This window comes from Lissotriton helveticus, chromosome 4_1, assembly GCF_964261635.1.
Source record: "Lissotriton helveticus chromosome 4_1, aLisHel1.1, whole genome shotgun sequence".
NCBI lineage: Eukaryota > Metazoa > Chordata > Amphibia > Caudata > Salamandridae > Lissotriton > Lissotriton helveticus.
Genome location: NC_136063.1, coordinates 1,161,182,437 through 1,161,470,794, shown reverse-complemented (window position 1 = coordinate 1,161,470,794; position 288,358 = coordinate 1,161,182,437).

The following is a 288,358-nucleotide window of genomic DNA, read 5'->3' as shown; positions in this document are numbered from 1 at the left end:
TTCAATCAAGGTACTGGATAATTTGGACTTTTATACATTTCTGAAACCAAGAGCCAAGATTTCAAAACACCCACTACTAATAAACAATCCCTCGCTTACCATGCTGATCAGTGGCATATACAAAACTGGAAATGGCATGTCACAATTCAATGATAAGCAGAAATTAAACATAAATCAGCAACCTCTCAATTCGGCTAACCTAGCGCACAATAATCTCCCTATTGGTTTGATGGTGCTGTATGTTTGAGCACCTTTTAATATTATCTAACTAGATATAAATGTGTTTGTTCTTATGAGTGGCCCTGTACTTTAACAAGGCAACTCACTCTAAGGTTTCTTATTGTAGCAGGGATTATCCTGATTAGATTGGGCGCCATCTTGGAGATGTTGCCTTGTGAAAGACCACATGTATATCCATTTAGAAGTTGCTCAAACATACAGCACCATCAAACTGAAGAGGGTGATCATTGCACACTAGAATAGTTAGGAGCGAGTTTCACACAACCTCAATATGACGCCCATGCTTACCAGGTTAATTCCTTCTGCAATAAGAAACCTTATGGTATGCCGCCTTGTGAAAGTATCATAAGAATAACCACATGTATATCCATTTAAATATTAGGAAAAGGTGCTCAAACATACAGCACCATTAAACCGAAGAGGATAATTACTGCGTACTAAAGGGAGTTTGCATAACTACAAGATGATGCCCATATTGGGAAAAAACAATCACCACGTGAATCCAATCATCCAGTCAAGGAGAATATAAACAATAAAAAATCAAAAGGACGGCATTTTATGCAATTCAAGGTCGCTCGGAAAGAAGACAATCAGATGGTAAGAGAGCTGTACCAGATTTGTATAAGAAGTGGGCAAACTATTGTTTTCTAAGCAGCATTAGAAGTAGAAGTAGATGTTTCACCTGTTTCAATTATAAAAATAAAAACAAAAGTGTCCGGCATTCTATGCATCACCTCTGCAGAAAGTCTCTTATGAGTGTCTCTGTGAAAACTTGAAATTAAAAAGGTGGCTGGGTCAACACAACTTACCAATATCTGGGTCTGTCCCTGCACTCAGCTGCAATACACGAAGAGAGTTAAAAGAATGAGATTTTAATGTTGAAGAAAGCGGGGCTCACTGCACAGTAATTTAATTATAGGGAAATACATTTAGGAATTTTCGAACTGATGAATTGTTTTAGCACGAAAACCTGCCAATCTCACAAGTGAAACGATTGACCCTTAATAATAGGGTATCTTTATTGTTGATGGTAAGGCATGGAGTTAAGTAATAAAAGTGGCATAATATGTTTTCTAACTCTATGAGACCTAACCATCATCACTGAACCCCCTCCAACCATTACCCCTATTTACTAGATCAAGGCGAATGCCAATGTGCATTTTACTATCAGAGGAGGCTCGACACTCCCCATTGCGCCTTGGGTAATTGATGTAAAAAAAATATGATACAACCCACTGGTACATTCTGGCTACCCCCTTCCCTATGCATATTTGGTAAATGATGTCAAATAAAAAAATATAATACAACCTAAAGGCACGTACAAGTTAGTTCTGGGTGCCCAATCGCGATCTTAAAAGGCAATAGGACAGTATTAATATTCCCACATGATGTGAAAACAATGAGAGGAGTAGTTGATAAATAGGAGACTGAATATGACCACTAAACGTGAGGACTGCCAAAACCAAATAGATTGGAGAAGCAACACTCAGGTCACTGTGCTTAAATAGAGGAAGTCGAATAGAACAGCCTTCCCGTTTATGTTGGTGACGGTGGAATGGGTTATTTTTTATGGATTCAGGTGTGCGATACCCATTTTGGAAGTCAACTAGTGAGCCTATGGACACTAGTATGAAAGGGTAAAATAAGGTAGAGAGCCATTCTCAGGAAAGTATGAAAATTAGGACGTCCAACCTGAAGGTGCAGCATGACTGAATGAAGAATGGATAGTCTATCTTGGGTACCACTATATCAGGAATCAGGTGTGAGATACCCATCTATGAAAGTCTAATTGGTGAGTTATTATATTGTGACCCATAGACAAAAGTATGAATGGGTGAAATAATGTTAAAATCTGTCCTCAAGAAAGTATGAGAATTATGACTGAGTGAGATCAGGAAGTCCCACCTTTAAAATGTGTTGCATGACAGAATGAAGTATGGATAGACCATCTTAGGTAGCACTGCAACATTGTGTGCAATGTTATTTTTTAATCAATAAAAGATGAACAGTGGAGTAATTGTGATTACTCTCCTGTGCAGGTTTTAACTTGTCTTTTTGTGAATGTTTTGGGGAAATGTTTTGTTTTGTCCTGTCCTGAAGAAGGTGGAAATATACCATAAAAGCCACCAGAACGGGTTGACGTAATCTGATGTTATGCAGGATCCATTCCACATTGCAAAATTTTAGATGATTTGGAAAAAGAAACCTAACACATTACCTCTTTGAATATACAACACACCAGCAACACTGGAAAAGATCTATGTGTACTGTCGTATGAATTCATCTCCCTGCTTTTTCCCTATTTTCGATTTGTTACAAATTATTGCATATTGTTAAATTAATTCTTGCGTCAACTTTAGGGGTTGCTGACTCATGTTTAACTTCTGCTTATAATTGTAAAAAAACCCTCAATTTTTAATGATGCATGGTTTTAATTGTGAACCATTTCATAAATGAATTGTGAAATGCCATTTCCTGTATAAATAATAAAGTCCCAGTGCATAAGTAATATAGATGTGGTACCTTCCTATGAATGATTAAACAAATTGAGGCTTGAGGGAAGTGAGTTGTTTGTTGATTGGGAGACATAGGAATGTTTTGATGGATTTCCCCAAGGGAAACATTGTTTCTACTGGCAATAAGGTGCTCTGTCCCCTTGCTTTGTGGAGCTCCTGTCTCTACTAAGTAGATATACAAAACTGGACACATTGTGTCCAGAGTATACAAACAACTTCTCCCCAATTCCTGTAGAGCTCATACGCAAAAGGAGCCACGCTTAGAAGCAGAACCAAATAAAAACAATACCAAATTTGACTGGGAACGGTATAAATATTTCCACGTTCACAAATTGGATATCACCAACACCATCTCAAACAAAATATATGAGTATTAATAGAGCCTACTGGACCCCGTTAAACTCCACAAGCTCAATCTTACAACGGACCCCAAATGTTGGAATTGTGGTATACACAATGGAGCTATGGCCCATTTGCTCTCTTACTGCCCCATCCTAAAAGGATTACTGAGAAAAGATATTTAAATGTATAAAAAAGAGCTTTGGATATTAATCCCTCCCAGGTATTTAAATATGGACTACTTGGTCATTTAGATCCCCAACTAAAATCTGAAGCTGATGGATGCTTATTGGACCTAATGCTGGCCCTTGCTTGCAAAATGATTCACAACAACTGGAAAAACGACGAGAATGGATCACATTTCTTAGAGTAGCAGATAACACTTCACTGCGACTCTCTTCATGGCGTCCACCACACAGGCCTATGTGGTATTCACTTGATGCACCCTCCCTCTTCTTTCAACCCCCATAAATCCAGAATCACCTCATGTACGCAAAAAACACTATCTTTTACATATACCTTCTGGCCAACTGAGTGTTGCCCGTTTATTCCACTGAGTATACAAGATCTTGGTAAGATGTTATCTTGTACACATTAAAAATAAATATCAATACGATATACATATGATGAATGTATACTCCCCACGACTATGACTAGATGTAATTATGTATATCTCCATGAATGTGAACATGAAAATAATTCGTACTCTATTAAATATTTGAGTTTTACCACTGTCCTTATGTTGGTGTTTTGTGTAATAAAATCAATAATGTTTATTTGAAATAAAAAATGGTGGCTTTGCCTCTGCCTATCAATCAGTTACAACACCTATCCAGAGGGCTATTAGCAATTCAGTGACAAATTAAATAAGAACATGGAGTTTTATATTTACTGTGGGAAGTGCAACTTAACATTAACTATTACTGCTATTTCATTACTCTCATACATAAAAATACTTGGGGAAATAATTAGAGTAGCCTCCTCAAGCTGTCACTATTGACATGTGTAAGTAAGGATTTCAGATAGTAATGGTTGACTAATTGTGTAGTGTTCTGCCACTTCCTATTTCAAAGTGAATGGCTGGCTGACGTTTTATGTTACTTTTGTAATCCTAAAACGGGTTGCATTAGGAAAAAAACGTGCATTTATTATATGAATTCCTTGTTCAAGGTGATCTTTTAACACTAGGAAAACAACATTTACAATAGCTTTGCAGGCTAGGTTTCTCAAACCCAGTTTTTTACTGTGTAATTATAGAGAAAATTAATAATCATATTTTTAGCATTATGTAATAAAAGTTGTGAACTATTCGGTACAGCATGCGTGTGTAATTTCCATTTATTTTCTAAATCTTCCGAGAACTGCAGTGTGGCTAAATATTTGAACTACAGAATGCCTAGAATGATTTTTATTGTTTCAGGTGTTCATTTAGCCTTGCTTTATAGCTTGAAAGACAATTATTTCCTGAGGCTATTCTTCTATTAGTGCTAGAGGATCAAGGGAAATTGCCAGGAGTCAGGTTATATGAATTCTCCTGTGCTTTTGGTTTATATTTAGATAATGAAACCTCTGAGAAACATCTCAGTATTAAACAATACATATCCTGGAATTTGTTCCCCTAATCCTCTCGCCACAATCCACTTTTCTAGTGGTGTTTAGGTTATATGTGTTTATCATTTTTTAGATTTATTTTGGCCTGACCGTACCTTTTTATTAGGTGATTTCACTATATTCACATAACTTATTGAAGACACCATGGAAAATTAAACAACTAAACTAGGTCACTTGACATATACATCATTTAGGGGTCCCAGATGTGTTCCTGTCTTGCCCGTTGGGACCCCTTGCACTGTATGTGCGACTCAGGAACTGCCTTTGCAACCCCTGGTTTCAGAGGTGACAACATCAGTGACAGGAACAGAGCGGAAGCTCATTCTTATGGACATTGTATGGGGCTCAAATCTCACTGCTTTCTGTAAATTTTTTATTGCACTAATAGTGAATAATATTATGTCATTCACTAATAGTGTAATAAAGAATGGAGTACATTTAACTAGCAAAATGACCCTCCCTGGCAGCTGAGGTAAGTAAAACACGTTTTAAAATGTATGTTGTATGTGTGTTTGTAGGTGAAAGTGTGTTCATGCAGTAGAGGGTGTGCACATGTGCCAATGTGTGTGTGTGTGTGTGTGTGTGTAGGTGTAAGCATGTAGAACGTCTGCTATCCCAGGCATTTTGGTGAATTGACGTTCAGGACACTAACATTGTTAAAAACTGCACTGTGAAGCTTCGAAAAGCCATGCAACAATAGAATTACAAGAAACACATGGGGTTGAGTAGGATTGGGGGAGTAAATTATAGGGAGAAAAGAAGGGGTCGATGACTACAGAAACGGTGTCATAAGGAATGTAACACATCCAGAAGCAAAACAGAAGTATATGTAGACACAGAACTCATTATCGAAAGGAACTGATGCCTTGGACACCAATGACCTGTGATAAATGTGGTTAACCCCATAACACCATTATTTCTCCGGCACCTGACATTTCTGAGGTATGGGCATTTCTCAAAGGAGGATAACTCTGCTATGTGAACTGTAGAATTTAGTAGAATTGTGCAAGCCACTGAAAGCTAGAGTCACGCTTGAGACAGATGCCTGGCTCTAGCTCAGCTCAAGGTACTTCGGGAAGCTAAATCCCAAAATGATTCGAGCTTTCACAGGAGGAGACATGCCGTAGGGGCTACATCTGCCAACCATGTATCAGCAAGTTTGAATCCTGCGTTCAGCTAAACATCCCGTGAATCCCAGCAAATTGTCCTTGTGTTGAAAAATAACATGTAACATACTCTATCTATGTTAGGAGCAGTTTTGTCCTTGGCCAAGGTTTGCGCTATGTGAAGCTGTCAAAAATCAAATGTTGATCAGCCAGTCATTATCCTTTGATGTCAGAAAGAGATATGCTTATAATGGCTGAACTGCACAGTGTGGAATATCTGGGAACAACCCCAGCGTCTCTGCTTGACCAGAGTATGTGATCCTGGGCAAATACTTTACTTCAACAATCTTCCTTTGTGTACATAAATTCATATAAGGGCGTCTTCAAAAACGTTACTTCAGGATGTGTGCTGTACAAACATCTTGCTTTTTTTATTTACTTGCTTATATCGTTGCTTCATTTTTAAGAAAACTCTATGGAACTTTAAGCTAAGGCACCTAAGTGTCTGATGCAAAATATTCACCTTTTGTAAGACGCATCTGCAGTTCTGATTCGGCCTCTCAGGAGAGATGCATCCCTCAGCATCTGCAAAATATGCACATGCTCCCCATACACAAGAGCTGCTTGTTCAAGGGATTGTGTATGTGCCACAAAACTATATACAATACAAGGCAGGTCGCCAATATAAAATCACGTTTTTCCTGGTACGTATCTGAACTTATCGAGAACTAGCATCCAAACATTGACCTACAATCAGGACCCCGAAACCCAGGAGGGCTAGACAATGTGGGCATTTACTAGTTGTAGTTACTGGGAAGATCAGGAACTCCCTGCCACTAGCCATTTGTACTTAATCAAATTTCCTTACTTTTTGGAAACAGCTTAAAACATTCCTGTTTACCTATAATAACTAAGAAAGACGCTTTATCGAATGGAGCCATCTCCTTGTACTAGTGCCAGCTTATGCTCATCCGTCAGTAGGGTCTGTGAAATGAATGGCTGGTTGTCTTTCGGTGACAGAAGACCTCCACGGAAGTATCTGTTTGCGCTTTATTAGTGGCCTCAATTAATAAAATTAAGTATACATTACATCTAACTTGCTGCTTAGTAAACTATTTGCATTTTCATCGGGACAGAGGCGGGAATATTTCTCGATTCATGTTTTAAAACTCTCAATTTTAATAAATACTTTTCAAATAATCTGATGTTCAAAGATGGAACACTTTCATGTACTTATGAAATATATTTTCTTGAATTTGGAAGTAACCGTAACGTTTGCTGCATGATTTATATGACAAATATGTTCAGTGCTCATCTTATGCACGAGCACTTAAAGCCAAACAGGATCCTTGGCTCGGCTCTGGCTCGGCTCATCCAGTTAATTTGTGTACTCACCCACCAATGTATTTAAGCTAGCTTGCCCATAGGGACCTCCTAACCTCCCAATCAAAAAATGCCAACACAACCAGCGTATAATGCCACAAATGGAAATGTGGCTCCCCCAGTAAAATTATGAAGTAAAAAAATGGAAATGAGCATTGATTTTTTGTTCAAATGTACGAATGTGACAGGCAAGAATAGTTGTGTGTGAAGCCTACTATTTGCCTTTGTGGAAGTTAGAAATATCTACAATATTTTGCCCCCCCAGAGTCCAGTGGTCTTGAACATGTTGTCTGTTTTAAGCATGTGTTTAATATGTTGGTGTGAAAAGATGGATTATTTAGCTGAGGTGGGTGGTAGTCCTCTTCAAGTAACAACAGCACTATTCCTGACTAGGTCCAGTTGGTAAACATCCTTCACAATGAATTTGTTATAACAAAACCTTTTACCCCGCATTCTTTCACTCCGCAAATACTGTCAGTCTCTGAATACTTTCACTCTGCATACTTTCACCCCGCAAATACATTCGCTCCGAAAATAAATTCACTCCATGCAATCTATGACAACAAAAACAAGAGGAGGGGAGATATATTATTAAAAAAAGGTGCAGAATGTAACTCTAATTTAATTAACTAAATTACATTTTTCACTCGACACTCGAGGGGACATGGTGACATGATCTGCACAATCAACACTTGAGGGAGAAGTTGCACACGTGTCGATGAAAATGTTGATGTCTCTCTCCATGCGGAAGAAGATGAAGAAAATATTGAAGAAACGTACTTCTATTGATAAAATGGACGTCGGGATGCTTCATCAGTGTAGAGTTATTTACAACAAGGGGTGGTGATGGACAGAGTCTCTGAATTAAGCAGAGTACTCTCACCCAGTCAAGAGATCAGGGCTAGATCCAACACCGTTTTTTAGCTCATTGCACCATCCCAGTTTCAGAACCTGGCTGTATGCAAATTAGTCTGTCCCTGGCCCAGTGCATCATGGGAACAGGGCAGACCATACTACAAAAGCCAATTCTTACACTGGGAAGGAAGCAAGCTTCCGGGGACCGGTTTCTGCCATTTCAGGCGTCTTCGGCCCGGCTTGCTTGAATCCTGATGGTGCAATGAGCAAGGGACTCACATCTGAGTATACCCTTCCACGCTTAGGGTGGACAAAATTATTTACAACAAGGGGTGGTGATGGACAGAGTCTCTGAATTAAGCAGAGTACTCTCACCCAGTCAAGAGATCAGGGCTAGATCCAACACCGTTTTTTAGCTCATTGCACCATCCCAGTTTCAGAACCTGGCTGTATGCAAATTAGTCTGTCCCTGGCCCAGTGCATCATGGGAACAGGGCAGACCATACTACAAAAGCCAATTCTTACACTGGGAAGGAAGCAAGCTTCCGGGGACCGGTTTCTGCCATTTCAGGCGTCTTCGGCCCGGCTTGCTTGAATCCTGATGGTGCAATGAGCAAGGGACTCACATCTGAGTATACCCTTCCACGCTTAGGGTGGACAAAATTATTTACAACAAGGGGTGGTGATGGACAGAGTCTCTGAATTAAGCAGAGTACTCTCACCCAGTCAAGAGATCAGGGCTAGATCCAACACCGTTTTTTAGCTCATTGCACCATCCCAGTTTCAGAACCTGGCTGTATGCAAATTAGTCTGTCCCTGGCCCAGTGCATCATGGGAACAGGGCAGACCATACTACAAAAGCCAATTCTTACACTGGGAAGGAAGCAAGCTTCCGGGGACCGGTTTCTGCCATTTCAGGCGTCTTCGGCCCGGCTTGCTTGAATCCTGATGGTGCAATGAGCAAGGGACTCACATCTGAGTATACCCTTCCACGCTTAGGGTGGACAAAATTATTTACAACAAGGGGTGGTGATGGACAGAGTCTCTGAATTAAGCAGAGTACTCTCACCCAGTCAAGAGATCAGGGCTAGATCCAACACCGTTTTTTAGCTCATTGCACCATCCCAGTTTCAGAACCTGGCTGTATGCAAATTAGTCTGTCCCTGGCCCAGTGCATCATGGGAACAGGGCAGACCATACTACAAAAGCCAATTCTTACACTGGGAAGGAAGCAAGCTTCCGGGGACCGGTTTCTGCCATTTCAGGCGTCTTCGGCCCGGCTTGCTTGAATCCTGATGGTGCAATGAGCATCTGTATCGTTTTTGGCCACTATAGGTGTGGCAGGGTATACTCAGACATGAGTCCCTTTCTCACTGCTCCATCAGGATTCAAGCAAGCCGGGCCGAAGAGGCTGAAATGCCAGAAACCGGTCCCCGGTAGCTTGTCTCCTTTCTGGTGAAGAATTGGCTTGGTAGTTTGGTCTGCCCTGTTCCCATGATGCACTGGGCCAGGGACAGACTGATTTGCATATAGCCAGGTTCTGAGCTGGGATGGGGCAGTGAGATAAATAACGGTGATGGATCAAGCCCTGATCTTTGGACTGGGTAAGAGTGGTCTGCTTAATTCAGACACTCTGTTCATCACCACCCCCTTTTCTGTATCGTTTTTGGCCACTATAGGTGTGGCAGGGTATACTCAGACATGAGTCCCTTTCTCACTGCTCCATCAGGATTCAAGCAAGCCGGGCCGAAGAGGCTGAAATGCCAGAAACCGGTCCCCGGTAGCTTGTCTCCTTTCTGGTGAAGAATTGGCTTGGTAGTTTGGTCTGCCCTGTTCCCATGATGCACTGGGCCAGGGACAGACTGATTTGCATATAGCCAGGTTCTGAGCTGGGATGGGGCAGTGAGATAAATAACGGTGATGGATCAAGCCCTGATCTTTGGACTGGGTAAGAGTGGTCTGCTTAATTCAGACACTCTGTTCATCACCACCCCCTTTTCTGTATCGTTTTTGGCCACTATAGGTGTGGCAGGGTATACTCAGACATGAGTCCCTTTCTCACTGCTCCATCAGGATTCAAGCAAGCCGGGCCGAAGAGGCTGAAATGCCAGAAACCGGTCCCCGGTAGCTTGTCTCCTTTCTGGTGAAGAATTGGCTTGGTAGTTTGGTCTGCCCTGTTCCCATGATGCACTGGGCCAGGGACAGACTGATTTGCATATAGCCAGGTTCTGAGCTGGGATGGGGCAGTGAGATAAATAACGGTGATGGATCAAGCCCTGATCTTTGGACTGGGTAAGAGTGGTCTGCTTAATTCAGACACTCTGTTCATCACCACCCCCTTTTCTGTATCGTTTTTGGCCACTATAGGTGTGGCAGGGTATACTCAGACATGAGTCCCTTTCTCACTGCTCCATCAGGATTCAAGCAAGCCGGGCCGAAGAGGCTGAAATGCCAGAAACCGGTCCCCGGTAGCTTGTCTCCTTTCTGGTGAAGAATTGGCTTGGTAGTTTGGTCTGCCCTGTTCCCATGATGCACTGGGCCAGGGACAGACTGATTTGCATATAGCCAGGTTCTGAGCTGGGATGGGGCAGTGAGATAAATAACGGTGATGGATCAAGCCCTGATCTTTGGACTGGGTAAGAGTGGTCTGCTTAATTCAGACACTCTGTTCATCACCACCCCCTTTTCTGTATCATCAGTGTAGAGTGGCTGAAGAATATTACCCATGATGTTCCCGTTTAGAAGGTAAGCGTAGGCTATTGACGCTAAAATTAGACTCTTTTTTTATTTTTAGTATTCTGGTTGTCGAAAGCGAAAATCCTTTTTTTTAATATTTTGACTTTTCAGAACAAGTTAAACGAGAGCAGATGCAGGAGAGATCTACGGGAAGGTAAGTTTGATTTTCTTTGGAATAATTGAATTAGAGAGATAGAGAGTGAAAGTGTAAAGATAGAAATAATGGAAATAATGTTTTTTTGTTATAAAAAAAAACTTTATTCAGAATTTTATTGTAGAGTAGAATATACTTGTATTCGATGTAAAAGTAATATATTTATAACATTTCTTTACTTTATGGTATTATTTATTTACATAGAGTTTCGTATTTGAAATGTAAAAAACTGCGTGGAAAATGTACTTTATCATGTTTACATGCATTTTTTGATCATCTTTGCATCGTTATATAAACATGCGAAGTCATGGCATTTGCTGAGATAAAAATGCGTTGTGATGGTATGCAGACTGTTTTGCTGCGGAATACCATCATATAGTTGGTCCAGTTAGGTGTTAATAATTTAAACCAGAGTTATGCCCTCAGTAGCACAGAACAGCCAGGCTTAACTTAGGAGAAATGTGTAAAGAGTTTATCTGTACCAAAACAGATTAAAAGTGAAAAACACAACACAATAGCAATCCAGATACAAATTATAAAAATAGAGAGAAATGTAATGAGCAAACAGAAACCAAAATGACAAACATCAGATGAAGAGAACCGGAGATAAGACTATTAAAAGTTTTAGATTTTTCTAGTACCAGAAAAGCAAAAAAATGCCAAAAGCTGGTATCTGGTCATACTTGTCAGACCTCCAAAACACCTTGCACTGACTGTTTGTGCTCTGGGACCTAACAGTTATTGCCTAACCAGGAAGAATCAGCCCAAGAGCAATGGCTGGTCCAAGTTGCACCAATATAGACACTTCAAGATGGCCGCTGCCCTTAATCCAGAACAGCGGTCTAGTCTTTCGCTCCACAGATGTGCAGAGCTTAGTTGAAGCGCGCGATCTAAAACGAACATGCACTTCAACGAGGAAATTTCGGTGCACGGACCGTTTTGTTTTTGCTCAAGAAACTAGGTATTTACGTTGGGTGCCTTCCGGGAATACTTCCGCTGTTTCCGTCGGGAATAGTTAGGAGTATCAGAAGTCACAGAGCCTTTGAAGACATCCAGAATTGTCGAAGAAGCATATTTGAGAGTCCCAGCGCCACAACTTCCTGTCAGCTCCTGCTCTTCACGGCGACCTACGGACAGGAAAAGAAGACAGAGCTAAGTTGTAAAAGATATTTAAAAACTGTGAAGCGATATAATGGAAGCTATAAAAGTTTAGCGAGATTGTATATAGTTACTTCACAGAATAGATACACTCCTTGGTAAAGAAAGCACCAGACTACTGTTAGGAAAAAAGAATAATAAATAAACAACATTAAAATAAAAGATAGTTGTAAGACAAGTTTAAAACAGTTGTAAATTACATATAGACTTATGAAAAGAACATAACTCGACACTTACCTGAGTTAAGAAATCTACCTGAAAAATCTGTGAATAAAAGAAAAGATTCAGTTGTTATTTAGCTTAGTATAGACAAGAGTATAGACCACTTAAAAGGCGTGCAACTGGAATTTCGAAGTGAAGAGAAAAACAAAGGATTTACACACCATAAGATGAGTAAGTGGAAATATATAATAGAAATACGAGTTAAAAGAAGGAACAAGAATAACTCGACTAAAAAAACTCTTGTCAATAGGTCAAGTCCAGTTGGTGTGACATAGAAGCTAAGTAAGAAGCTTAATAGAAAGAAAAGGAAAACACAGAGGAGAGGCACAGTTCTTGGAGCTTGGGGTAGGTAGATAGAATTAGAAAAAGATTAAGAAAACATTGAGCAGGGAGGGAGGTACAATAATGGTGTTTATTGATCTATTGATAGATACTCTCAGAAGTATAAGGTCTGCAGAGCAGAAGGAAGACGTAGACCAGTAAGGAGAGGACCAGAGCTTCAAGACTAGTCTCTTCTTAGTTTGTTATTTTATCCATTCCCCCTTCCCCCTTGTGGGTAGTCTTGGAGACTAGGTGCAGTTACTGGTTCTCCGAGTTATTCTTGAGAGGGAGTTGGGAACAAGCATCTCTGTTTCTGTGCAAGATCAGTGCAACTTCAGGGTAAGAGTTTGTTTCTTTAGAGTTCTGACAATACTAGTCCAGGTCAAAATCAAAAGTTAAGACCGAACATGATGTAGTCCTTCTTCAAAAGACCCACCTGCTGGGGATGTGGTGTCCATTCCTGGGAAGCAAAGCAAACATGACACTGGCACTTGCAGGACTTACCTTGGGCTCCAGGGGAGAGGCCACACTGAGTAAAAGAACCCCCAAATTCCAGGCAAATAAAACTTGGGTCGACCCATATGGAATATATGTAATATATGTGAGGGCTAAGGGAGTATGGGTACAGACTAACATCACCTTGATAAGTGTCTATGCATCCCCAGGCTGCAAGCTCTCACACTAGAGAAAGTGGTGTCAATACTATTGCCAATGGACTTGTCCTTACACAAAGTAGGTGGGGACTTCAATGATTTAATGGCTCCTGCCTTGGATTCTGGACCTGTGGCGGAGATATAAACCAGAGGGTAAACAAGATTTTCTCCAGACTGGATTATGTGTTTGGCCCAGAAGGGGGGGTTGGTGTGGTGGTTAGGGCGAATTACTGGCACAGAGGCTGTCTGATCATTCCCTGTTCTGGGTTCATGGTGGGTAAATGATGACAAGTGGGGAGCAGAAGATGGAAACTGAATGCATGGGACCGGCAGGACACAGAATTACCTATGGTACTGCTATTTTCACTGACCTCCTACTGATGGTTTTGATTTTTCATGTTTATTGTTTTTATGGGTGTGATACAGGCCCTACTGAGTTGTTTGCATATATAAACCAAATAAATATATTTTTTTTTAATTAAGAAACCCTTTCAAAGTTCTTTGAAAAACATTGTGGCTTTCAGTCTCAGAGTGAGTGAGAGCTATTTTCTGAGGAGATATGACAGAAAAGGCTTCATCCCAGAAATATACCATGCTATGAAGGGGGATCCTCAAGAGCATCTGAGCCTGAGTTTGAAGATGATGGGATGGAATATAGTGGTGGGTGCTGCACCAGAAGTGCTTGGAAGCTAAGCCCCAAAAGGTCTAATGAGTCCAGCAAAATTGTTTACTATATTAGACTGGAAACCCCCCTCTAGGTTTGCAGTCATGATGATTTTCAAATGCTTTGCCCATTCTGTAATGGAATACGAGTCAAAATGAAAAGCAGTGTTATGTTAGAATGAAGCATTTTCAGTCATTGGAATATGGAGACTCAATTATTTTTAGCCACAATCAGTTTTGCTGTTTTAGTGAAGGTTGTATGCCAGAAACATTTTAGCAAAAATATTGTGTAATAAATAATGAGTCGTAAACTTAAATTTCTAAAATATTGCCTCCTTTGCTGTAGATTGTTTATGATTAACTTCAATTGAGCTATATTCATGCACACAATATTTCAGTCAGAAAATATTTTGATTATGATATCATAATATCAAACATTTCTGGAGTCTCCCTAAATTGAAAAGCTATAAATAAGGCTTACAGGCTTGCTCAACTAAAGGTCTCACACCACACATAACTAATAATGCCTAATAAGGCTGCTATAAGTTTGAGGCTGGTTGGAACCTATTCTCAGAGTTATTTGAGTGTAAATGAAGTGACACTTCTGTATTATTCTTTTAAACACTTCAAAACATCATAAATTGGACTAAAAGTGGAATCCTCAGGGAATACACACATACAATTAGTAAAATCTGAAAAGGGCAGTGCCCCAATCGCGCTTCTACAAATAGGGAGGTGGATGTATGGGGCCAGCACCAAAGGTACATAAAAGAGTACTCCTGTAGTACTACTTCCTATATTCATAAATGTGTTTCTGAATCAGCCGCTTATGAGAATTCACAGAGAGGTGACTTACCCTTACCATTCCAACTGGACTGCTTCTTGGTTGAAGGGCTAAGATTAATTTGAGCACACCTGGTCCTCTTCTGTAACTGTAATGTTATGACCTATGTAGAAATGGTACATTAGTATCCTACCCACACCAAGTGGAAAGCACAGGACTAAATAACCAATCATCACTTATGGAGTTTCATAGGAAATTGATGTCTACATTTAGCTACATTGATATGGGATCACTGTAATAGTTTCAATAACTGAAAGATATTCCCAGAAGTCCCTGCGAGACCAAGGAAGAGCTTCCGGTCCGCTCTACCTGCTGGCCCGCCCCCCGCCCACCAAAGGTTTTTAAAAAAGCGTACCTGCATTCCCTAACTGTGGGTCACTAACTGTTTGAAGGAGGGTCCGTGAAAGAGGCAATCCATTGTACCAGCGCGCTCTCTTTGCACACGAGGCTCCCAGCGCCCAGTCAACAACTCGCCGCACCCGCTCCGCGGGTGCCGCTTCGCTGGTGAGCCCCGGTGTGCGCAGCTTCGTGGGAGCACTCAGAAGGTCCGTGGCGGCAAGGCGGTAAGGGGCGCGAGTCACCAGCGGGGCTGCGAGCGTGCAGGGACTTCATTTCCCAGAAGTCCCTGCGAGACCAAGGAAGAGCTTCCGGTCCGCTCTCCCTGCTGGCCCGCCCCCCGCCCATAGCGCCGCCTACAAAAAGCTTTCTCACTCCCGCAGCGCGGGACGCAGCCAGGGCTAAGACTGGGCAAAGACAGGGCCGTTGTAGGCCGTTAGAGGCAGTTAGAGACTGGGCTGGGCCACCTTATTGTTATTCAGCCTCTCTCCCTACTTGATCCCAGTATGGCAACCCGTGAGTTTAGAGATAGAGCAGCCAAATCCAAACTAAAAAATGGCACCCTGGACGATTTCATCACTAGGACTCACACTGCCATTGACAACGAGATAACCAAGATGCAACATAGGGTTTCATTAGAGCTCGATGCTGCTAGAAGACTGTCAGTTGAGTTGACTGCCGCTAAAAAATCCTCTCTTGGCTCTATTGCCTGGGCAAAAACCCCTGAAAGGCCTCCAGGCTACACACCCAATCTGATTGTTACTAATGCCGATATTCACGCTACACAAGTAGCAAGCTCACCCTCCCCTCAAGGTAAACTTTTACAAAATCCTATCTCCCCTCTAAAATCCCATCTGGGTGTGATTGTAGACCAAAGGAAGGGAAGTGAGGAGGGCTTACCCTCGGCAGTTGAACCCACCCCTGCTATACAAGAAAGAGGTGGTAGCCCACCCATAGTACAAAAGCACTCACTAAACAAAAGGAAGCGCAACCCCACCTCGGCATACTCAAGAAAAAAGGCCAAAGTGGCGAATGCGCAGCTACCAACTATGGCACCTTCCTCAGATAATTTGCCTACACCGCAACTCTCTACCCTAGTAACTAGCACAGATAACACCCCCCCTTACATAGCAGTCATTCAAGAAAATAACGATCTCACTATAGAAAGTGACACTGCAGGAACTCCATTATGCTCTATCAAAGGGAAGGATGTTGAATTTCTCTCCATAGTCTGGGAAACACTAAAAAAACTACTCTCCCCATTGGAAAAGAGATTCACACACATAGAGACTCAGTTACTAGAAATTGAAAAAAAGCATATTAAATCTGGCAACAACTATTATCCAGAACTCTAAACCTATATGCACAAATGGACCCATGTCCCCAGTGGCACGCTTGGATTCCACAAATCAAACAGGAGTGTATTCACGGCCTTCTCCTAAGGCCAAGCAACCAGGATCTATTAACACACTTCCACCTGTTGCATGCTCTTCCCTCACCGCTTCCAATGTCTCACACGAGGTCAAACCTACACCCAAACCCCGAACTAAAGTAGACGTCCAAAATCCTCCCAGTGGGGTAATGTCAATCGTTACTCAACCGGGGACTGCTTCCCTACTGCCACCCACCGTAGCTGCACCCGCCCAAAGTATACCTGTCCCGATCGAACCCCGAAACATGAGGCACAATGGTCAGAACATTAATCCTCCATCATCACAGAGAGCTAGCACCAGTTTCATACGATCAAGGGGATTTGTAGATCTTCCCCCGGAGGTTAGCCCCTATGTTGTGGTGCTGACTGGGGTAACCGAACTGATACACAATCAACATGAAAACTTTGCCTCTCTTAAGAACAAAGTGATCCACTGGTTGGAAACTAATAAACCAATCCCCAACCATTTAAGGAGTAAAATCCTTATGGTACGGAGGGTACCTTGGGTAGGGACTACACAAAAGTCCATCCTTGGAGACTGCGTGATAATCTCCTTTGAGGATTTTAATACTGCTCACGCCGTTTGTTCATGGATCAACAACAGTCCTGCTGCAATAATAACAGCAAGACCACTCACCTTCTTCTATCCACCACGTGCCCCTCCAGTTCAGGGGGGGAACTGGAGCAGGACTCAGGTCAGGAAATACACTTGGGGAGTACAAAGTAATCGGTGGGCAGACAGACCTGGAGGATGGAACGGGGCCCCGACTTTCAATAGGTATGGTTGTCTTGAGGAAGTGGACTGACTTCCACACTCACCAAACATTCTACCCCCCCTATCCATCCCAATCTGTGACCATACCCAGTCTTCGGCCCTTGTACCAATAACCTATACTCTAAATACACATATGGTCGGTAGACCTCTCCCAGCAACACCTGTACTCACATCCCCAAATGATCCCAGAGCAGGGGCAGATAAACAAATCACATGCTCTCCCTATGATGCAATTGCTGATTCTAACCAGCGGTTGAAATATAAACCCCTTATTCCACAGTGCCCTGCATTTAATAGGGCTCCGCTGGACATCTCCCCACCTAACCAGCGCGGGAAATTTGTAGCCCTTGGGCGCCCTGGAACATTAGAGACCAGAAGCAAGATAGAGGCTCATGGTATACTCTCGATTCTATCGTGGAATGTGGCTGGCCTCGCGAACAAAATAGATACCCCTGATTGGATGGACTTAGTAGAGGGCTATGACATCTGTCTCCTACAAGAGACCTGGGCTAGAGAACAACTTAGCTGCCAGGGATTCGCGACCTTTAGTATTGAAGCGAAATGGGGGGGAAAGGGCCGCCCTTCAGGAGGCCTTTCAATTTGGGTGGGGTCCCACCTGGCCTGTACGGCCATACCTATGGAAACCAACTCTTGCGATTTCCAATGTGTTTTTTTGGAATGGCCATCTGGAGGGAAGCTGGTGGTGATTAATCTTTACTCAAGGCCAGTTGGGGTTGCTGCAACATCGGGCCCAGTGGAAGACCTAGCACACTACCTTGATAAACACAACTTCTCTTCCCCTGTAATCATAGGTGGTGATTTCAATCAACAATTCGAACCACTCCCTGCCTATATGGATGGCATATCTGCCGAGGAGGACGACTTATGGGACATTCCCTCCTTGACAGACGTAGTCACCAAGGCATGTACCCCCCTTGCCATTCAGATAACGTCCTTCACACTTAGTCATTCTTTGAGGGCGTGTAACGGCCGGACGGAGGGTGATATCCCGCCTAAAAACACCTTTAACAGGCCGGGCCACGAATCAAGGATTGACTACATAATGGTATCAACCAGGGAATGGAAGAGGGTGAAAGATTTTAAAGTCATCACCAGACATGACAGTGACCACAATCTGCTCTCACTAAAGTTTGAGATCCCTTATCGCCCTTTAGAGAAGGTAGATTCCAATGCACCACCTCAGTCTGACTTAGCGTTAACCAGCAATAGGCGTAGAATAAAGTGGACCAAATTGCTGGAAAATCACAATAATATTGAAAGAATCTATGCACTAACTGCACCTGTCCTGGAAAAGGTAGAGTGCTGTGTGAATTCCCTAGCAAGCGAATTAGAGACTAACATCACGGGTAGCCTGGACTTCCAGGTACATCTGGCTGCCCTCGCGAACATCCACTCAGAGCTATGTACTAGTCTTGCAGAAATACTGAACCCAGTTGCCAGGCTTTGTAAGGCAAAAAAGAGAAGAGCGACTTGGTTCAACGCCTCTTGCAAGGAAGCAAAAACCCTGTTATTGGAATCATTGAAAGCCCGAGATACCCCAACTATAATCAGGGAGAGACGAGTAGCCTATAAATCTGCCCTCCACACTGCAAAAATAGAATGGGACGAGGTGAATTGGACAAAAATAACAGCCGCACTCGTTTGCCAAGATTCACGGACCTTTTGGCAAATCGTTAGGCACGGCTCGACCGAACCTCTTGCAGCAGTTGAGGCTTGCATAGCCCCATCTGTTTGGGAAGATCACTTTAAAAACGTATACCTTCCGCATTCCAGCGATAATGGGAGCAGTGAACACGGTGGAGTGACCCCCAATATTAAAAACAGTCTAACTGACATCGAGGGCTTCACCTTAGAAGAAATTACTCTGGCAATTTCCTCCCTGTCTGCTGGTAAGGCGCCGGGCTAGACAGGCTCCCAGGAGATCTTTACAAGCACGAACCTAATATCTGGGCTCCCTACCTAGGGGTACTATTTAATTCCATTTTAATGGGCTTGCCGATTCCTTCCACCTGGGCAGGGGCAGAAATAGTGCCAATTTTTAAAAAGGGGTCCCCCCTCCTTCCTGCAAACTATAGGCCTATAAGCCTAATCGACGTCTCCCAGAAACTCTTTTCTAAGCTCTTGCTAAACCGCCTACATGAGTGGATCAGGGATCATAACATCCTGAGTCCATTTCAAGCAGGCTTTAGGGAGAAAGTCTCAACAGTGGACCAGGTCTTTCGCCTTGCCATGATACACTGGAAAACAGTACAACTGGAGGGTGGCAGCCTCTACACCGTATTTGTGGACCTAAGGGCAGCGTTCGACCTGGTTCCGAGAAACAAGCTGTGGGAGGTCCTTGATAACCTGGGCGTCCCTGAAGGCCTTTTGAAAATGATAACACGCCTCCACACCAGCAATTACGCCCAGGTTAGATGTGGTAGGATGGGAGAACTGTCTGAGAAGTTTCCCGTTGGCAGGGGGGTAAGGCAGGGTTGTGTGCTCGCACCAACCCTGTTCTGCCTCTACGTCAACGGGGTAATCGCCCGTTTAGCGGGCGTATCCAACTCTGACGCACCGAAATTGGCCTCCGAGAGGGTATCAGCCATCATGTTTGCCGACGATACGTTACTATTATCCAAGTCGGCAAAAGGTATCCAGCGCACCCTCGATGGATTGTGGACTTCTGTGACACTCATGGTCTAGAAATTAACGCCACTAAGACTAAATTCATGGTTTTTAACCCTCCACAGAAACTCCACTTCTGCCCAAGTATCTCACGTACTAAGCTGGAAAGGGTAAATACCTTCGAATACCTGGGGATCACTTTGAACGATAAATTTACTTGGAGCTCTCACTTGGAAAAAGCGGCACTGAAATTGACCCAGCAGTCGGGAGGTATAATGAAGCTGGTGGCAAACAACAAATCCTCGATTAGGCCGATTGGCCCTCCACTACAGATCTACAGTTCCCAGGCCAAGGGGGCTGTTATCTACGGATCAGAACTCTGGGGCCATGAAAATACATCTAAATTGCTAAAGGTTGAAAATAGATTTATCCGTAACCTTGTAGGGCTACCATTGAGCACCCCCCTTGTCCCGTTGAGAATGGACCTTGGCTTACGCCCGCTTGACGAGGAACTGGCTTTACGCCCACTGGCCTTCTGGCGTAGACTATGGACAACCCCTGAACTGGCCAGTTACAGGGAAGGTCTACGGGAGATCCTAGCCACCCCAGGTGCCGGAAGAATCAAATGGCTCCGTTATATTAAGCGTGAATTGGTGGCTGTAGGCCTCCCAAGTATGTGGTCTGACCCTCAGAACATGTGCCACACCTTATCCAAAAAGGATTTAGCCAGGTCACACCGTGAATCTAAACTTTCCCTGATTCTCACCCACCAGCATCCTGGGTCTCTGACAGCGTCCTTTTTCTCCCATAAAGTGAACTACATCATGGAACCTACTCTAGACAAAATTTATCCTAATGAACTGAGAAAATTATACCTCCAGTGGAGACATGGCTCCCTTCCCATCAAAACTTTTACAACCAAATGGAGCGACGATCCTAGTAGTATGTGTCCTGTCTGTAGTAACTCGGATGAAAGTGAGCTCCATATCCTCCTTTTTTGTCCAGCTTACCATGGGATCCGTAGACACTGGATTCTGCCTCTATGCAGAAATCTGGGATTTAAGAAGTGTCTGCACGCTTATAGAGTCTTAAAAACCGACTTGTCAGATCATGTTGTTTTTACAATGGCCAAGTACCTGGGCGCTCTTTGGACCATCAGAAGGAAATGCCTCAAAACATAGACTGAGTATGGATCTGCTTTTACTATTCGTGAACTCCTTTCCAGTACTAATTTTAAGCATTTTATATTTCATTGTACAAATCATTTAAATGTAGTGTTTTATACGATTGTCTTTTATGGTACATTGTTACCGAAATAAAGGTATAAGCAAGCAAGAAAGATATCTACTTTTGTTCTGCAAATCCAGAACATATTCTTGGAATTTCCAGTTTTCATTTAGAATGAATGCTAATGGACTGTTATCTTTTCTGGCTGCTGGTTCCATCTGCTGGAGTCCGCGAATGCCAGAAATACAACTATATGTGGTCTCTGGTCAGCTTTTCCACCTGATGTTGTTGGTTGTCTCATCTCACACCTTTGAGGACCAATAACAGTGCACTTTATGTTATTTTTCCCACTACTCATTACAAGTGTTGCAAGCTTAATCTTGTAAGATTAAAGGACCGCATTCGCAAGGATAAAACTTTGAACTGATAACTACACACATGCTATAATGCAGTTGCTACTGTGCCTACTTTTCCCTTAAAATGTAATTTCCAAAAATTAAAAGTACAAAGTACACCTAGTGGTAGGTGTACATGATACTAACCCATCTCAGCCCTATAAAGGGGGAGTGGGCAAAGGTAGGTGCACCTCAAAATACAACTTTAATGATATCATATGTACCTTTATGGATGTATTTTAGCTGAAAAGCTGCCTACCATCGCCAGAAAAAACAGCCTATGCTGAGTAGACCTTTTGAAGCCACAGATTAGAGAAGAGCTTAAATCTGAGCACAATAATAGATGAATGGCATTGTTACATGTTGGGGTACATGTCTTCACTTGGACAAATAAAAAGACTTGGTACATTCTCTCTGTGCGGATCTGTTCCCCGTATCAGCTCCAGCATTTTTCTCAGAGCCCTCAAAACCAGACTCGTCTCTGCTTAATTCACATTCCTTCCTCTACTTTCCATATAATCGATCTTCTTCTCAATCCTATAGTACCATGGTCACGTTTTGGTAACAGTTGTGATGTACAAATTACGTTACATTAAACTTTATTACAAATAAATATGTTGACAGTTCTATACACACTGCCTTGTACACAGCAAAGCAAGAAATTTTAAAGTTGGCAGGTCTATCTTTTACCACCCCCTACCCCTTTGGCAGAGTATGCATGCAAAAGCAGTTGCTACCACATATGTGTCAGGTTCACAAATAGGATTGGCAAAGCACAACATTTACATCAATCACAAGCTGTGTACGTTAGCAATGTCTTTCCAAAACACACACTAGTGAAAACTGCAAGTTATGTAGTCCAATGCCACAACTATCATTACATCAATGACGTATGTCCATTCTCAATCAACAAACCACCCTAGAATATATATTTGTAATACATCTTGATTGAAATATATGAACCTCATGTCTCTGCCACCACTGCAGCCAGCTGTGCGAGCCTCACAGCCACCTTCCACCGCCGGTTGTCCTGTCTGCTGAGCCATGTAGTCTAGCCAGCTAGCATGTGACAGACTCTGGTAAGTCACCATCATTCTGAGCAATTATCAATATGTTTCTTGTTGGGGACACTGACTAGTAATGTGCAGTTAAATCATGTTATCCCAATAAGCTAAAGGTGTAGCATGCATCTGCATATAATAGATGTGTCAACATATCCAATTCTTCTATCATTTTTTTTTTGAGAAACACATTTTTATTGATTTGACAAAAGACACCAGCCATTCATCACGACACTGTGAGAACACAGGAGTATAATCACCAATTCTTCTATCTTAACACAACTCATCCGTCAATGAAATTTGCATCGTGGCTTTCAAGAACACCCTGAACTTGTGTGTAAATGATAACTTTGATTATGTATACACTGGGAATAACTAACCAACAAAATACTAACAAACCACATTGTGATGTCCTACGGTTATGATGAGCTGCCAAGCTATCTATTTGTGTCAAATAAATTGCGTGCTGATTCCTATTGTGGGAACTTTTCAAGAGTCTGGAGGCAATCAGGTTGGATTATTGGGCTCAATTTGAGTGAATCAGAACCTCTTACCTCTAGTTGGCTAAACTTACTTATGGAGCCTCTTACCTTTAGTGTCCAATGGCTTAAACTTACTTATGGACCCAAACAATCACATCATGTACTCCCCCTTAGCACTTCAGTTTCAAGGTAGAGAATCCAAGCAGCTCTTGTCATACCCAGGATTGTGATTTAGGGTTAGGGGATCAGAACTCAATTAATATCATGCAACAACCAATAAATCACTTTCAAGTAAGAAATTAGTTTCTGAAAACGAAAGGAACTTTCACTTTGCTTTGCACACAATGTGGCATACTATGTACAAACAACAGAGGATATGTATCACTGTTACAAATGAGGAAAGTACTCACAGTAACTTTTGGCAGTTGTTAATGGAAAATGCGATTGGCCCTTCACCCTGTGAGAGGATTCTGAGAGACACTGTAAGGCCAAGTGCAACTGGTCTTGCATTGGTGCTCAAGGGTTAGCATTCGAATTCTCCCTCTCAAATGGGTGTCATTTTACCCCACAACTCCCTTGTTCAAGTACAATGATTCAGTGCCTGACTATCTGTGAAGAGCTGGTGAAGTTCAACTAGCAAGCAGAACTTGCAAACATTGCTAGTCAGTGGTGGCGTATCCGCTTCTGTTAGTGTGGGTCCTGTATATCCCACTGAGAAGGGATGCAGTGGTCCTTCCTTACTTTAATCTTTGGGAGCAGGGAACTGTGAACAGCCCAGCTTCACCTCTGTATTTGCCCATCTGTTACACAACGCCATGTTCTTAGGATTAGTAGGCTTTGTATTGTCACTTAGAGAACTGATTTATATGTTTCAAAATTATTTATGTGATATAATTTATAATAAGGTTTCAGCAGAACCTAATTTCCCACTAATGTGTGACTGACAATAGGTGGTACATCAAGCTTCTACTTAGTCTAATTTCATGTGGTAGTCACAGATTCGCTAATGCTGAATAATGCAATGAAACTCAGGTCCTGTCTAGTTCTATAACACCATCAGAATGAAATGTAGATGTCACCTCTCCTGGAAAGGCAACTCAGGGTCCTCAGACATCACTCTGAATATGATAGCGTAAGTCTCGCTTGGTGACTAGTGTCTTCCTTTTGCTAGGGCAACTCCAACATGCGCCCTGGAGAGTCAGTCAGATTTCTCTCCCTCTAAGTAGGATAGAGGTAGCCCCCCCAGGAAGACTAGTAACCTTTCCCCATGTTACTGGTCCCAAACCTGGCAAGGGCAGTTATTGTTCGAGACCCAACACTGGGGGGTAGGCTCTCCAACAGATAAATGGCCTGGGAAGGGGCAGGAGAAAACTCCCTATCTTCAGCGGGCCCCTCTTTCTCCTTTCTTGACAATCCTGTTTGGCCAGTCATCATCAAGTCTAGTATTTTACCTTAACCCCCCAAAACAATGCAGCGTTTCCAGAGAAAAGGAGAACTGGGTGTTGTCCCTTTCCTTCTCTAGTGAGTTATCCTGTACTAAATGGGTAGTGTTAGGAGCCCGACAAACCTGTCAGGGCATCATTAACCTCTAGGTGATAGAAAACAGAGAATCCCCCGTGAATCCCCTTAGCAGTGTGCTCACACAAAGGTAAGCGTTTCACTACTATGTGATTATTAATTATGCAGTATTTGTCTACAAATTATGGGTATCAGAATAATCATAATTATTATACACTCAGAAGAAAATATGCAAATCAAAGCAAATGTTAGATGAGTCCTGATCATAGTATATCCCACATTCATAACCTTTTAGTCTAGTCCAATACCCAAAAATGTCTGAATTCTGTCTGACATCTAATTCCCATGGCTTTATTCGATTACTAAGCCTACCTTATTCAAAGCCATGTATGGTTTAATTGCATACCTTATGCTATCATTGAGTTAGCAGTTGGATCAGATCTTCAACATCGCTCCTCAGCAACCAGTCTGTGCGTTTGACTCCACTTCTGCACCAGTACATGATATACCTTTATCACCAAAGATAGCTTATGGAATTAAGAGGGGTCATTCATACTCGCCTTTTACTTTGCTACAAGAATGTTCAAACAATGCCCTTTTCTACAGAAGCTAACGCTATTTTTTGCTGCTCCATTCGAAGTCATATCACTGCAGGTCATTTCCCCTTGCAAGCACACATTTGTTAGCATTACCATTAAAGCTGTTAGCCAACTTTCTAGGGTCTGGCCCCATCACACGCATTCTCTAATATTAATTAGAGCAATGCTTACATGCATTCATGCCTGTCTTGCATAGAATGGGCTTTATTATCTCAAGTAATCTCTGCCACACATGACAGACTAGTTACAAAAGGTTCATGGAAAGTTCTGGGGAGAAACTATTCGAATTGCATCTGTTGTCTGCCTCTGCCTTGAATCCTTCATCTTAGATGCCATTATTAAATGCCACATCTGCTCTCCACACATCAGAAGTGCTTCTTATAACCTAGCAAGTAACGTCAATGCGACATCCTTTTACAACATGGGTGGGTGAAAGACCCAGTTGCAGAGAATTGTTAGAACAATTTCAAACCACACAAGAGGTGAGTAGGATGCTCTCCCTGGGAGGCGACAGGTAAAAGTTCTACCTTGCAAAGGGTCCTACATGCTGTCAGAGGAAATACTTGGTTTGGAGAGTATGGACACGGACGTGCTGACATCCCACGCCCACACTGTATTGCCACAAGGTAGTGGCCAGCGGCTCTGTGCTCCTGGATCCCGGCACTCGGCCAATGGCCTCCGGGAAGTGCTTTGGGCTTCCTGCCCTTAAGACTATGGATCCCTTTTGCTGTGTATGGTTCCTGGCCCTTGATCTTGGGTTTGGATCTGGCCACGGGTGACAGCAGTCACTGGCGTTAATAACACCAGCAGATAGTGGTGGGGTGCTGTCAATGCTCTAGCACCACAGACTTCTCTGTGATGGATCGGAAGCAGCTGGAGTTAGGCTGGTGCAGCTTGCACCCAATGTCATTTATAGGAACTCAGCTTCTACCCTTCTCCAACCAGGCGGACAATACTTGGACTATAATCACAAGCAAGTGACAGATATGCAAGGAAAGTGGTGAGTGACATGATATTTGTGTAATTGCATTCCCTCTTATACATCTCTCCTGGAGGACACGTATCTAGGTAAAGTCTTACACGAGCACAGCTTTTACCATTCCCTTGGAAGCGGCCCTGATGCATGTGCCGCATGACTCTAGTGCTTGTGCTAACTCACAGAAGGTACAGTTAGACTCTATATTCCCAGAAGTGGTATTGCTTTCTGTCCTTCCCTATGCCTAGCTGATGTCCCAGGAGTGGAGGCTTATGTAGAATTTCAGGGAAGACGGAGAGATTTGGATCGGTGGCAACTCACATGAGAAGAGGAAATAGGGGACAGGAGTGGGACACCATGTGGGGGCAAGTTGGCTGGTGGTCTTGGTGCAGCTAATGCACTACTTTGTGGCACTCCAGTGGCAACTCATAGCTGTGCTGTGGATCCTGAAAATTCTCAGCTGCTAAGGCGCTCCCTGGTAGATATGACATCATGAAACAGACATGACAGACAGGCAAAACATGACAGTCAAGAAACTTTGCTCAAGGATACTGGTCTTCTCAAGAGCTTGTTAAAAAACCGAAAGCCAACCCTCTGAGAAATAAGACTCTGCAAGTGAATTCTTTGAAAGGCTTCATGCAATTTCTACCTTTTATCTAAAAGGGAGGCTGGATCTAATAAGTTGACCTCAGTCAAGGAATATCAAGAATAAAATTTAGAAGCAAGGGTAGAAGGTGAATTCTCCCATATGCTGTGTAAACCCACTGCAGCTAATAACGGGAGAGGATGTCTCGGCATTTTCTCCAACTATGGGAAAAGGTACCTCTAAATGAGAACTTCACTCTCCCTGATATTGACATTGTGTTTAGCCAGGTACAATCACAAAGAGTAACGTCTGACCCTCCCCTTTCCCAGCATCTATTTGAGGGTATGGAGGGCTCTCCCCTGTGTTCCCCACCCAGGATGCAGCTTTTTAGCAGTACACCTTCTGAGAGCTTCTTAACCAACCTAAGAGTCTCCTGTTCTCTAGACTTGCGGTTGAGCCCACACTCTTCTTGTTGCCTCACAGGGAACTCTGTACAGCTCTCGGTTTCATTACTCTGCCTAGAAAGAGTACTGTCTTCATTTCTGGCTTTAATGGAGAAATCTGTAAATAACACTGATCATATTTTGTCCCTATGCAAGTTTCTGATTCTGGATAGGAGAGCACTAGTGGAATAGGACACCTCTCCATTGGCTGCATCTTGCAAATCCAAGAGTGTGCACCTGAGTGAGTCCCCGTCTGGGGCTCTGCCCCCCTAACCTCTCTTGAAGAGGGCCTCATTTGGTGGATACTGCAACCAATCACAATTTTGAAGAGATGGGTACACAGGTTGGTTGGCCATTATGCAAATCAAACGACAAGAAGCCAGAGTTCAGCTGAGAATGATCAGATTTATTCCCTGCAGAATCTCTTTGGCCAAAGGAAAGTCTAGCTCTGCCTCAAACATTGATCTCCCTGCCTGAGAATGAGAAAATAGAAAAAGAGACTCTTCCTTCTATTTCAAAGCAAAGAAGCTATAGTACCACTGCAACCCCTGGAGGAAGAAAGTAAGATGGTAAAAACTGGCAATAGCAAGCAAGAAGGAGGAAACTTCACATAACTAGGAAAAGGTGAGTGAGGAGAACTTGCTTTGATCCAGATTCTGCTCAGGCTCCAACAATAATGGACACAGTGGAGGATGTTTACCCTGTGGAAATAGTTGAACTATCTCCTTCTCAACCAACTATGGGGATTTCTACTGTGTTATGATCAAACATATGTGGAGAAAAGACTTTGTATGTATAAATCTTGTCCCTCCCAACAGAGGCCCCGTCTTGTTAGTTGAATCTCCCCAAGCCAAGCTTTTTATCTCTAAAGTGGGAGTTAATATAGTTCTCATATGACAGGCATGTTGGGTATAATTCTGCCTGTAATCTGCTGACTGTGCCTTTGACTGTTGATTGTATTGCCATCTTTGATGGGCAGATCTTTTTGAATAAGTCATTCAAGTAAAAAATACTGTATTTGGCTACCAAAGCCATAAAATCACACAGAAAAAACATATAAAGTCTTTCAGATTGGGTTGCTGTTTCATAGGGTAAATTGTGGGGCTAGTGTGACCTTTAACTAAAAAGCGGTGTCTAATTTAGTAATCTTAAATAGCTATAAGGTGCGCTGTTGTGGTACTGATGTATTTCCCTTGCCGGAAGAGAAGGTTATTAAAAGCGCCACGTAAACAAAATCCTGGGTGAAGGCAACCATCTTTTAAACTCTCCTGGCCATGGCTCCTCCCCAAATGGGAAAGAAAGAAATGTATGGGTCTCACTGGGAAATGGGGTTAGTAAGGTTCTACTGCCCCCGGAGAAAGAGCAGGATTACAAACTGATAGTAATATGATCGCTTTTCTGAATAGTTTGGAGGCTGATGTAGTGTACATCCCAGAAACCTGGATTACAATTAATAATTGGTTAGGGATATTTTGTGTTTAGCTGGCCGGCAATCCCTGCTAAGAGTGGTCATGAAAAAGGACGTACAGCATTAGTGCTTAGTACACACTTTAGTTGTACGTGCAATGTTTTTATTCATGATTCAAAATTAATTCAGGCGTTAAAAATGTGTTTCAATGGGAAGCAAAAGAGTATTGAGTAGTTATTGGTTGTAAATGCTTATATTCCACCTGATTTTGCTCACTTTCATCTGCTTAAGTATATGTTTGATTTTATTTCTACAAGTATGGCGAGAGAGGCATGTACATATGTAGTATTAGTTGGTGACCTAAATGCCAAAGTTTCTAGTCATGCCATTTGGCTATTTGCAGATGACTGTAAAGAGGAGGCATGAAAAATCCCCCCAGCTATTTCTCCTCCTAATTGTAGAGCTGATAAAAGAGGATTGCCTCTGTTACAAGACTTAATGAATATTGAATTCCTTATAGTAAATGGAAAAATAGGGAATGATACTCCAGCGAATGTTACTCATGAATTTCTTACTAGTGCCTCTATAGTCAATTATGTAATCGCTCAATTTTCTAAGTTCACTATGATCTCACATATGAAAGTCTTGGAAGACCTCCATAGTGATCATAAGGTGATCTCTTGTCTGACAGACATGGACATAAGGTAAGTAGGAACTTGGAATTTTAAAGACGCATCTGTGCAGTTCAAGAGATCTACTGGTAAAATGTAGTGAAATGCCAATGCATCTCCAAAATTAAAAGAATCATTGACACCACTGTTAGGTGATCTGTAGCTATTTTTCCCTGACCAATTATTTAAGCATGGAATTGGGCACAGCTAAAAGAAGCATTCTCTCATAAGGATGCCAAAAAATATAGGGAAATTATTTCTGACAGCTTCAGCTCCAGAGTAAAGTAGTTTGGAGAGTGTATCTGGAAGATCTCTATTCAGACAATGTTGATTCAGAGTGTCCGCTTTCTCCTTGTATTGAATCTCCTTCTTCTTCACCAGTATATGGTGCACCCTCTATGAATGCGATTGTGGACATTATTAAGGAAATTAGATCTTCTTGGGCAGTAGGCACGGACAAAGTACCCAATACTACCATTAAAAGGGAGCCCTTGTTGTCGGCGTCTTACCTTCGTCAAGTGGCTACCCATTGTTATGAGCATGATGTTACCCCTCCTTTTTTGTCTTGAAGCATCTCAATCCCATTGTGTTAAAAAGGGTCCAAGACATTTCGTTTGCAACAATCGCTAAATAGCACTACTGGATGAGGTAGGGGAAATATTTGCCAGGAGTATCTTGGAGCACCTTATTGGGTGGGTTGAAGAGGAAAGAATTCTCTCTAATTGAACAAGGAGGTTTAAGTAAGAAACATTGTACAATTGATTACATATTTATGCTGAAGCTCATAGCAGAAAAGTATACCTCAAGTCAAGGGCTCAATGTGACCTCTTTTGCAAATTTCTGCATCCCTCATGCCTCTTTTTGCACCCCTCGTCCCTATTTCTCCACCTCTCTTGCTTCTTTCTGTACTGCTCTCGCTTCTTGCTGTACCTCTCTTACAAATTTATGTATCACTCTTACCTCTTTCTGCACCCCTGTTACTTCTTTCATGCCTGTTTCTGCACCTCTCTTGTCTCTTTCGGCACCTCTGTTGCTTCTTTCTGCACTTCTCCTGCCTCTTTCTGTACCCTCTTGTCTCTTTCAGCAAATGTGTTTCCCCTTTCTACACCCCTTTTGCCTGTTTCTGCAACTCTTGTGCCTCTTTCTGTAGTTCTCTTGCCTCTTTCTGCACCCCTTATGCCTCTTTCTGTACCCCTCTTGCCTCTTTCTGTACCTCTTTACCTTTTTTCTGTACCTCTTTTGCCTCTTTCTGCACCTGTCTTGCTTCTTTGTGTACCCCTGTTGTCTCTTTCTGCAACCCTGTTGTCTCTTTCTGGACCTGTCTTCCCTCTTTTTGTGCCTCTCTTGCTTCTTTGGCACGTCTCTTTCTTCTTTCTGCACCTCTCTTGCTTCTTTCTGTACCCTTCTTCCCTTTTTTTGCATCCTTGTTCCCTCTTTCTGAAGTTCTCTTGCTAATTTCTGCACCTCTTTTGCTTCTTTCTTCATCTCATTTGCCTCTTTCTGCACTTCTCTTGCTTCTTTCTATACCTCTGTTGCCTCTTTCTGCACCTCTATTGCCTCGTTCTGTACCTCACTTACTTCTTTCTGCATCCCTCCTGCCTCTTTCTATATCCATCTACCCTCTTCCAGCACCTCTCCTGCCTCTTTCTACACCCCTGTTCCCTCTTTATTTACCTTTCATACCTGTTTCTGTACCTCTCTTGCCTCTTTCTGTACCTCTGTTGCTTCTTTCCATACTTGTCTTCATTCTTTATGTACCCCTCCTGCCTCTTTCTGTACCTCTCTTGCTTCTTTGTGTACCTCTTCTATCTCTTTCTACAACTCTCTTGCCTCTTGTTGTACCTTTGTGGGTTCTTTCTGCACTGCTGTTGCTTCTTTTGCACCATTTGCGCCTCTTTCAGCACCACTGTTGCTTTTTTCTGCACTTCTCTTCCTTCTTTCTGCACCCCTCCTGCCTCTTTCGGCAACCCTTTTGCCTCTTTTTGTACCTTTGTTTTTTCTTTCTGCACTGTTCTTGCTTCTTTCTGCACCTCTTTTGCAAATTACTGGATCCCACATGCCTCTTTCTGCACCCCTCCTCCCTATTTCTCTTACTCTCTTGCTTTTTTCTGCACATCTCTTGCTTCTTTCTGCAGTGCTCTTGGTTCTTTCTGTACCTCTCTTGCAAATTTCTGTATCCCTCTTACATCTTTCTGCACCCCTGTTCCCTCTTTCTGCACCTTTCTTGCCTGTTTCTGAGCCTCTCTTGCTTCTTTCGACACCTCAGTTGTTTCTTTCTGTACTTCTCTAGGCTCTTTATGTACCCCTCTTGCCCCTTTCACCACCTGTTCCTTTTTTTTGCAATTTTCTTGCTTCTTTCTGCACCCCTCATGCCTCTTTTTGTACCCCTTTTGCCTCTTAGTGTACATCCCCTGCCTCTTTCTGCACCTCTTTTGCCTTTTTCTGCAGTTCTCTTGCCTTTTTCTGCGTCTGTTTTGCTTCTTTCTGCACTTCTCTTGCTTCTACCTTTTTTTATTTACAACAAGGGGTGGTGAGGGACAGAGTCTCTGAATTAAGCAGAATACTCTCACCCAGTCAAGAGATCAGGGCTAGATCCAACACCGTTTTTTAGCTCATTGCACCGTCCCAGTTTCAGAACCTGGCTGTATGCAAATTAGTCTGTCACTGGCCCAGTGCATCATGGGAACAGGGCAGACCAGACTACAAAAGCCAATTCTTACACTGGGAAGGAAACAAACTTCCGGGGACCGGTTTCTGGCATTACAGCCGTCTTCGGCCCGGCTTGCTTGAATCCTGATGGTGCAATGAGCAAGGGACTCATGTCTGAGTATACCCTTCCACGCTTAGGGTGGACAAAAATATTTACAACAAGGGGTGGTGAGGGACAGAGTCTCTGAATTAAGCAGAATACTCTCACCCAGTCAAGAGATCAGGGCTAGATCCAACACCGTTTTTTAGCTCATTGCACCATCCCAGTTTCAGAACCTGGCTGTATGCAAATTAGTCTGTCCCTGGCCCAGTGCATCATGGGAACAGGGCAGACCAGACTACAAAAGCCAATTCTTACACTGGGAAGGAAACAAGCTTCCGGGGACCGGTTTCTGGCATTACAGCCATCTTCGGCCCGGCTTGCTTGAATCCTGATGGTGCAATGAGCAAGGGACTCATGTCTGAGTATACCCTTCCACGCTTAGGGTGGACAAAAATATTTGCAACAAGGGGTGGTGAGGGACAGAGTCTCTGAATTAAGCAGAATACTCTCACCCAGTCAAGAGATCAGGGCTAGATCCAACACCGTTTTTTAGCTCATTGCACCATCCCAGTTTCAGTACCTGGCTGTATGCAAATTAGTCTGTCCCTGGCCCAGTGCATCATGGGAACAGGGCAGACCAGACTACAAAAGCCAATTCTTACACTGGGAAGGAAACAAGCTTCCGGGGACCGGTTTCTGGCATTACAGCCATCTTCGGCCCGGCTTGCTTGAATCCTGATGGTGCAATGAGCAAGGGACTCATGTCTGAGTATACCCTTCCACGCTTAGGGTGGACAAAAATATTTACAACAAGGGGTGGTGAGGGACAGAGTCTCTGAATTAAGCAGAATACTCTCACCCAGTCAAGAGATCAGGGCTAGATCCAACACCGTTTTTTAGCTCATTGCACCATCCCAGTTTCAGAACCTGGCTGTATGCAAATTAGTCTGTCCCTGGCCCAGTGCATCATGGGAACAGGGCAGACCAGACTACAAAAGCCAATTCTTACACTGGGAAGGAAACAAGCTTCCGGGGACCGGTTTCTGGCATTACAGCCGTCTTCGGCCCGGCTTGCTTGAATCCTGATGGTGCAATGAGCAAGGGACTCATGTCTGAGTATACCCTTCCACGCTTAGGGTGGACAAAAATATTTACAACAAGGGGTGGTGAGGGACAGAGTCTCTGAATTAAGCAGAATACTCTCACCCAGTCAAGAGATCAGGGCTAGATCCAACACCGTTTTTTAGCTCATTGCACCATCCCAGTTTCAGAACCTGGCTGTATGCAAATTAGTCTGTCCCTGGCCCAGTGCATCATTGGAACAGGGCAGACCAGACTACAAAAGCCAATTCTTACACTGGGAAGGAAACAAGCTTCCGGGGACCGGTTTCTGGCATTACAGCCGTCTTCGGCCCGGCTTGCTTGAATCCTGATGGTGCAATGAGCAAGGGACTCATGTCTGAGTATACCCTTCCACACTTAGGGTGGACAAAAATATTTACAACAAGGGGTGGTGAGGGACAGAGTCTCTGAATTAAGCAGAATACTCTCACCCAGTCAAGAGATCAGGGCTAGATCCAACACCGTTTTTTAGCTCATTGCACCATCCCAGTTTCAGAACCTGGCTGTATGCAAATTAGTCTGTCATCGGCCCAGTGCATCATGGGAACAGGGCAGACCAGACTACAAAAGCCAATTCTTACACTGGGAAGGAAACAAGCTTCCGGGGCCCAGTTTCTGGCATTACAGCCGTCTTCGGCCCGGCTTGCTTGAATCCTGATGGTGCAATGCGCAAGGGACTCATGTCTGAGTATACCCTTCCACGCTTAGGGTGGACAAAAATATTTACAACAAGGGGTGGTGAGGGACAGAGTCTCTGAATTAAGCAGAATACTCTCACCCAGTCAAGAGATCAGGGCTAGATCCAACACCGTTTTTTAGCTCATTGCACCATCCCAGTTTCAGAACCTGGCTGTATGCAAATTGGTCTGTCCCTGGCCCAGTGCATCATGGGAACAGGGCAGACCAGACTACAAAAGCCAATTCTTACACTGGGAAGGAAACAAGCTTCCGGGGACCGGTTTCTGGCATTACAGCCGTCTTCGGCCCGGCTTGCTTGAATCCTGATGGTGCAATGAGCAAGGGACTCATGTCTGAGTATACCCTTCCACGCTTAGGGTGGACAAAAATATGTACAACAAGGGGTGGTGAGGGACAGAGTCTCTGAATTAAGCAGAATACTCTCACCCAGTCAAGAGATCAGGGCTAGATCCAACACCGTTTTTTAGCTCATTGCACCATCCCAGTTTCAGAACCTGGCTGTATGCAAATTAGTCTGTCCCTGGCCCAGTGCATCATGGGAACAGGGCAGACCAGACTACAAAAGCCAATTCTTACACTGGGAAGGAAACAAGCTTCCGGGGACCGGTTTCTGGCATTACAGCCGTCTTCGGCCCGGCTTGCTTGAATCCTGATGGTGCAATGAGCAAGGGACTCATGTCTGAGTATACCCTTCCACGCTTAGGGTGGACAAAAATATTTACAACAAGGGGTGGTGAGGGACAGAGTCTCTGAATTAAGCAGAATACTCTCACCCAGTCAAGAGATCAGGGCTAGATCCAACACCGTTTTTTAGCTCATTGCACCATCCCAGTTTCAGAACCTGGCTGTATGCAAATTAGTCTGTCCCTGGCCCAGTGCATCATGGTAACAGGGCAGACCAGACTACAAAAGCCAATTCTTACACTGGGAAGGGAACAAGCTTCCGGGGACCGGTTTCTGGCATTATAGCCGTCTTCGGCCCGGCTTGCTTGAATCCTGATGGTGCAATGAGCAAGGGACTCATGTCTGAGTATACCCTTCCACGCTTAGGGTGGACAAAAATATTTACAACAAGGGGTGGTGAGGGACAGAGTCTCTGAATTAAGCAGAATACTCTCACCCAGTCAAGAGATCAGGGCTAGATCCAACACCGTTTTTTAGCTCATTGCACCATCCCAGTTTCAGAACCTGGCTGTATGCAAATTAGTCTGTCCCTGGCCCAGTGCATCATGGGAACAGGGCAGACCAGACTAAAAAAGCCAATTCTTACACTGGGAAGGAAACAAGCTTCCGGGGACCGGTTTCTGGCATTACAGCCGTCTTCGGCCCGGCTTGCTTGAATCCTGATGGTGCAATGAGCAAGGGACTCATGTCTGAGTATACCCTTCCACGCGCTTAGGGTGGACAAAAATATTTACAACAAGGGGTGGTGAGGGACAGAGTCTCTGAATTAAGCAGAATACTCTCACCCAGTCAAGAGATCAGGGCTAGATCCAACACCGTTTTTTAGCTCATTGCACCATCCCAGTTTCAGAACCTGGCTGTATGCAAATTAGTCTGTCCCTGGCCCAGTGCATCATGGGAACAGGGCAGACCAGACTACAAAAGCCAATTCTTACACTGGGAAGGAAACAAGCTTCCGGGGACCGGTTTCTGGCATTACAGCCGTCTTCGGCCCGGCTTGCTTGAATCCTGATGGTGCAATGAGCAAGGGACTCATGTCTGAGTATACCCTTCCACGCTTAGGGTGGACAAAAATATTTACAACAAGGGGTGGTGAGGGACAGAGTCTCTGAATTAAGCAGAATACTCTCACCCAGTCAAGAGATCAGGGCTAGATCCAACTCCGTTTATTAGCTCATTGCACCATCCCAGTTTCAGAACCTGACTGTATGCAAATTAGTCTGTCCCTGGCCCAGTGCATCATGGGAACAGGGCAGACCAGACTACAAAAGCCAATTCTTACACTGGGAAGGAAACAAGCTTCTGGGGACCGGTTTCTGGCATTACAGCCGTCTTCGGCCCGGCTTGCTTGAATCCGGATGGTGCAATGAGCAAGGGACTCATGTCTGAGTATACCCTTCCACGCTTAGGGTGGACAAAAATATTTACAACAAGGGGTGGTGAGGGACAGAGTCTCTGAATTAAGCAGAATACTCTCACCCAGTCAAGAGATCAGGGCTAGATCCAACTCCGTTTATTAGCTCATTGCACCATCCCAGTTTCAGAACCTGACTGTATGCAAATTAGTCTGTCCCTGGCCCAGTGCATCATGGGAACAGGGCAGACCAGACTACAAAAGCCAATTCTTACACTGGGAAGGAAACAAGCTTCTGGGGACCGGTTTCTGGCATTACAGCCGTCTTCGGCCCGGCTTGCTTGAATCCTGATGGTGCAATGAGCAAGGGACTCATGTCTGAGTATACCCTTCCACGCTTAGGGTGGACAAAAATATTTACAACAAGGGGTGGTGAGGGACAGAGTCTCTGAATTAAGCAGAATACTCTCACCCAGTCAAGAGATCAGGGCTAGATCCAACACCGTTTTTTAGCTCATTGCACCATCCCAGTTTCAGAACCTGGCTGTATGCAAATTAGTCTGTCCCTGGCCCAGTGCATCATGGGAACAGGGCAGACCAGACTACAAAAGCCAATTCTTACACTGGGAAGGAAACAAGCTTCCGGGGACCGGTTTCTGGCATTACAGCCGTCTTCCGCCCGGCTTGCTTGAATCCTGATGGTGCAATGAGCAAGGGACTCATGTCTGAGTATACCCTTCCACGCTTAGGGTGGACAAAAATATTTACAACAAGGGGTGGTGAGGGACAGAGTCTCTGAATTAAGCAGAATACTCTCACCCAGTCAAGAGATCAGGGCTAGATCCAACACCGTTTTTTAGCTCATTGCACCATCCCAGTTTCAGAACTTGGCTGTATGCAAATTAGTCTGTCCCTGGCCCAGTGCATCATGGGAACAGGGCAGACCAGACTACAAAAGCCAATTCTTACACTGGGAAGGAAACAAGCTTCCGGGGACCGGTTTCTGGCATTACAGCCGTCTTCGGCCCGGCTTGCTTGAATCCTGATGGTGCAATGAGCAAGGGACTCATGTCTGAGTATACCCTTCCACGCTTAGGGTGGACAAAAATATTTACAACAAGGGGTGGTGAGGGACAGAGTCTCTGAATTAAGCAGAATACTCTCACCCAGTCAAGAGATCAGGGCTAGATCCAACACCGTTTATTAGCTCATTGCACCATCCCAGTTTCAGAACCTGGCTGTATGCAAATTAGTCTGTCCCTGGCCCAGTGCATCATGGGAACAGGGCAGACCAGACTACAAAAGCCAATTCTTACACTGGGAAGGAAACAAGCTTCCGGGGACCGGTTTCTGGCATTACAGCCGTCTTCGGCCCGGCTTGCTTGAATCCTGATGGTGCAATGAGCAAGGGACTCATGTCTGAGTATACCCTTCCACGCTTAGGGTGGACAAAAATATTTACAACAAGGGGTGGTGAGGGACAGAGTCTCTGAATTAAGCAGAATACTCTCACCCAGTCAAGAGATCAGGGCTAGATCCAACACAGTTTAGTACTACCTTTTTTTAAACAAATTTAAAGAGTATGCTGTTTGAAACACAGATATTCAAGTATTTGTATGTTTATTTTTATCATGTCACTAGGTCATCCGGTCCTTGGATGCTTGATTTCGGTCCGGGAAAGACATGGCATGGCAGTTCGGGCTGGACTGTTCCCATGAGGCACAGGATCAAGGCTGATTTGCATATGGCCATGTCTGACCTGGGGTGGTGTGGAGTGCAAAAAACAATGGATTTAGGCCCAGATCTCTGTACTGGGGTGAATGTATGACAATGCTCTGCATTCTATCCATCACCTGTTGTTTTTGCCTTTGTCGCCCGAGTGGGATGGGTATGCTCAGACGTGAGTCCCATGCTCTCCACACCACTGGAGTCAAGCTATCCAGGCTGATGATGGCTGATAGCCAGAAACCGGTCCTTGGATGCTTGATTCCGGTCAGGGAAAGACATGGTATGGCAGTTCGGGCTGGACTTTTCCCATGAGGCACAGGGTCAAGGCTGATTTGCATATGGCCATGTCTGACCTGTGGTGGTGTGGAGTGCAAAAAACGATGGATTTAGGCCCAGATCTCTGTACTGGGGTGAATGTATGACAATGTTCTGCATTCTGTCCATCACCTGTTGTTTTTGCCTTAGTCGCCCGAGTGGGATGGGTATGCTCAGACGTGAGTCCCATGCTCTCCACACCACTGGAGTCAAGCTATCAAGGCTGATGACGGCTGATAGCCAGAAACCGGTCCGTGGATGCTTGATTCCGGTCCGGGAAAGACATGGCATGGCAGTTCGGGCTGGACTGTTCCCATGAGGCACAGGGTCAAGGCTGATTTGCATATGCCCATGTCTGACCTGGGGTGGTGTGGAGTGCAAAAAACTATGGATTTAGGCCCAGATCTCTGTACTGGGGTGAATGTATGACAATGTACTGCATTCTGTCCATCACCTGTTGTTTTTGCCTTTGTCGCCCGAGTGGGATGGGTATGCTCAGACGTGAGTCCCATGCTCTCCACACCACTGGAGTCAAGCTATCCAGGCTGATGATGGCTGATAGCCATAAACCGGTCCTTGGATGCTTGATTCCGGTCCGGGAAAGACATGGCATGGCAGTTCGGGCTGGACTGTTCCCATGAGGCACAGGGTCAAGGCTGATTTGCATATGGTCATGTCTAACCTGGGGTGGTGTGGAGTGCAAAAAACGATGGATTTAGGCCCAGATCTTTGTACTGGGGTGAATGTATGACAATGTTCTGCATTCTGTCCATCACCTGTTGTTTTTGCCTTTGTCGCCCGAGTGGTATGGGTATGCTCAGACGTGAGTCCCATGCTCTCCACACCACTGGAGTCAAGCTATCCATGCTGATGACGGCTGATAGCCAGAAACCGGTCCTTGGATGCTTGATTCCGGTCCGGGAAAGACATGGCATGGCAGTTCGGGCTGGACTGTTCCCATGAGGCACAGGGTCAAGGCTGATTTGCATATGGCCATGTCTGACCTGGGGTGGTGTGGAGTGCAAAAAACGATGGATTTAGGCCCAGATCTCTGTACTGGGGTGAATGTATGACAATGTTCTGCATTCTGTCCATCACCTGTTGTTTTTGCCTTTGTCGCCCGAGTAGGATGGGTATGCTCAGACGTGAGTCCCATGCTCTCCACACCACTGGAGTCAACCTATCCAGGCTGATGACGGCTGATAGCCAGAAACCGGTCCTTGGATGCTTGATTCCGGTCCGGGAAAGACATGGCATGGCAGTTTGGGCTTGACTGTTCCCATGAGGCACAGGGTCAAGGCTGATTTGCATATGGCCATGTCTGACCTGGGGTGGTGTGGAGTGCAAAAAACAAAGGATTTTGGCCCAGATCTCTGTACTGGGGTGAATGTATGACAATGTTCTGCATTCTGTCCATCACCTGTTGTTTTTGCCTTTGTCGCCCGAGTGGGATGGGTATGCTCAGATGTGAGTCCCATGCTCTCCACACCACTGGAGTCAAGCTATCCAGGCTGATGACGGCTGATAGCCAGAAACCGGTCCTTGGATGCTTGATTCCGGTCAGGGAAAGACATGGCATGGCAGTTCGGGCTGGACTGTTCCCATGAGGCACAGGGTCAATGCTGATTTGCATATGGCCATGTCTGACCTGGGGTGGTGTGGAGTGCAAAAAATGATGGATTTAGGCCCAGATCTCTGTACTGGGGTGAATGTATGACAATGTTCTGCATTCTGTCCATCACCTGTTGTTTTTGCCTTTGTCGCCCGAGTGGGATGGGTATGCCCAGACGTGAGTCCCATGCTCTCCACACCACTGGAGTCAAGCTATCCAGGCTGATGACGGCCATAAACCGGTCCTTGGATGCTTGATTCCGGTCCGGGAAAGACATGGCATGGCAATTCGGGCTGGACCGTTCCCATGAGGCACAGGGTCAAGGCTGATTTGCATATGGCCATGTCTGACCTGGGGTGGTGTGGAGTGCAAAAAACTATGGATTTAGGCCCAGATCTCTGTACTGGGGTGAATGTATGACAATGTTCTGCATTCTGTCCATCACCTGTTGTTTTTGCCTTTGTCGCCCGAGTGGGATGGGTATGCTCAGACGTGAGTCCCATGCTCTCCACACCACTGGAGTCAAGCTATCCAGGCTGATGACGGCTGATAGCCATAAACCGGTCCTTGAATGCTTGATTCCGGTCCAGGAAAGACATGGCATGGCAGTTCGGGCTGGACTGTTCCCATGAGGCACAGGGTCAAGGCTGATTTGCATATGGCCATGTCTGACCTGGGGTGGTGTGGAGTGCAAAAAACGATGGATTTAGGCCCAGATCTCTGTACTGGGGTGAATGTATGACAATGTTCTGCATTCTGTCCATCACCTGTTGTTTTTGACTAGGTAAAAGCAGATACACACGCAGTTCTGTAAGAGAGGCCCAGGTATGTGCAGAGTAACGGATATGTTTAGGAGGGTTGTACGGCATTACAACACGGGCTTTTACCCCGCATGCCATTACAACTCTGTTTTAACAACGCAAGTCATTACAACGATTTGCGTTGGGGGGCGCTGGATAGTGGAATAGTTTAATTTTCTATTCCAACTCCAGCCCACGTTGACAGTAGGGAAGGTGTTGGATAGAAAATTTAACTATTCCCTATCCTACAGCGCCCTCCAGCGCAAGTCGTTGTAACGACTTGCGTTGTAATAGCAGCGTTGTAATAGCAGTGCAGGGTAATGCCCGCGTTGTTATGGATGTTTACCGTTTAGGAGTCCAGGGACAATGAATCACAGTGTCATTGCTCTTTTTTTTTAGGGTGACGGAAGAGAAAAGGTATCATGTATACTTCGGTGGTACTGTAGGCAAAGACGTGGGTGTGCGGGGGTTCTGAGTTTGAACGTACTCCAAAATAAACTCTACAGCTGTGCTATTAAAGAGCGTGGCGATCGCTGGATCTTGTGCAGCAGGGAGGGTACTCCCCAGCGCAGACGAAACAGTGTTTTTAGGGCCGGCAGTGTACTCATTCAGCACTACCCTCAGACTACAGAATATACACAACATTGGACATCAATCAACCTCTAAGGGTTGAAGTGCACAGTGCTGCAATAAGGCTTCAGGTTGGCCAGTTTAGAACACTACACTCAAACCCCACATGTGGATTTCCTATTAAACCATGGAGCTGGCTTCCCACTGTACTCACTTTTATCCTTATTTATTTTTTGCACTTTTAAATAGCCCAAACTCCACCCTAGGGTATTGTATCACTGTACATGAGCACCCGTTACATTACAGACGGACACATTCATTTTAGTTTTTTTTCACAGGGAGATAAAGTGATTTGCACAGAATGTTAAGCCAACACCGAGACTCGAACGTGGTTCCCCGGGTTTGAATTCGGCATTGGACTTGGAAAAGGCACCTCAAGGCTGCCTGTATCACACAACGCAACCACGTAGTGCCGGAATCAGCTGGACGACCCAGCATCCTGTAAGTTGCATATCTCCTGATGTTAGTCCCTCGGCCTTTGGTCTGAGAGAGTCTCAGTGTTTGGGCTCCCCACCCCACATCCCCCTCGCCCCTATGAACTTCAGTCCCCAGACAGTAAAACACCTCCCTTCGATGACATTGAGTCACACACAGCCTTTTATAAGATTCACACTTGCAGGCAACGGTGGCACACACTGCTTTACATAGAGGCACACTCAGGCCTCTTGTAATCACAGATGCCGGCTACAAAGCTAGATGATAGCTTCTGTAATTTCACACGCTTAGTTGGACTTGTTTATATTTCTCCGTAGTGAACCTAGCTGGGGCACATTTCAAAGTTGTGCTGTCAGTATTTGTATTATGCACTTCCTCCATTTGCATAGCACTGTAGCCTTTGCAATGGACCAGCAAAGCCTGTAGGCATTACTGTGCACTTTAAGGCCATGTGGGGTTACTAGTGGGGTACATGTTGTACAGCACAGAAGTCAGAGCCACTCTTGGATTTACAACAGACAGGGGGACTTCAGACACGGCCAGAGTGCTGTTTGAACCACACAGACCATAGACCGTGGAGTCACGCAGTTATGTAAGAGAGGCCAAGGTAGGTGCGGAGTCACGGATATATTTTGGAGTCCAGGGAGAATGAATCACAGTGTCAATGCTTTTTTTTTAGGGTGATGGAAGAGAAAAGGTTTCATGTACACTTCACTGGTACTGTAGGCAGAGACTTGGGTGTGGGGGATCTTAGTTCTATCACACTCCAAAATACACTCTACAGCTGTGGTATTAAAGAGCAGGGCGATCACTGGATCTTGCGCAGCAGGGCGGGTACTTCACAGTGCAGACCAAACAGTGTTTTTTACTCTCCATAGGGCAGGCAGTGTACTCATTCAGCACTACCCTCAGACTACAGAATAGATGCAACATGGTACATTAATCAACCTCTAAGGGTGGAAGTGGACAGTGCTGCAATAAGGCTTCAGGGTGGCCAGTTTAGAATACTACACTCAAACCCCAACCGTGGATATACAATTAAACCGCAAAGCTGGCTGCCCACTGCACTCTTTTTTATCCTTATTTATTTTTTGTGCTTTTAAATAGCGCGAACTCGACCCTAGGGTATTGTAGCGCTTTACATGAGCACCTGTTACATTATAGACAGACACGTTCATTTTGTTTTTTATTCACGGGGAGATCAAGTGATTTGCCCAGAATCACAGAATGTTGAGCCGACGCCGAGACTCAAACTTGGTTCCACGGGTTTAAAGTCAGCACTGGACTTGAAATAGGCACCTCAGGGCTGCTTGTATCACACAGTGCAACCAAGTAGCGCCAGGATTAGCTGGACGACCCAGCATTCTGTAAGCTGCAGATCTCCTGATGTTAGTCCCTTGGCCATTGAACTGAGAGGGTCTCAGTGTTTGGGCTCCCAACCCCACATACCCAGACAGTAAAATGCCACCCTTGGATGACATTGAGTCACCCACAGCCTTCTATAAGATTCACACTTGCAGGCTATGGTAGCAGACACTGCTTTACATAGAGGCACACTCAGGCCTCTTGTAATCACAGGTGCAGGCTACGAAGCTAGATGCAGGCTTCTGTCATTTCACGCGCTTAGTTGGACTTGTTTGTATTTCTCCGTAATGAACCTAGCTGGGCCACATTTCGAAGTTGTGCTGCCAGCATTACGCACTTCCACCATTTGCATAGCACTGTAACCCTTGCGGCGGACCAGCGAAGCCTGTAGGTATTACTGTGCACTTTAAGTGCAAGCGGGGTCACTAGTGGGGTACCTGTTGTACAGCACCAAACTCAGAGACGCTCTTGGAGTTACAACAGCCTGGCGGGCCTTCAGACATGGCCAGAGTGCTGTTTGAATCACACAGACCATATTCCGCGAAGGGATCTCTGTATGTAATCAAAAGATGTCTGTAGCTGAGGTAGTCAGTTGGTAGAATGAGAGATATCTAAAATGGTGTAGAAGATGCTGTTTTTAGAAGAAGTCAGTTGAAAAGAGTTGTTATCTATAACCAATGGAAATGTGTTTTTCAATTTGAAAATCTCTTGGAAGCAATGTCATTTGTTGCTTATGTGTATTTGTATGGAAAAATAGAAGGACACCTTGCTATTACTGGTTTCCCCTTGCAGAGTCTAGTGATCTATATTGACTGTGTGTAAAAGAAAATCCTGTCTGAGTGTGTGAGATTTTTCATTCAACAGATTTATTTGAAGGGTGAGATATATTTTTGAGGTTTATTTAAAAAAGATTTGACATTTTTGTAAAACTCTGTTATTTGATATATATTATTAAATGTAGAGATGTATATTGGGATTAGTTTAATTGTACTTGAAGTTTCTTTGAAAAATAGTCTGTTCAATAATATATATATTTTTAACTCTGTTCAAAGGATTAGCTGAATGATGCTTCATATTTTTAGATAGTTGGTTGAAGATGCAGTGCAAGTGTGTATTTTGAAAGATGATCATATAAATGTAGTGTATTAGGCATGATTTTGTCTTCTCTCTACAAAGATACAGTTTAATGATACTTCATGATTATAGATACTTTGGTAAAGATGCAGCAGAACTGTTGTGTTTGAAAGATGATCATATAAGGTGTTATTAATTAGGTTTCGGTTACTAGTTTGTACAGAAGGTAAAGTTAAATTATGGCATATATTTAAAGATAGAATGGTGACATAAGGTGGTGTTAATTAGTTTTTTTTGTAGTTTAAGCAAAGGTATAGTTGAATGATGCCACACAATATTAGAAACAAAGCTGAAGATATATGTGGTTTTGAAAATGATCATGACATGTGTTGTTAATTGATCTTCTTTCTTAAGTCTGTTCTGACGTATAGTTTATTGTTGTGGCATATTTGTAGATTGAATGGTCATGATGTAATTCAAAAATAAACCACCATATATTTCCTTTCTGACATGTTGGACTCATCTACTTAACTAAATGGTATGTAATGAGTTATCTATGTCTTTAGATATTACTAATACAGTTGCATGTATGATTAGTGTACTCATGGAGTGACCCAGGCACTAACTCATGCATTTCTACAATCCTTTGAGTGCTACCTATACAGTTTAGTAGCCACCATGTTGCTATTGCTACCTATGTACTCCTCCCATTACCCAGCCAGTCCTATGTCCTTATGCAATCACTCTAGCAAGACCAAAGCACTTATAAATTCACCATGCACTCTCTCTGCAGCACTTTAAATATCCAGTCACTACCCATGTACTCATGCAATGACCCAGGCACTAAGACATGCAGTGCTACAATCAAATGTGCACTATCTATGCTGTCCTCTAACCACCTCCACACTACTGATTCACTCCTCCAATTACCCAGGTAGTACCCATGCAGTCCAGCAATCACACTGTCACTCTCTGTGCACTCCTTCAATCACCCTGCCAGTATCATTTTCTTATCTAATCACTGCGCCAAAACCCAAGCACTTATAAATTCACCTTGCTGTCAATTTGCAGCACTCTAAGTATACAGTCACTATCCATGTCCTTGTACAATGGCCCGCGTACTAACACATGCAATGGTACAATCAGATGTGCACTATCCATGCAGTCCTCTAACCACCTCCACTCTACTGATTCACTCCTCCATTTACACAGGTGGTACCCATGCAGTCCAGCAATCACACTATCACTTTCCATGCACTCCTCCAATCATCCAGCCAGTGCAATGTCCTTAACTAATCACTGTGCCAAAACTCAAGCATTCATAAATTCACCATGCTGTCAACTTACAGCACTCTAAGTATCATTTTACTATCCATGTGCTCCTGCAACGACCCATGCACTAAGACATGCCATTCTACAATCACATGTGCACTGTTGCAGGTTCATCCTTAATTTTTTTGCCTTTCTCCTAGTCTTCTTTCTGACATGGTGTGGATGGTTTTAGGCCTCTGGGCACTTTAGCTCTGGTGTCCATTGTAAAGTGCATGTAAAATATGGTAAGATTGGTCTACACCTGTTTGGCCTATTTAATTTTCCTGTCAGTCCCTTGTAAAGTAGTATCCCATATACCCAGGGCTGGTAAATTAAATGCTACTGGTGGGCTTGCAGTACTGATGCGCCACCCATCAAAGTAGTCTTTTAAACCTATCTCAGGCCTCTGCCGTTGCAGGGCCTGTGCGTACAGTGTCACTGCCTGTGACGTAAGCGATACAAAAGGGGATGATGGACGGAGCGTTTGAACAAATCAAACACTCACCCCCAGTCAATTGATCTGGGTTTAATCCATCACCATTCTTTAGTTCACTTAGCCACCCCAGTTCAGACATGGCTATATGCAAATCAGTCTGACCCTGTGCCTTATGGGAACAGTCCAGCCCGAACTGCCAAGCCATGTCTTCCCTGGACCGGAAACAAGCATCCTGGGACCGGTTTCGGATTCATAATCCTCATCAGCCAGGCTATCTTGAATCCAGTGGCCAAGTGAACAAGGGACTCACGTCTGAGTATACCCTGCCACACTTAGGGCGAACAAAGCAATACAAAAGGGGATGATGGACAGAGCGTTTGAACAAATCAAACACTCACCCCCAGTCAATTGATCTGGGTTTAATCCATCACCATTCTTTAGTTCACTCAGCCACCCCAGTTCAGACATGGCTATATGCAAATCAGTCTGACCCTGTGCCTTATGGGAACAGTCCAGCCCGAACTGCCAAGCCATGTCTTCCCTGGACCGGGAACAAGCATCCTGGGACCGGTTTCGGATTCATAATCCTCATCAGCCAGGCTATCTTGAATCCAGTGGCCAAGTGAACAAGGGACTCACGTCTGAGTATACCCTGCCACACTTAGGGCGAACAAAGCGATACAAAAGGGGATGATGGACGGAGCGTTTGAACAAATCAAACACTCACCTCCAGTCAATTGATCTGGGTTTAATCCATCACCATTCTTTAGTTCACTCAGCCACCCCAGTTCAGACATGGCTATATGCAAATCAGTCTGACCCTGTGCCTTATGGGAACAGTCCAGCCCGAACTGCCAAGCCATGTCTTCCCTGGACCGGAAACAAGCATCCTGGGACCGGTGGCACCTAAAGTGTGTGCTATGTCCATGACCCCCCCTTTTAACACATGTCAGTCACCCCTAAGGTAGGCCCTAGCTAGCCCTATGGGCATGGTGCATTGTAGGTAAAAGATAGGACATGTACCTTAAGTGCGTGACATGTCCTGGTAGTGACAAACATCGATTTTGGTTTCTCACTACTGTGGGACTGCCCTCCCATAGGAATGCATTGGGGTCCCTGATAAATGTTTCAGTGGTAATCCCTGATATGAGAGGCGCAGCGGGGTCAAGTTTGGGATGTTTGGAATGGTGATAATAAATGCTAGGCAATGGTGTGCGCAGATTTATTATAACTATTTTAGAAATGCCACTTTTAGAAATTGGCATTTCTGTGTGCTATGTGTCTGCCTGCCTGATGTGAATTGCATGTCTGGCTTTTGAGTGACACAGGCTTGTGAGGTGTGTGTGGCTCAAGGAGGGGCAGGGTGAGTCAGTGCTCGGCTTAATGAACATCCCCATTTGGAGTAGGTGGGAGGAGAAGTCCCTGGTCCCTGAATAGGATGGTGCCTGGCCTTATGAATGCTGGCTCCGCCCCTCTGTGGTGTGTCTAATGACGATTCCCCACCTAACAATGGGGAAGAGGAGCCCTGACAACAGAGTGCTCCAAATCCCCCCTGAACTAGTTGCATCTGGTTCCCCCAAAGCCCTGTGCTGGTGCAGACAAAGGAAATGGAATATATATGTAGGGGCTGTGACCCCATGAAGGGGTGCTGTACTTGGACCTTTGGGGGCTTACTGCTGCTGGGACCCAGGAGGAACCACCATGGGGCTTGCCTCACTGCTGGAGGGCCCTGTGTGCTGGCCTCCCTGGGCCCAGCTGTGCCCCATAACTTTGCTTTTGATCCTGGGGATATCTAGCGACTTGTGAGCCCTGTGGGTTGCTTTCCTAGGAAGAGGAGCATTTATTTAATTGCTTAACCATGCAGCCCTGAGCTGCAACCTGAGGATTCCGCTATCTGGTGTGGGAATCGGGTGGGAGCCTACCCCCCATTTTGCTGAGCTAAGCGGGTGCCCACCCCCCGTTTGGGCACTCTCATGGGTGCTCACCCCGCATTTTTGTTCATTTTATGGCAGGTGCTCCCCCCCCCTGTTTTATTGCATGAAAATCACCGCTACTGTCCGGAAGCCAGGCAAGATGCCTGACTGTGAGCGGGGCCTGAGCCATTAAGCAAAAGCCGGAAGTTAGCGCCGGCTGGAGCGGGGCTCTCGTGAGTAGAGGGAGAGCCCCGCGTGGCATATGGTGACTGGTGCAGGTGGCCATAAGACAAAACCCAGGTGTGCTTGGATTGGGACAGGAAACCATTTCACAGATGAGTGACCTGACTATCAAGTGACTATGAGTGCTGATTAATAATTCATGTGATGGCAGACAGTGAGGGAGGGTGTTGAACTGTAATTTGGGAACTTACTTGAGACAATTGATTTGCAATGAGATGGGCAATAATTGTTTTTCTGTGGGTGATTGGCCAGATGTGCTTGTAGGGCTCTCTCCTTATTCTGGTTCTTTAGAGATCAGAACAGTCACTTTAGTTAACAAACAAAAACCTATACAAAATACTGCAATATTTGTTCTTTACTAGTTCTTCCACAGCAGTGCACTACATGTATATGTAGCTCAGGTCATGACTGGTCTGGGATGGAGTTACTCAGAATCAGGAGGAAGAGGGAAGAACTCAGAGCGGGAGCCACAGGACTACCTCATCAACAGCTAGAAGCAAGACGTTCTCGACTTAAAAGGTAATCCATGAGTCTGAGGCCTAGTACTCAGCTATTTGGAATGAAGAGAGGTGTGCTGATTTGTGAAATGCTGCTGTGTGTGTGTGTGTGTGTTACACTGGTGGCAAAAGCAAAACTCTGAGTCCTCTCTTATTTTGTTTGCTTTGTCTCTGAGACTTTTTGATACACTCCTCGTGAAGCTTACCTTTCTTCTGTCCTTCTTCTTGACTCTTATATACAGTCTCTTTTTTATAATCACAGGCCTTCTAGTCTCCTGCATGAACGAAAGGCAAAGTCTGAGCTCAACAATCCTGCTTACCTACCCGACCAGTCCAGACAGGCACCCAAGAGTGATGGCCATTCCCAAGGAGAATGCAGATGCACCCCTAATTTTGCATTACAGTATTATTTATCTTTTAACAATCATATCTGGAGAACTAGGGTAGGTGGGTTCACTCCCAACCTAGAAAACTGAACAATTAGGTATCTGATAACTTTGGTCTTGTGGCAGAAGGACTGTTTGCAATGCATTTAAATGTACTGTGTCATACTCATTCCTTTGTTACCATCCACAACAGGTTAATAAGGAATGATGTGCTGCTCATTGCCCATATGAATGTTGTCCTTGTGTAGTGTGTGACTTTGTCAAACCTTTCACTAAATCCCCCTTTTCCATCAATTCATCAAACCCCTAACCCTCTTCCCCCAGGTGGTGTGATTTATTGAGGTGTGGTTTAATTCACACCATCAATGGATCACACACTTGGTGGTGCGTATGTGGTAAAAGCAACACCAACTCACAGCAGGATCTTCTAAGAAATATCCCACACTGGCCCCAATTTGCCACTCCCGCATAAAAAGTGATCTGTAAGTTAGATATAGAATGAAGAACTTCATTCATCAGCAGCATCATTCAGGCTTTGGGTTGAGTAACCATAAGCGCCTAACCTAAGCTTGTTCACTCTAGACTTTTAGTCCATTTTTTTAAACTCGAGGATTTTGTAAGGTATCTGTAGCTCCCCATTGGTCAAGTTAATACTATTGCTCTTTTTTGTTATTTTATCACTTTCAGGAATTCTTGTTGTGTCTTTGTGTAGTAGTCTTTTGTCTTTTCTTTGTGAAGCTTTGATAAAACCCAATAACTCAGTACTTTTATTTCTGTTTTGTTACTTACGACAGATAATCCTTTCGAATAATCCTACAGTTGGAGCTCACCTGGTAGAAGTGGGACCTCGCTTGTGAAGTTGTGATGCCTTCCCTGTTATTGCTTCATCTATATTCAGGTAAGACAACTTTGGAGTGAAGTGAACTAGTTGAGTTAGTTAGTAACTAACTGCTACTACTAGTAATCATGTATCTAGGTTGTTGTAGAAAATGTAGGTCATGGCAGCATCCCCCCTAATTGTCAGAGTAGAGAGGTATAACTCTATAAATACGTGGTACAGTCTTAGAAGTACAGAATCAGGCTGGAGTGCAAAGTAAAAGTAAAACAAACTACTTCAGGCATACATTTTGATAAAATATAATATGTTTCATCTTTATTTTCTTTTTAAAAACAAACATACCCTCTCCACCCACACAACAGGCCCTCCCCTGTGCCCAAACTAACTGGCCCAACCCCGAATGTCCCGAAATCTAAAATGTCCAAAGAAAAAGCCTGGTCCCAACTCCATATCCACCCTCTCCACCCACAACAGGTCCCTCCCATTGACAAAATAAATTTAAAAAAGGGCTAGAAGAGGGCATTCAAGACTTAGGTCTGGAGCTAGTCCAAGCTCTACTCCATTGTGTCGAGCCAGCTCCTTATAGTGTCCAGCCACTTCTGGATGCCCCGCAGCAATGGCCTGCTGTTGTCCGTGTGGGACGTAGCGGCAGCAGTTGATGTCAGCTGGTGGCAGCACTGGTGAAGGGTTGTCTCGGAGGCTCAAGGCTGAGGGGAACCGGCAGATGGGATGCTATCTCCTGCCTGGTAGGTGGTACGGCTGGACCAGCAGGAGCAGCTATATTGAGAAAAGCTAAAAATTTGATTGTAAATAATCCTCAGTGCAAACTATTGTTTTAAATTAGTGGGTGGTAGAGAAGCAGTATATTTCTGGTCCCCTAAGGACATTCTAATTTGATGTGATTATGAATAGGAGAGTCACAAGTCCAATTTTGTTTTATCCACACATGCCTTTCATAAAAAGCACTGGCTGTGTGGCAGAAAAGTATTAAGGTTACAGCAGAATAACACAGGATTAAAAACAACTGTGGTTTGATTTTTTTTACTTTCAAAGGCGATTCAACTAAGTATAAATAGACACTTTGAGAGGAAAAATAAATTACCTTTCATTAATGTGTACAGCATTATGCATTATGGAGTACACGCTTTTTGGTGAGCTAAAATAAGGGAGCCATGCTCATTGCTAGCCATTGCATCAGGAATTTAGCTACTGTCTGCAGTTGGAACAGCTGTAGTAGACATTTATCTATTTTTACTTCCAAGGGCCCTACCCCTCCCCAAATGCATTTATCTTTCTGCTTAGGCTTTGAAGAGATGATGAATAATAAATAAGATACTACGTCACATATCTCACATATGGAATGCGGATATTATTGTGTCTGCCGTAATTAGATGTTGGGTAAAATGATGCACTGCTCTACAGGTAAAGGAAAGGGCTATATAGATTGTCTCTAGCACATTCCTCACAGTGTATCACAAATCATGTACTCACTCCCACTTTACTCACTGGCCTTGACGCCCACCACCACGCATTATTTTCAACAAATGTATTAGCTGAACAGTAAGTAAGGAAAGAAAATGTGACTTAGTCTACTGCAGGGTAGGTTAGAGGGATTAGGTGGGTAGGGTGAAACTCTTGATACAGAATAGAGGGGTCGCTACACTGATCATTGATTATTCATCTTTGGCTCATTCAGCCACAGTACTGATCAGCTGAAGTTAAATAGTTTGCAAAATAAATCAGTTATGGGAGACCATGAAATAAATTCCGGAATCACTTCACTTCAGATGATTATAAAATCAAATGTGACACATGCCAAGAATGGATTTTCAAAGTTTTAGCAGGATGGGATAGAAAAACGTAGCACGAAATAAAGTGAAGTGCCAAGAGGTGACTGAGGTGACTGCATGGGAGTTCGGTTTGCAATTCATTGAAAACTTTGTAAATGATGTATAAACTGAAGCAATGGCATGTTAAACAGCCAGCGCTGCAGTCAGGAATTGAACCATACTGCACTTCAGTCATAGGGGTCAAAATGCCAAGGACCGGGAGTAGGGGTGATAAATGATGGTTGAGATACATCTGGCTCACTCAACAGAAACAGTGAGTCATGGGAGTGACACAAATATCTTTAAAATAATCCCCTTTGAACCATAATTTTGATAACCCTACATAACAAAGTAAGTGAAGAAGGTGAGCAGACTACCCCACTCCATGAGAAGAGCTGCCTTGCTTATTCGTCAACGCAATCTAAATATTCATTCTTCCTTTCATTCGAATTCACCCTTAGCCACAATGATTAAGCTTTACTTTCTCGCATCCAGTATTTCACCAAAATATTCAATACATTATTCACCCATTCAATATTTTCATTTTATTCCGACCATCCTTTAGCCCATCCATCACTTTATGCACGCACACACCCTCTCCCCCACACACCCTTTCACTCACATACCATTTTTGTTTCTTTTAACTTTCTGTTCTTTCAAGTTTCCATCAAGCCATTAATGCTCATTAAGTGAGCTTTTGGTGAATTTCAGATAGAAGAGGCCATAATAACTTAACCACTGCTGCAGCTGGTAGAGCTGGGGGGTTCATGGTCATCAGTACACTTGGGTGGAGTTTGTGTAGCAGTGCTACGGGGAACTCCGGGAAGTTGTGAAACCACTGTGCCGCTCTATGCAGAGTTCCGCGAGCGGGTGTAGTTGCTAGTCCCGCCCATCGGCATAACATTTCTGCCGTACGAATTGCAAGTTCGGTTAGAAATATCGCGCAAACTGCACCACGCGTTGCACATGGGCACGGCCTTCTTGTTTCTTACTCTGTTTATGGTACTGAGGCTTACTTTTTTATACTTCCTTAATCTCTGCAATCCCTGGCTTTTAGAACTTTTTTTCCTATCTTTTTTATTTATTATCTTACCCTTTGTCCTTCTAAGTGAGTATTTGTGTTTTTTTTCTACTTTACTGTGTGTTTTTGGTGAGTTTTGCACTTTATTTTTTAGCTTTTCTACTGCCTCGTTATTACCCATGCCTTTCTCCTTTTTCCCTGTTTCTTTATTTCTCTCTTTCCCCCCCAGCCCCATAGCAGATAAGGGCGCCCAAAGGCGCGGCCGCCTTCCTTGCGGAAGGTGGAGCCAGGCAGGGGTGCAGCCCCTTGCCCTGTTTTCCGAGGTGGAGGTGGCAGTGCTGTTTTCTTTTATCCAGTGCTACCGCCCCTTCACCCAGGCAGCTGAAGGTAAGCCTTGTTCCGGGATGCAGGAACACCAGAAGCATTGGGGGAGGGTGCGCTGGGAAGTTTACTACTGCTCTAGGGTCCGGCACACCCATCAGCAGATGGAACAGCACTGGTCTGACATCCTGCACTGAGAGCAGGACCTGCTGGACCTGCTTGGAGTTGAGGTTGCTGAGTTAGGTGAGTAATTATTACAATTATTAAACTTTATTATTACTTGTGTATTCTATTCTATAGCTAAAAAAAAATCCCAAATATTAGCTGGCATGCTGCTCACATGCAGGAAAGTTACGTTTTCAAATATTATATACTAGTCTGTTATTCTAGACAGGTGCTTAGCTTACTGGGCCCTACCCATCTAACGTAGCTATTATATCATATTTGTTCCCGCTCACATGGGCTGATGTGATTAGTGATGATTATGTAAAACGTTCAATAATTAATTATTTGTAATTTCGTAACCGCATGCTGCATGCCGATGCAACGAACAGTGCAGGGATGTTTGTGGACAACATTCATTTTTCAATGGAAGCATATGCTGCAGGCCTTTTTTTGCCTGCCCCCAAGCTTCCATTAACAAATCAAGGTTTGCGACTGCCCTCTGGCCTATGAGGAGCTCGCATCGATTCATAATAGACTAGTGCGGTCGTCGTGACCGCAGCACCAACCTAAGGTCGGGCAGTTCTAGAACCACAATGAATTCCGCCCGAAATCATTGTAATCATTAGAATAAGGCCCTTAGGGCCAGATGTAGGTAGGCGAATACCGGTCGGTAACGGCCCAAAATCGGTAAAATCGGCCGTTACCGACCGGTATTTAGAAAATGAGATGTAGGAGTCAAAAATGTACCGAATCGGAAAATATGAATCGGTAAAATACAGAATCTGTATTTACCGAATACATATTTTCCGAATCAGTATTTACCGATACCTTATTTACCGAGTCCTTATTCACCGAATCGGTAAATAAGAAATCGGAAAAAATGCCCATCGAGATGTAGGAAAGGATAAAAATACCGAATTCAATGAAATTCGGTATTTAAGAGTCGGTATTTACCATGGACTGAAAGCAGGTGGTAACCAGGTGCAGGCTATAAAAAAAGGGCCCAAAATGCAACAGTGTTGCAAGAATGGCGGGACTCTATGTGATTGCGAGGAGGCAAAGGCTACAGGCTGCAGGTCAGAGGGTATGGAGAAGGGAGGAGCAGGTGTACAGGCAGAGGATCACCCTGTTCCAATTGACTGAGCCTGAGATACTGCAGAGGTACAGGCTGCACCCCAGAACCATCCTGGACTTAATAAGGGACCTCCACCCATACCTGGATCACCCAACACCAGTGGCGGATCCTCCATGGGGGCGTTTGGGCGCCGCCCCACTGCTTTCTCGCCGTGCGAGAAGGCAGAAACAAATAGTAGAGAACTACCATTTGTTTCTGCCCTCTCGCACAGCGAGAAACCAGAAGTTCCTGCTCGAGACAGTGGGAGGGGTTACTCGAGAGCAGGGGGGAGTGGTTTTCCCCACTGTTGTTAATACTGTCTGTTTGGCAGCCTGAGAGGCTGTCCAAACAGACAGTATTAACTGTATTAATAACAGCGGGGAAAGCCGCTCCCCCCTGCCCTCGGGTAACCCCTCCCACTCTCCCTGTTCACTGTATGCTGCAGCATACAGAGAAATGACGTGGTGTTGGGGCAGCCGGCCGAACCAATCACAGCGCTGTGCTGTGGTGGAGCCGGAGGGGAGGGAGGCTGCCTGGCTTCCTGCGTGACGACTCTGATGACGAATTTCATATCAGAACGGCGGCGGGAGTCGGAGCTGACTTGAAGGTGGGAAGCCGGAAGGTTAAGGTAAGTAGTTAAGTTTATTGACTTATGACTGTTCTTTTATTATGGATTGGGCTCTGAAATGTCTTCCGACCTTTCCACATGAAGCGGGAGGCCCCTCTCCGTTTCCTGCCCTTTGATGCTCACTTTCCCTCCGTGTCCCTTCGAGTCAAACCGACATTCTCTGTGCCTCTTGAATGACTTTGTGTTTGTGCTGCACTAAATAGGCCCTGCTGGAATGTGTCACTGTTACCGGGCAGTGGTTGCCTGTCAGATGCATATGCTTTGATGATTCATTCCGTCCTTAACGTTACCTCCTGGGTTTTTCAAAGGCAGCCGCACGCACTTAGAAACCTGTGTAAGCCTTACCCCCTCCACTGTTTCAGCGCGGCCTAGTAACAGCCACCGCGATGAATGATTGCTTCTTGCGGCGCTGTGATGACTGAGTGACTGTATGCTGCTGGCTGGGAAAGGCGAGCGAGACGCAACCTGGCACACACACAGGCTGGGTGCCCATGCCTACCAAAAAAAACCGAAAAAAATGAATGTGTCCTGTAACGTAACCTTTGCCCATGTAAAGCGCTCCAATACCTTCGCTTCGGTCGAGTTTGCACTATGTAAACTTGCAAAAAAAAATGGAACACTTCGAAATCATGGTGGAAAATATCGATGCATAATATAAGTCCTAAGATGTAAAGGTATTGTTGTTCATCCGAAATTCACATCACTCGAGTGAAAACAAAAATCCATTGTCGATCGCTGCAGCCTCTTTTTTTCCAATAGGAATCGCTGGCACATTCAATACTGTTCACTGTTCCTCCGAAACGTTTTATTTCTTTTAAGCAGTAGTGACACTGTGAAGCCGTCTCGGCGTATTCTTTTCCCATCAAAAGACAGACACACTCCGGGCGGCTGGCGCGTGTGAAGGAGCCCCCATCTTTTCTGAGATGTCTGCTTGCATGCACCTCATAGGGAAGATGACAGGAGTTCCCTTTTCCAATTTCACGAACAATGCAAACCGCGACTTTACTGTTCGCTTCGATTACGTTTGATACATGTCGGACAGGTCACATTTAGGATCCGACACAAGCACTGTCCCTTTTGCCAAAGATTGTTCTCATTGCATCTTGGACTGCCATCAGTTACTGGATATTACAGTGTCACTGTTTACTTGAGTGCACTTTTTCCACACTTACTCAGTTAATAGACAGTTGCCAGTGGAGCATTCTATTACCTTTTCGTTTTGTCCAGGGGGCCTAACTGTGTGCAATCCGCTGCTCAAACAAATTACAAACTAGGGATACGGTGTTTCTGCAATGTCGTCATTACGTGCACATCGGGTGTCAAGTCAGTCCGTCACACTGTACAGATTTTGAGAAATGCACAATTGGTGCTATCATGCTGTACATGTGGGCGCGGAGTGCAACCAAAAGGCCACTCGGACTGGGCATCGGGAGAGTCATTGATTTTGATTAGGGATGCTTGAAAGTCTCGAGCTTCAAAAGAAGTGTGAGTACTATAGACAGAATCGGGTTGCTGGACTTAGAGAGTGTGACAGTTGATAGAAGGAACATGTATGGGGCTGCTGGGGCAGAAAGGAGGGTGACCCGAGGTGTAGGTCTTTATGGGCAATTGGTGGATTGGGGACCTAAAGGCTACTTGGGATAGTGTATTCTACTGTGTGAAAATAAATGCACCACACTGCCATATAATAATTGTTTGAATTACACTTTGTAATAAATCAGACTATTGCCTGTGCCATGGCATTATCCTACTAGTCTATGCTGGGAGTCATGTGCAAGCCACAGCGTCCCCGTTGCAAAATAATGAATTTGATATGATGTTTGACTTGAGAAAAGTGCATGTACTTTATTAAAGGATATAAATGACGTTGCTATTTTTTTAATGATGTTTCAGTATAGAAAATACAATTAAATAATGTGTAGGAATGTTATTACTATCAGTAACAGCATTTCGAAAAATGAAGCTGGCATATACATATCAATTTTTTCCACGCATGCAACTGTATCTCAAAGTCTGTTATGAAGCTCTGTGGTTATAATGAATAAGCAGCTACCTATGTTATTTGACACCTCTTTATTAATTCAATAACTGCTCTTTCACAATTGCTTTATTAACCTTCCTGCTTTCTCAAATTTGCTTGAAAATGCACCATTTGTCCGCTTTTTTTTCAAACTTTTCTCGGGGGTGCAGTATGACAATCAATTTACACCCTACCACTTTCAAATGTCACCAGCTGCCACTGCCCAACACCCAGGGCCCACGCCATCCCACCCCATGTCCAGGTGCTATGTAGCATACACCTGCTTGCCTCTGGGAGCTACCAGAGTGTGATAGCTGCAGTAGGTGGTGTATCCCAGAGCTGTCTGTCCCGTTTTTTCAGGAAGTTCCTGGATGCCATGACACAGAGAATGGAACATTACATCCGGTTCCCTGACACACCTGCGGAACTTGCCAAAACAAAAACTGACTTCTATGGACTGGCACACTTCCCGCATGTGATAGGCTGCATAGATGGCACCCACATTCCCCTATGCCCACCTGCAGCCACTGAACACATCTACAGAAACCGTAAGTCAACGCACTCCATCAATGTGCAGGTGATATGCAATGCAGGCAACATCATCAATGACATAGTGGCCAAATTTCCTGGGAGCACGCACGACTCCTACATCTTCCAGAACAGCGGAATATACACAAGGCTTGTTGCTGGAGATTTTGGTGATGGATATCTGCTAGGCAAATAAGTGTAACACACCCTGAAATGAATGGCAGATGAATGTGACATGCGAATGTAACTCATGTACCTCTCATTCCCTCCTAGGCGATAGTGCATATGCCCTGCGTTCCTTTGTGCTCACACCTTACCTCAACCCAACTAACAGAGGCGAAAGGTGATACAATGTGGCACACAGGTCAACTCGCAACGTAGTGGAGTGAACATTTGGACTCCTCAAGAGCAGGTTTCGCTGCCTCCACAAGAGTGGAGGTGCGCGACAGTACACCCCCATCCTGTGTTGCAAGATAATAGTGACTTGTGCCATTTTGCACAATATTGCCACCAAAGAAGGCACAGAGGTGGAGGTGACACATCACGAAGACATCGATGATGACCAAGAACATGCAGACCCCCAAGCAACAGGACAAGCAGCAACAGATGGGAGATTGAGACGGACAGAAATTACACGTAGATATTTCTAGGTAATGCATGACTCACAGACAGGTATAGTGTTTGACAAGTGTAGTTTAATAGTCACTACATCATCATCACATATGAAAAGCCATTGTCCATCAAAGCATATGTCTATGACTGCTTGTGCTCAGTTGCCGTCACTGTGTGCAGTCGTGTGGCTCTGCGGCATTGGTCAGTGTTTACGTCCACGCACCACATTGCACGATTGATGTGGCTGGCTATAAATATCTCGGCTGGGGCCTGACTCAGCATGGCTACGCCTGCCGCTCCTGCGCACCTCTGGTACAGGTGTGCTGGAGCCACTCCTGCTGGTTGACCCCTCTGTCTCGTCCACACCCGTGTCACCAGCATTGCCTGTGTTACTGGTTAGGATTTGCTCCATCGCAGAGGTCACCCTTCCCATGCCCCGTGTCAAGTCTGTGCAGCAGTGCACAATTGCATCCTGCATGGATATAGAGCGTTGGCACAGTAGTGACGTAGCTGAAGCAAATCTGTTCATTGCCTTTGTCTGCTGCCGCATGTACTGCCGCTCCCTGCCACGCTGTAGTTGATCCCTGTCCAACTTATCCGACAGTACACCCATGTATGTGGAGATGTCTGTTATCCCCTTTGATATTGCCTTCAAAGTACATGCTATGTGGCCTATTCCTTTGTCCATGTTGGTCATTTCATCGTTCATGCAGTGAACCTGCCTATGCACGGACAACAGTGCCTTGGCCTGCATGCGCTGTACTTTGACCATTGTGGCCTTCAGGCCACAGAAGACGCTCTCACCTTTCTGCCCCTCGCCACCCTCACGTGCCCTCCTGCCAAGGACACTGGTGCGTGCAGCGCCTGCTGTAATCTGTGGTCTAGCCTTGTCGGCCACAGGTGCAATTGTCTGAGGTACAACATCCTCATCCTCCGAATCAGAGGTTTGCAGGATCCTCTGAGGGGGCACATCAGGCCTACTTGCCCTTCCCTGCATGGCCAACATGGACGTTGCTATGGTTGTAGGCGGTGTGCTTAACAATTCAGGAGATCCAAACAACAACAGTGATTGTGGGACAGGTGTTGTGGCTCGCTCTGGTGATGAGGCTTCCTGGGTGGTGGTGTTGCCTCCTTCTACAGCGCTGTGACCTGTTTTTTTCTTCTCTTTCTCCCTTCTCTTAGCTGCTGGTGCCCTCTCCTCCCTTGCTGGTGCTGGAGTGCGTGAGGACTCTCCTGTGGAATCAAATTGACATAGGATCAATGTTTTTGTTCACCTGTGTGTATTCCTTGAGTAAATCGTTTACACACCTTTGCACAGTGTACATTGTGTGTTTGGTGATGTGTGTGGCATGCCTTGCAGAGTCTTGTAGTGTATGCATTGCATCTATGTACTCATGACTACGTGTACTATGATGCATTGCTGGCACCAAGTATGAGCTGTGCAGCAGTGTAATGTTTCTACACAGTGGGGTACGGGTTCAGGTTAATGGTTGTGGATTAGGGTACATGGCTCTTACCTTGTTCCTTTGTTGCTTTTGCTGTACTGTCCAGGTCTCCAATCCCATGGATGCATTCTGGCTCCATGGTGGTTTCAACAAGCTCCTCCATCTCAGTCAGCTTTGGTGCTTTGCCCCTGCCACCTCCTGTCAGTCCAGCATCTTTTTTTAGTGCAGCAATCTTCCTCTTGGTTATGATGCGCAGGTCATACCATCGCTTTTTGATGTCCTCGATGTCCCGGTGGGTCACACCAATGGCATTCACTTTGCCCTGTATGCCAAGCCATATGTTCCTCTTCACAGTCTCTGCAACATGCAGAGACTGTCTCTCGAATATCTGGTTGTAGTGACTTACGATTTCCTCTCCTGCCACCTGAAGTTCTTCTTGGCTGAACGTAATCTTTCTTTTGCGCCAACACCATCCTTTGGGCCTTCATGTGACTCCATTCTGTTGCACTGCTTGGCTGTGGATGCTCTGCTCCTCTCACCTCAGGTCAATTGTTTGTTCAGTTGGTGTGCACCTGCATGGGTTTGGCCACTCCCAGGTACTGGGGAGGGGTGCTTCATTCTGATTGGTTGGATTCTCTGGGCCTTGGTTGTGGGGTGTGTAGGGTGTCCCTGATTGGTTGGCAGGCTCACATGTCGTTTTTTGAAGATTCCGATTCGGTATATACCGAATCGGTAAATTCCGATTCGGTAAATTTCGATTCGGAAAAACCAATTCATTCCTATGGGCCAGGAGGCCCATAGGAATGCATGGGTTTCACCGATTCGGAATTTACCGATTCGGCTTTTACCGATTCGCTATATACCGAAATGAAATACCGAGTCGTTCCGAATCGGTAAGTTTTTCTGAATTTTTACCTACATACCATTTACCGATTCTGAAATACCGATTCGGTATGAGTCGGTATTTAAGAATCGGTAAATGGAAATTACCTACATCTGGCCCTTAGTGATTAGTGCATTGGCCCGTTAAAGGGGGTTGACTTGAGCCTGAGAGATTGTAAATGAGATTTGCGAAGAATCAAACATCCTGATTCGGTGCTATTTGTTATTAGTAACTCCAAAATGCAGTTTACTAAATTTGTAATAGGAGTGGACTAGGTAGGTATGCTTTGGAAATTCTGAATCGGATAGGACAGTCCGCAATATACTACTACTAGTTGATCTGATATAGTAAAGTTCAATGTTATTGCGATTGCCTTTGCCTGTCAAATATATTTTGGGGAGATATCATTTATTACCACTAATCTTTTTTTGTCTTTATGTTTTACATCAGCATCCAGGGGCAAGACGAGGGCCGAGGAAGGTGAGGGTCTGGGAGCTGGAGCTGGAAGTGCCCCCTAGAGTTCCGCAGCCAATGGTTCTGCTGGCCCCAGTAAGTCCTCCTGGTGTTAACATTAACATATTTATTCCCCTAATTTTTCTGCTCCCTTTTGAATAATGTGACATCTTTTATATTATTTTTCCAAATCTTCTTTGATGTATCCATATCTAAGATCTTGTTATCCCTACTTTATCCTATTTACTTATTTTCTATATTTCAAGTTTCTCTATTTTACGTCAAAGTTTCTCAAGTTTCTAATTTGTCTGTAGCTTCCTTTCTTATTTTATTTATTTATTTATTTTATTTCAAGCGTTTTATATAGCGCTGGCTAGACCCGGAGGTATCAGAGCACTTTACATGAGAATCAACAATGTAACAGAAAAAGTTCAGCATTTACACAATAAATCCCAAAAAAAGAATAGGCAATACGATTAGGAGAAGGAAGAAAGGAGAGAGAGAGGTAGTGGAGGGGCCAGGGGAGGTGAGAAAGGGAGGATAGGGGAAGAGACAATATGGAGAGACGAAAAGAGATCTGTCTAAGGACCGACAGGGTAAGGTGAAGACCAAGGAGAGAATCCACGGCCCATCGCACCTATAGCTAAACCAGGTAGCTCCATCAAGCATCAGACAAAAAAAGGTTCAGTCTCAATACATTGAGAGAAGGGAGAAGGAGAGACATAAAAAGAGGGAGGATGTGGGAGGAGACAGCAGGAGGGACGAAAGGAAGTGTAACAATGTGGTTTAACAGTATAACAGAAAAAGATCACCAATTATACAGTCAGCAATACGTTAGGAGAGGAGAGAAAGGAGAGAGAAAAGAAGTGGGGGGTAGGTGAGGTGAGAAAGTGAGGATAAGGGCAGAGACAACCGTAGAGACGAGAGGAAGTCTGTCTAAAGACCGACTGGGTAGGTGACGACCAAGGAGGGAATCCACGGGCCGTCTCCCCTATACTTAACCAGGTAGCTCCATCGGGGATAAGACAAAGTAGCTCGGTCTCAGGTGTCGAGGAAAGGGGTTCGCAGAAAAACAGGATAGGAGGGAGATACGGCAGAAAGACGAAGGAAAATCTGCCCAAAGACCGGTTGGGTAGGTGACGGTCGAGGGGGAGTCCCAAACCCCATCTCCTCTATAGCTATCAGGTAGCTCCATCGGGCTTTGGCCAAATAGATAGGTCTCAATAAGAAACAATTTAAGGAACATGGATGGCAAAATAAATAGAGCGTAGAAGGGAGGGGACAGGGAAGGTGAGAAAGGGAGGATAGGGGAAGAGACAACAAGGAGAGACGAAATGAAAACTGTCTGAAGGCCGACTGGGTAGGTGACGACCAAGGAGGGAGTCCATGGCCTATCTCCCCTATAGCTAAACCAGGTAGCTCCATTGGGCATCAGACAGAAAAGTTCAGTCTCAGTACATTGAGAGAGGAGAGAAGTAGAGATAATAAATAGAGGGAGGAAGCGCGAAGAGACAACAGGAGAGACGAAGGGAAGTCTGGCTAAAGACCGACTGGGTAGGTGACGTCCAAGGAGGGAATCCCCGACCTTTCTCCCCTATAGCTAAACCGGGTAGATCCATCGGGCATCAAACAGAATAGCTAGATCTCAAATGATGTGGGAAAATTCACAGGTAAATAGGGTGGGGACTAGGGCCAGGACAGATAAGGGCAGAAATCAATAGCAGGAAAGTGGAGAGGAGTAGAGCGGGGAGGAGTAGGGGGTAGGTAGTTCAGTAAAAGTTACTTGATTATAAACAGTTACTGGATGTCTTGGCTGAGGACCTTCCGAAGTTTTGTCTTAAAATCCCTAAACATGCTCAAAAAAACGTCTTTCGTCAGGGCCATGTTGCCGGCTACCTCCGCAGGTTTCGGCAAGGGGCGCTTGTCCGCCGGTGCAAAAAGGTTCGAGACCTTGTTGGGTGTTTTGCTGGACGTCTTCTTTGGCCTTGGTCTTCTAGGTCTCTAATGGTGCCGGTGTAGGACCTATCCGACATTCAAAGCTTGACGGCAGTGCAATAAACCCTGAGTATAGTGATGAATGGTAGGCCCAGTTAGGCCGCAGTTGGCCCTATCGAATTAGGATGTCAGCCTCTAGGTACTGTGTTCTAGCCAGGGGTCCGAAGCTAGTGTTCGTGTCCCTACCACCCACAATCCGTCTTACAGCGGTGGCGGTATTGATATATATATATATATATATATATATATATATATATATATATATATATATATATATATATATATCCACGGATTCCTCTTGTAGTTCTGCAAAAGGATATATAGATATATATATATATATATATATATATATCTCGCTCCAAATTACCCACAGGCAAGGATGCACTAAACAGCAAGATCACGGGTAAGAGCGAACGCCACAGTCTGATATGTTTCCAGCTCTCATGTCATTGATATTGGCCTGACGCGTTTCTGAACTTCTTGTTCTCATCAGAGGCTCGACAAATGAGTTTGTGCTGACACACCCACACTTTAATACCTTGTTTGGCGCCCTTTATGGGCGCAATGCTTACTGGGTTTTGTAGTGTGTGTCAACATTAGTCCACAGATAGATGCACGTTAATTACCAAGCTGCCATTGTTCAAAGCCCTTGGATGGGCCTCAGAATGCGTGCCACTCATAAAGCCCATATTGTCAGCTGTTTCACTTCTTAGGCTCGGCAGAATTTCCGGGCACCGTGACCCCCAGGGATCACGGGGTTGTGCATCCTTCGCGGCCGAGCTGCCGCGTTTACATCTCGCTCCAAATTACCCACAGGCAAGGATGCACTAAACAGCAAGATCACGGGTAAGAGCGAATGCCACAGTCTGATATGTTTCCAGCTCTCATGTCATTGATATTGGCCTGACGCGTTTCTGAACTTCTTGTTCTCATCAGAGGCTCGACAAATGAGTTCGTGCTGACACACCCACACTTTAATACCTTGTTTGGCGCCCTTTATGGGCTCAATGCTTACTGGGCTTTGTAGTGTGTGTCATCATTAGTCCACAGATGGATCTACGTTAATTACCAAGCTGCCATTGTTCAAAGCCCTTGGATGGGCCTCAGAATGCGTGCCACTCATAAAGCCCATATTGTCAGCTGTTTCACTTCTTGGGCTCGGCAGAATTTCCGGGCACCGTGACCCCCGGGATCACGGGGTTGTGCCTCCTTCGCGGCTGGGCTGCTGCGTTTACATATCGCTCCAAATTACCCACAGGCAAGGATGCACTAAACAGCAAGATCACGGGTAATAGCGAACGCCACAGTCTGATATGTTTCCAGCTCTCATGTCATTGATATTGGCCTGACGCGTTTCTGAACTTCTTGTTCTCATCAGAGGCTTGACAAATTTGTTCGTGCTGACACACCCACACTTTAATACCTTGTTTGGCGCCCTTTATGGGCGCAATGTTTACTGGGTTTTGTAGTGTGTGTCATCATTAGTCCACAGATGGATGCACGTTAATTACCAAGCTGCCATTATTCAAAGCCCTTGGGTGGGCCTCTGAATGCGTGCCACTCATAAAACCTATATTGTCAGCTGTTTCACTTCTTGGGCTCGGCAGAATTTCCGGGCACCGTGACCCCCAGGGATCACGGGGTTGTTCTTCCTTCGCGGCCGGGCTGCCGTGTTTACATCTCGCTCCAAATTACCCACAGGCAAGGATGCACTAAACAGCAAGATCATGGGTAAGAGCGAACGCCACAGTCTGATATGTTTCCAGCTCTCATGTCATTGATATTGGCCTGACGCGTTTCTGAACTTCTTGTTCTCATCAGAGGCTCGACAAATGAGTTCGTGCTGACACACCCACACTTTAATACCTTGTTTGGCGCCCTTTATGGGTGCAATGCTTACTGGGTTTTGTAGTGTGTGTCATCATTAGTCCACAGATGGATGCACGATGTTGCGTGAGGACACGCTTCCGAGGCCCATCCAGGGCTTTTAAAGACAGTTTTTGAATTATTGTGTATCCATCCAGGATTAATCAACGTGACACAGACTACAAGGCCCAGAGAACTTTGCATATCAACACAGCTGAGTAGCCCAATGGAGGGCAAACATGAGTACTTATGGGCGTGTCATGTACACAATCCTTTTGTCGAAGCCTCTGAAGACGAGCTAGAAGCTCAGAAACGCGTCAGCTTTTAATGGTCGACAAGAGAACTGAAGTGTCATCGGGAGATGAATCCCCACCTTACCCGAAAAACGCCATTGTGCGAGACGCTGGAGGGTGCGCTTTTGCCTGTGGGCATTCAGGAGCTTTGAGATATATATATATATATATATATATATATGAAGAAGCAGCTCCTTGCAACACAGCTCAGCGCGTCGCCCCAGCAACGAAGGAGACGGACCAGCCAGGTACAGCAGATGGTAGTTTATTCACAGGTTACAGCTACGCGTTTCGGGCCAACTCGCCCTTGTTCACACTGTAATGACACCACGAATCACATGTTCATAGACATGAAAAAAATATTTAAATTTTTTTCTTTCTTTCATTTTTTTTTTTTTGAGTAAAGCGTAATATATAAATATATATATGCAGAGCCGAGCAAGGAGGGCTTGTTTTAGGGGGAGGGCAGTGCACAGATGCAGCTCTTTGTCGAAGCCTGGGGGCTGCTTAGGGATCACTGAGTTGTAGGTAGGCAGCGGGCCCAAGGAAACTGTCAATGGGTGATAGGAACTGGGGATCGGAAACCTGCAGTCAGAATGTCAGCTGCTCTGCAAGCTTGTAGATGAGGCTCTTCTTTGCCCCCCAGGCCGCTCAGGAGCATCGAGGGCAGCAGAAGGCAGCGGGCCGCGGGAGAGCCTCCAATACAGACAGCAGTCTATGCACGGGCACCAGGGAGACCCACGCCGCACCCTGCGTCCGCCGTAGCAAGCAGTCCGGGGCCCAAAGCACGTAGTTCCGGTAGATCATTATGACGTACTTCATGCGCAGGTCTTCCACGCCATCAGCGACCATGTCCATGTTGGCAGCTTCATGGTTGTCCTTTCCGTAGAGATCGTGGTTCCGGGCCAGGTAGCGCAGGATGGCGTTCGACTGGTACAGCTCAAAGTCTCCATCTGCTTTTTCAGTCAGCTTTCCCTCTGCCCTTTTGTGGACTGCCTAGAGGTGGTATTCTAGGTTTCAGAGAACCCATTGGTCACATAGTACAACTACTAGTACTGCTCTACCTTGGAGATTGCATGCCCATTGCCCAAGTAAGGTATTCTACACATGTAATAGATGAGACGGCCTAATCAATAAAACAGAGTGGCATTGGTCACGTTGGACACCCCAAAGTTGTATCTTCTAATTAGCTAGGCCTAGTATTATTAGCAGCAGTTGGTGAACTTATGACTGTGCACCGTGTCTGTTAGGAAATACGAGGAGGACGGCCCCATTGCCGATTCCAACCAAGGCCATATGCTTTTTTTTCTCAAAACATCAGATCTATCAAGAAATACCTCTAGCCACTCCTTCACAGCTTGTCTCTTGTCTTGACTTCAGGCTTTTAAAAAAAGGTTCACCAATAAAATGCCCAACCTAATATTTTTGATTGAAGATACTGTCTGTTTGTAATGTATCCAAATTGTAGTGAATGATGTGTGTGGTGTTTTTTTACAGTTAATAGGGGGAGGTGTAGCTGGCATCTAAGAAATGTGTAATCTATTTTTTTCTAGCCGCACTACCATCAGTGCCGGGGCCAGCAGTGACGTCGCCAGCCTGTCTGCAGATTCGACAATAATGGGTGGTCCTAGTAAAGGTACATTAAACAGTGTACTTAGGATAAACAAAGCTAAACTTAATCAAAGAAAAACATTTGTATACTGAAACAGTGTTATTTAATCACACTAAACACGTAATGAATGCAAAAACAATTTAAAAGCTGAAAGTGCACAGAGGAAAAAGGGGGAGAAGAAGTAGGGAAGAATCGGTGCTTTCAGTGAGGGTAACAGGGCACGTGTAGTTAGAGTATCCTTCACATCACATTATTCTAATTTAATGGCGCATCAGTTAGCCAAAAGCTTCACAATTCCCTAAATTATATATTATATTAAATAGCCATGTATAGGAAAATAAACAACAAATCACAGTAAAACAATTACTGTTGATTATACTGGCAACATATAAAGTGTTCACGTTTTGACCCCAAAACTGGTGAAGGTCCTTGAAATGCTTACAAAGGGGCTCTTCCTCAGGACTGTGGTGAAAGGGGAGGGGGGCACCTAGGGATCGATTACAGAAAAATAACTTAGAACACACATGAACTTGGAAAACTAAAAACGTATAAAGTATAAGGAGGGCATCAGTCCCAATTATTTACCATGGACAGTCCTGCACGGGGAGGCTGGTGGAACAAGTAGGGCTCGTGGGCTCCAAACAATGGAGAGCGGAAAACCGCACCTGTAAAAATAAGGTGCATGTGAATCTAACCACCCATCATGTAGGGTTGGTATACAGTTATGAAAATGGTTAATTACAGTCTCTCACTTGGAGGGTGAATCAATTTGATTGTGTCCCTTCCAAAATATTCGCTTGAACGAGAGCCAGATTCCTTGGTTCAGTCAAAAAGTATTTAATCTGGAAAATATAGCACATGAAATGACTGCTATAAAAGAGCCTGAAAACAACTGGTGGGTAGTGTATTAAGGCCACCATGTCATAAACGATATGTATAAATACCTGTCAATTTCATGAATTACAGAGTCAAACCCTGTGGCACAACAATCTGAAAGATAATCACAAGGAAAATGTAATTCTACACTGCCTCATCAGACAGTCACAGGTACATTAAATATTTTGCGAACTGCCTGGAAACTGGGGAAGTCAAAACGCACTCACTGCTGAAACGGGGATGCCGTGGAAGCGACTGGTGGCACCGTGGTGCAAAGTCTGCAAATTACAGCAGAAGGCAAAAGCCTTAGGGCCAGATGTAGGTAATTCGTATTTACCGAATCATAAATACCGAATTTTACCGTTTCGGTATTTATGAATCGGTAAATATGAAGGGGGGAGATGTAGCTAATTTTCAACATTGAAATTCCGAATCGGTAACATTCGGTATATACCGATTCGGTAAATACTGAATCGGTATTCCCTATTGATTCAATCAATGGGAAATACCGATTCGATATTTACCGAATCGGTAAATACCGAATGTTGCAAGGGTGCAGGGGGTGTCACTTTGACACCCTCTAGCACCCCGAATTCAGGCACGTGTGCCATGTAGCACACAGACATGCCCTAAGGGCATGTCTGTCTGTCACATGGCATAGGTGTGCATGCACACATGTGCATGCACACCTGGATTCGGTATTTTACCACCCAATTGGATTGGGTGGTAAAATACCGAATCTGTGAGGCCTTTGGGACTCAGAATAGTTCCACCTACATTTGGATTTACCGAATCGGTAAAATTACTGATTCGGTATTTTACAGAATCCGTAAATTTACCGAATCGGTAAATTTACCGATTCTGTAAAATAAAGGCCCCTACATGCCAATTTCTAAATACCGGTCGGTAACGTCCGAAATCGGCCGTTACCGACCGGTATTTGGGCTCCTACATCTGGCCCTCAGTTACTAATAATACTAAAAGGCACAGCGAGGTATTCAACATGATTCCTCTACTTAAACAGCCAAGTCCGCATGTTGCCCAAAAACTCACTGCTACTCACAGGGGACGCTCCATGTACTGGAAGGGAACTGGAGCAGTGTCATGTGAGTGGCTTAAATACGGCAAAAAATCACAGCGGCCACGTGCGTGATGACGGCCCACAGACGCTTGTGAAACCGCATAGAGTCTCACAGGGGAAGCAAAGACAGACTCTTTCGTGTGAACTGCCAAATGTCAGAGTATTGTTGTAAACACAATAGACTTGTGATCAAACAAATAATAAAACGGCACCAGGGGAACAATGAATAATTGGGTATGAAAAAATGGGCTATATTCAATGCTACAGACAAATGCTTAACTTTACTTTCATTTGTAAATGTGATACGTCCAAGTTGACATTAGTAATAGAAAACATTAGAAAACATATATACGAATAACATAGATACTTCAATAGAGGTTTAGTGGTGTAAGTTATGTAACCATCAGAAATCTTATGATATTAAATTAAATGAATGGAGAAGGCTCACATGGTTATAAACACAAATTACATAATCGCATACTAGATGGACAAAGTGCAAATGTGTGTGTCCCAAATGGTTCAGATGTCTCGCAACTGCATGCTGAAAATGTAAGGCATCATGTGAATCAAATTACTCAAAAATGAGGCAGGCTAGTTGTGCTTGGCTGGAATCCAGCTCGATCATGGTATTCAAAAGGGCCATCCATTTACATTCTCTTGTGTCCAAGATTGAGCCAATATTACCCCCTCTGAGGCCCAGCGTGGCTTTTTCTAAGACCACCCACTATAACTCGTCTGGGGTATGCCCATTGGCTGTATAATGTTCAACAAACGGTGCCCCTTGGACCCCACATTGATTCAGCTTTGATGTTGGAGTATCCAAGCCCTGATTTTTTGCTGTGTTTGGCCCACATACAGTAGTCCACAGGGACAGATGATTCCGTAATTTACATTAGTTGTGTTGTAGTTTGTAAACTGGTCCAGATCAATCGTACGATGTTTATATGTGAGCTTCTTTGTTTGGATAGTTGTCCGACATGCCTTGCAGTGTCCACATTTAAAATGTCCTTGCATCACAGGTATATTCCAATGTGATTGAAGTGACGGTGCTGCTGGAGTATCAAGAAACAAGAGGACCACATGGTCTTTCACACTCAGCTTTTTTAAAAGAGTGTATAGGTGGCTTGGGTTGTTCGATATTGTCTGACACCAAGCTCCAGTGTTTGTTAATCACCTTCTTAATAGCATTGCTCCTCATGGAGAAAGAGGTCACGCAAAGCATCCTCTGTAGTAGACCATCTTTCTTGTCTTTCGTTGTTAACATCGTTTTACTGGGGCTTAACCACACTCTCTTCTGAGCTCTTTTGACCAGTCTTCTTGGGTCCCCCCTCTATAGGGGCCGGTTGCTCAAGTCCTCTGATTCTGCCATGTAGTCTGCTTTATTTTAACAATTTCTGCGGACACGCAGAAACTGCCAGATCGGTAGGATGTCCTTCAGACCACGTGGATGGTAACTATTGTATCTGAGGAGGGAATTGCGCTCCATAGGTTTACGATATAGCTTGGTGTAAAGTTTGTTTTCGTCGCTACAGATGGTAATGTCTAGGAAGTCTATTTCACTGGAATTCGATTGCATTGTGAACTTGATGCCCTGATTTATTTGGTTAAGCCAGTCAAAGAATAGGCCTAACTCCATGGTATCTCCAGTCCAGATCATCACTATATTGTCGATATGCCGTTTCCACCTCATCACCCAGTTACTGAAAGGGTTGTTGTTGAAAATGAATGATTTCTCAAAATTGTCCATGTAGATAATCACCAAGTCTGGGGCGAAGGCTGCCCCCATCGCCACACCCTTAGTCTATATGTAATAGTTGCCCTGAAAAAAGAAGTTCTTCATCATGGCTATGGTGAGTATTCCAATGATGAACTCAGTTGGCACTGCCGTAGGAGCTGGTTGTTAGTCCAAAACATCTCTCATTACTTCAAGGGCAGACTGTTGGAGTATACTCGTCTATAATGATACAATGTCGCATGTCACCAATAGTTGATCGCTGGGATTGAAAGCACGTTGGTCAATCAAGTTAATTGTTTCCATAGTGTCTCTCAAATAGGTTTGTGTGGTTTCAGCAATCGGTATCGGAAAGAAATTTATGTACCTACATAAGGGCTCTGGCATGGATCTGCACCCTGATATAATTGGGGGTCCAGACGGGTTTTGCATGTGGATGTATGACATTACAACGCATGCTTTTACCACGCATGCCTTTACAATGCGGTTTTTACAACGAAAACCTTTACAACGCATAGCGCTTTGCGGTGCTGGATAGTGAGTAGTTTAATTTACTATTCCAACTCCAGTCCCCGTGGACACTAGGGAAGGTGTTGGATAGTAAATTAAACGTATTCCCTATCCTAGAGCGCCCCCCAGCGCAATGCATTGTAATAGTTTGCGTTGTAAAAGTTGCGTCGTAAAGGCACTGCGTGGTAAAAGTTGAGTTGTAAAGGATGTTTCCCTTTGCATGTCCTTGTGAATCTTGGGCAGCCTGTAGATTGTAGGGAGTTGGGGATGCTTTTGGTTCAGGTATTGGAATTCAAGGTTGCTTAGAAAACCTTGTTCAAGTCCTTCTTTTGTAAAGGTTAATATCTCCAGTGCAAGATCCTTTGAAGGGTCTGTTCTCAATTTGCAATAACTAACACCATCTTGTAATTGCACGATGGCCCCACCCTTATCTGCGGACTTGATGACAGTGTCCTTGTTTTTTCTCAGTGTCAAAAGTGCTGCACTCTCCATACTTGTGATATTTGGAGTAGTGTGATTGTGTTCTTCAGAAGTCTTGCCACATCCCTAAGTACTACACTTTAATATGCCAAAATTTTGTCTGCAGATACTGCAGCAGAAGGGGTGAGACAGCGGCAGTGTCGGGCGCTGGTAAATCATTTTGCTTGCCTATTATTGACACTTAATTATAATTAAAAGCTCATTGTCAAGGTGTAGTCTTGTTGAGTTGTGAACAACAGGTGAACACAGAAGGAGTTGATGTTGAGCTCAGTAACTAATGGTCGCTCCTATCTTCAGCTCAGCAGAGAACGTTTCATGAACAAGACCTTTAACTATGGGTTGTTGGAAAAGGGAAGGATGGAAGGGGAAAGGTTGGATGAAATGTAATATATATGACTGAAAGCGAAGGATGCATGGCTGAAAGCACAAGATGCATAAATAGTACTATAGGGGGCTGATAGCTAGGAAGCATGGGTGGCTGCAGGATGGATGAAAGGTTGTTAGATGGGTAGGAAGCTTGCCTGGGTGGGTGAAAGTGTATTTGTGTAAGGATGCCTGCCTGGGTGGGTGATGGGAATCCTGTGGTGGTTTCTTTAGATTGACATAAACTTAAGGAAGCATGGGTGGGTAAATGACAAATGACAAATGTATGTTGCTGAAAGGTTTGTACTTGAGATCATGAGACTAGAGTGAGACAGAGATCCAAGTTTTGAACTTTGCATGGATGGCTATATGGATGGACGGGTAATTTCAATGGTGAAGAGTGGATTGGGAGAATGAAAAAAAAATGAATGGTGGTAAGTAGCAAAGCCAAGGGTGAAGAATAAAAAATAAAATACTCGAAGAACAATGCAATGATGAATGTAAAAATCCTTGGTAAGGAGAATAAGGAACTATAATGCTCCTCTGTAGTGGTGTTTGTCTCACATTTACTTGACTGGAATGTCTTTTTTTTTAGGTTTTTTTAGTGAAAGGGTCGAGGAGGTGGTATTTCAGACTCCTCTCTGGACTCAGTAGTTTTCAAATGCAACATTAAGTATCCTTAGTTTCTTCTTACCCATCATCAATCACCTCCCTCCATACCCATGGTATAATGTTCTATGTGTTTTGCTAAAAGCATTGTGTACAATTTGTCTTTTTTCTTTCTTGATATGTAGCTACTCCTGCTGCTCCAAATAGACAGAGCAGGAGATTGCAGCCCAGACCTGGCGGCGGAAATGGAGGCCTTCAGGGCCGAGAACCAGTGGCTAGTGGTCTTGGAGGATGAGGCAGACATTGCTGCAGATGCTCTTGGCCCTGCCAGGCCCCATCAACCACCCCACCACACCATTGCCACCATTCCACCAGCACTGCCACTTCCCCTTATTTCCACCAGTTTGAGCGCTGCATTATGCGAAGGCTGGCGGATATTGAAGCCTGACAGGAATAGTGGAGAGGCTTCCCTGAGAAGATAACCCGCCGGTAGTGCTGTCTTCAGCCCCTTTTTTAGTCTGTTTTTAAGTCGGTGGGTGGGAGTTGGGGGATTGTTGGGTTTTGCTTTATTTATGGACATTTCTTGGACACTGGTTGGTGTTAGGGAGAGGTGTGGGACAGTTGTGGGTTTGCTATTTTGTTCAGGGAGTAATACACTTTTCATACTTTTGCATTTTATGAATATGAATTAAAAACAAAAATGGTGGGTTGATTGATTGATTGTTTGTTGTACTCCTCACTGCTGTCTTTTCCCAAGCCAGTTTTAAAAATCTGCTGATATTGTAAAGAAAATATTGATTGGTTACGCTCCCTTGTCCTACTAGTCTTCCTAGTCTCTGCAGTCTACTCTGCTACTACTATATGTTATTATAAACCCCTAAGGACTCGGAGGGGGTGAATTACCAATGCATAGAATGATTGTGGTTTAACAATGATCAATCAACCACAGTTCACTTCTCTTACCTGATTAGATGAAGCAAGGGCTCCATGGTTTCCCAAGGTACCATCATGGTGGTGGCAGTAGTAGCACCACGCTTCTTTTGATATTGAAGGCAAACTCATCAGAACTGAAGCACGGACCCACTCCCTGCTAAGCAAACTAGAACTGTAGGATAAGGACTCAGAGAGTGGGGACTACTCATCGAAAGGGAAGTTAACAAGCTGAAACAAAAAAACTAGGTTAAAGCTGTTATTTTATGCAAGCTTTATGACAGTCACTAGAGAGTAGTGTACTAGAACTGACTCAGTCTCAGACACAAGAAGAGAGTGTGATAAGCAATAAAATATGTAATTAATCAGAACAATGTTGAGCTACTATGAACTGTACGAAGAGGACAAACTTAGCCTTAGACGCAAATTAATACAGTACCTGATTGATGATGCTGGCAATGAGATGTTCCTCAGAAACAAAATAAAAATGCGCTTGGGTAGATAAAATATAATGTATACTGCCAGTGTTCGACTATATGAGCATGGTTAAGAATAAGATCCTCCTCAACCTGCACTGAGTTGTGTTGCGTGTACCACATCCGCTCCACCAAGTGTGTGACCATAATTGTGTAAAATTTGTGAAGTCACATCTCAATAAATCACACAAATCTTGGGGGACGAGGTTTAGGGGTTTGGTAAATGGTTTGGAAGGGGGATTTGAGAGAATGGTTTGAGAAAGACAAACACTATGCATGAACAACACTCCTCTTGGCAGCTGACCATTATAAATCTGTTATGGGAGGAAAAGGAAATGCATGCATGATGATGAGCCATCATCAATCAATCAAATTGGTTGGTTTCAGTAAATTTGAAAAAATCCATCTTCTTCTGGTGGCATTTCTCTAAGTAGTCATGCTCACGCCCTGAGTTATTCCGTCAATCATTTCTGATCCTCCTGATCTGACTTTGACTGAGAGTATTGTCATGGTGTCCAACTCCGAGTCTGTACCAACAGTGTCCGACTACCGAGTGAGTCCTCCAGACTTGTTCACTCCTGACGCAAAAATGCAATGGATTGGCCTTTAGTAGTACAATTTTGTTATTGAACAACAAGAAGGGAAAAGTGACATGAGTCACTTTGTAGAATTTCACAACAAACAACAATCACTCATTGTGCAATGCATACCATCATTTACCTGTTCTTCCGGGGAAGTCCCTCTAGGATAGGAAGATAGATAGTCAGGTCCGAGGGTTGGAGGCAGGCACACATTTGTTTGAATTCCCCATCCAATGCCTGGCTTGAGGGAAATTGCTTTTGGGTAAGTCAGGAATAGACTACTTCTTTATTGACTGCACACAGTTGCAGCTCTGATCCAGCAATAAAAAGAGTAAGATGGTGGGGATGGATTTGTGAACCGCAAAGACAGTGACACACACAAATAGTAAATTAAATCATGTTCCTTACCTATATATTTTTTTTGGGGGGGCGTCAAAGAAAGTAACTGGAAATTGAAAGAGCCTAGTTGTCAGGGAAGTAGAGTTTGTCCTCAAACTCTGGTGGTTTGCCCAGAAGTAGGTCACATAGCACACTACTTCAATAACTTGAGTCACCATCATCATCTTCCTACTGTGCTACTTCAGGTATGGTGTAATTCAGTGATATAAAGTGCTGATTCATTGTTAACCTCTATACAATATGGGGTGAGAGACTCTTTGTTCTCACTGTCAGCATGGTACCAGCAGCACTGAAAGCACGCTCAGAAGAGACACTTGTGACAGGGCAAGCAAGATAGTTTATTGCCAGCCTGCAGAGCACTGGCCAATGGAGCCTTTTCCCACACCAATACAGCAATAGGTTTTGATCAAAGTCGACCTCTGTTGGGGCATCCAGATAGGCCTGGACCATCTTTTAAATGCTCATGGGTGCTTGGCTTTTTTCGGCCTCCTTTGCCTTTGCCTCATCACTGGACTTAAGCCCTGCCTGTAGGAGCCATTCCTCTGCTGATTTTGAGGCTAATGCTCCTGTTCTTGTTGTTGTTGATGTTGTTCTTGGTGTTGATGGTTTGATGTTGTTCTTGGTGTTGATGGTTTTGTCTGCTGTGACCCGCACTGCCCTCAGGAACTTGAAGCCAGCTGCCCTGCAGTACTTGTTGTGCCCTGGAGGAGGGGGCCACTAATTCTCAGCCAGTCTTTTTTCTAGCTGAGTAGCTTACACAGCTATCCAAGTTTTGTTGTGGACACTATATCCCCGTCTAAAAAAGAAATGAAAGTGTGCAGTAAAAGTTTGTACTGTGGGTCAAGAATTGTGGCAGGAATGTAATGGTTGGATGACAAAATGACTCTTTGCACAGTGTCTCTTCAGATAAGCAAAGGGTTAAGCTCTCCACCAACTCATATGCTTTTTTTTCCTCCACACCTTTGTACATTGAAGACACAACCTTCAGCTGTTTCTGTAGCATGTGTAACAATGGTATAGCTTGGCCCATAGTTCAGTTCTCATTGCTGACTTCACGTGCGAAGACCTCGAAAGGAAGTACCATCTCTGTCAGGCATTTAACTAGATACCATTGGTCCATCTCAATGATTTTGCCATTCACAGTAGCATCGCCTCTTTGCATGACACATTCATTGATTGGTCTGTACTGCTCAAACAGACGTTCAAGCATGTAAGAAGTTGAGTTCCAACGTGTTGGCACCTCCCAGATGAGTGCTTTATCTGCCATTTTATTGTCACATTGAATGATCCTCAGCTGCTTCTGGGCTTTAAAAGAATGGCTGAAATGTGTGCAGATTCTTCTGCAGGTGGTCAGTAAGTTCCTGACCTTGTCTTGTTTTTTCAAAAAGTCCTGAACAATGATGTCAATGCAGTGCGTCAAACACAGGCCCCTGAAATAGCCACCATCGGCCATGGTCTTAACTATACTACTGCCTTTGTCCCTGGCAACAAAACCAATGATACGCCCTCTTGGTCACAGCCAATCAAAGACCTTGTTATCAAAGTCTTTCAAAATGTTTGCAAAAGTATGAGATTTTTCCATTGGAGAACATGGCTACATTTGCATGTTTCCGAGCGGCATTAAAAATCTCAGTAGTGTCAACACCTGCAGATGTCTTTTCTCTAACCCTCACAAAAGAGATCCAGTGTGCAATGATGCACAGGTAATCATTGGCTTGGCAAATGGTCCACTTGTCTGTTGTCTGGTGCATAGTGTGAACAGCACTCTGCGCAAAGCTTGTCCAAGCAATTTCAGCACATCATGATTTAGTGCTGGAAAAGCAACCCTGGTAAAATAGGACCCTCTGGAACCTTCCAGTTTTGGAAGATAGCTGCAAAAATTTCAAGAAAACTCACTCTTTACACAAAAGAAAAAGGGAGGAGGTCCACCAATAACATTTTAGCCAGTTTTGCGTTGTACAAATGTGCCGTTGGGTGGTTGTGTTGTACTGCTCTTCTGACTTAAACATGCTGAGAATGGTGGCCAGGATTTTTTTCATTTTTGTTGCCACTGATGCAGGTGACTTCTTGAGACCAGATATAAGGCTCAATGCATGTTTTTCATCATGGTATTCTCTTGCCTTGGACTGGGTGTACTCTCAACCTGACTCTTGTACCATTGCGATGTTGCTGAGGATGATGTGGGCAGTTACACTGCACTGCTGTGGACAGGGCTGCTTTGTGTAACAGAGAAAATGTTTGCCTCTTGTTCACCTTCCACTATGATTGGATGTTCTTCCTTATCCCCTCCACCAACAACACTTGCAGTTTTTTGCCTGCTAAGGTGCGCCTCCCACTGGATCAAGTGGTCTTCTCTCAGATGGGTTGTTTGCCCTCTGGTACTATAGATTGTACCAAGCTTACCTCAACAAACACTTGCTCCACAATAGGAGCATATAGCAATGTTTACCTCCTTCCAGCTAACAGAAAAGAAGTTCCAAACTGGGAAGGACAACTTTCTGATGCTGCTGGTGGTGCCTCTTGCAATGTCAGTTGAACTGGGAGGTGGGCGTGACATTTGACTCTCAGCAGTACCTACTTCTACTGAGGTGGTTGTTGTGGTGGGTATAGGTCATTGCCGGGACTTAAATATGGCAGCTGTATGTGGTGTTGGTGGTATTTGTGTAGGTGGTATCCGTGACACATCCCTCACAGCAATTTAGGAAGGAGTAATGTTGGTCTCCACTGGGACGGGGCTAATGTCCATGATGACTGGATCATCATCATCATCTTCCTCTTCTACATCTACTTCCATATTGCTAAGGCTTTCTGGAACCTTCCTTTTCCCTAGCCTCACCTGGCATGTATCACTCTCAGACTGAGGTGACTTTCAAGTGGCGTCTAGATCATCAGAAGGGGGCTTGCAGAAGAAGCTGATGGACTAACCTTCCTTTTCATTTGTGGGGATCTGGAAGCCAATGTATCTTCTGAAAGAGTGGCTTGCTCTTCTTCTCCCTCTGATGGAAGCTTGATCTCCTGAACTACTCCTACTTCTGGAGGAATAACTACTAATGGGGTGGTTGCGGCTGTTTTGCCCACTTATCTGAGTTTCCTGCAGTGAGTGTGTACTACTATGTGATAACGATAAGTCAAATTTAACATCACTGCTCATCAGCATTGGACTCGTGATTAGACTGGCTGCCTCTGCGACAGACATTGGCTTGGGCCCAGGTTGGTGGGGTGGGTCCACTGATGCAGGGGTGCTGCCCTGAGATTGCTCCCCGGACACCGCTGCTGGAGGCACAATTTTTGATTTCCCACAATAGGTCTTGGGCAACATGCCGGTCACAGTAAGTTGCAGTGCCTTCTTCTAACTGGCAACTTTCTTGGTACTTGACCTGGTATCTTTCTTTGGGGCCATTTAGTGGCACAAGTTGAAGAGATGTATGTGGTCACACGTTACGTGATGTTGAGCGCAGCAGGACTTCTGTCTAGCAGTACAATGGGTGATGTTGCCACCCCCTCTTTTGTGCACCTAACAGCAAAGAAGCAAGAAGAAGAACATCTATGATATGTGGCATTCATTGTTGTGGTTCAATTACTACTAGTGCAAACAAATAAAATATATAACTTAGTGTGGATCACACTTGTTATTGTTGTTAATGTTATTAACTTTATTACCTCAGCTATTAAAACAATTAGCAATACAGTGTAGCTATTTATGAGACTCTGACAACAACAAAGGCTTTCATTGCGTACTGTGCAGTACACACAGGAAGGATAGGAAAGAAGAAGAACAACAACAAAAACACAAATGTAACAGTTTGGCAATGTGCATTACGTAGGATGCAGTATTCAGGGAGCTGCTGCTGGCAATGGATGGAAGCAATAAGTCAAAAGGAACAAAGGAAAGACATACAGGCCTATGCCAAAAGCACACTAACTACCACCACAAAATGGCCACCAGCCACAGGGTCACTCACAAGTCACAACAACAACAAGCTTGAGGCCTGGAAAACAATAACTCAGGCAGCCCTATATGAACACAGACTTAACAAAATGGCCCCTGGTCACATGGGGAGGCTCAGCCAAGGCAAATATTGGCCCACTATTACAAACACACTCACACACTGGCCATACAAAGGAGGCATGCTAAACAACACAGCTTTAATGCAACAATGCCAAAAACGAAAATCCACAGGGCTAAAAAGGTTTGCAAGTTACAACAACCACCCATATCCAACAAAGGCATCTATTTAACACACATGAGAAAAAGTGAAATACCAAAAAAAAACATTTTGTATTTTAATCCAATACCATTGATGCTCTAAATTATGTTTAAATTGAACAGACATCACAGAAACAGTTGATTCATGCACCCATGTGTAGCTCTGGGGTACACAGTGATTTAAATAAATATTGACAATTTATTTCAAAAGTTGGAGAAAATGTAGTGAACTGAGTAAAATGTTTCCTTTAAAAAAGAAGAACAATTACTTACAAAGAAACAACTAGGCCTCTGAGGAAACTACAGACCACCCACCACAATATTTTTGTTTTAAATGATGAAAAGTACAGAAAAATCTAGGTTCATGGCCCCAATAAAACAAACAACACTAATTTGCCAACTTACTTGTGGACTCTCAAATTGAAAAGTCCTCTAATACAATGATATATGATGCAGCAGACACAAAGAGTGATCCTCCCAGCTCCAAATCCAAATGGAAAGTGAGCAGGAGATGGACAAAGCACTGGGAGGAGCCTGATGGACACGAACATGAAGTTGGAGACTCTGGGGCACTTCGTTCCTCTTAAAAAAAAGTACAAAAAGAAAAAGGACTTGTTGCACAAAAAAGTACAGACGAATGGTAATTTGAGGTGTTTTTTTTATCCAAATCATCATTTTGAGAACATTTTGATTCTGCTTGGGAAAGAACCTATTCTAGATTGCAGATTCTGCATGTTCAGGATCGCGTTATTCACAAAACTTCCGGCGGAAGTCCCATGGTGTGCCCAAATGACGTGTTCTCACAGGACCATGCGGCCACCTAGTAAATCTTGTGGTGCTCGCATACAGCTTGGGCAATCTCATCTGCGATCGCAAGTCGCTCTCATGCGTGCAAAAATGCATTTCGGTCACGCAAACAAAAAAAGGTTTCACTCTGTTGTTGAGGTTTTCGGCAACTCCGCGTTCTATGTGGAGTTGCCAAAACTCCACAAACTCCGTGAGCAAAGTGGAGTTTTATGGCTCAAGCTGAGAACGAAATTAGACACTATGATATGTGGGATCTTGGAGCTCTATTGAATAAATGTATACCAGCTAAATGAGTTATTGTTCATGAGTAAGATGTTACTAGAACGGCGAGGGAGGAATATAGTGAATTGTCTGAATTTGCTACTAAATTTGAAGTTGATATAGAATAAAGAAGGCACTGCAGAGAATTCATCCGCTTGAGTACAGTGACCAAGACCTGAAGAATCTGAGGACACTAGTACTTAGGACACTAATTCAGGAGCTCATGCTATGCATCCGAATTTGTAATTGGGAGGAAAGATGGCTGAAAAGGAAGGCGGCAAAGGCATTTCCTTTCTGAGAGGTACCAAACGGAAGATAAGTACATGTACCCTGGAGTAGGGGTGATCTTGTTGCTTTTATAAATCACTTCCCTAAGTTGATAGAGAAGCCTGTGGAGTGGTATAAGCAGGTTGATCAGTTTGTGAAAATATAAAAAATTTTGTGGGTTGATTCTTACACATTGTTTGAAAGTGTATTCCCGAGCTACCTATGGTCAGCATGTAAAATAGCTATAGAATCGTCTGATGGGGAACCCAAAAGAGATCCAGTGACTCATGGTTTTCCCCCTGTGGTGATGTAAAAATACGATCAGGTGATCACTTCGTTAAAAGCTAAGATAGTTCCATAGGATGTGGACTGGGTAAGATAGGTAAAACACCCAGAAATCTAAAGAAACAGTGCATGCCTAATATGAGAGGTTATTGCAGGCTTTTCTACAGTATAGCGGACTTGATACTATATAGCCAAAGGACATGTGACAGTTTGTGTCTGAATTTGTGACTGGGTTGCAAACTGAAATCAGTTTAATGCTACAGCAGCATTTGATATATTGGCAAAACAAGTCCATTGATGAGATTCTGCGTTATGCAAAATATTGTAGCAATGAAATTGAGGCGAGTCATGAGAAGATGAAGGAGAAGTTGGTGTTGGTACAAATGAAACCGGCGCAGAGGGGAGGTCAGCGTCAGGCATATAGCAGGAACACAAGGAGTACAGGTGCCACAAGACGGAATGGTGCAGGGTCAGGGAAGAGGCAGGGCTGGTCCATTAGACCTGCAAAAAGGAATAGACATTGCATCCCTTAAGAAAACCAGCTTGTGTTACTATTGCAGTTGGGTAGGGCAATGGAAGCATGAATGTTGTTTGAATCCTGCAAACTAGGATAAAAGTGGGGGATCTAACCAACCCCAGGGTAACTTTGTACCATCACAGCACCTAACTCGGCCAAGATATAAGAATATGGGAGGCTCAAAGGGGACAGTAGTGCAGGTGCCAAAACCTACCGTGCCACCACAAGCTTTCCAGAATGTCTCATAGCGGAATGCTTCTGTCTAACAGCATCCCATGTTTGAGACCTTCGATGGTTCAGAGACAACTCTGACTTTATGATGGTGCCTGAGGGGTGAGGAAGACTGTACACTTGGTGCAGTCTTGGAGATAGACCACAGTTGAGCCTATGTTGATGCAGATATACATGGTCACAATGTTTATTTTTTTTATTTATTTTTTTAGTCCTCATTACGCAACAGGTTAAAGTTTGGAGATTATCAGGGTCCTTTCTCTTACTCAGACCTTTCTTTGTTTGTTCATGGATCTGGGCCACAACCTTCCGGTATTTCAGAGAAAAGGAGCCCTTTACTTCCATATACTTTTAAGTAGAAGGATTCTTTTTTCGGTCGAGGGTAAGCTAGCCATTATGGCTACTCTTAAAAGCCTTCATCTGGTGTTGTTGCATTGGTGTAATCATTGGACTTAGCAAAATACATTGGTAAACCCAAACAGATGTATACTAAGATGTTTACAGAGCCCAAATTATAACTTAAGTCAAATCAAACCTTATGAAACTCTTCCCATATTTCCCAGAATTTAAATTTCTTAGAAAATAATTTATTTTTTCTGTCCAAGTTATGTACTTTGAGGACTGACGCTAGCCAATCACGGTGAGTTGGTGGTGCAGGGCTTATCCATTTTATACAGACCTCCCTCCTTGCCAGGAGGATCAACATGAAAATTAGGTTTTCCTGGGCTTTAGATAATGTTCTTAGATCATTTATGCCTGTCACCCCAAAAATAACTAGGTCCATACTTACAGTTAGTTGTCTTCCCATTACCCCTTCTAAGGTGATACCCACATCCTTCCAGAAACCATCAAGACTGGGACACTGCCTGAACATGTGCAAGTCATCGGCCTTCTGTAATCCACATTTTGGACAGCTCCTTACTGTGGACCCATTCAATTTGGATAGTCTTTTCGGAGTCCAGTAGGCTCAAAGGATGGTGAGTAAATGATTTCTTTTAAGAGCAGCAGAAGTTACAATCGACCAGCATTTGCTCATAGATACTTGCCATATATTATTCGTATCCAGCGTCGGCAGATCCTTCCCCCAGATACTCTCCGGAATCCGGAAGTCCTTCTCCCCAGCTGAAATTAGGGCCCAGTACCAGAAGGATACTTCTTTCGAGAACGGCTTCTTAACCAACATCTTTACTTCTAGGGAGATGTTACCTTTTCTGGTCTCTTTGTATGACTTAGTCCAGCTCAGCAGTTGGTAATATTTAAATTTCGATAGTGTGGAGTTCGTATATTCTGATAGTATTTCCCAATCAAGAAGCTTGTTCTGAAACAAGAGTTGCCCCCATTCTAGTAATCCTGCCGATTTTAAAGGTATCGCTAAGCTATCCTTGAGGCAGTCTGGTGTAGTCTGGGAATCCCAGATCGGGGCCTTATCGCTATAGAAGGGAATGTCCAGTGTGGATCTAATAAAGTACCACAACCTAGCGGCTGACTTCAAGGTCTTCAGTTTATTTATTTTTTTAAATTTCGGGTGACAATGTTACCTTTCTGGCTGATACTGGTGCTACCTACTCAATCGCGAGAAAAGCAGAGGCTTCCAACCTACCCCTCTTGGGAAAAATAATCCAAGTTTGAGGCGTAGCCAATAAAAAAATGTCAAAGTCTTTGACCGAGGAGGTCCCTGAGTGAATACAGAATTTTGAGGACAGTCACCAGTTCGTAATGTGTGAATCAAGTCCTGTAAGTTTCTTGGGACGAGACTTGCTCTGTAAGCTCAATTGTACTATATATTGTACCCCAGAGGGCATTGAGATCTAAACCAAAGATAAGGATGTAGCGTTCACATTGATGAATCATACAGAAGGAGTTTTATTGTTTACTTTGTTACCCATAGAAGATTTGCCATTAGATTTCAAAGAGACAGTGTTGAAAAAAGTTTGGAATTTCGCGGGAAAGGACATCGGAATCATTAAAGAAGTCAAGCCTGCTTGCTCACAGACCAACAATATTGTAGTCCCTTACTGTCCTGTGGTACCAAATCCATCAGTGATACTGTTTCAGATTCCATGTGAATCCGAATGGTTCACTGTCATCGACATCTGTCATGCATTTTTCTCTGTCCCATTACATGAAACCAGTCAATTTTTGATTGCCTTTACGCTGAAAGATCACGTCTTAACATAGTGTTGTGTCCCACAACGGCATATAGAAAGACCTTCTATTTTCAATCAAGTCTTGAAGAAAAATCTTGAATCCCTAGTTATACCCTGAAACTCAGTCCTGATATAGTATTTGGACAACCTATTGTTTGCATTGAATACTCAGCACGAGTACTGCACTGATACAATTGCTTTGTTGAACCATCTGGCTGAGAATGGACGTAAGGTTTCCCCAAATAAGCTACGGTACTGTCTGAAGGAAGTTCTATATTTAGTCCACAAGATTGCAAAAGGTGTCAGAAAGTTGTAACAAGAGAGAATTTTGGTCATCGTGCAGAATAATCCACCACATACACAAGAAGAGGTTAGGATGTTTCTGAAAATGGTGGGCTACTGTCACCAGAAGATACCCAGCTTCTCCCTAATGGACAAACCTTCACAGAGGCTGACACAGGGATGTGTCTGATCCAGTACCTTGGGATAATGACTGTTTGAGTGCATTTCTGGAGCTGAGAGAGAGCCTTTGCCCTGCTCCAGCGCTGGGAATGCCGGATTACAACAAAGCTTTTTCACTCTTTTGTTATGAAAGACAGGGCTGCACATTCTCAGTGTTAACTCAGACTCACTGAGGTGTCGGAGGCAGTTGCTTACTTTTCAGCTACTTTAGATCCAATATCATCTGTGTTGTCCAGAGGTCTCAATTCCATTGCTGCAAAAGATATCAGTTTGGAGAGGTGTGAAAGCATTGTGATGTGTCATTTGCTCATGATGTATGTTTCTCACTCAGTAGATTTGTTGCTTACAGGAACACACATGCACAATCTCACAAACAGTAGGCTTACTCGTTACGAGCAGGTTATACTGGCTGCTGAAAACACCACCCTGAAGAGCTGTTCTACACTGACACCTGCTACTTTGTTGCCTTTGCCAGAAAGTGATGGGGGTGAGCTAGATAGAGAACATGACTATCTTGATGTCAATGAGTTATGCACTAAGCCCCTTCCTGATATTGTTGACAAACCTCTACTGGAGGCTGACCAAGCCTTGTCCGTAGATGGTTTGTGCTTATTTGATCATGAAGGGCATCTAAGGGCAGCCTATACTGTCTGTAATGTCACCGGGGGAAGCTCCCTGTTTACAAGGGGTATTCTTTGCATAGGTAGCTGAGATAATTAACTTGACACGCGCATGCTGTGTTTCTGACCAATTGAGATTGACCATTTTACTGATGGCCAGTAGGGCTGCCATGTGGTGCAGGACTTTGGACAATTGTGGTCTCAAGGGGGTTTCATGACCTCTTTAGGAACCCCCATCAGAAATGGGGAGGTGGCGAGAAGACTGTTAGGGCCTCTTTGATTGCCTCGAGAGGTGGTTGTGGTCAAATGCCCTGCTCATTGTAAGGGGAATAACGTTGTTACTATAGTAAACAGATATTCCAATGAGGTTGCATGCTATTGTGCTCTAAAAGCCTGTACCTTCAATGGAGATTATGTAAATGAGCAAGTTGATGAGACCAATCTCAACCTGTTGTTGACAGTTGCCAATACTTGGTATGGGGTGAATTGGTTGCAAGTGGAGGTTTCTGAGGAAGAGCACGCTGGGTCAGGGCCTGATGTGGAAAAAGATAAGATGACATATGGGTTTTTGTTGTTGAGAGACCTGTGTACATAATAGATTGTTACATCTAATTGTGAGATATATCCATGGACCAACACTTGTATGAAGGGATGCAATGATAGTGTTCAGCAGACCTTGTTCAATCTCAAGTTTTGAGTGATTGCTGAAGTTCTGTGCCACAGGTGTGTGACATGTCAACAGGTAAGTGTTGCAAAATGGACAGCAGTTACCTTGAGTCATATTGGAAAGTCAGGGGGTCCTTTTAACTGAATACAGCTGCACTTTATTGAAATGACTGTCTGTAACAAGATGATGTACATCTTGGTTGTGGTTTGCATATTCTCTCTTTGGGTGGAGGCTTACCCAACTAGGAGATGTGATAGTCTGACAGTGGCAAAATTATTGTTGAAGAAGCTCATTCCGAGACTCGGAACTCCAACTATTTTGAAATCAGACCAAAGAACTTTTTTAATAATGAGATAATGAAACTGCTGAGCGCAGCTTTACAAGTGGAGCAGAGGTTACATTGCAGTTATCGGGCAGAGGCGTCTGGCATTGTGGAACAAATCAATGGTACCTTGAAATCCAGGCTAGCCAAGGTGTGTTCTTCAACCTCCCTAAAATGGCCTGATGCCCTGCTGCTTGTATTGATAAGCCTATGTGGCATGCCAGACATAAAGACTGGCCTTTTGCCACATGAGATCCTCAGGGGGGGGCGCTATGAGACTACCTGCGGTGTCTGTCAACAAACTTATAAAGATCTCAGACGATCTGGTACTCAACTATTCGAAGGACTAGCTGATGATGATTGTGTCTTACCAGGTTGATGACGTGGTTGCAACACAACACAAGTGCAGTGTCACAACCTTGCCCCCAGGGACTGGGTGCTTGTCAAAAAGCATGTGAGGAAATGCTGTCTTGAACCTTGCTGGTATGGGCCATTCCAGGTAATTCTGTCGATGACTACAGCTTCGAAGTATGATGGACTTCCGAACTGGGTGCATGCCTCCCACGCCCGTAGGGTTTGGTGTCTCCTCGATGAAACAGCTCCTATTCCAGAAAAACTGGCAGCAGTGGTCAAGAGACCATGAAAGAGGCTCAGCCAAGCTGTGAGGAAACACGTTGAATCTGAAAGTGACCTAGAGCAATCCGAGGTGGGACCAGAAAGGCAAAGTATGATGAGTTGCTTGAATAGCTACTATTGAGGTGGTATGGGAGTCAGGTCCTATCTCTGAAGAGGGAACTAGTGCTCTGGGTCAATGGTAAGCGGGAGAAAGCTGGCTACAGGTGCTGCCAATGAGAAATTTGTGATTGTCCTCTGATACAGAGCTCGCAACTGTTCAAGAGACGGCTGAATTTGAGCAAAGTGAAAGTGATATAGAGTCCAAGAGACTGAGGGTGCTTGTCAGAGATAAGTCCCTCCTGACTGAATCTACATAGCTGCCAATGCCAAGGAATACAAACTCTGGAACATCAGTGCTGATCATCGACTTTTTGCCAAGGATTCCAGAGACTGATTTGCATATTCTTCTCTCATTTGCCATTCCTTATCCGCCAAGGTTTAGTGACTTGTAAAACTTAATTTTAATGACACTGTTTTTCCTCATTCGAATCTGGAACAGTCTTCGGACTGGATTGCAGAATAAAGAGCTGATTTGCTGCAGTTGCTCATATATGAGTTAGTGTTTGAAATTATAAGAGATGTTGACTGAACTTTGTGAACTTTGCTTATAAGCTTGAAGAAAGTACCTAAGCCCAAGTTGTAGTAGAACAAATGTAGGGAACCAGTCCTTTAGAAGAACACAGAGTAGAGTTAGGGAAGTCTAAAAAAAGAACTGTACTGTATGTACATGTGTGTAAACTGAACTCTAAACAAGAGACTGCTTTGCCTTTATACACATGGAAGACCACAGGCTAAATCCTGTAGCTGCAATTTCTTCACTAAATATGGTCTGAGCCTAAACTACTATGGAAACTAATCATTTCAGTCATAGATTTAGATGCATAATGTATACCTCCATAACCCTAAATAGTAACTGGATTAATAGTGCTGGTTGTAGTATTGTGTCTTAGGCCTGCAGGTAGTATAAGAGAGTCGCATGTGTTTAAGTCTACGCCCTCGCCCAAGCCTAGAGAAGAGGTAGTAATGTTAGGAGGGCAAAATATACACAATGATCTTTCTATAGGAGATTTTCCTTTAAACGTCTATGCTAGGTTACTTTACTTGTATGTGGACACAATAGAGACCAGGAATTGTTATGTCTGTATGCAGTTACTTGCTTCAGCAGCTGATGGCATAACTTAGCACCACCTCCCTTTGATGTATGGTATTAGCTGTGGTCTTCTTCTTAGTGTATTCTATAATAAGGATCATTTTGAGTATTATTATGTTTTGAGTTTTTATGTAGTCCTTTCAGAGGTGCCATTGTTTAAGCACCCGAATAAGCATATGAAAAGTAAGACAGCTGAATTTGCTAGTATATATTTAATTTCACCACAGACAAGATATACTGCATATGCACACCAACATAACCTAACTTGTACCTTCAGTGCCCTCAGTGTGATAGAGAAGAAAGTTATTGACTACTTGGAAGAAAGATTTAGAGCATTAGTGGCTAACACGGAGGTTGGATTTCACACTCAGGAGTGGACACAAGATGAAAAAGATCACAAAACCACAGAAGAGACAGGGGCTTTATCCCTTGTTTGGCACCATAAAGATAGATTATATGCATACCACAAACAGACTGATCATAGCTATATATGTGTAGGTAAGAGTGAATGTGATCACACCTTTGAAGTCAATGGGTCATGGAAGTTGTATGTGGATGGGAGAGACCTGGTGATTCCTTGAGTATATTACATTTGCAGGTGAAATGCTTAATTCAAGTTACCCAGTAGACGGTGCAGAACTTGTTGTCTGGGAATGGAATTTCCAAAAATGTGCCATGTGAATGATTTTGATCACCGAGCTTGGGAAGAGTGCATGCTAAATGACATTAAGATTAGAAAACTTTCTAGTGTAGTTGATAAATTATTGACTAACACAGATGGATCATTGTTAACTATCAATGCGGAAATGGTTGCTACTTCATCAGCGTTTTTGCAGAACAGTCTTGCATTAGACCTTCTGCTCGTCAAAGAGAGCGGGTCTATGAGATGCTAAAGGTATAGTAGTGCGGCACTTATATCCCTGAGATAGAGATCTGCAAAAATACATAAAGAACATTTCCTTTACCAGGACCTAAATAGTTTGCAAACTGAAGGAGTTTGGGATTCAGTTAGAAATGTATTTAGTGCTATTGATAGGTGGTTTGCAAATTTGGGGAGTGTATAGTTGGATTTATATTGAAACTCCCTCAGCAGAACCAATGTTGACAGTGCTCAGGGCAAAACTGATCCCTGCCATTGCATATGGGCACATAGCCTACCCAGGTGCATTTGACAAAGTGGTCAACGCGGCCCAGGCGAAAGCCTATAAGATGGTGCTACAGGCCCCCAGATACGCAAGGAACAACAGATTAAGGCTAGAAATAGGCCTTCAGCGACCTGAGCTGGCATTACTGGGGGAAAGCGCCAGAACATTCCCTTAAGCACTCCTTAAAATCAATCTTTGATGAGGTGGGCTCTCCCTGGCACTCAAAGGTAGGACAAGCAATTGCAGCATTGAAAATTGAAAGAAGGAGTTTGCCCCTGCACGAAATTCCATTCTCAGCCTGGGCCCAAGCTGTTAAGCGCCAAGTCCGGATCATTTCCTTTGGACTTGACCTTGCATCTCTTCGGCAAAATCCACTAACTCAGGCCCTGGACAAATCATATATTCCAGGTAAACCCCAACCTTAACTGCAAGACCCAGTATCTACTTAAGCGAGAAAGAAAATTTTGTACTTTCACCTTTTGGCCCTCAGGATCATGGACTTCAACCCCCCAATGGGCCCGTATGGATGGCACCATAGCCTGTCGTCTATGCAACTACCGTAGAGAATCCTGGCTACACTTGTTGTGCTGCTGCACAAAGCTGGCCAATGACCGCCATCGCTTGCTGCTTCCGATTTTACGGAACACGGACTATAGAACCTGCAGAGAGGCTTCGGACTGGTGCCTCTCAGTCTCCACGACCTGTTTGATAGCCAGAGTTGGGAAATGTATACACCAGGTAAAAATGTTACTCGACTCCCACTTAACGGCATTGTCTGCAAAGTAACTGGAATCCTTCGGCCCCAGTTATCCAACCTGGGCTGGTTTAAAGCTCCACGAGGAATCCATTTATCGTCAACTGCCCTTGGTGCATGAATTGACTCTACCGAACTTTCATGTGCCTCCCCTTATCAGTTGGGAAACATTGGTGCAACCTATACATCACTCCTTTAAAAGAACTCTGTTTTGGACAGCTAAACAGGACTAATATGTTAGTATTTTAATTTAAAGTGATATTCACTTTTATGAGTGGATGGGACATGTGAAGGGGGGGAGACGGGACGTTCATCAAGTTTTCTTTTTATTTATTTTTTCCTTTTTATTTTTTTATTTTTTTTATCCTATACTGTAAAGATTTTAAGTAATCATGCAGTCTTTCAATAAAATTGTCAAAATTATATTGAAACTGTTGTTTATTGTTGACATTTATGTGCTTACCTTGTTCATTTTAGTGAAGGTGTATTGAAAGTATCAGGAAAGGACAGGAGAGAGTCAGAAATGGGGTGAACTGCGGTTAGAGAATGCAACAGGTGAGCATTACCATGACCTGAAGAAATTGGGAAATTTCAAAAAGAAATTACATGCAACCACAACAGTTTACATCGGTCCAACTAATAGCACATCTGATAAGATGTGGAGATTGTTGATGGCTTGATACACCATCAGAGGGGGCATTGGAAAAGCTTAATTTTACTCTTTATATTTGCTTCCATTTTTCTTTTAAACGTTTCCATAGGACAGCACTATAATCATGAGTAGTCCACACTCATGTGCATTTTATGAGTCCCAGAGAACCTGTATTGAAACCCATGTGATGTTACATTAGCCTATCAATAGGCCTGAATTGTGTTTCATTTGCTTCCCGGCTTTCATTTAAAATAGCTTTTTGCTTGTACACTGAAATTCTGAATGCATTTGTGTTCCCAGTGCAGGTGGACAAGACATTGTTAGTTTAGGGTAGGGAGCAATGTTTAATCTATAGATGGGCCTGGTAAGGAATGCGATAATGAAGAAGAGATGGATTCGCATAGGAGACGGAGATGGCACCAAGGACGTGTGGGAAGTTTACCGTGTGAAGAAGGAGGTGGAGAAAGGAGTCGAAGAAGGCAGCTGGGATAATGGAAAGTTACCCAAAAGTTATAGGAGATGCCTGTATAAGATGGATGCTTTTGTAGTAATGATGATAGGGACAGCTGACGTTTTTCTTGCAGACGCTTTGAGGTACAGACATCTTTCAGTGAATGTGGCATTAAGCTACAAGACCATAGTTAGGGATTCCTCTTATGAGGACTCTGAATGATGACACCTATTATGCGTTTCTTCTAAACTTCACTTAGTCTAGATTTCCCCTTAACGTAGTGTAGGGATGGTAAGACAACTTTCAGGATTTATTTCCTTTTAAAAGATTTGATGCAATCTAACTTACATTGTTGTCTTTTAATAACCTACATGGCAACAGCCAAATTGATAGTTTTCTTTTTGTTGTATAGGGTGAATCTGTTCAGAAGATTTGGCTTCATCCTATTCTCTTTGTAGTTTTATACTAACATGTTAAGAGCAACATATCTGAATCTGTTTCAAAATCTACAATAAACGGACTAACCAGAATCTGGTCATGAACCTTAGTTCCTGGAAAATGTCAGTCTTGAGTTATTGAGTTGAAATGTTCCTTGCCTCTCATGCTACTTAAAAAGAATCATTGGCCAAAATTTGAGGAGACAGATTTCCGCACCAGCAGTATCCACAAAATATGTCCTAATCTTAGGGTACTAAGCAACAAAAGAAACTTGTGGAGGATATACAGTTTTTGTTTCACTTAATTTTGTGTCCTTTGTTTGCGGTGATTCATGTTTCTCTGATTGCCCCTAGGCCCTGCAGACTCCAGACTGCAACAACTATCAATTACGCTGCCCCATATGAACCTCCGTATGAACGTCCAACACTGATGCACCACTTATGCTATATTCCTCCTCACTTTCATTTTCCCAGAAGGCTTTTGTATAGTCTGTAGTAATCTCAGAACATTCTTTACCTGTTCAAGCCATAGGTAAAACCAAAAATTGTAGCATGATTACTCACCCTTAATGCAGATTGTGTGGCAGGAGAATACACTATTGGATGTGGGCAGTATCTCTGCCAATCTGCAATAGCGCTTGATACTGGCAAGCATGTCCCAGTGATGTTTTTGTCAAAAGCTATCAACACAGAGGACACAACAAAATGCTGTAATGGTCTCTGTGAGGGAGTCCATAGTGGATAGTAGGTACTAAATTCTTTGCTAAAGTCAATTTGCTGTGCATTCACCTTACTCTGCAGTGCCACCATGACTGACAGTTGTTTACACTAACAACATACATTTTCGTTGCGCGCACTGCATCGCAATTGGGGATGCAGTGCATGCTGAACACAAGGAAGATGCCACAGGTCTTTACACAATCCAGACACACTAAGGAATCTATAAAGTATTCCGCAGGAGGAGCTGGAGTGACAGGATAGATAAAGAGATACAATAGGTGGAAAAGGTACCCATCAGCCTACTTTATGGGAACAGGAACCTCACCTCACCTCGGCTCTGCGTAAGCCAGAGGTAACGACGGAGAGTGCGTGGCCTCCTTTAGCCTGAGCTGTCGCCAGGTGAGGTGAGGTTCCTGATCCCATAAAGTTGGGAGGGGATACACCACCCATGGAAATATTTGTATTTCTTTTTCACAATATATGAAGTAAGTGTTGCAGTAGTGATTCATAGGTCCTGACGAAAGCCTCTTAAGGCTGAAACATGTTGACCAGAGAACATCTATGGTAATTAGCAAACCATCTTTCTTGCTACTATCACTCTGTTTTTAACCATACCATCTTGATGGGCACACTCAATAAAGTTTCCTTGTTGACGTCAAGATAGGCATTTTTAAATCACATGGATCATTTTCCTTTTTTCTCACATATTCTTATATAATTTCTTTAAGCACTGCAACTAAGCCCTATCGGCCTCATACGCTGTCATTTGTTCTGGTTGAGGGTTCAACCATTGGGTCCTAGGCTAGCCTCGATGTCTACTTGAGGAAGTGCCTGTTGGACACCAACTTTTCAAGCTTGAAATCCCAAATGACGAGCTTCCACTATTGAGTGGGCTGATGGGTACCTTTTCCACCTATTGCATCTCTTTATCTATCCTGTCACTCCAGCTCCTCCTGCGGAATACTTTATAGATTCCTTAGTGTGTCTGGATTGTGTAAAGACCTGTGGCATCTTCCTTGTGTTCAGTATGTATAGTTGGGGGACAAGATGCCGATAGGTCTATAAAATATTTCCCCTCGGGCCCCTCTCCAATCTGTAGTCTTATGTGATGCAGTGCATGCAACAAAATTCGTTTTATTTATTTATATGTTTACTTACCTGTAAAGCTCCGTAATCCATAGATTACGAACCCCCTGCAGGTATACCCATTACCGACCGGGGCTGATGATGAGTTATTTGATGAGTTGTTGTTAAACAGACCTCCACCCTATCAGGAAGAGCAGGAAAGAACTACTCGAAATGCTCCTTTGATTCAAATTGAAGTTCCTCAGCCTTTGCAAGCGAGAAGTACAAATGAAAAGAGTAAAGTGAAAGATGATTTGGCACAAAGGATTACTCTATTGATTATAAATCCAGAAGTTTTATCAGTTCAGGTGACGAATGGCCTCATAGTTCGATTGTATAGAGACGGTCAAAATATCTCACAAGTGTATGCTTTGGCAATACCTGTTAATAATGATAGGGTATGTTTTTTAGGGTGTTATCCCTTGTATTGACACTTTTATGGATGTATTGTGTTTTTCATGATTGTAAATTATCGAATAAAGACTAATTGATGATGATGATTATAGGGTTACTAATGGTTTTGGAATAAATGGGACAGGAATGTTGATTGATATTACAGAAAGACCAGTGAAAACCCCAAAGTGAAATGTACAAATAGAACCTAAAATATTAGTGCAGAATGGGAGAGAAGTGACACCTATTTCAGGGGTTCTGTAGGACCATCACCCGAAGAGTTAGATGAATAGATTAAAAAAAAGAATGGCATGGATGTGAGCAGATTTAAAGCAGATTTGGAAGAAATGATTCTAGGTACAATTAGTCGAGAGAGATTGAGTAAATATCAGGAAGAAGAGTTGTTATTTTTGTGTAATAATATTACGATGAGAGCAAAGAGTCTTCATGAGAGGTTTTTTGAAGTTGAACAGACTTATGGAGTTGATCTTCAGAAATCAAAGGCTTTACAAAAGACATATAGATTGGATTTTAGTGAGAAAGATTTAGAGAGTTTGATTGCTTCCAGTAAAAGGTTGCAGATTGAAAAGTTGATTAATACCTTGAAACGCTGAGTTGAATTGAAACGTTGGAAAAGCAGATGGGCTAAAAAGAAAGAAGAGATGCTTGCAAATAAAGGAGCATCATCTAAGTATCCTGTAAGGGAGATAGGGACAGGGACAGCAACGACTGACATGATACATCCAATGAGAGAGGTACCAAGAGGTGGATATGTTCAAGTTCCATGGTCAAGACAAGATCTATAGTCTTTTATAAATGAGTTTCCCAGATTGAGAGAAAAACTAGTTGAATGGTACAAACAAGTAGAGTGTTTTTCAAAAGTTTCAAAATTCTTGCTGAAAGATTTGGGTGTGGTGTTTGATAATGTGGTCCCAGCTGATTTGTGGAATAAGTGTGAGATTGTGATAGATTGGCCAAAAGAGGAATATCCAAGAGATGCAAGGAATGTGCCCCATCAGATGAAGTGATGAAAACATATAATCAAGTAATTACTTACTTGAAGAGTAAGATTTCACAGAAAGAGGCAGATTGGGTAACAATTGACAGAATGACTCAGGAGATAAAAAAATCAGTACATGCTTATTATGAGAGGCTTTTACAGGTGTTTAAACAGTATAGGGGTTTTGAGAACACACAGACAAAGATATGGGACATTTTGAATACAAATTTGTGTTTGGTTTGAAACCGTAGATTAGTTAAATGGTAGAACAGCATTTGATTTGTTGGCAAAATAAAAGTGTAGATGAAATACTACAATATGCAAAATATTGTTGTGGTGATATTGAATCAAGACACAAGAAATTGACGGAGAAATTAATATGGGCACAAATGAAAGCAGCACAGAAAGGTGGACATTTTGTGGATTATTCTCAAACAGGTTTTCAAGGAAAGGGTCAGAATCAAAATATTCAAAATGATCAGATTTCTAACATGGGAGGTGTTATGATGAATGGAGTTGTTCTTACTCAAGGAAAGGGTCGAGGTAGAGGTAATAAGGACAAAATGAAAAAGAAATATCCTTGTCATGCGTGTCATGCGTGCAGCAAATTTGGACACTGGAAACGCGAGTGTAGGATTTTCCTAGAAAATAATGGAAATGAATCCAAATTTTAATCAGAAAATGCAGAATGAAGTGAACAGGAACCAACAGCAACACTAACAGATAGTTACACAGGTACAGATACCATAAGCTCCGATGCCAAGTAATGTGAATGCTCAGGTACAAAAGTGCAGTGCAAATGTGGGTTTTCATATGGGAGAAAAAGATGCTAATAATCAAAAGTACAAATGGCTTCACAGTACTGGTTGCAGTGCTAGAAGAGTGATTCATATATATGTCAATGAGGGTGCCTGAGGGGGGAGGACGAGTGGGTGCTTGGCGCATCATTAGAGGTAGATCGGTATGGTCCTTTTGTGAATGGAGTACTTGAAGGTAATGTTGTTACATTCCTTGCAGACACTGGTGCTACCTGTTCCATTGTGAGAACTGTGGAAATCCTAAACCTACTCCTCTCTGGAGATACTATCCAAATTTGTAAGTGTTTCAAGTCAGCCAATTAAAACTCCAGTGACAAAACCAATGAAGGTACACATTGGAGTATTTAGGGAGTTGCATTTTTTTGTGGTGTCTGATATGAGTCCAGTAAACTTGTTTGATAGAGACTTAGGGCCCCATTAGATGGCGGGCTGATCGCCCCGCCAGGCCGGCGGTAGTCATCGCTGCCCGGCGGGGGTGATCCACCCCCCATCCTTGCAACAAAGAATCCCCACCATATTACGATGGCTGGGGGTCCGTGGCGGACGGAAAGACCGTCCACCACTTATCTGCTCGGTCGACAAGTCAACCAGGTGGAAAAGGGTACAATATGGTGGGGGTGTCTGTTAGACACCACCAGCCATATTTTGATGTGGGCGGGAACATGCCTTCCCATGGCGGCATTGCCGCCACGGAAAGGCATGCAGTGTTTGCATGCAGGGGCCTGTGGCCGGCCCCCAGGGACTCTGGGGGTGCACATGGAGGTACCTTTGGTACCCCCCTGCATTTCAATGCACAAAGTGGCAGGCACCATGCGGTGCCTGTCACGTTGTGCATTGAAAGGCACAACCTTCCTTTGTGACATTGTGGCAGGCTGTGTTTTCAGCACTGTCTGTCGCAATGTCACAAATGCGCCAAGCGCCTGCCAGTGTGGCGGGAGCATCCTGTGATATTGCCAATGGGTCCTCCCAGAACACAGAAAGAAGTGTGGATGTTCTTGGGTATGGTTGGATACTGCAGATTGACACATAAAGATGTGGCCGATCAAACTGAACTGGATGAAGAATGCATGAGGGCATTTGTAGAGTTGAAAGACAGCCGTTGTCGAGCACCTGCATGAGGAATGTCAGCCTATAGTAACGACTTTGCACTATTCTGTTGTGTAAAAGATGGTTGTGCACTTTCAGTCCTAATGCAAACACATGGATTTGCATGCCGTCCAGCCGCATACTTCTCTGCTACTTTGGACAGTAGCATTGCCAGGATGTTTGAAAGCAGTACATGCTACTTGTGTGAGTTTGGAGCAGGGTGAATCAATTGTGATGCGACATCAATTGAAAGTGTATATGCCACATTCTGTTGAGATTTTGTTAACACAAACGAGAACACAACATCTTACAAGCAGTCGATTGACAAGATATAAAAGAGTGATAATGGGAGCAGAGAATGTGACTTTGACAAGATGTACACATCTGAATCCAGCTACATTGTTACCAAGTCCAAATTATGAGGAAGTGGTGGATGAACCAGATCATGACTGTCTGGATGTGACTGAACTCTGTACAAAGCCAATGGCATATATAAAAGGTATACCATTGCCAGAATCTGATTGCATTATGTTTGAGGATGGATCCTGCTTGAGAGATGAAAAGGGTACTCTTCATGCTTCCTATACAGTTTATACACTGGCTATGGTTCTTGAAGCTTCATTCTTAAAGGGAATAAACTCAGCACTAACTTCTGAGCTGGTGACTTGAACCAGAGCATGCATAATTGGCAAAAATAGTAACAATATTAACTGATAGTAAATATGGTTTTTGGGGTGGTGCATGATTTTGGACAATTGTAAAATGTACCATGGATTTTTTACATCTTCGGGTTCGCCAGTTGGAAACAGTGGAGATGTGAAGGATGTGTTGCATTCCTATTGCCCAAAGAAATTGCAGTGGTTAAATGTTTTGGCACATAAATCTGGAAACGACTTGCTGACGAGAGGTAACAGATATGCAGCTCAAGTTGCAATATTTTGTGCTCAAAATTTAATTTCAAGAAACGCAAAAATCTTATACTAATTGTTATCTAATGTTCTCTTCTGTGGAAACATGGGAAGAGGTTAAATAGTTGCAAGAGGAAGCTAGTGAAGAAGAAAATGAAACAGGATTAAAGCAGGCTGTACACGAAGAGTAGAGGATGAAGTGTGGGTGTACACAGATGGGAGGCTAATAATTCCAGATAGCCTGCTATCACAGATGGCAAGGGTGTATTATGGATTAACTCATGTTGGGAGTGACGCTATGATGAGGCTTTTTAAGCAGTCTTGTCTCAATCCAAAGTTCGGGGTCATTGCGGAAAGTCTTTGCCAAAAGTGTATAATTTGCCAGCAGCAAACTGCAAGGAGAAAGACAGTTGTCAGCTGGGGACGAATCGGAAAAACAGCAGCACCATTTACCCAACTGCAAACAAGGTGCCCCCATGTAATGGTCTGAAATATGTGTTTATTGTGGTTTGATTGTTCTCTCGTTGGGTAGCAGCATATCCAACAAGACAAAATGATATTCTATGAGTTGCTAAATTAAGAAACAGATAGAGGAACATATTTTAATAATGAGATAATTCAGATGATTTGTGCAGCACTGCAATCAAGCAAAAATGGCACTGTGCCTATCGACCAGAAGCTTCAGGCGTGGTCGAGCAATCAATGGCACTATTAAGCCAAGATTGTCAAAAGTATGTGCATCCACAGCACTGAAATGGCCAGATGCTTCTTCCTTGGTTTTGATGAACCTGAGAAATATTCCATGAAAAAGACTGGATTATCGCCCCATGAAGTGATTATGGGGAAAGCAATGAGGCAGCCATTAGTCCCAGCAAATCAACTGATGAATATAACTGATGATCTAGTGCTCGTTTATTGCAAATGATTGGCTGATGTGGTGTCTTCTGTGTCTCATCAGGTTGGAGAAGTTGCACCCACAACACAGCAAGAACAAGCACATGACCTAAGTCCAGGAGAGTGGATGCTGGTGAAGAAACATGTGAGAAAGTTGTGTTTGGAACCATGTTGGCATGGCCGATACCAAGTGATATTGGTGACAATGACAGCAGTAAAGTGTGGTGGTTTACCGAATTGGATTCATGCTAGCCACACAAGAAGAGTCCCAAACCCACTTGAAAGACCAGAAGATGAAAAGCAAGAAAAGGCTGAAAATCAAGGACGGTATGAGCCTGAGCCTGATAAAAGTTGAATAAAGTAGGCACCAGTCACTGGATCTCGAGAGAATGTTGTCAATATGAATGATGGAGAAAATTTGATTTAGGAAGAAGTACAAATAAGAAAAGAAACAAATAAAAGAAGTTGTGAACTTAGTCTTGAATCTGGTAAAACTGTGAAAGCAAAAAAATCAAGAAAAGGAGATATATGCCTCAGGGGAGTGAAAAGAATGAAATACACTCTGAAAGAGAAAGCTCCAAAGCAATAATAGAAGTTTTTATTTAAACGGAACAAAGTGACTCTGAAGAAGATACAGTTCGGAGAACAAAAAGAGCAAGAGTTCCGAACAAGAAGTATACAGCACCTGAATGAACATATGTTGTGACTGAAGTAGCTGAACACACAGATCCGTGTGGGAAAGAGACTGTTGCAGAATTGAGTCACAGAAACTGTTATGAGCCACTCTAAATGAACTGTGTTAAAATTGGGGTGCAGAAAATCGGAAAAAAATCTCTCTGAAGAGTGTGAAAAATTAAAGCTGGAATTAAGTTGAAGACTGTGAAGATATGAATAAAATAAAGAATAAAAATGGGGTGAAGCATGACGTCTTAAAAAAGTGCTTGGATACACTATTCATCAAGTGCTGGGACACACTTTTCATCCATGTAAGTTTTTTAATCAATCAATCAATCAATCAATCATTTGTAAACCACACTACATACCCGTGAGGGTCTCAAGGCACTGGGGAGGGGGGGGAGCTACAGATCGAACAGCCAGGTCTTGAGTATCCTCTTGAAGGTCAGCAGGTCTTGGGTCTGTCGTAGGCTCAGTGGGAGGGTGTTCCATGTCTTGGCGGAGAGGTGAAAGAAGAATCTCTCGCCGGTGGTTGCTCTTCGGAAGCACAGGACGGGGCGAGTGAGTGGTCAGTGGAGCGTAGCTGGCGGTTGGGGATGTAGAAGGAGAGAAGTCTGTTGAGGTCGGCCGGGCCGGTCTTGTGGAGTGCATTGTGTGCATGAATGAGGAGCTTGAAGGATATCCTCTTGTTGACCAGGAGCCAGTGCAGGTTTCTCAAGTGGGGGGTGATGTGGCCGTGTCGTGGTACATCGAAGATCAGTCGTGCCGAGGCGTTTTGGATGCGTTGTAGTCGTTTGATGAGCTTGGTCGGGGCTCCCGCATAGAGGGCGTTTCTGTACTCGAGTCGGCTGCTGACGAGGGCCTGGGTGATTGTCTTTCTTGTATCTGTCGGGATCCCTCTGTAGATCTTGCGGAGCATGCGGAGGGTGTTGAAGCAGGAGGAGGAGTCGGCGTTGACTTGCTTGGTCATTGAGAGCGTTGAGTCAAGGATGATTCCCAGGTTGCATGCATGGTCGGTGGGTGTCGGGGCTGCCCCCAGTGCCGTTGGCCCCTAGGAGTCATCCCAGGCTAAAGGGTTAAAGCCGAGGATGTGGACCTCCGTCTTGTCCGAGTTCAGCTTCAGATGGCTGATCTTCATCCAGTCAGCGACGGCCTTCATTCCTTTGTGGAGGTTGGCTTTGGCGGTGATGCAGTCCTAGGTGAGGGAGAGGATCAGTTGAGTGTCAACGACGTATGAGATTATGTTGAGGTTGTGCTGTTGGGCGACGTGTGCGAGCAGGGCCATGTAAATGTTGAACATTGTCAGACTGAGGGAGGATCCCTGGGGTACGCCGCAGACGATCTCGGAGGCTTTGGAATGGAATGGGGGAGGCGGACGCTCTAGGTTCTGCCGGAGAGGAAGGAGGTGGTCCATTCCAGAGCCTTGTCTCGGATCCCTGCGGCAGGGAGGCATGTGCGTAGAGTGCAGTGGCAGAGGTGGATGAGTGCTGCGGTCTCACCGTTGTCCAGCAGGGTCTTGATGTTGTCGGTGGCGGCGATGAGGGCAGTCTCGGTGCTGTGTTTGCTGCGGAACCCTGACTGGGAATAGTCCACGATTCTGTTTTCTTCGAGGTATCGGGCTAGCTGGCTGTTGACGGTTTTCACAATGACCTTGGCCGGGAAAGGAGCAGAGAGATGGGCCGGAAGTTCTTGAGGTCTTCGGTCTGCTTAGGTTTTTTGAGTAGGGCGTTGATCTCGGCGTGTTTACAGCTCTCTGGGAAGGTCGCAGTCTCGAGGGAGAGATTGATGATGTTGTGCAAGTGGGGTGCGGTGGAGCTGCTTGCTTTGTTGAAGACGTGGTGCAGGAATGGGTCTGATGGAGAGCCGAAGTGAATTGTGCTTATGGTCTTGATGGTGTCATCGACGCTCACGTTGGCCCAGGCTAGCAGGGGGTCGTGGTCGATGGCGTGCGGAGGATCTGTTGTGTTGCTGTCTGTTGGGGCTGTATGGGTGTTGAAGCTGTCGTAGTTGTCTGCTAACTTGCGGTAGAAGAAGGTGGCCAGGGAGTCGCACATGGCTTTCAAAGGTGGGATGTCGTTGGTGTTGGAGCTGGGGTTGGAGAGTTCCTTCACGATGTTGAAGAGCTTCTTGCTATTGTTTAGTTTAGTTTATAAATTTCTAAAGTGCAACAGATACCCAACAAGGGTTTCCCGGCGCATAAAGCAGGTCAAGGCGAGATGGACAGAGCATGTTTTATTTGTCAAACAGCCAAGTTTTAGCGACTGACGGAACTTGATATCGTTTTTCTCATTGCGGAGAGCGATGGGAAGGGAATTCCAGTGTGAGGGTCCTAAGTGTGAAAAGGATTTGCCGCCCATCCGGGCTAATTTAAATTTCAGGATGACAAATCTACCTTGAGTGGCTGATCGAAGATTGCGAGAAGGAATGTAGGGCTTAGCCAGGTCAAACAGGTAGCTGGGAGCATTTCTGGATTTAATTCTGTGCATATATGTAAGCAAAATTTAATTTTATACGACTCTTGATTTTCAGCCAGTGAAGTTTGCGCCCATGACTTGAGATAGGCATGGTCTTGGGGACTCCACATAGGAGTCTGACTGTGGCATTTTGAGCCATCTGCAGTCTGTGGATTACCGATTTGTTTGCACCTACATAGAGCATGTTACCGTAGTCAAGCCTAGATGTAATTAAGGCATTGACTACGTTTTTTCTTGTCACTTCTGGTAGCATCCAACAGATTTTCCCCAACCATTTAATAATGGTGAAGTAAGCGGCTGTGACTTTGACTGATTGGGGATGCATACTAAGAGCCTAATCTATTGTGATACCTACGTTACGCACTTATGGTAAGGGAGATGAAAGAAGATCCATTTTGCTTGGCCTGGCTCCAGAGGTCTTTCTGTTTTCCTACCGCCAATACCTCTGTTTTCTCTCCATTTTAATTTCAAAAAGTTATTTTGCATCCATGATGCTATGTTATTTAGGCCCGTCTTTAGAGTAGAGGGGGTGGCCGTGTTATGAGCAGATTGGGAAAAAATTATTTGAGAATCATCGGCATAAGAAAACATGGATAAACCGGATTTCGCAGCTATCTCAGCCAGTGGTCTTACATAAATATTGAACAATAAAGGGCTGAGGATGGAGCCCTGTGGCACCCCCTGGACAAAAGAGTGGACTTCAGAACAGGCATTTTGGGAAAAAACTTGGAAAGTAGGGTAGGAGAGGAAGGCGGTGAACCAGTTTAGGGCAGACCCTCCAATACCCTGTGATTTGAGTGTGTTTATAAGCACTGTGTGAGATACCGTATCAAAAGCGGCGCTCAAATCCAAAAGAATGAGCACCACTGTTTCTCCATTGTCCAGATGGTGACAAATGCCTTCCATAACCACAAGTAGGGTGGTTTCAGTGGAAAAGCCCGCTCTGAAACCTGAATGAGAGGAATGGAGAAGGTGGTGTGTTGTAGCATACTGCGTTAAGTGAGCATGAATGAGTGTTTCTAAGATTTTAGACAATACAGGGAGCAAAGATATGGGACGGTAGTTACTGGACAACTCTGGGTCTGTGTTCACCTTTTTAAGCAGAGGATGTATTATTGCATGTTTCCATGTTGGCAGGATGGTGGATTCCTTTATTGAAGCATTAAGGAGTTGGGTAATCACAGATATTGCTGAGGTGTTTTTTCTGTTTTAGTAAAGACACGGGTAGTTGATCTTTGGGAGATCCAGATTTGATGTTCTTTAGGAGTAAGGTTACACTGTCTGTTGTGAGTATGGAGCATGCCTTTAGAGAGTGATCTGTGTCCTTGGAAACGTCCACTTGATTAGTGGGAACATGTGACAAATCAAGAAGGGGTGGTGAAGGATGGGTAAGGGTGGGATGTGATTCCTGTTCCAATACAATATCTTGATAGATTTTGTTGACTTTGAAGATGAAGAAGGAGGCTAACTCCTCGCATTTCAACTGAGTCAGTGCAGGAGGCTGCTTTACAGTTTTGGAGCCGGCTAGTTCTTTTACTGTATTAAAAAGGGTTTTGGAGGAGTTTGCCGTATTGGAGATGGTTGCAGCGACAAAGTTTGTTCGTGCCTGTTTACACAGTTGTGATATTTGTTCAGGGCAATTTTATAGACCTGTTTGGATGCAGAGGCGTAGTCCTTTCTCCATTTTCTTTCTAGGATCTTACAGTTGATTTTTGCAATTTTAAGTGACTCATCATACCATGGTGCAAGTGGACGATGGTTGTTAGCTTTTTGATTAGTCAGAGGGAGACAAGTATCTATGGCATCAATGAGCCAACTATGTACCGAGGTTGAGAAATGATCTACACTATGCTCGAAGGATGGCTTTTGGGCATCTAAGAGATCATTGAGACAGTTTATATCTAATTGTTTCCAATTTCTTTTCAGTTGCAGTGCCCCCCGTGAGCTGACCGTGGTGCCTTTGTCTATTGGTAGAGTGAGGGCAAATTCAATCAGATAATGGTCTGACCAACTCGTTGGAACGGCTGGTGAGCAGGAAATCACCATTAGATTTGAAAAAATATGATCCAAGAAATGCCCAGCGGCATGTGTTGGACCAGAGTGTAGTAAGTTTAGATTTAGGGAAGCCATGTCAGCAATAAAGTTGACACTATTTTTACAAGTTGTATCTTCTAGATGCAAGTTTATGTCTCCTAGAAGGGTGAAGTTGGCTGTTTTTAAGGCGTATATAGCAATGAGTTTGGCGAAATCAGAGGACCAGGTTGAGGCAGAGTCTGGGGACGATAAACAAGTATGCCAGAAAACGTAAAGTTAGGAGAAAGAGTCAGCTTGAATAAAGTAGCTTCACATAGTGGAATGGACAGATGCTCAAAGTCACATTTGACTATATTCTTGATAAAAATCGCTATCCCTCCACCTATTTTTATATTGCGATCCTTCCTTGCTATGTCGTAGTTAGTGGGTAATGCTGTTGCGATGTCTGGGCCTGAGCTCTCATGGAGCCAGGTCTCTGAAAAAAAGACTGCATCAGGTTGGTCATTAAGAAGCAAATCAAAGATGTCAAACTTGTGTTTCGGCACTGAGCGACAATTAATAATAATAAAGGTGAAGGATTTATTATGAGGAGTTTGAGGAGCTGGGTTGCGCGATAAAATTGTGATCCTGGCTTCTAGATTGGGAGTAAAGCAAAAACCACAGTTTGTACAGGTTTTGAACTCTGTGATGGAATGGGCTCTAGTACAAGTAGGCATCAGCGGGGTATGGAGAGCCTTTAGTTTGTCAGCGGGGTAGCTATACTCACATGTCTTTTCCACCGGCTTCAAGTTGTGAGAAGCACCTACCTGCGCTATAGCGGGACCAGGGGGACTGGCCCTAGGCCCGGTCCAGGCGCGGACAGGCGCAGACAGGCCTGCCTTTGGCGCATCCGCTGCACACGTCCGCTGCGCTTCCGCATTGTATCATACACTTAAGCTAGTGCCCCGCCTCTGACTCCTCCCCTTCTCGGCCAATTGGCTAAGGCCTAGGGGTGTTGTCTGGAGCGTCGGAGTGATGAAGAGAGGTTCAATTAAATTTTAAAAAAATGTTTCGTGAAGACTTCTAACACAAAAGGCAATAGTGGCAATTTTTTAAAAAGCATAGAGAGCGCTGGCAACACCGATCTCGCGCAATGAAATGACTAGCCTGAAATCACCTGCTTTAGCGCAACGGCATGCTTTTAAGCTAGTGCTCAGCCTCTGACTCCTCCCCCACTCCGCCGAATGGCTTAGGTCTAGGGGTGTTGTCTGGAGCGTCGGAGTGATGAAGAGAGGTTCAAATCAATTTTTAAAATGTTCTGTGAAGACTTCTAACACACAAAATGCAATAGTGACAATTTTTAAAAAGCATAGAGAGCGCTGGCAGCACCGATCTCGCGAAATGAAATGACAAGCCTAAAATCGCCTGCTTTCGCGCTACGGCGTGCTTTTAACCTAGTGCCCCGCCTCTGACTCCTCCCCCTCTCTGCAGATTAGCTAAGGCCCAGGGGTGTTGTCTGGAGCGTCGGAGTGATGAAGGGAGGTTCAATTCAATTTTTAAAAATGTTCTGTGAAGACTTCTAACACACTAAATGCAATAGTGACAATTTTTTTTAAAGCATAGAGAGCGCTGGCAGCACCGATCTCGCACAATGAAATGACAAGCCTAAAGCCTGTGTGTTGTTGTTGAGGCGGTCTTTGAAGGAGGTCCTCTTGGTCGCCCTGATGAGGTGGTGGTGGTTGCAGGTGGCGTCCTTGTGTGGTGCGTGGCTGTCCGGTGTTTGTTCACTGTGCCATTCCTCCTCTAGTTTCTGGCAGGCTTGCTTGGAGGCAAAGAGTTCTGGGGTGAACCAGCTGGCCCTCTTGCTGGTCTCTCTGTGGGGGGGTTTCTTCAGTGGGGCGAGGGTGTTGGCGCAGTCCTCAATCTAGCGTCAGAGGCTGTGGGCAGTGTCGTCGGTGTTGGAGGGTTTGGTGGGAGGGATGAGAGCGAGGTTTGCATGTAGTTGGTCTTCAGTGATTTTGCTCCAGCAGCGGTGGGGGATCTGTTGGGTGCAGTGGTGGGTTTCTGGAAGGCAAAGTGGATGCAGCGGTGGTCGGTCCAGAGGAGTTTGGTGGTGTGGCTGATGGAGACGTGCGGGCTTGAGGAGAAGACGTGTCTTAAAAAGGTTTTTTAGCAATAGTTCTAGTTTAGATTTTGAATTTTCAAAGTTTTTGATTTTTACAAATAGCAAATGGCAAAAGCGGATTTATTAGACACATGACATAAAAACCGAAGGTTTAAATGTAGATGTCAAATCAAATCAAAATATGCTTTATTCGATTTTAACCATTAAAATCACAAAAGCAGACAGATAAAATACAGATATACAAATATTTCATAGTTCATTAAATAAATACAATGCTAAACTGATCATATTAATATGTTATGAATAGGGCAACCTATCAACTAATAGTACAGACAAGTTCATCTTCATAAACATTTTTGCTATTTATGCTTTTCCTAGCTTTTATGATGTTTTTTTAGAAAGTCGGTCATGACACTAAAATTATACACACTATCCAGCAACTACAGGTATAAAAAGGCAGGGCGGTATTGCCAACATCCCCCCATCTTTAATAAGGGCACAATCCATCTTGATCTTTACTTACTGTAGTATTTACTAAATAAGATCGCGTGGATGGTAATTTGAGGGGAGATATTGTCACAAGGACACGGGCTAAGATTACTAGACCAATCATTCATCGCTGGGTAGCTGTTTAAACAATGAAAGATTCCAAACCTAAAACGTGTTAAAAGATATCTATCATATCCCCCAGTACAACATAAAAGATACGGTTATATTTCATAAGTGATCAAGGTCATTTGCTGTTGGACAACCATATGTTTATTCAGCTCAACTGCCATTCTAAGCGTAGATGTATTAATGATTGCTTTATAAGTGTTTTACTGCTAATGTTTGTTTGGTTAATACTAATTGGTGTTGTGCTTTATTCTAAGTACCCTACTAAAAATAATGTTCCTAATAGCATGTTGAGTAAAAAAGTAGATGTGGGTAATATTAGAGAAGAATCACAAACTAATATGGAATAAATAACCATTGATAATATATATCATCAAGATTACTCCATTTATGATTTGTCGTTAAATGTTTTTACTAAACTCTTGTACGAGTACGTAGATACTATGGATGCAAGAGATTGTTTTGTGTACATGCAATTAACTTCGTCTGTGTCTGAGGGATTGACCTATTGTTACTTACCTTTAACAGATGGATTTCATGTAGTGTACTAACAAGTTTCTTCTATGAGAAAGGAAATCTGCAATATTATTATTCAAATTATGATTTAGTATTTTCTGAAGTGCCAATTATAAATAATATGAACAGGGTAAATAGTGCGAAAAATGCTGAGTATTTCGGAGAATTTTTTCATACGACTAAAACAATAGATACTGTATGTGCACAGCGTAATAAATGAACATGTCGTTTACGTCAAGAAGAGATTGAAACTATAAATTTAGTAGAAGATAGAATTTAGAGTTTTAAGGATAAAGTTGCAGAGCAAAAGTCCTGTGTACCTCCATGGGCTTTCAGTGAAGGTGATTACAAGAAGGGTGACACATATGTTGCAATGAATTTGGATTGGCAACATAGAGGAAAGCTTAGCCTATTAAGCTTAAAAACAGATTTCAACAATTATATTGGTTCCTGTGAGTGTGATCCTGTGCTCCTAACTACGGGAGTTTGGGGAATAAGAGATGTTACAGATCCTGTTTTCCCTTTAATATATTATGTATGTGGTAAACATGCTGCCTATAGTAAAGTTTATTTTGTTGATTAATTAAAACCATTACAAACAGCAAAGAGCAAATTCAGTTTACAACCTGGTTTAAAAAAAAAAGCAATATAAACACAGACCCAGATTATCCAGCACTCATATACATACTTAGTTCAGCTGTAGTAGGATAATCAATAAACAATTTAGCAGCAAATGTGAAATAAAGTGCAACGAGTTGTTAATGAATGGATTAGCAGCAGAAGTTAAATAAAGTGCAAATGTGCGCTCTAGTTCCATTACAAATATTTTAGATGATAATTAAAGAATTCTGATAAAACCATTTTAGTCTAAAAAAAAGAAAAAAATTAATATACTATCTCCCCACTAATTTGATGTACTTTAAGGCAACAAATTAGATGATCATGTACTTTCAACAAATATTATCTAGGAATTGACACAATACATTTATAACAATTAAATTTTAAAATTTCTATAAAATTTCCTCAAGATCCCTAAAAACATGTACTATTATAGAGTCATTGACTTTTTAGATAGCATTCCTTTCATGGATTTCATCGATTACAGCGTCTTCCTTACATAATTTTGTTTCCGCTGTAAGGATACATTTAACAAACTGATGAACTAATCTAGGTGTAATACCACTTAGACATACAATGATTGCAGTTCTGCACGTTCTTACACCCATTTCATTAAAAAGCGGTTTTAAAAACATCTTTCGTTCAACAAGCAATCTTGGGCACAAAGTTACAATATGTTGCTGCCTATAGGTTGCTGCACATTGGTATGGATGCTGTTATGTGGGAATCAATTTTCCAAAAGTGTACCATGTAGATAAAAGTCATGGAATCAATAAAAATAAAGAGTGGATTAGCGAGAAATAATAGGGGAAATATTGCTGCAGAAATTGTGGGTGATACATTTGGAGCATTGATACCTTCAGTTGGGGTAATTCTAAATTCACATAAAATTAGAAAAATTGTCTACAGTGGTTGCCCGTCTATCAGCAGACACATAGCTGGTGGGTTTTTGATGATTGATACTGAAATTGTTGATATAAGATCTATGGTCTTACAAAATAGACTTGCCCTTGATGTATTATTGGCAAAAGAGGGTGGATTCTGTAGCATGTTGAAAATTCAACAATGCTTTACTTATATCCCTGAGAAAAGTGAGAGTCTGGGGGATCCTACATCCTTTACCTTATGCTTCGTGGCCACAGGCACAGTCATTGTTAGCCACACAATCCTTTGCAGGAACTCCATTTCACTAAACCTTTTTTTTCTCTTCCCGGCTTCATCTGCCTTTTTTTAGGCCCCACAACTGCAATTTTTTTACTATCCTGTGTAGTTATGTGGGTCTCAGCTTTTGCCAATGGTAGGTACATACGCATTTGTGATTAAGTATTTGAGATTTTTAAAAATTCACAAATACTGAATGGCAAACGTCTGCATTTGCACATCTGGGAATTGATTCTCATTTTATTAGATATAAATATGAATAGATGACAGGCCAGGTTACCCTTTTTGGGACTCAGACCTCTGCACTGTAGATTACAAAAAGGTTGCACTAACCCACAGCGCAGTCTTTCAAATGCTTGTCTTTCAGCAAAGAAATGTATAGTGAGTTAATTATAAATCAGATACTGAGCACGATCGGAATGAAATATGGAGAACGGTAGAACTTGGAGCTCCAGGCGATTCTTATTTGTAACACGCATGCACCATGGAGTAATGATTACCAGTGTTATTTAGACACATTGGTATATTTGAACATGTTTACAACAGAGGATGGATTAATTTGCCATATAAAAGGTGTTTATACACCTGTCGCTTTAAATGGTATGGAATATATTATGTATGTGGTAAAAATGCCGCCTATAGGTTGCCTGCACATTGGTATGGATGTTGTTATATGGGAATCAATTTTCCAAAAGTGTACCATGTAGATAAAAGTCATGGAATCAATAAAAATAAAGAGTGGATTAGCAAGAAATAAAAGGGGAAATGATGCTGCATAAATTGTGGGTGATACATTTGGAGCATTGATACCTTCAGTTGGGGTAATTCTAAATTCACATAAAATTAGAAAAATTGTCTACAGTGGTTGACCGTTTATCAGCAGACACTGCTGGTGGTTTTTTTTATGATTGATACTGAAATTGTTGATATAAGATCTATGGTCTTACAAAATAGACTTGCCCTTGATGTATTATTGGCAAAAGAGGGTGGATTCTGTAGCATGTTGAAAATTCAACAGTGCTTTACTTATATCCCTGAGAAAAGTAAGAGTCTGGGGGATGTTTTAAGAATATTACACATTTGCGGGAAGATTTACCTGAACTGAAGAGTTATGGTACTTGGTAGAAACTTGGTAAGGGTTTCTCCTCAGTGGGTAACTGATGTTCTACCTTTGGTAATAGCTTATTAGGGAAAATACTAAAACATATAATTGCAGTAGCCACAGGGATACTAATGCTGATGTAAACATATAAGTGTTGCAAATGCAAGAAACAAACACTGGATACTAAACGGAGAGCAAGAAATAGAGAGAGAGAGAGAGAGGAAATAGAATTGAAAGATAGAAGAGGAAATCACTAGGAAATATTAAAAGATATTGATGGGGCTATGTTGAACCAAAAGAGAACTACTGTTTTCTAAGTGGTCTAAATGTTGACATTCAGATTTTTGGGTTATGTTTTTATGATGGCTTTAGTCGCCATCAAAAGGGGGTGGAAACATCGTTTACAACGAGGTGTTTACACCGCACTACCTTTACAACGATGCCATTACAACGCAAGTCGTTACTACGACTTGCGCTGGATGGCGCTGTTGGATAAGGAATATTGTAATTTTATATTCCAACACCTTCCCTACTGTTACGTGGGCTGGTGTTGGAATATAAAATTATAATAATCCTCAATCCGCGCACACAAACGCAAGTCGTTGTAACGACTTGTGTTGTAATGGCAGCGTTGTAAAGTACTGCGATCTAAAAGATCGCGTTGTACTGACGTACATCCAAAGGGGGATTAATGGAAAAAGGTTTTCGCGAAATGAAACCTGCTTGGATCGAACACTTCTGTGTGACAAATACTAATCAAGAAAAGTGTGAAACAAATAAAATAAGATTAAAGGGGAAAGATGAAAACTGTGCAAGTGTGCGCTGGTAGAGATGGAGTAGGCCGCAAATGCACATGACTAATGTAGAAAATAAGACGAAAGTCGAGAGTTTATTTTTCACTAATAAATAGAAATAAATGTGCAGTGCGTATAGAAATGAAAAAACAAATCAAAGCATTCAAAGTGCATTTGATAATAGAGTTTTTGTAAAGTGATGATTAATCCATGTATTTGTCTTTCCAAGAAGGAAAGTCTGCTGCCCTGCAGACAAAGGCCCGAGAGACATTTTAGAGTTAACATGGGATATTAGAAATGTAGAAGGGAAGAAAGTTGAATATTGTGAGCTGCTCTTCGTGTGCCTCTGATGATGGCCAAGGTTGTGTGGAGTAAACAATAAATACAACGAAAGTGGAACTTCCTCTCAGAGCTGGCCTGAGGACATTTTGCAATATAGTTTCATACTTTTGCCGGGATGAGGAATATGGACAGCTGGCGGAAGGTTGATATGGAAGTTCCACTACTGAAGGCTGAATGACGTGTATAGTTAATAACAAAGAACTGTTGAATCTGAAGTCATGTCAGGAGTGGTGTGATTCAGACACCCCTTGTTTTAGCCAATAAAATGTTTCTCTATGTGGGGTGGATAGAATAGGGGTTGGACTTGTAGCGAATTTAGGGTATGATTAGCTGTACTAAGGGGTGGGATTTGTGAGCGCGTTTCCTACTATTCAAGAGGAGAGCGCTGTGACGCTGTTTCCTATATTCTTTGGGCTGGCTGCTGTTCTGCTCATTCTGACTCTTTGACTTTCCTCCTTAACTCTTCTTGAGAGGCCTGGTTTACCCTCATGGCCAAAGGGTAGCTTTTCAGATTTCTTAAATCTAGAAAGTAGGTTAGTAAGATTGATCTTAATTTGCATAACTAAATTGCAAATTACGTATTCTTTTCTTTTGTCTCTACGCCTATCCACTCACTCATTGTGCTGACATTTGAAATGTATAACTGATATTATATTTGCTAATGACTTTCTCTTGTGTGGTGATTTATGAGTCAAACTGTATTGGACTTAGGGCCAGATGTAGGTAGCCCAATACCGGTCGGAAACGGCCGAAAATACCGATTTTTGGCCGTTTCCGACTGGTATTGGGCTATGGAGATGTAGGGGCTTAAAAAACATACAGATTCGGTATTTTTACTGAATCGGTAATTTTACCGAATCGGTAAAATTACAGAATCGGTAAATTTACCAATTCTGTAAATGTTACTGATTCTCTAAATTTACTGATCGGTAAAATTACCGAATCTGTATTTTCAGATGTAGGTAGCACTTTTAACAGTGCTACAGGCCTTTCAGGATTCGGTATTTACCATGTAATACAATTGCATGGTAAATAACGAATCCCTGTGTACATGCACATCTGTGCATGTACACATGTGGCACACAGACATGCCCTAAGGGCATGTATGTGTGTCACATGGCACACAAGCCTGAAACAGGGATGCAACAGGGTGTCACTTTCCCCTTGTCAATTCGGAATTTTACCGATTCGGTAATTACCGAATCGGTATTTGCTATTGATTCCTATGGGCTTCAAAGCCCATAGGAATCAATGGCAAATACCGATTCGGTAAATACCGAATCGGTAAATACCGAATCCTACCGAATTGGTAAAAATTACCGAATTTTTACCTACATCAGATTTACCGATTCATAAATACCGAATCGGTAAAATTCGGTATTCATGAATCGGTAAATCTGATTTACCTACAGCTAGCCCTTGATGAGCAATCACATTATATGGATGAAGCAAATTAACTTAAAAATGAGTTTCTTTTTATTAGAGTCATTCTTAGTTATATATTATGATTATTCTATGATGATATTCTTGAGTTCCTAATATTATTTTGCCAAACCCTGATTAACTTTTAAAGATTTCATCAACAAGCAAAGGATAAACAAAATGGGCCAATTGGTAAGTTTGGTATAAACTCACCTAGCATGAAAGGGACTGTAGGGAATTGTAATTGGGTCCAGATGATAAGATTTGTTAGTTCCTGTAACGCTGGATCAGGGTTCTGGGGGCTATTGTTACTACAGCACCTGGGAATCTGACTGAGGGGCATTGTGTGCTGTCTTGGTGAGTCGTGACTCATTAAACTAATAACAACCTTTCTGACGGAGTCCATCTTGGTTCAAATAGCAGAACACAAAAGCATGTAATGTCTGGACAAGAGTTCATGACCTCATAATCATTGTTGTCATATTCACAGCACAACAGGTCTCACAATGCATTTGAAACGCCTCGCTGATTGCTGGTATAAAGAGTTGGTACACATGTAGATTTCAGATGACAGTTTTGAATGCAAGATTAACGCTTATACAAGCAATGGTGAATCAATTGGAAGCTGGTATGATAGGGGCCAGGGGTTCTTACACTGACCTATTAGTGGTGCTGTGGATATGTTTGTGTCACTAACTCCAGTTGCTGACTCAGGCGTAAAGTTTGAGTCAACTGCTCCCTCCACAGTAGTGTGGGTGGTGGCTGTATAGGTGGGAGACACAGTAGTGTGGGTGGTGGCTGTATGGGTGGCGACACTCTCAGTGCCAGCTTCTTCTCTGTCTAGGAGCGTTTACCATACCTTCTTTTTGGAATTTCAACAATGCTCCAGTGGTGACTCCAACGGGACTTAATCGATCCTACATCCTTTCAGCCGCGGCCGGTAGTGGGAGTACCGGCCGGGTGGTGACGTGGGGAGGGGGAGGGGCAGGGTGGGGGGTAGTAATGTATGGATTACAGACTTTAAAAGGTAAGTAAACATCAAAATAAATAAAATGAATTTAGTTGCAAACACTGCGTCGCATTTGGTGATGCAGTCTGTGCAACGAAATTCGTTTTATTTATTTTTATGTTTACTTACCTTTTAAAGTCCGAAATCCATACATTACTATCCTGCACCCTGCCCCTCCCCCTCCCCACGTCACCGCCAGGCCGGTACTCTCACTACCGGCCACGGTTGCATCCTTTACCTTATACAACGCTTCGTAGTCACACAGGCACAGTCATTGTTCGCCACACAATCCATTGCAGGAGCTCCATTTCAATAAACCTTTTATTTCTCTTCCGGGCTTCCTCCGCCTTTTTTTAGGCTCCACAACTGCAATTTTTTAATATCCTGTGTAGTTATGTGGGTCTCAGCTTTTGCCAATGGTAGGTACATACGCATTTGTGAATAAGTATTTGGTATTTTTAAAAATTCACAAATACTGAATGGCAAATGTCTACATTCACACATCTGGGAATTGATTCTAATTTTATTAGATATAAGTATAAATAGATGGCAGGCCAGGTTACCCTTTTGGTTACCCTTTTTGGGACTCAGACCTCTGCACTGTAGATTACAAAAAGGTCGCACTAACCCACGGCGCAGTCTTTCAAATGCTTGTCTTTCAGCAATGAAATGTATACTGAGTTAATTATAAATCAGATACTGAGCACGATCGGAATGAAATATGGAGAACTGTAGAATTTGGAGCTCCAGGCGATTCTAATTTGTAACACGCATGCACCATGGAGTAATGATTACCAGTGTTATTTAGACACATTGGTGTATTTGAACATGTTTACAACAGAGGATGAATTCATTTGCCATCTAAAAGATGTTTATACACCTGTCACTTTAAATGCTACAATCAGAGATATATTAATAATGCATTTTATTTCTTACACTTTGAATCCTTCAGCGTAAGAAATGTACTAATGTTGAACTTTTACAAAATACTGTTGTGGATCGAAATTACAGGATACACCTCTGCTCAATGTTACTTTTGAAAATTTGCAAACAGCACAGGGCTCTATTGACACCGCGGTGGATTTCTTGTACTGTTTCTGCTTCAAACTCCATAGGTTACACTCAAGAACCACGTAAACACGGGCTATTCAGAGTGCTACACACTAACGGGTCCACCAGTGTTCATGTATGAAATTACCCCATTGTTATCAAAACTTTGGCTCCATACACTCCCAACTCAACACCCCCATTCTATAATCTTGGACTCTGCCCAGCCTTCTTTACATGGATGTGTTGGGGAGGGACCACTGGGAGGCAGAAAGCAAAAAATAGAAGTGGGTGTCAGTCACAGCTCTCATGATCAAACTCGATAGAGCTATGTCAAAAGGAGTTATAACCATTAAATAATGTATATAAAGAAAACACTTCGATAACATACTCCAAAAAATACATTTAGCAAACCAAAAGAGTATTGTGGTAGAGTAGTTGTGCTTTTGCACAAAAGTATAATAAAGTGAGGCAGATCTCTTTGAGACCTTCAGTTATGGGGGAGGGGGGCGGGTGTGATTCTTTGTTGTCTGTTTATTGTAGTTTAAAGTAGTAGATATTTCCCCTTTTTTTCTTGTAATAACTGTTGATTGGAGCCACGCGTACTCTACATTCACTACCTTATACCACAGTCCTGCAAATTGATGACGCTTCATGGTATTTGCTAATTACCAAATCTTCTAGGGACATTATGCACCACTACCATTATACCCAAGTGTCCAGTGCTGTCCTCCCCATCACAAATCAGCCCCTAGTCTAAGTTTCTAACGCTGGCCCCTTTCATCCACAGCCCATGCCCATGTCTTCTTCACCTCAATCTAATACATTCACATTGTGTTCCTTAACGTTAATGGCCTCGCCCAGTACATCAAGAGGGAGAAAATCTTGGCAAACATTACCTCGAACTCCCCTGACATTGTCCTGCTGCCAGAAACACACCTCTCCACGCTTGAATAAGGCAAAATAAAAAAAGACTGGATGGGACATGTTTTCAGTAGTAGCATCCAACCTGCTGCCACGGTTCCTACCAATTCCAGTTTTCTCCGAAGCGGTGCAGAGTTGCTATACTGTTCCATAAATCTGTTCCCATTACTGTTTTGAGGAGACATTGACTGACCCACTAAGTCATTATGTCTTTGTCAAGGTTAAGACACTAGGCTAGATTTTGACACTGTAAATTGTCTATGCACCTAACCATACTAGAGCACCTTTTTTACTACCTTATCCCGGCTTCTGACTGAGTACAATACCACAAAGAAAATAATTGGGCGGGAGGGGTGACTGGAATACTGCACTGGACCCACCCTGAGATCACTCTGGCCCAGCAGACAAAGCAAATGCCAAAGATAGGGTGGTCCTCCATGATGTCATGCACGCTCATGGTTTGTGGGACCCGTGGTGCTTGACGCCTCCCAGAGATCGGGATTTTATTTTAATTTCCTGTGTACAAGGCACATTTCCCAGGATCGACTTCTGTCTTATGTCTCCCTCTTCATTTTCCTTCTTACAGGACTGCACCATAGGTAATGGGGGAAAATCTAATCCTTGAGTTAGATTTGGGACATATCTCCTCTCCTTCTAAATGCTGGACCAGATTTTGTCATTGGGAATTGTCTATGCACCCAACCAAAACAGAGCACCTTTTTTACTACCTCGTCCAGGCTTCTGACTGAGTTCAATATCACAAACCCGATAATTGTGGAGAGGGAACTGGATTACTGCACTGCACCCACCCTGGGATCACTCTGGGCCAGTGGCCAAGGTAAATGCCAAAGATAGGGTGGTCCTCCATGATGCCATGCAAGATCACGGTTTGTGGGACCCGTGATGCTTGACGCATCCCAGAGATCCGGATTTTACTTTAATTTCCTGTGTGCAAGGCACATTCCCCAGTATCGACTTCATTCATATGTCTCCCTCTTTATTTTCCTTTTTACAGGACTGCAACACAGGCAATAGGGAAAACCTAATCCTTGATTTAGACATGGGACATACTTCCCCTCCTTCTAAATGCAGGAGACTAAATCTCTCCCACTACTGAACGCCGGAGGGTAACCAGAAACTTGTGGAACATCTCCACTAATATGCGTCAGACAATGAAAATTCAACAATGTACCCACAGCTTGTCTGGGCACAGGGAAAGCAGTTTCAAGATGCGCTCTGTTGAACAACTTAGCAGACCACAATTGGGAGGCACGGGAACAACAATCACATCTGGAATGGGTGAATCAGGACGTCACCGCAGCCCACGTCAGGCGATCTACGGCAGCATTACTTCTCAGCCTAGAGCGAGCCAAGTACAACTTGGATGCGTATTTTGCATGCAGACTATATGTTACTTAGCCTTAAGTGGCAGTATTATGAACAGTGGGAAAAGGTGGGTAGGCTCCTGGTGGCATAACTATTCCAGTGGGAGGCCAGTGCAGCTATACATGAGATACGAGTTGAGACCGAAAACTTGGTAACTCACCCGTTGGACATTGTTGTCTGGCTTCTTAGTACTCTTTACTTGGTGGAGGCACCTGATGACACTGCCCTAGAACAGGAATTATTTAAGGACCTGTTACTGCCTATGCTGTCCGATGATGATGGGCAGCTTCTTGAGGACGAGATCACAGAAGAGAAGATTTTAGAAGCTATAAAATCAATGCCCAACAATAAGGCACTGGGAAAATATGGTTTCCCAATTGACTTTTACAAGCTAAATTAGAGCCTGATGGTCCCTCTCCTTCACAAATTCCTTAAAGGACTTGAGAATACTAATGTGTTGCAGCCAGGGATCACCAGAGCCCTCATATGCCTTATCCAGAAACCAGACAAGGAAGCCACTAGTGCTGCGATGCATTGCCTGATATCACTCCTTAATGCTGATATGAAGAATTACAATCTCGAGCTTGATTCATTTGTTTATTTATTGCACTTGTAAAGTGCGCAGCTTCCCAACAGGGTTTCCCGGCGCTGAAGTATGTGGAGGCAGAAACCAAATTAAAGAACAGGCAAAAGGGAGCACAGAGATCAAGCCGAGTCACTAAACAAAAACGTCTTTACCTCTTCGATGCTCATGACGAGCTCATGACGAGCTCAGCTCGTCATGCACAAGGGGATTTTGCATATTTCAGCATAGAGGGAAAATATGCACAGCATTGATGCGGTTAAGCATTTACGAAAAGATAGCAGGGAATGACAGTTCCTAAGGGCAATTGGAACAGAATTTCAAAGACTGGGGCAAAGACAGGCAAATGAATGACCACTCACATGGACAAGTCGAAATCTGGGAACTGAAAACAGTGAGAGGCTGGATCTCAACTGTCGAGCCAGAATATAAGGTGTAACCAGACTTTGAAAATAAGAAGGGGCAAGGCCACATTTGGCACAAAACATATAACATAGGGCCTTGAACTCAATACGCTTGTTAACACCAAGCAAGTGAAGATGATGGAGCAGAGGAGACACAGAAGCATATCTGGGCAGATGGAAAAGAAGACGAGCAGCACCATTTTGAATGACTGGTAAGCTAAGCACTGAGGCTTTGTCAGCGCCCAGATGCAGCACTTTGTAGTAGTCCAGCTTGGATCTCACCAAAGCCTGCAGAGCCTTTCTCTGAGCTGGGGGTAGAATTAACCAAAGAATATTTTTGATCTACCTAAGAGTAGACCTGAGGCTTAAGGGAGAGCCTTTTTTATCAATAATAAAACCCAGGTTTTTTAATTTATGGACAGAGGCAGGTACTGGACCCAGATTATCAGGCCAATGTTTAATTCCCCAAAGCTCTGGGTTATTAAACAGATTAAACAGTGCAGTTTTGGTGCTATTTAGCTTAAGAGCGTTACTAGACAGCCACGAAGAAACATTCCTCAAACCGCGCTGCAGCAAAGAAGGAGCTTGGTGCTGGCCAGCAGAAAGGGAGGAAACAATCTGGGTATTGTCGGCATAGGAAAAAATAGTCAAACCCAACTTCTCAGCAATGTCAGCGAAAGGACGAACATATATATTGAAAAGTAACAGGCTCAAAATAGAGCCTTGAGGAACTCATGAGGTTAAGGCTAAAGTGTTTGACCTCTCTTCGTTCGAAAAGAACTGAAAGGTATCGGCCTTTAAAAAGGAGGTCAGCCCCTCAGAGCCAGACCCATATTGCCAGAAGTTTCGAGACGGTTTAACAGAATGGAAAGAGACACCGTATTGAAAGCAGGGATCAAATCCAGCAGGATGAGGGCAGAGGTACCTCCGGAGTCAAGTTGTAGCCCGAGGTGTTCAGTAACCCCGAGAAGAGCAGACTGGGTACTATGGCCAGGTCTAAAGCCAGACTGGGAAGAATGCAACAAATTGTGAGTAGTAGCATAGGAAAAAAGTAGAGTATTAATGTGTCGCTCCAAAATTTTAGAAAACACAGTGAAAAGAGAGATAGGACAAACATTAGACCAACAGAGGAGTTCAAGACCTTCCTTTTTTAAAAGAGGGAGAACAAGTGCCTGTTTCCACTCCTGAGGAACCAAACCTGTGCTAAGAGAAGTATTAAGGAGGTTAAGAATCACAGAAAGAATTAAGTCACCCAGGAGGATGAGTTTGGACGGGGGGAGATGATCAAGAGATGAACCAGACTTGATAGATCTCAGTAACAGCTTCAAGGCAGGCAAATCCAAAAGAGGACAATAACTAGTCTGTGCAGAAGCCTGGGAGGAAAATTCAGGGGACCCTGTCAAGGGGCCAGTAGGACAAGTTAGATTCCCTTGTTGGAGGGCATCCACAGTAAGTTGGTCATGATGAGACTCATGACTCCCAAGTAGGTTTTGTGCTAGGCCGCTCCTCACGCAACTACATGCAACTATTGTTTAATATTACATGGAATGCCCTTACTGATCTGGATGGTAAACTCCTGCTCTCATTGGATGCTGAGAAAGCATTTCCTTGGGTGGAGCGGATGAACTTTTTTCATTCACAGGGATAGGCCCGAACATCCTAGCGAAGCTTCAGTGGCTAAATACCTCCCCTGTAGCATGGATTGACTGTGGGGGGACATGTTTCTCTGAGGGACAGGGCAGGGATGTCAGCTCTCACCTCTGCTGTTCCTTTTGGCACTAACGCCCTTGGTGGCTGCCATCCATTAATATGCTCTTATAAGAGGCATCAAAACACCCATAGCCACCTGCACTGTCTTACTTTATGAGGACTCTATACTGCTGACATTGTGGGACCCGGACTCCTCTATCCCATATTTCATATGATTGATTAATGCCTTTTCATAACATGGACTAGGATTTTGTGCTATGGGCCACACTCCAGGGTTCTTTCTGGGGTACAATCCAGATGATCAAAATTGGGACCGCTACCAGACTCAATTATTACTTCAGTATGCAACCCCTCACAATCCCCGCACATGTACTCAGTGCTTTCAATAAGTGTTTTAGACTGTTTGTCTGGGAAGGTAGGAAACCTTGTTTAAAACCTTATAGGCTACATTTGGATACTAGAGATGGTGAGCTACTACAACTCCGTGATATGCACTTACACTACTTATTGCACAACCTTTCACAGTTCGCTGACATGCTGGTGTCCATGGACGAGCAGCCACCCTGGTTGCGATGGGATCATGTGGTAGCCAGACCTTCCAGGTTTTGGGCCATTTTATGATACCCTTGACATCCTTGACCTGTACACAAACTCTTCAGGCCATGTGGATGACCTGGAAGGATGCTCACCATCAATTGGACAACGATAAGGCAGTTCTTAGGAGGCTCCTATCTGGTCCAATGATTGTATCATTATCGGATGGAAACCAGATCTTTGATTGATATAGGAGACAACAGGGTTTAGGGGCAATTGGGGCCCTCCTTGCTAGAGACTCCTTTCACTCTTTTTTTTTTTTAAAGGTAAAAAATTCTTTATTGTGTAGTTAATAAAAACCATTACAATATGAAATGCAACATTGATTTAAGATGTATCAAAGAAAGCACATTCTTATAGAATAATAAAACAAACCTTAATTTAAAAGGTAAACATAATATTGGTACTGGTATAAAAAATTGTAAGTGCTAATTCAAATTCTATAAAATACAGGTTAACAAGTTCAGAAAGATCCAATTTGTAGTAGGTCTTGACACAATTTCTGTTTTTTTTCAAAATTGATGACATATTTAATTGTTCGACAGATAAATTGAGGGTCCACTGAGTCCAACACTTGGACTATGGCTGAGCGGCATGTGCGGATTCCTAGTTTGTTGAATTTTGCCTTGAGCAGGTGCCGACGTTCACTGTCTAGTTGCGGGCAAATGCAGATCAGATTAATGAGATCTTGTACCGCAGCGCCACATAAGTTACACTCCTTTGAGCCTGGTGTCCTCCAGCGGGGTTGGTCAGCATTTGTAGGCAAATTGCCCATTCGTAGGGTTAGGTATTTGGATTTCAGATGTGAGGAAAAGGCTAGCCCTAGATAGGGTGCCGGGGCCAGACTCCTTTCACTCATTTGAGATGCTTAAATCAGAAAGAGAGCTTCCGTAATCATTTAATATAGGGAAAGTATTTTATATGAAGAGGAAAGAAAAAGAAAAAAGCTAAAATGTGCAAATTCACATCTCCACCATGTTTATACCCGTTGACCATCCGCACAGAGTTAGTGTAGGGCATTGGCACTATTCTTAGACATACATTTTTTTTTATACATTTCTGAATGTACTCCTCTGGATGTTTTTCAATTCCCGACAATGTCTATATCTACACAAACCTCAAGTGTTTGTCACTATTTTTGTTTCAACTAATTTAAAAGTGTAGCGGTTGCACCCACTTTTTGGATGCTACTAACAGCCATTAATTGCCCTTTTATTTATTGATCTAAAAAGTTTTGTAAATGATGAACTAGAACCTGGAAGGGTATCACAGAGCTTTACAAATGGTACAGCAACTAGAAAGCAGGATAAACTAGAAACATACAAGGGAGTGGCCAACAAGAAACATAAATGCTGTCAATACTTGTTATAGATCAGCAAAGTAACAAAGAGTGAGTTAGGCATCCGAACGTTGCATCAAGTACAGATCCTGGTTGGTGAACTGCGTCTGATCAGTACCCAGCAAATTCAAGCGATGGGATCAGGGTAAAGTTTTGTTCATTAAAAGCAGTTTGACTTATTTTTTGAAGGAAGTGCTTGAAGGGTTCATTCTGATTTCCGGGGTCAGGGAGTTCCAGATTATAGGTGCTAACCCAGAGAAAGTACGGTTGTAGGTTTTATTTTTCTGAAATTTTTGAGGTTTCAATAGTAATGTGCTGGTGCTTCTCAACGGTCAGCCACCGCCTGACAATTCAAGTTTATCGGCTAGATACCTTGGTGTGGTGAAGTGCAAGGCTTTGTGTGTCATGCAGGCAATTTTCATCTGTCTTCTTGCCTCATAAGAGAGCCAGTTTAGTGCCTTTATATCCGGGGCGATTTGGTTGTTCTTTATGGAACCAGTGATAAGACTTGCAGCCGAGTTGAGGGACCCCCTTACTGGAGCAAGTCTGGATCTCCATAGAACACACAGGGTTGTGTTGCCATAGTCTATTCTGGGGATCACTAAAACTTGCACAACTGATTTGAGGTCATCAGCAGGGAGAAAGGATTTTAGTTTTCTCAGAATGTTCATATGAAAGTTTGTCCCTCTGGTGGCTGCACTGATGTGTTCCTGCATGGTTAAATTCTTGTTGAGTGCTATGCCTAGTGATATTGTGGAATCTATGATGTGTGATGTGCAGTTGAAGGCTGTTAAGTGTTTCATCCAGTCTTCAATGTCGATGTGTGTTTTTGGTGGGGCAATTAGGAGGTATTCGGTTTTAAGTGAGATGAGTTTGAGGTGGTTTCCGGTCAGACAGTTTTTTTTTTTCAACGTTGTGTTGAGTAAGCGGATAGCATCAGGGGATGATATTTTTAGGTATAGTGGGGGATCATCTGCATACATTGACCAGGTGTTAGATTTGGGGGTCTCTAGTTGGCACAGATAGGTACTTGTGACAAATAGGGACCCTTGCCTCTTGGTCAGGGGGTTGCTAGATCAGAGATGGTCAGACGTTGTGCTTTATGACCACATCTCCTTACGTAGAAATGCATGTAACACACACTGAACACATTTTGTTATAGAAACAAAAATGTCAAAATGCAGTCCAAGGTTTTGAAACATGATAATATCCCAGGACCGCATTGAGTTGTTTCCTACACAGTATGTTCTCCTCTTTCAGTCTATTATAATTTCTTCAAAGACTTACATTCTTTTGGCAATTAACTGAGCATTAAAAGCTTTAGTGTACTGTGATGAATACACATTTCCTGCTTTTCCCATGGAATATCACCTAATGATTTCAGTTGCTTTTAGCAGTTAGAGTCACAAGTGGCAATTGCCAATTGAAAACTTGTTATTCTGATGCAGCTTGTAACTATTGCTATTCAGTATTCAAGGCATAAGTTGTTTCATTTTATTGGGCAACTTATTTTAATGTATGCTTTTGAAAGTTAAACCATGTGATAATATTGACATGGTTAAGTGATATATTTCGCATTAAGTGCTTTAAAAATTATATTTTGGACAAGGATGTCGAATCACCAAAATGCCAGTGACAGCAGAAGTAACATAGTGTTCCCTTTACTCCCAAACACAGGAAGTACCATTACATGCTCATTGACCTCAGCACACTTTAATCTGATGACATCACGAAAGGGATATGACTCATGTAAAACAATTACAATAAGGATGAGATTGATAAAACCACAAAACACCAATTAAGGCAACTAAATGTCTGTGATAGCAATTGCAGATATATTATTTACAGTCACACCATGATATGCTATGAGAGCCCCCATGGTATGCCGATGCTCAGCCATGGCCTAAAAATCTTTAAAAACACCCAATCTCAAACACAGTCAACAAATGTGCAGCTCTAACTATCATATGTCCAGGTATAAAAAAAAACATGCAAAGGAACGGATCAGACGCTTTAGTATGTTACATGTGCATCAAGAAAGAGACAAGAAAGAGTCAACAGCTGCCCCAGAGCAAGAAACAGTGCTCAACAGTGGTACAACCCCAACCCCAACCAGTACCAGGGAGAGATAACCACAGTAAGGAACACCTACAGGTGGTAAGAAGTGAACTTAGTCTAATTTACAACTTGACCAACTACGATTTAACGACTGAAGAAACATTTTGACCAAAAGACTGTCTTTCATTACGGCAAGCATGCCAGACATGAGTCCAACCAAATTTGAAATCATCCAGCTCTTTCGCAAGATGCATCTGAAGTCTTTCTTTGCATAAAACCCCCAAAATCCAGATAGGAGTTATTCAGGACTTAAAGACCAATCCACGTTCTTCTCTCCAACAGGCAGCACTCCATTAGAGCTACCAGTCTTTGAAAAAAAACATGATGAGAGATCTCAATGTCCTAGACAACAAACAAAAGTATACAAAGTGGAATATGACCAAGAACGGAAAAGTGGCCCTAGAGAGATTAAAGAACAACCAAGACATCACATTAAAGCCGGTCCATAAAGGTGGGGCAATTGCCCTAATAGAGAGGGTACAGTAAGAAGCGGAAATCAAGAGACAACTTGCAAATAAAGAACATTACCAAAAAATATAACAAGATCTCTCAAAAATGGTACAAAACAAGTTGATCCAACTGATTAAAACAGGAGAAGACAACGGATGGCTATCTAAAAAAAGAAGCCAAATACCTACTCAATGAGAACCCTAGGACACCATTGATGTATGTCCTTCCCAAGATCCATAAAGATCCAATCAATCACCCCGGCAGACTAATAATTTCGGGTGTGAATTCATTACTAGAGAGACCTGCCAAATATATTGGCACTTTCCTTAAACCGCTAGTCAGTTTTACCACAAGCTACCTTAGAGATACCATACAGGCAATCAACTTTCTGGAAGGACACCCATTTGGCTCTCAAAGAGAGCTGTTGGTCACCTAAGATATTGTGAGTATATATACAAACATCCCACAAGAAGCAGGTCTGGAAGCCCTACATTACTTCCTGGAAAAACCGACAAGACCACACAATATTCCAATGCAGTATTTGGTGGAAATGGAGTAAGTGTGTTTGAAGTATAACTTCTTTCAATTCAATGATGAACAATATCTGCAAACAAAAGGGACCGCAAGGGCTGTCCTTTTGTTCCAGAAATGGCGGTAATGTTTATGGCACTCTATGAAGAACTATGGGTATATAACAACAACCCATATGACGGCCACATAATGTAGTGAAAATATATAGATGATGTGTTCATGTTGTGGAGGGGCACATTTGAAAAGCTTGAAGAATTCCAAATTTGGATCAATCAAAGGATTCCCAATATTCAAATTACATTGAATTCAAGTGACATAGAAATTAACTTTCTTGACCTCAATGGTGAAACATGATGAAGGCACCATCTACATGACTTTGTAAACAAAGCAAACCAACAGAAATACACTGTTATGTTTTTCTAGCTTCCACCAACGCAATCTAAAAGAAAATCTACGTTGCAGTCTGTTTTTGAGAATCAGGCATAATTGCACTAAAAAAGAAGATTATTTTGATAATGCAAAGATACTCCTGGAAAAGCTGGTTGAACGGAACTACCCACGAAAACTGAGCAAGCGTCCGATGAAAAGGGCATGGTATACACATAGGGAGTCACTCTTCACCCCAAAAGATAAAGTAAAGGAAACACCCCTGGTTTGCGTGACAATGTTTTCAGGAATGACAAATGAAATCAAAAAGATTGTTAAAAAGAACTGGCATACAGTAAAAGGCATGGTCATCGTTAAAGAAATGCCAGTTATTGCACTGAAGAAGAATAGAAGCATCAGTGATCATCTGGTACGGGCAAATACAAAAGAAAAAAGAAACCAGCCTACACTACAAACTATGTTAGCCCTCCCCCCTGTAATAGGGCATCATCAATGCCGTAATTGCAATTCGTGTTCCAGTATCATAGAAGGAAGCAAATTTGATCATGGAAACTAAAGTATTCGCCATAATGAATTTAACAACTGTAATAACTCAAATGTGATATACTGCATTATTTGCCCTTGCAAGTTAGCCTATATTGGCAAGACTACTCAATAAGTGAAAAAACGCATTTCGCAGCATAGATCGCGAATAAAATGCAGAGTGCCAAATGCATCAATGGTAGAACATTGCATTCAAAAGGACCACGGCCCGCAAGACATGCAGTGGAAAGTCCTGAAACATGTGAGGGGAAAAGGTGTAGATACACTACTGGCACGGTTTGAAGCCAAAATTATTCTTAAATTAGGGACAACTGAGAATGGGTTGAATGAAATGTCCAAAATTATGCATTGCTTTTAACAACCTATGTATTCCACATGTCCACTGAAGATCAAGGGACAAATCCAGTGATGGGATTGGGGCAAACCACGCAAGAGTTTCCACTTATGAAGACTTTTCACTGCCCGTAAAACCAAGTGGAGAATTCTAAAAAAACGGTTGTTTCCCCACAATACGGTGCTATGGCAACGAAAAGCCAGAAGCCAGGCATCAAAGTCAGGTATCTGGCCCGCCCTCCTTATACGCCATAACGCTGGTCTAAACTATTAACACAACGAAGGCGTGAATGCGGATGTAGGGCAGAATCCACACGCCGCTGGAGACTGAGAGAAGAGAATCGAGTAGCAATGGTCCCAGGCTCTGAAATCAACTGCGATGGGAGCCCAGGTAATTAGTTAACGGGCTCACGATTCACGCACCAGCTTGGAGACACACGGGGGCACACAAGTGCAAACCCGCCACACATGCCAATAGTGATGCATGCACCTCCACGGAAATGCCACGGCAGCCGCGATTACAGGAATCACATAACCGAAGAAGCACTTGCATGTGGAAAGTCCCACCGAGAATGGGACTGAGTGACACCACGACAGATTGTATAGCTAACACAAGCAATAATAGGAATTCTTTCCTTCCCTCCTCACAACATTAAACTGTCGTAGTCACACACATGCAGTAATATGATTTGACTGTGCACCTTTATGTATGACCGGATTTTCCAGATTAGTGTTTCTCCAAAAGTAACACTACTCCCCTTTTAAACCACAAGAGTAAAAAGCACACAAAAAAAAAGATTTATAAACCAGACGAAGTTCCACATCTTCAGGACTATTACTCCAGGGCAAGAGAAATCATGGCACATAATAGGTATGGGTAATGATTATAAGCGAACAAGCACATTTTAATAAGAACCATGTACTATTAGTGTCAACAGAATTCCATGCCCCTTTCCTACCCAATGACAGTGTCCTACACAGAATCCCACAGCCTTGAGGAAGATCTTCTGAAAATCCTCACAGTCCCTACACAAAGGTCAAAATGCGTCGCCCCCCCCCGCACTGAGCCCAAGAGTTTCTTCGTTCTGAACAACTAAGTTATTTAAGACACCCAGTCTAAGCTGAACCTAGGAGGCTTAGCCATGGACTTTCACAGGTGTTCTCTGACCTCAACCCTTTGGACCCAAAATTAATTAAGTATTGAGGAGGTACAAGTCAATAAGGCCCAATACATTCAAAATAGAGTAGGACTATCTAAATGTACATGAAGAAGGCTTGTGTATTATATGCAAATGTTTTGATTTGTCAATGTAAATAGAGTCTTCGGCACAGAAACCGCTGAACCAAAAATATTATTGTGATTGTTTGATTGTTTTGTCTAAAGAAACACAAACACATAAGAAAAAGTAAAAAAATGCATTTTTGGTTAGGATGAACAATGTGTCACAATGTTCTGAATTTTGAAGAAATGAATACATGATGGGTTTTACTTTCTTATATCAAAAGAATTGAAGTAAACAAAGTTAATTAAAATTGAACACACCCATAGGTACTAATATAAGACCCGTGAAGCAAAAATAACCCAATATCCATGGTCCAAGAGGCATTTGATAATTGTACATATGCTCATTTTAGCATTGTGAGCACATGTGCAGCCTTTAATGCTCCTGTACATCCATGTATGGCCATTAACGGTCTACTGTGGTCAGCCCTGCCTCAAGAACCAAGTGCAGACACTATATATAATCTGGTTTAGCCTCAAACACTCAGTGCACAATTTTAGCTTGAAGTGCTGAGAAGAATAGCCTAATTGTACAAATAATAATGTGGGTATATTGTAGCAAAACGTGCAAATTGTAAAGCACATTGGCAGGTAACACTCAAAAGTTTTTGAGGCTGAAAAGGTCCAGAGCCTTGAGCAAAGTTCCTCCAGCACTCTAGGGATCCATATCCGGAATTGGGATCTTTGGGCCGTTCCCCCTATAATATGTACTAACAGTAAGTAGTGTCTAAACGACTAATGTGCACAATTACACTACATGTAGGAAGCTTGCTTTGTAAATATGCATGAACTAATCAGAATTAGTGTGTAAATAACCGTAAATGTAATAATCTTGTATTTAGAATGGATTAAAAGTTTTAAATGGCAAGGCCGCATATGTAATTCATAAAATGCATGGTTTGTGGTGCTTTAAACTCACAAATAATGCTGTTTTCTGCTTAAGCTATGCTAGACTGACATGTTAATAATGAATTTGTGCAAATTTGGGTGGTAAACAGTGAAAATTGTGTTATCATTTTACCAATAAATGTCTATTTCCTGTTCTTTTAGTGGTAAAAGAGTCCTCCATGTTCTTAACTTGACAAGACTAGAGGGAGGGGGGATTTGTGCGCAAGCAAGAACCATGTGGCCACGTTACTGAAATGGTGTACTAAGCTGCAAGAGCCTGACCTGGTGAAGGACAACGACGTTGACTGCCAGCCAAGCCACTGTCACTGTGGGAAACTGAACAAATAGTCACTGAATTTAATAAACTGTATAACAATTTTGTTAACATATGTACTCATGCAAGAGGGGATGAGAAAATTATTTTTAACAATAGTATAGTTGAGGGAAGAATGACTTCATGATGGGGTGACATCCCACCCCAATAAACCAACCAATCATTTAGAAAATGTGAAGTGCACAACTATTGTGGGATGGACATGTAATTTTAAAGTATAAGAATAGGTGCTTTGGGGTGTGCTTTAGGTGATGCCATTGGGAGAGAGATCACGTAGGTTGAGGTGTCCGAGAGAGGGGTGAGATGCAGTTCGTTGGTATGCTGTGAGGCCTTGCTGCTCCTGTGCTGTCCCTGTCCTGATTTCCAGAGTTTTTGATCCTTACTCTTAGTTCAAGGGTCCCTCACTAATGCCTAGGCCTGGGTGGTGGTTTTCCCCTTTACAGATCCATTTGGTTTTCATTTAACATTGCAGAAATATATTTGTCTCTGTTATGCTATCTTCTGTGTTTTTGTCTCTTCCTCTATCCCTCTGAAATCTATGGTTAATGTCAAAATATTGTATTTCCATCCATGTTTTTAAATCTCTGTATGCAATTTTAGCATTTTTCCCCAGAGATCAGCATGCAATCATAAACAAATTCAAAATACAAAATATGAGGTTTAGGAGAAAGCATACAAAATGTTACATACACTAATTATGCAACAATGAAAAGAAATATTTTAAGCAGAAAAAACCCATATATCAAGCAAAAACATTAATCTGGGTTCACAAGGTGAATATTTGTGCTACAGCTACCGAAAATGCATCAACCCTCCAACTCAGCTTAGAAACTTGGACTATTACAATTCCTAGGGATCTTTCCATCTTGCTAGGGGGGCTCACATACCCCGCCCTAAAAATTTCGATTTTTTTCCCCTTCCTCTCGTAGATAGCTCTTTCCATTGTATATATTGAGAGTAAACGCGAAAGCCATTGATGAAAAGTTGGGGGTGAAGGGTCAGGCCTGGCGGAAGAGATACTCATCCGTAATACAGACATAACCGTAAAAAGAAATTGATAAACCATATCCTTCCGTTCACTACTGTTTACTCCCAGCAAAACCAAGGCTTTTAACCCCAGTGACAGATCTACAAATCTCGTAATGGATTCTAACAGACACTGAAGGCGTGGGCAATCAGTTCTACATACAGTAGCATAGTTGTGCCCTTGGTACTACCCCATATAATATCTATATTTTATTTCTACTAAACCCACTACACCACCCCAGCTTTCTACCAAAACAGCTACGCAACTGTAAATATTTTTAAAACTTGCCCCTTTCCAGCCCGAACTCCAGCTGAATATCCCCAAACTTACAAAACCCGTCGTTCAATATTAGGTCCCCAGCCATCCGAACTCCCTTCATTGCCCAGACTGCCGTGACCTCATCTGAAAAAAATTCCGGAAGGGTGTGGTTTTTGTAAAGCAGGGTGTAGTGATTGAGTCTCCCCAAACCAATCCTTCTCTTTAGTGCCACACAGATCTTAAAGACGGCTACAAGAGTCTTATATTTTGTCCTTTTATAGTAGCTGGGCTCCGTAAATTTCCAAAAACAATTCTCGGCCTGCTCTCCCATAGGAAACATCGGGGAGCTCTGTTTTCCCTTCCAGATCCCCGGAAGATGTACCAAACAATATACTCATGTTTTGGAGAGCGGCAGCCAATAATAACTTCGAAAATCAGAACCTGAAAACCCCCCTCTCTCTCGTGGTAAGGACATAAACCGGAGATCTATCCTGGTTTTCCCGTGTGCTCAAATACATTGATTAACTATACCTTCCGAAATAACAAACCAATGTTTTTGAAATTCCAACAGAATTGCCCTGAACAAATTAGGAATTTTTGGCAAAAACATCATCTTCACCACATTACATCGTCCAACAAGTGATAAATGAAGATTATTGAGCCTATCGAAATCTGCTCTTCCTGAGTACTGGCTCAATGTTCTTGGCTACCAAGTTCTCTAAATAAGGCATGATCGTGATTCTCAAGTATACTGCAGAATCTGTAAAACGAGGATCTTAAATATTAGCAGGCTGATTCTTTATAACTTGAGTTTTAGTTCTGTTTAGAGCACACCCTGAATATCTGCCAAAGTCTCGCGCTATTAACTCCACCTCCGTCAATGCCGAGGACGGATCGGCCGTAACAATGGCCAGATCGCCGGCGTCAGCTAAAACTTTAGATTCAACGCCCTGACAAACAATTGGGAGGATTACATTGTTGGCCTCAAATAGCTGTATTAAAGGATCCATATGTATAGCAAACAACAGGGGTGAAGATAGGCACCCCTGCAGGGTCCCCCACTGAATAATAAAAGGCAAAGTATGGCCACCGTTTAGCCCTAGGTGAGCTGTGGGTGCCGAGTAAAGTACCTGGATAGCTTTAATAAAACCCTCCCCCAACCCAAACCATCTCATCAATTCTGATAGAAAATCCCAGGGGACCCAATCAAGCTTTCTCAGCATCTAATCACAAGGCAGCCATAGGGTCTCCTGAGATTTCTGTTGCATCGCAAAGTGTTATCACTCACCGTTCATGCTGTGTGGTACCACAGCCCATTATAAACCCATGTTGACAAGGGGGAATGGTTTTCCTTAAAAATATTATTTAGCCTAGTGGCCATGGCTTTTGAAGTTTTTTTTAACATAGCTATTCAATAATGTTATGGGGCGATATGAACCTGGCTCCATAGGTGGCTTATCTTTTTTTAAGAAAACTAGAACATCCGCTCCAGCCCAAGACTCGGGTGTGGGCCCCCCCTTTGAGCCAGCGGGATAACCTCGATCAGGTCCGGTCCAATAATATCAATGAGTATTTTGTAAAACTCTAATGGAATCTGGTCAGGGCCAGCCGCTTTACCAGATGGCAGATCTTGCAAAGCCCTGATGATCTCTTCTTGAGTCAACACCTTCTCGAGTTTCTCCCTATCCACAGGATCAATCGTATGTACAGATATTCCATCTAAATACTTTCGTATTTCCAACGGCGTCTCTAAAGATTCTTTACTGTATAAGTGTTGGTAAAAAAGCCTAAACATCTCTCGAATCCCCAGAGAGTCTGGTATAACCCTCTTATTAGCATCATAGATTTTAGTTTTAGAGATCTTATTCTTATGGCCAGAGTATGCCCCACCCGCTCATAATATTCGTGGCAATGCTCTCTTTTTGCCAAATAAATTTCTGCTGCTTTAGCAGCAATATGTTCACCAACCTCAGCTTTGTTTGTAGCTAGCTGAGTATTATTTCTTCAGTAGGCCCTCCAGTACTAACAGCAAAAGGCAGTGCCTCTTCCAGCTTAGTTAACTTATCTTTCATCGCCTCCTCCCGCTGTAGTTCCTTTTTCTGGCGATGCAAACTATAACTATTGGTTTCCCCTCTGACCCCCACTTTAAAAGCCTCCCAGACTACTCCCGCATTTGTACTCCCACGATTAAAATCCCAAAATTCTTTTATCCACCCCTTCATGTGTAAAACATAATCTGGATCATATAGCAACCTCTGTTCGAAAGACCATCCCCGGGATTGCTTGTCTCCCCCAGAAAAACTAACTGTAAGAACTAATAGATTGTGGTCTGAAAGTATCCAAGGGGATCTCTCAATACGAGAGTTGTCTCTTCATCTATCCACTCTTTGCAACGTATATTTGAGATGATATTTCCCTTATAGCGGTGATTAGTTTGTTACTCTCTCATGAGGTTTCCAGTGTTTGGGTTATATCGTTTGCTTGAGCATTTATAATTACTAGATAAAAATACCAAAATATACTAAAGAGTCTGTGGTTCTTTTAGTCAAGTTATTGATTGTTAATGTTCTTGGAATTTTCATTACCATCAACTCTTCACTAGTGGGTTCATCGACAAAGTTGATGAAAAGTCGATTGCATATGTTAAAATATAAAATACAGGCTGTTTAAATATAAGTTCTTGCATAAAGAAGGTAGGAGAAAGATACACAACTTGACCTTAGCGCATCAGGGATTTGGGTGAATGTGTATGGGCCAAAGTATTGTGAAGACATTGAGTATTTATCCCAGATCAATTTATTGGGTTCACACTGGATCAGTTACTTGGCAGCAGAGGACAGTTTAATTACTGATTGGTTTGGTAATGGTTATTGAATATTGATTATATGTTTTAACATGAAAAGTTAGAGTTGTGTTCTATGTTGTCTAGAAGTACAGGTACAGAGTTGCCTGAGGAATCCCGTGAAGGAATCTTCCTGAATTAGGCAGAAGTGAGTGTGGTAAAGAAATCACACTGCAGAAGTACTTTGTCGGTTATAATAATACTGAAAGGCTATGTAGGGCTGTCAGTGTTACACCTAGGAAAATAGTGTGTGTAAGTAGAGTGTCTGAAATAGCGAAGGGTTCACTTTTGAAACTCTGGCAGTATTTCCGAGAGGTGTAAAAGGACACACTTTTTATGCCAAAAAGTCCTCTTGTGAAACAGCAGTTTTATCCCTAGAAGAATGACAGGTCTTCCAGGAGCTTGTTAGAGAAGCGAGATAATGCTGGTCTTTGTTATTGCTTGCAGAATAAGGATTTCTTGGAAACAGTGAAAACTATCTCTTTATTTAGAGTAGCAAACAAGGTAGCATTGTCTTTTATGTTGTTACTAACAGGGTTTGATTAAGAAAACTCAGAAAATTGTCGTAAGATTTTTCTTGTTGTAAAGAAGGGATCAGTTGAAGGAGTAATACTGACATCAAAAAGTGCAGCGCTGGTATTGGACAAAGCAGCGGGCATGTATTAAGAGCAGATTGTAGGGGTAGGGTCAGTTGAAGGAGTAGAAACTGATGTCACAAAGTGCTGCGCTGGTATTGGCCAGATAGCGGAAGTGAACTCAGACCGGATTGGTTGATTGGTGTGAGTCGCGTTGATATTGGTTAAGACAGTGTTGACGCAGCGAGCTGTAATTGGTGGGTTGGTGTGAGTCGCGCTGGTATAGGACAGAGATTAGCAAATAGGGAAAGGAGAATTACGGAGAAGTTTTGTTGGTTTGTTTGTTTGTTGAAATACTTGTAGAAGAGTCCGAAAATGGGTTTGCTAAAGATAATAAAGAGTTTATTTGAGAAGGAAAAACCAGTTGTAACAAGAGAGGGAATTCTGATTCCTCCCCCAAAAACGCCTGCCTCGTATTTGATGATGGAGCAAGGGTACTATACATGTGTTTGGCTAGAGAACTGGAGAAAACATACGAAGAATTATGGAATGTTAACTTTCCCTGAGTTTGTTACGTTTAATGTGAGGACTTGACAAAATGTAAGAGATAGGATGAACTCATTGGAGCCAAATCCAAGACTTACACAATCTGAAGCATTGGTAGAATGGGAAAAGGAAGCCTTTGAGCGAGAGAAAGATAGAGGTGGTAGAAGATATAGAGGGTTTTTCCCAAGATATCCATATGAGAGGCGAGAAGATCAAATAAAAAGATGGAAAAGAGCTGTAGTGACCGAGGGTCTATATCCAGTCTTAACAGAAGGGAGTCAAACAGGTACAAAGTGCAAGGAGAAGAAGAAAAATATAGAAATGTCCAGAGAAGGTTTGGATGAATCGGATGATGAATTATTAGAAGAAATTATGACGAAGAGACCTCCACCGTATGAAGAAAATTCAGGGAAGGTGACTCCAAGTGCCCCGCAAATAGTAAATGTAACTCCATTAACTCCTCAAGTTACTGAAATAGCTAGAATAATAAGAGAAAATGAAGTAAGTTTATTAAAGAAAGCTAGATTGGAACATGCAGACGTTAAATCAATTGAACTTGAATGCAGAAGCTTTAACAGTACCAGTAACAATTGGTCCTGTGGTTCCACTGTTTGGAGAAAATACTACATTACAAAAGGTACCAACATTGACAGTCCCGAGAAGTAGTGTAAGGAGTGAAATAGCTTCAGTAACAAATGATAATAGACAAGATGGCCAAAACACCACGCTGTTAGACCTAATATTTGGTGATTTATTGACTGAGACCCCGAGGAGAAGTATCCAATTAGACCAGGGAAAAATAGGGCCAAATACCACTCCAGTAGCAGGAGGTTCGACAGGTCCCTCTCCAGAGGAATTAAATAATTGGATAAAAGAAATGGTGACGCCAAAAGCCCAACCTAAGAGTATAAATGTGAGTCAATTGAAAGTAGATTTCGAAGGAATGATTATTGGAACAATAAGTCCAGATAGACTAGGTGTTAGAAGCGGCTGTCTCTAGTTGGCAGAGGTATACACTTCTGACAAATAGGGACACACCTTTTCTAGTCAGGGCAAGGAGATCACACACTTAGATAACCCCTGCTCACCCCCTTGGTAGCTTGGCAAAGCAGACAGGCTTATCTCAGAGGCAGTGCGTTAAGCATTTATGACCACATACAGTAATAAAGTGAATACACTACAAATGGACACGACACAGTAGTATTATAAAAATAAGTATTTTTATATAAGGCTTAGCACAAGACCAAATAACGACAAAAATATACCACAATCTTAATAAATACTCTTGGAAGGAAAAATAATAGTTCAAGCACGGTTTCTTCTTAGCACAAAGTCTTTAGTATCAAAAGCAACTCTTCTTCTCTAAAACACAGTTCTTGGCAACAATGTAACCCACACGGGAGTCACACGACGTCGAGGCAAAGTTAATCCAAAGGTTCGGCGTCGACCGCGAGGAGCGCTACGTCGAGCCCGGAGTCGCACAGACCCCAACAACACAGTACCTTGGAAAAAGTGAAGCACTCGATGATCAGCGGCGTCGAGATGTCCGGCGTCGCGTCTTCGGCGTCGATCGAGCCTCGGAGTCGGGGCGATCTGCAGCGGCGTCGACCGAAGTCAGGCGGGAGCAGCGCTCACGGGATGAAGCAGGATACGGCGTCGTCGATGTCGATGTTGCAAGAGTGAGCAGCGCTCACGGCGTCGAGAGGGCTCGGAGTCGGGGCGATCAGCAGCGGTGCAGACACGGGGTCACTTGGAGCTGGAGCCGAACTCACTACTCACTGGCGTTGCTGCTGGCGTCGATCGGGCCCGGCGGCCGGCGTCGAGGAAGCGGGACACTGGAGCCGTTACTCACGATGTCGAGCTGGATTCGGCGGCGTCCGTCGGCGTCGAGATTGCTGGATTCTTTCAGAGGTGCTGGATTCACAAACTCCAGCAAATAGCACTTTAACAGATGAAGTCCTTTAGCCCTGTGACTTCAACAGGAGACTGGCACTCTTCCAGCCCTTGGAGATTTTCTCAGCAAAGAGTGAGAGTACACACAAAAGTTCCTCTCTCCTGGTTCCTTGGCAAAAATAAAGAAGCAATGCAGGATTCCCCCAACAAACAGCACTCTGGCAGAAGGGGTAGGCAGTCCTTAGATCAGCAGGCTTCTTGTCCTTGGTTCAGGTTTCCTTGTCAGAAGTGATCTGCTTTCTTGGTTCAGGGGTCCTTCTCTTATACCCCTTTTTGGCTTTGATCCCTTTGTCCATGCAGGGGAATTTCCCCCCCATCCTGGGTTTGTTGTGGGTGTTGCCAGGCCAGAGCACCTGGCCTATTCACTGGGCAGGGCAGAGTCCTCAGCCGCTCAGCAGGAGCGGAGCCAGCATTGTTACTGGCAGGGGCAGGGCCGTCAGCTGCCCGGCAGGAGGCGGGCCAGGAAAGTCCCAGGCAAGCACAGAGTCATCAGTCGCCTGGCAGGGGGGCGGAGCCAACATTGTATCAGGCAGGGCAGGCTATCAAGAGCTACTCTTCCCCTACTCTCAATGCAAATGCCCCACTCATCCCACACTGACTCATTCAGACTCTCTGGAGCCACCCAGCTCCTGTCACACGCACACCAGAACCAGCAGAGACCGGTAGACAGTTAGACAAGAAAATAGCTACTTTCTAAAAGTGCTATTTTCAAACACAGAGTCCAAAAACCATCCACACAAACGGATGCGTTATTAAACCCTGAGTTCAGGGATACCAAACTCGACATTGCACCATGCTCCCCGAGCCCGCTAGGATTATAGCATTAATAATCCTGGCAGCCCATTCTAACTGATGGAGAGCAGGCTACCTTACAATAGTGAAAAACGACTATGGATGTAATTCACTATTAGGACATGCCAACCTTGTCAGGCTTGTCCTACCTTATGCTTACAATGCACCCTGCCCGTGGGCCTACCATAGGGGTGACTAACATGAAGTTAAGGGAAGGTTTAGGGACTGGCAAGTAGGTGTACTTGCGCAGTCCTCGTGACAGTCAGACTGCACGTGGTCTGGCAATGGCAGACCTTCAGACATACTTTTACTAGGCCGCTCTTGTGGGTGGCACAACATGTGCTGCAGGCCCACTAGCAGCATTTGTATTTACAAGCCCTGGCACTCCTGGTGCACTCTACTAGGGACTGATAGTAAACCAAATAAGCCAAACATGGAAGTCAATCAATACAGCAATTTCACATAGGGAGCACTTGCACTGTGGCACTGATCAGCAGTGGCACAGTGCCCAAAGCATATACCAGCAAAAACATCGTAAACAGAGGAGGCAAACAGAAAAAAATGGAGGAGAGACTCATGCCAATGATGCCAGGTCTAACACGTGTCCCCTCCAGCTGAAATGTGGGGAGAACTACCCTTACCCTAGGGAGTCCTCATCACTAAGGCGGAAGAATCTGGACAGACCATCAGCATTGGCGTGATCTGTGCCAGGGCGGTGTTCCACCGTGAAGTCCATCCCCTGTAGGGAAATGGACCACCTCAACAGCTTTGGATTCTCACCCCTCATCTGCATCAACCATCTGAGGGGCCTGTGGTCTGTCTGCACCCGGAAGTGAGTCCCAAACAGGTAGGGTCTTAGTTTCTTTAGCGCCCAGACCACAGCAAAGGCTTCTCTTTCTATCGCACTCCACCTCTGTTCCCTGGGAAGTAACCTCCTGCTGATGAAGGCTACAGGTAAGTCTCGGCCCTCTTCATTCACCTGAGCTAGAACAGCCCCCACGCCATGCTCTGAAGCGTCCGTCTGAACAACAAATTCTTTAGAAAAGTCGGGTGCCTGGAGTATGGGTGCTGTGCACATTGCAGTTTTCAGGGTGTCAAAGGCCGTCTGACAGGCGTCAGTCCAGTTCACAAGTCGTGGCTGCTTCCTGGAAGTCAGCGAAGTCAAGGGGTGCACAATGTTACCATAATCCTTGACAAACCTCCTGTAGTAACCCGTGAGACCCAGGAAGGCTCTCACCTGAGTCTGGGTTTTGGGCGGTGCCCATGCCAGGATGGTATCAATCTTGGGTTGCAGGGGGGCCACCTTGCCGCTCCCTACTTGGTGCCCCAAGTACACCACTGAACCCTGCCCAATCTGGCACTTACTGGCTTTGATTGTGAGGCCTGCTCTGCGCAGGGCCAACAACACTTCCTGGAGGTGGCACAAGTGTTCTTCCCAGCTGGCGCTGAACACTGCGATGTCGTCCAGGTAGGCGGCACTGAAATCCTCCAGCCCAGCCAAGACCTGGTTGACCAACCTCTGGAAGGTGGCAGGGGCATTCTTCATCCCAAAGGGCATAACCCGGAACTGGTAGTGCCCATCTGGTGTGGAGAATGCTGACCTCTCTTTTGCCCCATCGGTCAAGGCGATCTGCCAGTACCCAGACGTTAGATCAAACGTACTAAGGTACTGGGCAGCCCCTAACCGATCGATGAGCTCATCAGCTCGGGGGATGGGGTGCGCGTCAGTCTTGGTGACTGAATTGAGTCCTCGGTAATCCACACAGAACCGAAGTTCCGGTGAAGCACCAGGCGCTGCAGCCTTCGGAACCAAGACCACGGGGCTGGCCCAAGGACTGCTAGAGGACTCAACCACCCCTAGGGCAAACATCTTGGAGACCTCCTCCTTGATGTATGCTCTGACCTTGTCAGTCACTCTGTAAGCCTTGTGCTTGACAGGAGTGCTGTCCCCGGTGTCTACATCATGGACACACCACTGAGTAACACCAGGAATCAAGGAGAACAGATCAGGGAATTGCCCCAACAAATGGCGACAATCCTGCTGCTGTTCAGGGGTCAGTGTGTCAGAGAGGACAACACCATCCACTGACCCATCTTGCTCTTTTGCATACAGGAGGTCAGGAAGAGGCTCACTCTCCTCCTCCATTCCAGCATCTGTAGCTAGGAGCATGCCCACTTCGGACCTTTCTAAGTGGGGCTTCAAACGGTTGACATGCAGGACCCGCAAGGGGTTCCTGGGAGACTTTAAATCCACCAGGTAGGTGACATCGCTCTTCTTCTCCACAACCTCGAATGGTCCAGTCCACCTGTCCTTGAGCGCACAAGGTTCCACAGGGGACATGACCCAAACTTTCTGTCCAGGCTGAAGCTCTACCAGAGTGGCCCTCTGGTCGTACCACCGCTTCATCTCCTCCTGGCTGGCCTCCAGATTTGCCTGAGCAAGATCCCTGAAGCGCCTAGTCTGGTTCCTAAAGGCCAGCATGTAACTGTATACATCCTGGGGAGGTTTCCTGGGAGATTGCTCCCAGCCTTCTTTGACCAGACTTAAAGGTCCTCTTACCGGGTGACCATACAAAAGCTCAAAGGGGCTGAACCCTAGAGACTTCTGTGGCACCTCACGGTAAGCAAACAACAGGCATGGCAAGAGGACGTCCCATTTACGCCTCATTGGTTCTTCAAGACCCATGATCATGCCTTTAAGGGTACGGTTGAATCTTTCAACCAACCCATTACCTTGAGGGTGGTAAGGAGTGGTGAACTTATAAGTTACCCCACACTCCTTCCACAGAGACTTCATATAGTTGGAAATGAAGTTGGTGCCCCGGTCTGACACCACCTCTCTGGGGAACCCCATTCGGGAGAAAACACCCATCAGCGCCCGTCCCACCACGGGGGCAGTCACTGTTCTGAGAGGGATGGCTTCCGGGTACCGTGTGGCATGGTCCACCAAGACCAGGATGAACCTGTTGCCCAGGGCTGTCTTGGGGTCCAGTGGCCCAACAATGTCAATCCCCACCCGGTCAAAGGGGGTACTGACCACGGGAAAAGGTTGGAGGGGAGCCTTCTGCTTCCGCCCGCTTTTCCCACTTGCCTGGCAAGTCTGACAGGTCTTGCACTGGATGTCTACATCCCTTCGCATCTGAGGCCAATAGAAATGGGTGACAAGCCTGTCATAGGTCTTGTCCTGCCCCAGATGTCCAGCTAAAGGAACGTCATGAGCCAAACCCAGTAGGAAGGCTCTGAAGCGCTGGGGTACCACCAGCACACGGGCTGACCCAGGCTCAGCAGCCTTAGGCTCGCTATACAGGAGGTCGTTCTCCCAGTACACAAAATGTGACCCTGACTGATCACCTGAGGTTTGGGCTGAGGCCTGCTGCCTCATACCCACAAGAGAAGGGCACACTTTCTGTTCTGCACAGAATTCCTCCCTGGAGGGACCACCATCCTGCTGCCAATGGGTCAGCTCGGGCAGGTCTCCCAGTTCGGCAACTTGTTCACCTGTGGGTTCCAGGGCATCCCCCTCGAGGTCTGCCTCCTCCTGGACCACGGGAACTACGGGGGACGGTTTCCCGCGCCCCCTGCCTCTTCTCTTCACAGCTGGGTCCTGGGCCTTACTTTCAGGCTCCAGAACCCCATCAACACCCTTACTTGCTGTCATGGATCGAGTGGTTGCACACACCCACTCTGGCACACCCAACATTTTCAAATGTGTCTCCCTCTCCACCTTAGCCCAAGGGGAGTCTTCCAAATCATTGCCCAGGAGACAATCAACAGGCATGGCGGGCCTCACAGCAACCTGAAGAGTACCCGAAACTCCCCCCCATTCAAAGGAAACTTGAGCTACCTCACACTCTTTCTGGGAGTTGTCAGCAGCTATCACAGGGTAGAATGCGTGGGGAACAACCTGCTCTCTGGACACCAAGTGACACTTGACAGCTGTCACACTCGCTCCGGTGTCTCTGAGAGCTTCCACTCTATGGCCATTAATGGTCACCCACTGCCTATATTTTTTAGTGTTACTAGGCAGAGGGGGTGGCGGGACCAATTCCATGTCTCCTAGAGAGACCAGGGACATCTCCGCGGGACCCTCCCCACCATGGGCAACCATCTCCTCCCCTCCCAGAGCTACACTAGCCAACTGACGGGGTGGTGCACTGGGTAGTGCACCAGACTTCTTCAAGGGACACTGAGGGTCATAAAAACGGTGTCCTACCTGCTTACAAACGAAGCAGGTCAGGGGGCCCCTATGACCAGGTTTACCTGGCGGGGCCTCTGATTTCTTCACAGGGGGAGGCTGGGAGCCTTTCCCTTGGTTCCCTTGGGGATTACTTTGGGGCCCTTTCTGGGACTCCTTCTGTTTACCCTTGTCCCCCCCACTCTTCTGCTGGGGACCCTGCCCACCCTTGGCTGAGTCTCCCACTGGACCCTTGTGGACCCTGGTACTGACCCAGCGGTCCGCCTCTTCAGCAAGTTTTCTAGGGTTAGATATCTTGCTATCAATAAGGTGCTGGCGCAGCTCTGGAAAACAGTTATTAGACAAGTGCTCCCAAGCAAACAAATCATAAAGAGCATCATAACTTTCCACTTTGCTGCCCTTTACCCAACCATCCATGGCTCTGCAAAAATATGACACATACTCCACCCACGTGGTACCAGGCAACTTCTTACATTCTCTAAAGGCCTGTCTGTACTTTTCTGGGGTTAGGCCATACCTTAACATTAAAGCATCCTTCATATGAGCATAAGACGTCCTATTCTCAACAGGCATGTCTAACAGGGTATCTCTTCCCTCATTCACAAAGCGACCCCACAACCCCGCTCCCCAATCCTTCTCAGGGACCCGGTGGGCCAACAATGCTAACTCATATGCTTTAAACCACTGACCAATATCCTCATTCTTCTGAAAATCTTTGATCACATCTTTGGGAAAATAAAACCTACTTTCTGCAGGCACAGATGGGACGCTGCCACCAGAGGGATTCAATTCTAACTCCTTAGCTTTGAGCTCCATGTCCCTCACCATTTTCTCGCGCTCAAAAGCTAACTTCTCTCTTTCAAACTCTAATCTTTTGATCTCCAAATCAGCTTCTCTCCTGCCTCTTGCATTCTCTATCTCCAACTGCCCATTTATCTTAAGTTTTGCCATTTCCACGTTGTAGGCTCGCTCCTTCGCCCTTTCTTCTCTTTCTTCAGGGGAAAGACCTTTGGAGGAAACACTGCTGCCAGGAGGGGATACAGGCCCAGTCACGGGCACTTCCTCCTCCCCTTCCTCTGTCGGTACCACCACCGGGGCAGAGGGGTCTCTGGCCTCTAACCAGGCCTCCAATGCTTTGAAATATTCCGCTTTCTTGGAGAGGCCTGGAGTAGGGACTTTCAATTGTTTGCAAAAGTGTTTCAGCTCCTTTAAGGAATAATCATTTATCTTACTCCTATCAAATTCCTCCACAACAGCAACAACAGGGGCAGTGACTCCGGCGTCACTCATGGTCAAAACTGGCAGTTTCAAAAATCAAGCTTCAGGAAAAGCGGAGAACAAAAATAGAATATCCAACCAAAACAGATTGTGGCTGCGCTATGGTCTGCTTTCACTATGTAGCGCACACTAATCACTGCACATGGGTCATAAATGCAAAGTTCAAAATCCCACCGCTGACCCACCAATGTTAGAAGCGGCTGTCTCTAGTTGGCAGAGGTATACACTTCTGACAAATAGGGACACACCTTTTCTAGTCAGGGCAAGGAGATCACACACTTAGATAACCCCTGCTCACCCCCTTGGTAGCTTGGCAAAGCAGACAGGCTTATCTCAGAGGCAGTGCGTTAAGCATTTATGACCACATACAGTAATAAAGTGAATACACTACAAATGGACACGACACAGTAGTATTATAAAAATAAGTATTTTTATATAAGGCTTAGCACAAGACCAAATAACGACAAAAATATACCACAATCTTAATAAATACTCTTGGAAGGAAAAATAATAGTTCAAGCACGGTTTCTTCTTAGCACAAAGTCTTTAGTATCAAAAGCAACTCTTCTTCTCTAAAACACAGTTCTTGGCAACAATGTAACCCACACGGGAGTCACACGACGTCGAGGCAAAGTTAATCCAAAGGTTCGGCGTCGACCGCGAGGAGCGCTACGTCGAGCCCGGAGTCGCACAGACCCCAACAACACAGTACCTTGGAAAAAGTGAAGCACTCGATGATCAGCGGCGTCGAGATGTCCGGCGTCGCGTCTTCGGCGTCGATCGAGCCTCGGAGTCGGGGCGATCTGCAGCGGCGTCGACCGAAGTCAGGCGGGAGCAGCGCTCACGGGATGAAGCAGGATACGGCGTCGTCGATGTCGATGTTGCAAGAGTGAGCAGCGCTCACGGCGTCGAGAGGGCTCGGAGTCGGGGCGATCAGCAGCGGTGCAGACACGGGGTCACTTGGAGCTGGAGCCGAACTCACTACTCACTGGCGTTGCTGCTGGCGTCGATCGGGCCCGGCGGCCGGCGTCGAGGAAGCGGGACACTGGAGCCGTTACTCACGATGTCGAGCTGGATTCGGCGGCGTCCGTCGGCGTCGAGATTGCTGGATTCTTTCAGAGGTGCTGGATTCACAAACTCCAGCAAATAGCACTTTAACAGATGAAGTCCTTTAGCCCTGTGACTTCAACAGGAGACTGGCACTCTTCCAGCCCTTGGAGATTTTCTCAGCAAAGAGTGAGAGTACACACAAAAGTTCCTCTCTCCTGGTTCCTTGGCAAAAATAAAGAAGCAATGCAGGATTCCCCCAACAAACAGCACTCTGGCAGAAGGGGTAGGCAGTCCTTAGATCAGCAGGCTTCTTGTCCTTGGTTCAGGTTTCCTTGTCAGAAGTGATCTGCTTTCTTGGTTCAGGGGTCCTTCTCTTATACCCCTTTTTGGCTTTGATCCCTTTGTCCATGCAGGGGAATTTCCCCCCCATCCTGGGTTTGTTGTGGGTGTTGCCAGGCCAGAGCACCTGGCCTATTCACTGGGCAGGGCAGAGTCCTCAGCCGCTCAGCAGGAGCGGAGCCAGCATTGTTACTGGCAGGGGCAGGGCCGTCAGCTGCCCGGCAGGAGGCGGGCCAGGAAAGTCCCAGGCAAGCACAGAGTCATCAGTCGCCTGGCAGGGGGGCGGAGCCAACATTGTATCAGGCAGGGCAGGCTATCAAGAGCTACTCTTCCCCTACTCTCAATGCAAATGCCCCACTCATCCCACACTGACTCATTCAGACTCTCTGGAGCCACCCAGCTCCTGTCACACGCACACCAGAACCAGCAGAGACCGGTAGACAGTTAGACAAGAAAATAGCTACTTTCTAAAAGTGCTATTTTCAAACACAGAGTCCAAAAACCATCCACACAAACGGATGCGTTATTAAACCCTGAGTTCAGGGATACCAAACTCGACATTGCACCATGCTCCCCGAGCCCGCTAAGATTATAGCATTAATAATCCTGGCAGCCCATTCTAACTGATGGAGAGCAGGCTACCTTACAATAGTGAAAAACGACTATGGATGTAATTCACTATTAGGACATGCCAACCTTGTCAGGCTTGTCCTACCTTATGCTTACAATGCACCCTGCCCGTGGGCCTACCATAGGGGTGACTAACATGAAGTTAAGGGAAGGTTTAGGGACTGGCAAGTAGGTGTACTTGCGCAGTCCTCGTGACAGTCAGACTGCACGTGGTCTGGCAATGGCAGACCTTCAGACATACTTTTACTAGGCCGCTCTTGTGGGTGGCACAACATGTGCTGCAGGCCCACTAGCAGCATTTGTATTTACAAGCCCTGGCACTCCTGGTGCACTCTACTAGGGACTGATAGTAAACCAAATAAGCCAAACATGGAAGTCAATCAATACAGCAATTTCACATAGGGAGCACTTGCACTGTGGCACTGATCAGCAGTGGCACAGTGCCCAAAGCATATACCAGCAAAAACATCGTAAACAGAGGAGGCAAACAGAAAAAAATGGAGGAGAGACTCATGCCAATGATGCCAGGTCTAACACTAGGGACTTATAGTGATGAAGAGCTACTGTTTATGTGTAAAAGTATTACTTGGAGAGCTAAGAACTTTTATGAGCAATTATCTGAAGTAGCTAAGGAGTTTGGTGTGGACATAGAAAAATCAAAAGTACTGCTAAAAATGTATAGAATGGCTTTTAGTGACAAGGATTTAGAGAGTTTGTGTCAGGAAAAAGATTACAGATAAAATAATGAATTAATATTTTGAAGAGATATGGAACTATAGAGCGTTGGAGGAGTAAATGGATGAGAAAAAAAGGAGAAACAGCTGGTAAGGGAACTTCCATGTTTCGTTAAAGGAAAATGAGCAAGTAGAAAGAGCTTGTCTTATGAGAGAGGTTCCAGGTGGTGGATATGTACATGTACCTTGGTCTAGACAGAATATATTGTCATTTATCAATGACATTCCAGATTGCAAGAGAAACCTGTTGAAGGTATAAACAAGAGGACAGATCCGTAAATGTTTCAAAGGTGTTGTTGAAAGATTTGGATGGTCTTTTTGAAATAGTAGTTCCGGCTGATTTGTGGACAAATGTGTAAAATTACTGTTGATTGGCCAAAAGATGAATATCCCAGAGATGTAAAAACAGGTACACCATCTGAAAATGTGATGAAAAAGTATCATCAGCTCATTACTTTCTTGAAAGGAAAAATGTTCCCTAAGGAAACATATTAGGTTAAGATTGATAGGTTGACCCAGGAGCCCAAAGAGTCAGTGCACACATATAACGAGAGATTACTACAGGTGTTTAAGCAGTATAGCGGATATAAGATTATCGGACACAAAGATATGGAACATTTTATGTATCAATTTGTATATGGATTGAAACCTGAGATTAGTGCAATGATACAGCAGCATATGCTTTGTTGGCAGGGCAAATTAATAGATTAAATTCTTATGTATGCAAAGTACTGTAGTGATGACATTGATACAAGGCTTAAAAAGATAAAGGAGAAAATGATGTGGGCTTAGGTGAAGATGGCAGGACAGCAACAAGAAAACTGTAGTGTGCAACAAGGTCAGAATTTGATTGGTCAGGTAACCAATAGAGGAAAAGGAAAATGTTAAATTTAGTAAGGAAGAAGCTAAAAAGAAGTTTCCTTGTCGTGCGTGCGGAAAGATTAGACATTGGAAGACTGAGTGTAGATCTGGTCAAAAGGGTAATGAAGTAAATCAAAAGTTCAATCCACAGATGCAGAATGAGGTGGTGGGAAATCAACAGCAGCAGGTAGTTACTCCACAGTTACAGGTGCCACAGCCTCCTATACCTCATAATTTGAATGTTCATATGTAGATATACAGTGCATATCTGGATTCCATGGAGAAGAGCAGTTTGGTAAGAATCCACTAGTTTCGCAGTATTTGGTGCGGTGCAGTGAGAGTGATTTGGATTCATCTCAGTGATGGTGCCTGAGGGGGGAGGAAGAGTGCGTACTTGGTGTATCTTTAGAGGTAGATCCGTCAGGTTCATTTATTGATAGAAAGGTAGAAGGTAAAGATATCACCATCTTGTTGGACACTGGCGCTACTCTTTCTACATGGAGAGCAGCAGAAATCCCAAACCTACCCCTCTCGGGAGAAACTATCCAAGTTGTAGGTGTTGCAAACACACATATTAGAACTCCTGTCACAGCCCCAATTGAAGTTCATATTGGGTAATTTCAAAGACATGCATCAGTTTGTAGTATGTGATTCCAGTCCTGTTAAACGTTTGTGCAGAGATATGTTGTGCAAAATGAATTGCACCATTTATTGTACACCGGATGGTGTTGCATTTATGACTCCTGATGAGGATTTTCAGTATAAAATCATAATGGTCCAACAAGAGAGTGAAGTAAGTGAATTGTAGATCTGCCTGAATAATTAAAAAGTACTGTGAGATTCGAAGTGTGGGATTTCACAGGAAAAGAAATTGGGTTGATGCAAAATGAAGATCCAATTCAGATTACAGTCAAAGATGGTGCTATATATCCAAATACCCCACAGTACAAAATTAGTCCAGACGTGATTGCTGGAGTCACACCAGTGATCGATCAAAGGATTGGACAAGGAATTCTAAATTGTTTTTCCAAAAGTATATCATATCTAGACTCAGTTTTTCACCACGTATCACTTTGCACCTATCTACTGCACGTAAGCTCAGCGCCAAGATGCTCCTTTCGGAGCGAATGTTTGCGCTTAACAAATACCCATAAATATCAAAATATCAAATATGGTATATCATATGGACCGAAAGAGCAATAGTGACAATGAAATAAACCAAGGACTAATACGTAGTAAAAGAGCAAGTTTTTCGAATATTGTAGATGATATTTTTGGTGCACTGATACCCTCAATTGGAGTTGTTTTGAATTCTCACAAAATTTTGAAATTATCCACAGTGGTTGACCGTTTATCAACAGATACTCCTGGTGGTTTCTTGATGATTGATACCAAAATGGTGGCAATCAGATCAATGGTTTTACAAAATCAACTTGCCCTTGACATTCTTTTAGCAAAAGAGGGTGGAGTCTGTGGCACGTTGTGAGTTCAACATTGCTGAACTTATATCCCAGATAAAAGTAAAGGGATAGAAGGATATATAAAAAACATTACAAATTTACATAATGATTTAACCCAACTGGAGGTTGATAGTGTATGGGAGAGACTTGGCAAGAGTTTCTCAGCGGTAAGTAAAAGTTTTTCTACATTTGGCTCCAACCCTTCAGCCCGGGACGACGCCTGGTGGCCAACGGCACTGGGGGTAGCCTGACACCCACCGACCACGCAACCTGGGAATTATCCTCGACTCAACGCTCTCAATGACCAAGCAAGTCAACACCGTCTCCTCCTCCTGCTTCAACAAACTCTGCATGCTCCGCAAGATCTACAGATGGATCTCGACAGATACAAGAAAGACAGTCACCCAGGCCTCAACAGCAGCAGACTCGACTACGGAAACACCCCCTACACGGGAGCCCCGACCAAGCTCATGAAACGACTACAATGCATCCAAAACACCTCGGCACGACTGATCCTCGATGTACCACGCCACGGCCACATAACCCCCCACCTGAGAAACCTGCACTGGCTCCCCGTCAACAAGAGGACATCCTCCTCACCCACGCACACAAGGCACTCCACAAGACCGGCTCAGCCTACCTCAACAGACGGCTCTCCTTCTCCATCCCCAACCACCAGCTACGCTCTGCCGACCTCTCACTTGCCTCAGTCCTGTGCATCCGGTGGGTGATCCTTCTTTCACCTCGCTGCCAAGTAAGGGAACACCCTCCCAATGAGCCTACGACAGACTCAAGACCTGCTGACCTTCAGGAGGATACTCAAGACCTGGCTGTACAATCAGTTGTGCCCCCCCCCCCCCAGCACCTTGAGACCCTCATGGGTATGTAGTGCGCTTTACAAATGACTGATTGATTAAAGATATTCTAAAAGAAATAATGGGCAGTCCCTGTAACTCACCTATTATTCGAATTAGAAAACCCAACTGAAAATATAGAATAGTGCAGGATTTGAGAACGATGAATAAAATGGTGGTGCCATGTTGTCTAGTAGTGCCAAATCCTGCAGTAATCCTTTACCAAATTCCTTGTGATGCAGAATGGTACACTGCTATTGATTTGAGTCTAGCATTTTTCTCCATCCTTTACACCCAGAAAGTCAATATTTGTTTGCTTTCTGGTTCGGAAACCATGTTTTGGCATGGTGCCGAGTTCCTCAAGGATACACTGAGAGTCCTTTGATCTTTAATCAGATTTGAAAAATTGCTTGGTGACTTTGGTTTTGCCTGGAAATTCGGTTTTGGTTCAGTACAATGATGACCTACTGGTGGTATCAAAACCCGAGAAGCATGTGTAGCAGACACAATTGCTTTACTTAACCATTTAGCAGAAGGAGGACATAAAGTGTCACCATCTAAATTGCAATACTGTAGACAGGAAGTTCAGTACTTAGGTCACAGAATTGAGAAAGGGGTCAGAAAAATAACTCCCGAAAGAATCAGTATCACCAAGAGAATGAATCCACCCAAAAATCAAAAAGAGTGCAAATGTTTTTGGGAATGGTTGGATATTGTAGACAGTGGATTTGCGGTTTCTCATTGATTGCAAAACCTCTACAGAGGTTGACTCAAAAGGATATGAAGGATCCAAATATTTTGAATGAAGAAAGTATGGAGTCTTTTCCGAAATTGCGGAACAATCTTTGTCAAGCACCTGCTTCGTGAATGCCAGATTATTCTAAAGAGTTTGCATTGTACTGTTGTGAAAGAGACGGATGTTCACTTGCATTCGTAACTCAGAAACATGGAATGGCACGACGTCCAGTGGCATACTTTTCTGCTACTTTGGACTCAGTGGCTGCCGCATTGCCAGGCTGCTTAAAAGCAGTAGCCGCCACTTGTGTAGGTTTGGAACAATGTGAAGCAATTGTGATAGAATATCCAGTAAAGGTGTATGTGCCACATTCTGTTGAGATCCTTTTAACTCGCAATCCGATTCAATGTATGACTTCTAGTCGGCTGACTAAATATGAAAGAGTGATTCTCGGTGCTGAAAATGTGACTGTAGTGAGGTGTACTACTGTAAACCCTGCTACTTTATTACCAAATTCAAGTTGTGAGGAAGTGAGAAGCAGAACATGACTTGATGTGACATAACTCTGTACTAAGCCTCTTCCTGATATTGAGGATGAGCCTTTGGATGAAGCCAGATTGTGAATTATTTGTGGATGGATCATGCTTAATGAATTAAAAGGCTGATCTGTGTGCTGGTTATGCTGTCTGTACCCTATCTGGTGCATTAGAAGCATCCTGCCTGAAAGGAGTAAACTCCACTCAGGTCCCAGAATTAATTGCTCTGGCAAGAGCATGCAAATTGGCAAAAGGTCTAAAAGTAACAATTTACACTGATTGTCAGTACGGTTTCGGTGTTATACATGATTTCAGTTATGGACGCAGAGAGGATTTTTGACTTCCTCTGGTTCACCAATTCGGAATGTAAAAATTGTAAACAAATTATTGGAAGCCTTGCAGTTACCAAAAAAAAGACGACAATGTGACAACAGGCAACTGATACAGTGATCAATTAGTGTGTTACTGTACACAGAATACATTGGCTATAATAGATCAATTGAAAGAATAAATACAGAATGCCACCTTATGTTCACAACCTCATTTGAGACTTAGGATGAGGTAAGACAAATGCAGGAAGAGGTCAGTGACAGAGAATAGGAAGAGTGGAGGAGAATGGGTTGTTTGAAAAATGCGGAGGAAGAGGAATGGGTCTATTTAGATGGAAGATTAGTACTACCAGATTCTTTATTTTCCCACATGGCCAGGATGTACCATGGAATGACCCATATTGGAAGAGATGCTGTGATGACTCTTCCATCAGACGTGGTACGATCCAAAATTCAGGGTCAATGCACAAAGTTTATGTCAAAGATGTGCCATATGCCAAACACACAATCCGGGACGGAAGACAGTTGTAAGTTGGGGTGTAATTGGGAAAGCAGGAGGTCATTTCACCCGTCTTCAAGTTGAATTTATCGAATGACAACCATGCAATGGGCTGAAATATTTTCTTGTCATTGTTTGCTTATTTTTTCGCTGGGTAGAGGCCTATCCAACGAGAAGGAATGACAGTCTCACTGTGCCAAATCTTTTGTTGAGAAAATTGATCCCTATATTTGGTTTCCCAGTCACTTTGGAATCAGATAGAGGACTTCATTTTAATTATGAAATAATTTGAATGATTTGTGCAGCCTTACAAATTGAGCAGAAGCTGCATTGTGCCTACCAGCTAGAAGCATCTGGTATCGTTGAACAGATAAACGGCACAATAAAATCAAGATTAGGGAAGGTAGGTGCATCCACAATACTGAAGTGACCTGACACTTTACCCCTTGTCTTGAGAAGTCTTAGACGTTTTCCTGACAAAGCATACCTACCTGCGAACAAACTGATGAATATGTCTGATGATCATGTGCTAGACTATTGTAAGGGACTGGCTGACCTGGTGCATTCTGTGTCCCGATAAATCGGAGGAGATACAACAATGACACAGCTGGATCAAGCACATGATCTGAATCCTGGTGAGTGGGTCCTAGTCAAGAAGCATATAATGAAAATGTGCCTAGAACCACATTGGAGCAGCCCATATAATTGGAGATTATATGGGTGACGAGCGCAGCAGAAGTGTTTTAGCTTGCCAAACTAGATACATGCCAGCCATACACATACACGCAGAGTCCCAAGTCCAGTTGAAACACCTGAAGAACAGCCACTGGTAAATCAAAATCAAAATCCAGCAGCTGGAGTGTGTGAAGCTGAAGAATCTGGAGTGATAGATTCTGGCTAACGTTTTGATGTCAAACAGCCTAGCACAGGTCAAGTAGACTAGGCATCAGATACTGGGACTGAAGAGACTGCTGTTGAGTCAGAAGAAGGTGAGGTCACCAATAAGCCAGAGGGAAGTGAAACAGCTGTCGAGACAGAAAGAGGAGAAACAGCTGATGAGATAGAAATAGAATCAGAAGAAAAGGAATTTGCTGAGGAACCAGAAGAAGAAGAACTAACTGGTGAATCAGAAACAAGTGTTGAGTCAGCAGAAAGAGGTTTCTAAAGAATGGGGAGGGACAAATAGAAAAAGGGTAAAATAAGAGGAATAGTGATCAAGACACAGAATGTGAAAAGTTAGTACAGAAAAAGAGACCTAGACAGGAAGACACTTGGTCAAGTGGAGCAAAAAGACTAAAGTATAGAATAGTGAGGAGACGACCAGAGCAAAGTAACGAAGTTTCAAGCCAAACAGAACCAGTAAAAACAAGAAGAAAGACAACAAGACAATCAAAAAGAACAAGAATTCCATGCAGAGAGTACAAGGCTCCTGAATGGACTAAAGTTATCTTGGAGGAATTTGAAAATATTGATCTAATTGCAGAAAACAACAGTATTGATTCCAATAAAGAAGATGAGCACAAACTGAGACCAACTTATAAGGAACTGTAAAGAATTAAGGGGTCATTTGTCTATTGGAGTCGAATATTAGACTCAAGAAAGACGCACGGATTGAAAATAAAAGAAAGAGGTTAAAGAAGAAAGCCTAGAAGTGAAGGATTACACATACTTTTTTTAGATACATTTTAGTTTTTTGTATAGATTAGAGTCTATATAGATTTAATTTTTTAGATTATAGACTAGATAATTTTCTGACTTTTTGAATTTTGTAGTACATTTAAAATGGCAGAAGTGACTGGACAAACAAAATCTAGTCTAAAGCGTAGATGTCTTAAAGTTTGCTTATGTAGTATTTTCCTATTAACACTTATGGATATTGTTAATTTTTGTCGTACCAATCCGTAATGCAAGTAAAAATGAAACTAATACTATTGAAGTGCTAATTGAAGGTATGAAAGATGTTTCTGAAACAAATATGTGTATTAACATAGAACAATTGGATGGAAGCATTCTCCTTCATGACAAATCTATTAGTGATTTTTCATTAAATGTATTTACAAAATTGTTGTATGAATATACTAACACAATGAATGTGAGTGATTGTTATATCTGCATGCAATTACCTTCGTCTGTCTCGGAAGGTGTGACCTATTACCACCTATCATTAACATATGGTGTGTCATGTAGTGTCCTCCGCAGCCTTTTATATGTGACTGGTTAGTTTGAGTATCAATATACTGACATAGATTTAGTTTTTTAGACGTTCCAATTGTATGGGAACTAAATAAAGTAGTAAGTGGTAAAGATGCACGCTATATGGGAGAATTCTTCCATATTACTAAAACCTTAGATGTTGAATATGCTTACACGAATAACTTAACTTGTAGCTTTCATGTTGAAGAGATATTTTTCTTGGAGATGGTAGGAAATAGAAGAGCAAATTTCCAAGAGAATGCTGATAAACAAAAATCACAGGCACCACCGTGGGCTTTTAGAGAAGGCAATTATGAGAAGGGTGAGACATACGCTGCAATGTCCCTGGATTGCTCACAGAAAGGGAAACTGTGTTTATATAGATCAAAGACTAATTACAACAACTATTTCATTGGCACTAGTGTGTGTGAGCATACCTTCCAAATTACTGGAGGATGGGGATTAAAGGGCGGAGCTGATCCTGTTATCCCTGGTGTATACTATGTGTGTGGTAAGAAAGCCTATTATAGGTTGCCTGCACATTGGTATGGAGCTGTTATTTTGAGATTGTTTTTCCAAAAGTATATCATATGGACCGAAAGAGCAATAGTGTCAATGAAATTAATCAAGGACCAATACATAGTAAAAGAGCACGTTTTTCGGAAATAGTACATGATATTGTTGGTGCACTGATACCCTCAGTTGGAGTTGTTTTGAATTCTCACAACATTTTTAAATTATCCACAGTGGTTGAACGTTTATCAACAGATTCTGCTGGTGGTTTCTTGATCATTGATACTGAAATGGTGGCAATCAGATCAATGGTTTTACAAAATTAACTTGCCCTTGACATTCTTTTAGCAAAAGAGGGTGGAGTCTAAGGCATGTTGTGAGTACAACATTGCTGTACTTATATCCCGGATAAAAGTAAAGGAATAGAAGGATATATAAGAAACATTACAAATTTACATAATGATTTAACCCAACTGGAGGTTGACTGTGTATGGGAGAGACTTTGCAAGAGTTTCTCTGCGGTAAGTAAATGGTTTTCTACATTTGGAAGTAGTCTATTATGAAAGATCATAACGCCAATATTTTCAATAGCAATAATAGTTTTAGTAATATATATATATATATATTTTTTTAGATTGTCCTCATACCACCGTAAGCGTCTGCAATCGTTACATTAGACCCCTTTAATCCTGAACGCCCATGGTCCATGTTCCTACATACACTACGGGCCACCAGGCCTGCTTCTTTGTACGAGGCTTGGTGTAATCCTTGGACGATCTTAAACCAACCTTAGTGCCTTTCCCCAGGGCACCAAGGGAGCCCAAACGTTACCTTCCGTACGGTCTAGCCTTGCGGTTGCAAGTGCGGCTCTAAGCCACTTCTCATATAGGGGGGAAGCTGGATCTTTCCATAATATACATAGTTCCCTACGGGCCAACAGGATTACATTTTAAAAAAAGGCCAATCTGTGCTCTAGACATGGAATTTCCAAGTGAAGAATTTAAACCAAAAATAACTAGTGCTGGGTCTAAGTTGATCTTTTTTCCAAATATACCTGATAGTGCCTGTTCTACGTTCTGCCAGTACCCTATAAGTTGGGGACATTCATAAAACATATGCAGATCGTCTGCTTTAAGCATACCACATTTAGGGCATCTGGGGGTTGGGTTGTCTACAAATTTAGCAACTTTATAAGGGGTGTAATAAATCCTATTCAGGGTAAAAAAGTGGTTTTTCTTTAGGGAGGCAGATTTTACGAATTTATAAAGGTTTATGATAGAAGGAAGAAAGTATTCTGCAGCACTATTTTCTAATACTGATGTTCTCCATACCATATAGGGTGGAGTAAGTTCTATATCTTCTCTATCTAATAGGTACCTATACCATACTCCGACTTCCTTTTTAAAGGTGGTGGGATTTTGCAGTTTGAGCTCTATTTCCCATTTTCCGCCAATATTGTTATTTTCTGCTGCAAACCATGAGCGTAGTTGTATATATTTAAACCGTGAAAAGGCATTCCCGATTCTAGCTTTCAGGACCTCCCATGGATAAACCCCTTCTGCGGATATTAGTTCTGACCATTTACCTATACCTGCAAGTTCTATTGGCCCTGCCAAACCATCCTCCAAGCTCTCAGGGAGCCCAGGAGAATCCCAGATTGGGGCAAAGTCTGAGTAGTATTTTATACCCCATCTAGTTTTCAAATTTTGCCATACATAAAGTGCTGCCCGGATGACCTTCAGTCGGACTTTCTTGAAGAACCTTATGGCTCCAAATTTGTACAAAAAACCTTCTCCACCTCCCTCGTGTATTGCCATTGTTTTTAAAATCATCCCCCAGTTGTTAATACAAGGACTGGTCAAAAGACTTCGGATGTTTTTAAACTGAAAAGATAGGCATTAGCAGAAAATAGCCGGTAGTGCGAGCCCCCCCTTAAGTAGTCTTCTCTTCAGCTTTTTCCAGGACACTCTGGTGGTTTTGTTGGCCCATACAAAACTACCGATCTTACTTAGAATTTTCCCGATAAGCTTAGAGGAGAATTCAAGGGGAATAGCGCTAAAGAGGTATGTTAACTTGGGCAAAATTACCATCTTGACTATATTTACACGCCCATATATTGAAAGTTGGAGGTTTCTCCACCGAAGGAAAAGATGGTCAATTTCCTTTATCACTCTATTTAGGTTAGTCAAGGGTATGTTTATCAGGTCTTGCTCTATACTAATTCCCAAATATTTAAATCCTGGCCCTTCACGTCTTTCCCAGCCATCGACTCCCCAGCTCATTATCTCGGTCTTAAGAGTATTAACTACATAACCGGAGAATCTTCCGAACTCACTTAGGGAGTACTCGACCTTTGGGAGGACCTCAGTGGGGTTGTTAGTGTATATTAACAGGTCGTCCGCGTATAGAGCGAGCTCAATATTGAGGTCTTGCACCCGAAAGGGAGTTATTTGCGGATCTAGCCTGAACATTTGCGCCAGTGGCTCTATATAAATATTAACTAATAAGGGTGAAATCTGGCACCCTTGTCGGGTGCCTCTCCTTATTTCGAATCTAGATGTTAGTTTGCCATTTAGGATGATATTGGCAGATGCGCCGTCATAGCATTTAATTAATGATCGTATAAAGAGTGGGCCAAATCCCATGACTCTTAGAGTTTCCCAGAGGAAGATCCATCTAACGCGGTCGAACGCCTTGGCGGCGTCGTACGCTGCTACTGGTAGTGGTTCTGACTTTGCTATTGCTAAGTCTATACAGCCGATTAATTGTAGAGTCTGTTCCTGTATATATCTGCCCGGAATGAACCCCTTCTGCTCCTCTCCTATTACCTGTGGTATCACCTTGACCAATCTCCCTGACAAAACGCTTGTAAAGATCTTATAGTCTGCGTTAAGCAGGGAGATTGGCCTATAGGAGTCTGCCTTCAGTGGGCTCTTACCGGGTTTTAGTATAAGGACGATAGTTGCTTCCTTCCAGGACGGGGGTATTCTCCCCCCCCCCCTATATATATGTAGTTAAATAACTCATGAAGTCTAGATGTTATTGCATCATCCAGGATTTTATAGACTTCCCCTGGAAGTGCGTCTGTCCCTGCTGCCTTGTTGTTTTTGATTTTAGCAATATGCAATTTTATCTCTTCCTCCGTTATTGGTCTTTCAAGTAACTCTTTGCTGTCAATGGTCAAACTCGGCAGATCTATATTATTAAGCCACTCTTGGGTGCAGTCTACAACGGGGCCTGCCTCTTCATTATAAAGTTCCGAAAACAGGTTAACCAGGCATCGCTCCATATCTTCATGCTTACCAGATATGGTACCAAGTTCGTCTACTTCTAGCTGGTTAATGTTATTTTTAACCCTGTCAGATTTTAACTTCCAAGCTAATATGGCACTAGCTCTCTCCCCATACTCGTAATGCTCCATTTTATGAGCATTCCATTTAACTTTTTCCTCCAGGTTGCCTCGATAGTCTAGGCAAATTCGTTCTAGTTCTTTAAGAATAGAGGGGAGGGCTTCTGGTTGGCAGTTCAGCCTAGCATTCTCAAGTCTAGATATCTCAAATTCCATTTTTTGGAATTCTATCCTATTCTTCTTATTTTTAGAAGATGTGAAGCTGTGGAATTCTCCCCGGATATAGGCCTTAAAAGCCTCCCACACCATGTCAGGGGTTGTTGACCCTACATTATCTAAAAAGAATCTGATTGTGGATTCCTTAATCCTGATGATCAGATCTGGATCTACCAGTATGTCTCTACTTAACGTCCAACGGGGAGATGATTTAGCTATGCTGCCTACATAAGTAAATATTATAGGTGCATGATCTGAGAGGATAGATGGCTGAACAAAGATATCCTCTATATTTTCTACCCCAACTGCGTCTGTTAAAATATAATCAATTCTGGAGGAATGGCCATGTTTTTTGCTAAAATAGGTGAACCTTAATCCTGTTCCTCCCTTGGCTTCCCATACGTCCACTAGGCCCAAATCATGGATCATATTAATCATTGTTCTCCGAGTGCGCGGTGCAGCTACATATTTACTATGGTTAGATCTATCCCTAACAGGATCTAATAGAACATTAAAATCCCCCCCTAATATTATTGGGGTTGTGACTTCAGTTAGTATAGCCTGGATTTTGAGGAGGTAACCGGGATCATCTATATTTGGCCCATAATATGCCACCATAGCGATCTCAGTCCCCCCCACCTGAGCCTGCACCAAGATCCACCTACCAGAAGCGTCAGTTGTTACTTTTTTAATGACGTTGGCGACTCCCTTCCTAATCAGTACTGCCACCCCCTTATTATGTGTCGTATTTTGGGAGCAGATGAAATGCTCTATCCATTTGTATCTACCAAAAACTTCTTTGGTCTCTACATGGCTGAGGTGGGTTTCCTGGATAAGAAAAATCTGGGCGGAAGATTGCTCAAGATACTTCAAAACTAGACGCTGTCTTCTGCTACACCGTAATCCATTAATGTTCCACGATAGGAACTTTATCCTATCTCCAGCTATTTATATCTATGGTATTCTACTCCCAATCTGGAGTCAATGCTCCAAGCTAGCTTACTTCTCCTTAGCAGTACTAGGTTTGAGGACAACATTTATTTTTTATTTTTACCCACTGCAGCCCCACCCGTGCCACACCCACCCCCACCTTCAACCCCCTGTGACCCCATTGACCCTCCCTGGGGAACCCTCCCTTTCTTCTTGGGCATAAGCCCTTTGGGGTAGCCCCGTTCGATGTGTGTTTATATAAAACATATAGTGATTTTAGTAATTTTTAGTGATAGTCAATAAGGTGTCGGCATCTAATAATTATACTAACCCCTTAACCTGAATCATTTAATTTCTTAATTGGTCATGTACAGCATCATAGTAGTGTATGATTCACTTTGTAATAGCTACCTCTCCTCCCCCCCGGCCTGATTTTCTCCTTCTCCTTTTCCGGTCTCTGTATCTGCTTTTCCCTCTCTCCTCATTTTTATCTTATCAATTAAGGAGTCTACCTCTTCTAGGTGACGAAGATTGTACATGTGGTTATCCCACATAATGCGAAGAGAGGCGGGGAATCTCAGTTGGGTTTTAGCTCCCAACTGATTTAGTATTACCATCCGTTTGCCCAGTTCCCATTGTTTTACGGCTGTCCGATGGGATATATCCGACCGGATAGAATACGTAAACGGATTAGGGGTCAGGTTACTTTTCAGTTGACCAGCCTTTAAGGCTATGGACAGGATTTTTTCTTTGAGGGAGCAAGTAAGAAAATGTACTAATATTTTCCGAGGGCGCTCTCTTCCAGGGACTCTTTTGTAGGGATCACGATGGACCCTCTGTATATCCATTTTTAAATCTATCTCTTCCTCTGCGGGTGAGATTAGTGTCCTCAGGAGAGATACCACAAAACTTTTTATATCGCTCCCCTCGATATCTTCTGGGACATTCAAAAGCTTTAGATTATTTTTTCTAGAGTGATTTTCCAACCTCTCTATCTCATCATATAGCTCTTTATTTTGCTGGGTCAATTTCTTAACCATTGTAGAGGAGGAGTTTATACTCTCTTTAATTTTTGGCATCTCAGACTCAAGCATCTCGGTTCTTTTAGAGACTGCCTCCACTTTCTGAGACAAAAGATCACAGGAAGCTCGAATCGCCTCCTGGTTAGCCTCTGATGTAGAGAATCTACTCCCAATATCATCAAATCTCCTTCCTATATCGTCTCGTATACATAATAAAATGTCAGCCAGTGATCCGGGGTTTTCAACCGAGACATGTGCCAGACTTGAGGGTTCCGGATGAACTTCAGAAGCTTGAGTCATGGAACTTTCCCCATGTAGTTCTTTCCTTGGGCTTGTAAAATCCTTGGGTCTAGCTCCCATCTTAGCCACAGTACCGGGTTCCCCAAGCGTGCAGGACTGGTTCTCTGTATCCGTATCAAAGTCCCTCAGTTCAGTGGCTGAGAAGCTATTTGAAAGCTCGATGGAAGGATGAACTTCTATATACTCCCCCAGTGGACTAAGCAGAGAAGTCTCCGCTATCACATGCGTGGTGCTTTTGGAACAGTCAATACTGGAAGTACCAGGAGTAATAATTGTATTGGAGATGGTAGCTGTGGGGAGCATGACGTCCGGAAGCTAACGGCCGTAGGAGGAGTCCCGTTGTTGTGTGGATGCGCGCGCATCTAGTGATGTTCTCTCCACAGCAGGATTGGCGGTGTTGACGAGGTCGGTGTCGGCGGGCCGATAGCGATAGCGGTATTTCCATCCCTCCATCCCTTCGATCTGTCATGCGGCATCTTCTACCCGACCCTTCTACCCGACCCTGCCGGTATTAAAAAGCGGAGTAAGAGCAGTGGCAACACGGTAAGACCGGGGCCAGGACTGAGACCGGGACCGGGACCGAGATTGCAGTGACAGGCACGCACAGAGGTGTAGAGTTGAGACCGGGCCAGCGAGGCGAGAAAGGCATTTTTTTTTTCTCTAATGGTGTGTTTAAGCTCACTCTATTTTGTGCACCTGCCCACACGGAAACCCACGGAGCTGCCGGGTTGTAGATTACTCACAGCTGCTAGGGAGTGGAAGAGGGTTAGCCCATGTGTGTCTGTTAGCGTTTTTGGTAGGGCGAGGCAAGGAGACCTGACCCTGCATAAAATAACACACACTGGCATATTAACAATTACCACTGCAGCTGCCCTACCCCGCCCCCACGATACCAATTCACTACATGATATTGGTATCAGGATAGGAGTAGGGGAAGAGAGTGAGCGCAGGGGTAGGAGCTTAGTGTTGCCATCTGCATTATTAGAGGAGAGCAACACGAATGTTTATTGCTGCAGCCCAAATATCCTTGAAGGGAGATTAAACAGCTCGGTGTGTATGGATAACAGGGTAGAGGTGGAGGAGGCTGAAGTGGTGGAGCGGGTTCAATCTGCAGATAACTTGATTAAAACTAAAACTAAAGCGGATGCTGAAACGGTTAAAATAGACGCCTCATCTAGAGCTAAAGTGAGTCGATATACACTTCGGAATAGAGCCCTGGTTGACATCTCTGAACTACCTGAAGCAGCCAAGAGAGTACCACAGGTGGTGGAAGTGGAAGGGCAAGGGGAAGGGGAATGCAGCTATTAGACATACAAAGCAGAGGTGTGACACACAAGAGTCCCCCCGAGAACCTTTAGATTCCCCTGAAGAGAGTAAGCGGAAGAACAGAGGGCAGAGAAAGATGGGTTCCGTAACTAATTTAAAAATAACCCCGTCTTTAAAATCCTACTATAAGATTTGTGGTACTACCTCTACATCCTCTTCTCTAGCACTTTCCTTTACCAAGCGGGAGATGGATGCTAAAGGGTCTTCAGATTCTACCACTCCATTGGCCCCTTCTACAGCCCTTAATGCATCAATGATTTTGACTACCTCCAGTGCCTTAACAGAAGTAGATACGAATAAAGCCTTGCACCAGGGGCTTCCAGTGACATAGTTTTAATAATATTAACAGTGTATAAGTGTTGTAAATGCATAAGGGCAAGAAAAGGTGAAAAAGATAAAAAGAACAATAGAAAGGGAATAAAGAGAAGAAATAGAACTTGAGGAAATAAATTGGAATACTATGATCTCATGAAAAAGTTAGATGATGGTGCCATAAAAGAAGAAAGAGAAAGTGAATTATAGATAAAAAGGTGTTGAGTATTTATGATGGCTTCTAAAAGCCATCAGAAGGGGGATTGATGGAGTAGGATTTCACGAAAAAGAATCCTGCTCGATGGAACACCCCTATAATATATACTAACAGTAAGTAGTGTCTAAACGACTAATGTGCACAATTACACTTCACGTGGGAAGCTTGCTTTGCAAATCTGCATGAACTATGCAGAATTAAAGTATAAATACCCGTAAATGTAATAATTTTGTGTTTAGAATGGAATAAAGGGTTTTGCATGGCAAGGCAGTATATGTAATTCATAAAATGCATGGTGCGTGGTGCTTTAAACTCCCAAATAACACTGTTTTTTGCCTAAGCTATTCTAGGCTGACACGTTAATAATGAATTAGTGCAAATTTGAGTGGTATACAGTGAAAATTGTGTTATCCTTTCACTAATAAATGTCTATTTCCTGTTCTTTTAGTGGTAAAACAGTCCTCCATATTCCTAACTTGGCAGGACTAGAGGGAGATGGATTTGTGTGCGAACAAGAAACACTTGACCACGTAACTGAAATGCTGTACTAAGCAGCAAGAGCCTTACCTGGTGAAGAACAAAGACATTGACTGCCAGCCAAGCCACTGTCACCGTGGGAAACGAAACAAATAGTCGTTGAATTTAATAAACAGTATAACAATTTTTGTAACATATGTACTCATGCGAGACAGGATGGGAAAATTATTTTGAACAATAGTATAGTTGAGGGAAGAATGACTTCATGATGGGATGACATCCCACCCCAGTTAACCAACCAATCACTTACTTAGAAAATGTGAAGATCACAACTATTGTGGGACAGATATGTCATTTTAAAGTATAAGAATAGGTGCTTTGGGGGTGTGGTTTAGGTGATACCACCGGGAGAGAGATCGTGTGGCTTGAGGTGTCCGAGAGAGGGGTGCGACATGGTTCGTCAGTTTTCTGAGAGGCCTTGCTGTTCCTATCCCGTCCCTGTCCTGAATTCCGGAGTCTTTGATCCTTGACTCTTAGTTCAAGGGTCCCTCACTACTGCCTCGGCCAGGGTGGTGGTTTTCCCCCTTTACAGATCCATTGGATTTGTATTTAACATTGCAGATATATATTTGTCTCGGTTATATTTTCTTCTGTGCTTTTGTCTCTTCCTCTATCCCTCCGAAATTGATGGTTAATGTCAAAATATATTATTTGCATCTAATGTCTCTTCATCTATCCACTCTTTGCCATTTATATTTGAGATGATATTTCTGTTATTGCTGTGATTAGTTTGTTACTCTCTCAATAGGTTTCCCGTGTTTGAGTCATAGCATTTACTTTGAGCATTTATAATTACTATAAGACAACAACAAAAAATCCCTTAAACAATGCACAGAGTTCGTTGCACAAAGAGCAAGACTTTCAGAAGGGCATCTAAGCCATACTAGCTTAGTTTTTAGGCTCCATACCATTGGGTCCTCAAATTTAGAATTTATGATGATGATACTTGATGAGGTCCAGATTTCCAGCTCGTCACTTTTTGCCACCAGGTCACTTTTGGGCTTCCTAGTGTGCAAAGATTAATCTGGATGCCAAAACTATCCCTCCTAATGATTGATTATATTTATAAATATTGTTCTTTGAAGTATCTAGTGGTGCACCTTTGCGGTTGTTTAGTTGAATCTAGTTCCTTAGGGAATAGGCACAGTTACGGTGGGTGCCAGACAGTGTGCACACAAACCCCAATTGGAACTTGAGGGGAAGACAAATATTTGGGGAGAAAGGAAGTCAGGTGCTGATAACAAGAAGGGTTCACCGTCAGGCTTTTAGTATCCTGTTGATGCATAGCTACTAGGCAGGACTGAGGAACCAAAAGCAGCCCTGGCAAAATGCTTAAACCTGCCCCACTATCTACATCTACCTTATGCAATCCTCCTCTTTCCATCTTTTCATTCTCTCACTTTCTCCTTTTCACATCTCTTGCTTCTCTCTCTGAAGGCTTTCTCTCTTCCTCCTTCTCTTTTGTCTCTCTTGAAACCTCCCCATGCCTACTGGAATTTAATCCTGGGAGCTGGGAAAGTAAAAGATGCAACAGGAGAGGTCCTGGGCATTCAAAGTCTCCAAGGGCTCCAGCCCACCAGGGAAATGCCCGGTGGAACAAATCACCTGTCTGGCTCTGATAGCCATTTACTTGCTGTTTGCAAACAAGCCACTTTGCTTTCTTCGTTGTGATTTCTGAATTAGCTCTCATGTTATCGCTCTCTCAGCTGCCCTTAACCGCCTGATGTGTGATGAAGGTCAGGATTCTGAGTTAACAGTGTTGTATTAAGAGGTTTTGGGGGACTGGGACAACTTAATTTGGGGACCTCTATTGGGACAACTTTGAATTGTATTACCCATTTCCTGCTAATTGAAGCCTGAAGGATGCTGAGGAAGCTTACAGGCATGGGGTTAATCAAAACAGTTTAAAGGTGCCTGGCCCGTAGAAGGATGAAAATGCTTTACCATTCCTTTTGCAAATAAATCAAAACCAACAAAAAGGGTTTATAAAACATAAAGAAATGTACTCCGTCCAGGACCCCAAAGATCCTTAAAATGATCATGGGTAAACAGAGACAGAGTTACAAGTAGGCAGAGAAGAGAAATATGTACATACGGAAATAGACAGTAGTGAGACAAAGAGAACGTTCACTTTCACCAGGGGCCCCATGGAAAGTGAGGGTCCTGGTCAACTGTCCACTGTGCCCGTGCTTTAAAGCATTTGTTGATTGCTTGGGGGGTTAGCTGGCTGCAAGCCCAGTGGAGTTCTAGCATCACTGGTGCAGGGATAGTTTGCACAAGGTGTGAGTGTACTTACATTTGAAGAATCAGGCTGCCTGCGTCTGTTGTTGCTGTTTAACTGTTGTAAATGTTAAAACATACTATACAATTCTGTAATCGACCATTATCAATTTTCCCATTTATAACGCTGTCTTGATATCTGTTGTGAGCTAAAATTCAAATGCGGCCAATCTGAGACAAAGTAGTATCTTTTTGTCCTTTTGTTAGCACAAAAAATCTAACATTCCAACTGTATATAAATAGGTGACGACTAGGCATTTGAGCCCATTTTGTGTGTGATTCATCCGATTTTGTCTTTAGTAAACAGCATGTTGCTTGCTGACACTTGCAGTTTTGCCTTTCACATACAAGTAGAGTCCCAAAAATATCAGCATGCAAAGTGTGATTTCCAAAAAAACCGGAAACGACTGAAGATTTCACTCAGGTCCAGTTTTTTCATAGGTTTATCTATACATCACATAGGAAGAAAAACCTAGGCATTCATTATGAGTGTCACTTTAAAAATTGCCATCATTGCTCTACCATTGATTTACCATTACCCGGTCCCAGTAAATTCGAAGGGAGGGATAATAAAGATTATAAATGTTTTTGGAATTACATTCAGAATTCAGATTTACGAGTCCCATTTCTGAATGTTTTCCCCGGGTATTTCTCCCAGATACTTTGCTGACATGTTAAATCAGATGTCATTTGGGAAATACCGTGGAGAAGTGGTGTTCCCACTAAAATGATAATGCTGATGGGCTCTGTAACTTATTTACTGAGGCATGTCACAGTAGAGGACTGTTGCCATACCAGTTATGGAGGCACACTGACATATCGATATGCCCAATACAAATACAATAATTTACTGTAAAGTTCTAAGCACTCTTGAACTTTGCAGGGTGGATAATTTCTGCCCTCATGCTTGATGGTATCTGAAACCTAGGAGGCCTTTCTGGTTCATTGCTATGGTAACATCTGTGGGAAAATGCATCTTTTTACGTGATCACCCCCATTTTGTTGAACTTATGTTGCTGGTATTTTGTCTCTATGTACTGGGGCTCTGCTAGCCAGATTCCAGTGTATATACACTGACCCCTAAAACATGTCAAACTTGGCTATACTCCACATTGACATAGTAAATTACCATTTTGTCTCCAGTATATGGTACAATTTTGCCCCAGGTCCTGTAAGTTAGATGTCCCTAGTGGACTGCACTCGATTGCAGCTGCCAGTAGAATTACGGTGCAAAACATGACTGCAGGCCCACCACTGTAGACAGTCTTCAGTTTTGAAACTGCCATTTCGACAAGTCAAAATAATCGCTTTTGACAGGCATAAACCGTCTTTTTAGTTATGCCCCTATGGAGGACTTAAAGTAGGGCTTAATGCCAACATTTCAGGGTTCATGATATTCAAATGTAGGATATGTTAAAGGTTAATGTTAAACATGTCCCTACAGTGGCTAGTGCCCCACAAGCTATTTTCACTATAGCAGGGTTAGCCCTTCTATAGGAAATCATTGGGATACACTATTACATTTAATAATGTTGCTTCTGCCTAGAACACAGCTACAAAATTAAATCTTGGACTCTTAAAAATATTTATTACAAGCCCAATTCACTAGAAAAGTCATATGTGTAATAAATATTTTCAAAGAGGGACTTTTAGAAAGTCACCTCTTACTAAAGCCTCTACAAGCCCATGTGCATGAGCTTACAGCTGTCATCCAGGAGCTGAGTAGGCCATTTGATGAGGTGTGAACTTGCTCCTAGAACTGAGATAAAAGTCTTGTGGTGAGACGTTCTGATCATCTGACAGGCTGACCATCTGGGCTGTTCCCAGGAACCTAATTAACTTTAAAGAGGCCTACCCTGTCACAGGCAAATTGAGCTAGCACCTGGGCTTGCCCGATCCTGTCTTCCTCTAGTCAGCCAGGCATCAATCCCAGTGGGAAAGGAGCTGCCCTCAGAACTAGTTTTAATTGACCACAGATTCCCGGATCTCACCCCTAGGTTGGGCAGTTGCATGGAGTTTCCTTACAGTCAAGAATGTTATTGGCCCCTGTGTGAGGAGGCAAAACCTCAAGTCGGGACAGACATGGGTTCTGTAGCCGACCAAGCTCCATTTCAATCAGCTTTATTTGCACTTAGGGACTGGCCTAGCGCAGCCAGATTACCACGGTTGCCGGCAAATGCTTTATGGTGTTATTTTTATTTAAGGCTTTAAAAATATCATTACTCTGGCGCTCCTTATCAAATAGTGTCATTTTGTTAAAATTATTCTCTGTTGATATGCATTAAAGAATTTGGCATTTTTACATTTTTATAGTGTTGTGTTTTCACATTTGAAGCTGTTTTGGTACTCCAAAATGCTTTATACATTTTCACGAGTTAATCCTGTCTGCTCTGTGGCATAGCTAACAAGGGTAGAGTCAGATTTAAATTACTGAAACATTTACTGGACCTACCAAGAATACTGACATTATTACTTGTGGTGAACTATCATCATCCCAATATATAATCCACGTTCGCACGTCTGTTTCCAGACAAATGGCAACAGATACAAGTCGTAATTGTGCACGATGTGCAGTGAGTTCAATCTCACTCAGCTGCCACGTTGACAAGGAGCTTCTGGAAAATAAAAATAAATTGCATTATATCTTTGCCACCTCTGAGGCTGGAGTAGAAAAAACAGTGCAAGGGGTCCTAAAATACAGACTAGAGGTCAACAAGAACACAGTTATTAATCACTGAAGGACTGTGCTATTTAAGGCCCAGCGGTGCCAGGGAACAACACCTATAACCTTCGTGAGATACCTGTTTCGGCGCACTAAAGACAGAGATACGGGACACTTCCTTCGGCGTCAAAGATCAGAGTTTATTACTGCAGGGAGGCAAAAGTCACTAGAAGTACAACAGCGTGTAGGTTCTACGAGTCTGCTTCCCTTTGCATATGTGAGTCGCTCTCTTTTATACAAGGTTTTTCCATTGCACAACATGTGAACAAAAGGTTACATCTCAGTTCCAACAATAAACTTCACAAAGGGTCGCTTTCATGTTCTCAGAACCCCGGAACATAATCACAGTAATATTACCGGTTCCCAACTGTAAAAGCACATCATCCCACCATTAGGCACATCCCACTAGAGTTGTAAAATGAGCAAGAAGAGAGACAAGAACAGCTGCTAGGAAGTCAGACACATCTAGATAAAAGAGTGTGGGGGTAATATTGGAAACATGATCGAAGGATCAAGGAGCTTGATCCCAGCACGTGCACGGCTGAAACAATAGGCCGGCACGGCACGATTACCCTCAAGCTGAGCCATTCGCCTCTGCAGTGTCATTCCTCCGGTCATAAAGACGCATGAAAGGAATATGCGTCTTCCGCAAGGCTTGGGAACTAGAAGGTCAGGAGGCGAACAGTTGCCTGCTCGCTGACTACGTGAGGGCAAGAAACAAAATGGATGCCGTATCTAAAATGGAACCCAAGGGTTCAGATGAAGAAACACGTAATTTAGGCGAACCCTATCAGTTTGTGTAGCGAAAACGCGTACACTTACCAAACTTGCCATTTACGGTTCGTATATACCAAACTCGTCCATATTTGGTAATGCCAAAAACGCCGTAATGATTTTTACGGAACCTCAGACGGTCCTTTTGCCCTCATGTAGGCAAGCACTAGTCGGAATCATAATCGATTTCAATATTCATCAGATCATTTAGATGTTGCTGATACATAATTCTATCCATCAATGCCTCTCTGGTAACAGGTGGCCTTCTTATACATGTTGTAGCGCAAAGGCCACATAAGGCAGGACCACATTGCACACAAAGACAACATCTGAATAGAAACTTCACAACAACCCCTATGACCATCAGAATCTTCCAACCCCACGTCGACATCAGGCCCCAGAACCATCCCAGAAGCTTCCAATTTCCTTCGTCCACGTGTATGGACTCCGAAATTTAGTGCAACTTAGAGATGGCTTGATAAACCGTTGGAGCGTTATCAGGTATGAATATGCAGCAGCTCGAATGGATGACCTTACAAACACCACCTCTATCTGCTAGAACAACGTCTAGACCCATACGGTTCTGTAACGTCATCAGTCTATCTGCCTGAAGCTCGGCTGTCAAATTACCAAGGGCACTTGCAGTTATGTTGGCAGTTGATTCTACTACACGAGTTAACTGCCTCAGGTTCCTGCTATTGACCATAGGGCCCCAGAACGGTAGGAAACCCTTAAAGAAGTCTCCTGCTTCTTGACCGGCAGTATCTTCTTTGTTGACAACACCTCTCACAACTCTAGTTCTGTGATAATCTGCGGCCACAGTGAAAGTCGGAGGCAAAAGGTTCGCAATATAGCAGGTACCCGAGAAGTCTTGGGGTAACCACGTATAGGCTCGATCATAACATACAAAATAGGTACCCTTGGCAGTTAGGAAGACAGGGGATGAGAGCGTCGGTAAGACATATGTCTCAGTACACGCACTCTCCCCAAACTGAGCTCTCGGATTTCGACCGAGACCTTTCAGGCAGAATTTACCAAGGTGAGGTACAATCCATATCGGTGATGAGCTTTTAAGCTGCCTATTATCCACTGATACACTATACTCAGTCTCACTTAGTTCCTTATATGCTCGCACCTCCTCTTCTGGGATAAGCGATGCGTCAAAAATATCTCTATCTAAATCAGCAATAGCTCTCGCCAGAGTCTTGTGGTACGGGCCAGGACCAAAGTTTGCTGAGCGTGGTTCTCGATGGGGGTAGGAATCTAGTGCGCTACGGAACATAGTTTGCAATGCTCGAGCTGACCCTTGGGAACTATAAGGCAGCACCAAGTACGGAATACCCTTATCCATGGTATGTGGCATTAACCCACACACCCAACAATTGGTAGTGTTTACCACTAACTGATGCTGGTGCAAGAGTTGAATAAAGGAGTTGTTTCTAAATTCCGCACGTCTGGCTTGTTCGTGTTGAGGCAGAAGATGAAAGGAATGTGGAGAGACAGTTGAAACGAAATTTAAGGCACGAGATGGAAGAGTAGGTATAGCAGAAGGCAGTAAGAATTGGGACCCAAAATATACTCCCCCCACCAGTAACATAGATACAGTCAGGAACAATATGAAAACCTGTAGCAAAAACCATTTTGTACGAAACATTTTTTCTAATGCAGATCTTTGCGCCGACATTTTCTCTTCTTTCGACAGCTTAGAAAATTCCATCCTCTAACGACCGTCCGCGACGTTCTTGACGCACTTTGTTCCGAGTAGCGATTATCAATTCCCAGGAGTTCCCAGAAATTGACAAAAGAAACCGACCTAGTGTCGATAGCTGCTAAACAGAAGAAAGTACCCGCACGGCCCTACGGCCAACCCAGATGATAGGTTCTAGATAAATTGAACATTCAATTTACTATAAGATTCTTGGCTGCACGAAAAAGAAAAGGAAAAAGGTACACAATATAAAATGTCCACAATGTTCAGAGCAAATGTGAATTCAAAAATAACAAAAATTTCTTTTATTAGTCTTTTGTGCGTGGACGAAGAAAGTATCGGCTGCTCCCAGAGCGAGTCTGATCTTCAAACAGTGGATTGGATGGCAAATGAGTGTTCGATCGTTCAGGCAATTGTTCAGCACTCGAATTCTCCGAAGTTGGCGGGAAGGAAATTGTGAGAGGGGGATCAACAGGGGTGTCAGATAGGGGCTGAGCTTCGCTGAACGGGACAAGACGTTGTGGAGCGTCGGTTTCAGACGATGAAAAACCTCTTCTCATCCAACTGTCCGCCGGCAAAGGAAGCGGGACTTTCTTGGTGTGGGTGGCATGCACCCAGTGCTTCCGTCCCTCTAGCCTAACCGCCGTCCTCATTGCCAGGTGCACCTGGAAAGGTCCCACAAACCTCGGCTCAAGGTTCCGTTTTCGGCCGAAGTTACGGGACAACACCCAGTCCCCTGGTTGGAGCCGGTGACCAGGACCCTCTGTTTGTGATGGCAGAGCCTCAAAGACCTGTTGATGAATCAAACTTAATTTAGCAGTCAGATCATGAAGATAATCAATCAACATTGGATATTCAATTCTATCAAATTCTTTAGGCCTCGGGACTCCCCAAATATTAGCAGGACGGCCGAACACAATCTCATATGGGCTAAGCCCTACTCGAGAGTGCACAGTTGCCCTGGTCGATAAGAGAGCTAGAGGCAAAGCATCTGGCCATGATAAACTAGTTGTTGCCTGAATTTTAGCAAGTTTTAGTTTCAGGGTGCTGTTGTATCCTTCCACCAAGCCCGCTGACTGAGGATGGTTAGCACTATGAAATTTCTGTACTATCCCTAAGCCACGACACACACTCTTCATCACACTCCCCACAAACTCACTTCCGTTGTCCGACCATACAATCCGAGGCATTCCATATCTGGGGAAATACTCTTTGAGCAGAATTTTTGCTGTGGACAGGGCAGTATTATCCTTGAGGGGGTAAGCCTCAATCCATCTGGAGAACGCACATACTACGACCAAGACATACTTCAAGTTGTTGCATCTCTCCATATGGATGAAGTCCAACTGGATAACTTCAAAAGGGCATGTAGGAGGGGCAAAATGACCAGGTGGAGTGGGAGTGCCCTTGCCGGGATTATACATCAAACACACCATACAATTCTTAACCACTCTCTCTGCACATTTAGTAATCCCATCATTCTTCCATACAGGGGACAACAACTTGCATATGCCTTTTGCGCTTATGTGTGCTGTACCATGAGCCATTGTAACAACAGCGAGCACATATGCATCCGGTAACATCCATCTCTGTTTCTCTGACAAATCAACCCAACATCCATTCTCATCCAACCTCCCCGTGCTCTCTTTCCACTTAGTCTTTTCCGTCTCAGTGGCCTCATTCTGTATTCCCCTCACACTCTCAACTGTGTCTTCGCACATACTAGTCTCCGTTGGCCATCTCACTGAACTTGTAACATACATTCGATTTGTCAGATCTTTAGCTGTCTCCTTAGCAATTTCATCTGCAAACGCATTACCACGACCAACATCATCCGTCACTTTCCGATGCGCACTACATTTGACTATGGCCACCTGCTTAGGCAGTGTAAGTGCGTCTAGAAGGTCGTTCACAAGCTGTCCATGCTGAATCTTCGTGCCATGCGACGTTAAGAATCCTCTTTCTCTCCACAATCGCCCAAAACTGTGCGCCACACCAAAAGCATACTGGCTGTCGGTAAACACATTCACCCGCTTTCCTCTGGACAACACACACGCTCTCGTCAAGGCGATCAGCTCAGCAGCCTGAGCCGAATTCTGACTCAATCTTGCAGTTTCTACAACCGTACTCAATGTCACTACAGCATACGCAGTCGTCACATCACCATTCGGCAACTTGAAACAGGAACCATCCACATATAAAGTACCATCGGGATCTATCAATGGAGCATCTTTCAGGTCAATACGACACTTTGTTTCCTCCTCAGTCCTCAGATAACAGTCATGCGGTGCTTCACCACTTGACTCCATGTTGATCGGTAACAATGTTGCTGGGTTCAACATGTTACATCTTTTTATGCGTATGTGACTAGCCAGTAACGTCAACTCATATCCAGACAACCTTGCGCTTGTCAAATGTTGAGTTTTTGTTCGGTTCAAGAGAGTGTCAACTGCATGAGGAACCATCACCGTAAGCATATTATCCATGACCAGACCTGCGGATTGTCGAATGGACGCCGCAGCTGCCGCTGTTGCTCGTAAACAACTCGGCAAAGCTCTAGCTACTGGGTCTAAGGTCGAAGAAAAATATGCGCATGGGCGCTGTATCTCACCAAATTGTTGCGCCAGAACACTCAACGCACAACCATCCCTCTCGTGAACGTACAGTGTAAACGGCTTACTGTAATCAGGAGTACCTAACACAGGAGCCGAACACAACGCATCACGTAATTCAGAGAAACTTTTCTGACACTCTTCAGTCCATGGCAAAGGAGTCGGAACATCCTTGCACGTGAGAGCTAACAATGGTTTCGCCAATAGTGAAAAATTCGGAATCCACTGTCTGCAGTATGACGTAATACCTAGAAAGGCACGTACATCTCTCTGAGTTTTTGTCACAGTCATTCGAGAAATTGCTGCAATTCTCTCTGGGGTCAACCTTCTTTCGACAATAAGTGACCTAAGTAGGTGACTTCTTGGCAACAATATTGCAGCTTGGAAGGTGACACCTTGTGATGTAAGTCATGTAGATAACGCAATAGTGATACTGTAGCCGTTTTGCAAATAGCCTCCGTATCGGCTGCCACTAATAGGTCGTCAACGTATTGAATCAAAACCGCACCCGTCGGTAACACAAATGCATCCAGTTGACTTTTAAGTGCTTGGCTATAGATCGACGGACTTTCACAATAGCCTTGTGGTGCGCGTTTTAGTCTGAAACTGCGACCACCTAACGAAAATCCGAATAGGTCTCTGCTTTCCTCAGCGATCGGGATGCTAAAGAAGGCATTGTTTAGGTCGATCACCGTGAACCAGGAGGCAGAAGCTGGAATCAGGGTCAACAAAGCCGTTATATCAGGGACCACGGGAAACTGTGGGATCACTATTTTATTCACTTCCCTCAAATCAATTATGAACCGATACACAGGAGGTTTAGATGGATCAGTGCGTTTTAAAATTGGTAGTACAGGACTGTTACACACATTTCCTCGAGTTTCTTCAACGACATCCTTTTTGATCAGGTCGTGTACAATCGCTAATAGCGCTCGTTCTCCCTCATTGGAGATACGATACTGTGGTATACGTGGCAGTCGCACATTTGGTTTCAGTTTGATCATGTAAGGTGGGATGTCCAAGAGACCCACGTCATTGGGACCTGTGGCCCATAGAGACGCAGGAAGGGAGCTCAATTCCGGTGGGAATTTATCGATCGCCAAGTACATAGGAGAGATTACTCTCCGACCTAATGTAAGCTCCACTCCTTCAGGGGAGCAATACAAAGTCGCATATAACCGTTTTAACAAATCCAAGCCCAAAAGATTCTCACCACAACCAGTAGATAGAATCAATGGAGCCTCCAGCTCACGAGGGCCAATCGTAAGTGGCAAAGGGCTGGAAACAGGATTGCTAACAGGGGCGCCAGAGAATCCAACGGAAACATTTGTTAAGCCAGACAAAGGTGCGCCAGGGAGTTTCGAATGCATGATGGAACTTTTCGTCGCACCAGTGTCTAACAGAAAAGGCTCAACTACGCCAGAAGTAGCTACTGCGACGTAAGGCCCACTCTGATCAACCGGAACTGATACTACTCCCTCTCTTTGTCGGTGGCTGTCCTAGTAATGATCGTTTGCAACAGTCCCATGTTCTGCGTAGTAATCGTCCACAGGATATTGTGTAGATCTAACTGACCCCGCATTTCGCTGGTCGAAACAATTATTCGCCTCTGTTGACGTATTAGAGCGCTCAGTTTGATTTTGGGAGGTACCGCGGCCTCTACCTCGAGATGCTTGTTGAGGACCACCACGACTTCCACGTGCCGATATACCATTAAGTCGATCACGCAAAGCCGGGCAATCATATTTTATATGTCCCTCTCTTCTACAATATGCGCACTGATTATACCCAAGTGTAGATCTATAGTCAGAGGAATCAGATCGTGACTGCGCTCTTGAGGACTGTGACTGCGGCCTATACTGCTGTTGCGAATCATTGTGAGTCGAACATGGAGGATACGCTTGTTGCAACAAAACCTTCGTTTTAAGCTCTTTCGTTTTCTTGTCTGAACGATCACTTTCTTCTTTCTCCCTATTTTCATAATATTGAGCCGTTGCTAATATCTGTGCAGTGGTTGAAACAGCCCATGCACTTTCTGAATTTTTCAATTTGTTGCATAGTTCAGGCAACAAATTCGCTACAAATTTGTCAACAAATAACCGTTGACCTCCCTCCGTACCCATGTCCTGACCACTATGATCAACAAATGCCTCTTCGAACCTCGTAAAGAAATCGGAGACACTCTCATCCTTCTTCTGTTTACAAGCTGCTAATTTATCCCAGTTCACCTTCATCGCCGGCATGAGAGTTTTCATGAGTGTAATAATTTTCTGAGGTAAATCTAAAATTAACTGATCAGGCTTAGCCCCACCAACTTGTAATCCATCAGCCGCTAATAGTGCTGCCCAATCGCCACCTAACTCGTTTGCATGATTTGCTTGGCGAATTTTCGCCCAAACCGGTTGCGGTACGACATTACCAAACAGCATGTCGATGTCGGCAAGGTTCATAACAGAAGCGTCCACCAATTGGGATAACTCCTTATAGTAACCAGCCGGATTCTTACACGGATCTGGCAAAGATTGTTTCACTTGCAAAACTTCAGATCGTTTCCATGGGAGGTGTATCCAAACTCTTCGGAAGTGCGGTAAAACCGGGGGATGAGCTTGCGGATCACCTGGCACCCAAAGTGGCGGAACCTCTCGCATAGGATACTGACCAGGAGCTGCTTTGCAAGTTTCTAGGTCGTCATCAAACGATACTTGAGAAGGCACGGTGGATCTAAATGCTAACAATCGCTCTAAGGCACGTCGTACATCTCCACCTACGATCATACCGTTCGAAAATTGACTCTGAAGCTCAGTCACATCGGGCGGTACGGTATCTAAATCATCATTATACCATTGCTCTCTCAAAAAGTTACACATTTCTTCGAACACAAATCTCTGTGTAGGCTCATTAAACTGAGAAAATGTGTTGAAGACCACACGTGGAGGGTAATTACAAGGATGCCTTATCCACCTATGTGCCATCGTCACTAACGTCTCTCTTTCCCTTCCACCAGGGATTTGACTTCGTCTTTGAGAAGTTTCAGAAACGCTGGGTGGTAGTATCGATCCAGCTAGTGGTGAATAGAGCGTAGCAACAGTATTAGGGATACGGGTACGAGCACATGGAGAAGAAGGAAAAAGAACAGGAGCGACAATATTAGAAGTGAACGTAGGAACAGCGGAGACAGACGAGACAGTCGAAGTAGCAAAGGCTAGCGGTTGAGGAGGTACAGACAAAGGTGTAGTAGAAATAGGAACAGGTGGTGGGACAAACGTAGGATTAACAACGGGCTGACCAGCAGCCGCCGGAACAACAGGAGGGACAACAGGAGGAACGACAGGCGGGACAACTGGGGGAGCTACGGGGGCTGTAGCACCCTGTGCATAAGGAGGTGGTGAGTTCATGAAATACGTTAACAGGGGATCCTCCTTCGGATCCTCCTCTTTCTTATCAGGACTAGTTTGTAAAACCGGATAACATTTGTCTATCCTCATGTGATGTAATCTAGTAGAAACTTCTATTTCTTTTTCTTCTTTATCTCGCTGACATTGTTGTACAACTTGCATTATTGGAACAAACCCTTCTCTTCGATCCTTTTTAAGCTGTTTGATTTCTTTCTGCTTGGCCTCTTTACGCCACAACCGAAAAGAATCAAACATAGCTGGCCTAGCTTTCCTTTTGAATAATTTGGCTTCAAGATTATCTAAAATCGTAAGTTCAAAACTTCCATGCGGTGGCCAACTAAGGACACCATCCCTTTTCGTGTAACGTACCCAATATTTATTATAAATAATAGGACCCACACCATGTCGACTATAGAGCTCATATATCGGAGTTCCAACCGGAGGTATCGGACACGAGTCCTCCAATCGGGAATCCTTGTTGCAACATTTAAGAAAACCAAGGAATCCACTATGGCTAGGCATCGTGCACACTAACCTAGTATCAAACTTCAAGGGTTACCGAAGTACTAAATCTTCGTGAAAGACAAAACCCTCGGTTTTTGGCAATTGCAATTGTCAAATAACAACTAAGGACCAACAACTAAGAACCACGAATGCAATGGAACCATGCAATACAACAAAGCCTTAAAAGGCTACAACAAAGCTCAATGAGCTAGAACAACAAAGCTTTAGTAAGCTAACAACAAAGCTTCCAAGAAGCTAGAACAACCACTAAGGACTGGGAGCGACCCACAAATACTTAACTCAGAATTTCAATGGCGTCACCAGGAAGGCCCGTCTATCGTCTCGCTTGTACGTAAGGTCTGCGCCGGGCGTCGGAAACAGGTCGACAGTCAGGGCATCGGTCCGTCGCAGCCGTCAGGAGGCGGGAATCTTCGCGGGAAAAATCTTCGGACCACTTATTTCGACAACAGGATCGATGAAGCGGGGTGCACCTTTTCCTCGGAGATTTCACACGAAGTTCCTCACAATCGTCAGGTTTTGGACCGGTACCGCCGATGTCGCCCCGAGTTGGGCACCAACTGAAGGACTGTGCTATTTAAGGCCCAGCGGTGCCAGGGAACAACACCTATAACCTTCGTGAGATACCTGTTTCGGCGCACTAAAGACAGAGACACGGGACACTTCCTTCGGCGTCAAAGATCAGAGTTTATTACTGCAGGGAGGCAAAAGTCACTAGAAGTACAACAGCGTGTAGGTTCTACGAGTCTGCTTCCCTTTGCATATGTGAGTCGCTCTCTTTTATACAAGGTTTTTCCATTGCACAACATGTGAACAAAAGGTTACATCTCAGTTCCAACAATAAACTTCACAAAGGGTCGCTTTCATGTTCTCAGAACCCCGGAACATAATCACAGTAATATTACCGGTTCCTAACTGTAAAAGCACATCTTCCCACCATTAGGCACATCCCACTAGAGTTGTAAAATGAGCAAGAAGAGAGACAAGAACAGCTGCTAGGAAGTCAGACACATCTAGATAAAAGAGTGTGGGGGTAATATTGGAAACATGATCGAAGGATCAAGGAGCTTGATCCCAGCACGTGCACGGCTGAAACAATAGGCCGGCACGGCACGATTACCCTCAAGCTGAGCCATTCGCCTCTGCAGTGTCATTCCTCCGGTCATAAAGACGCATGAAAGGAATATGCGTCTTCCGCAAGGCTTGGGAACTAGAAGGTCAGGAGGCGAACAGTTGCCTGCTCGCTGACTACGTGAGGGCAAGAAACAAAATGGATGCCGTATCTAAAATGGAACCCGAGGGTTCAGATGAAGAAACACGTAATTTAGGCGAACCCTATCAGTTTGTGTAGCGAAAACGCGTACACTTACCGAACTTGCCATTTACGGTTCGTAGATACCAAACTCGTCCATATTTGGTAATGCCAAAAACGCCGTAATGATTTTTACGGAACCTCATCACTGAGAGTGAAACGCACATTTAGCGGCAATGGTATAATGTAAAGTTATATATCCCCCCTGCAGAATGTGTTTTGGGTCCCTAAAAATCTCTTATATCACTGATATTCATAGTCCTGATGCTAAATGGGAGAACCCCGAACGGTGGAGGTGGGCCTCCACTCTGTGATGGGCCCCCCACCACTGCTCTCCAGGGACTTTGAGGGCCTTTGGCATGCCCCTGTTTAACAGTTGAGTTGAGGTCTCACAGCAATGGGCCTCCACTCAGAGGTGGGCCCCTCACCCGCCTCCACTCAGAGGTGGCCAGCCCACCTTTGCTCCTCTTCAGGGACATTGAGGGCCTTTGGCATGCCCCTGTTTAGCAGTTGAGCTGAGGTCTCACAGCAGTGGGCCTCCACTCAGAGGTGGCCCCACACCGGCCTGCACTCAGAGGTGGCCAGCCCACCTTGGCTCTTCCATGACTTTGAGGGCCTTTGGCATGCCCATGTTTAGCAGTTGAGCTGAGGTTTCACAGCAGTGGGCCTCCACTCAGAGGTGGGCCCCCCACCGGCCTCCACTCAGAGGAGGCCAGCCCACCTTTGCTTTTCAGGAACTTTGAGGGCCTTTGGCATGCCCCTGTTTAACAGTTGAGTTGAGATCTCACAGCAGTGGGCCTCCACTCAGAGGTGGCCCCACACCGGCCTGCACTCAGAGGTGGCCAGCCCACCTTGGCTCTTCCATGACTTTGAGGGCCTTTGGCATGCCCCTGTTTAGCAGTTAGGTTGAGGTCTCACAGCAGTGGGCCTCCACTCAGAGGTATGCACACCACCCGCCTCCACTCAGAGGTGGCCAGCCCACCTTTGCTCTTCAGGGACTTTGAGGGCCTTTGGCATGACCCTGTTTAGCAGTTGAGATGAGGTTTCACAGCAGGGTAAATGTCACATCTGCTCCGAAGCTTTCAAATCTTAACCATAAATGTGTCTTCCATTAACAGATTTGCTGCGTGATGATCATATTTTGAGTGATGTGGAGGCTTCTATATCCATCCCACCACTAGATGGCCCTTCTACAGACCCCTTCTTTTGAAAGTAGTTGTATTGGACTCTTTAAGTGTTTCTCCCTCATTATTGTGAAACATGAGACTACTTTAATGATGTTTTGGTGTCATGTCATTTCATTTGCATTTATTTAAAATTGTTTAATGATTGCACTTCTCAAATGTTCACTGATCTCAAGACTGCCACAAATCTCTCTGTAATGTAATTAAATATGCTTTTTTGTTGTCACTCTTCAGAATATTCAAAGCTTCAAATTTACGAGGTAGGCGACGCTAAATAGCATCCAGAATTTCGGAGTTGTTTCTCAAAAACGTCTGTGGTGTACAAAGGTGTCTGACTTCGTCCTACGCTGTAATATGATGAAGACACCTACAAAAGGAGACAAATACCAAAAAGAGAGAACTGATGAATAATTTATATCTAGAGAATAAAAATTGCAAAGAGCAGGCAAGTACTTTCCCATTTTTTCACAAAAATAATCTTCCATTTCCTTTATTACAAAATTTGTGTCATTCAACACAAAGCAAGTTTTGCATCACTTCTTTCTATATTTAATGTGACAGCTGCCAAAAACTGCACCTTCATCATCTTTAAGCGCAAATCCCTCTATTCAAAGTAACCTTCCTATGCATTTTACCGATCTGTGCATTTGCTCAGTTGTAATGCGGACTCTGAGAATCCATAGATAAACTGCAGATGTTCTCTGCAAAAGGATGAGAACGCTGAATATAGAATATGCACAACTCTCGGTAGGGCAGGAATATCCATTTTCAAAAGCTGGAGAAAATGTGAAGAGGATGGTCCATTTCCATCTGTATCCTCAGCTTACTCTGATGAATATTAAGAATGCAGAATATGCCAAGAGAAGAGAGCCTCTGCCGTCAGGTTATGGAAATTGGAAACAAATGGGAACCAACATCCTGAAACATTTTTAAAAAGCAGATTTATTATTATCATATTTTTACTATAAAATAATAATTTTTAAAAAGTACAATTCTAGCAGATCTTTCATGGTGCATAGATCACTTTACAAATTTAAAACAGGAGAAGGTTAGTGTTGCGCATAAAACAGGACCTGAAACAGGACAGCAGGGGTGCAAAATTACAATAGGACGCATCTCAGAGTCTGGACCATGGTGCCCGGCATAGACCAGTAGCAGCCGGCATACTCACGGGCGTGTGAGCGGAGGGTTGCAAGGGAAGGTCGCGTCAGGGCCGTTTCTAGGTGTTTTGCCGCCCTAGGCGAGAATTGAAAAATGCCGCCCCCTCCCTTTTACTACCATCACTCTCTCCCCCTGTCAACCAGGCTAGAAGAACTAATGCATTAGACATAAAAGAACTTGGAAAGTTTGGAAGTGACAAAATGTTTGTGTTTTGCCCAGAAAGCAAATTACAGCAAGATAAACAGCAGGTGCCACATTACTACAGTAAACCAGCTATATTGCCCAGCTCATGATTACACTGGCATACATCTTGTGCTGCTCAGGTCACAAAGCTTACGATTCGAAATAGCACGCTTTTGTACCTTACTGGTATATCTCCAAATGGTTTGCCATGGAAGGATGCAGCAGGAGGCATTTATTTAGCTACACATAACATGGAGCTGGTAATGTTTTGACACAAATTATATAATTTCGTTGAAAAAATGATATGCATCCAATAAAAGGCTATATTCCTAATAGCCTCCACCTCCATTTCGGATGGTGAGAATAAGGGTGAATTTGTTCCTGAATATTAGCAGAACATAGAAGGAACATATCGGCAGGACTCAGTATTGTAGAGTAAACTTGACTATTACACAAAAATTAAGTTGTTCATTTATGACAAGTGTATCTGAGTGCATCCCATTTACTAATTTCTTTCATTTTTTTGAAGGGAAATATTAAAGAGTGCAGAAAAACAATGTGCTCTGAATGGTGTTGACTTGTTTGGGATGCATGCTTCACACTCACATACTCCATTAGTAAATGTGCATTACTATAAGCTGTTCACTATTTGCTTTGTTGGACCCGGCATAGGAAATGATCTCTTAATCAGTATTCCTTTAATGCTATAAGGGAAGAGCCAGTTCTATTCTTTACATGCTTATCAGGGGAGAACTCTCATCTTGAAGGAATGAGAATCCCAAGTCTCCTCTTCATTCTGATGTGCTTTACATCCCCATGTTTAGTTCACCACCAAATATGACCATTGGAACCTGTCCTTGTTGTTCGTCCTCCTAGACCTGTATAAACAAGGACCACACGTCCTCGAGGGCACAGAACTTCCCAAAAGTGGAAATATTTGTTTTATATACATTTATGACCATGGATAACAATGCTGACACATCTGGAAAAATCATTCTGAAATAGAGTGTGTCTGTATTCTCAGAAGGTACCTTTGCCAAACTGTAGTAGATCACTGCGCTGCAACGCACATAGAAGCCACCGTTACCCCTTTGCATTTACGTGCTAGACAGATACTGCAGTGTGTCTGGCAAAAAGTAGAGGGTTTCTAACTTTACCACCAAGGGAATCAGCAACCTGAATTATTTAGCACTGACAACTCCTGGGTGCTAGTGAAACAGAACACCCGGACTTGAACCTGCAGCATTGGGCTACTTCTAATTTGGGACCATCCTGGTGACAAACATGATTTACTCTCCAACAGAAATTCTTTCCTCCACGTTACCTCAATTACTTTTGAGATTGGGAAAAGATATTCGACAAATTGCTATCACTTTTGCACAGAAACCCTGTTCACTCATTTGCAGGATGCACACTAGTCCAGAGCATAGACCACTAAACTTTACATATTTCAAACACCCTGCAGCTACGACTCCATACCTGGCCACAAGTCTATTTATTAGATAATCTCATCAGCTCGGAGCTCTGCTTTGAATGTCTTAAAAACTACCTTTACCTCCTGTTGCAGACAAAGCAGGAGAGGGTGTTCTCAATGCCCTTACCTTATGGCTGAGATAAAAGTGCACCCCTTAAGTGTTTTGGGCAGTGTGCCACAAAGCACTCACATCACAATGAAGCAGTAAAAATGGGAGATCGCAATAAAGAAGAAAAAACATTTCAGTGAAAAAGAAAACTTAAGTTAAAAGAAAAACGGAATTTCTGCAAGTACCATTTGTACGTTTACTGTTGTAACGCTCACAGTAAACAAATTGAATCAGGAAAACATGCAACTGGGGTAAAAATTAAGCACGTTTTTAAACCAAAAATATCTAACCATTTGTAAATCTATACAGTACATATGCATTAACTTGTGTATGGTAATAATATTTTTGTGAATCAGGCCCATGTGGAATATCCTCTTGGATTTCACCTCAATAGTCGAACGTGAACCTAATAAAAAGGAATAAGCAAGCAGCGTTTGACACACAAAAAAAACAAATTCTTGCTATAAACCAGTCATGAAAGAAAAACAAGCAATAGAATTGGGTGAGGAGCTTCGTGATTGAAAATGTTGATGTATAGCTCTCAATTAATACTTTACATTTTGATTTTCTGGTGGCTGTGACATGATTCAATGTTTCCAAGCTCAGCTAATGAGAGGAAACACTCCCCTTACGTATTTTGTCGTCAATCCAAAAAATGATTGGCAGGGAAACTACAGACCTGGATGAAAGATGACAGACGGTAACTTTACTTTTCAACTATATAATTATACATACAGGTTACCTGTCAGAAAGGGAAAACTCAATTACACAAATTCGATTTACATAGACGACATTTGTCTGCTCTTCACATTAGTCATAATGTAATTTGGCCAACCTAAACATTTTTAATAGTCATACTATACGGTATGTAGTCAACTGTAGGCCAAAAGGCATCCTCGAAAATACAGGTAAATAAAGAATCATAGTGATTTATAAAGAACCTGGACCTTTACCTGTAACTATTCATATCATTATTGACTTAGCATATGCAGATGTTCTCCCCTCATTACTTAACGAAGCATTGTCTGTGTTTTTTATCATTTGGACAAAGTGCAGACAGCTGAGGTGAGAAGCCAATATGTATCTTGCTAAACTTTCTCCCGCACTGTAAGGGAACATTTGACATCGAGGCTCCGTGGGCAGTGACGGGACTAACAAAATAAATACGTGCGATGTTCGCTTCACCACTTACCCCCGTGATGACAGGGTGTTCCCAGCGGCGAAAACGCAGGTGGTGGCCAAGACCTCGGTGAAGCACCTTAGCTTTGGGAGGGAGGGGTGGGGGGGAGTGAGCAGACCAAGAGACCAAGTAGAGTGTGAAAAAGGCCGCTTTAATGAAACAGGTGCACATTTACACAACGTAGCCTCGGCAAACGCCTAACAATCTAAAACTTTACCAATTGATTGTATTGTTTTTCCAACCCCCAAAACACCCACCCCCGCCCCTCACCCTCAGTCAAACCCGCCCCCACCCGTACATACCCCATCACATATTAAAACCATACAACAGCCCCATTACAACATTATAACTTCAACAGGCCCCAAAACCATATCTCAAAACCCCACTTACAGCCAAAGCCCGACCAGATCCCCCAGCCTATGCCTCCAAACCCGAATTCCACCTGCACAACTTCCCCTGAGAAAATCCAAATTCCAAAATATCAACTCCCCTCATGCCCAAAAGTGGCAAATCAAATTAATCCGCACCGCACCTGTTCCAAGCGACAATGAAATAACAATAACACACAAACCCCATGTCCACCTGTAACAAACAGCTGCGCCCAACAAAAGAACAGGGCAAAATAGCAAACGTCAGGAAACCCATGAAATGGAGAAAAGAAGGGGGAAAAAACCAGAAGGGAGGGAGGGAGGGACAAAAACTCACTAAGCTAACACCCGGCCACCAGGTCACCTAAGCCTAAAATGGTGGCCGGGGGGAGGAGCCCAAGACCCTTATAGGCTGGGCTCCTCCGAAACCAAAAAGGAGCCCAAAACCAGCCCAAACCCTAAGCCTGCTTCAAAATGGCCCCCACCCACCCCTCCCAAACAGCCCGGGGGGGGGGACCTCCCAGGGGTCGGCTTCCCCCCCCCAAGCCCCCCTTGGGAGGGAGGGGTGGGGGGGAGTGAGCAGACCAAGAGACCAAGTAGAGTGTGAAAAAGGCCGCTTTAATGAAACAGGTGCACATTTACACAACGTAGCCTCGGCAAACGCCTAACAATCTAAAACTTTACCAATTGATTGTATTGTTTTTCCAACCCCCAAAACACCCACCCCCGCCCCTCACCCTCAGTCAAACCCGCCCCCACCCGTACATACCCCATCACATATTAAAACCATACAACAGCCCCATTACAACATTATAACTTCAACAGGCCCCAAAACCATATCTCAAAACCCCACTTACAGCCAAAGCCCGACCAGATCCCCCAGCCTATGCCTCCAAACCCGAATTCCACCTGCACAACTTCCCCTGACAAAATCCAAATTCCAAAATATCAACTCCCCTCATGCCCAAAAGTGGCAAATCAAATTAATCCGCCACCCAGAAAGCAGTGGGAGAGGACAACGAAACCCACCTTTCTGCCCCCCAAACAACCATCAAAACCTGTGAGAACGAGGGGAAACAATTACACTAACCCAACGCATTTCTGACCTTCAAACAACTGGACAAAACCTCCCGCAGCTCCAAAAGATACAAGTCCATCCCCATCCGGGACAAATGAACCCCGTCACTGTGGAAAAAAGGTACAGCATCATAACGGATGTCACTATGAACAATCCGGCCAAACCCCAAGTCTCGACAAAACCGAGACACCTCAAGATTAACCTTCCTGCGGGACTTGTCAATAGCTTTAGGTTTAACCGCATTGCGCCAACACCTCCTCGGGATCAATTCTGTCCACAGGACGTGACACCCAGCCCATTGCTGATGTAACAAAGAAAGATCCTTTTTCATGGTCCTAGGAAGAACAACACCCTTAACCGAACACAGGTCATTCTCTCCAAGATGTAAAACCAAAATATCCAGACAAACCCCCCCCCACCAACCACGAGTTAAGAGCTGGAATAAGATCCTTCCACAACATACCCCCCCGTCCCTTCCAAACAACAGTAAATAAACGTTCATTAAAGCCAAGCATAGCACTAAAGTAACTCAAACGAGCTTGAAGCTGAGCTCTTTTAACGAAGGAGTGTCCCACAATCCTTATCGTCAGGAAAGCGGAACGAGGACCAGCCACAGAACCTGCAAGAAAAAGAAGTATCAGAAAGGCAAAACAGAAGAAGACGCGGGCGCATCCCCAACCGCACATCGGACATAGCGCTGAAAGCAGTTTGAAGTCCAGCGCCCCAAATGCATTATGTTCTCCCGTGACCAACCCCTGTGAAAAGCCTCAGTGGCAGCTCCAATTCGAAAGGAATGTGTGCCATAACGAGACTCATCCAAGCCAAGATGACGCAGCGCTTTCCGCAACACCATGCGCAGTTGGTATGTAGTGACCACAGACCCATCCAAGTGTTGAAAAACATTATGTTCCAAAACCCCACCCGAAAGCTCCCACCAGCATCGCGCCCAGCGCAAAGGGCAAGTCTCCAATGAAGAAACAGCTTCCAACCAAATACCCTTGCCTTGATGCCTCTGATCCGTCTTTGAATGAGAAAGCCAAATATGAACTCCTCTACCTGACAAACGAACATCACCCCACAAAACTCCCTTGTAAATCCGATTACCCAACAACTCAGACACCCTAAAGGCGCCAAAAAACATCCAAACCATCAAGGTGGCAAACAGGCAAGCTTCAGACCTGTCTCTACACACTACCGGCAAAATCGACACCACACTAGCCAACCTCTGCCATGACAAAGGAGACCTCACCGCCTGAACACCACCCCGCTCCCGAGCCCATCCTTCCAACATTCTCCTACCCAATTCCCCCGCAGATGGTGAGTAACCCCAGAACAACTTACCCATAAATGAAACGCCCGCCAACTTCCCAGCAATCGTAACTCTGGATAAACCCCTGTCCATTAAACACAAAATAAACTGAACCACATCCTCTGATCTTTGCCACTGCAGTTCTCTTTTGACAGCTCCAGAAGCCAAAAATTCTTTCCACGCCAACTCATAAGCTGTTCTTGTGGAAGTTGCCAATGACCCTACCACCAGCTGAAAGACCCTGTGTTGCCTACCGTCCACAGATGTTCCGGCATGGGAGTCGGCGTCTCGTCTGCCTCCAAAGCTAGCCCACGGAATCTCTCCCACTGTGAACGAGACAAAGCATCCGCAATGTCATTGTCCACACCAGGAATGTGCAGGGCCCTAAAGCAAATATCAAATCTAAGGCATCCTAACACAAAGACCCTGAGCAGTTTCAGAACTTGCACATCCTTTGCAGATTGACTATTGATCACCTGAACCACAGCCAGATTGTCGATCCTGAAAAGAACCTTCTTGTGAGCTAAATCCTGGCCCCACAACGTAACCGCCACAACAACCGGAAACAGTTCCAAAAAGGCAATGCTCCGGCCACCATTCTTCCAAGCCTCGGGCCACTGCTGAGCACACCATTTTCCTTGCCAATACAAGCCAAAACCTTCACTACCAGCCGCATCAGAAAAGATCTGCACATCCCACATCCAATCAACCTCTCTATGTAGAGGAACACCATTGAAGGAATGCAGAAAGGTGACCCACATACGCAAATCCTCCTTGACACCCGCCGACAGCCGAACCCGGTGATGTGGCAAGTAACGACCAGACAGAGCCCTGCCTAGACGCCTACAGAAAGTCCTGCCCGCCCTGACCACCCGACATGCAAAATTAAGGTGACCCAGTAAGACCTGAACTTCCCGCACCATGACTTTCTCTTTAGGTAACATTTTTTTAACCAACTCCAACATGTTCCGTTTCTTATCAAGGGGTAAACGAGCCTGCATGGACTGAGAGTCAAGTTCAATGCCCAAAAAAGACATGGTCGCGCAAGGACCCATGGTCTTCTCCGGAGCCAAAGGAACACCCAAATGAACCATAAGGGACTGGAACTTAACCAAAGCATTCTGGCAGTCTAAAGAATCAGCAGCACCCACAAAAAAGAAATCGTCCAGATAGTGAGTGACCAAAGTGTGACCAGATTCCTGTTTGAAGAACCATTGTAAGAACGTACTGAACGTTTCAAAACAACGCACATGACATGGAGCAGCCCATTGGCAGTGCTTTGTCCACGTACCACTTCCCAAGGAATTGGATACCCAGAAGCGGCCAATCTTCAGGATGGACTGGAAGCAGTCGAAATGCAGATTTAATATCGCATTTTGCCATTAAAGCAGAAGGGCCCGCAGCCACTACCAAAGACATGGCCACATCGACAGACAAATAGGAGACAGAAGCCGCTTCATCATCAATAAAGTCATTCACAGAACTACCCTCTGGCCACGACAAGTGTTGGATAAGCCGAAACTGCCCCGGGTCTTTCTTGGGAACCACTCCAATTGGTGAAATAATTAAGTTCTCCAAGGGCCAATCATCAAAGGGGCCTGCCATTCTACCTTCACTCACTTCCTTGTTCAACTTCTCCTGGACTATATCCTTATGTTCACCCGCTGACTTAAGATTCTTCGACCACCTACTCAAACGAGGCCCCACATAACCTAGATGAAAACCATCTCTAAAACCAGACACCAAAAACTCTCTCAGCTCAGCAGACCCATAACCGTGTAGCGCCTCAGACAAATGTAGCACATTAACCGGTGTATGAGCCTTTGGGCCCAACACCCGATGAACCTCTCCCTCCCCTGGTAGCCTGAGGTGGCTGTGGCGTGGCATGATGTTGTGAACCCTGCTGTGACCACTGTTGCCCACCCGGAGGTCTGAGTCCCCAACATCTTGACAGAGGGTGGCTCTTTTTCCCACACTGGGAACATTCATGTCAGAATTTACAAAACTCCCTAGAACATGTCCCTCGATTGAAATCCCAGCATGTCCCAACATTAGCCTGTGCTGATGTACCTGTCCCCACCCCTCCCCGGGTGGGTCGCGCCTGAAAGGGGCGGTAAAGTAAAGGCAAACCACTGGCCGTAAAGATTGTTTTACCACTAGTGGACGCACCCATAGTGTGTTGCCAAAGGTCTGTGTCCAATTCCCCCCATTTCGCTTCAGGATCCCAAGCCATACGCGCCCGAAACTCCTCATCATATTGCGCCCAAGCAAAGTCATTTCTCGTGATTTGAGCCTTACGAATCACATCCATGTATTTAAACAGTGAAACACAGCGCTCAGGGAACTTTTCACAGTATACACTGTCGTATATCAAAAACGCCGCCGTCCAATTTTCGATGGTCAATGGGACTTTAGGGCGCTTAGCTAATTCGTATTCCTCTTCCTTGGAACCCTCTTTAGCACGCACTTCCCTATGTAATAACTTTAAGAGTTCCACAAACTCCCCATTCCATATTTTCTCCTTAGTACTCAACATTAAATGAGCTCCCAATGGCTTAGTTACGCCCATATAGGGCAACTTCTTAATTTTCAACTCTTTACTATGCACAACCTTACCTGTGTCAACTGTGACTGTAGAAGTCCCACTATCAACCTTAGCTGCCACAACCTCGGCAGCTCCATCAGTACCCACACTCTGGTCCTTAACATAGCGGCCCTTGTGTAACCTACCCTCAGACCCTGTCGAGACCAAATCCTCCCCAGACCCCACAGACACCATTTTAGCCGGAGGCTCCACATTCTCACCTGGACGTAACAAAGGAGGCTGACTCGGCTCCGCTCTCCACTCCACATGCGAAACGTCATCCGCCGTCCGAGGAGCCCTCACTGAGGGGCCGAGCGCTCGTGGTCTGGACAATTCCGCTCTAGCACGCACCACCGGTGCCTGTGAAGAACTAAGAGATACATGAAAATGTCCCCCCCCCGGACACAGTATCACGCACTTCACCCTCCTCAGGACTATCCTCATCGTAGTCCAGAATTAACGATTCATCCAACTGGGGAGGGGCAGGCAACACCACCTCCTTCCGGACCCTGTCAAGGGTCTGCGAACGATCACGGGCCTTACCAACCCTTAAATGGGAGCGAGGCGGGGAAGCCGACTGTACTCGCCGGTACGCCCCACGACTAACCCCACTCACAACACCTTTCTCCGTCATCAAATTTGTAAAACCTGGTGGAGCAAGAGAAGTCGCGCATGACCTGCTCTTGGAAACTGCGCTGTAATCCCTCGGTGGAGCCAGGGAGATCGCGCTTGACCTACTTACACTGGCTGCGCCGCCATCCCTCGTTGGGGCCACTGAGGTCGCGCAGAACCTGCTTTTAGTGGCCACGACGGGATCCCTCGTTGTGACGGGACGTGCCGCGCAAGGCTCCACCCTCTTTTCACCTTGGCGCAATTGGGCTGCCTTCCGCCCTACCAAGTCCGCAGCTCCAGACCGCTCCCTATCCTGAAAAGAAAAAGGCCGGACTGATGTGCCAGGGTTAAAACCACCTAAATAACCAGCAGCTGGGCACACGTCCCTCGCCGCCCTGTCAAAACTCTGTCTGCCTTCTTGAAAATCAACTGAAACAGGCCGCTTATTCTTAAGGACCTCGCTCAAACGAGGCGGAGGGGGAGAAGGGGAACAAACCTCCTCCTCATTGCTGCATTCCAACAAAGACTGAACCATAACCGACGCTGGACCCTGTATTTGAGCACCGAAAGCCCCGCCAACCTGGTGCGCCCCCTCCAACAGACCCGACGCCCTATTCTGACCACCAACCTGTAAACCCGGGAATTGCACAACGCCAGACCTCATACCCTCTGCACCCCGAGCCTCAGCATCACCAAACTGAGCAGCATCACGCAGCCCTTCCGCGCAAGAGGGAAAAATATCCAAACCCCCCCAAGACCGAACCCTAACCCCCGGAGGGGCCCCACCCACGGACCCCAACACAGTAGCAGAACCCACCAACCCCTTGTCTGCCACAGAACCAGAAGGAACCTGAGGAAAAACAAATACCTCACCACCTAAACCTGATTGCAAAAAGGGGGAAACATCCTGCCCCCCAGTCTGCGCCCACTCTCCCTCTCCCACCGAACCACTGCACACTGAAACAACTTCCCTCCCAACAGATAAAGGAGGAGAAAACAATAAGGGGCTAACAGGGGCCCCGGAGAAACCTGCCACACCAACTCCCTCTAAAGAAGAACCAGCCTCCTGAGCAGCTGAAAATGAAACTCTATGGGGCCGAGGAGGAGTTAATATAAACCCTCCCCTTGCCGTCCCCTGTGCTTGCAAAAATTCCTGTGAGAGAACGACCTGCCCAAGAACACCTGCTCCATGCCCCTTCTCAATAGAAAGTGGCCCGCGCTCCAATGGGGCCTCTACCCCTCCCCCCACAGCGACGTCACCAACCGCCACTGCAGAGGTCGAGGCAGAGCGCCGAGTACCCCCACGTTGCACAGATGCCCTGCGACCTTGCTGAGAAGGAGCTGAAGCAGCTCGCTCCCGAAAGGCGGACCCCGGTAACTCAACCGGCTCCGCCTGCATGCTTTCCCCAACCGCCGGCTCACCCGCTGCAATAGCGCCTGCACCAGCGGGCTCAGAGAGCCCCGAGCCCCTCCCCCGCTGCGCTTTTACCGCCGGGGCCGCTCTGCGAGAACGCGAGCGGCCCCTTTCACTTACCGCCTCATTACGGCGACGCTTTGGGGACAAACACGTCGCCACCACGGCCGACACTCCCGCTGACGCACGTCGCGGAGGCCGCTGCTGCTCAACCTGCCTCTCGCCAATGACCAAATCCAGGCGGCCCGCCTCGCTAAGGAGGCGGATCGCTTCTAAGACATGGTAATCCTCGGCTGCCATTCTAAAAGCGAAGCTAAGAGAAAAAACCTAATTATGACAAAAACTCACTAAGCTAACACCCGGCCACCAGGTCACCTAAGCCTAAAATGGTGGCCGGGGGGAGGAGCCCAAGACCCTTATAGACTGGGCTCCTCCGAAACCAAAAAGGAGCCCAAAACCAGCCCAAACCCTAAGCCTGCTTCAAAATGGCCCCCACCCGCCCCTCCCAAACAGCCCGGGGGGGGAGACCTCCCAGGGGTCGGCTGCCCCCCCCAAGCCCCCCTTGTCATGGCGCCTCCTGCTGTGGTTTTTTAAAAGTGCAGCGAGAGAGCAGGGCAGGCGTGACGAAGTGGAAAGATAGCTTGGAGGTGTGCAGAGGCATACGCGAGCCCTTTCGGGTGTGCGCAAGTATTAGAAATGTGCGCCTGGCCTCACTTTACACAACACCTTGCCACTGGAGGCTATTTCCTAAGAGTGTAGAGGATCGCAAATTTGCAATAGCTGACTGCTGATGATCCGGTGGAAGGCGGGCAGCGCGCACCGTAGGGCCCCACACATGGTGCACTGGCGCCGAACGTAACGTCACGGCGCTTTCGAGGTCTAATGTTTTTCCTATGTAGACGTTTCTTTTGCCGCCCTAGCCCTTTTGCCGCCCTAGGCGGCCGCCTAGTCCTGCCTAATGGTAGAAACGGCCCTGGGTCGCGTGGAGGGTTAGTTTAATTAAAAATTATTTAAAAAAATTAAACTTACCTTTCCGACAGCCAGGTCCCACGTCTCCTCTGCTCCTGCTCTGCTGCTCAACGGAACAGGAAGCAGAAGAAGGCAGCCAGGCTTCCTCCCCTAAGCCAATCACAATGCTGAAAGCAGCATTGTGATTAGTGGGACGCCACCCAGGCAGCAGCATACGGAAAGGCCATGTTCTCCATGCAGGCTGCATGGAGAAGGGCAGAGTGTGCATGACTGGGCGCCTAAACTCGGTAGACACACTACATTAACTAAAACAGGCAGCTCTACCATGTACTGTGGTCTCTAAGAAGATTTGATTTGCGATGTCAGAACTGTTCTAGTAAATAATATAATATAAATATTATTATTTTACCTGCTATACATGGGATAATAAAAAACAGTATAAGCAGTGCATGGAGAAAGCCCGTTTTACAGGTAATCTATTATGGCTGCCAAGTTGAATACACTGTGTATGGAGGTGCAGGAGTTAAAATCATTTCTAGGTGCTGCGTAAATGATAAATTAAAGGTTTATAAGTTTAGAAATGTAAATTTTTGCATTGTTTAAGTTAATTTTGTTGATAAATAATAAAGTGATATTAATTTAAAGGTGGTGTGTAAATAAAAAATGTACGGTATAACTATAAATTAAGAATTTGTAATGTTTGTGTATCTTAACTTTGGTTTGCATAGACGAAATAAATAAAATGTTCATAACTATAACAAAGGTTTAACCTTTAATTTTTTCATCACATTTCAATATTTTTTTATTTTTAATAACAATTTGTTTCAAATTGTACAATTTACTGTCGTTGAGTGGAATGTTATTAAGTGGAGTGTGGTAGAGTACAGTTAAAGAGAGGAGAGTGTGGTACAGTTTCTGTTGGTTAGTGTCTTATAGTAGTGTAGTGGAGTAGAGTGGAATGTGGTCCAGTGGAGTGGTGTACATTAGAGTTCAGTAGATGGAGTGTTGTGCAGTAGAGTGGGGTACAGTGGAATCAGGTATTGTGGACTGGTGTGGAGTGTTAATGGTAATGTTAATGTTAATGACTCTGTGAAGCGCGTGAATACCCAAGGGTGTCTTAGCGCTGAGCGGTGGATACTGCCAATATCTGTAAGACGAAAGAAGAGAATGACTATTGCTCAAATAGCCAGGTTTTCAATGCCTTCCTAAAGGCAAATAGAGTTGGCAGAGTTCTGCTAGAGAGAGGGAGTGTATTCCAGAGTTTGAGGGCAGCGTCCCTAAAGCTATTGTTACCCCATCTGGCCTTAAAAACTCTCTGAATTGCTGGCAGTTTAGCTTCTTTGGAATGCAAATTCCTTTTTGGGACTGTTAGAAGTGGTTGTCTCTAGTTGGCAGAGGTATACACTTCTGACAAATAGGGACACACCTTTTCTAGTCAGGGCAAGGGGATCACACACTTAGATAACCCCTGCTCACCCCCTTGGTAGCTTGGCAAAGCAGACAGTCTTATCTCAGAGGCAGTGCGTTAAGCATTTATGACCACATACAGTAATAAAGTGAATACACTACAAATGGACACGACACAGTAGTATTATAAAAATAAGAATGTTTATATAAGGCTTAGCACAAGACCAAATAACGACAAAAATATACCACAATCTTAATAAATACTCTTGGAAGGAAAAATAATAGTTCAAGCACGGTTTCTTCTTAGCACAAAGTCTTTAGTAACAAAAGCAACTCTTCTTCTTTAAAACACAGTTCGTGGCAACAATGTAACCCACACGGGAGTCACACGACGTCGAGGCAAAGTTAATCCAAAGGTTCGGCGTCGACCGCGAGGAGCGCTACGTCGAGCCCGGAGTCGCACAGACCCCCACAACACAGTACCTTGGAAAAGTGAAGCACTCGATGATCAGCGGCGTCAAGATGTCCGGCGTCGCGTCTTCGGCGTCGATCGGGCCTCGGAGTCGGGGCGATCTGCAGCGGCGTCGACCGAAGTCAGGCAGGAGCAGCGCTCACGGGATGAAGCAGGATACGGCGTTGTCGATGTCGATGTTGCAAGAGTGAACAGCGCTCACGGCGTCGAGAGGGCTCGGCGTCGATGCGATCAGCGGCGGCGTCGACACAGGGTCACTTGGAGCTGGAGCCGAACTTGCTACTCACTGGCGTCGCTACTGGCGTCGATCGGGCCCGGCGGCCGGCGTCGAAGGTGCGGGACACTGGAGCCGTTACTCACGATGTCGAGCTGAATTCGGCGGCGTCCGTCGGCGTGGAGATTGCTGGATTCTTCAGAGGTGCTGGATTTTCAGGTTCCAGCAACAAGCACTTTCAGCAAATAAATGAAGTCCTTTGACCCTGTGACTTCAACAGGAGGCTGGCACTCTTCCAACCCTTGGAGATTTTCTTAGCAAGTTTGAGAGTGCACACTCAGTTCCTCTCTCCTGGTTCCTTGGCAAAAATATAGAAGCAACTGCAGGATTCCCCCAACAAACAGCACTCTGGCAGAAGGGGTAGACAGTCCTTGGATCAGCCGGCTTCTTGTCCTTGGTTCAGGTTTCCTTGTCAGAAGTGATCTAAATTCTTGGTTCAGGGGTCCTTCTCTTATACCCCTTTTTGGCTTTGATCCCTTTGTCCATGCAGGGGAATTTCCCCCCATCTTGGGTTTGTTATGGGTGTTGCCAGGCCTAGGCACCTGGCCTATTCACTGTGCAGGGCAGAGTCTTCAGCCGCCCAGCAGGAGCGGAGCCAGCATTGTCACTGGCAGGGGCAGGGCCATCAGTTGCCCGGCAGGAGGTGGGGCCAGGAAAGTCCCTAGCAGGCACAGAGTCATCAGTCGCCTGGCAGGGGGGCGGAGCCAGCACTGTATCAGGCAGGGCAGGCTATCAGGAGCTACTCTTCCCCTACTCTCAATGCAAATGCCCCACTCACCCCACACTGACTCATTCAGACCTCTGGAGCCACCCAGCTCCTGTCACACGCCCACAGAACCAGCAGAGACCGGTAGACAGTTAGACAAGAAAATAGCTACTTTCTAAAAGTGCTATTTCAAACACAGAGTCTAAAAACCATCAACCCAAACGGATGCGTTATTAAACCCTGAGTTCAGGGATACCAAACTCGACAATGCACCATGCTCCCCGAGCCCGCTAGGATTATAGCATTAATAATCCGGGCAGCCCATTCTAACTGATGGAGAGCAGGTTACCTTACAATAGTGAAAAACGAATATGGCTGTAATTCACTATCAGGACATGCCAACCTTGTCAGGCTTGTCCTACCTTATGCTTACAATGCACCCTGCCCGTGGGCCTACCATAGGGGTGACTAACATGAAGTTAAGGGAAGGTTTAGGGACTGGCAAGTAGGTGTACTGGCGCAGTCCTCGTGACAGTCAGACTGCACGTGGTCTAGCAATGGTAGACCTTCAGACATACTTTTACTAGGCCGCTCTTGTGGGTGGCACAACACGTGCTGCAAGCCCACGAGCAGCATTTGTATTTACAAGCCCTGGCACTCCTGGTGCACGCTACTAGGGACTGATAGTAAACCAAATAAGCCAAACATGGAATTCAATCAATACAGCAATTTCACATAGGGAGCACTTGCACTGTGGCACTGATCAGCAGTGGCACAGTGCCCAAAGCAATATACCAGCAAAAACATTGTAAACAGAGGAGGCAAACAGTAAAAATGGAGGAGAGACTCATGCCAATGATGTCAGGTCTAACACGTGTCCCCTCCAGCTGAAATGTGGGGAGAACTACCCTTACCCTAGGGAGTCCTCATCACTAAGGCGGAAAAATCTGGACAGACCATCAGCATTGGCGTGATCTGTGCCAGGGCAGTGTTCCACCGTGAAGTCCATCCCCTGTAGGGAAATGGACCACCTCAACAGCTTTGGATTCTCACCCCTCATCTGCATCAACCATCTGAGGGGCCTGTGGTCTGTCTGAACCCGGAAGTGAGTCCCAAACAGGTAGGGTCTTAGCTTCTTCAGCGCCCAGACCACAGCAAATGCTTCTCTTTCTATCGCACTCCACCTCTGTTCCCTGGGAAGTAACCTCCTACCTACTGATGAAGGCTACAGGTAAGTCTCGGCCCTCTTCATTCACCTGAGCTAGAACAGCCCCCACGCCATGCTCTGAAGCGTCCGTCTGGACAACAAATTCTTTAGAAAAGTCGGGTGCCTGGAGTATGGGTGCTGTGCACATTGCAGTTTTCAGGGTGTCAAAGGCCGTCTGACAGGCGTCAGTCCAGATCACAAGTCGTGGCTGCTTCCTAGAGTCAGCGAAGTCAAGGGGTGCACAATGTTACCATAACCCTTGACGAACCTCCTGTAATAACCCGTGAGATCCAAGAAGGCTCTCACCTGAGTCTGGGTTTTGGGCGGTGCCCATGCCAGGATGGTATCAATCTTGGGTTGCAGGGGGGCCACCTTGCCACTCCCTACTTGGTGCCCCAAGTACACCACTGAACCCTGCCCAATCTGGCACTTACTGGCTTTGATTGTGAGGCCTGCTCTGCGCAGGGCCCACAACACTTCCTGGAGGTGGCGCAAGTGTTCCTCCCTGCTGGCGCTGAACACTGCGATGTCGTCCAGGTAGGCGGCACTGAAATCCTCCAGTCTAGCCAAGACCTGGTTGACCAACCTCTGGAAGGTGGCAGGGGCATTCTTCATCCCAAAGGGCATAACCCGGAACTGGTAGTGCCCATCTGGTGTGGAGAATGCTTACCTCTCTTTTGCCCCATCAGTCAAGGCGATCTGCCAGTACCCAGACGTTAGATCAAAAGTAATAAGGTACCGGGCAGCCCCTAACCGATCTATGAGCTCATCAGCTCTGGGGATGGGGTGCGCGTCAGTCTTGGTGACTGAATTGAGTCCTCGGTAATCCACACAGAACCGAAGTTCCGGTGAAGCACCAGGCGCTGCAGCCTTTGGGACCAAGACCACTGGGCTGGCCCAAGGACTGCTAGAGGACTCAACCACCCCTAAGGCAAACATTTTGGAGACCTCCTCCTTGATGTATGCTCTGACCTTGTCAGTCACTCTGTAAGCCTTGTGCTTCACAGGAGTGCTGTCCCCAGTGTCCACATCATGGACACACCACTGAGTGACACCAGGAATCAAGGAAAACAGATCAGGGAATTGTCCCAACAATTGGCGACAATCCTGCTGCTGTTCAGGGGTCAGTGTGTCAGAGAGGACAACACCATCCACTGACCCATCTTGCTCTTTTGCATACAGGAGGTCAGGAAGAGGCTCACTCTCCTCCTCCATTCCAGCATCTGTAGCTAGGAGCATGCCCACTTCGGACCTTTCTAAGTGGGGCTTCAAACGGTTGACATGCAGGACCCGCAAGGGGTTCCTGGGAGACTTTAAGTCCACCATGTAGGTGACATCGCTCTTTTTCTCCACAACCTTAAATGGTCCAGTACATCTGTCCTTGAGCACACAAGGTTCCACAGGGGACATGACCCAAACTTTCTGTCCAGGCTGAAGCTCCACCAGAGTGGCATTCCGGTCGTACCACCGCTTCATCTCTTCCTGGCTGGCCTCCAGATTTGCCTGAGCAAGATCTCTTAAGCGCCTAGTCTGGTTCCTAAAGGCCAGCATGTAACTGTATACATCCTGGGGAGGTTTCCTGGGAGATTGCTCCCAGCCTTCTTTGACCAGACTCAAAGGTCCTCTTACCGGGTGTCCATACAAAAGCTCAAAGGGGCTGAACCCTAGAGACTTCTGTGGCACCTCACGGTAAGCAAACAACAGGCATGGCAAGAGGACGTCCCATTTACGCCTCATTGGTTCTTCAAGACCCATAATCATGCCTTTAAGGGTACGGTTGAATCTTTCAACCAACCCATTACCTTGAGGGTGGTAAGGAGTGGTGAACTTGTAGGTTACCCCACACTCCTTCCACAGAGACTTCATATAGTTGGAAATGAAGTTGGTGCCCCGGTCTGACACCACCTCTCTGGGGAACCCCATTCGGGAAAAAACACCCATCAGTGCCCGTCCCACCATGGGGGCCGTCACTGTTCTGAGAGGGATGGCTTCCGGGTACCGTGTGGCATGGTCCACCAAGACCAGGATGAACCTGTTGCCCAGGGCTGTCTTGGGGTCCAGGGGCCCAACAATGTCAATCCCCACCCGGTCAAAGGGGGTACTGACCACGGGAAAAGGTTGGAGGGGAGCCTTCTGCTTCCGCCCGCTTTTCCCACTTGCCTGGCAAGTTTGACAGGTCTTGCAATGGATATCTGTATCCCTTCTCATCTGAGGCCAATAAAAATGGGTGACAAGCCTGTCATAGGTCTTGTCCTGCCCCAGATGTCCAGCTAAAGGAACGTCATGAGCCAAACCCAGTAGGAAGGCTCTGAAGCGCTGGGGTACCACCAGCACACGGGCTGACCCAGGCTCAGCAGCCTTAGGCTCGCTATACAGGAGATCGTTCTCCCAGTAGACCAAATGTGACCCTGACTGATCACCTGTTGTCTGGGCTGAGGCCTGCTGCCTCATACTCACAAGAGAAGGGCACACTTTCTGTTCTGCACAAAATTCTTCCCTGGAGGGACCACCATCCTGCTGCCAGTGGGTCAGCTCGGGCAGGTCTCCCAGTTCAGCAACTTGTTCACCTGTGGGTTCCAGGGCATACCCCTGAAGGTCTGCCTCCTCCTGGACCACGGGAACTACGGGGGACGGTTTCCCACGCCCCCTGCCTCTTCTCTTCACAGCTGGGTCCTGGGCCATATTTTCAGGCTCCAGAACCCCATCAACACCCTTACTTGCTGTCATGGATCGAGTGGTTGCACACACCCACTCTGGCACACCCAACATTTTCAAATGTGTCTCCGTCTCCACCTTAGCCCAAGGGGAGTCTTCCAAATCATTGCCCAGGAGACAATCAACAGGCATGGCGGGCCTTACAGCAACTTGAAGAGTACCTGAAACTCCCCTCCATTCAAAGGGAACCTGAGCTACCTCACACTCTCTCTGGGAGTTGTCAGCAGCTATCACAGGGTAGAATGCGTGGGGAACAACCTGCTCTCTGGACACCAAGTGACACTTGACAGCTGTCACACTCGCTCCGGTGTCTCTGAGAGCTTCCACTCTATGGCCATTAATGGTCACCCACTGCCTATATTTCTTAGTGTTACTAGGCAGAGGGGATGGAGGGACCATTTCCATGTCTCCTAAAGAGACCAGGGACAACTCTGCGGGACCCTCCCCACCATGGGCAACCATCTCCTCCCCTCCCAGGGCTACACTCGCCAACTGATGGGGGGGTGCATGGGGTGGTGCACTAGAGTTCTTCAAGGGACACTGAGGATCATAAAAACGGTGTCCCACCTGCTTACAAGCGAAGCAGGTCATTGGGCCCCTATGACCAGGTTTACCTGGCGGGGCCTCTGATTTCTTCACAGGGGGAGGCTGGGAACCCTTCCCTTGGTTCCCTTGGGGATTACTTTGGGGCCCTTTCTGGAACTCCCTCTGTTTACCCTTGTCCCCCCACTCTTCTGCTGGGGACCCTGCCCACCTTTGGCTGAGTCTCCCACTGGAACCTTGTGGACACTGGTACTGACCCAGCGGTCCGCCTCCTCAGCAAGTTTTCTAGGGTTAGATATCTTGCTATCAATAAGGTGCTGGCGCAGCTCTGGAAAACAGTTATTAGACAAGTGCTCCCAAGCAAACAAATCATAAAGAGCATCATAACTTTCCACTTTGCTGCCCTTTACCCAACCATCCATGGCTCTGCAAAAAAATGACACATATTCAACCCACGTGGTACCAGGCAACTTCTTACATTCTCTAAAGGCCTGTCTGTACTTTTCTGGGGTTAGGCCATACCTCAACATTAAAGCATCTTTCATATGAGTATAAGACATCCTATCCTCAACAGGCATGTCTAACAGGGTATCTCTTCCCTCATTCACAAAGCGACCCCACAACCCCGCTCCCCAATCCTTCTCAGGGACCCGGTGGGCCAACAATGCTAACTCATATGCTTTAAACCATTGACCAATATCCTCATTCTTCTGAAAATCTTTGATCACATCTTTAGGAAAATAAAACCTACTTTCTGCAGGCACAGATGGGATGCTGCCACCAGAGGGATTCAATTCTAACTCTTTAGCTTTGAGCTCCAACTCCCTCAACCTGGTATCACGCTCCAAAGCTAACTTCTCTCTTTCAAACTCCAACCTTTTGATCTCCAGATCAGCTTCTCTCCTGCCTCTTGCATTCTCTATCTCCAACTGCCCATTTATCTTAAGTTTTGCCATTTCCATGTTGTATGCTCGCTCCTTCGCCCTTTCTTCTCTTTCTTCAGGAGAAAGACCTTTGGAGGAAACACTGCTGCCAGGAGGGGATGTGGGCCCATTCACTGGCACTTCCTCCTCCCCTTCCCCTGTTGGTACCACCACCGGATCAGAGGGATCTCTGGCCTCTAACCAGGCCTCCAATGCTTTGAAATATTCTTCCTTAACTTTGAGGCCTGTTGTAGGAACTTTAAATTGCTTGCAAAATGATTTCAGCTGCTGTAACTTGTAATCCTTTATCTTACTCCTATCAAACTCCTCCACAACAACAACAGGGGCAGTGACTCCGGCATCACTCATGGTCAAAACTGGCATTTTTCAAAAATCAAGCTTCAGGAAATTGGAGAACAAAAATAGAATCCTACCAAAACAGATTGTGGCTGCGCTATGGTCTGCTTTCACTATGTAGCGCACACTAATCACTGCACATGGGTCATAAATGCAAAGTTCAAATCCTCACCGCTGACCCACCAATGTTAGAAGCGGTTGTCTCTAGTTGGCAGAGGTATACACTTCTGACAAATAGGGACACACCTTTTCTAGTCAGGGCAAGGGGATCACACACTTAGATAACCCCTGCTCACCCCCTTGGTAGCTTGGCAAAGCAGACAGGCTTATCTCAGAGGCAGTGCGTTAAGCATTTATGACCACATACAGTAATATAGTGAATACACTACAAATGGACACGACACAGTAGTATTATAAAAATAAGAATGTTTATTTAAGGCTTAGCACAAGACCAAATAACGACAAAAATATACCACAATCTTAATAAATACTCTTGGAAGGAAAAATAATAGTTCAAGCACGGTTTCTTCTTAGCACAAAGTCTTTAGTAACAAAAGCAACTCTTCTTCTTTAAAACACAGTTCTTGGCAACAATGTAACCCACACGGGAGTCACACGACGTCGAGGCAAAGTTAATCCAAAGGTTCGGCGTCGACCGCGAGGAGCGCTACGTCGAGCCCGGAGTCGCACAGACCCCCACAACACAGTACCTTGGAAAAGTGAAGCACTCGATGATCAGCGGCGTCGAGATGTCCGGCGTCGCGTCTTCGGCGTCGATCGGGCCTCGGAGTCGGGGCGATCTGCAGCAGCGTCGACCGAAGTCAGGCAGGAGCAGCGCTCACGGGGTGAAGCAGGATACGGCGTCGTCGATGTCGATGTTGCAAGAGTGAGCAGCGCTCACGGCGTCGAGAGGGCTCGGCGTCGATGCGATCAGCGGCAGCGTCGACACAGGGTCACTTGGAGCTGGAGCCGAACTCGCTACTCACTGGCGTCGGTACTGGCGTCGATCGGGCCCGGTGGCCGGCGTCAAAGGTGCGGGACACTGGAGCCGTTACTCACGATGTCGAGCTGAATTCGGCGGCGTCCGTCGGCGTCGAGATTGCTGGATTCTTCAGAGGTGCTGGATTTTCAGGTTCCAGCAACAAGCACTTTCAGCAAATAAATGAAGTCCTTTGACCCTGTGACTTCAACAGGAGGCTGGCACTCTTCCAACCCTTGGAGATTTTCTTAGCAAGTTTGAGAGTACACACTCAGTTCCTCTCTCCTGGTTCCTTGGCAAAAATAAAGAAGCAACTGCAGGATTCCCCCAACAAACAGCACTCTGGCAGAAGGGGTAGACAGTCCTTGGATCAGCCGGCTTCTTGTCCTTGGTTCAGGTTTCCTTGTCAGAAGTGATCTAAATTCTTGGTTCAGGGGTCCTTCTCTTATACCCCTTTTTGGCTTTGATCCCTTTGTCCATGCAGGGGAATTTCCCCCATCTTGGGTTTGTTGTGGGTGTTGCCAGGCCTAGGCACCTGGCCTATTCACTGTGCAGAGCAGAGTCTTCAGCCGCCCAGCAGGAGCGGAGCCAGCATTGTCACTGGCAGGGGCAGGGCCATCAGTTGCCCGGCAGGAGGTGGGGCCAGGAAAGTCCCTGGCAGGCACAGAGTCATCAGTCGCCTGGCAGGGGGGCGGAGCCAGCATTGTATCAGGCAGGGCAGGCTATCAGGAGCTACTCTTCCCCTACTCTCAATGCAAATGCCCCACTCACCCCACACTGACTCATTCAGACCTCTGGAGCCACCCAGCTCCTGTCACACGCACACTAGAACCAGCAGAGACCGGTAGACAGTTAGACAAGAAAATAGCTACTTTCTAAAAGTGCTATTTTCAAACACAGACTCTAAAAACCATCCACCCAAACGGATGCGTTATTAAACCCTGAGTTCAGGGATACCAAACTCGACATTGCACCATCTCCCCGAGCCCGCTAGGATTATAGCATTAATAATCCTGGCAGCCCATTCTAACTGATGGAGAGCAGGTTACCTTACAATAGTGAAAAACGAATATGGCTGTAATTCACTATCAGGACAAGCCAACCTTGTCAGGCTTGTCCGCCCTTATGCTCACAATGCACCCTGCCCGTGGGCCTACCATAGGGGTGACTAACATGAAGTTAAGGGAAGGTTTAGGGACTGGCAAGTAGGTGTACTGGCGCAGTCCTCGTGACAGTCAGACTGCACGTGGTCTAGCAATGGTAGACCTTCAGACATACTTTTACTAGGCCGCTCTTGTGGGTGGCACAACACGTGCTGCAAGCCCACGAGCAGCATTTGTATTTACAAGCCCTGGCACTCCTGGTGCACGCTACTAGGGACTGATAGTAAACCAAATAAGCCAAACATGGAATTCAATCAATACAGCAATTTCACATAGGGAGCACTTGCACTGTGGCACTGATCAGCAGTGGCACAGTGCCCAAAGCAATATACCAGCAAAAACATCGTAAACAGAGAAGGCAAACAGTAAAAATGGAGGAGAGACGCATGCCAATGATGTCAGGTCTAACAGGGACATACCAGTAATTTAGTTGTCTCAAAAACATGGGGTCAGTGTTATGAAGTGCTCTATAGGTAATACAGAGGGACTTGAAGATGATGCAGTTCCTAACTGGAAGCCAAGGAAGCTTATGCAAATGATTTCGGACTGACAAATGCCTAGGGATGTCTAACAGAAGACGTGCAGCCGCAGTTTGGATAATTTAAAACATATTAAGTTGCTTTCCAGATAGGCCAATATAGAGACCATTGCAATAGTCAAGTTTTGCCATAATCAGAGAAGAGATCACTATTTTCCTGCCTTCTTTGGGGATAAGGGAAGTATATTTGTAATGGTTTTCAGCAAAAAGAAGCTTGATGAAGGAACAGCATTTACCTGAGGTATAAAGTTCAGATTATCATCAATAATCACGCTAAGGTTATTAGCCTTGGTGACTGGAATGAGTGCAGATCCCAGTTCATCTGGCCATCAACTCTGGGACCAGTTAGGCAGGAAATTACCAAAGGTAATTACCTCTGTTTTGTCTGAGTTTAATCTCAGACAGTGGGAATTCATCCAGGAACTGACTGCCAACATACAGTCTTTGACATTTTGCATAGGTGATGCAGAGTTTTTTGATAGTGTTTATACAATTAGTGTATAATCTGCATAGGATGTCAGCGCTAGACTGAAGAATCTTATGAGTGCAGGCAGTTCTGATACATAAATGTTAAATAATGTTGGACTCAAGGATGATCCCTGAGGGACTCCACAAGGAAGGCTACTGATTGTATTCTGCCTGACAGAAGGGATGAAAACAATGCAAGTGTGTTGTCTGAAACACCAATGGAAATTAGACGACTTAGCACGAGATCATGGTCCACAGTATCAAATGCTGCTGACAAGTCAAGCAGAATCAGGACTGCTCCCCCTGAGTCCAGAGTTGCTCTAATCTCATCCGTAGCTTTAATTAACTCTGAGTCTATGATGTGTTCTGCTCTAAAACCGAACTGTGTTTCATCTAAAAAATTATGTTTTAGCAAATAATCTGTCAGCTGTTTGCTCATGACTTTTTCCACTAATTTAGCAGGTAGAGGAAGATGGGAAATTGGCCTAAAATTATTAGGTTGTGTAGGGTCGAGGTTGAGTTTTTTCAATTAAAGCTCCATAGGTGCCTTTTTCCAAATAGTGGGCAGCACACAATACATGGCATTAAAAATGTTGGTAAGGCAAGGAACCAACACCTCTGGAGCTTGCTTAAAAATGTTGGGCGGATGGGGATAATGGGGGGAACCTGATTTAGTCTGTTGAATAAGCGTAATAATTTTTTCATTCGTGACTAATTAACAATTTGAAAATCTAACTGCAGACGATGAGCCAACACTATTGAGGGTGGGATTGTCTAGGCAAGTGTTGGTGTCAAATAAGTCATAGATTTGCTTTACTTTCTTTAAAATGTGTTGTGCTAGAGAGTCACAGAATGTTTGTGATGATTCAATAGGGTTTGTTTCAAGAGGACCTGATAGTTTTGAAACCACTTTAAAAAGTTCTCTAGAGGAATTCTTTGCTGATGCCAATGGAGTGATGTAGAGTGGAGTAGAGTGGAGTGTGGTAAAGTAGAGTAGAGTGGAGTGGAGTGGAGTACAATGGAGAAAATTGTCACATAGTGGAGTTGCATTTTGTATTGTACAGTGGCATGGAGTAAACTAGAGTGGACACGTGTAGTGTAGAGTACATTGTTATAAACGGAAATAGCCATTTGTACAGTATAAAGGAGTGGTCTGTCGTAGAGTTTTGGAAAGTGTCAGAATGTTGTACAATGGGGTGTTTGGGGCAGACAGTTGAGTAACAGGAACTTTTTTCTGATATTCCTTTGAAGCCCCGGAGACTATCACAGCATCAAAGCAACAGAAGGGGCAGCTGCAAGTCAAACTAAAAGCTGCAGACTGGTGCTTTACAATTTCTGTGTTCACTCTCGCAGTGCTGGAGGCATGCAGGATTCATCCCGGCATGTTCCCGTGCAAAGACTAGGCCCTGATCAAGACTGTCTGTGTTCGTCTGAGCCCTAAAAAGGTTGAGCTGGGCCACTGTCCTTGTTTTTATTATAAAAAGGTACTTTCTCTCTTTAAGCTTTGCTGAACATTTATCTACAAAAACATGGGACCAGTATGGGGAGCACCTTTGCTCCCAGTATTGCTGGTCTCTATGTGCATCACTAGGAGACCACGAAAATACTACACCTCACGAATCCCTACAGAAAACACATTAAGACCTGGAAAAGATATATCGATGATATTTTCATTGTATGGGCCGGGGACATGACCACATCACAACAATTCATCACGTGGCTTAATCTACAAGATGATTTTCGCAAAATCACCTGTACCAGTTCCAACAATAATCTAGTATTCTTAGATCTCAATTTTTTCCCAAAGAACGGAAGATTAATGACAACTACCCACTTCAAAACCACATCCAAAAATTGTCTCCTGATGTATCAGAGTTGTATCCCAACATCTGAGGGATAATCTTCCCTACGGTCAATTTCTTCGGCTTAGGCGCAACTGCACCGAGATTGATAATTTCAAATCCCAATCAAAAGGTCTGCGAAACAAACTAGAAGCACGCCAGTACCCTGAAAAGATAATCAACCAGGCATACAAATGGGCACACAGTAATTGCAGAGAAAGCCTATTGGAAGAAAAACAACCCAAAGAAGAGGACAAAAAAGGCCATTTTGTATCACCACATACAATACGAATTCAAACCAGGTAACAAAAATTGTCAATAAACATTGGAAGATACTAAACAGCGGCGGCTTATATATTCCGAAACCCATGTTTTCCCATAGAGGGGAAGGAGCATACTAGACATGCTGTTCCATACCGGACCACACAAGAAGGAAGACGCTCCTTCTTCACTGAACACAGAACCCATCCAAGGTCATCATCCCTGTGGGAGCTGTATAGTGTGTAGCCTCACAAAAAAGAGCAAAGAATTGAAATTCCGAAATGGAACCTCATGGGAACAAAGAAGATTCACCACTTGCAATAGTCACAATATAGTTTACCTAATCACATGCCCATGCAAACTGGAGTATGTTGGTATGATCAGACCACAGTCAGGAGCAACTAAAAAAAGGGGGTAGACGGCCTCATTCAGGACATTTAAGGAAAGCCCTCACTCACCACCTGGTGATGACATGTTTCATCATCGGGCCCCACCAAAGAGACCGAGTGCCTCTTTGGTGTGCTACAACGCCAAATTTACAGCGGAGCGGGATAGTGAGATTCAGACGTGTTGTGTAAAATAAATTTAACTAATGAGTGGTGAGGGTTTAAAAACGTCAGTAGTGTATAAGAAATAATGTTATTCTTTGATCACTAAGGACAGGTTATTAAAATTATGTGTTCGGAAAACAGTCCACCATTAATTAAGTGGTAGTTTCCTTAAAAATCAGTCGGCATGTTTCAGCCATGAAACGGTGTAATGTTACCAGGCGTTCTTCAGGACTTTATTGGTGTATTAAACCCTGGCGGTATGGACGCGCTAAGGCCCACCCTTACCTAGGGACGTGAAAGTGAAAATAACAAAAAAAGGGAGTGAAAAAGTGCAAAAAAATTAGGAAGAGAAATTTGCTTCCTAATTACTCCTAGTTTAGGAGGCTTCCAGCTTATGGTTTCTGCACCTGGAAATAACAAAAGGACATAGACGTACATGTAGAACAGAACAAACGTTTAGTAATAGTACTGATCGCAGTTGTAAGTCTATGATGCTCCAGTTCGTGGTATAGAGGCATTCATGGTAAAGTAACGATATAGTTATCACCACCGTAGCCCCTGGGTTCTTACTCACTAGCAGGAAGGAAGTGCTGTGTACTATACGTGATACAAAATAATCGAGTTGGTGAGAGTAAAAGGAAGTGAACTTCCTGGTTGCGATCAAGATTAAGGTATGATCGCTTCAAACAATAAAATTAAAATGTCTCACTTTTGTGGTGTCAGGGATGTACACCATGGGTTACAAGAGGGGGGTGGGAATGTAATTGGCACACCCTGTGCGTTTGTCAAGAAATTGGGAGTAAAGAAAGACATACAGTAAGTCTGTAGCACAGCGTCGGTACTTAGCTTATGTGATGAAATGGTAGTCGAATTGCAGCTTGTACTCATGCCCTCGACGCTCGGCATCCTCAGTGTACCTGCATCACCCTCAACTGGACCCCGAAGATGTGGACGCGGGGCCGGCAGTTCTGTATATACCGGTTAGTCAAAGAGGCAGTGATTTATTTCCGGGTGGGGCGTGGCTGAAGACGGAATGCCGTCGACGCCCTGGTTTGGACCAATCCATGAGCCTTCTGGATCGTGACGAGGTGGTCACGTGCTCGGATCGAGTATGATCAATGTTAGGGAAACTGGGCGCGTCACCCTTCGCGCTCGCATATGCGAAAGCGGAGGTGACGTACTACTGCGTTGCTATGGTGATAGAAGCAATACAGGAGAACGTAGCGCTCATATCAGAATCTCGCATCGTATAAATGTCAATTTACAGCAAAGTTAGAGTATGAGATAAAAAGGCGATGCGAGTGAAAAAACTCCTTTTAATCACTTGCACTTTCGTGGAGGACAGAAAAACGCGACAAACAAGTGCCACGTGCAATTGAGGACTCAATTGGCAAGTAAACTAATATCAAGATTACAGAATAGTTAGTCAGTGCCAGAGGGCAAGAACAAGGGGGTCGTTACGGTGCCAGATAACTCTCAAGCACTTCCATACTAGGTGGAGAGGGTAGAGGGTGTAGTATACCTTATCTACTGAGTAGAGGGTGAGGCTGTGTATTAAGACTGTGAGGTGACATGTCATTCTAGCTATAAGGTGGTACCGAGTTGGTGATAGTGTCTGAGCTCACACAATGTTCACTTGATCACAGAATTCCAGGGGATGTCATCATTTAATCCAATGAGATGGGTCCCAAGTCTATATACCCCTCATTGTTCCTTCTCAAAGAGGCGATTGCAGATGTTGTTGCCACTGTTCAGATGTTCAATAACCATCCATTGCATATCATTAGTTGTATGGTTGGTCTCAAGAAAATGTCTGCTCATTTTTATTGTCGTTTTTTTGCACCTGATATTAGAAAGGTGCTCACAGATTCTTTGTTTGACCTTCCTGCTGGTCATGCCCACATAACGTAGGTCACATGGGCACGTGATAAGGTATATCACGTTTTGTGCGTTGCAGTTGGTGTGGTCTCTCTGAGTCAACGTCTTGCCTGGCTCGAGTTCAAGTGTTTTAGAGTGTGTAGTGAGATGGCAAACACTACAATTTGAGCAGGGGAAATGGCCAACCACTTTTGGTAGGCCCCATGAATCAGTGACTGATCTTACTGTGTCAGGGGCAGCAGGTTTTGGTCGTGTATGGACCAACGCATCTCTTAAGCTGCGCGCTTTCTTAAAGGAGAAAAGGGGCTTCTCCCAATTTTTTTGTGTACTGGACAGGATTCTCCAGTTTTTGTTGATCGATTTCTCCATGTAGTTAGACAAAGTGCTGTATGTGGTTACACATGTTAGTGGTATGTCTTTGGGGCCACGGACCTTGTCCTCAAGAAGTGCCTCCCTTGGCTGGTTACGCTCTCTTTTGTAGCCTTTGTCTACTATAGTAGCTGGGTAGCCTCTCGACTTCAGTTTGACTGAAAGGTCTACAGTTTGAGTCTTGAAATCTTGCAGGTCAGAGCAGTTGGGTCTTAACCGCAGGTACTGGCCATATGGGAGATTTTCTTTCAGTGGGCGAGGGTGAAAACTGGTAAATTCTAGGAGATTGTTTTTAGAGGTCGGTTTATGGAACGTTTTTGTTGTAAGTCTTGTTCCGGTGACACTGATCGTTACATCCAGAAAGGTCACCTCCGTCTTGCTAGTTGCATGTGTGAATTTTAGATTTGGGTAAAGGGTGTTGATCCAGTTAAGAAAAGCCTGCAGCTGCTCATCATTGCCGGTCCATACTACCAGGATGTCGTCAATGTAACGCCTACAGACTTGTATGGACTCAATGAAGGGGCTATTTGGTTGTATGATGAATTTTGATTCGAAATCTGCCACGTACAGGCCCGCCACACTAGGGGCAAATGTACTGCCCATTGAAGTTCCAGTACATTGTAGGAAAAGGTTGCCTTTGTAAGAGAAGAAATTCTATTTAAGTGCCAGTGTTGCACAATCCAGAATCAGCTTCTTGGACGCCTGGAAATTCCATGGTATGGAGTCCAGAGCTGCCCCAGGACCTTGATGGAATCGTCCTGAGGGATACTGGTGTAAAGGCTCTCGATATCAAGCGTCACGAGTGTTACTGTATTTTCTGTGAAATTGAGATCTTGGAGCAGCTGGAGAAGGCTTTTGGTGTCCTTAAGGTAGGTCGGGGTACCTTGGACTATCGGTTTGAGGTAGTAGTCACAAAAGTGCGATAATGGCTCTAACAGGGAGCCAATGCCCGACACAATTAGTCGTCCGGGGGGGCATACGATTCTTATGCGTTTTGGGTAGTGTGTAGAAATAGGGGGTTATACTCTCATTGGTGCTGAGATAGTCTGCCTCATTCTTGGAGATTTGCCCATCCTCTTCTGCTGTTCTGACAAGATTCGTAATTCGTGCTCGAAGGTCCTCTGTTGGATCTCTTGTCAGAGGGATGTAGTTTTTCTTATCATCCAAGAGGGTTTGACAAGCCCTTTCGTAATCAACTGTGTTTTGTATTACGAGTCCCCCACCCTTGTCAGCTGGCTTAATAGTTATGCTCTGATCATTTTGTAGAGCCTGTAATGCATGGTGTTCTGCAGTACTGAAATTACTGAAAGTTTTGGGGTTTTGGCAGGTTTCTAGGTCCAGAAACACTGCCTGTTCGAAATTAGTGCTGGCTGCCGGTACTGTGTGTGGAGGGGGGGTGAAAGTTGAACTTAGTCGTAGACCAGTGTCCCCATTACGTCGGGTTTCGTTGGGACACTAAAAGCCTTCTCCAGCTGCTCCAAGATCTCAATTTCACAGAAAATACAGTAACACTCGTGATGCTTGATATCGAGAGCCTTTACACCAGTATCCCTCAGGACGATACCATCACGGTCCTGGGGGCGGCTCTGGACTCCATACCATGGAATTTCCAGGCGTCCAAGAAGCTGATTCTGGATTGTGCAACACTGGCACTTTAAGAGAATTGTTTCTCTTACAAAGGCAACCTTTTCCTACAATGTACTGGAACTTCAATGGGCAGTACATTTGCCCCTAGTGTGGCGGGCCTGTACGTGGCAGATTTTGAATCAAAATTCATCCTACAACCAAATAGCCCCTTCATTGAGTCCATACAAGTCTGGAGGCGTTACATTGACGACATCCTGGTAATATGGACCGGCAATGATGAGCAGCTACAGGCTTTTCTTAACTGGATCAACACCCTGGACCCAAATCTAAAATTCACACATGCAACTAGCAAGACAGAGGTGACCTTTCTGGATGTAACGATCAGTGTCACCGGAACAAGACTTACAACAAAAACGTTCCATAAACCGACCTCTAAAAACAATCTCCTAGAATTTACCAGTTTTCACCCTCGCCCACTGAAAGAAAATCTCCCATATGGCCAGTACCTGCGGTTAAAACGCAACTGCTCTGACCTGCAAGATTTCAAGACTCAAACTGTAGACCTTTCAGTCAAACTGAAGTCGAGAGGCTACCCAGCAACTATAGTAGACAAAGGCTACAAAAGAGCGCGTAACCAGCCGAGGGAGGCACTTCTTGAGGACGAGGTCCGTGGCCCCAAAGACATACCACTAACATGTGTAACCACATACAGCACTTTGTCTGACTACATGAAGAAATCGATCAACAAAAAATGGAGAATCCTGTCCAGTACACACAAAAATTGGGAGAAGCCCCTTTTCTCCTTTAAGAAAGCGCGCAGCTTAAGAGATGCGTTGGTCCATACACAACCAAAACCTACTGCCCTTGACACAGTAAGATCAGTCACTGATTCATGGGGCCTACCAAAAGTGGTTGGCCATTTCCCCTGCTCACATTGTAGTGTTTGCCATCTCACTACACACTCTAAAACACTTGAACTCGAGCCAGGCAAGACGTGGACTCAGAGAGACCACACCAACTGCAACACACAAAACGTGATATACCTTATCACGTGCCCATGTGACCTACGTTATGTGGGCATGACCAGCAGGAAGGTCAAACAAAGAATCAGTGAGCACCGTTTTAATATCAGGTGCAAAAAAACGACAACAAAAATGAGCAGACATTTTCTTGAGACCAACCATACAACTAATTATATGCAATTGACGGTCATTGAACATCTGAACAGTGGCAACAACATCTGCAATCGCCTCTTTGAGAAGGAACAACGATGGGTATATAGACTTGGGACCCATCTTATTGGATTAAATGATGACATCCCCTGGAATTCCGTGATCAAGTGAACATTGTGTGAGCTCAGACACTATCACCAACTCGGTACCACCTTATAGCTTGAATGACATGTCACCTCACAGTCTTAATACACAGCCTCACCCTCTACACACTAAATAAGGTATACTACACCCTGTACCCTCTCCACCTAGTATGGAAGTGCTTGAGAGTTATCTGGCACCGTAACAACCCCCTTGTTCTTGCCTTCTGGCACTGACTAACTATTCTGTAATCTTGATATTAGTTTACTTGCCAATTGAGTCCTCAATTGCACGTGGCACTTGTTTGTCGCGTTTTTCTGTCCTCCACGAAAGTGCACGTGATTAAAAGGAGTTTTTTCACTCGCATCGCCTTTTTATCTCATACTCTAACTTTGCTGTAAATTGACATTTATACGATGCGAGATTCTGATACGAGCGCTACGTTCTCCCGCATTGCTTCTATCACAATAGCAACGCAGTAGTACGTCACCTCCACCTTCGCATATGCGAACGCAAAGGGTGACGCGCCCAGTTTCCCTAACAACGATCATACTCGATCCGAGCACGTGACCACCTCGTTACGATCCAGAAGGCTCATGGATTGGTCCAAACCAGGGCGTCGACGGCATTCCGTCTTCGGCCACGCCCCACCTGGAAATCAATCACTGCCTCTTTGAATAACCAGTAAATACAGAACTGCCAGCACCACGTCCACATCTTCGGGGTCCAGTTGAGGGTGATGCAGGTACACTGAGGGTGCCAAGCGTCGAGGGCGTGAGTACAAGCTGCAATTCGACTACCATTTCCTCGCATAAGCTAAGTACCGATGCTGTGCTACAGACTTACTGTATGTCTTTCTTTACTCCCAATTATTTGACAAACGCACAGGGTGTGCCAATTACATTCCCACCCCCCTCCTGTGACCCATGGTGTACATCCCTGACACCACAAAAGTGAGACATTTTAATTTTATTGTTTGAAGCGATCATACCTTAACCTTGATTGCAACCAGGAAGTTCACTTCCTTTTACTCTCTCCAACATGATTATTTCGTATCACGTATAGTACACAGCACTTCCATCCTGCTAGTGAGTAAGAACCCAGGGGCTATGGTGATGATAACTATATCGTTACTTTGCCACGAATGCCTCTATATTACTAACTGGAGCACCATAGACTTACAACTGCAATCAGTACTATTACTAAACGTTTGTTCTGTCCTACATGTACGTCTATGTCCTTTTGTTATTTCCAGGTGCAGAAACCATAAGCTGGAAGCCTCCTAAACCAGGAGTAATTAGGAAGCAAATTTCTCTTCCTAATTTTTTTGCACTTTTTCACTCCCTTTTTTTGTTATTTTCACTTTCACGTCCCTAGGTAAGGGTGGGCCTTAGCGCGTCAATACCGCCAGGGTTTAATACACCAATAAAGTCCTGAAGAATGCCTGGTAACATTACACCGTTTCATGGCTGAAACATGTCGACTGATTTGTAAGGAAACTACCACTTAATTAACGGTGGACTCTTTTCCGAACACATCATTTTAATAACCTGTCCTTAGTGATCAAAGAATGAAATTGTTTCTGATACACTACTGACGTTTTTAAACCCTCACCACTCATTAGTTAAATTTATTTTACACAACACGTCTGAATCTCACTATCCCGCTCCGCAGTAAATCTGGCATTGTAGCACACAGAAGAGGCACTCGGTCTCTTTGGTGGGGTCCGATGATGCAACATGTCATCACAAGGTGGTGAGTGATGGCTTTCCTTAAACGTCCTGAATGAGGCCGTCTACCCCCTTTTTTTAGTTGCTCGTGACTGTGGTCTGATTGAACCATTTGACACTCTTTTCTTGTTTATTGATTATAACCGGGGAATAAGAGTGTTGCTTAACTCTCCCTACCTCTCCTCTTGTTGAAGCATATATAGCAGGGCAGAGCTGTGAGAGCTTTTCTTAAAGAGCCAATCACGCTTGGCCTTTTAACAATTTTAAGTCCTGACAGTCTCCTTACCGTGTGGTCACCATGTCTAACCTGGGACTGACATACTCTGAGTCTGAAATAGCCGAGATCCTGTCTGACTCCAGTCTGTTTGCTGACCCTGCAATTTCACAAGTGATAGCCCATACTTCTGAATGGGAAAAACTAACAGAAGTAAAACGCGATAGAATACGCACCATTCTTCATGGAACAATACTAAAACAGTACCTCCTAAAAAATATAGCTCCCAGGGGGCTACTAGTTACTGATGCCCCAAGAATCTTTTTGAACTATGCAACATTCCGAAAAGAATGGGCCATGATCGCGTGGCATTGTACAAGCGACTGGCTTGTTCTCATAATTAAAACAGCGTTAATACTTTCAGAAACCCTCCAGGTGGAAATTCAGGAGACTGAGTCTCACTTCAAGTCAACAATTACTCGATACAAAAAAAAGCTGGAGGAAATTAATAAAGAATTGAATGAGTATAAGGATAACTTAATGCAAGCAAAGGTCACGAAATTTCAGAAAGATCTGAAAAAGTTTGAATTTGACAAGGTTTACCCTTATTCAGCAGCCTCATTCACACCACCTACAAGGAACCCGAGCAACACTGATCATTCGGATGTGGATTCATCCAATAGCAGTGGTTCTAGCAACGGGTCTTGCAAACAAGGGAAAAGACGAGGAAATAGAGGAAACCGCAGTAACAGAGGTCGACCAGGCTTTTACAATCAACCACAGAGATGGCCAGTACCGCCACATATGATGGGAATAGACCCACAGTTCCCCTTCCAGCAATCACCTTATCCAATGATGGGTTGGAACCCAGGCTTTATGCCACCACCAAACTATACTCCCCAATATCGCCAGCCTTTTTTAGAACAGGGCAGGAGAGGAAGAGGGAAGAGGAGAGGGTCCAACCAGGTGACATGGGACGACAACGATGCAGTGAGCAACCACACCCACAACAAGGATCAACAACCTGGAGTGAACGGTCTGTAAGCCTGATAACTAACCTCTCAGATAAGATCTTATCCCCAACCGAAACCAGGGTCTTAGAAAGAGGCCTGGGATTCATTCCCACATCACGTATGGATAAGTTCAAGCTCCATTGTGAGCTTGCAGCTTTTTTCAGAAAGCTCAAACGTAAGGCTTTTTTCGAGGGCAAAGATGATCCCAATGAAACCCAACGTAATGGGGACACTGGTCTACGACTAAGATAAACTTTCACCCCCCCTCCACACACAGTACCGGCAGCCATCACTGCTTTCGAACAGGCAGTGTTTCTGGACCTAGAAACCTGCCAAAACCCCAAAACTTTCAGTAATTTCAGTACTGCAGAACACCATGCATTACAGGCTCTACAAAACGATCAGAGCATAACTATTAAGCCAGCTGACAAGGGTGGGGGACTCGTAATGCAAAACACAGTTGATTACGAAAGGGCTTGTCAAACCCTCTTGGATGATAAGAAAAACGACATCCCTCTGACAAGAGATCCAACAGAGGACCTTCGAGCACGAATTACGAATCTTGTCAGAACAGCAGAAGAGGATGGGCAAATCTCCAAGAATGAGGCAGACTATCTCAGCACCAATGAGAGTATAACCCCCTATTTCTACACACTACCCAAAACGCATAAGAATCGTATGCCCCCCCCAGGACGACCAATTGTGTCGGGCATTGGCTCCCTGTTAGAGCCATTATCGCGCTTTTGTGACTACTACCTCAAACCGATAGTCCAAGGTACCCCGACCTACCTTAAGGACACCAAAAGCCTTCTCCAGCTGCTCCAAGATCTCAATTTCACAGAAAATACAGTAACACTCGTGACGCTTGATATCAAGAGCCTTTACACCAGTATCCCTCAGGACGATACCATCAAGGTCCTGGGGGCGGCTCTCGACTCCATACCATGGAATTTCCAGGCGTCCAAGAAGCTGATTCTGGATTGTGCAACACTGGCACTTAAAGAGAATTTTTTCTCTTACAAAGGCAACCTTTTCCTACAATGTACTGGAACTTCAATGGGCAGTATATTTGCCCCTAGTGTGGCGGGCCTGTACGTTGCAGATTTTGAATCAAAATTCACCCTACAACTAAATAGCCCCTTCATTGAGTCCATACAAGTCTGGAGGCGTTACATTGACGACATCCTGGTAATATGGACCTGCAATGATGAGCAGCTACAGGCTTTTCTTAACTGGATCAACACCCTGGACCCAAATCTAAAATTCACACATGCAACTAGCAAGACAGAGGCGACCTTTCTGGATGTAACGATCAGTGTCACCGGAACAAGACTTACAACAAAAACGTTCCATAAACCGACCACTAAAAACAATCTCCTAGAATTTACCTGTTTTCACCCTCGCCCACTGAAAGAAAATCTCCCATATGGCCAGTACCTTCGGTTAAGACGCAACTGCTCTGACCTGCAAGATTTCAAGATTCAATCTGTAGACCTTTCAGTCAAACTGAAGTCGAGAGGCTACCCAGCAACTATAGTAGACAAAGGCTACAAAAGAGCGCGTAACCAGCCAAGGGAGGCACTTTTTGAGGACAAGGTCCGTGGCCCCAAAGACATACCACTAACATGTGTAACCACATACAGCACTTTGTCTAACTACATGAAGAAATCGATCAACAAAAACTGGAGAATCCTGTCCAGTACACACAAAAATTGGGAGAAGCCCCTTTTCTCCTTTAAGAAAGCACGCAGCTTAAGAGATGCGTTGGTCCATACACGACCAAAACCTGCTGCCCCTGACACAGTAAGATCAGTCACTGATTCATGGGGCCTACCAAAAGTGGTTGGCCATTTGACACTACTCAAATTGTAGTGTTTGCCATCTCACTACACACTCTAAAACACTTGAACTCGAGCCAGGCAAGACGTGGACTCAGAGAGACCACACCAACTGCAACACACAAAACGTGATATACCTTATCACGTGCTCATGTGACCTACGTTATGTGGGAATTTGACAAGGTTTACCCTTATTCAGCAGCCTCATTCACACCACCTACAAGGAACCCGAGCAACACTGATCATTCGGATGCGGATTCATCCAATAGCAGTGGTTCTAGCATCGGGTCTTACAAACAAGGGGAAAGACGAGGAAATAGACGAAACCACAGTAACAGAGGGCGACCAGGCTTTTACAATCAACCACAGAGATGGCCAGTACAGCCACATATGATGGGAATAGACGCACAGTTCCCCTTCCAGCAATCACCTTATCCAATGATGGGTTGGAACCCAGGCTTTATGCCACCACCAAACGATACTCCCCAATATCGCCAGCCTTTTTTAGAACAAGGCAGGAGAGGAAGAGGGAAGGGGAGAGGGTCCAACCAGGTGACATGGGAGGACAACGATGCAGTGAGCAACCACACCCACAACAAGGATCAACAACCAGGAGTGAGCGGTCTGTAAGCCTGATAACTAACCTCTCAGATAAGATCTTATCCCCAACCGAAACCAGGGTCTTAGAAAGAAGCCTGGGATTCGTTCCCACATCTCGTATGGATAAGTTCAAGCTCCATTGTGAGCTTGCAGCTTTTTTCAGAAAGCTCAAACTTAAGGCTTTTTTCGAGGGCAAAGATGATCCCACCGAAACCCAAAGTAATGGGGACACTGGTCTACGACTAAGTTCAACTTTCACCCCCCCTCCACACACAGTACCGGCAGCCATCACTGCTTTCGAACAGGCAGTGTTTCTGGACCTAGAAACCTGCCAAAACCCCAAAACTTTCAGTAATTTCAGTACTGCAGAACACCATGCATTAGAAGGCTCTACAAAACGATCAGAGCATAACTATTAAGCCAGCTGACAAGGGTGGGGGACTCGTAATACAAAACATAGTTGATTACGAAAGGGCTTGTCAAACCCTCTTGGTTGAAAAGAAAAACTACATCCCTCTGACAAGAGATCCAACAGAGGACCTTCGAGCACAAATTACGAATCTTGTCAGAACAGCAGAAGAGGATGGGCAAATCTCCAAGAATGAGGCAGACTATCTCAGCACCAACGAGAGTATAACCCCCTATTTCTACACACTACCCAAAACGCATAAGAATCGTATGCCCCCCCCAGGACGACCAACTGTGTCGGGCATTGGCTCCCTGTTAGAGCCATTATCGCGCTTTTGTGACTACTACCTCAAACCGATAGTCCAAGGTACCCCGACCTACCTTAAGGACACCAAAAGCCTTCTCCAGCTGCTCCAAGATCTCAATTTCACAGAAAATACAGTAACACTCGTGACGCTTGATATCAAGAGCCTTTACACCAGTATCCCTCTGGACGATACCATCAAGGTCCTGGGGGCGGCTCTCGACCCCATACCATGGAATTTCCAGGCGTCCAAGAAGCTGATTCTGGATTGTGCAACACTGGCACTTAAAGAGAATATTTTCTCTTACAAAGGCAACCTTTTCCTACAATGTACTGGAACTTCAATGGGCAGTATATTTGCCCCTTGTGTGGCAGGCCTGTACGTGGCAGATTTTGAATCAAAATTCATCCTACAACCAAATAGCCCCTTCATTGAGTCCATACAAGTCTGGAGGCGTTACATTGACGACATCCTGGTAATATGGACCGGCAATGATGAGCAGCTACAGGCTTTTCTTAACTGGATCAACACCCTGGACCCAAATCTAAAATTCACACATGCAACTAGCAAGACAGAGGCGACCTTTCTGGATGTAACGATCAGTGTCACCGGAACAAGACTTACAACAAAAACGTTCCATAAACCGACCTCTAAAAACAATCTCCTAGAATTTACCAGTTTTCACCCTCGCCCACTCTCCCATATGGCCAGTACCTGCGGTTAAGACGCAACTGCTCTGACCTGCAAGATTTCAAGACTCAATCTATAGACCTTTCAGTCAAACTGAAGTCGAGAGGCTACCCAGCAACTATAGTAGACAAAGGCTTCAAAAGAGCGCGTAACCAGCTAAGGGAGGCACTTCTTGAGGACAAGGTCCGTGGCCCCAAAGACATACCACTAACATGTGTAACCACATACAGCACTTTGTCTAACTACATGAAGAAATCGATCAACAAAACCTGGAGAATCCTGTCCAGTACACACAAAAATTGAGAGAAGCCCCTTTTCTCCTTTAGGAAAGCGCGCAGCTTAAGAGATGCGTTGGTCCATACACGACCAAAACCTGCTGCCCCTGACACAGTAAGATCAGTCACTGATTCATGGGGCCTACCAAAAGTGGTTGGGCATTTCCCCTGCTCAAATTGTAGTGTTTGCCATCTCACTACACACTCTAAAACACTTGAACTCAAGCCAGGCAAGACGTGAACTCAGAGAAAGCACACCAACTGCAACACACAAAACGTGATATACCTTATCACGTGCCCATGTGACCTACGTTATGTGGGCATGACCAGCAGGAAGGTCAAACAAAGAATCTGTGAGCACCGTTCTAATATCAGGTGCAAAAAAACGACAACAAAAATGAGCATACATTTTCTTAAGACCAACCATACAACTAATGATATGCAATGGACGGTCATTGAACATCTGAACAGTGGCAACAACATCTGCAATCGCCTCTTTGAGAAGGAACAACGATGGGCATATAGACTTGGGACCCATCTCATTGGATTAAATGATGACATCCCCTGGAATTCCGTGATCAAGTGAACATTGTGTGAGCCCAGACACTATCACCAACTCGGTACCACCTTATAGCTAGAATGACATGTCACCTCACAGTCTTAATACACAGCCTCACCCTCTACACACTAGATAAGGTATACTACACTCTGTACCCTCTCCACCTAGTATGGAAGTGCTTGAGAATTATCTGGCACCGTAACAACCCCCTTGTTCTTGCCCTCTGGCACTGACTAACTATTCTGTAATCTTGATATTAGTTTACTTGCCAATTGAGTCCTCAATTGCACGTGGCACTTGTTTGTCGCGTTTTTCTGTCCTCCACGAAAGTGCACATGATTAAAAGAAGTTTTTTCACTCGCATCACCTTTTTATCTCATACTCTAACTTCGCTGTAAATTGACATTTATACGATGCAAGATTCTGATACGAGCGCTACGTTCTCCCGCATTGCTTCTATCACCATAGCAATGCAGTAGTACGTCACCTCCGCCTTCGCATATACGAGCGCAAAGGGTGACGCGCCCAGTTTCCCTAACAACGATCACACTCGATCCGAGCACGTGACCACCTCGTCACGATCCAGTAGGCTCATGGATTGGTCCAAACCAGGGTGTTGATGGCATTCCGTCTTCGGCCACGCCCCACCCGGAAATCAATCACTGCCTCTTTGACTAACCGGTATATACAGAACTGCCGGCCCAGCGTCCACATCTTCGGGGTCCAGTTGAGGGTGATGCAGGTACACTGAGGGTGCCGAGCGTCGAGGGCGTGAGTACAAGCTGCAATTCGACTACCATTTCATCGCATAAGCTAAGTACCGACGCTGTGCTACAGACTTACTGTATGTCTTTCTTTACTCCCAATTTCTTGACAAACGCACAGGGTGTGCCAATTACGTTCCCACCCCCCTCCTGTGACCCATGGTGTACATCCCTGACACCACAAAAGTGAGACGTTTTAATTTTATTGTTTGAAGCGATCATACCTTAACCTTGATCGCAACCAGGAAGTTCACTTCCTTTTACTCTCACCAACACGATTATTTCGTATCACGTATAGTACGCAGCACTTCCTTCCTGCTAGTGAGTAAGAACCCAGGGGCTATGGTGGTGATAACTATATCGTTACTTTGCCACAAATGCCTCTATACCATGAACTGCAGCACCATAGACGTACAACTGCGATCAGTACTATTACTAAACGTTTGTTCTGTCCTACATGTACGTCTATGTCCTTTTGGTATTTCCAGGTGCAGAAACCATAAGCTGGAAGCCTCCTAAACCAGGAGTAATTAGGAAGCAAATTTCTCTTCCTAATTTTTTTGCACTTTTTCACTCCCTTTTTTTGTTATTTTCACTTTCACGTCCCTAGGTAAGGGTGGGCCTTAGCGCGTCCATACCGCCAGGGTTTAATACACCAATAAAGTCCTGAAGAATGCCTGGTAACATTACACCGTTTCATGGCTGAAACATGTCGACTGATTTATAAGTAAACTACCACTTAATTAAGGGTGGACTCTTTTCCGAACACATAATTTTTGCTATTCTATTTTAGGACAATAGGCATACTACATTTAGTGAGTTACCTGAGTTTTTTAAGTAGGGACTAACAAAGGTCCTGATGAGTAAGCAGTAGGTGACTGCTTACGAAACATGTCGACCAAGTAGGGCACATTATATCCCTACCACAACCCCTTTTTAACATTTCCAGCAAGAGAAGCAAATAAATCATTTTTTCTACTAGCCAGGACATTTTAAAATTGTTTTACATTTATACACATAAGTCCCTACACCCCCATTCACTTACGCAATTTTCACATCACACATAGCCTATTCTCAAAAATATAAAGTGCTCCCGCGTAGTTCGTAGGTCGTAGCACCCCCCGCCCCATAGAGGGACGGGAAAACCCCAATGATGAAGCATGACACTATGGGATTCATAGTGTGTGATGGGTATTTTAAAAACACATAGTGCTTGCCTCTGCCATCTGCAAATATCAACCCTTCACACTCCTTATTCTTGAAAATTAAAATACATTTTTTTCCCCTTTTACCCATTGATAGAGTCCCATTGTTTGTATACACAGTTTCTGTGCCTCAAATATATATTTTCCTTTCCTGGAAGGGCCTACCATATTGTTCACTTGCATTTACCACTAATGAAGGGTTGTCTTGCTCAGTCTTGGTTTTAACTGACTAGCTTCCCTTTCTTTTCTGAATATAATTATTGACGTGCATTTGTGCTAATAAATCATTATTCAATACTTCTTTGTGATATTGTTTTATCCTTGTTTTATTTCCATATATGTTGAGGGAGATGGTTCTAATATCCTCCTTTAACCTTTTGATATTCACTTCGGAGTTCACTTCTGACCCCTGATCAATATCATTGGTTGTAGTTCCCTGCCTCCTGAATAATTGGAAAACATTTAGCTGTGGTTAATGCTGGGGAGACTGGGAAGGCCAAAAAAACAAGTGAAGCATGCTGCGGAAAACTGCACCTTAGGTGACTTTGAGGTTTTAATTGAGCAAGTGAAGGGCTTATTAATTGGGAATGATAAAGGGGACACACCCGCATGGAATACACCCAAGTGCAAAGACAAAGTCTTATTTGACTAAATTGCGCCCAACTTTGAGCAAGACGGTGGCAGTAAGCCCTCCAATTTAACAAAAATAGTAGTGGGGATTCTTCAACTGCATTGACGGCCAAGGCAAACTCTGCTTCTGGGTGGGGAGAATGCCAACCAACTCTATTCATGGTTAACGTTGAGTGCACTAATTGGTTCACGGCCCTGCAGCTGACAGAGAACCCTAGTTCAAATCATCGCATAGGGATAATTCTAATGATGTCCAGTTGGTGCATTTGAGGGAAGAAATAGACAAACGGCGGAAAGCTGTTGCCTTCTTCACACAGATACTGATGGAGAAGGTGGACAAATTAACTGTTTTACTAGGTACTATTAGTAATGAGGGGAGGATTGGACCATATACACACCAATATGGTCGAAGTTAACCTCTATGCAACATGTGCTCCAAATAATCCACCAAGAGCAGCCAGTGCCGCCCTCCCATTGCCTCAGCTTATTAATTCTAACACTAGAAGGGACTCTAATTTTAGATATGATGTGATTCCTCACTAATTGGGTTGTGAGCAAAGGTAGTCAGTTTGAACAGGTACCTAGGTACTATATGCCCTTGGCATTCCCACTAGATGACTGTTTGAAGTTAGGCAGGCAGGACTCTATTTCCCAGCTACTGAGGAGAAGGGGGGACAGTCACCTGGCCTTCCATGCAGAGTGAGAGATGTGCTAGCACACAATTTGGAGAGGAGATTTGTCCGACAAATGTCCCTAAATTTACCCCAGGTTCCAGTGAAAAATATAGATTCATTAGTTAGCAAAACCATCCATTGGCTAAGCAAAGTTCACAACTGCAATTAGGGATGATATTCTAGCAGTCAGGCATTACAGCATTAATTACAGTAGTTCTGAACCCATTTGTGTAGGATTTGTCAATAACAAACTCACTGAAGACTTAATTTCCCCGGAGAACAGGGGACCTTAACATAATACTGCTAAAATATGTATCAAAGTCATATCACTCTTGGCAACTTTTCTTGAGACTAACAAGGGACCTGTTGTTCCCCAAAAAATGGCACATGAATTAAGAATGGTTAGTACAGTACACCCTGGCTATGTCAGATATAGATTGACTCTCCCAGGTCTCTATTCAGACTTTAAATGGTAATTTTGTTACATCATATGCCCATGCAGAAGACACTGGTATACACTGCCATTGACCTGCAGCTACATCAAGGGAAAGCTTGAGCGACTCTGCCAAAGGCCACATAAAATCTGTTATGGACTTCTATACTAATTCTCTGGATTCCCCTCTGACTCAAGCTCCTCTAGTTTTTGCTTCCAGGTATGTAGCTACAGTAAGAATTGTGTCCTGGAATGTGGCTGGACTACAAGCCAAGTGAAACAACTTAGAATGGGGCAAACCTATAAACAACCATCAAATTATCTTACTGCAGGAAACATGGACGACAGAGCCGATTTATAGGCCCAGGTACCCAAAGTTTTTTCTAACGCCACTCCAGTTAGATATGGGAAAGTCCTTTAGGGGAATTATTAATTTGGCTAAAAAAACTCATACAACTTTAGAATAAATGTTTTAAATTCAGGACCAAAGGACAAGAATCACTTTTAATGTGCAACAAATGCAAACTGTCCAATTCTTTCTTGTATAGGAAATACATCTGTGGTAAAAGATTGTGACTGCAGAATAAATCCTACTTATTTCGACTGAAGTAAGCATTAGCATGACTAATTGTTGCGTTGGGCTTTTAAAAAAATGTTTTGGACAGTCATATAGGAGTGTGTAATGTATTGATATTCTCAGGTATTTTTACAGTGACCTAACTAAGAAGGTCTAAATTGGATAGTTAGGATTTAGATTTAATCTGAGCAAGTTACCTAAACTTGCACATACAGTATTGCTTTAATAAATGAGTTTCTTGTGAACAATGTTTTTGCTTGATTCCCTATGATTATAGCAGGTGATTGTAATACAACATTTGAACCACTTGAATCGGATATATGACGTTACCACGCGTTCTTTTATCACGCAGACCATTACCACGCATTTTTTACAACGCAGGACCCTTTACCACGCATACCATTACAACGCTGGTATTTACAACGCAGGTACTATTACAACGCATACCATTACAACGTAAGTATAGGTAAGTAAATAATATGGTAAAATAATGTAATTATTAATAATATTTTTTTAAATTAATAAAGTATTATTTTAATATTTAATATTTTAATTATTTATATTAATATTTATATATTAATTTGTAAATATATATGTTAAAAATACCCCTGTACCCCAAAACCCAAACCCAGCCCTAAAACCTAAAAATACCCCTGAACCCCAAAACCCAAACCCAGCCCTGAACCCTAAAAATACCCCTGTACCCCAAAAACTGAAAACTGACCCTGAACCCTAAAAATACCCCTGTACCCCAAAAACTGAAAACTGACCCTGAACCCTAAAAATACCCCTGTACCCAAAAACTGAAAACTGACCCTGAACCCTAAAAATACCCATTTACCCAAAAACTGAAAACTGACCCTGAACCCTAAAAATACCCCTTTACCCAAAAACTGAAAACTGACCCTGAACCCTAAAAATACCCATTTACCCAAAAACTGAAAACTGACCCTGAACCCTAAAAATACCCATTTACCCAAAACCCAAACCTAAAATATTTTAAATAAAATTATATACTTACCAATACTTACGTTGTAATGGTATGCGTTGTAAAGGTATCTGCGTTGTAAATACCAGCGTTGTAATGGTATGCGTGGTAAAGGGTCCTGCGTTGTAAAAGTTGCGTGGTAAAGGTAGGTCGTGGTAAAAGTTGCGTGGTAAAGGTTGTATACCACTTGAATCTCCTCCTGCCTTAATGGGTGGGGAAGATAACAAGGGGGGTCTTTCTGAGCTCATAACTAAGTCAGCCACAAAATGGCCAAAAGTGGGTTGCCAACATTTCCACTTTTGCATAGAGCATGGTCTGAGAGCTGCAAATGGATGCACTAAGCTTTACTATTGGCTCCACCCCACCTTCAAAAGAAATAGAATTGTATATTTGTTACAGTCAAAGTGTGAAATCTCGCATTCTATAGAATGCCTAGGTAATGTATAGAATGCCTGAAAATGCCAGAAATTGAACGTCAAAGTATGAAATGATTGATATTTTATACATTGCCTAGGCATTGTATACTTTGCCGGATTGTCTGCCGGCAAGGTATATAATACGCCTAATCCCGCCATTTTATTCCCGCCCGGCAATGTGTGAAATCCAGCATTCTATAGAATGGCTAGGTAATGTATAGAATGCCTGAAAATGGAACATAAAAGTATGAATTGATTGATATTTTATACATTGCCTAGGCATTGTATACATTGCCGGATTGTCTGCCGGCAAAGTATATAATGCACCTAATCCCAGAGACAGCACAAGCTATCAGCAAGCGAGGGGCAGAGACAGCACAGGTGAGCATTGAAGACGTTCCTGACCACAAAATACCTCTCCGATCTGCAGCTACTTCTCAGTCCACAAGAAGCGGCCAAGGATTCGTCAGGTGTATGTGCAAGACGAAATGCCAAAATATGAGGTGCCTTTGTGTGAAAAAGAAAATTAAGTGCAATTCAAAATGTCACTCTAGCCTTCCCTGCAGCAACAAGTAGGTCATGCCAGTTCTGCTTTGTGTTTCACCGGTAACAATATTCTGTTTGCATTCTTCTTTAAGTCGTGAAATGTATGTACAAGATCAAAGTGCCAAAATAGAAGGTGTCTTTGTGTGAAGAATAAAAGTGAGTACAAGTCCACGTGTTACTCCGGCCTTCATTAGTGTAACAAGTACTTCAATCTCAGTTCTGCTTTCATTGTTTACCGGTAAGAATATCCTGTGCTTTATTTCGTAGATTTGTTCTTTCAGTTTCAAATGCGTATTAATTAATAAAGGCATCTCATCTTGTGCCCTTTTAACACTTTGCATAAATGGTACAGGTCATTCTGTATAATGCCTAGGAATTGCATAGAATGCCTAGGAAAATTATGTAACATTTTCACAAAAAAATGATATTACTTAGTTTGCCTCTAAACCATCAGGCATTCTATACATTACCTAGGCGTTCTATACAATACCGGGATTTCATACTTTGCCGAATGCCTAGGAATCTCATCTTGTGGCCTTTTAACACTTTGCGTAAATGGTACTGGTCATTCTGTATAATGCCTAGGAATTGTATAGAATGCCTAGGAAAAGTATGTAAAATGTTCACAAAAAACTTATATTTCATAGTTTGTCGAAAACCATAAGGCATTCTGTACATTACCTAGGCATTCTATACAATACCAGGATTTCACACTTTGATTGTAACATATTAATTACATAAATGACATACTGTTTGAATAAAGGCTATGATGCTATATGGCTGATGTGCACTACGCTTTATCATTGGCGCCACCTTCAAAAGAAATAGAATTGTATATTAATTACATAAATTATATACTGTTTAATCTAAGGCTATGATGCCATATGGCTGATATGAAAGTTGTAAATCAAGCAGATAACGACCTCAATGCTCTTGTCACTGAGTTCAGACTAGACTTCTCCTGTAAGTCCCCCGAGCATGCTACCAATAACATTTGAACTCTACAAGCCCTCACAAATACCTGCAGGTAGATAAAATGGGTTACCATTAACAACAATGAATGTGCCATGGCTAATATTTATACATTTGTAGTGGCCCATTTTGAATCTTATGAAATTCTAATGCAAGTAGTTTTAAGGTTAGCTCTAAACATTCTGAAACCCTGAAATACCTTCTTACAATGCAAATTAGAAAGATACAAATTAGATGTTAAAAATGGGGGTCTCTAGTTGGCAGAAGTATGCACCTTTGTCCAAGTAGGGACGCCTGCTTTTAGTCAGAGTAAGGGTGTTACACGATTCGGATAACCCCTGCTCACTTCCTTGGTAGCTTGGCACGAGCATACATGCTTATCCCAAAGGCACTATGTAAAGTATTTGTGCCCAACCGTACAGTAACATAGTAAAATTTCACAAATGGACACCACACCAGTTTAGAAAAATAAAAGTATTTTTATATAAACCAAACAGGACCAAAACGACAAAAACTCCAAGACACACGTATCAAAATATGGCTTTTAAAACAGCTACTTCAAAAATTGCCCTTTGTAAAAACAAATAGGTCCACCTGAAGCTATCACATTGTAGTGACAGGCATAAATCCAAAGTAAGGTGCTGACAGTGAGGTGCGCGGTATCGTGCACGGAGTCACACAGACCCCCAAACAACAGTACCTTGGAAATTAAGTCTAAGGACAATGCACGGCGGTGTTGAGGTGAGGCATCAATGCTGATGTTGAATCCGGTTCCCTGGTTGCCAAGGGGCAGGCGAGGCATCATGTCCATGAGGAGGCGAGGCATCAAACTCAGGACAGGGGAAGTTGCAAAGTTGAAGAGTTTGTGAATTCACCTTTGCCGATTATTGTCTTCGCAATAATTTCATGCAGGCACTGGATGTGACAGCATTGGTGCGAGCTCTGGCATCGGGAAGGCCGATAATTGCAGGCGTCAGCAGGAGTTGAAGGGCATCGGAGCTGTGGTGCAGGCAGAGCAATGCGTTGAGCACTTCACTAGCGTTGCCCCCCGCCTCAGTGCATGTTGTGACATCACTGGTGGTGGTGGTGGCGCTGACGGCGTCAGAGTTGTTTTTCTTGCTTTGCGGCACCAACCAGATAATTTTCGGCAGGGATATCTTAAGGAATTTGGGGGCCCAGGGCTAAATGGATTTTGGGGGCCCCTGTTCAAAACAGTTTTGAATTTATGATCCTGTTTCGGCTCTACTGGTCACTGAAAATGCACATACTCACTCATCCAAATTCTAAATGTGTTTATTTCTAAAATTCAGGGACAGTGATGTGTGTTTTCAAGATTGTAACACAGCAGCAGCTCACTAATATTACGGCAAATAATCTCTTGAGACCCCTCCCATTTCTCGTACATGGGGTCTGGTTTTGATCTAAAAGAAAAATATTTATGGATGTTTGATGAAACCTAAACACAACATTTGTCTTAAAAATGCCCGTAATAGACTCTCACACATCACCCACATTCAAAATAAATTAAAGATAAACTGTATTTAAAAGAATTTGTTTACAAATTAGTTAAAGTCAGCAGGTCAAGACTCTGCAGAATAGAACTGGCTCTGTAAGGGGGCCACTTGAAAGGCTGGGGCCCTGGGCCAGAGCCCACTTTGTCCATGCGTTAAAACGTCTCTGATTCTCAGTGCCAAGCAACTGGAATTAGTGTCCTTTTGAATGTAGGAGTAAATAGGGAGAGTGCTCCTTGGGGTATCTCGGCAGCTAGATGCAGTAATACCATGAGGAGCACTCTCCCCATTGTTTGCAGATACATGAATTGCCAACTGTTGGATTGCAAGATAATGAGGAACTAAGGCATTAAGGACTGAGATATAGGTGGTTGGGAAAATCTATGTTTTACTACTGAGAACTGACTTTGATTATGTCTTATTAGCCCTTGGAACGTTGGGTGGCCGCTCCACTTATCCTTGGAGCATACCTTGGAATTTTGAGTGTACTACATTGCACTGACTCAGTGCAGAGTTAGCTCTGCCACTTTTGGACTGTTGTATTATTTCATGGCTATGAGGGCTGCATTTAATATAGTGCCGAGAGACATTCAATGGGAGGTACTGGACCAGATGAGAATTCCCCACTATCCTCTTCATTTTCTAGTTAGATTACACACAGATACGTATGCCCAGGTCATGTGGAATGATCAAGGTGACCTATCCCCTAGGATCCCTACTAAACAACAGTCATGGCAAGGATACATTTTTGTTCCCACACTGTTCTCTTTGTTCATGAATATCATGGTGGATGCAATGAATAATTGTCAGCATGATGCCCCTAAGATACCTGGTGCCTGCACCACAGTATTGCTCTTTGTTGATGATCCTTTGCTGCTTTTATTCACTCCAATGGGTTTGCAGGACCTTTAAAATACAATTGTGGAATTAAACAACTGTAGAGGAATTTAGATCAATGCGGGGAAGTCGACGTTTATGATCATAAACCCTCAGTCTCAAATTTAGAAATAAATTGACTGTTGATGGACCAGGTCAAGAGCTTTGACTCTTTGGGAGTCAGGCACGCTATCACCTCTCATGGGATTGTCAGCTGCAAAAAAGAAATTCCTTGCTATCCCATAGGTCAACAGCTATTGTTTGGAAACATAAAAGGGGTCATTACGATGTCGGGCGGAATCACTTCTGCCCAATACCACCTCAGTCCTGGAACTGACCGGATCCCAGTCGGTGGTCCCAACTGCCCCATTAGGATGCGACCGAACACGCATTCCTACATTGTAGTATGGGAGCATGCATTCCGTCTGTAAACCGGCTAGAATACATGCTCACATAGTAAAATGGGAGGTGCAGTTCATCCCTGCACCACGTGGCAGGCTCCTCAAGGTGTATGCCACAGGGTGCAGGGGTCAACAATGGGACACCATAGGTGCCCCGTGTCCTCCAAATTGAGGCCGTCACCCAAGGGGCCCTTCTGGAGGCCCAGAAAGTTGAGTTCCGACATCCTTTCCATGTCAGAAAGGTCGGCATGGAAAGGCTGCCGAAACCCAACATTGCAATCTCAAGGGCAGATAGGCCCACTCTTGAGATCACAGGCCGGATTCCGACTGGCCGAGCCCATCGGAAGCCAGCCCGAATGACCGTCAGGTTTACTTTATGACCACCTCCATCCTAATGATGTGGTCCTAAAGTAAACCAACCAGCAGATTACAATGCGGCCTGAAAGGCTCTGGCTGAGGGTTGGAACCTTTTACAGTCACATCTTAATTGGCCTGAAAGTGTCAAACAATAGAGCTGTCTCTCCAGCTGTTGAGGTTTACCAATCTGTGGCTCTGCGAGGGGCATTGTACAGGGCAGACATTTGCGGCTTTGGGGACTTTTGGCAATTAAACATCGCAGAAAAAAAATTATTAGGCTCACTTTTGGATGTTCCAGCTAGTTTACTGTGAATACGTTTAAGGTGAGATTGAATCTTAAACAGGATTAAGCATATTGCCCATATTAACATTTTTACTTACCTGCAGGAGTTAATCATCCTAGACAAGTCCTCTTTCACCCCCTGGCTGAAAGCCGTGAACATTTTAAGCTACAAGTTAAATCTAGTGGGTGTGTGGAAAGATCCTAGTAAAATAACTAAAAATTCATCCAACTGGATGAAGGAAATATTCTGGAAGTATGTCCTCCAGAAAGCATGGAGCGAGGTGAGTCCTGAAAGTCTGGTGGACAAAAGTTTGAGCCACAAATGTTCCCTGAAATTTGAATATTTTCTGATAGAATTGTCCTCACAGAACATTGTGTATTTGTTTTCAAACTGCCACATTGCCATTTGGGACTTTTACATCGAAGTGGGAAAAAGAGAGAGAAGACCCTGGGGGTTGCTGTTTCTGTCCTACTATGTTAGAAATTGGATGACACTTTTTACTAATTTGTCACACATATATTATTCTGAGATCTAGGTAAGTCCTCTCCGTAATTTAAGTGTGAAACAGTGTATGGTGGCCTTATGCCTACCAAAATCTCACACAGCATAATTCATTGTATTGTATTTGCCCTTTCAAGGTATTTAAAGTGGGCCTGGTCTTTTAGATCAGCTGCGATGAAGGTTTGGACATGAGATAACACAGTTGGTTGGTCATTTTGGACCTACTGATCTTTTTATTGGACAAGTGTGAAATGAAAACTAATAAGTTTTGGCCTGGTAGATGAGTGTTGATGTAGACTAGGGTGAGGTGAGTTTGCACAATTCAAACAAATAGGAAATTAATTTTTACTTGAGCAAGTGGGCAATTGAAATTGGAACTTGTCTTGTGAAAATGTATTTTGTTTAATACACTCAGAACTGGGTAAATTTGTAATTGGTGAACCCTTGCAATATGCAGTTTAGAACTGTCTGGCCATTAATTTTTGGGAGTGTGTACCATAAATCATGTACTTTGGAAGCTAATTACTAGACCTTAGCCAAAGGTTTTACTGTCTGCCCCCTAAATGTCTTAATTATACACACATGGATTTTATCTTCTCTTTGCACCCCTACGTATCTGATTTAGAGATATTTGCATTGTCTACTCTTTTTTATACATTCTACAAATTGTGCAAATGGATGTTTTATGATTTTGTTGTTATTTATGATTTATTGTGCTTTTAAGGTTGTTTGTGGGGGGGGCGTGGCCAGTCATGGTGACGGACTAGATGTGCTCCAGGAAAGACAGCTCCTGCCAATGAGTCGAATATCCTGCCTGCATCCTGGTCCATCTCAGCCAATTTATCCCAAGATACTCTGAGTGTCGGTTGGTTGGAGGACCTGTCCTGTCCCCGAATAGCAATGTGAGACAGCAGGCTTGTAGTACTGAACCGCGAGTGGCGGTGGTAGCATGCAGAGATGTCTGCCACCCCTGCTGTGGGGGTATGAGTTGGTGAGCAGGATCTGGTGGCTGTCTTGGAAGGATGGGCTGCCTGTAACTGTTGGCTGTGGGACCCGGCAAAGAGCGGAGTTGGCCTCTCAACATGGCGGTGCCTGCATAGACTCTTCAGTAGGCATTTGCTTGAAGCAGGGGCTGAGAAACCTGTTGCCGAGGCCCACAAAACGTGTGTAGTTGGATCCTTTGGGGTGGGATCTGCTACCTCTAACCTATTGGTTTCAGCTGGGGAGGTGACCAGACTACTGCCCGCGGGTTGGATATGTGTTTGGGAGGGTATTTCGTGTTCTTGTTTCTTGCTATGTTATTATAGTTAAGGATACAGGGGAAAAAAGCTTCTACACATCACAGAAAGTATCAACTTGTACCTGAGTCATATCCTCCTTTGGAGGATCTAGTCTCATTTCTATTATGTTTCGAGTATGTCTGATGGGATCACTTATAAAATGTTGTCTTGGAATGTGCGTGCCTGAAGTGTACACAGAATAGGAATAGGGTGGATGCTTATCAGCGCAGGTATAACATAGCAATAGCCTTCTTAATGGAAGCACACTTGGGAGGGGACTGTATAAAAAGTCTCAAGAGATGCTGGAGGAGTCTGTTATAAGTGACATCTTATCCTGGCTATGGTAGAGGTGCTCTAACATGGATGGCTCTTGATGGGGAAGGCTGCTATGTCCTAGTGGAGAGCTCTTTAGACGCACATGACCTCTGCTTAGTAAATATCTATGCCCCTAATATCGATGATGGATACCCACATCTCTGAGATGTCAGGGATATTACTAGCAGGAGAATTTAATTGCATGCAGGATGGACAAAGCTCCGGCGGCAGGTCAACCCAGCACCATGTGACTCTGGGCAATAGCTCGCTTAATCTTCCCGACGGCCCCCAGCGCCTAGAGACCCTTACGGGTGATTGTGCGCTTTACAAATGTGGACTTTACTTTACTTTACAAAAGGACAGAGCCCCTCGAGGCACCGAAACTAAACCCCAAATGGCCTGTACACTTAGCCTGACTTTGTATGTTTTGTCTTTGATTGATGTATGGTATATCCACAATCCATAGGGACAAGTGTATTCCCTGATATTTCCCCAGCTCAGGTACATATAGCCATTTTGAATACATTTTTTTATTTCTGCCCCCTCACAGCATAAGGTCCAGGATGTCTGTTATGTGCCCCGATACATTTCGGAGTATTCACCACTGTTGGTGTTCTTTGCAGTGAGTTTGCCCTGAAGTGCTCCTATGGAGGCTTAGTGTCAAGTCACTCACTGATCAGGCTTTTGCTGGCAAGCTGAGGTAATCTCCGGTCCAATATTTTGAGAACAACTGGAAGAGTACTAGTAGCATGGAATTAGAATAAGATGCATTGAAAGTAGTGTTACATGGAATATGCATGGCCACCAAGGTTGGTATGCGCCATACATGAGAGGGGGACCTAACTTGACAGGAGGCTGGGCTGGTATCACTGGAGAACACACTGGCCGATTTTCCTGAATCCATGGCAGAGTGGCAAAAACAACATTGTAGAGCGTGTGAGTTATTGGACCAGTCAGCAGAGCTTGTCCACACCACATGACGCCACAGATGGTATATGGAAAGGGACAAGGAGTGGTGATGTTTTGCATGCTAGATCAGCTCTGAGGCTGATATGCATTCAATAAAGGTGATTCATCATCGGGATCACAGCAAGGTGCATACCCAACTGGTCATTAATTGAACCATTGCAACACATTTGCGAATTGTCTATAGGGAGGCCCTAAGAACTTATGTAGAAGGCGGGCTCCCAACCTATCTCCTCGTCGGAAGACCACAAATTGTTGAACACACCTCTTATAAAACAAGAACTGCTGAATGGGGTGTGGGAAATAATGTTGGTAAGTCATCGGGAGGTGAAGGGCTCCCAGCAGAACTCTGCACTTCTTTCCAGACATCCTGACTGCTAAGTTATTATCAGTATATATGGAGGCCCTGGAGAATTTCTAGGAGAGAGGCCTTAGTTGTGATGTTGCCAAAACCTGGTAAGCACCTACTTGAGGTGCATAGACACTCTACATGTTGAACGTGGATCAGAAAGTCCTTAGTCACTCTCTAGTGGCTAGATTACTTCCACACCCAACACACCTAAACCATGCAGATCAATTGGGATTAATCCCACATTGGAATTGGTTGGATAATTTGCGTCAAATGACCCATGTGCTCCATGTTCCAGAGCTGTCTAGCGATTCTTATGCAATTGCCTTTCTGGATCTTAAACCGTCTTTTGAATCAGTGAGTGGGGCTGGAGGGTATGGGATTGGGTGGAAGCTATATGAAGTGGCTCCAGCTGCTGTATAGCTCTCCCACGGACATGGTTAGGGTAGGCCAGGTTGTTAGTGAGTTGATAAATTTAACAAAGTGGCAACTCGTCAGGTTTTTCCCCTGTCTCTGTTGATCTTTGCCTCTGCATTGGGGATCCTAGCCTGTAGACTCATACAAGCCCTGCAGGGTTGGGGTATTTGGGTTGGCAAAACAGAACAAGTAGTGTCTCTCTATGTTGATGACGCCGTGCTGACCTGTCTCACCCGATATTTCGGGCCCCATATTGCCCAACATCTTGGGAGAATTCTGGGAGTAATCAGGACTATGGTTTAATCGTGATAAATTGATGCTTTTCCTATGGTTCTTGTGGACCTGCTCCTCCAGTGGGACTATCCTGGCAGGTGGATCACTTTAAATATCTAGGCATGCACATCGCACATGAAGAACTATGCTTGTTTGACCTGAATATGGGTTAGGTGCTTTGTGGTCTCCAACCCTCAATCTCATTCTGGACCACTATAAATCTGCCCCGGATAGGAAAAATTGTGCTGATCAAGATGTTGGACTTGGATAGATGTTTATAAGTCTTCCAAAAGTTCCAGGGGGCCATGTTAAAGATTCCCAGAGATGTGTTTCAGAAATTGGACTCCTTGATGGTGGAGCTCCTTTGGGCCAGTAAGCAATGGCGAGTAGCCCTAGATTTCAAAGGAATGGGATCAAGGGGGGATTGAGGCTCCACACCTAACATTTTACTACCTGGCGGCCCAGATACAGCACGCATTTGTTAGCTGGAGAGATCACTGTTGGAGGGCACACACAAAACTCATCAGCTTGGAGCTCTCTTACTGCATAGCCTAGATATCCCAGTCCCATTTCCACATTTGATCCAACTCATGGGTAGGCTTTTAAGACAGAATCATCAAATGAATATTCTGGTCCACACTATACGCCCCTGACCTGGATATTTGGATTCTGCACCCCTTTGTCCAAATAGCTGACATCATGGCGGTTGACAAATGGCTGTCAGGAGGCTTTATAACGTTGTCAGACCTCTATCTGGAGGCCCGTTTCATCACAATGCAGGAGGCGGTGGAATCCTCTCCTATAGGAAGGAGGCAATCCTTGCAATATGCTAAAATAGCAGACATGTCACGCAAACTATGGCCCTCGTTTTCCGAGTCCCCTGACACTTCAAATACTCTGGTGATGTTGCTATCCATGTTGGAGGGGTCGCAGATTCATTACACACACATATAAGGCACTACGCGCTGATTGGAGTTACAGCAGCTCCACGTGGATGAAGCCTGGCAGGCAGTCAGTGAAGATCCAATGACCCTTAAGGACTGGTCAAAAATGAATGTGGGGTTTATCTGTCCCAGGTTGAAGCAAATCCAGTGTAATATAATACATATAGTGTATGTATCGCCTAAGAGACTCCATGCCGTATACCCGGATAGAGGGCACAGTTGGCTCCGCTGCGGCACAATGGCAGATGACTTTTTACATATGATGTGGCACTGCACAGCTCTTACACCCTACTGGATGAAAGTTCTGGCCTGTATTACCCAAATTACCAGCTGGAATATCCCCAATCGGATTCTTGGCTGAAAGCTATGATGCCTCCCCGATAATCTTACATTTTTTTAGAGCAGGAGATATATGATGCTGGGGCTTATTGTGGAAAAGCAGAGAATACTGATTCTGATTAGCCCTCAGACCCTGAAAGTTGAGGCTTGGAAATGAGACCTTATAGAGTGGGCCGGTGCTGAAAAGGCACACATGGAAAAAAAACACAGAGACGAGAATGCTGCTGAACCCCTGCGCACCTGGGGCTCTATGACACAAATATTACTGGAACCACCAGACAAGGCTAACATATTGGAGGATATTGAGATGAGGGAGGAGTGAGTGAATCACAAACCCCAGGACTCTATTTCTAGACTAGAACTGGTTTATTGCACTTGCTTGACTTTTTGGAACAATTCTTTGGTCTTTATCGAGCATGTATGCTAGTGCAACTTTTCTATATATGATTGAAAGCTAGGGAGGGGGTGTGTGAGGGAGGAATGGGATAGGTGTTGTGTTATAATGAGAAATATTTGGTTCAACGTGTGCACGGGGATCTGCTACCAGTGGCCAGAATGCTATTTAGGCACATAGGGGGAATAGAACATTGTCACTAGTGAATGCGTGTTTAGTTAAATTTCCTATTCCGTAACCCTTTCTTGCCACAGTGCTTTTATTGACTGCTTTATTGTGTGTTGACCCTTCATTGAAAATCTGCAAATAAAACATGTTAAAAAAAAGTTGTTTGTGACCAAATTAATGTAAATTGATTATAAAACAGAGGGCTGTACAGTGTATTGTAGGGGTATGGAGTGGAGTACATTTTTGTATTGTTGAACAGAGTGTAGTAAAGGCTTCTAGAGAGTTGCATAGAGTGGAGTAAAGTGTGATGCAGTGGGGCAGTGTAGAGTGAAGTGTTGTACAGTGCCATAAAGTTGAGTAAAGTGTTGAGCAGTGGAGTAAAGTGCAATGGAGTCCAGTGGAGTGGTGTATCATAGAGTGGAGTAGCATTTTCTAGATTAAAGTGACATGTAGTTGAGTATAGTATACATCGGAGCAAAGTGGTGTAGAGTGGAGCAGTATTCTGGTACAATGGAGTGGACAGGTGTGTTGTAGAGTGGAGTAAACAAGGGTAGAGTGTTACAAAGTGGATTGAAGTGTTCAGTGGTGTGGTGTGTAGTACAGTGTGGCAACATTATGGTAGAGTGGAGTGGGACAAACTATTTGATAGTTGAGTGCCATAGAGTAGCAAACAGTGGAGTGGCGTAGAGTGAAATTGTGAATTAGAGTGGAGTACAGAGGGTAATAGAGTGGTATAGAGTAGAGAGGCAGAATGGAATAGAGCAGAGTGGAGTGGCGAGAGTGGAGTTGCATACAGTAAAGTAGTGTAGATTGGAGTAGCGTAGAGTGCAGTGGCATAGTCTGGAGTGGCATCTCATATAATAGAGTATATTAACCGGGGTGGAGGGGAATAGAGGGAGTTGCGTAGAGTAAAGTAGAGTGCTAATGATGAAAGAAGAGTACTGTATAGTGGCATTGAGAGGAGTAAGATTGTATGACAGTGTAGTGCTATACAGTGGAGTATAGTGTGGTCAAATGGATCCATGTAGTGGGGTTGAGAGGTGTATACTGTTAATAAGCAGATGATTGTGGAGTGGCTTGCAGAGGAGTTGGGGAGAGTGGAGTGGTGTAGAATGGAGTAGCGTATAGTGGAGTGGCATTGAGTAGAGTAGCTGAAAGTGCAATAGTGTATAGTAGAGTGGCATATAGTGAAGTGGCATACAGTGGAATAGCATAAAGCGGTGTGGGGTAGAGTGGAGTTATGTAAAGTGCAATAGAGTAGAGTACAGTGTAATAGAGTTCACTGACATACAGTCAAGTGGCGTTATCTACAGTGGCGTAGAGTGGAGAGGCATACAGTTGAATAGTGTACAGTGGAGTGCTGTGGAAGAGTGTATACCGGAGTGGGGTGGAGTAGAGTGGGGTACAATGGAATAGCATAAAGTGGAGTGACGTACTGGGGAGTGGCAGAATGGAGTGGCTTTGAGTGGAGTCAAGTGACATAGAATAGAGTGGGGTAGAGTGGGGTGGGGTGCAGTGGCCTAACGTACAGTGAAGTGGTAGAGGCAAGTGATGTTGAGTGGAAGGGTGTACGGTGGAATAGCGTACACTTTTGTAGCATACACTGATATAACATACAGTGGAGTAGCATAGAGTGGAGTGTCATACAGAGGAGTGGCATACACTAGAGTAATATAGAGTGTAGTGGCATAGATTTGCAATAGAGTAGAGTGTTGAGGCACACAATGGAGTGGTGTACAGTGGAGTGGCATACAGAGGAGTGGCGTACAGTGGAGTGGGATTAAGTAGAATATCTTAGAGTTGAGTGGTGTAGAGTTTAGTTGCATACAGTGGAATAGTGTATAGTGGAGTGGATTAGAGTACACTGGGATACAGTGAAATGGAGTAGATTAGAATAGCGTACAGTAGAGTGTTGTAGAGTGGAGTGGCTTAGAGTGGGGTAGCCTACAGTGTAATTATGTACAGTGGAGTGACATAGAATTAAATAGCATAGAATGGAGGGGGATAGAGTGGAGCTAATTACGGTAGAATGGAGTAGAGTACAGTACTGTAGAGGTTAATGGCATTGAGGGGAGTGGAGTGGCATTGACAGCAGTGGCGTACAGTGGAGTGGCGTACAGTGGAATACCATATACAGGAGTGCATTTGAGGGGAATAGAGTGGCATAGAGTAGGGATGCAGAATGGAATAGAGTAGAGTGGAGTGGCGAGAGTGGAGTTGCATACAATAAAATAGTGTTGATTTGAGTAGCGTAGAGTATAGTGGCATAGACTGGAGTGGCATGGAAAGAGTGGCATAGCTAAAGTGCCATAGAGTGGAGTGGCATAGACTGGAGTGGCATAGAGGTGTGTGAAGTAGAGTGGTGTAGATTAGAGTTGGGGAGAGTGAAGTGACATAGAATGGAGTAGCATAGTGAACTGGCAGAGTGGAGTGATGTACAGTGCAATAGCATACACTGCACTGCAGTGGCGTAGAGTAAAGTGGCATAGTGTGGAATAGCATCAAGTGCAGTGTGGGAGAGTGGAGTTAGGTAAAGTGGTGGAGAGTAGAGTACAGTGTAATAGAATGTAGTTACATACAGTGGAGAGGCATTAACTGCAGTGGAGTGGCATACATTGGAACATCATACAATGGAGTGCTGTAGAGTGGAGTGGTGTATGTGGAGTGAGACAGATTAGAGTGGAGTGGAGTAGGGTGGAATGGTTTAGAATGGAATATCATACAGTGGAGTGGCGTACAGTGGAATAGCATAAAGCAGAGTGGCATACAGGGGAGTGGCAGAGTGGAGTGGCATAGAATGGAGTGGCATAGAGTAGAGTGAGGTAGAGTGGAGTGGTGTATAGTGGAATAGCATACAGTATAGCGGTGTGGAGGGAAGTGGCATAGAGTGGAGTGGGGTACAGTGGAATAGTGTGCACTATTGTAGCATACACTGATTTAGCATACAGTGGAGTAACATAGAGTTGAGTAGTGTACAGTGGAGTGTCATATACTGGGGTGCCATAGATTGTAGGGGCATAGATTTCCACTAGAGTACAGTGGAGTGGTGTACAGTGAAATGGTGTACAGTGGAGTGGGCTATAGTGGAGTAGCGTACAGTGGAATAGTGTACAGTGGAGAGTCATACAGTGTTGTTTGGTAGAGTGGAGTGGGAGGAAGTAGAATAGCATAGAGTTGAGTGGTGTAGAGTGTAGTTGTGAACAGGGTAATAGCATTCAGTGGACTAGGATATGGTGGAGTGGTGTAGAGTAGAATAGTGTACAGTGGAGTGTGAAGTGGCTTAGAGTGGGGTGGCCTACCGTGTAATCGCGTACAGTTGAGTGGTCAATCGTGGAGTCGCATAGAGTGGAATACATAGAGTGGAGAGGGGTAGACGGTAGATACGTACAGTGGAATAGAGTACAGTACAGTACTGTACAGTGTAGTGGCAAACAGGGGAGTGGTGGCGTAGAGTGGAGAGGCACTGACTAAAGTGCTGTAGAGTGGAGTGGTGTACAGTGAAATAGCATTCAGAGGAGTGCATTCAAGTGGAGCAGAGTGGCATAGATTGGACTAGAATAGAGTGGAGTGGCAAGAGTAAAGCTGCATACAGTGGAATAGTGTAGAGTGGAACAGCATAAGGTGCAGTGGTGTAGATTAGAGTGGCATATATAGAGTGGTGTACAGTGACATGCAATAGACTGGAGTGGCTTACTGTAGAGTGAGATAGATCAGAGTAGAGTGGAATGGCGTAGATGGGAAAATCATACAGTAGAGTGGGGTGGAGTGGAATAGCGTTGAGTGGAGTGGCATAGAGTGGAGTGGAATGGAGTATAGTGGAATGGAATAGATTGGAGTAGCTTAGAATTCAGTGATGTAGACAGGAGTGGCATATAGTGGAGTTTTGGATAGAGAGCAGTAGCTTCATATTATGCGCTCTACAACAACACTAACATTCAAAAATTGCTCACCTTAAATGTTTTTTTTCTAGCTGAATTTTTTATCATATGATTAGCATAGTTCCATCCATGACAAGCTAGGAAGCTGACACACGCTTTTGCCATTTTTGTAGCAGTCTTTAAGCATAGCATCAGCAGGGAATCATCTGAATCTTTTGCAAAACATATTGGTGATGGCAGAGCTCCTGGTAACTCTTTTCATTGCTATTATTTAAAAAACAAAATAGGAATAAGAATAGGAATATTCAGTAAACGTACATTGCTTTACCTTACTGATTGCACTTGACCAAACAGTTATCAAAGTTCAGTTACATCACCCAGAAACGTACAACACATCAACGGTTGTTGATTATTTCCACCGGAGTTGTCCTGTAAATCCATGACAGCCATAGATTTCCAAGACTAACCCCACCTGCAATATATACTTTGGATTTTATAATAGTTGCTATCAAAGGATATTTGAGGAACTTTTAAACTGCATCTACATATTTACTCCAAACTTTTTTTGCTCATTGTTTGAGATAAGTAAATGGGGTTTAAACATCCATTAAAATGTTGGCAAATATACTCAACATTACATGTGAAGTGGAAGAGCTAAGATAGTCCAATGAAAGCTGTGACAAAACATGAAGTTAGAAATTATGAGCTTAGATGGAGAGAACCCCAATGTGGAGTAGCTCACAATAGATAATCTTTCACCTTGGGACAACACTCAAGTGAGAAAAGGGGATGCACATGTATTTCCTCCTCCCCCCAATAGCTATAATGGAATACTGATATTGTTCCCTCGTGCTCATTTATTGAAGGCCTCATGATGGATCATGCTATTCAATAAGAAGCAAAAAAGTGGATGCCATACCTTGATAAACCCCACATAGGAACAAAGAGAGCTGTTTTTAACATGTTGCTTCTGCTGTATTCAGGGCTGTAAGCATTGCCACAGACTAATGTATGTATGTATATATATAATATTTGTAAAGCGCATCAATCATCCCTAGGGATATCACGGTGCTGGGACGGAACTTAGAGCAAAATTCAGTTTGATTTTAAAAGATCATTATCAAGGAAATAGGGTGGTTTTCAGGTTTTTTCTGAACAGCAGATGGTCAGCTGTCAGGCGAAGATCCAGTGGTAAGTTGTTCCAAAGAACCGCAGCTACTTTGGAAAACGATTGATCACCCATTCTAACCTTTGACGTGCGTTTGACTGATGGAAGGGCCAAATGACATGATCTCAGGTTTCGTGGGGAAATGTGAAATTGCAACTTATCTCGCAAGATGTGAGGTCCATTTTTATACAAGGTTTTATGCGCCAACCACAGGAGTTTAAAGCTAGCTCTCTGACGTACAGGTAGCCAGTGAAGTTCCCTTAGGCAGTAGGATGCTGAGCTATTTTTTTTTTGTTATGAATTAATTTAGCGGCAGCATTCTGGACAACCTGCAGTCTGGCAGAAAGGTAGTCGGCCATGCCAACATAAAGGGCATTACCGTAGTCCAGTCTACTTAAAAGAAGAGCCTGGGTCACGGATTGTCTGCAATTGCAAGGGATCCAATGAAACAATTGTCTAAGCAGTTTTAGTGTGGCAAAAGCTTTACCACATAAGGTGCGTACTTGGTCCTGCATGGAAAGGTTGTCATCAAAGACAATGCCCAGGTTTTTTGCTGCTCGTTTAGGTTTTGGAGCAGTACCTAAGACCTGGGGCCACCAACTGTTGTCCCAAATTGTCTGGGCGCCACCAAAAAGTTGAATTTTGGACTTCCCAGCATTTAATTTTAAACAGTGCCGGGACATCCAGTTTGCAAGTTCGGAAAGGCAGTTTATTAGATTGCCCTTAGTCTCTGTATTGGTCAGTTTGTTTAGCGGGGGAATCACCAATTGGGTGTCATCTGCGTAAGAGCAAATTTAAAATCCACACTTCCTGCTAATATAACCATTTAGCCAAAACAAATCAGTTTCTACTGTTTCCTCTGTGTGGAACCACAAACAATAACTTAGGGCCTGATTTAGAGTTTGGCAGACAGGTTAATCTATCACAAACATAAAGGATTTCCTGTCCACCATATCACAAATACAATACATCCTATTAAACCTATAATCAGGCAGACCGGATATCAATCATGTTTGTGAAGGGGAAACCTATCTGCCAAACTCTAAATCAGGTTCATTAACTGTCCACAGTATCAAAAACAGAAGCATCATCAAGACGTATGAGAACATAGGGGATCTTGGCAGTGGGGAAAATATTGTAGTGACTCACAGCAATTTCCGAGGAGTGAAAGCCTTGTTTTAGAGAATAAGCATACCGATAGTAAAAATGTTTATGGTGAACTAAACATTCATGAATTTTTTTAATTAATGGGAGAAAGAGAGAATAATGATCGAGGAAGAGAAGGATCAAGAGAGGTTTAGTGAAAACAGGAGAATAGTAGCAAGCTCAAACGAATCATGGAAACTCCTAGAAGAGAAAGATGGACAGAAAAGTTTTAAAAGATATGAGAGTAGAAAGGGATGAAATGAAGAAGGGAGTTGGAAAGGAAAACAGCATGTTGAAGTATCCATAGAGACATGGAAATACTAGGGGCGGCCTGGAGACACATCTGCAAAAAAAGGCACTTGTTTATGCCCCAGGATCATGAAGTCAGTGATAAATTAAATGGTATATTAAGAAACTTACTTGCTTTGTCTTTTTTTCACTACTGTCTTTCTTCTCAACAGCAAATAGGAGGCATTTGAAGAGCTAACTATTGTCATCTAGGGTCAAGTGGTGCATGATGTCTTTTTTGACACCCTTCTAATATTTCAGAATTGATATCAATGTGTAGGGTTAGCATGAGTAGGGAAAAGATTGAGGTCAGGTTCAGAGATAGGATATATTCAGAACATGTAAGTGCAAATACAGGAGACTTCCTGATACAGGGATAAAGAAAATTAATTATGGAGATTGCTCATTTGTAAACTATGAAGCACAGAGAGAATCTGTTTGCGAAAAGAGTTGTGGCTCTGGTGAGTGGGGCAAAAACATCAGATTGAAGTAAGACATTAAATAGTAAGGGCTGGGAGTAGAGACGTTAAGGCAAAGACAGAGGAGTAATGATGAGAAGAATTCAATTTAAGTTCAGAAGAACCGTGTGTCTTCTGAGGATCTTATGGAGTGAAGAAGTTAACTATAACTATATTTTGTTATGAGTATTATGCTAGAGAAAGGTGGATTTGTGGGAAAAGGAGAAGCCAGGCAAAGAGAATTAACAGTGCAGTGTGGAGTGGATCCTAGAAGCAGAATCAGGATGAAGAGAGTATTGCAGTTTCTCATTCCAGAGTGGTGCCCCTCCATGACTGCGAGGCTTCCGCCACCAGAGCGTGCCCCTGCCATGACTGCGAGGCTTCTCCCACCAAAGCATGCCACCACCACGACTGTGATGCTTCAGCCACGAGTGCGAGGCTCTTTGTGAGAAGGAAGCAATATATTTTAGTGCTTGCAAATCCATGTAACATGAAGTGACTGTTTATAGAGCATGTACATTCTTTCACAATTTCTGTCAGAGTATACGTAACTAGGACTGGATCATAATTAGGGCTCCCGGTTTTATGGTATTTATTTTTTTGACATTTCCATCTGTATATATCCATATTTATTTTTTTGCTAATTTTATCTGTATTTATACCTTTTTATTTTGGGTTTTGTGGAGAAATTCAGCTTTAATTAGTATATTTCCATATTTATTTAACCAATCACTCAATCAATCAATCATCATCTTTATTCGGATACAGATACATATCCATAAAAGTGCAGACAGACAACAACATATGCAATAAAAATTTCAGCGACAGAGGGGGCAATTAAAATATCCAATTAGGACTGGTCCTCAAGCAAAACAAGGTACAAAATGATAAAAAGAAACCGAAATTCATCAGATTATTTATATTTATATTTAACCAATAAATATGCACTCATGCTTGAATGCCTGCCAGGTTTCAATGCTGTGAACATCCGCAGAAGATAAATCAATGCACTTATATGAAAATATGCCAGTTTCAGTTTCAATCTTGTGCATATCTACTGCTGTTAAATCCTCTTTACTAAAATGTCTTTCTTTTTTAACCCCTTTACCTAGCAAACCACGCAGCTAATGGCTTGGCAGTCATGGCAGACAGTATTTAGAATTACTCAAAAAGCAACCCAATTTCAGTTTTTATCCACATTTCAAAATAAATACAATCAAGAAAATAAATGTTTTCTGTCTGTATTTATCTGTAAAAATCAGTAAAAACGGAAAACTGAGAGCCTTAATCATAATGGGTTGAGTTGAGTGCTTGGTTTTAGGCACTTTCAGTGCAATATTTCTCAAAGTTAGTTCATCATTCAACGCATCAAAGCTGTCTAAAGTTCATGCATGAACTCTGAGTATTTCCGACAGCTTTGCTCATAATGATATGGTCTCTAGGTATCATTGTGAGTTTTGTACAAATTTCATGGGCTAATATCCCACCTGAACTTTTCAATATTGCAGGGTGCAATTTGTAGACGGAGCTAAATTTCCTTATTTCCTCCAAGTTTGGAACCTCAGAATGAGATATAATGAAATATTTACATGTGTTTTCCACATTGCTGTAATGTTCAAAACTGGAATGTGGTCGGGTTTCCTAGAAGGAGTTACTCCAGGAGCTGTATCATCATGATGCCGTTTTCCATAGTGTGGCTTCTCAGAAGAGATCTGTGCGTTTCTTTTTGGCATCTGAGTTCTTCCATGAACTCAAAATATCTCCCAGTTAATTTAAGTTTTGCTGACAACAGAACTTGGCAACACAAAGAAGAAGTTAAGGGCATATTACCAAGGGCCCTATTTACAAGGCAGTGCTAACATGCATTAGCGCATGTTAGCAGCCTTATTACCGATGCCTCGCTTTGCATCTCTAATGAGATGCAAAGTGGGCATTTCCTACTAACACAACACGGGCATCAATGAGTTACAGCACTACTCTCTATCAACAAAGGACACCAATTCCGATGTTAAAATCCACACTAACCGCGGATAACCCCGAAAGCTAACGTCTGCTAAAAAGCAGACTTAGCTATACATCTGATGGGAGGTGGATTCTATGGCATCTCCCTATTAGCAAGGATTACCTCATCACTTCCGTTGTAGCGCTGGATTTCCAGCGATGTGCGCGGATTTCGCTGCTATCTCCTGATTTAATATCGCTGTGGAGACATTCGCCATTAAAAATGAATACTGTTTGAACAATGAACAGAGCCTTTTAGAAAGGATCCCACAGCAGCAGATATTGAAGGGTCTTTCAGTGTCTGAAGAAAGATGAGGGCTGGTCTACACAGACTGAAATTGTGAGTTTTCAATATAGGTGATAGAAAAAATCAAGTGTGCTTAATATATTATTTACAAAACAAATAAAACGAAGTAGTGATTGGGGTGAAACAACATTGAACAGGCATACAGGGAAATAACACTCTCCCCATACAGCCACAGAGGGAAGCAAAGCAGACTACACATGAGGCCTAGTCTCAACCTAAGAAATAGAGACCTTAAACAATGATTGGCTATAAACTTCAGGTAGGGCTCAATACCACAGCTAGTTTGTAACACAATGAACTGTCTGTTTGGCTACAGCCCTCTTTAACAGCCTGTCCTCAAAAAAAGCATGCTTCAACCAGCACTTATCAGACTTGTTTGTGTTGGTGGGGTTAGAGAATGGGGAAGGTCTACCCAATGAAGTGAGGCACGCTTTGATGTAAGACAACCATAAGGTATTCATCCCTTTGTCGCTATTAAGGCAGCTCATGATTACTTGCTGAAATAATGAAGTGTTGTGGTTATTCCAAACTGCCAACCATATACAAAGGGGTGCACGTTTCATGTAATCCTCAGTGTATGTGAGGCCCAATTCCTCATGCCATGCAAAATGAGGGCAGCAATAACAATCAGGAGAAAAAGCGTTTCTCATCAATGTGCAGGATGGGGGCAGGTCCGTATTCCCAAAAGCTTGCACCATCAATTGCAACAGGAGCACATCGTGTGCTATAGAGTTTGAGAAATGGTGCAATAGGTTTATCCCAAACCCTGGGAATTAGGAAAAAGAGATCCTCCACAGCTTGAGGCACCTAGTAGCTAAATTGTTGGCCAAGAGCCTTTACAGTCAAAGGAACTCCCCAAACATGGAAAGCTAGATACTGCTGACAGTATGTTGAAGTTAACGTAACATGGCTTCAGGTTGGCACGCTTAGGTCCATATGCCATCACATGGGACTTTGATTAGTTAATGTCCATGTCCAAAGGCATCATGAAAGAGGAAAAGAACATATTGGGTGCTATACACTTCTGGGTGTGCGCGCTAGTAGAACGGCATCATCAACCTAAATTAATGCAGGCACCTGCTGTTTGCCAATTCTTGTACATACTGCCCGTTCTCTATCAAGTAGTCATTCAGATTGTTGGTGTAGAGAATGCATATAATGGGTGCCAGGATGCATCCCTGCCGTACCACTCTGTGGAGACCAAAGGACTCATTGCACCCCCTATTCTGACCATATGTAACTCTAGCAGATAACTTCAAATAGAAACATTGCAGATTATTAACCAAAGTGGCATAAAAGCCCAGGCCGAGCTGCGTAGCCCATAGCTTGACCTGTTCACGCAATTGCATGCATGAGACAGGTTCATAAAGCCAAGGTGCAACCGACAGTGTCTGGCAACCACATAGCTACCTGTGATAAGAGGTAGGTTTAGACGCTGCTCTACAGTACCCCAACGCTCCCTGAGGGCATACTGGCAGGAGTTCAGGATGTTATTGGCTTTGGTCCAAGATTTTGGTGGAGGAATCATTGACTGATAATGGTGGGTAGAAAAGAGGATCAGTGCAGTCCCCTTTTTAAAAAAAAATGAAAGTAGGGAAGAAACTTTAAAATACCGGAACAAAATTGTAAGCACGGTAGCCCAAAGATCATACTTGGACTTGAATAGGTTGTTTATTGATAGGACTTTCCTAAGAGTGGGGTTAACTTCTTCCAGGTCAAACGTAAGGTTAGTAACGGTGCAGGGCTTCAAGAGGATTGGTGCTACTGCAGGAAAAGTAAACTATGGAGAAATGGGATACCCAAAAGTCTGCAAGGATAAATGAGCTAAGGGGAGTCTTGCCAACATTGTCATTCCTAATGAGGTTGACGGTAGGACAGAAAAATGTGGCCTCTTTAATCTTGTTAGCTGCCATTAAAGATGCGAGATTGGTAGCCCTAAACTACTGCTGTGTCAGCCATAGGGTTCTGTTGTAGGGAACCCTGCCTCTCCTTACTTTTTCTGTTTCCCTGGGATTGCATCATCAAGGTATGATTTGCTTGACAGCAAGCTGCATCAATCCACCTGGGAGTAGGGTTATCAGAATGACAGATAGGTCGGAGAGCATAATTTGTGCTTGTGAGCAAATATGCAGAAAGGTCTACTGTATTATCCTTATTCTCACTAAGTCAGAGATAGACTAATACCAAATTCCCCCTAATAGGCACAGTTAGGAAAATTGGGGCATGAACATTCCCAGACAAAACGTCTGGCACAGCTTTTGGTGGACAGAAGTACAGAGTTACTTGGCCATACTACCAACTGAGCGCCAGAAGCTTCGAAAGCCAGGGCAAGCGGATTGTGATCGCCGATCATCAGGTAATAATATTGCATGTTAAAACCAAGCTTACAAGAGCTCTAGACACAACAATATAGTCAATTGGGCTGGCACAACTTCTTCCAAAGAAATCAGGCACAAAAGCTGGTGACTTGCTTGAATGGCATTCCTGAATATTGAACAGACCCTTAAGTGTGACTACCTTTGCACGTTCCTTCCACATAAGATTGGTCCTAGAGGTAGTAGATGATGGCACACAATAAATAAAGGGGTCTATATTATGACTATTCATGTTTTACACAGCATTAAAATCCCCAGGTTCAGCAACATTGGGGCCATACATTGCACCCTATGTTGATCGGAAACTATCATCACCTATCTAAAACAAGTTCTTGAAGCCGTTGTTGTAGAAACTGAATAAACAAAAATTGTGATTGTTGCAGGATTTGACAATAAATGCCGGAATTATGCTGCTGGCAATGTCGTCAGGGGGAATCTAGCATTTAATGCTAACCTGATCCAAATGGACAGATGCCTCCCTTTGGCTCTATTAGATAGTGTGTTTTGAGCAGGTACAGAATAGCAACTAAAGCGATTATATTGTATTGCACGTATTTCTCACGTTTCCTAAAATGCAATAAGGTCAAAAGATTCAGTGAAAGATAACCAATTGCTGTTCTCAACCTTGGAAGCAAACCGACAGAATTCCAGCTCACTATTTTTACAAGGCCTAAATGGGAGGCTGAACCTTGTTGGTTTAGTTTAAAATGCTTTATTGAGATAATAAAAAACCCGTAAAACAACATTACAGAAGCTATAAAAGCAGGATATAAAGATAACACGGAATCTAAAGAAAAAATATGTTACATAATATTCTTATGAAAAACGACCGTACCTAGTGCAAGCGCATTTTTAAAAGTATTTTGTGAAAAAAGAAAGGAGAAAGAAAGAGGAGAGAAAGAGGGAGGAAGAAAAGAAGAGGAAAGGAAAAAGAAAAACACATTAGAAAGCCAATTTAAAATGGGTTAAGTAACATTGTAAACTGAAAAATGAGAACAATAAAGTTAATTTAAACTCCTAGATAGAAAATTAGTCAAAGGTAACCACAATAAATTTCTTTTAATCAACATAGGAGTGGAAGTGGCATAAGCTCTATTCATCCTATGACGATGACAAAGAAGGTTTCACCATGCAAGAAAGGAAATTTTTGAAGCATCTTTCCAATTGGAGATAATAATCTGGAAGGTAATGGCAATGAACATATTGACAAAATTACCAGCATCCTTAAAATTATCAAATGCAGGAGAGAGATTACCTAGAAAAACATGTTCAATGTGAAAAGGAATATCAGACATTAGAATATCATTTAACTTGGACCATATTTTAGACCATAAATCAAAAATTATGGGGGCACTGAAAAAGCATGTGGAAAAGATCACCGTTTGCATGAGGGCAAGACCAGCATTTAGGAGAGTCAAGTAGTTTAAATCTATGAAGAACACTGGGGGTAAAAAATTATCTGTTGTAGAAATAGTATAGGGATTGTGTCGTGCTAGCAGAACGAGAGGTAGTATGGATCTTAGACCAGAAAGTGTCCCATGTGCGTACGGGGAGGTCAATGCAAAGGTCCTTCTCCCATAAAAGTTCCAAAGGAGACTTCGTTCTAGGTGTTGAGGAGAGCGATATCAATTTAGAAATGATGGCTGCTTTGCATTGAGTGGAAAAGTCAATAGGAGGAGGAGAAGGAGGAGAAAGGACGGAGGAAGTAGTAGGTGTGGGATCAGTAGGGAAGTAGAAGCAGGTGAGGATATCCTTGAGTCTGTTATACTGGGAAGAGTAACGTGTTGAAATATGATAAAGAGATTGAAGTCCAGAAAAATTCAAAAAGGCATCATCTCTCAGCAAATGCTGGGGGGTGATAATCCCTTTATCAATCCACTCCTTCCAAAAGAGGGTGTGATTATTGATCTTAAAGTGTTTATTATACCAGAGAGGAATAACCAAGGAGCGAGAAGTGGGAGAAAAGTGAGCGGACAAAGAGGAGAGAACTAAATCTTTAGAATGAACGAGGGTGGGAAAAGACGGACGCTTTGGAGGGGAGGTAACCTGAATGGCTGAAAGGAGAGAAAAAGGGAAACATTGTGCCAGCTCTAAAGTACTCCACGCCGTGCGTGGTGAGGTACAGGGTTCACACAAAAAAGTCCAGATTTGCTTTAGAGAAAAAGCAGAGTGATAATGCCTAAGATAGGGAAAATTGATCCCTCCTGAGCCCTTAGGAAGTTGTAGACGAGCAAGCGAAATTCTAGATTTGCGATTATTCCAGAAGAATTTAATAAGGAGACTATTAATAGTACGAAAAAATGTATTAGGGAGCGAGATGGGAAGCATAGAAAGGTGAAAATTGATGATAGGGAGAAGCATCATCTTAATTGTGGTGAGTCTACCCCACCATGAAAGAAAGAGCGGAGACCAACTATCGGTGAGAGCCGTGATCTTTTTTAAAATTTCGGAATGATTTAGTTTAATAAGATCTTTTAGATTATTACAGTATAAGACATCCAGACACTTGATGTGAGAAGAGGCCCATTCAAAGCCAGAACCCAAAAACATGGAGGGAAGGCAGAATTTATTTAAAGGGAGAATTTCAGATTTGTCGACATTTAATTTATAGCCCGAAACACTGGAATAGTCTTGTAATAAAAGAAAAAAAGGCCGGTAGGGAAGTGGATGGGTTAGAAATAAAAAGGAGGATATCATCAGCATAAGCAGTAAATATTATAACCACGTCTTCATATTTAAATCCCGTATAATCATTAGAACGCATGATAGTTTCTAGAAAGGGTTCGAGGGCTAGAATGAAAAGGAGGGGAGAAAGAGGACAACCCTGCTTCGTGGCCCTGAGAAGAGGGAAGTATCGAGATTGAGAACCATTAACCCAGACTGAAGTAGACGGTGAAGAATAGAGAAGCTTCATAAGTTTAATGATAGTGGGGCTAAAACCATGCCACTTCAAAGACCCAAATATGAAATCCCAGCTTGCCCTATCATAAGCCTTCTCAGCATCCAGAGTAATAGCTGCAAGAGGGGAGTCAGACTTTGAGGCTAAATGGATAATATTGAGAAGGGTATGCAAGTTATCAGTAATTGAACGACCTTTCACAAAACCTGATTGTAAAACAATAACAAGATTGGGGATGACTTTATTAATACGGAGGGCGAGAAGTTTTGCGTACGTTTTACAATCAGTGTTGATTAAGGAAATTGATCTATAGTTCTTGCATAGGGTAGGGTCCTTATCCTTTTTAGGAATGAGACACAGCATTGCTTGCGTAAAAGAACCATGCGATTCGCCAGTCAACAAAAAAGAGTTGATCAGTGATAAAAGGTGGGGTATTAAGAAAGCTTTTAAATGAAGAGAAAAGCTGATAGAGAAACCATCCGGCCCTGGTGTTTTATCTTTTGGTAAAAGGGTCAATGCCTCGGTTAACTCCATCACAGAAATAGGAGCATCAAGAGATGTAAGATCGGGAATATTATCAGTAGGTTTGGGAATTTTGTGGAAGAAAGAATCAATAAAGTCAAGGGATGGGGAGGATTCGGGGGTATAAAGAGAAGAGTAATATGTTGAAAAGCAATCAAGGATAGAAGAATCCGAAAAGTGCAGAGTTCCTGAGTTATCCTTGATGGAGGCAATGTTGGATTTTTGTTTTTTAATCTTGAGATAATTTGCCAGGGATCTGCCTGCCTTATTGCGACCACCGTACATTTTAGAATTAAATTTAAGGAGAATGTTGCTGGCCGAATCCCACGAGAGTTTATTATATTGCATTTTTGCCTGAATGAGGAGAGGTAAAGTATTGTGGCCATTGGTGGGAAAGTATTTGTGTTCCAAATCTTTAATTTGCTTAAGAAGTGAAAGTGAGTGCGAAAGAGATTTCTTTTTTTTTCCGGGAAACAAAATCAATAATGAAGCCCCTAGCCGAGGCTTTGAAAGCATCCCAGATGACGTGGAAGTAAGATACAGAGGTGAGATTATGTTGGAAGAACTCTTGGGCAAATGGAAGACATTGTGCAGAGAATTGCGTATCAAGCAGGAGGGAGTTGTTAAAGCGCCATCTCTTGGAAATAGGAGAAGAAATGGGGAAATTCATATCAATTATTACTGGAGCATGATCAGATATGAGTATAGATCTGATCTCAAGTGTCAACTAATCCCCTATTGGCAATGGTTTTGAGGAAGCCCTTCTGCATTCTTTTCGGGACATATCTGCTCAGGGATTTCCTATCAAGGAAAGGGTCCATGAGTTGGTTACAATCTCCTCCAAAGATTAGGTGATCAGCTACATGGGAGGAGAGAAAAGTGGAGAGGTTATTCCAAAAAGAAACATCAACACCAGTTGGACCATAAACATTGCAAAGGGATAACTATTGTTTGTTAACAGTAACATCTAGACAAAGCAATCTGCCTTCATTATCTAAAAATGTATTTTGTAACAAAACATCTGAAGATTTATGAAACAGGATAATCACACTATTCTTATTGTGAACAGCAGGCGAGCAAAAAATTTCACCAAACCAATTTTTATGTAACATAGATAATTCCTCAAGGTTAAGGTGTGATTCTTGTAACATTGCAATTTGGCAGTTTAATCTAGCCAGGTGCGATAACACCCGTTGTCGTTTAATGGGATTACGCAAACCCTTAACATTCCATGTAATCCTTTCATAAGTATGAGAAAGATAGAAATAGAAAATTGAAAGGAAGTTGAGAAGAGGAGAAGTCAATGTCAGTAGGAAACAAAAAAGCAAGAAGTAAGAGGGTAGGAAGTATGTGAAAATAATGAAAAGAGTATATGAGAAAGAGAGTTGAAAGAAATGGAAAAATCAAACAGCAAGGGATGAAAAAAACAAAAATATTCTAAAAAGTATGAAGCGAACAAGACAGCAGCCAAGAAAGAAAGGCATGGTGAAAAAGTAAAGGAGTAAAAAGGCAAAATAATCAGAGCATTAAATGAGCCAATAATGAATCAGAGAAAAAAGAAAAAGAGGAAAAGAGAAAGGAGAAAGGCAAAAGCCAGAAAAAGAGAAGGTGGAAGAAGGGACTCCACCCAGATAAGAATCCAAAAGGAGATGACCAGAAGTCCAAAGACTTCAGCCATGGGGTGAAACTGAAAGAAAAACATTGAAATGGGAAGGGGGGCAGCGAGAAAACAAGATGACCACACAGAAGAGAAACCACGAGCCAAGAGAAATACTAAATGATGACATGGGACATTAAGGAAAGCTTATCATGGACTAGGAGAAACAGGATCGTGAGGAATACAATACACACAAGGTGTACATGAGGCAACAAATGGAAGAGGAAGCACCAATTACAGTGAGGGAAACAAACCTGAAAGACACCAAATAGAATAAAAAAGGGTTATGATAAATAGGGAAGGGAGGCAAAACAAACAAAAAACAAACAGTCAGCAAGAACAATAAGTCATTTTCATGGTTTGCCTAAGTCCATTGATTCTCCTTTGTGAGAGTGGATAAACTTTGGAAGTTCAGCCGGTTATTTGAATCTCCATGTTCTATCCTTAAAGGTGACTTTAAAGAAACAGGGATGGATCAGGCCATATCGAGCATTTATTGAGCGCAATGTAAGTCTCAAGTCCAGAAATTCTTTCCGACGAGTAGCGGTCGACTTGGCAACATCTTGACTGAAGAAAATTCTGTGGCCGGACCAGAAGAGTTGCTTATGTTGTTTTGCAGCAGTGATAATTGCGATGAGGTCGCAATTATCACTGCATAAGCAATGATGCCTCTGGGCTTGGAAGAGGTGGAGGCACTCTGAGGTCCAAGTCTATGTGCCCTCTGGATTTTAAAAACCTTGTTGGTTTAGATCTGGATGTGGTGACAAAAATCGACGGGAGGTGGCCTGTCGCAATTCAATAGTCAATCAAAGTCCGCCATGTCCTGCAAGGGTACGATAGCGGTTCTGTAGCGTAAGGTCACTTGCAGTTGGGAGATGTGAGGTCTGATTTGTACAGTGAGTGACAGCGAGTCTGAAAGGTGAGGATTTGCAGAACTTGAATACCGCAGACGTCACCCTTTAAATTGCAAACCCCAGAGAGGAGGAATTGTGACTGATGAGGGTTTTTAAGATTTACCACAATTGTATCTCCTTCAAATACATTTGGTGCTGAGGTAACCCACTTGACCCATCTGACATGTATGGCTTGGCTGAAGCTTACATAGCTAAAATTCAAGTGCTTGTTAAGCCAGTGTGTGTGTCCTAGTTCTTGAAATGGAGGAAAGTTCTCAATCTGCCCGCCAGCTAACAGTGGAATGTTACCCAGAGTTAGAACATAGGACAACTCTCTGGTGGGAGATTGAGTATGGGCAGTTTCTGAGTCTTACTTTACTTTAAAGGGAACCAAGTTAGGTGGGCCGCCCATATGCTCCAAAGGCCCATACCTATCCTCATTATACAGGGCGTTTCACTCATTGTGCCCATTCTCTTTTATAGCCTGTCATGGACCAGTCGTCTTGGTTACCACCGGTGACACTCAGTAGGTTTGTCATGGTTAGAGGGCTGCTGGGCGGCTATAGCTGGATGCACATCGACCCTTACGCTTCCCTCATTCTCATCGCTCTCAACATTATGTTCATAGTTAACTTGATGTTAGCCATCCTCTTTTCAAATGGTTTAATGAGGTCTTTAATGAATGCCCACAAACCAACACACAATGTGTCTGAAAGAGTTTATTCAGCCAGAACACTATTATTTGCTCATCCTTCAGTGTTGGAACTTATGTTTCAATGTCCCCTCTTTTCACAATTACATGTGGACTGTGCGAAAGGGGGCTCTGATCTGAGAGGTGCACTGTAGGAATAGTGATAGGAGTCGGACTGACTCCTACTGCTGCACCAGTGAGAGCATGGAAAATCCCCTGGTCTGCTCCAGGGTCAGTCCCAGGGTCCTTGGTAGTGGTAGTAGTGAACGTACCATTCAAAGGAAAGTTGCCACTCTGCTAGCTCAGTTTCCTTGTTTAGCACATCCACTGCACACACAATAAAAATATCTAGTGCATGACTGATGCCAGGTGTAGGGCTGGGGTTTCCAACAGCGTTGCACCTCCCATGATGGACAAACCTTCTGTTACTTCATTTACTTTAAATAATGGCTTTTCTACCTTTCCAGCCTAAAACCTATCATTGGCACAATAGCAAGTAGAAGGAAAAGAACAGCCCTATCCAGAAAAAAAAAATGTCTGCTCCCCTCTCTTGGATGGCCTCGCTGTGCACAATAAGTGGCAAGGTCCGTTGGTTTATGGGATCCACAGGTGAAGTTACAGTGCCTCAGAGAGCCAGAGTCAGTAAAATGCTTGAGCTGCTGAAGTTCCGTCCAAATCCCTAACAAGGTGTAGCATGTTGTGGCTTTAACAATTGAAGCAATTACATGCTTGATTGATTGACTGATAAGGTATTAAGGCATTACAAGTTTTTCTCAATCAATATTTCTTTATTCTGTAAATAAAATCACCATAAAAAGTCCAACTCCATGTAATAGAATCAAATTCATCAAGAGGCAATAAAAACCCCAGTGTATTTGCTTGTAAAAACAGGAAACACATAAACAATTAGTCAGGGTTCGATTCCCTCGATGCCCAAACAGTCCATTAAAAAGATAAAACAGTAAAAATCACCTGGATCGTGGGTAGCATCTGTAAATACAACAAGGCAGGCCTAACTTGATTAAAGTGCAATGGTTTGAGAAAAGGGATTTAAAACGCTCCTCGGCCAACTGTAATAAGACTAAGAGCAAAACATGGTAAAGTGAAGGAAATGCTGTGGAGACACATTGTCGCAGCCACAGGCTTTTCATCCTTCCGGCCGGGCCCACCCACACAGTGAGGCCAAAAAATGATGCAGTTGATTAAACCTAAACCTGTCCAATAAGAACCTATCATGCTGTGAGTGAACCAGGCCCAGGTAAGGCCTCAACTCCTGTACAGTTTTTAAAATCATGAAGCCCTTAACTGCTGGCTTCTGGAGTTCTAGGCTTTCTCTCTCCAAGAGGGAGCATTCCCAAAACATCCTTTTAAAACTCCCTGACTCAAGAGCGGAGAGAGCAGTTGGGTTAAAAAAAATATCAGGCCTACCTAAAGTAAGAAATATGCCTTGACTTGGGCTAGCCATGGAATGCTCATTGCCCAGTCCAAATACAAACAGTCCACAAGAAACTTCTGGCTTAACTTCTGCTCCCCCCTGCTTCAAAGAGGGCTTAGGGCAATTAGGTCCAAGACATAATCAATCCCCAATTCCGCATGCACAGAATAAGCCGGAGTGGACATGGGGTCCTGGACCAAATTACGCAGAAAGTTGTTTGCCAAAGTCTGGATCTGGTCTACCCTCGTTTATCGCTAGACCTCACAACCATATTGCAACTGTGCAATGCACTTAGATTGATAGATTTTTAAAAGGTCCATTGCTGCCCTGGAGCCAAGTCTCCGTGCAAATCTAAAATCAGCCCCCTTGGTTCTAGTAGACTGTGATCTGTTGGCCTCCAGCAACGGTTTCCAGATGTTTTGGGCATCAAATAAAACTCCCAAGAAGGGGAAAGCATTGACTTTGGACAGTGTAAAGTTTGACACCTTAAAGGTTTTGCTGCTGGTAGACTTAGGACCCACTACCATTAAGTAGGATTTCGAAAAAATTGACCGAGAGGTCCAGGAGTCTCATAAAAGACACATACTTAGCTAGTAATAAATCCAGCCCCTGTGCAGTCCGGGCCATCAGAACTGCATCGTCCCCATATAACTAGACAGGGAGAAATCTGCTCTTGATCCTAGGGCAGTCGGCCGACACAGATAAGAGCGCAGATTCCAGGTCATTATTTATTTATTTTATTTATTTACATTTATATAGCAGCGCACAGCTACCCCCGAGGTTTCCCGGCGCCATTGACATACAAGGTGAACAAAAAGGTTGCCAATATGCAAAAAAAGTGAACCCCACAGCTTGTTGAGAACAGTCGGTTGGATTTAAAAGTATTTAAAATGTTTAGCTATTGAAAGCAATAGGATCTTTCTAATATGGACACCAAAAACGTTCATTCACCTCCTCTTGGCAAAGAGAGCCTCAGCTGCTGCCACTAGCCTCAGAGCACAGTTTCTTCGGAAATTGCCTAATGATCCTGGAGAGTCCTGGTAAAGATGGAAAGCCAAAAAAACAACAAAAGAGAGGTAAAGTTTAGAAATGCAAAGTGTCTCCGCAGACCATCTCCTTTCCAGAGGACTGCTCACTCTGCTTTGCTCTTCATGCCCGCCATGCTGACCACTGTACCGGCCATTGCCTCTTAGCAGCCACTACTCACCCTGCCACATGCTCTGCCTGCTCCCCGCACAAAAATACAGTTGCAGGAAAGCAGTCCCGGAAGCAGCCTTATCGTGTGTTTCAGCAATTCGAATTGGGGAGGAGGGGTGAGCGGGCAAAATGTACTCTCAAGCCTGGAGGCAAAAAGTTTTCCTTTCACCTGTAACTGGAGGTTCCCTATCTGGTGCTCACTAGGCCAACAAGACTCCCACACTGAGACTTCAGTGACAACACACAGCTTCCTGTGGGTGGTCATGAACAGGCTGAGTGGCCAAACAACCAATGTGAGAGGCCAGATTCATTAAAAAGTTGTTGTTGGGTCTATTTATACCTTTCCACAAACTCACTGGTTTGAATTTGGTATGCCTTGGAGAAGAGGTAGGTCACACCAGCTTACTCCTGCATCTCTGTCATATAAGAGGAAATAATGTTTGCTCCAAGGTCAGAAATCACGTTTTTTAGGAAAACACTCCTTGAATAACTCTCTAGACGTACACTAGGCACTACCCTGGTTTTGCTCCTCAGACATACTACCACTACTATCCTGGGGGATGATCCACCACAACCAAAATGGTCTTGCTTCCGGATGCTAGGGGGGTTATCACCAGAAGAACCAACAATGTTTTTAACCACACACTCAAATGGAACACCTACTACTGGCAGGGGCACCAATGGTCCCTTAGCCCTACCTCCTGACTTAGCACTCAATCGGAAAGTAGGACAGGTTCTACAAGAATTCTCTGTCTCTCAGTGCCTGAGTATGGGTCTGTTTAATGCCCAAAGTATATGCTAAATGTACTATGTGTGCCAGTTACAACAGTAGAATTATGTCCACTAGGGAATCACTAACCTCTTGCTCTATCCTACATCGGGATTCATGGGCTAACCATACTTACTTGAAGGGGGCAAGATTGTGGCCTGTCCATTCACAGTTAGGTATAAGGGAAGACCCGAGGAATGGAAGCCTTTGTTTTTTAGGCTCACTGAAGATAATTTGGCACAAGCCTATTGGCTGGAATATTTGGTCCCAGACCCAGTTTGGTGTAACAGAGGGGGAGAGGACTGCTCTTTTCCCTTAACATACTCCTGGCTGGGACACTGGCTGCCTTCTGGGACAGAAGGCATGTGCCATCTCGGATTTTCCTTAGAATGGTGGAATCTGGAACAGATTACAGTAAGAAAAACATGGTGGGCTGCAAAATATGTTTGGGAGTGTCCAGTGGTCACTCAAACCTACAGGCTAGTGAAACCTATGAAAGTGGCACCTCACCCACAGCTCAGGAGGGAGAACACTCTCTAGACCAGTAGAAGAATGGAAAAGGACTGGACTTGCTCTTAGAAACCTGTGTAGAGACCTGAAGGGTTGTAAATGCTCCCACTTGAACCTAAGACTAAGAAGTGTCTCCAGCGTTCAGTTGACTGACCTCCTCTGTGGCTCAGCAAAACAGCAAGTTGAAAGCGACCTTTTGCCTGAAGTGCCAAGGATTGAGCCCTGCTGAATCCCTCTGCTGGAGTGTGTCCTGGCCCCTAAGTGCTGATGTGAGGGCATGAATGCCCTAAAAGTGACCAAGAGGAGCTACTCCAGAAACTCTGAAAAATATTTGAATTTCCAATACCTATGGAATGTCAGGGGTACATTGTGTCAAAGAAGCCAGATTCTGAAACAATTTCATCAGAACGTGGTTTAGACTTGCCCCTTTGGGGGATTTTGAGCTTCATAAAAAACACTAAGTCTGAAGGTAGAAATTTGGACAGTTCAATGTCACGAAAAGTATCTGCCCAATGCAAGGACTTTGTCCACCACAGATTTGGAATTTCTCCTGCTTGGAGTTTTTCTTGCCAAAGCCAACAGCTTCGGGGCGACCTAGACCAGCAGCTAATTGGCTTTGAGAGAACTCTGGTGGATACAGCCTGCAACACTGACCACCTGGAATATTAAGACTTCCATTTTAGAGAGCTGCTTGATTAATCCAACTGATGGTACACAGCTGTTGGTCTGATATAATTGAATAATGAACATTGATTACTGTGTGGTGCCTTACATTTTCATGACACTTTTTACCCTAAACCTTAAAAAATAATTTCATCAGTCATCCTTTGAGAATTTTGGTTGTTTTGTTGCATTTTGTGTATTCTCTTTTTCTCCATGTTTATAAACTGGAGTAGTATTTTCATTGTGTTGTGTGTTTCACTTTTTAACTCTTTTGGTATTTCTACCACTGCTTTACACACTTTCTCAAATTTGAACCTGCCTGCTCCGTGCCATAGCTACTAGGGGTTGAGCACATGTATACATTACTGAAACCAAACCTTTTCCTGGACCTAACAGGCTAGTAGTGGCTGTATTACTTGTTGTGGATTGCCATTCACCCCAATTCATGAATCACTTTCTTATATTTGCATTGCAACCATCCAAAGTGCACAAGCTGTCAGTGCAGGTGTCTTGGGGTCAGGCTAAAGGGAAACTTTTCATAAGTGGGGCCAATTGACCGCACTCTCATCTGACAAAGAATGAAGATCTGGTCATAACGAATGATTCACTATGGGAGGAATCTCATGCAGTTACCTAGGGGTGACCTCCTTGATTATGAAGGAGCTGGAAGGGGCAGGATTAGGGTGTGACAGGGAAGCCAGTAGGTGGAATCTTAGGTAAAAGTTTTGCCACAATTCTGGGTGAAGCGGAAATGTCCCCTTGTTGGATTGAAATGGGTTACTGCTGAAAACTAAGGGCAGAGAAAGTGTTGTCATTTTTAAAATTGACAGGCTGAGGAAATTTCACTGATTCCCAATTGGTTAGTATTATGTAATAATGCACACACCATCTGAATGTAAAAGTACTACTGAAAACAAAGAAAATAAAAAGACCAACATTATTGTTGAAAATTCCTTCTCCCCAAATAAGGAACGAGATGGTGCCCCTTACTTTGAATCTTGACTCCAAAGACTTCTCTGATGATCAAGGAATTGTCATGGACTACAGCTCATTTTTTTGTGACAGGTTTCAGTCAAAACAGAATGTCACTTATTAAAAGAATTTGCACACATGAAACTGACATGGTATTGCTGAACCCATTTTGGAAATCTCTCATCACAAGAAGGGTGATACTAAGCAAACATCAGTCCACATAGGTACATTTGCTGGCTTCTGTGTTTGTAACTACATGCATCTGAAAGAAGTGGGCTTCTATTCAAATGAGGAAGCCATCCAGATAGAAATAACATGAAAAAGGAGGAGAAGGAGATGTATGAGAAACCCCGTCTGACTAAGCTAGTTTCCAAGAAATGTAGATTGTATTTAACCTGGCTCCGTGCTCAGCTTTCAATAATATGTAACTAAAGTTTTCAAAAGAGAAAAGGTTCACAATGAAGTCCTCAATAAGGCCACTCTATGCACGATTTGCTATTGATACCTCTGAGGGGGCCACCCTGCCAAATACCATGCATCTCAGGACGGTATGACAGATTTTAGTGCTGGTGTCTGCATCACCTCACAAAAATGGTGTGTCATGCATTATAGCCGTTGTAAGCTCCTCGTGTGTATAGAGGCACAGTGCTGCACCTCAGAATGGTGGCTACGGGTTCATAATCAGCAGCAAGCCAGTAGAAGTGTGTGAGCCAAACCGAAGTAGAGAGAAGACTCATTGCTTTGGAGATATCTCCATCTAGGCCCAGCACAATTGTTTCCTTTACTTTGTTGCTGCCCATGTCTCCTCCCTGTTCTGGATGGCCTCCTGTGATCATCAGACTCTAAATATTATTGTTTCTGCTGTGCTGCTCCAGCAGGTCTCGCTGTGGAGGGTGTGCACCAGCCAGAGGTCTCAGTCAGCCCCCAGAATTTTGTCAACTGTAGAGAACTTCAGCAGTCTCTTGATTCAATACGTTATTTGGCAGCTGGGCTCTTAGTACATGTAGAGTGACTCGTGTACCAGCTGTGGAGCTGCAGTGCCATCCTTCCACTTCTCTATGTGACAATTGGACAGTCGAGTTCTGTTGATTACAGGAGGCCCCGTGCCTGTGATTCTAGCCAATCATAGTGATGGAGCGAGGTGGCAAACACAAAATTTTGTGTACCCCTCGTAAAGTTAATGTCCCATAACAGTAACGTTTATTGATTGCATGTTTTGCGAAATTAACCAACCATAGAATAAAGTGCACCCTTTATTTTTTTCATTATTACACATGGGGAGAACTAATTTTGCTTGCATGTTGCAAATAAACTCAGCTAATATGTATTGTTATTGTGTTGTGAATTAATGCACAGCTTGGAAAATAATCGAAACACAATTTAAATGTGCTTTTTGTATTTGTTTATGTGGTGTAGAGGTCGAAATGTAAGTATAAAAATGCATTTATGTGGCTTATTTGCTAGGTAACAACTAACTGGGAAACATTAGTTAGGTGGGAGGTAAACAGAATGGGTTTAAAATTCAATAATTAATATAAATCTGTGTTTGTTTCTACGATAGTTCCAAAAGTGGCCTCTGAGGCCTGGGCAAAGATGGACACTTGGGTAAACTGTGAGCAAGAGCTGAACTGCGCAGGCGCGCCAAAAACCTGCAAGTCAGAGTGAACTGCCTGTGCTCGAGAGGTTCAAGGCTGATGTGGCCCGGAACCTAGGATGGGTGCCAAACCCGGGCGACTGAACGTTGAGAACATGGGAATATTGCCTGATGTTGCCAATCAAGGAAATGTCTAGGCCAAAGACTGTCCTAAAACAATGACTTAATATTTCTTGCTGACATGCTGTGAAAATGATGTTGTAATGGTGAAGAGATGCTCACCCACCCCTATTTTGTCCAATCACAGCCCAAATAGGTGGTGTTAGTTAAATTTTTAGATAGATTAAGTTAGGGATTTAGGGTATAAAAACCCCTGGTTTTGTCTAGTTGGGGTCGCTTTCCCAATTTCCATCGGAGATGCTGCCCGATTGCTGACCGATTCCTGGATGTAAGAACTTTAACGTTTTCTTTACTTGTTTGCTTTGCAGGACTGAAGGATAAGATGAGGGTGTTAGTAAGGGATGTTAGGAGAGACTGAAAATTGGAACTATCTGTTCTTTGCTAATCTTTAACTGTTTTCTAAAATAAAGCGATTCTTTTTCTGAGCTCTAAATAAAATGATCATTTTGAAATAAAGTTTAAGATTTCACTAAATAAATATTTACTAATGCCTAAATGTCATACATGATAACGTTTTGTTTTGATTAAAAATTAGATAAATGAAGAAGTAAGAGCTGGTCTTTGAATTCTTCCTACGCCTAATTTTAATTCTAGCAGATCCATTGCCATTATGGTGGTGTGTCTGAATAATTTAAGTCTGAATAAAACCATGGTAATTAAATCTGCAGGTGTAAATAATAGTTAAATAGGTTTAGACGCTCCACCTAAATGTTACAGCATGTCTCCAGTGTGATCCACCAGAATGCTTGAAGCCAAGTGTAAGTGAACAGGATAAATGTGCAGTGTTATGGGCCCCACTGATGCATGATTTGTGTGTTGTAAGGTTTCAGGGTAATGGTGAGTGTTAATTAGAAATGATTTCTGGAGCCGCGCTGTAGCAGTAATAACTTGGTAGCAGAGTAGTGGTTGCTAAGGAAATTAGCTAGGGTTATGGTAAAGTATTATATAGAATTTGATGTACAGAAATATGACTAACATCTGTTGAGTTTGTATTACGTTACATGTGGTCCTGGAAAGGCTTCATAGAGTAGGGTGAAGCCAGTGCCTCCGTCTGCAGGTGGAGGAAGTGTAGCAAGGTAGTCGCACAGTGAATTAGTCTGTTTCAAAAAAGGAGTATTGCCAAATACTGCGGTGGTATCGGCGCATATCACTGTTTAGGGACCTTAGGTGTGAAAGGTTAAATGTATAGTGAGGTCAGTCTATGAAATTTCAGCCTTCAAGTATAGGGATCATTCCGTGCTTCCCGACTAAAACTTACTGCTGGGAGAGTAATAGGTCTTAACCCGAGCTTGATTGAACGGTAAAGGGAGTGGCGTCTCTATTTTGCTAACAAAAGAGGAATTCTGTGGTGGGTTAGGGGGACGCGCTGCCTACTGGTAACACAGAGTTCATGTATATATGAATAGGGTTTTCCGTATGAGCGTTTGTAAATGATATTGCAATTAAGCATGAGCGTAAAATCCGTTCCGCTCGCGGAATTTGCGGATTTTCGGCAAATTCGCAATCCGCGAACTCTCGCGAATTTGCCGAAAATCCGTAAATTCGCACGCAGCGGATTTTTTTTTCTTGGTAATACAATTTTGCGGCGAACGGCGTTCACTTACCGTCATTCAGTGTTTGCAGAGTTGTTTTTCTCCATATTTTGCGTGTGCTGCGCCATTTTGGATCTTGCTGCGAGATCCTGCGGGAGTTTGGCGACCGCGATTACGTCATCGCGGCTTGCCACCTTGCACAGCACGCATCGCGAGAGTTCGCAATTGCGAACACGTAGGTGCGGCGGGCAGCAACAATCTCGCACTCGCGAAATACAGATTTTGCAATTCTGCACAAGAAATCCACCAGCAAACAGCATAAACCTTCAGAAAATGATGATTTTTATCAGAATCACTCCTCAGGTTGACATTTGCCTGCACTTTTTTTTAGCAAGGAGTCCATTTTGGGGGGGGTGGGAAGGAAGTGCCCCACAGTCTCCAACTTCCTGTTCCTGTCCAGCAGGCTCCTCCCAGTGCTTTCTTCATGTGCTGGTCACTTTCATTTGGACCTTGACCTGGAAGGATTACTCTTTGTGGATGCTGCTGGATATTTGGATTTGAGGCCTTTTTGACTTTCTTTGGATCACTTTTGGATTAGAAATCAACTTTCACAAGGGTGCTGCGACGCCAGATCTACTGCGGAGCGGGTTTAGTGAGTTCAGGCAGTGTTGTGCGAAAGTAAAAATACCTAGTGAGTGTTGAATGATAAATGTGTGAATGATTATGTGTCTGGAAATTGCGTCCACTCTATTAATTGTGGAAGGCAATTTCCAGACACATAATTTTAAGTCTTTCCCTAGTGATCATCCTAATAAAGTTATTATTTTTGATACACTACGGACTGTTTTTATCATTCAACACTCACTAGTTATTTTTACTTTCGCACAACACTGCCTGAACTCACTAAACCCGCTCCGCAGTAGATCTGGCGTCGCAGCACACCGAAGAGACACTCGGTCTCTTTGGTGGGCCCAATGATGAAGCATGTCATCACTAGGTGGTGAGTGAGGGCTTTCTAATAACCACTGAAACGTCTTAAATTGAAGCCGTTGTTTTTGCTCCCCTTTTGTGGTCGTGCTTGAACCTATAGCATTTGACACTCTTCTATTGTTAATTTGTTATTACTGGGGTCTAAGAGTGTCACTCTACGCTCCCCACCTCTCCTTTTGTTTAACTAACTATAAATGATGACATCATTCTGGATTACTGCAAGAATCTTTCTGATGTGGTAACTTCTGTGCTCCACCAGGTGGGAACTGAATCAAATACCAAAGAGAAAACTCCAGCTCATGATCTAGTCCCTGGGGACTGGGTACGAGTGAAAGTTCATCGCAGAAGGAATTGTTTGGTACCAAGGTGGCAAAAACGTCAAGTGATCTTGGTCAGCACTACTGCAGTTAAGTGTGCTGGACTGAAAAGGTGGGTTCATGCTAGTCACACCATCCGTGTGCCTGAACCTGAATACCCATACAACATTGAAAGTACAACTGACTCTGATTCTGAAGGTGAACCAGAGAAGGATCCAGATATTGAAGATCGACAAGAACGTCGACATCTGGAAGTATCAGAAGCCAGTTCTGCATCTGAAGGTGAAGGTGAAAGGGAAATTGTTGAAATACCAGATTCAGAAGATCAACTTGAAGGTCGAGAATCGGTAAAAACAAGCACCAGTAAAGACGCAAAAGAAAGTGAAGAGAAAGTTGTTGAAAAGGAGAAAACTGTAAAGCAAACTGAAGACTCTGAAAGCAGGAACGGAAATCCTGAAACTGGAGAAAAGGAAGTAACTCACGACAAGAATGAGATTCCAAGTACCAGTTATGAAGGTGTTCCTAACAGAGTAACAGTAGAGAGAACTGAAACTGATGAAGACAAAGACATTGTAAAGATCATAATCAATGATACAGTGGAAGACACTGAAAGTGAAACTGATGACAGTGCAGATGAAGCTCCATTAAGAAAAAGCACAAGAAAAAGAGCTTGGAGAGTGGAGCATAATACAATAGAGCCGAAGACTAAGAAAGTCTGCAAAGGAGACAATTGGCCTAAAGGAGCTGGAGGATTAAAATTCAAAATAGTGAACAAAACAAAAGAGCAAGAAGACCAAGTGAATGAGATCTCTAGCCAGAAAGAAACATTGGGAAAGAAAATAGAGACTATTCAAAGGCCTAAAAGAGTAAGATGTCCAAATCAGAGGTACAAATCACCTGAGTGGACATATATTGTCCTGCCACCAATTGTTGAAGTAAATAGCAGTCAAGAAAATCTGTATGACCCAAAATCAATTGGGAAAAGTGAGTAAAAGGGTCATCTAAGGGAAAAAGATAAGTGTTCGAAGTATATGATATTAAAGTAAAAAGTCTGAAGTCCTGTGAGACAGTTCTGTAAATATAGAAGAGGTCGGAGTTGACACAAGGTCGAAGAAAACTTTTTAGAGAATCTAATTATAGCATTATTTAGAATAGAAATTGACACAAGGTCGAAGAAAACTTGTTAGAGTGCAGTGTGGTGTGAAAATTATAGGTGACATAAGGTTGAAGAAACGGTGTTAGGGAATATGGCAATGAACAATCACAGAACGAAATGTTCTATTTTTAGAAAATGGTGCAGGTGTTTTTCCATATGCATGGGGTTGATGACTATACTATGGATAATTTTAGCTATTGTGATTCCTTTCCAAACTAATTTAACTAAATTAAAACAGAATGAGAGTTCAAGCAAGCCAATTGAGAAAGAAAAAGTGCATGAGAGTTATGTATAAAAGCCAGAGTTGCATCAAGATAGGTCTATTAGTGACTACACTAAAAATACCTTTTCTAAGTTATTGTTGGAGTACATTAAAACAATGAATGTTGATGACTGTTATGTTTGTGTAAAGTTGCCAGCATCAGTGTCAAAAGGGAAACATCCTTTACAACGAAACGTTTACAACGCAGTGCTTTTACAACGCAGGTTTTACAACGAAAACCATTACAACGCATTGCGCTGGGGGCGCTTAGGATAGGGAATAGATTTAATTTACTATCCAACACCTTCCCTAGTGTCCACGGGGACTGGAGTTGGAATAGTAAATTAAACTATTCAATATCCAGCACCCCAAAGCGCTATGCGTTGTAAAGGTCTGTGTTGTAATACTTGCGTTGTAACAGCATGCGTGGTAAAAGCATGCGTTGTAACGTCATACATCCGTGTCAGAAGGGGTGACCTATCACCACCTTCCTCTTACATATGGAGTAACTTGTAGTGTCATTGCAAGTTTGTTTTATAAGACTGGGAAATTGGAGTATCATTATTCCAATGTAGATGAGATATTTGCGAAATTAAAGATTGATAATACACTAAATAGAAGAAAACATGCGGAAGTGATGGGAGAATATTTCTTAGAAGTAGATGAGTTAACACATGAGTATGCATTTAATAATAATTTGACATGTAAAATGAGAATTGAAGAGAAAGCTTTCCTAAACATGGTTGAGGAAAGGAGGATTGCTTACAAACGAACAGAGAAAATGAAGCATGCAAAGTCGAAATATTACACATTTGATGATGAGAATATTGAGGATAAAAATGTGAATGTAGCAATCAATATAGATGCACCAATGTTGGGAAAATGTTGTATCAGAAGAGATAATTCAATGTATGACAATTATTTTGTGGGTGCAAGTCAATGTGAAGACACCTATAGAAGTATAGGAGGTTGGGGATTTAAAGGTGGAAATGATCCTGTTTTTCCTGGAATTTATTTTATATGTGGAAATAAAGCTTATTATAGACTGCCTGATCATTGGTATGGGACATGTTATGTGGGTTTGGTCTTTCCCAAAATTTTCCATGTAGATAGAGGTACTAATGGAAAGCATGAGATAGGTAAAGGTTTAAGTAGAAAAAGGAGAGAGAGTGCCTTAGAAATAATAGGAGTTGTATTTGGAGCACTGATACCAGCAGTGGGAATTTCGTTTAATGCAAAGAGAATCAGAAAATTGTCCACAATAGTTAATAAATTATCAACAGATACAGCAGGAGGATTCCTGATGGTAGATACTGAAATGGTTGCTATGAGAGCTATTGTTATGCAAAACAGACTTGCTCTTGATATAATTTTAGCAAAAGAGGGAGGAGTCTGTGGAATATTGAAAGTTCAAAACTGTTGTACTTATATTCCAGATAAAAGTCAAAACATTGAAAAGTATATTGTAAATATTACAGATTTGCATAGAGAAATTGAACCACTGGAGGTTAAAGGTGTCTTTGATAGATTGGGTAAAAGTTTTTCAGCAATTAAGCACTGGTTTCAAGAAATCGGTAGTTCAATTATAGGTAAAATACTAATACCGATAACAGTCTTAGTGGTAGTAATCCTTATGATAAGGTTATGCTGTATATATAAAGGTAGAAGAGATTTCAGAAATTTGATAAAGAAAAGGAATGAAGAACGATTAGCAAGGATGAGAGAAAGAATGAGATAGAAATGAAGGAAGTAAAAGAAAAGGTTTTCAAAAATTTGAAAGAAAAAGAGACAAAATTGTAGATGACACGAACAAAAAGAAGTTGAAACATGTTCTGCTAAATTTTTCAAAATTTGAGGGTTATTTGGTGATGGAATCACCAGATGAGGGAATTGATGGAGGGAGGCGGCAAACACAAAATGTTGTGTACTCCTCGTAAAGTTAATGTCCCATAACAGTAACGTTTATTGATTGCATGTTTTGCTAAATTAACCAACCATAGAATAAAGTGCACACATTATTTTTATTATTACACATGGGGAGAACTAATTTAACTTGCATGTTGCAAATAAACTCAACTAATATGTATTGTTATTGTTTTGTGAATGAATGCACAGCTGGGAAAATAATCAAAACGCAATTTAAATGTGCTTTTTGTATTTGTTTATATGGTGGAGAGGTCGAAATGTAAGTATAAAATGCATTTATGTGGCTTATTTGCTAGGTAACAACTAACTGGGAAACATTAGTTAGGTGGGAGGTAAACAGAATGGGTTTAAAATTCAATAATTAATATAAATCTGTGTTTGTTTCTACGATAGTTCCAAAAGTGGCCTCTGAGGCCTGGGCAAAGATGGACGCTTGGGTAAACTGTGAGCAAGAGCTGAACTGCGCAGGCGCGCCAAAAACCTGCAAGTCAGAGTGAACTGCCTGTGCTCGAGGAGGTTCAAGGCTGATGTGGCCCGGAACCTAGGATGGGTGCCAAACATGGACGACTGAATGTTGAGAACATGGGAATATTGCCTGATGTTGCCAATCAAGGAAATGGCTAGGCCAAAGACTGTCCTAAAACAATGACTTATTATTTCTTGCTGACACGCTGTGACAATGATGTTGTAATGGTGAAGAGATGCTCACCCACCCCGATTTTGTTCAAATAAGTGGTGTTAGTTAAATTTTTAGATAGATTAAGTTAGGGATTTAGGGTATAAAAACCCCTGGTTTTGTCTAGTTGGGGTCGCTTTTTCAATTTCCATCGGAGATGCTGCCCGATTGCTGACCGATTCCTGGATATAAGAACTTTAACGTTTTCTTTACTTGTTTGCTTTGCAGGACTGAAGGATAAGATGAGGGCGTTAGTAAGGGATGTTAGGAGAGACTGAAAATTGGAACTATCTGTTCTTTGCTAATCTTTAACTGTTTTCTAAAATAAAGCGATTCTTTTTCTGAGCTCTAAATAAAATGATCATTTTGAAATAAAGTTTAAGATTTTACTGATAATGATTTACTAATGCCTAAATGTCAGACATGATAAAGTTTTGTTTTGAATAAAAATTAGATAAATGAAGAAGTAAGAGCTGGTCTTTGAATTCTTCCTACGCCTAATTTTCATTCTAGCAGATCCATTGCCATTATGGTGGTGTGTCTGAATAATTTAAGTCTGAATAAAACCATGATAAAATGATAAAATATTTTAAATCTGCAGGTTTAAACAATAGTTAAATAGGTTTAGACGCTCCACCTAAATGTTACAGCATTTCTCCACTGTGATTCACCAGAATCTTTGAAGCCAAGTGTAAGTGAACAGGGTAAATGCGGGGTGTTATGGGCCCCACTGATGCATGATTTGTGTGTCTTACTTGTGTATCATGCTTACCTATTGCAGAATTCAGAATCATATGTGTGTAATTTGTACTGTGAATCTCCATGGTTATAAACACCATCACATTTGAACTATATCAATCTCAAACATGTTGGTCTCCATTTGGCAAAGAAACAGCACACTCCAGAGCCTCCATTGCCTTGCACCATGTATCTTCTTGTTATTTTGTTAAGCTCTCACCATATTAAACCTTCCTTTAGCACTGTATGTTGGATTACAGTCAAGGATGCAATAACGTTTAAATTGCATTGCTTTGCCACACCTAGTTCTAACATCAGTTATGTTATGTTGCATTGCCTTCTGTACTTATAGTCCTTGCTTAAGAGAAGCAAGGCTGGCAGTAAAAGAGGCGCAGTTACAGCCAGCCTTGCTCCTCTTAAGCAATGACTATAAGTTTGAAGTGCTTGTTTTCGCACCCCTTGCAGGTTTTCAAAACACATAAGGGATTGTAATTTACAATAGCCCAAGCTCTCTCAAATGCGACACCTATTGCATTTCAAATGCTTGTTTAATTAGTAACCAGTGGAGCTCTTTCAGGTGCGGGATGATGAGAGTGTGAGGTGGGAGTTTGAGGTGAGCCTGGCTGTAGATTTTTGTATGGTCCAGAGTCTTCTTGCATTGACTCCCGCATAAAGTGTTTTGCTGTGATGGAGGCTTAGATGACTGTTCTGTGGGTGCTGATGGGGATCCATTTGAAGTTCTTCTTGAGTGTGTGGAAGCAGGAGAGAAAAACTGCATTGACTTGGCCAGTCATGGTGTGTTGATTGTGGATTATTATATTCTGAGGTTCTTTTTATGGCTGGCCGGGAGGGGCCTAAGTCCGAGTTTGGCAGGATACTAGGTGGAGTCCCACAGCAAGGTGTCTTGTCTGTGTTGAACTTGAGGCAATTTTTCCCATCCATCTGGCAACTTTAGTCATGCAAGTAGAGAAATTGGTCCTGGTGTCATAGAGGGAAAGTATTACCCGGTGTTATCAGTGTAGGATATGAGGTTGCTTCTATGGGCGCAGATGATGCTAGTGAATGGGATCATTGAACAGTGGAGCTGTTTGAGTATCCTTGTGGTACTCCGCTGATAAAGCTGACAGTGTGCGAGGTGAAGGGACTAAAGGTGGGCCATGGACTCCACTCCGCTCGCAGAGTTCACAGAAGTTTGCCCACTCCGCACTCCGCTTGAATTGCAAAGTTCAGCAAAACTCTGCAAACTGCCAAGTAGCGGAGTTTACCGGCTCCCACCCGTAGTAAAAATAACCACAACAGCTAGTGAGCAGTTCAAAGATGAATACTTTTTTTTAATTTTCTCCCAAAGTGTGTTTGGTCGGAAGAATCTCAATCTGCCCAACATTTTTGGACAACAGTAGCCTGCTCCTGGGGGCCCGTCAGGGCTGCCACTGAGTAAGCCACAATAGGATATGGCTTTAGAGAGTCCTACGGGGCTGTAGCAGAGTCTGCCGCAATCCTGAGATTATGATAGTCACTCTTGAGCAGAGTCAGCCACAATCCCTTACATACAGTGGGGCTGGGGCAGAGTCTGCCTCCTGGTACCACCCAGATAGCGGCAGACCAGACACCTCCAGTAAGCGCCTAAGTTGTTACCAGAGACTTGTGCAGACTCTCCTATATTATACTATGCAGGCTTCAGGTTCATCACCCTTGCTGCACGAATGGCATAACTCAGTTACAAGACCTGCCCAGGGTCGGGCAGGAGAGAACTCATTCTGCTGCCTGCGAGGGTTTGGACTTTGCACCATCCGTGTCACTCACAGCCAATGTATGGCTGCACCAAGCTCTGCAATGCAGGGAAGTCGAAGTCATGTTTAAGAATACCCACTTGCCTGACATATGCCCGCTCCGAGTGCCAGGTACTTGAGAAAAGCCAGGTCCATACAGCGCTTAATGGTTGGGTGCCTTATTGAATTCCATATCCTAAATTTCTCGCCTCCGAGCAAGGAGTCTTCCCACTAACGTGTTCACTCCACGTGACCGGGATTGGATGTTCGTGACATTTTGATTGGTGCCATATCATACTGGATACACAGTGGAATTTTTTACGAACTCCACATTATTGTAGAGGTTGTCTCTTACATACCCCTTTGTCCTGATGAAGACCCGCAAGGGGAGGTTTTAAGTCTCTCTCTACGCATTTAGTCGGGTCGAAACGTCAACATCCTTCACTCTAGGGTCTGGACTACTATTTACTGTTCCCTCCGGAAATTGGATGATGCATTTTTTATCTTGCCGACATCATTCTGTTGAATGAACATTGAATAAAAAACAAATTTGTCTTGTAGACAGGCCCATACATATTGGCTAATGTTTCTCAGCAGTATCTCAGCCACCGTTTTCTAAAATTTGTGATATCGTGTTCTTCAATTGTTTCTCTTCTGAATTTCTCTTCTCTCACTAACCTCACTCATGAGCACTTTTTCTTTGCAATCTTTCCTAGAGAAACTGTTTACCGATTTATTGCTATATGTTGAACTGACTTTACAATTTGCATGACAAGAAAATATAAATAAATAAAACAGTAGTTGGTTCTTTCTGGTGTGTCTTGAAGAAGAGTATTTGGTTCTCTCATATACAAAAATTTCAAGTAAAACATTTTAGGAGTGACTTAGCTAAGGAATTGTAAAAGTCACAACCTCCTTGCCCTGACCAAGGAGATAATTTAGGACCACTTGTTGTTCTTACTGCTGCAAGATCCCAGGCCTTCCTTATACTCCACCTCAGTCTTGTCCCTCTCTCTCTGCCTGTCCAAAAAATGCTGCGAAATAAGCCACGCACATACTATATATGCAGATCGGTGCCCATGGATCCTCTGGTCTGTTATTGCTAACAATATAATAACTAGTTAGGCGTGTCCCTTTTGCCTAAATAGTGTACGTGTGTAATGTAAATGGTGCTCCAGTAGCGGCTTCGGGTCGAGTATGGGCTAAATAAAAATTTCAAAGAAAAAAAGTAATTTCAGTATATTTCATTCTAATTAGTGGCAGAAATAGTAGAGTGAACTGGGAAATGAAACAAGCTTGTGTGTGTCACAGTCTCAGTTACATTTGAGTGGCCATCTTAGGTTAATGTATTGCTAGACAAAGGCTAAAAAATAAGGTACATCGTGAGTTTAGCAAAAGAACACCTTGAATGATCCAGCACTGACCAAGCAGATGCTTTATATGATTCAATTTCAGACTTTGATCAATAGCAGAATGGTTGGGATATGACCAATGAACCAATGAGCGGACTCAACTTAGCCTACAGTGGACGCTAATGCTAAGGCATTCAAAGGGGTGTTGGTAGTTGCTGCGTACTCTGACTCTGAGCTAGGTTTGTCAGGCTGATGGACTCAGTTGGCTATTCTGTAGAGCAGAAGATGAAGAAGATGATTGGGGCGTTAGAGAATGCAGCAGGTAAGTGAATATTACAGCGAAAGCGAGGGTGGGGAGCTGAAGGTGATCGGGGATAGTTAATGGAATGTGGTAAAATCAACCTGCTGCAACTAAAACTCCAAAGAATGAAATATTTAATGACAAAACTCACATCTTTTTGTTCATGCTGAATGCACACATGAACCAAGTGTATGCTTTCAGGCTACCCAATGGAAGGAGTCGGTAGAGGTAGAGGAGGGCTGTTGCAGAGTCCTCGCAGCTAGAATGTCGCCAAACCGCAGATTGTTCAGTTTGATGTAAAATTCATGGCAAGAAATGTGCCATTGAAATTGTCGAAGTGCCACTGGTTGGTGAAATTCAAATTTGCCTTAAGATTTTTCCGAAAACTGCTTTTTTTCGCTTTTATTTTATTTTTATTTTAATTTCTTATATCGCGCAGGAATCAATCCCATAAGGGTATCTCCGCGCTTTGCTCACCAAGACAATAGCAGATATTTTGCGGTGATTAGTGGAGTTGGAATGCTTCCCGGAAGAGGAGAGTTTTTAGTGACTTTCTAAAAGACAGGTGGTTGGTGGTCATTCTTAACTCAATGGGAAGCTTGTTCCACAGAGCGGGGCCGACTGAAGAAAATGCTCGGTCTCCTTGTCTGGATTTTTTTGTTACAGGGGGTTTCAGAAGGGCTTGATTGCTTGACCGAAGTGACCGGCTAGGTTGGTACAGCTCCAGTGATTGAGAAAGATATTTAGGACTGTCTCCATATAAGCACTTGTGAACCGTGCAACACATTTTAAAGCTGATTCGTTGCCGTATAGGGAGCCAATGCAGCTCCTCCAACAGGGGCTTAGAGGGAGTCCTGACCGGTGCGCTCATAACCAATCTAGCTGCCGTATTCTGGACTACCTGCAAGCGGCCCACTGCATCAGCGTTAGCAAGTGTCAGCAGGCCGTTGCAGTAGTCCAGGCGGCTAGTAACCAGGGCCTGTACTAGTGTCTTTCTGTAGGTATCGGGGAGATACGGGAAGACTCGTCTTAAGAGGCCAATGGTGTGAAAGCACAATCCTGCAATATGATTGGTGTGCTCCTTAAGGGTCAGTTTTTGGTCAATTTTTACCCCTAGGTTTTTGACATGTGGCTTTGATGTTGGAACTGGACCTAGATCCAGCGGCCACCAGTCAGGGGACCACAGAAGACTTGCTTTGCCAAAGAGCATAATCTCTGTTTTTGCAACGTTACATTGGAGGCAGTTTACGGCCATCCAGTGTGACACTGCCCTCATACCCTCAGCGAAATTTTCCTTGACTTTGGGGCCAAGGGAGCTGAAAGGGTAGAGGAGCTGGGTGTCATCAGCGTAGGAGACCGGTGTGAACCCATACTTCCGTACAATCTCAGCAAGGGGGGCCACATAAACATTAAACAGTGTAGGGCTAAGGCAAGAGCCCTGTGGCACCCCCTTCGTGAGCACCCTTGAGATGGAGCGATAGGGGCCCAGGCTGATAGATTGCGACCTCCCGGAAAGGAAGCTCTCCAACCAGGATAATGCTAAGCCTCCAATCCCCACTCCCTCCAATCCCCACTCCCTGCTTTGCTGCCATGCATCGGAATCAGTAGAGAGGGTAATGTGATAACAGGGTCTCACAGGGCAGTAACTCCGCCCACTTGCGGAACTCCGCAGAATTTGGCAGAGTTTTTCCTCAACTCTGTGGAATTCTGCAGAGTTAAACTCTGCCAGCTCCACCCAGCTTAGAAGGGACCAAGCTGGTTGCCTGAGTGCAGACTGCCAGGAAGGAGCAAATTCAGCGTAGTGCAGGACCTTGGATTTTATCTTTCTGTAGTCATTGGATAAGGATGATGTAGGAGACTGTCTCACAGGCTGTGGAAAGATACAGTAGGATGAGGGACCCTCGGTGTCACCTTCGCCCATGATTGTCCAGATGTCGTCTGTGGCAGCAATGAGGGTAGCCTCTCTAATGTGGATGGACCTGAATCCCGATTGAGTGGTATCAAGTAGGTGGTTGTCAGTGAGGTGGGTGGCTAGGCATTTACATATTATTGTTTATATGACGTTTGCCAAATAGGGTAGCAGGGAGAAAGGCAGATAGTTTGCTAGCATCTTAGGGTCTGCCAAGGGTTTCTTGAGGAGGGGGAGTACTGTGGAGTGTTTGCATGCATCTGGGTAGGTGGCTGATTATGATTGACTTGTTCGGGATTGGAATGAAGGCTGAGCTGATGATTTCCAGTCCTTTGAAGAAGATGTGGTGAAGGAATGGTCCCAAGGGTGCTCTGCAGTATACAGACAGCATGGATGTTGCAGTTTCTTGAGGTGGGCTAGATGAACAGAGTGGTCCTCTGGGTGTTAGCAGAGAAAGGCAGGAGTAACATGAGCATTGAAGGGCCTGCTTGGAGTTTTTGTAGATGCTTAGTTCAGAGGTCCGGAGAAGGGGCTATGCTGCTGGAATTGCTGCTGGGGAGGTGAAGTCTTTCATCAGGGAAAAGATTTCCTTGGCGCAGTTGGTACTGCTTTTGATGTGGTCGGTGAGCAGGGACCGTTTAGTAGATCTGACTTGCTGCTGGTACTGATAAAAAAGAACAATTGTTGGACGGAAAGCTGAACAATGCTAAACACACCCCCAGTCAGGGATCTAGGCATAAATCCATTATTTATTTGCTCACCAAGCCATACCAGTTTGCACTGAGCCATATGCAAATGAGTATTGAGAAGACTAAAGTGGAATAAAATAGACACATCCGGTACGTCAGTGAGGAAAAACAACTGGTCTAATTTTAGAGAGTATTTATAGTGACCATAACCCCGTCTGTATCCAGCTGTCAGGGAACTTACTGACTAAGCGGGACAGGCTTACAGATGGGACGCTGAAAGCCACGGACAGTAGGCACCGCCTAAAGTGGTCTATAGTGAATGCGGACTCCTTATATGCTAGTATACATAAAACATGTACCCCAGAAATTGAATTATGTGTTTGTCCTGACTCTGCCCCTTCAGATATCCTAGGGACATTCAAAATAATTACAAGTAAAGTGGGGGCGTTGCTGACTACTCCGTCAACAGTTGTCAAGTCTAGGGACCCAAGATGGTTCGACCACTCATGTTCCTATGCAGCCAGGAAGTTGAAGGAAACCCTGGAGAGCATACCAACAGATCGATCATTGATACGCTCATCACGTTTAACATACAAGAAAGCTCTAGCAAAGCGTAAGAGCGAACTGAAAGAAAACATTTGGAAGGATCTCTTGGACCCCAGTACCCTATCGGATAGTGAGAAATTCTGGGGTATTATTAATAGACCACTGTTTGATATCAAGGGGGAGACCAACCGGTGCTCCTGGGCCGAACGGCTTACCACCTATGCTCTACAAATCAGATGTCGAATTTTGGAGCGCATCTTTAGCATCAGTGTTCAACAGTATCAGACTCTCACAGACCCTTCCTGAGTCCTGGCACGGTTCAATTATCAGCCCGATACATAAACAAGGTAGCAAGAGGCTTCCAAACAACTACCGCCTTATTGCTCTCCTAGATGTGGAGGCAAAATACTTTGCTGGCCTTATCTTGGAGGAGCTAACATCATGGGCAACTGAAAATTCCATCATGCCAATCAACCAAACGGGTTTCTGCAAAGGCCAAGGGACCACAACCAATCTAATGGCACTATCACTGCTGATGGAAGCAGCAAAAGAAACTAAGTCATCTCTATTCTTTTCATTTATTGACTATACCGCTGCATTCGACCACGTGGACCGAAACAAACTTTGGTTGAAACTGGACAATTTGGGAATACCTAAATACCTATTAGACGTCCTAATACTGCCGATTTTTAAGCGCCCCTGGAGGAAATTGAGACTGGTCGACTTCCATCAGCTTCTGTCATTACACCCACTAGACCCTCCTAAGGATGTTTCGTTGGGATATGATCATTTCTGTGAGTGGTTGACCCAAGCCCTGGACACCTTAATCCCTGCAGGATGGAGTAAAGTTCGATCTGGCCCCTCTAGCCCGTAGTATGATGATTCCCTCAGGCTTCTTAAGACTGCATGTAAAAGGGCTGAAAGAGCCTGGCGTAAGACTTACGAGCCCGACCTTAAGCAGACCTACTTGGCCAGTATTAAATTATACCATCGAGCCATTTGTAAAGCCCGAGCCACTTTTTACTCCGCTGAGTTTAAGAACAGTCCTAACCCTATAAAACTCATTTTTAAGGTCTGCAAAGATCTTACCAGCAAGAAAACTGCGGTAATGGAAAAACGCTCCCTGACTCATTGTGAAGAGTTAGCGGCCTTCTTTGTGGAGAAAGTCGAGGCGATTTACCACACATTTCCCCCGCAAACTGTGCCTATTAACAACTTAGGATGCATTCCTTTGACCTCTAGGTCTCTTTCATTAATACCTAAGCCATCCCAGGAAGAGTTTAAATCTCTTGCCATAAAAGGTAAATCGGGCTCGCCTGCCGATCCACTAAGACCTGCACAATTTAGAGAATCCGCTGAGGTTTGCTTTTCTAAGGTGTATGATCTTATTGGGTTATCCTTTGAGTCCGGGACTGTTCCCAGTAAATGGAAGCAGGCTACGGTTATCCCAATTTTAAAGAAGCCCACCATGGACCCTTCGAAACCTGAACATTATCGACCCATCTCTCTCCTCCCATGGGTATCTAAACTTGCGGAGGCACATGCCAATAAAATCCTGTCTTGCCATCTCCAAAGCTCAGGCATTCTAGATCCATCTCAGAATGGTTTCCGTGCAGGTCACAGCACGGAGACAGCCTTGTTGGCGATGGTGGAGCACCTGCGGAGGATGATGGACTCAGGACAGACGGCGGCACTGATCCTTTTGGATCTCAGTGCCGCTTTCGATACTGTCTCCCACTCCATCCTTCTTCAACGGTTGCGAGAGGCCGGTGTGGAGAATATAACATTGGAATGGTTTCGTTCCTTCTTATCAGGACGCACCTTCAAAGTATCCACCCCTCCATTTGAATCTGCCCCACGCATCATTTCCCAAGGGGTCCCGCAAGGTTCGGCACTCAGCCCGACCCTTTTTAACCTGTACGTGCAGCCGCTAGCTACTGTCGCTAAGAGATGGGGTCTAACTATGGTGTCATACGCCGACGACACCCAGCTAGCGGTTGCACTAAATGGGGACCCTGCGGTTGAGGCCCCCAAATTCCAGACGGCCCTCAAGGAGGTGGCTAGTTGGATGACGGAGAATTGTCTCCAACTCAATGCAGCGAAGACTGAGGTCTTAGTTCTGGGCAAACAGACTCATCTCTGGGGAGACCACTGGTGGCCACCGGAGCTAGGTCAAGCCCCCATTCCTGTGACAGAAGCTAAGAACCTTGGGGTCTGGCTCGATTCCAACTTGACCTTTACCCCCCACACTAAAAAAGTTGCTGGCACCTGTTTTGGGGTCCTTCAGAGCCTCAGACCCATTTTTAAATTTTTCGATGCTCCTACAAGGCAACTCATTGTCCAAGCCACAGTGCTTTCTCAATTAGATTACGCCAGCTCGCTTCTTTTAGGCGTTAACCAAGCTGAACTTACTCGCCTCCAGCGCGTGCAAAACGCGGCTGCCAGAATGCTAGTAGGCCTGCCTAAATTCTGTTCTGCCAGACGTACCATCCATGACCTTCATTGGCTGCCCGTCGGACAGAGGATAAAGTTCAAAGCCCTGTGCCTGGTTTTTAAGATCTTAAAGGCCTCATCCCCCCTATCCTTGCACAGGCAATCTCCTACTATATTCCTTCCAGAGTTCTACGCTCGACGGGTCAATTTCTGGCATGTGTCCCTCGCTTCAGGAAGACCAGAGTTGGTGGTCGCTCCTTTGGTGTCCTGGCAGCGAGTCTCTGGAACACTCTACCCGTTGACACTTGTGCCCTACCGGATCTGATGTCTTTTAGAAGAGCTATCAAGACCTTTTTGTTTCCACTTCTCTAATTCTGTTCCCTTGTTCTATCTGGTTTTTCCATCTGGTTGTGTTATTGCCCAATATAGCGCCGGGACGCCACTTTGCTGTGGCAGCTGAGCGCTTTACAAAATTTATAACATAACATAACATAACATACTGCTCCACTCAAACACCTGGATCAAAATCAAACTTGGGGCTGGAACACACCTTTCAAAACCCATAAGGACAACAAAAGGATTAAAACAGGGATGTCTACTTGCACCGATCCTATTCAATCTTTTTCTAGCCGATCTACCTGGGCAACTAGACAAATGCTCCAACCATGCACCGAAACTAGGGAAAATCACCCTCTCAAACCTGCTATATGCGGATGACCTGCTGTTGATAAGTCGGACTCCAATGGGCCTCCAACATCTTTTGAACACAACCCATGCCTTTTCAGTAAAAAATGCACTACAAATAAACTTCAATAAATCAAAGGTGATGGCTGTGAATTATAGGAAAAAAAGAACCCTTGCTGGTACTTGAATGGCAAAAAGCTCGACCAGGTCACTACATATAAGTACCTGGGAGTAATCCTGGACTCAAATAACACCTCGAGGGCGCAGTTCAAATCTTTGCGAGGGAAGGCTACAATGACCTATTTGGCTCTAAAATCATTGAAGGTCAAACTACCTGACCTAGAAACAAATCAAGCATGAGCCGCTTGACCTAACGCGCACTGTTGCTCTTCCAGCTGGAATGTCACTATTTTTATAACATACTTTTACACATTCAATAAACAAGGTAAATACATTTTTGTAATCAAAAAACCATCATAATATAGTAACTTTCATGATTGTTCACTTTGCGTTCACAAAGATTAGACATTTAGTATCCAATTGTCAATATCATTGAGTTACATGTAAAACATTTCATAGTTGACACATTCATATCAAGATCAGTTTTCAATGCCTGCCCTATGCATTTCGGGCCCCTTGGCCCTTCGTCAGGGGCTGTATCTAAAAGAAATCAAAATAATATTAGTTGTTGATTGCGGTCCTTCTTTCATGCAGAGTGTGCAATCTACCACAAATTTACACTTTAAATCTGTGCAAAACTCTTTCTACGCATATGGTGATACAAAGTCTGAAAATAACATAGAAACACCATTTAGAGTACGATAAACCATGTTTAAATATGTGAGAAGAATAAGGAAGTCAGGAAAAAACGAAAGAAACCAAGAATAGAGAGGAGACATCGAGAGAAACCTCCTACATTGCTAAATTGCCTTATAGCCGAAAATAAACACCCGTGTGCCTCACTCGTGATGCTGTTTATGACAGGGTTCATCTATACTGACCTTTGAGTGATCAGGGGTAGGTGGTATCGCGCTGAGTAGCGATAGAGCAAAAAACTGGTTCTGAAAGGTAAACACCAGTGCTTAGTAAATGATCTACTGGTTACCTTGCTATGTAAATGAGAACCCGATTAAACTGAACGAGTCATACCTATTATTTTCGCTAGTGATCCGTTAGTGGTCCGTAGACGTGTAGAGTAGGTTGACCGCTATATCAAATGGAGCCGTGAGGATAGGCGCTCCTCGTGCTATAAAAAATCAAGGACTGCGTTTTAACATACACTGTGGGTTCCGTATGCAGGCGAGGACTTATTCAAAAAGTCAAGGTATAACTTACCAAAATACTAATCTCCGATATCCTGAACTGTCATACGTCTGAATGCTGACTGACTTCTGGGAAGACGGGTCACGCTTGCGCATTCTATGCATGCATTGGCAATACTAAAAACGGACTAAGGGAGTGTGTGATGTTTAACGCTCGCCATCTTGGACTAGTAACTTGTTCACTGAAGGAGTAAGGGGGAGAATAGAGATAACGGTGAACTTAAAATAACGGTGAAATTAAAATGACGGTGAAAATAAAAAAGGACGAAAAATAGAAGGAGCAGGTGTAGAAAAATGTGTAAGCTAGAGGTGTTGAGAAAAAAACACATTCATTATTATCATGCGACATATTTACATTTGTGTTTACCACCATATGACTGTACTTCTGAAACAACGATCGCTCGCAGGCGACTCATGAGCAATAACTAGGTAACATCCTAAGTCTACTCTGTCATTGATCCCTTTTGGGTCTTGAGAATCAAATTTTCTTATCCAAAAGATTTCCCTTTGTAATAATGTTTTAGTTAGGTCCTTTCCTGGGGTGGGCTTCACTACCTCGAGCACCTGGAATTTTAACTGTGCTATGGTGTGCCTGTGATTAGTCCAGTGTACAGCAAGGCTACTGTTGGGATTGTTGTTACGTGTAGTGCTTTTGTGTTCTGATATACGTGTTTTAATTTTTCGTTCAGTCTTTCCAACATACAGAAGCCCGCACGGACATTTTATAGCGTATATTAAGTTCATGGTATTACAGTCTGCGTTGTGTTTGGTTTTAATAGTTTCGCCTGTGTGAGGGTGTTTGACGTTATCACTTACTATGACATTGTTACACTGTACGCAGTTTTGGCATTTCCTAGTTCCTCGGAAATTTTCTCCAGAATTCATTGGTGCAGATTTCAACATTTCTTTAATATTTCTGGATCGTTTATATGCAAAGATGGGTTTCTCTTTGAATTCTCCTTGGAAGTCATTTTCATTACTTAGTAAATCCCAATGCTGATTGATACTTTTTTTGATCTCACAAGAACTAGTAGAATATTTTGAGACAAAGACTTGACGTCTAACTTGTGGCTTTGATGTTGATAACAGTAATGATTCTCTGTTTTTTTTGCTACTTTGAGCTTGGTATCCTCCAATAGTGTTTCAGGATATTTTTTGTCCAGATATTTCTCTGTAATGATTTCTAGGTTGTTCTTGAGTGATTGCGTATCTGTACATATCCTTTTAGCTCTTAACATCTGTGAGTATGGTAAATTCTCGATTAGGTTTCTCGGGTAGAAACTGTTGTACATAAGTGCTGTGTTTTTGTCGGTGGTCTTGTGATATACCTCTGTTAGAATTTCAGTTCCATCGATTTTTACTAACACATCCAAGAAAGGAATCATCTTGTTTTCTATGGTTTGGGTGAACTGCAGGTTCTCATCCAGTCTGTTGAGTTGTGTAATCTTCTGTTCAAGCAGTTCTTTACTGTTGTGCCATATTAAAAAGATGTCATCTATATAACGACAGTACAGAGTTAGATTTTCTGTCCATTCAACGTCTGCTAGAAAAAAGGTTTCTTCAAATCTCGCCATGTAAGTATTGGTGTATGCAGGTGCTCCAGAAAATCCCATGGATGTACCTTTGTTCTGTAAAAAGAATTGTCCTCATGCTTGAAATATCCATGATGAAGACAAAAATGTAGGAGTTCTAATAAAAAAACTTTATCAGCTCTTAGTTCTTCTTGTTTCAGTAGGGCCCATTCTACTGCTTCAATGCCTCCTGTGTGTGGAATGGAGGTGTACAATGCTTTCACATCCAGTGTACACAGTATCATGCCTTCTTTGAGTTGAACTGCTGCAAGTTTTTGTAAGAAATGAGTCGTGTCTTTTATATATGAGTACCAAGTTTGTACGAATGGTTGCAAAAAGTGATCCAGATATTTTCCCAGTGGTTCGAAGATGGTGCCACACCCGGCAACTATGGGACGAAATGGTGGTTTATGAAGGTCTTTGTGGATCATTGGCAGCATGTATATGCTTGGTTGTTTCGGGTACTGTACTGTTAAGAATTGTCTGGTTTTGGTTGAAATCCATTTCATGTTTTCTGCTTGATCCAATATTTGATTAAGGGTTTCTTTCAAGTCGTCAATAGGGTCTTTATCCAATGTTAAGTAAATCTCGGTATCTTGAATATGCTCTTTTATACTGTCATCGTAGAATTTCTGATCCATGACAACAATAGCCCCTCCTTTGTCAGCTCTTTCAATACGTATCGTTGAATTTTCTGCTAGGGTTTTCAAGGCTCGTCTTTCTTGTAGGGAAAAGTTCATCCGTTTTTGTTTGCGGGTATTGATCTTCTTTATGTCATTTAGTACCAGTCTTTCAAAGGCATCTAATATCTTGTGCGAAATCGGAGCTATGAAAGTAGATTTAGATTTAAATTCTTCATATTCAGGTTCTTCTCTTGTGGTTCCTGAATCCGGTATGTTCATAAAGAAATATCTCAAACGTAGTACTCTCATAAATTTAAAGAAGTCTATTTCCGTCTTGAGTTGGTTAGTGTGATATGTTGGTACATAGTTAAAGCCTTTATTCAACGTTTGGATTTGCTGATTGCTGATAACATGAGAAGAGATGTTAACCACTATGTTTGTTTCGTGCTTCTTAGGTTCGGTTTTACTGTTTCTTTTACCTCTCCTTGTTTTCCTTTGGGTTTCCCTGGTGGTTGGCTTGAATCCCCGTCCTGTGGAGAAAAAGGCGTTTTACTACCTGACGCTCCTCCTTTGCTAGGATCTGTTGTAATTCCTGTGGTTGTCTCTGTGCTCTCTGTAGTTGGAGGTGCTCTTGTGGTGCGGGTTTCACTTTCTGAGGTTACACTTTCTTGAGATGAAGTGTTGGTAGTTTTTTTGAAAAATTTTCTCCTTTGGGCATATACTTCAGCCCATGTATACACCTCGTTTAGTTTGTAGTCTAAGGTGTCTCGTTTATACTTCCTTAGTTTACCTTCTTGAATGTCTTTGGTGTATACATCCAATCTTGTGTTCATCTCTTCTATGAATTTTGACCAGTCTGTGGGGTCCATTCGATTTTCCAGGTCGGTTTCTATCAGCGCGATCTCTTCTGTTATTTCCTTGATAACAACTGCCAATTCTTCAATCAGTAACAGTAATAAATCTAAAGAACATTTGTTTAGTACAGCGTACCATTTGTCCATAAAGTCCTTTTTAGTGTGAAACCTAAATAACATAGGTTTGATGGGCATTTTTAATCCTCTCGGTATCCTTTTGGCTCTGTGATATTGCACTAGAGTTGACGCGTGCAGTCGTTGGTTCAATCGTCTTTTTGTTAGAAATTCTAATTGTTTCAGTTGTTGAGGAAGATTGCTTCCCTGTACGTTGAAGGAGCGTATATCTTCTATTAATGAATATATTTCTTTGGCCTGATCATTGGTATATGCTAGGGTTGTCGCTCTGTTGTCTGTTAAACTGGTAATAGCATCAAAAGACATTTTTGTGGGTGCTCCTGCCTTATGGACTCTAATTCAAATTATATGGTAGGGGCTGGGCACACCTTTGTATCCAAGTTGGTTACACTCAGTTATTGTTCAAATTATGCGTGCTGCGTAGGTTGGCACGATGTCCCTCTCGTGCATACACTATACTAGAAACAAATCAAGCATGAGCCGCTTGACCTAACGCGCACTGTTGCACTTCCAGCTGGAATGTCACTATTTTTATAACATATTTTTACACATTCAATAAACAAGGTAAATACATTTTTGTAATCAAAAAACCATCATAATATAGTAACTTTCATGATTGTTTACTTTGCGTTCACAAAGATTAGACATTAAGGGGCCGATTAGGATGGCGGTTTTTCCGCATCCTCCGGGCCGGCGGAAGTGTCCGCCGGCCTGGAGGATGCGGAAAAACCGCGGCGGAGACTCCAAAGACCCACCGCCAAATTAGGATGGCTGGTGGGTCTGATAATCTGTCCGCCGCTTTTCCGCCGCGGTCGGAAGGCGACCGCGGCGGAAAAGCACTAACATGTCTGGTGGTGTCTATCAGACACCGCCAGGCATATTAGGATGTCTGAAAATATATGCTTTTCCGCGGCGGCTTTACCGCCGTGGAAAAGCATACGGACCTTCACTTCGGGGGCCCGTTGCGGGCCCCCTGGGTGAAGGTGGGGTGGGGGGTGCACATGGGGGGTACCTATGGTACCCCCCTGCATTTGCGTGCACAATGCAGCAGGCACCGCGCGGTGCCTGCCGCTTTGTGCACGCAAATGCTGTGCATGGATTTTTTACATTGCGGCGGGTGCAGCTTGAAGCTGCACCCGCCGCAATGTTAGAGATAGAGGATGTGACCGCCACCCTGGCGGTCACATCCTAATTTGATCGGAGGGAACGCCGCAGCCCATGCGGACGTTCCCTCCTCCTCAGGGGTTGCGGACGGACTCAAGTCCGTCCGCGATCCTAATCGACCCCTTAGTATCCAATTGTCAATATCATTGAGTTACATGTAAAACATTTCATAGTTGACACATTCATATCAAGATCAGTTTTCAATGCCTGCCCTATGCATTTCGGGCCCCTTGGCCCTTCGTCAGGGGCTGTATCTAAAAGAAATCAAAATAATATTTGTTGTTGATTGCGGTCCTTCTTTCATGCAGAGTGTGCAATCTACCACAAATTTACACTTTAAATCTGTGCAAAACTCTACGCATATGGTGATACAAAGTCTGAAAATAACATAGAAACACCGTTTAGAGTACGATAAACCATGTTTAAATATGTGAGAAGAATAAGGAAGTCAGGAAAAAACGAAAGAAACCAAGAATAGAGAGGAGACATCGAGAGAAACCTCCTAGATTGCTAAATTGCCTTATAGCCGAAAATAAACACCCGTGTGCCTCACTCGTGATGCTGTTTATGACAGGGTTCATCTCTACTGACCTTTAAGTGATCAGGGGTAGGTGGTATCGCGCTGAGTAGCGAAAGAGCAAAAAACTGGTTCTGAAAGGTAAACACCAGTGCTAAGTAAATGATCTACTGGTTACCTTGCTATGTAAATGAGAACCCGATTAAACTGAACGAGTCATACCTATTATTTTCGCTAGTGGTCCGTTAGTGGTCCGTAGACGTGTAGAGTAGGTTGACCGCTATATCAAATGGAGCCGTGAGGATAGGCGCTCCTCGTGCTATAAAAAATTAAGGACTGCGTTTTAACATACACTGTGGGTTCCGTATGCGGGCGAGGACTTATTCAAAAAGTCAAGGTATAACTTACCAAAATACTAATCTCCGATATCCTGAACTGTCATACGTCTGAATGCTGACTGACTTCTGGGAAGACGGGTCACGCTTGCGCATTCTATGCATGCATTGGCAATACTAAAAACGGACTAAGGGAGTGTGTGATGTTTAACGCTCGCCATCTTGGACTAGTAACTTGTTCACTGAAGGAGTAAGGGGGAGAATAGAGATAACGGTGAACTTAAAATAACGGTGAAATTAAAATGACGGTGAAAATAAAAAAGGACGAAAAATAGAAGGAGCAGGTGTAGAAAAATGTGTAAGCTAGAGGTGTTGAGAAAAAAACACATTCATTATTATCATGCGACATATTTACATTTGTGTTTACCACCATATGACTGTACTTCTGAAACAATGATCGCTCGCAGGCGACTCATGAGCAATAACTATAGGTAACATCCTAAGTCTACTCTGTCATTGATCCCTTTTGGGTCTTGAGAATCAAATTTTCTTATCCAAAAGATTTCCCTTTGTAATAATGTTTTAGTTAGGTCCTTTCCTGGGGTGGGCTTCACTACCTCGAGCACCTGGAATTTTAACTGTGCTATGGTGTGCCTGTGATTAGTCCAGTGTACAGCAAGGCTACTGTTGGGATTGTTGTTACAATGACCTGACACTTAAACCCCTTCTCGAAATATTGAGTGCCAAATTAAAACCGACTCTCACTTACGGGAGTGAATCACACCACGGTAAGGATGCGGCGTTGCTGGACACACTCATTGCCAACTCATACAGGGCTATTTTTAATCTTCCCAAATATGTCTCCCCGGCTCAGATTCGACTAGAATTCGGTATTTTGAAACAAACTCTAGAGAGGCGGAGCGTGTATGCAACAAATTGGCATAAAATTCGCAATGCAGATGCTGGATCTTTATGTGCAAACCTATGGGAAGAACTACTTCTGCACCGCAACCTCGCGCCGAGAGCCTACTTATATGAATCACTCAAAGTTCTAGGCCTGATTGATACCTGGGAAACATCAATATATCTCTCTTCTTTTAAAAAAGTAGCCAAAAAATCAGCTAGCATCATCTCAGCGATAGAAGACAAGAAAGACCTAGCCAACAGAGCACACGGATGGCTAACGGTGGGTGACTATGAAAAACTGCGGCCACAAGCGTACTTCAGCATCGGCATGAAAATAAATGTTAAAGAAAAATTCTTAAAATTACGCCTCGGGGTAATTCCTATACTTCCACATCTTCCACCTTGGGAGAGAAACAACCCTTCACAACAGTGTCGCATGTGCAAAACCGGCAAGGAGGACATAGTTCATGTGATTTGCATCTGCCCTAGCGTAAAGGACTTGAGGTTCAATCTCTTACGTCCTTTTTTTAACCTACATGCCGTTCGGACCTGTAGACAGGCAGCCAAACTGTGCTTCTCTACTAGCGACATCAAATTGAACTGTCAAGTTGTGAAGTTCTTTGACCTAATAAGAAAGAGACTTAACCATGCTAGATGAACTTTTTAAATCCCTCGAGGGTAACCATAAAAATGTTAATAACACTGTAATTTTATGCATCCTATTTTTGTTATGTTTAAGTAACAACAACTATGGACGTTTTACAATTTTGTAAAGATTTTAATTAATCATATACAAATAAAATATATTTACTTACTTACTCACTGTTTGATACAGGGAGGGACCCCGATATCGGAACTAACATCACAGAGGATGAGTAGGTACAGCATTTTAGCTCTATGTTCAGGGCCAACACATCACAGATAGACCTGTACCAGGATGGGCAGGATGTACTATCACCACATTTCACTTTAGGCGAAATTGAGAGAGGAATGGCTGGTTTAACGAGCAAGAAAGCTCCAGGCGCTGACGCTATACCTCCGGACCTCTTTAAATCAAATGTGGCACTATGGGCGCCGGTTCTCACAGCGGTGGTAAATGCAGCGGCATCTTCTGGTTGTCCCAGAGCATGGGGTACCTCTACGATCGTCCCAGTGTTCAAGAAGGGAGATCGCAACAGTACCACCTGTTACAGGCTGATCTCCCTGATTGACTCGATAGTCAAGGTTGTGGGAGGAGTGGCCCTGAATAGACTGTCTTCATGGGCTGAGGAGAAGGGGATTACCTCAGCTATCCAATATGGGTTTCGCCCGGGACACTCGACCTTAGCACAATGCTTAAATTTATATATGATACTGGGGAAGTACACCATGGCACGACAGGGGACCATCTACATGGCGTTCATGGATCTCTCCTCCGTGTTTGATTGTGTAAACCGGGGGAGACTGTGGGATCTAATGGGCGCCATGGTGGTGGAGCCTGCCCTGGTTTCGTTTCTAAGGGACCTCCACAGGGACACCAGAGCAAATATTAGATACTCACAAGATCTTAGGGTATCAAGAGATTTCCCCGTTGAGAGAGGCATGCGGCAGGGCTTTATCCTGGCCCCTTTCCTTTTTAACTTATATATTAATGAGTTGGATACGTTTCTAGCAAAAACAGGCGCAGATTTTCCTTACGTTGGGCATAGGGGCTTGCCCGTCTTGCTTTACGCGGACGATGCTGTCCTCTTGGCAAGAACCCCGAAGGGCCTACAGACTCTATTGAATGCCTTCCAGGGCTTCATGGCTGATCGAGATCTTGCCATTAACAATACCAAATCATTCATCATGCAGATAGGAGTGCGCCCGAAGAAACAGTACCCACTCATGGTCAACGATGTAAAGATACCTCTATCCACGACCGTCTCTTATCTGGGAGTCCTATTCGATGACCAATTAAACTGGACCGCACTGGTACAGCGGAAAAGAGGCGAATTTATACGTACCAATGCAGCCATATTTAATTTTGCATCTAAAATGGGCAAACGCCCAGTGCCTGCTCTATTGAAGATGTACCAGGCCAAGAGTGTGGCACTAGGTAGCTACGGGAATGAACTATGGGGCTACGTTCCAGTTAAAAGTATTGAGGTGGCTAATGAACAATTTCTTGAAACAACTACTGGGAGTCCCAAAGGGTACAGCCAACCTAATAGTCCAAGAATAAACTGGAACACCTTTTATGGTGACATTTTATCATTACGGCCTTTATTGTTTTGGCTAAAATGCTGGTTGAACAAAGATCTGATCCTTAACCACCAGTTGCTAAACGAAGTGCTTTGACAAGATCATGCGCTTAATGTTCCCTGGCTTAAATATTTAAAGAGATGCTTCACCGAACTGGGGCGCCCAGACCTGTTTTCTAAACCAAGAACAATTGTAAAGGCTGATGTAGAGCTTGTTAAAAGAAGTTTATCCTTAAGGAAAAGCTTGGAACGTGAAGACCCGGAATTGAGAACACCAACTATACGAATATTTGTCACACTCAAAACTACCCCCCTAATAGAGCCATATTTATCATGGCCTATAACAAGCCACGAGCGGTTCTGCTAACAAGGTTCCGACTGGAGTACTATCATCTATTACTAGCCGTTCCTAGGGGGTCTCATAGAGGTCAAGTGTTACCCTCCTGCGGCTGCGACAATTTGTCTCCGCAGGATGTGGTATACTTTTTATTTATCTGCCCACTTTATGACGTTCCCCGCATGTTCTACTTAAAGCCCATACTAAAGAGTTTACATTTTAAACAGGTCCGCCGGCTTTATACTAACTACAAATGGTAAAACCTGAAAGCACTTAATGTCTGGTAGGGTTTCTTAAATCTGCTCTAAAAATTTGAAATAGACGGGAAGAGTGATGATCTTTTTTAGCTGTATTTTAATATTGTATATTTATGAACTTGAAATGAATTGTATAATACCTATGGGGAATTTGCTCAAATATTTATTTTATCAAATTCTATGCGGATATTGTAATATTGCTTTTATGGTTTTTAACATGAAAAACCGAATAAAGTATTTGAAACTGAAACTGGTCTACACAAGATTTCACTGCGGGTAATATATCTGAGAATTGGACAAAATTGGTTCCGGAGTTGTATGATCTTCTGTTAGGCAAAAAATCAAACCATCAGTCCATTCACAGAGAAAGGGTATGCTGCCAATTTGAACCTAGGTGCAATAGAATAGAACTAAGCAAGCGGGTCTTGAAGCAAGCCAATAGCAACCACAAGTGAGTGAGAGACAACCGAACACTTCAAAATCTGCTGACAGCGAAAGAAAGTACACAGAAAAAATTTATGAGACCATAAAAGGCAAAAGGAAGATTCCCAATGGTTGCACATTTTCAGAGTGTTAATCCCAAGCAGACAGGCGGAATTCTGGCTATATACTAATAGGTTGTCTGGGCATGGCCACAACCGGCGCAACGGGGTCGCCAGTGACACATGGATTAACCATGTGAATTCATTGTACTGCAGATCTTCTGATGATACCTTGCCACACCACCAAATCCCATTTACAAGCATTTGCACGTTTAACACCAATCCCACAATCATCGAAGAAACATCTGAAACTTTCGATGTGGGCAATCGTGTGGCATTAATACTAAAGAACATCAGAAGGGATTGTGCTCCGGGTCCCAACGGTCTACCGGGACACCTTTTCAAAGAAGACTGTGCATTTTGGGGAACTATATCCACTCCGCTGTACCAGGTCTGTACGGCTAACTCATCTATCCCTGAAGCCTGGAAACATTCCCTCTTACAACTAATTCACAAAAAAGTTGATACCAGAGAACCAACCAACTACAGTTTGATAGCCCTTCTGGATATCAAAGCAAAGGGATATGCAAGCCTCCTCTTGCAAGATCTGCAAAACTGGGCCAATGACAACGAAATCCTACCAGTCTCCCAATCTGGCTTTAGGGCCGCAGCATCAACGCTGGATAACATCTTAGCCCTTGCATATCTGGTTGAACAGTCTATCCAGAAAAAACAGTAACCGCGTTTCGCATGCGTTGTAGCCTACTCTGCGACATTCAACTGTTTTAACAGGAATCTGCTTTGGCAGAAAATACAAAAGTGGGGGGTCCAACATGCTGCTGAAAGCCATCATTTCCCTCTACATCGGAACTTGGGTACAGGTGAAATTATCTTCGAGCACAGCCACAAAATAAAACCAAATGGATCGAGGGCTGAAACAAGGCTGCTTATTAATTTATACACTGCAGACCTGGCAAAACAATATCAAAAGCCAACTTGCTAGCTCCTAAAATTGGGTCAACAAGACTTTTTCTATTGCAGTATGCAGATGACATGGTGCTAATGGATCATACTAAGACGGGTATGCAAAGAGCACTGGATGCATTAAACATCCACAACAATCAAAATGATTTTACAGCAAACGCAGGTAAAACTAAGGTAGTCATTTTTGGGAAGCACGTTAATAAACTCAAACAACAATTGAGAATGGGAAATCTGAAAATAGCAAACAACAACTAAATGCAATTATCTAGGGGTTTGGATCATGAGTAACGGCAAGCCCACAACATACATTGCATCCCTAGAAGCGAAAGCGGTGACGTATGCCCTGTGTAAACTGAACTCCAAACTGTGCAGCCCGACAATTGAACCCATTCGAAAGGTCATAAGAGCCAAGTTACTTCCTTCAATCACATATTTCCAACTAGTATTTCCTGCGGTATTAATTAACACCATGGAGCTCGCCAACAACCGAGCCTTCAAACAGATCTTTCAGATACCCGCCCATGCCCGGAACGGCTTGGTACAGCTGGAATTCGGGCTAAGTAAACAATCTTATGAACATTGGGCATCAATACTTTGGTTCTATTGAGGGGCCTGTGCAGCACCACCAAACAGAATGAAAGCAATTTTAAAGGAAATTTTCACTAACGGTAAAAATGGCCTTCTTACTGCCTGCACTGAACTGCATCGTGAACTGTCTAAATGGCAGGAATTTTTTTCCACCAACCAGGAATTTTCAAATCCATTTTAAAGAAACAAGTTAGACTATTATCTAAGGAAGACGACATGAGGGTAATAGAGTCATCCAGTAGCAATATGAGGCTCTTGGTTTATTCCTTCCGGGATAAACTGAAACAGCCATACCTCGACTCAGCCTTGAATAAAACAATCTTAAAGCAAATTCTGTCAGTCAGACTTATGGTACTGCCAATAAAAGGTATACATTTTTGCTTGGAAAATATTAGAGGTGTTCAACACCTGCAGACTGAGTCACCAACACAAGGAATCTATGGCTCATTTGATTCGCATCTGCCATCGACTGAATCGTGCAGGTCACACTTTATTGAAACCTCTGTTTTTAAAATATGGCACTCGTACCTGTACAGATGCAATGAAACTTCTCTTCAATTTGGAGATTCCAATGGAACTGGCCAGACTAGCGAAATTTGCACACCATCTGAAAGAACTTATAAGTAAAGACTCAGCCTAGGACTAAAGGCCGAACACAGTTTTAAATTAGTGAATATACATTTAATCCTATCTGTCTCTTAATGCGGTGTACTCTGATTATTGGACTTTTTAAATTAAATGATATAATTAAGTTTTATTCACGATCGAAGAAGGTGCGTTGATGGAGATATCCCGCCGAGTCCTTTTGTAACAATTTTAATTAATTGAAACAATAAATAAATTCTATACCAGCGTCTCACAAATTTGGCTCAGGCAGAGCAGGAGAGCGAATTGCCAAAAACTATTGAGGAAACCTATGAAACAATAGGTAGAGATAATTTGGGAGCTAGGCCTACTATACCACAAATTAAGAGTAATTCT